The 243,793-nt window shown below is 45.9% G+C and overlaps 3 protein-coding genes across 13 annotated transcripts; all 3 read left to right on the plus strand.

The window, feature by feature from the left end:
- Positions 1-11,825: 11,825 nt before the first annotated feature.
- LOC135917728 (E3 ubiquitin-protein ligase MIB2-like) lies at positions 11,826-86,762 on the plus strand. Its single transcript, XM_065451303.1, has 15 exons — positions 11,826-12,150; positions 31,914-31,964; positions 39,553-39,659; positions 39,744-39,854; positions 42,195-42,299; positions 44,646-44,778; positions 45,886-45,998; positions 49,694-49,845; positions 57,327-57,489; positions 59,341-59,495; positions 62,905-63,031; positions 71,978-72,199; positions 74,269-74,426; positions 75,443-75,648; positions 85,075-86,762. Exons 2-15 carry the CDS (start codon positions 31,925-31,927, stop codon positions 85,302-85,304), a joined length of 2,022 nt encoding a protein of 673 aa, XP_065307375.1. The 5' UTR covers positions 11,826-12,150; positions 31,914-31,924; the 3' UTR covers positions 85,305-86,762.
- A 27,730-nt stretch (positions 86,763-114,492) lies between these two features.
- Positions 114,493-188,877, plus strand: LOC135918587 (beta-1,4-N-acetylgalactosaminyltransferase bre-4-like). 9 transcript variants are annotated; one of them, XM_065452217.1, is made up of 9 exons: positions 114,493-114,546; positions 148,199-148,261; positions 149,706-149,980; positions 156,625-156,790; positions 160,535-160,767; positions 177,832-178,016; positions 182,586-182,708; positions 183,934-184,029; positions 187,980-188,877. In XM_065452217.1, the coding sequence occupies exons 3-9, from the start codon at positions 149,807-149,809 to the stop codon at positions 188,131-188,133; spliced, it is 1,131 nt and encodes a 376-aa protein (XP_065308289.1). In that variant the 5' UTR covers positions 114,493-114,546; positions 148,199-148,261; positions 149,706-149,806; the 3' UTR covers positions 188,134-188,877. The 9 variants fall into 9 exon arrangements, with proteins under 9 accessions (XP_065308289.1, XP_070390100.1, XP_065308279.1 ...); XM_065452207.1 differs by lacking the exon at positions 114,493-114,546 and adding an exon at positions 133,885-133,962; XM_070533998.1 differs by lacking the exon at positions 114,493-114,546 and adding an exon at positions 145,632-145,650.
- Positions 188,878-207,247: 18,370 nt separating this feature from the next.
- On the plus strand, positions 207,248-238,302 carry LOC135918623 (beta-1,4-N-acetylgalactosaminyltransferase bre-4-like). Of its 3 annotated transcripts, XM_065452255.2 has the most exons (10): positions 207,253-207,371; positions 213,064-213,186; positions 213,614-213,668; positions 217,877-218,161; positions 218,252-218,435; positions 223,158-223,390; positions 229,482-229,666; positions 231,469-231,591; positions 233,414-233,509; positions 236,517-238,302. In XM_065452255.2, the coding sequence occupies exons 4-10, from the start codon at positions 217,982-217,984 to the stop codon at positions 236,641-236,643; spliced, it is 1,128 nt and encodes a 375-aa protein (XP_065308327.1). In that variant the 5' UTR covers positions 207,253-207,371; positions 213,064-213,186; positions 213,614-213,668; positions 217,877-217,981; the 3' UTR covers positions 236,644-238,302. The 3 variants fall into 3 exon arrangements, with proteins under 3 accessions (XP_065308318.1, XP_065308336.1, XP_065308327.1); XM_065452246.2 differs by lacking the exon at positions 213,064-213,186 and having other exon boundaries at positions 207,248-207,371; XM_065452264.2 differs by lacking the exons at positions 213,064-213,186; positions 217,877-218,161 and having other exon boundaries at positions 207,249-207,371.
- Positions 238,303-243,793: the final 5,491 nt, after the last annotated feature.

The raw sequence follows: 243,793 nt of genomic DNA on the forward strand, positions 1-243,793 counted from the left end.
AGGCAACACCCAACACGAACAAGTGCCCTCTGTCTCCCGTCAAACACCAGACAAGGCCATAATCCAAATCAACCTAACTAAATCGCTATCCCCTTTTGCTCCCGCTGCAACAAGAGGCAGGTGTACGATCTAGCACACAAGGCTCAAACAATCAGTTTTCAAATTAACAACACAACAAAATAGACAAGAAACAATTATTAATCAGCAATAATAATTACAAATAGAATGGTCCCCTTGAAATCGCTTTGGACCGAAAACATACTGCTGAGGAAGCAAATGAGGTCATTCATTTTTCTCGGCGATATTTTCGCGGAATCCGAAGCTGCTTATATTTGCGACCCTGCTTATCCGTGTAGCGGCGGTACAATAAGCCAGATTCCTTGCCAAATGAAACCCTTTTTTTTTTCACTCCCCGTTTGACGCCTTTCCTCAGATCGGCTAGTGAACAATCTTCCTGTTGCTCGCGAATCCGAGTCTCCCTTTCAACTGCAGCCTGCTCCTGCCAGCTGGCGGAAACCGGAGCGAGTGTGGAGCCCGCGTCGCCTAATTGCGGCGTCGCGTCTGTATCGCGGCTAGCACTGCACGCGTCACTCCCACTCACTTCCAGGACCCGCTCGTCTAGGCCAGCCTCCGAGCTCTGCCTCTCCCGTGACTGCTCGCCACTCAAGTTACCTGGATCAGTCCGTGTGCCGCACCGCCTTTCGCTCACCGACGCTAAGTCAAGTTCCCTCGACAGCGGGCGCGCTTTGGATCGCGTGGGGGCCATGTACGCCACGTCGGCAAAGAATGATTTGCCCTGATCCCTCAGCAGCTGCTCCGAGCTATTTGAGAAGAGGTAGGAAAATTGCTCCGGGAGGGCGGCTGACACAGCGGCTTCGGTGTTAAGTTTCCCAAACTCTCCTTCAATGATAACCGTTGCGATCGGTAAACAGACACTCTCCTTCTCGGCCACTTGCCGTATCCTAACGCGCTCCCCGTAAAATCACTCGAGGAGACGAAAGACGGGTGGACAACGTCCATAGTTGCTGCAGAGTCCCGCAGTGCTCGGCACTTCTTGCCGTTTACCTTAATTTTCTGCACATAGGGCTCCAATAGACGTATGTTTTTGTGAGTTTCCTGTATCGTTGCAAAAGCAATTCTCTCTGGGCAGCTTGCAGCAATGTGCCCTTGCTTTTTGCAATTGTAGCAGGTTAACGGTTTCCGTTTTTCAAAAGAACGCGTCATTTCGTTTCGCTGTTTCGGACCATCGTCATCATTCTGAGATGCATTCTGTCCTTCCCTTACAGTTTCTTTGGTAAGGGATTCGTCGTCCCGAAACTCGCGACGCGTGATTTGCTTCCGTTCGTCGGGCTTCCCGGAAAACCCATCTCTTCTATCAGCTTTTTCTACGCGCACTGCCTTGCTGTGCAAGCTGCGGCGGGTGTAATACTCTTCCGCTAACTCTGCTGCCTTGTTTAGCTTAACCTCCTTTAGCCTATCTTGCAGCCAGAGCCTGACATCCTCATCAATGCAACGGTAGAACTGCTCCAACGCGATGCATTCGACGATTTTGTCGCGGTCGTCGTATACCTCTTCGCCCTTCAGCCATTCCAACAGGTCGGCTTTTAGACGAAACGCGAAGTCAACATTCGACTCCTTGCCCTTTTTTGCATACCGGAACCTCTGCCGGAAAGCTTCGGGCGACAATTTGTACTTCCGCAGTAGCGCTTCCTTCACATCACTGTAGCTCTCAAACGCCTCTTTCGATAAGCAAGTTATTACGTCTGATGCCTCCCCAGGAAGCAACGCTAACAGATTCTGTGCCCAAAGGGATCGCTCAATGCTATTCCGTTCGCACACGTGCTCAAATTTCACGAGGTATTTGGCCATATCCTCTCCGGCGACAAAGGGTGGAAGTTGATCGCGTATTCTTGGACCGTTAGAAGTGAGACTAGGCGCTGGCGAGCTATTTCGGGTCTCCAACTCTTTCATTTTAAGCTCGTGCTCACGAATCTCTCTCCTTTCCTCCACGCAACGTTCCTTCTCCCTCTTTTCCTCCTCGCGACGTTCCTTTTCTTTCCTTTCCTCCCTTTCCCGACGTTCATTTATATCCGCCCAGGCCTCTGCGGCTTCCTCAGCCGTTACGTCCCCGGTCCTCATGACCTCAAGGATCGCATTCTTTCTTTTGGTTGAGCCCAACTCAATGCCCAACTCCTCACAAATTTCGAGAAGTTCCTTCACCTTGTACTTCTCCATCGTTCACACTGTCCTCCTGCTGTTTACCCTTTTTGAATATACCTGCCGTACGCTACTATAACACTACTAGTAAGACATATGCAAGTATATCACACACTGCCCTGTTTACCCCCTCAGCATCCCCTGGTTTTCAAAACACTCTTACTAGGCTTGAAACACACAAGGTTATCACAATGCAACACCAAATCCTTCCCTAAGCTACTATAACCTGTGTCAAAGAAAGTCTGGTGTTTGAGGTAAACTTCAGGCACTCACCGCGCCGAGGTAGCTGATGCCGGTCAATCCCGTCGCTGCCATCCAGTGTTACGGACTTTGCACCGCTGCACCACTATTACGACTTTGTGGTCCCGTAGCGCTCGTCACCCGTTTCGTGACAGAGCGTTGGTAGCGAAGACTCCGAGCCTGGCGTCGATGAGAATAACAAAAGGGACTTTATACATTATATACAGGTTATCATACAGGACATGAACGGGTCGGCACTGGGGCCGAGTGCTCACAACAAACGCGACTGTTCTCGCACGGCGACGTACGGCGAAAACGCGTGACACATCTCACCCCAGTCGGGAGCGACACTGTCTCCCGGTGGGTCGGCGGATCCTGTTTTCGAGGCGGCCTCCTCGCCGCTTTATAATCCCCGAGAACCATTGTCACTCAAACGGCCCAATACAAAGTCAGCACACGACGGTCGTCCGAGGGGTCCAACCAGCGACCGCGCTGGCCACCCGGTTCAAAGTTCGCGCGCGCGGAGACCTCCATGCAAAAGGAGGTGCGGCGCCGGGCTGTCTGGCACACGCTGACACGTCTAAACACGTCGCCTGCCGATGCTTCTCCCGCAGGACACCGCTGCTTGACGGCTCAGCACCTTGACTTGTGAAGGGAGAATTAGGGCGCTCGCAGGATAGATTCTGCATCTTGCAGATTCGGAATCCGGGCTTGTGGTAATGGCACAACAGGCCACACGAACTGCGGCGGACTGCTGCGCGAGGTAAACTGATGAGGCAAGCAAGCAAATTAAGGCAGGTGGCAGCGTCACGTGCTCTGATGACGTTCCGATCATTATAGGCTGCTATCGCTCTTTGCCACCTTATTCGTCCGCGTCGAACCATTGTGCGCCGCTCCGACCATATCCTGAACCTGATTTGCGATGCAGACAGAGTGTGCCGACTCCTGATAGCTTCGAGCGCTGTGTTCTCGCCGCTTCGCGCTGAAGAGAGACGCGCGGGCCCACCTTAAGGCGAAAGCCTTAGGTGTCTATGTTGGCGGGTGACCTTGGTGAAACTGCGCCGTGATGAAAAATGGCCGATGCCGCAAAGAGCGAAAGCACGCCAAAAATGCTCGGATTGACGTCACATTTCTCAGGAAGGTTCCTGTAAACAAAGTAAACTAATGGCTTTGATAAGAAATTTTGCCACTTTTCGATCTGTGTACATATGTACGTATATTCTGAGTATCTCCAAGCGACGACAAACAACATTGTTTCGGTCTAGCTGCGCTACAATTGCATATTTTATGCGAAGCATATTACGAGGGCTCAACCCAGCTCCTCAGGCGCGGCGGTGACCATGAAATCACGTGACACCGTGACGTCACGACAGAGGAGAAGTGGCTTTGGCTCAACTCTTGCAAGACGGGCTGGGTGGGAATCGAACCAGGGTCTCCGGAGTGTGGGACGGAGACGCTACCACTGAGCCACGAGTACAACGCTTCAAAGCGGTACAAAAGCGCCTCTAGTGAATGCGGTGTTGCCTTAGAAACGCGCTGTTTCTAAGGCGTGCGTCTCTTGCTCAGGCGCACATTTCGTTGCCGCGCCGAACGCTGCTTTGCTCGACGCTCACCGCGTCCAATGCGGGGCGCGTAGTCGCTGCCCTGTAGCCCATTGTCTTACACCCCTTGGCGGGTCGACGGGAACGCTGTCGCGTTCCACTCTTGAAGGCGAAGAAGTAATGCATGAGTTGTTTCTTCGTCTAGCCGAACCAAATATAGCGAAGCAACAGCAGTTCACCAGGCTAAACAGTGGTTCAACAACTAAAATAAAGGCTAGTATGCTTCGCATCCTGGGCTTAACCTTACCTAAGCCACAGCCATTTTTTTAAATCGTGCTGCTTGATAGTTGGGACACCCTGTATATACATTTTGAAAAACCAAAGTGTCACTGAAAGGTGTTTTATGCTGTTCCTATGTTTGTGTAGCATTGCTGACTGATTGTTTATGTTCTCTGAATGTTCCCAACTGGGCCCGTGCAACGCAGATTTTATATCAACAAACGTTCTCTCTAGTGAGGAGCAGTGGGAGGCTGCCTTGCGCAGCTCCAGGCCCGATCTTCAGGAGGCCATCCTGGAGTGGGCTGAGAGGATAAAGGAGGCCTACTCCAAGTAGTTCCTCCCCCACCCTCTATTCCATTGCCCCCTTCCCTTTAAAGAGGGATAAATAAAGTTTTTCATCATCATCATCATCGACGCAATAGAGAGGAGGCATCAATTTCCTTAAGTACATATATATTGCGCATGAAAGAAGATCCACAGCAAAGTTCGATGAAGGGAACTCTGGATTCAGTATACAAATCTCCGAGGTATTACGATACTAAATGTATAAATTGCCGTGCCTTTCTTGAGAAAATAGGCTTAGCAGCTTGTACCAAAATTTATGAGCTCTTCATAAAATGTTGGGAAGATAGATAGATAAACTTTATTAAAAGAATAATCAGATAAAACTGCTGTGGCTTTGCTAAGGTTAAGCCCAGGATGCGAAGCATACTAGCCTTTATTTTAGTTGTTGAACCACTGTTTAGCCTGGTGAACTGCTGTTGCTTGGCTATATTTGGTTCTGCTAGACGAAGAAACAACTCATGCGTTACTCTGCTTCGCCTTCAAGAGTGGAACGCGACAGCGTTCCCGTCGACCCGCCAAGGGGTGTAAGACAATGGGCTACGGCGCAGCGACTACGCGCCCCGCATTGGACGCGGTGAGCGTCGAGCAACGCAGCGTTCGGCGCGGCAACGAAATGTGCGCCTGAGCAAGCGACGCACGCCTGAGCCTTAGAAACAGCTCGTTTCTAAGGCAACACCGCATTCACTAGAGGCGCTTTTGTACCGCTTTGAAGCATCGTACTCGTGGCTCAGTGGTAGCGTCTCCGTCTCACACTCCGGAGACCCTGGTTCGATTCCCACCCAGCCCATCTTGCAAGAGTTGAGCCAAAGCCACCTAGAAACAAGCGCAGCTGCTTATATACCGCCGCGACGCCGCAAGCAACGGCGCGAGTTGGAGCACAGTTTCTCCTCTGTCGTGACGTCACGGTGTCACGTGGTCAGCCTTGAAGGCGACGGCGCGAGTTTGGAGCCCCGTTTCTCCTCTGTCGTGACGTCACGGTGTCACGGTGTCACGTGGTGGTCGGGGCCCTTAGTCCAGGGCTCCGCTGGCTCTTGCCATCTTATCAGCTCTCTTAATGAGCTTGAGCTGGTCGTCGAGGGCCGAGCTGGAGAGCAGTGCCTCCCATTGCTCCCTTGTTGTGTTCGTGTCTGGGTGTTCTATGTTGTGTTGTGTGCACTCCCACGTAATGTGGTATAGGGTTGGTGTGGCCCCACAACATGGGCATTCGTCCCTGTAGGCTGTGGGGTGTATGCGATGTAATATGTGTAGGTTCGTGTAAGTGCCTGTCTGGAGCCTACGCCAGGCAGCGGCTTCTTCTGTCGTTAGGTTTCGATGGGGTGGTGGATATCGCAAGCGACGCCCTCTGTGGTAGTTCACGATGGCTGAATACTCGAGGTCGACAGGGTCCAGGTCTTCTGCAGCTGGCGTGATGAGTGCTCGGTTATGTACGAATCCTCGAGCTGCTCTGTCGGCTTGCAGGTTGCCCGTGATGCCAGTGTGGCCCGGTATCCAGATGATGGTTTGGGTGGTGAAGTCCTCAGAGTCCTCCTTCAGTGTTCCGGCTAGGACTTGGGCAGCAGGTCTTCCAATTCTACCCTGTAGGAAGTTGCGACAGGCCTGCTGGGAATCCGTGAGGATCGTCATTGGTTGGTTTGCGTGTAGGCCCTCGCGGATGGCTAACGCGATGGCCAGCTCTTCGGCTTCCGTAATCGTGCAGGGTCGGGTCGATGCCGCGGAGGCAACGTAGCCTCGGTGGTCGCATGCGCAAGTGCGCCCTTGTTGTTCGTCCCATACATGGCGGCGTCCGTAAAACGGGCCGTTGTACTGAACCTGAACGCTTTCTCCATGTACTGGGCCCTTGCTCTCCTCCTGCCGGAGTGTAGGTTAGGGTCCATGTTGCGTGGTATCGGGGCAAGGTGAAACCTGTCCTGGACGTGACGAGGTATCAAGCAGGTTTCTTGGGTTCGTGTTGTTATTGCTGGGAACCCCAAGGTTTGTAGGACCTGCCGGCCCGTGCGAGTCCGCGCAAGTCTCTGTTGTTGCGAGACGTAATGGGCTTCTGTCAGTTCGCTGAGGGTGTTGTGCAACCCTAGCGCCAATAATTTTTCAGTCGATGTACTCATCGGCAGGCGGAGAGCGGTCTTCAAAGCCATCCTCAAAAGTGTGTCGGCCTGCTTTGTCTCGGACTGTGTAAGGTGGTAGTAAGGCAGGCTGTATGTGATTCTGCTCACCACCAGGCTACTGACCAGTCGGAGGGTGTCCCTTTCCTTCATGCCTCTGTTCTTGGATGTTACGCGGGAGATCATGCGTGATACCGCCTTGACACTGGTTTTAAGGAGTGTAAGGGTGTGTGTGGCCCGCTGGTTGGACTGCAGCCACATGCCCAGCACCCTCAGCAATGGCTTCTCTGGTATGAGGGCCCCGTGGAGGCGTACCTCGAGTCTTCTTGTTGGGTCTGTGGGGACTGTGTGGTTACCCCGGCCTCGCCAGACTCGTAGGAGCTCAGATTTCTCGGGGGAGCATTGTAGACCCCGTTGGCCGACGTAATCTTGAATGATATTTGCTGCAGTTTGCAGCCGTTCTTCTTTTTCAACGAGGCACCCTGTTGTGGTCCAGAGCGTTATATCGTCTGCGTAGATTGCGTGCCGAAGACCTGCTACGTCCTGCAGTTTGCTTACGAGACTGATCATGGCGACGTTGAACAGCGTGGGAGAGATGACAGCACCTTGCGGTGTGCCCTTGTTGGGAGGGTGGTACACTGGAGTCTAGATCTCTCCCATCTTCAGCTCCGCCGTGCGGTGGCTCAGGAAGCTCTGAACATACTTGTACGTTCGCTCGCCGCAGTTGGTGTTGGCCAGCCCTTCTAGGATTCCTTGGTGGCTGACGTTGTCGAAAGCCCCTTTGATGTCGATTGCTAGGATGACGTGTTCGCCGCTGCGTGAAACGTTACTGAGGACTTCTTCCTTGATTTGAAGTAGCACATCTTGTGTGGACAGGCCTGCGCGGAAACCGAACATGGAGCCCGCGCATCGCCGCGTTAAAGAGAAAAGGGGAGATGACTGATCCCTGCGGCGTGCCTCGGCTCCCCAGCTCTATAAATTCAGTTTCATGTTCGCCGACTTTGATCCGGCACTTCCGGTCGGTGAGAAAGTCTCGGACGTATTGGTACGCTCGGTTTCCGACACCCAGTTGGGTCAGGCCCTCGAGCACCGCTGCGTGGGCGACATTGTCGAAGGCCTTCTTCAGGTCGAGGCCCAGGAGGCACCGGAATCGGCGAGCGTCCGCCGGACTTTCGGGTTGCATCACCTGCCTTTTTACCTGAAGGAGCACATCTTGGGAGGACAGGTGTGGCCTGAAACCAAACATAGAGTGGGGTAACTCGTCCCCATCTTCTACGTGTTCATTGAGACGGTCTAGGACCACGTGCTCCATCAGTTTGCCGACGCATGATGTCAGTGAAATTTGGGGACTGATAGCCATCCTAAAGAGTTTCTTTCCCTGAAATTTTTATCGTGGAACCAGGAATGCAACGGAATGCAGCGTGTATTCCGTGGCTGCCTATGCTGGGGACGCGCTTTTTTTGCCCCTACCAATATGGCCGCTGCGGCTTCGCTTGCTCTCGTAGGCAGCGGCAGATACTGCCACTCCAGTAGGTTGATATAACCTCTTTGGTTTGGAGCCTCCCATCTATGGAGTCGCCTCAGCGGGATTGTAATCTCGAAGGACATGCAGGGAAGAGTTAAGGTAGAGGAAGTTCACCATAGATGGCACGACGTACTTGTCGGCGGGATGCTTTACCATCTCGTTTCCTAGAAAAAAAGCCATTAGACGAGAACTTATAAGTATATTAGAATACGGTAACGGGAACTCAGTCACTGAGCTCGTTTCGCTACGGTGACTAGATGCGATAGTTTCTGTACCACGCCAGTAGTGGTTAATTACATAAATAGACGTGTTTGAATTCCGCGCTTGTGGCTTGAAAGGTCCTTGCGACATTTTATATTGTACTTTATCTTACCAAATCTTTAGGCATTCATAGTTTCCTAAACATATTTTTGTAGTCCTACTTAATTGCGAAGTGTTGCATTTTTAATGCAATACTTTGTTGGAAATTACCAATTCGCAAATTAATAAGTGTGACGAAGAAGAATTTGAAGCCATAGGGACGAGCTTTAATCCAATCCACGTACAGCTTACCATTTCCATGCTGACTGAACAACCATACTTGAAGTTGCGATCGCGGCGTACCACAGCGACCACGAAGATATGGTCACTGTGGTAACGAGTGAGGTAAAATAAAGACGATAACAACCACGAAGTTACGTGTATGAGTCTGTATTCCATCGGTATAGCAATAACCATATATATCACTATAGTTGTCAATAAACCACTAATATTTTTTGCCATAGTTGTTAGTTGGGGACGTAGTTAAGAGCGCTTCATTAAACGGAAGAGAAATCACCGGACATATAACAGGCGCCTCACTTCTTGCGCTCTGTGTATTCGTTGTCCTACTTAGTCTAGACTTTGTCTCGTTTTGCTCCGAAGGCTTGACGACAGGGATGTCAAATGATTTCGCAGATTACAATTATAGTGCCCGCATGCCTGGTAATCGATGAGCATTCTGTGCGGCTAACTTACTGCAGAGGAAGAAGCCGGCTAAGGGGAGCTCATGTTTCTTGATAGGGATTCTGTCCAAATGCCGAATTCTGCACAATAATTGTATTGTAGTGTGGGCACATGTACAAGGCTTTTGCTTAGATACATCGATTCAACCATAATTTGTTATTGCTAAAAAATGAAAAAGAAAGAAGCACGTGCATTCTCTTTTGAGGGTGGTGGTGGTGATAGCTTTAATGCACACAGAGGAGTTGCAGACACGCAGGTCCTTGGGCCCCCGCACGGCCCCAGTGCACTCAAACGTTCATGTGCCGGAGGCTCATGACGTTGGCAGCCCTGTCTGTGGCGATGGCTTGCTTGGTCGGGTCCTCGGAGCGCAGTAGGGTCTCCCAAGCCTCCCAAGTAGTAAGGTGCTCCAGGCCCCGCGGGGGAGGATCCGCCGGGCAGAGGAAGAGTATGTGGTCGAGAGTGGCTTTGGGGTGGTGGCAGAGGGTACAGGAGGGTTCAGTGTGGACGTGGTGATAGCGCGAGCGTATATAAGGGGAGGGTAAGGTGCGTGTTTGGAGCCGCCTCCATAGTGTCTGGTGATAATTGTCGAGGGAGGGATGGGGTGGGTGTAGAGCCGACGCTCGGCTTTGCAGGCTTGCGTCAGTTCACTGAATGAATGCATGCGCTCCCGTGAGAACCCTGGATCGGAGGCCGCCGGTGCCCGGTTGAGAGAACCTCGGGCTAAAGCGTTGGCAGCCTCGTTTCCAAGATTCGTAGAGTGGGCAGGCACCCATATGAGCTCCATGTGGCGGGGCGGGTGTGCAGCGAGGGAGCTCAGTATGCGAAATGCCAGGACGTGAACTCTCCCACGAGCAAAATTTAGTATCGCAGTTTTAGAGTCCGGTAATATATACCGGGCCTATGTGCGCGTAATAGCTAGGGCAATGGCGGCCTCTTCAGCCTCCTCCCAAGGGACAGTTGGGGATATGTGGAAGGTGGTAATCGGTTGTAGGGAGGGGTTCGTGATGGCAACAATCGCATCCTCACTTGTCCATGCGGCATCCAACCACACAGCATCCGGTTCCGTGCCATAGTGTTTGTGGAGCGCCCGTGCGCGAGCTCTGCGGCGGGGTTCGTGGTAGGTGGGGTGCATGTTTCTAGGGAGAGGTTTAATAAGAAGTTCGCGGTGAATGTGGTGAGGAACCTGGAGCTGTGTGGGATCCGTGGCTGGTATCCTGATACCGAGGGTGTTTAGGATGTGTCTGCCGGTGGTGGTTCTCGCGAGACGTATGTATTGTGTCTGTCGGTGGGCCTCAATAAGCTCACCTATCGTGTTATGTAGGCCTAGCTGGAAGAGTTTTTCGGTGGAGGTATTTAGAGGTAGGTGTAGTGCTGTCTTAAATGCTGTTCGAATCATGGCATCCAGGGTGGAGATTTCTCTGCCCTGGAGTTTAAGCTAGGGGAGCGTGAAGAGAAAGCGGCTGAGGACGAAGGCATGAATGAGACGACATAGGTCATGCTCCTTCATACCCCGGTGGTGTGCAGAAACTCGGCGGATTAGGTGGGATATCGACACTGCCGTCCGCTTGAGTTTGTGGATGGTGAGAGTGTTTTTCCCGCTATTTTGGATGTACCTTTGAGGGCATAACCTTGTTCTTAGGTTATAGTCGTAGCGTTTCAACTATGAACATGTGGGGAAGACCTAATCAGTGATGGGTTATGTAAGCATAGTGCGGACTCCATGGCACACACACACACACACACACACACACACACACACACACACACACACACGCACGCACGCACGCACGCACGCACGCACGCACGCACGCGCGCACACACACACACACACACGCACACACACGCACGCGCACAAACACACACACACACGCACACACACACACACACACACGAGCACACGCGCACACGCACACGCGCACACGCGCACACACGCACACACGCACACACGCACGCGCACACGCGCACACGCACGCGCACACACACACACACACACGCACACACACGCACGCGCACAAACACACACACACACACACACACACACACACACACGAGCACACGCACACGCGCACACGCGCACACACGCACACACGCACACACGCACACGTGTTACTATCCTATGGAAGTGTTGGCAATAAAGTTGTTATTCAATCGCTCCAACAAACTTTTCTCACGGGACCACTTCAGTCCAACGCTACAAATAAAAAGAAAAGGGAATGACAACCGCACATGGCTACAATAAAGTTTGGACTATAAATAAGAATTTATTAAATTTCTGGTTTTAAAGCCTGATGCAAAGAAAGTTTATTGTGATGAGTCCACTGTACATTAGATCTCAGTGGTCAGCAGTGCTGAACTCTGCTTCACTTAAGTAATCTCCCATCACGTACTGGTTTCTGGTGCTTGTACTGCTCCAATGATTAAATGCAGCTATATACTGTCACTCAGTCGCGTCCCTTGAGCACGACACACGGCTGTGGTTGACACTTCGCCCTCGCTAGTCTCGATATCTCTTCCGAGGCGCTGCACAGCACTTTACGGCTTATCTCACCCGCCTAGCTGGAAGAAGGCGGAACTGATTGCAGACGGTTGGCGCAAACGCGTCCTGCGTACCCGCCATCCGCTCGCTCAGCGTATACACAGCCCGAACAAGCCCGTTTGGTGCCGTTCCTAGGCGTCGTTTTTACCCGCGAAGATCACTGTGCACCTACGCTGAAGAAAGCATGGTGCGCTGTACTTGTGCCGAGCCCCATACGGAATTATGCCTCCTACGCGATTGATCGTGTTTGTGCGTGCAGTGCTACGTTAACCCTTGAAGAAGTGGGAGGTGCCTTGTAAACAGTCTGCCGGATGACGTCTGCTTGTTCGGCAGTGGCTTTCAGCATAACCGCTTTACGGATTCGTCTTGGCGTGTTTGAAAGCGGTGAGAAATCATTTTGTTTTCTTTTCCGCTTCCTCTCTGTGTGTTTTTGTCACTACTTCTTTGGTTATATGTATGCTCTATATATAGCAGCATGCGTCAACCACTAACTGTGCCTGCTACGACGCGTACAGATGGCAGTTGCCTCGGCCGAGTTCAAAGTTATTCGAGAAATGCGCCGCACATTTGCTTCAGTCGACGTGGGTGTCAACGGCGCACAAATGCTGTCTACAGTAAGAAACCCGTCCATTTTTTCTGCTGTTAGGTGCTCAAACGACTCCTCACGGAAGTTTCTGAAGCGCTGGCAGGAGCAGCATGCAGTCTATCACCAACTCCTCCAAGAATAAATTGAAATGCGGTTGCTTGATTTCGTCGTTATGTACTATATTGCGAAAGTTAAAGCAAATGGCCTGAAAGACCATATATAACAATAAGCACGAACATTGAATGATGAAGACCGCAAACTATGGCGATTCTTCGGGTGGTTCATGGAAGGCGGGTCGTCCGCAACCGGTCACAAAATTGCATTTATGCCGGTACCGCACGGTGCAGTGCGATTCACATGCGCCCTCTGGTTGGCCAAACGAGTAGCGAGGGGCTGGCGACATGCAACAGCACGTTGGCAGCCTCGTGTGCTAGCGACCAATGCGACTTCGAAACAATGACGTAGCACAGAATGAACAAACACGAGCGCTGTGTGATACATACACAGAGCTAGTGCTTGTTCATTCGGTGTTACGTCATTGTTTCGAAGTGCGCTGCATATTACATCATGAATTACCTACTAGCCCACCAGTACGTCTTAAGCCATTGATTACAATTGATTATGACAGACATAAAAATGATATATATGCATGATAGTTACTTTAGGCAGAGGTGCTTATCAGATATGTTTTCGAGAGCAGAATGTTTGCATGAAAATAAATAGTTATTTATATTGCTGAAAAGACATAGGCATGAAATGCATGGCATGAAATCATAGGCATAGGCAAAGCATAGGCATGAAATCACCTAAAGGTTACATTTCTTGTTGGTGCTAAAATGTTCCGGCAAATAAAAGTATTGTTATCTCATTCATTTCTTAAGAGATGGCAGATGTTAATGGGGGCACACAAGGCCGTAATGCCCATGTGAAAAGGCCCGAGTTGCCAATCTGCTGCCCCTTCACTATTTATCCATACCTCTGTCAACATTTAAACAATGTATAGCCTGTGGTCCAAGTGCATACAGGCATGCTTCCTCTCTCAGCATTGGTGACAATCACGGGTGATCGCCTTGATACCGCTTGCTGCTGTCAACATCATTCATTCACGTGTTCTCTTTTTATTATTTTCCCTAGATAAAACGAAGCTTGTACAAGATGCATGAAGCCAGTAAGCTATAGCAAAGTAGTCATGATATTTTATTGAGTCGGGCATGCCCCAAATGTCATTCATGTAGTGACATGAATTAAAGCCACATTAAAAAAATTAGAAGTGCATAGGCTAACATGCCCAGGTGCTCAGCAACTGTGTTTCATCTCAAAGCAAACTAAGATTATCAAGTGACTAGAGAGATTTACATTAGGGGTACGAAAGCGTTGAGGGCCTATAGCACTTGGGGCCCCAACGATTGCGTCCACCAAACCTAAAACTCTCAATAGGCTTTGCAACGAGTGGAGTGATCTTTCATGCAAAATAGTTGATGTAGCAAGTGGTTTATAGTTGTCTTTCTTAGTCAGCAATTGGTTAAACAGGCACGTGACAAGGAAATGAAATGCTGGTTCATGTGGTGCTCAAGACACAAATAGGACAATGTTTGCCATGCCTGCTGTCCCACCAATTCCAACATGCAGTAGCTAGTAGGCAATGGATGCACGTTCATTGTGTCAGTACAACTTGCCCCAACCTATAATGAAAGAACATAATATCTGCATTATAGACATTAGTTCATTAGAACCATGTGCAGGGCAGCACAAGAAAGTAAGGGGATGTTTGTTGCCGTTTTTTTTATTTTCATAACCAACGGATGGTTTGTTAGGTGGAGCTTTGTGATGAATTCAGAAGATGTTCATTGTAAATCTGCAATGTGGACGTGTTCTGTTATCACCTAGTCTCTCCATAAGCAGTCAAACAAATGCAGCTAGCCCTATGAGCACTGTCAAACGGGACACAGAAATTTGCAGTTAAGAAGCCACAGTGACTCAGACTCTGTGCTGAACCTAAAATTGTTCCAATATAAAAAATCGTAGTGGCAAATCGGGTGCACATTCACCTGTACTATACAAATTCATTTGTTACAACTAATCTTTAACTCGTCCTCGTATTGCTTATAGTTACAAAAACCTTGTTGGAGCATTCTCTGTGGAGTAAAATGACCTTACAAGTCGCAGCTACTTGTTTACTCTATTAACATGTAATAGCACCCGTCTCTCCTGTATTCCTGTACGCATGGCATAATAGCATGGCTGGCCACAATCACCTCTTTCCATTAGACTGAAATGAGCGTGGTGTACATTTGTTACCAAAATGTGCTTCAAATCATAACTCTTTATCATTCTTTAATCTGAGAAGTAAGGATAGATGTTCAGCCTTGCTGGTGTAGCATTTTATAAGTATTAATCCACCATGATATTTCTAAACAAGCAGTGATGAAATTATATAATGAAGCCATGCCATTAGTACGGTTGAGGTTTTGCTTTCCTAAGGAGTCTCACTGCCACCTTCCCAATTTCGTAAATACCTAGACATATTAAACTCAACTTCATAGCCTATGTTTGAACACAACAAATAAACCAGATTAGCACAACAGCCCTTATATCATTATCTTAATCGCTATAAATACTAAGTACCACATGATATGTAGTCATATTCTGCTTGAATGTTTGGTGAATTGCATAAATTATTTTTCTCACCCTTACTACCTAGCTGATGATGTTTTCTTGTTATAATAATTAAGCAATAAGGTTAATGCACTGCTGTGAGAACTATAACTAGCTTCACAGTAGCACTGCACAGCTACCCTTAGACCACATCGTAGACATATAGGCTCTCCACAATCAGCATAGTTTTGTAAGGTAGCTGAGCAGGGTGCGAATTCACGTGTATCTAATAAATGTCTGTGCCATTGAGAGGCTGTGTACCTGTCTGCTATATACTTACCTATTCACAATACAATAGCAAAAAAAACACAGAATATACAAAACAACACAATCATGTTCCCCCCAAAAAGCTGCTTTTTTCCATTATTGAATGCAGCAAAATAAGACTTCAGAAAGCACAACTATGGCTTGGGTGCACCTTTGTGCATTGTAGAAGAAGTAGATGTGAGCGTTTTTTTTTTCAACCATGAAATGGATAAAAATTGTAAGTATCAAATATTGAATAGTCGTACGATGACGTACGTACTTGTAGTAGCAATATCTAATTCCACATATTTAGGTACTGCTTCTTAACTAGTGCAAAAGAAAGCTATCTATTGCGGACAAAAGAAAAGTTTTAAATGCAAGGCTGCTAATTGTTACATTAAGAAAACTACATGAATAGTATTTCAACAGGTTTAGAGCCTCGTTGCAAAGAAGCTTTCTAAGAAAGAATGGCTGCTGTATGAAGAGATTTGGAAAATGCGCAATAAATTGTTGCCAAAGAAACATCAAAGTTGTAGACAAAAAAAGAAAAGAACCTTATGAAAAACTCCACTTTCGTAGACACATGTAAAAGGACTCGTTGCAAGGAAAGCAGGACAGACTTGTAGCATAAAAGAAAAATTTGCCAGTTCAACAGATGTGTGGTTGGCTTTTTCGCAAAAAAAGCCTATGGGAAAGTTTCGTTGCCAATATGGCTGAAAGATACTTTCGTCAACGCGCTTGCCTTTGGGAGGCTACATACGCTTGTTCACATGCAAGCACCTGTCGCATAGTCGTTGTTAAAGAACGTCAATTCATTTAATGACACGAAAGCCTCCTCTGACCTCGGGAAAAGAATAGTTGTGTTGTTATATGTACGTAACATTTAGGACATCAAGGTACTTTTTTCACATTATGCAAGTACTCATGAAAGACAAGACTGCAAGAAACAGCATGACGCGTTTGCACAATCCATAACTGATCATGTCAATGAGCTACCCATTTCATGTGGCAAAGTTGTATAGGTGCAGATGGGATGTAGCATCTGTTGTTCAGAGATTCGTCTGTTCACAAGTGTTATGCAACTGATCATTGCGGGAAAAGAGAAAGAACAAGCATTGATTCCCAGTATCTCAGCATGCCACTTGTTCCTGAAAAGTGACTATCATTTCAAGTCAAGCTTGCACCTGACAAAGTTGCATTTAGTTTTATACTTATATGCCCATATGTGTGTACCCCATCTGTAATGAACTATTCCTTTATGACCAGTGTCATGTCATTCCTGTACATAAATGTGATTTTGCAGAATGCACTTATAAACTTTTCATCAGCATAGTAGTACTTTTGCTCGTACGTGCGCACCAGTTTTCTGTCGCAACACCCACTTCGCATCCGTGATAAGTACTGCAGTCAGTAAACTAGAGTTTTAGATTAAGTTTATTGAACTGCTCTCATTCCAGCAAACCCCAAGCACGATTTGGGTTTTTGCAAGTTATTTGTATCCTCTTATTTAAGGGTGTTTTCTGCATGCAATGAATTTTAGGATTTATGCTGTTTAGATTAATGTCAACCTGATAAAAGGAATGGTGATCCAGCGGGCGTAAAGGCGGAGAGAGGGTCTGGCCGTGGGAATGGGAGAGGAGAACTGTTACTCCCAACTGGTCTTCTGCGCTGCTTCTCAGTATAGGGCTGGTACCAGTTCGCGGCGGCTTTCTTCCGGGAAGTGTTCATGGGCCCTTCGCGTCGTCTCGGCGTCCCTTGAAGTGGCAACCCTTTCTTCTCTTTCTGGCGCTTCTTCTCTGACAAGGGGAGAGTGTCCAACACTTCATCGCTGAACTTAGGAGGCTGGCAACTTCTGTAGCATGACGACCCGTATGTTACGATACCGCATCGTTTGCGGTATCCGGGACGACGATGCACGGCGTTCCTTGTTGACCCGTCAGAAGCTTTGGAAGAGGCTGAAGAGTTCGCCAGGGCTTCCGAAAAGGTGCGAGAAGATGTCCGAGACATGCAGGAGAATAGCATGGGGAACGGAAACAGCATCGTTAATACCCTGTAGCCACAGCTGTGCTGGAAGCCACGACCACCAATCAGCAGCGTGGAAAGCAGTCACCCTCTGTGCGGACGTGGCCACGGGCCGCAAGATACCGATGGGTGCCGACATCGAAGCGCCAAATGCCGACAGTGTGGCCGGAAAGGACACCTGGCTACGGTGTGACACACGGTTGCGTTTCCGGGCCTCAGGTAGGTACGCCGTGGATGAAGCCATAGGAAAGAATAATTTATGCTTGCTCTAGTAGCGCACAGCATGGCTAACAGAGCCATATTGCGGCCTCTAGAAAAAGATTTGAATTGGGGAGGGCGGAAGCTGCGCATCATCATAGACACTGGCTCGCCGGTGAGTGCGGTTCGCAAGAGTGTGTATACAAGAAACACCGCAGGTGGTGGCCAGCTCTGGAAAAAAAAAAACTTCCCCGCGGCTATTGTGTTTCGTTGGTTCCTTGCCCATCATTGGCAAATTAACTATGGACGTGAAGTCCGGGGTGACAACCTTGGGCAGCACGTTAGTGATAGTGGAATGTCGAGGACCAGTTCTCTGCGGTTGGCGGGTCATAGAGGAGTTTTGCAAGGCCGGTGGATGCCAGAGGTGCTCCGAGTGTAAATGTCGTCCAAGTGGACATGCAGGCTAGAACGCTACTTGACGAATTTTCGCAGCTGTTTGGCAACAAGCTGAGCTGCTGTAAAGATCCGCCTGTGAAGTTGTACATCAGGGAAGGCGCTCGACATCATTTCTGCAAAGCCCGAATCGTGCCCTATGCAATGCGTACACAAGTTTCAGCAGAGACTGATTACCTAGTGCAAGAAGGAGTGCTTTCCCAGATCAGTGTCTCTGAATGGACAACAGCAGTAGTTCCCGTGGCAAAAAAGAACGGCGACATAGGGCTCTGGGGGGCTTCAATTTAATGGTGAACCAAGTGACTTACTTAGGACTGTATCCTTTGCCTAAAGTCGACGATATCTTCGCAGCGCTAGCAGGAGGTGAAGCGTCGAGTACGTTGGATCTACGCAACGCATACAACCAGCTTCCTCTAGACACAGAAGCTAAAAAGATAGCAGTGCTAAACACGCATCATGGACTGTACTGCTACAATCGCCTCGCCTTTGGAATTGCTTCAGCACCAGCTCTGTTCCAAAGGCGCATGGAATCTGTTCTGCAGCGCCTTCCAGGGGTGAAAGTCTACCTAGATGATATTATCATCGCGGAAAAGCATGATATGACGGTACTGCGACAAGTGTTCTAGCGACTGCGTGACAACGGCCTGAAGCTGAACAATATCAAACGCAAGTTCCGGGAAAGGCAAGTGGAATTTCTCGGGCACCGAGTGGACGAAAGAGGCCTGCATCCTTTGCAAAACCACTTCGGTGCCATACTAGGTGCACCGACGCCAACGTCGGGGAGGCGGCGGAAATATTTTCGTTGTTTGATCACGTATTACTCTAAATTCTTGCCCAACCTCTCAACTATGCTTGCACCACTGTATGCCCTGCTGACGAAGGGAGTTGTCTGGAAATGGGAATGGGCGCAAGAAAGTGCATTTCAAGAAGCGAAGAATGCTATAAAAAAAGCGAACTTTCTAATTTATTATTACCGCGTAAGCCACTTAGGCTTGAATGTGACGCGTCGATGTACGGTTTGGGTGCAGTGCTCTCTCATCGCAGCAAAGGTACAGATTACCCGATAGGTTTTCGGCCGAGAACATTAACGGCAGCAGTGAGAAACCACTCGCAGTTAGGAATGGGAGGACTTGCCTTAGTTTCACCAGGATAAGCCTATTCCACAGATGACCGCAGCCAGGATTCAATTCTTACTGATACTCTTGTCCGCGCATCAGTACGAATTGGGGTATTGGAAGGGACAGCCTAAACACTAATACCGATGCCTTGAGCCGCTTACCTTCGGCTAATCTAGAAAATACAGGAGAAAATAGGTCTGTGGAATATGTGCTGCACGCACAAGCATTGAACAAGCTTTCGCTGGGTGCCCGGAAGCTAGCAGCCAACACTGCTGAAGACTGACTTCTTCGTGAGGTGATCGCGTGTATCCTGTATGGCTGGCCAAGACAATTGAGTGCGGAGCAGTGTTTTCAACATTTTTCACTCATAGGCATGAACTGACAGTGGGTGACGGATTAGTTTATTGGGGGCACCGCGTTATTTTGCCAGAGAGGGCGCGTTCCTTCATGCTGCAAGAGTAGCACGAAACCGATCTGGGCATGACAGCAATGAAGAACACTTCTTGCTCTGAAAAAGGTTTTTAGAGGACACCAAAATTTTGGGAAAATACTAAGTTTCAGATGATCCGAATACGCTAAATGAGTAACATAAATGTTGCTCATGGTTCATAACTGGTTTATGTGGTGATCGCTAGTGTTACTGAATATGTATAATTATGTTCTGTAGTTGCAGTGTATTACACGTGTTGTGTGTTTTGGCTGTTCGAAATATCCGACTTTACACATGCGTACGTGTATTGAACTCACGGACAAAACTTTGCGATTTATGTACTGATGGACTGTATATTTTTTATTCATCCAGTGTTCTACTGAGTGTCATATTGTCATATTGTCATATTGTGTGTCGTTATTTTCCATTTTTACGCAAGTGTGTTTCCTTTGCCAAGTGACAAGGAGTAGCCGGTGCCACCATAAAGGCGCCAACCTCTCCTAATATTCATTTCAATAAAAAAAAAGAGCCTCGCACTCACGGTCTTTTGGTATCCTATCCGGGGCTGGACCTAGATATAGAGAGCCTGGTAAAAAGTTGTCCGCAATGTGTGCAGTGTTTGCCACTACCTGCGGCTCAGGTTCCTTCAAGCTGGCTGGTAACCAACAGGTGCTAGTCAAGGCTGCACGTCGACTTTGCTCGTCTGGTGGAAGGGCTTATGATCCTTGTCTTGGTGGACGCAGGGATGAAATGAATTGAGGCGGCGCCCCTGAAAACTTCCATGGCTGATACCACAGTAGAAGTGCTTCGGAGCATTTTCGCCCGTCTCGGCTTGCCTCATACAGTCGTGTGCGATAATTGAACCCAATTTACCGGCGCACTGACAAAGACATTCTTCCGAGATAACCATGTGCGTTACGTAACAACTGCTCCTTAGTATCCGCAGTCTAACGGAGTGGCAGAGTGCGCGGTGCTCACCGACAAAGAAGCACTAAAGAAAAATAAAGCAGGGTCGCTGCAATGTCGACTCGCCAAATTCTTGCTTCGCTACAGGATAATGCCGACAAATCGCCTGCAGAGACGTTTCTGAGAACCCAACCAAGGGCCAGATTAAGCGTTCATTTCCCAGATCAAGAGGTCCCAAGTGTTCCACTCAGGAGTCAGGTCTCGGCACCACCTACCCCGTTGTTTGCTCCCGGCACACGATTCTGGTCGCGACAGTATAACCGCACTGGACAGAGATGGCTGCCTGGCACAATGACTACCGCCATTGGTGGACGCTTGATCACGGTCGACACGGAAGGCGGAGAACAGCGGCGACATGTAGGTAAAGCGCGACTTCGGGAATTCCAGCAGGAAACCGTCTTTGCCTCACAAAGGGAGAGTGAAATGGCCAACAGCAGCGGAGTTTCGCAACCTGATCAACTATCGACAGATGAAGTCTGCGAGCAAACCGATATAGAGTCGAGTAAAGGTCAAGCCGCAAGTACTGAGGAAGACCCGAGCCTACGTAGACGATCAACTCGGAAAAGAAAGCCCCCGGACAGAGTTTATGAGAATGAAGTGGCGTATTGCGCCCACTGGGGAACTGTGCATACGCGCATCGGCACGGCACGGCACGCGCATCCGTGAGCTCCCTGACTGAAGGAGACGACGACCAGATGGGTCTGGAATAAGCCCTGTTTTTATTCGTAGTCCTGGCGTTAGTCGGGGTCTGGACGAGACTTCAGAAGCTACCCGGGAATGAACTAGAATTCAACTATCATAGGGTTCTTGGTTGGTGTAGGGCAAAGGTGCGCTCCTTAATTAATGCATTATTTGAATGTGAAATTTGATATAATAAAATACATGATTCGATAAATAAATAATAAACTATACAATTTGTAATATCAGAGACAGAAGAGTGCCTGGCAAAATAGGTTGGGTGTTTTTAATCTTCGAGATGTGCGTGACTTCTTTTCTGCAAGGAATAATAAAGCAGGTTGTCCAATTTGTAATGCACGGACGGACTTGTGCACTCGAAATTACATGTCTATAAGAAGGATAGATTTATTTATAACAAATGTGTGAACATGGTTCACTACACTCTAAGAAGAAATGGAGGAAATGGGATATTGAGGTTACTCCTTTAGGGGAGAAACTGATCTGCCACAACCATTCTTCCTCTTAGGGCGTAAGTGCGAAGCAATGAACTGTTACTCGCCATGCCGTTACTCATTCGAGAACTAACAGTTGCTCTTTTCCGAAGCTCCTCAAGGGAGTAACGGTCATTATACTTCCATGCTCCGCAAAGGTGGAATTATTAAAATTAGGCATTTATGCCGTGATAAAAAATTACTGAGCTAAAAAAAAAAAAAAAAGGTGCCGGAAAGTAGAATTCGAACTCACATCTTCGCGCTCACAAGTCAAGTACTCTAACCACTGCACCACGGCAGATTTTTTTCTTTCTTTCGTGGTATTTATTACAGTAACATTCAACCCGACATTCACCAGTTCTGCATAGTCAGAGAATGGAGGGCACAAAGAAAGTCACACACACAGAGAAGTCAACATTCATGCTGTGAGTAGAAACGTTGGTTTCATTTTAGAAGGGTGGTAAGGACAAGCACCTCACCAAAATAGGGTACCACTGCGGTTGTATATCAAGTCCACCATCAACATGTCTTAGGTGTAGTGTCATTTGGATAAAATGTACCCTTGTAGGTACCACCGTTTCGGCATTTCAGTCCATTATTCGCGTTTTCCGCAAGCTGTGCGTTCCCATGAGAAAAAAGCATATCGAAAGGTGCACTATTATCAGAGGTCGGCAGCAGATATCGCACAGTATGAGCGTTAATCTCAGTCTTTGTTTAAAGTCCGTTGGAGGACATATCAAAATAGGATGGCGTCAGTGCAGCTAATAAAACAATGGTCAATTGTCTTTGGCACATCACAAAGGCGACAATTAACAGAATAGACAAAGAAACCCTTTTCCTGTAGCCATGTTTTTACCGGTATGGCTTCACTATGAAGTTTATAATACAGTAAAAGCTCGTTAATTTGAACCGCAAGGGGAAGCCGCTTCAGTTCGAATTAACGAAAGTTCGAACTAACGAAAGTGAAGCATAGCAGCAGTACTCTGCGATTTGGAAGCAGTAGGGCATGTCAGAAACTTGGCGTGTCAGAAAGTGATGTCGTGTGCCGCGGGCACACGCCACCTTCGAGTCGAAACTCTGGTTCCGACTGTGCCACACCACCGATGTCCACCGAAACGAACGTTAGTCGAGGCCTAACACCATCACAATGAATCACGACGGCCGATACCTCCTAAGCTGAAAACAGAGGTGCACAACCGATGAAGACTGCCGAGGCAAAGACGCTGAACATGTGAAGGTGGCGAAGGCCCTGATTCGTTGGTTCTTGATTGCAAGCGCAGCTGCGACGTACTTGATTAGCTGTGTTTTGGCGCTTGCCGTGCCATCTCCACACAACATTAGCAGCTGTACAAGATTTGCAAAGCCTCCGAGATTCGAAACGGGCAAGAAGTCTCGGAGGTTACGTAGAACGGAGAGGCGGCAGCCGCCGCTGCCTTCTGGCTGACCCCGCGTCGGTTAGATTTTTTTCCGATTTTGCCTTCTCTCGCCATTCTCTCCGTTTCGGAGGCAATACAGCCTTGTGTGTAGGCAGTAAGCGCGTTTCTCTGGCCGTGTGCCAGGCGAGCGTAGTTCGAATTATCCGTGAGGGAACCTTCTCGCGTTCGAATTAACGGACTTTTTTATACATAGACTTCTGTGGAGCTTGGCCGGACCAAATCGTACAGTTCGAATTATCCATAAATTCGAATTATTGAAGTTCGAATTAACGAGCTTTCACTGTAGAATGTTTTGCAGCAAGGGGATAAATACATTTTGCGAACCCGCTTTAGTACATCATGGCCCGGCCATTTAATCTATAGTGATCGGTAAAATGGAGGTGGAAATAGCATGGACAGTAAATCTTCGTATAACGTTTTACTCGACACAGAGTACCCCCGCAGGGGCGTCTGCGTGAGCAGGCGTTTGGTGTGTTGCGACACCACGGACCCGAGCACACGAGGGTTGGACCCTCCCGCGTGTAGTCGTGCGCGGCTTAGCCGTGTCCGGGGAAAGGGGGATCCTGGAGGTTGAGCCGATGCTGGGTGATCGGACCTTTAAGGCCCCCCGGCGGAGGCAACACACCTCTTTGGCCTCTGCTTCACGTAGACGGCACCCCCGGACTGACCCAACCAGGGGAAATCGGTAGTCGCCTCTTCCTATCTCTCTCTTCTCAAACCTTCGTCTTTATCTCTCACTTTTTTACCTTTCCTGTCTTCTTCTCTCTTCCAGTTACTTCCTTTCTCCACGGCGGCAAGGGTTAACCTTGTGTGGATATCCTACCTTGGGTACACCATATTTGGTTATAGTGACGGCGTACGGCTGGCGTCGTGCAGGCCTGGACACAAGCCCTGCCGCGTCCCCTCGTTGGGCTCCGTGGTGGGCTGTCGGCGCTGTTGCCGAACACACACACTTTCCTATGGCAGCTCAAATCTCTGTTGTCCATGATCGGCGTCTCAAGAGATGCCGCACCGAAGTACGATTTCAATTCTCCTTTCGAAGCAACGCTCCATCTTTCCCCAAATACTATGTAGTCCACAGTGAAAGTAACACACCTATTAGAAAGCTTTCTCCATTCCTGGTCGCCAAATGCCTGAAAGATAAATCGGACAGACATACAAACCCTCCAAAATGTCTAGCGGGGACCTCCTCCTAGAATTAAATAGTAAAGACCAAGCAGATAAGCTGTCTGAACTTACCAGTATTGGCGAGGCGACAGTGACTGTTTCAGCCCACAGAACACTCAATACAAGTAGGGGAGTAATATCTGAAGAAGACTTTATTGGCTTAAGTGACGAGGAACTGCTGGAAGGTTTCCAGGAACAAAATGTGACAAAGGTGTAAAGAATAGTAATCCGTAGAAACGACCAAGAAATCCCCACCAAACATGTCATACTTACATTTGGTACAAGCGTAATGCCTACCTCTCTGGATGCAGGGTACGTGAAAGTAAACGTCAGACCATATATCCCGAACCCAAGACGGCGTTTCAAGTGTCAAAGGTTCGGACATGCTTCACATGCATGCCTAGGCCAAACAACCTGTGCTAAATGCAGCTCAACTGATCATCAATCTGAAAACTGCACTTCTTCCCCACATTGTACTAACTGCAAAGGAGACCATCAGCCTACTCGCGGTCTTGCCCATGCTGGAAAAAAGAAAAAGAAGTAATAGCACTAACTGTCAAAGAAAAAATATCGTTCTTTGAAGCCCGAAAACGACTGTCGTACCTTCCGCGACGCAGTTATGCCGATGTGACGCAGGCGGGGGCAGCGTCACAGAGGCTTCCGGAGTCCTCCGAGCCCACGCGCAGTGGTGCCGCAGTGACTCCTCCCGCCCCCGTGGTGGAAGCAGTCAGTACTGCTCCGCCCTCTTCAACGGCCCTGCAGACACCAGTCCCGCAGGGTCCTAAGATCAAGCGAACTCCAAGGCCCGAGACACGTGTCTCGGCGCCAAACTCTCGGTCCTCCAGCGCCTCAGAGAGAGCGATGGAGGTCGAAAGAAAAACCCCGGTGTCCTCGACACCGAAGGACAAGCGCTCCCTCGAGCGCGGTAAGAGGGGTAAAATCCCAATAACAACTCAAAATAAGAAGGCGATAACCTAAGGGTTATCGCTCTGTTTGTATCTACCTTCTTCAGATCCATGTCACCTAACATCTTTCTTATCTCCCATTCACTCGTTAATATCAATTTTTGCCTTTCAATTTCATAATGGCTTTCATGATCCATTGGAATTGTAGAGGTCTCATTCATAACTTAGGTGACATAAAAGACCTTTTAATAAACTTCTCTCCTGTGGCCCTGTGCTTACAGGAAACCAACCTAGGCGAAAAACACAAGAACTTTTTAAAAGGTTTCACTGTTGTACGGCGCGACCGTACTCAGACGAACCGGCTGTCAGGTGGTGTAGCCATTGTTCTGCCAGTTGGTATACCAGCCAGAGAAATTCCCATTAACACTCACATAGAAGCCGTTGCTGTCACCGTTTTAGCTCACAAAACCATCACCATTTGTTCAATGTACATTCCGCCACATTCACATTTTACCGTAAGAGACCTAGAGATAATTTTAGAGCAGCTACCTGAACCATTTTTAATATGTGGTGATTTTAATTCATATAACACGTTATGGGGTAGTAAAACTACTGACACCAGCCGCCAAACACTTGAATATTTTATTCTAACCAACGACATATGCCTATTAAACTCTGGTGCGGCAACTTACTGTTGCCCAAGCACAGGAGCTATGAGTTGCCTAGATCTGTCACTGTGCTCTCCATCACTTTTTACAGATTTTAAATGGGATGTCGTTGACAACCCCTATGGAAGTGATATCACCTTCCTGTAAAAATTAACTTATAATCCCCACCACAAATCATCCCAAGCAAACCACGTCGTTGGAAGCTACACTTAGCAAACTGGGCACTGTTTCAAGAACAGGCCAGCCTGGAAAAAGTTTTCTCGGAAGATTTAAATGTCGACGACCAAAACAAATTGTTCACAACCTGTATTATTAATGCCACGCGGCTAGCTATTTCTCAGTCCTCAGGAGTGGTTCGACATAATCATAAAATATGGTACACGCAAGAATGTAGGGAAGCAAAAAAGAAACCAAACAAAGCGTGGGGCATATTTCGTAGATACCCAACCCATGATAATCTTGTAAATTTTAAAAAGGCGAAAGCCAACGCACGCCGCATCCGTCGACACGCTGAGAAAACTTCCTGGAAGAACTACATATCATCTATTAACAGCTCAACCACATCCAAAAATATGTGGGAACAAGTCCATAAATTAAATGGCAGCTTCTCCCCTTTCACAATTCCGTTATTAACAGCTCCTGGCACACAAACAAGTATAGAGGAACAGGCAGACGTACTAGGGGAACATTTTTCTCATGTTTCAAGTTCCTCACACTACACTCCATCATTCCTGAAGCACAAACATACAACCGAAAAACAAAAACTTCCTACAAGTGGCTCTACAAATGAACCCTATAATGCATTAATCACATTTCACGAAATCCAAAAACTACTGTCGGCAGGTAAACAGACGGCACCCGGCCCTGATGAGATACATTATGAAATGCTCGCTCACCTCTCAGACGCTGCTGTAAACGCACTTCTGCAATTCTTCAATAAAATATGGGTATCGGGTAAAATTCCGGAAGCTTGGAAAAAAGCCGTGATTGTACCGTTCCTGAAACCTGCAAAACCACCAACCGCCCCTAGTAGTTATAGGCCTATAGCCCTCACATGTTGCCTGGCAAAATCATTCGAAAGTATCCTGAATGTTAGGTTGACGTTCACTCTTCAGTCACGTGAACTCCTTGACATCCACCAGTGCGGATTTAAAAAAACGTGTTCAACGACTGATCATCTCGTCCGCCTAGAAAATACAGTGAGAGAAGCATTCGTACACAAGCAACACTGTTTAGCAGTCTTTTTCCATATCGATAAGGCTTACGATACCGCCTGGAGGTTCGGTATTCTTCGCGAACTAGCAGAACTTGGTATTCGTGGTAGGATGCTGAACTGCTTGAAAGATTTCATCTCCGACCGTTCATTTCATGTACGCCTTGGTGCAACTCTGTCGAAGAAATTCGTCCAGGAGAATGGAGTGCCGCAGGGCTGTATTTTAAGTACGACACTTTTCATAGTAAAAATGAACTCCATAGCAAAAATAATTCCTAGGTCCATTATGTATTCTGTATATGTTGATGACCTTCAAATAGCATGCACATCCTCCAGCTTACCAACATGCGAGAGACAAATACAACTCACATTGAACAAACTCGCGATTTGGGCAGACAAAAACGGGTTTAAATTTTCACCCCAAAAAACAGTTGCTGTCCTCTTTTCACTCAAAAGAGGCCTACAGGTTGACCCCACCCTACACCTAAATGAAACCGTACTTCCAGTAAAGAATGAACACAAATTTTTAGGCATAATTTTTGACAAAAAGCTCACATTCCTACCACACATAACCACCCTGAAAAAGAAAGCTTCCCAGTCACTAAATATACTCAAAGTACTGTCTTACAAACATTGAGGTTCTGACAGAACATGTCTTCTACACATTTATCGTTACTTAGTGCGTTCCTCCTTAGATTATGGCTGCATAGTGTATGGCTCAGCAAGACCGACATACCTTAAAAAATTAGATCCAGTACATAACTCAGGCTTGCGTATTTCATGTGGTGCATACCGAACGTCTCCTATAACCAGCCTTTACGTAGAAACAAACGAACCCCCACTAGAAACTAGAAGAGCCGCTCTAACCTGTGCATATATTCTCAAGATACAATCTCTACCAAAACACATTTGCTACCCACTTGTAACAAAATGCCTTTCCCGAGTACTTTTCAACAACAAACCACAAACTACAAGACCACTGCTCCTGCGATTTGAAGAGTTGTGCCGGAATCTTAGCATATTGGACACTTTACCTGGCATTACCCACAGACAAAATCCACTACCCTCATGGTTCATCTTTCCGACAGCTTCCGACCTTACTTTAACACAGTTCCGTAAAGCACGAACTCCGCCACAAGAGATTATTCAGGAATTCCTAGCACTGAAGGAAAAATACAGCAGTTTCACAGATTTTTACACAGATGGTTCGAAAACAAAGGACCATGTTGGAAGTGCAGTCGTCCAAGGGAACTGGGAAGAAACTGTAAGACTTCCGCAGTGCACATCGATTTTCACTGCCGAATGTTACGCCATTTCTATAGCAATAGAGAAAATAGTAAAGGAGAACCTCGCAAATAGTATCATATACACAGACTCCCTAAGTGCACTCACAGCTCTTCATCCCAAAAATGCAGTCAGACCATTATTAGGAGACATTATACACAATTTAATAAAAGCCACCACACAAGGACTGAACATTAAATTATGCTGGGTTCCGAGCCACGTCGGAATTAGTGGCAATGAGAAAGCAGACGCATGTGCGGCACAGGCCCGGCACAAAGAAATAACAAAAGTAAAGATACCTCCTAACGACTGCATGAAGTTAATTCATCATAAACTAAGGACAAAATGGCAGTCTGCTTGGAACAATGAAGCAAACAACAAATTACACCTGCTAAAACCTGTGTTAGGCGAATGGAAATCTTGTACACACCAGGAACGTTTCAAAGAAGTGGTTCTGTGCCGTCTTCGCATAGGACACACACACCTAACCCACAACTTCATTCTAACAAAGCAAGACAAACCCCACTGTGAACTATGTGGAGATGAACTAACAGTTAACCATATCCTATTTTCATGCAGAAAACTTAAACCACTGAGGAAGAAGTCTTTTACCATATTCTACAAAGAACATATCCCTTTTCACCCAGCTTTGATTTTAGGAGAAGATGGGCTTGTTGAAGTATCATGTGTTTTTAGCTTTTTAAAAGAAGCTGGAGTTCTCTTAAAACTTTAAAACCTAACTTAACTACATATTAACTACATATTACAGAGCACCTCATCCACCTTCTCATCCCTGAGAAGAAGGCCGAGGTCCTTAGTTAACTTGTTGGGACTTTCCGGGCTCTTGCCCAGACAAGGACTCACTGAGGTGTCCCAACTTATTGAAAGAATCCATACCTAGTGTTTGGCGCATGATAGCCTAAGCTGCTTATGTGCCATTAACCCCAACTCAACTCAACTCAACTCAACTCGACACAGAGTACAAGTATTCAGTGGAAAACCGAACTATCAGGAAACGAACCGCTAAGTAAACTTCTTGTATGAACCCCCACAAGCATAGACGCGAAGAAAAATTGGAAGAAACAACTAAATCAGGTAACGCATTAAAAAGTGCGACTTCCATATTGGCAGATCTGTTGACGGGACAGAATGTTGAGACAGGTTAGGCATCGGAACGCAGCTGCAGAAATGTAAAAGCGACTCGGCATTTTGTGTATGCTGTGCGAGGAGAGTCTAGCATGGAGTGTACTTGCAACCATAAGCGAGTGCGAGAAGAAATGTGCCCTAGTATTCTTAGGGGAATTTAAGCTGAGGCACTACGCGATGTATACGTGTAGCGAGCTCAAACGGGGCACCCAAGACGACAGAGAAGGACAAAATCTCTGTCGCTTAGTGTGTCCCGTTTGAGCTACACATCACTTCAGTTAGGTCCGTAATCTCGTTAGAATGGAAGGAACTTAGGTACTATTGACCAGCAAAATCTAGCAGTCTATCAATCGCTTGCGCGTTTAATTTGTATCGCTCACTTTTGGTGTGCGCACGAAGGGGGTGTTTCTTTCTGCTTTTAAATTTCACGCAATTTTCTCATGAAGAGGCAAAGTGCTGCTTTGCATTTAGTTTAATAGACAATGCACGACATTCGAACTATTCACAATTTATAGACATACCGTTTTTGTCGCATCACTCCACGACACGGACGAAAACAGCGGAGCGCATGGGGAATAACTGTTGTCGTTCGTCCTCCCGTTGCTGTCTTTCCAACCAGGGACTAAACACTTACTCTGCGAAATTTTCACACGGCGCGCACATTCATGCATTTAGTCCCTTGAAGGGTGAAAGTGCCCTTTTTAGGACAAACTTCTCAGTTACTCCCGTTTTCCTCGGAATTTTTCTTAGTGTATGCGGCTATGGGCGTCGCCATAATGCCCTCTCAGCTGTGGTAATTGCGCTTGAACCACCGCGCAAAAGTATTGCAGAAACTCCGGGTATGCCTCGGGGTTCCCGCGGTGTAGTCCAGAGAGTATGCTCCTCGGCTTTTATGAAAACTCACGTTTGCAGCTGTCTGGCAAAGGTTTACGCTATCTTTTTGTTAGCAGAAGTCCATAAGGTGGCATTGTCGAACGCATTTGATTCAGAGAACCTTACTGCGATTTGTTTATTTTCAATAATTTTGTGCGTTATCATGGTGAGGATACCTTGTGCACAGTGTAATAAATCTCGAGAAGTTGTGTAAAACAATCATCATTTGTTTCCATTAATACATCAGGACAACGTCCGAACACCTATACTCGCCCGAAGTTGTCAGCTTCGTGGCATTTCATTTGACCTTTAGATGTAAAAGTTCCATCGTCGTCATTCCAGCGTTGTCACCCATGGCTGTCATCTCGTCGTCAGGACGCCATTGCCCTCATTAATGGCATCATAGTCATGCAGTTGTCTTCATGCCGTCGGGCTCGTTCCATCGTCTTCACTTTGTGGCAGTGATCCCAGTGTCATCGTGCAATTGTCTTCGTTCCTTCGTCGTCATGCATGGCACGTGCATGATCGAGCGCAACAAGTTCAGGTCGAGCGAGGCCATTCCCAGTGAAAATATGCCCAACTTGTTTGTGAGCTCCCTACTTGTTAACCAGAAACAGCGTTCTTCACAAACACAATGACAGCATCCCTGAAACGATTACCACAGGGCATGGGATGCGTCAATTTTTTCGACCTGTACATTTGCAGTGCTGCCAAATCAGACACTGTAGAGCAGCGATTCCTGTGAACTACTATTGCATAAAAAACTATGTGGTGTTATCGTTGCGATGTCATTGTTGGAAGTGACACCGTAGACGCTTTCAGCGTTGTTTCACACCAACCGCCATATCCCGGGTGCAGCCCCTCTCCTGACATGTGTGACTGATCATCCTCGTTATTAAGAACGCCTCATAGACACTCTTTTCATGAGCATGACAATGAAGAATTGCATGGCAGAAAGTGCCATCTTGTCAAAAAAAAAAGTTTTGTGCGATCAACATACATACAAGCAAAACACAACGTGTGAGGGGTGCGTAGTGTAACAGGTGAACTTTATGAGCGCGCCCTTCTGCACACTTCAAGAGATGCATTGCAAGTGGAGCGGCATCAACGCCCCCACTTATGGTGGGTGTTGAACAACGGCATTTATTGATAATGATAAAGTAAAATAGAGCTCTTTTCTGTTCTTATCACGCGCATTTAAAATTCAATAGGCATTCAATTTTTCTGGAATTAATTTATGTCTCGTTTTAATTAAAGGACGTCTTTTTCTTTCACAAAGTATTTTTCCGTCCTCACATATAGTCGCGCTTTAATCACTGCTGACGCTTCCTTATGTAGGCAACAATTTGTTCTGAACCGTTTTTCGCCCGAAGCTTCGCGACCTATTTGGATCGAGCTATTTGGATTGCACAAGGTTCGGTGACAATAGAGAACGGATAGAATCATCGATAACAGTCGAGAAACTTCTGATACATGCAGGCGCGTCCTGCGTTGAGCGATAACGTTTAACATTTCTTTGCCGGTGAATAGCAGTCACCCGAGAAAGATAAACAAGTACCTGTGTCAATTCCTAGATGATGATTTTACATTATTGTTTTGTTCTTTCGTGCAGGTTTCTGAAGAATGGGAAGCAGTCAGTCCACGAGCGCAGCGCCTGTGCAAGGTATATGCGCATGTAATGAGTTCATGTAATATCAGCATATTCCACGCAAACAAGCAGAAAACTACTAGAGTTTAGAGTTGCATTTTCAGGCTTCACCCAGTTGGCAATACTAGCTAAATTTATGCTCAGAAACGTATGACAGGAACTGCACGTAGCTTGTCCATAAACCGTTCATAAAGTGATGTCACATTGCACTGCACAACATGCGTTTGATTAGCTTTGTTGTTGTTCTTGTTCAAGTTTATGCTGATAATACGTTTCCATGCTGATGACACCTTAGCATGCATGTGTGCCTACACACAGTAATCTTTTGAGCGCCAAGATCACAAACAATCCCACCGCTATTGCCATTTTTTCTTGTTAATTTCCTTCTGACACACACACACACACACACACAAATATATATATATATATATATATATATATATATATATATATATATATATATATATATATATATATATAGAGAGAGAGAGAGAGAGAGAGAGAGAGAACGTTTTTTCATGGCCGCCGCCATATGCGTACGCAGTGGCGCCTTCTATAGACCTTTTCATCGAGCGAGGAGGATAGGGCGCGCGGTGAGCCTTTCCTCCTCTTTGGCTTGTGCGATCCGGCGCGGCGCTGCTTAAAAGTATTGCTGTCGCGTGCTGCGGAACGATTTCGGAATGTTTTAGATCGTACTTTGGGAAATTTACGCAATGTCCGTTCATATAAGGTCGTCAGGGTAGCCTTTCGGTGCATCGGTAACTACAGTACGCGGAAATATCTCTTGGGAGTGCAAACATGTGACGCACATTATCAGCCGTGGTGTGTGTATGTGTTGTGAACTGTTTTGGGTGTATCGGTTTTAATTCAACGAAGAGAACCAGCGTCTCTGCATTACCAGCATGAAATGGTAAATCTGCTCACTATCTGATCGCTTGGCGTAAGGACTAAAACACAAGAGCGCGCATGCTCGTGTTCGGCCAACCCAAGGCAACTGCAAAACATGTGAGCGCCAGGCGCTATCAAATACTTGTCATACACCGGCATCGTTCTCACGCATTTCATGTCTAGTAGACTTTAAATCACTATATGTCTACGCTAGCCTCCTGCATGAGGCCGATGGCGCTGCTGAACACAGCGATCACTGCGGTTGGTGAACAGCATGATACATACAGGGTGCTTCAGCGAACATTTAAAAAAATTTTTAAACATTGCCTGTGACAGATAGCTAAATTCTAGTTTATGAGCTGGTCTACTCGAAGCGGCGGACAGTACTTGCACAAAAACCTGAAATGCAAAATTGACTAATTAACAAGAACTCACTAATTAACTTTGTAGTGAATTATCTTATGACCCATACTGCAGTTTACAAATTCTAGCAGTGAACTTCTCAAGGCGGATCCACTCGGAGCGAATTCTCAGGACGACACCAGTTTCGATATGTAAATTCCCGAACTTTGCGGAGAAACGCATTGGCGTTCCAGTTAATTGTGTGCTTCAGTGCATGAAAGGACGTTTTGTTGAAAAATTGACTGGAACGCCAATACATTTCTCCGTAAAGTTCGGGAATTTATATCTGGAAACTGGCGTCATCTTAATAATTCGTTACAAGTGGATCCGTCTTGCGAACTGCCTAGCTATAATTTGTTACTTGCAATATGGGCCATACTATAATAAGCTAAATACGTAATCAGTGCATTTTTATTAATTAGTAGATTTTGCATCTCAATTTTTCGTGCAAGTATTGTTTGCCGCTTCGAGTAGACCAGCTCATGAACTAGAATTCTAATATCTGCCACAGGCAACTGTTAAAGATTTTTTAATGTGCTCGCTGAAGCACCCTACATATACGCTATGTGCTCCTGTATTGCCTTTTTGCCCTGTAAAAACATAATATATGACAGAGATCGCATAAAAAGGATGCGATGGCTATCTTTGAGGACAATATTTCCGTAATATTGTGTGAGTGCGTCCTAGAGAACGGAACGAACACAACTGAAAAAAACAATTTGGCTATCGTCCTCTTTCTCGAAAAAGGAGAAAACGGGCTAACGCCGCAATACGACCTCGCATAGTCACGCCGCACAATCTTTATAGATCTGTAAACGTTGATGCGTATACTTGGACCATGCTCTATATCCTCCTGAGTTCCGAGGTGTATTAAAGTTCACAGATATTTGTGAGCTTTTCAGAAATTGATGTTTACGTTACAGAGACGAAAAGGGAATTTTAGTATTTCACAATTGTCGACTGTTTTAGCACAGCATGATCTCCAATATATTGGACACTGGAACTCTACCGAGTCATTTTTGGGGTAGTGGGTATGCAGTAGCAAAGGGCAAATTTAATATTAAAAATGGCTTCAAAAGTGCTAAATCTGTTTATAATTCAAAATTTCATCACAGAAAAAGAACGAGCGATAAATTATGAGAAATAGAACTTACTTTTTCGGCGGTCGCCGTAGAAAGCCATGCTGCTGAATGCCGCCATTGCAAACACCCTTGGTGGCGAAACTACTAATGCATTTTCAACAAAACTTCATAGCTGGTGCTAGTAGGTGACTAAAATATTGGACAATACGGTTTTACGGGCTAAAACGTGCGGCTGTCTGGGTAGTGGCAGAGTATTTGATGTCCAATATATTGGACAAATGCCTCATAGCCGGAACTCAGGAGGATATAGAAGATATCTGTAGAAGACATATAAAATATCTGTAATCCAGCACCTACCACTATTTAGGACGCTCGCGCAGTTCGCAAACAGTCGGTTTGCTGGTCAAGCTCAATTCAGACTCTAAGGTGTGCTGTTATTACTAACCAAAACTATCTTATTCATGGGTGGAAACCTCATCCACCGAACCAAGTAGTCACGCAATGTAATCTGCAGCTAACAGTTTGAAAATTTGTCAAAGTATAACAGCACAGCTCCTATCGTAGCAGAACTCACGCTGCTACGATAGTCGCTTATGTTTCATTGCTCCTAAACCACAGCTGCAATAGGGTCATGTTTGTGAATGGAACATTCAGAAATACACGATTGATCTCCGAGGCTGATTGTAGGCTCAAATATGCGCGCACACGTCGCGCTGCGTTCTCCGTCCGCCTCAACGCCAGCAGAAAGTCCGGCCATACCGACTTAAACCACTTCAGCGCGTCTCGCAGAACCTTCTACCGCGTACAAGACGCACGCCATACTAAATAGACCGGACGACCGCCAAAACAAACGCCAGCAACTGCCGCTGAGCGTATACCTTCCATGCAAGACGGAGCGCTCGCCCAAGTCAGCATGCTACTGCCCTTAGATGGCGGCATTGCGTAGCAATATGGTGGACTGTGGTATACTCATATGGTGTACTACATCATACTATATACATATTACTATACATACTATATACATGCTATATCACATGGTATACTCATATGTGGACTGTAGCAATATGTAGACTGTGGTACTGTGGACTGTAGTGTGTAGCAATATGGTATATCTGGACAGGAAGGCAACAATTTAGGTTTGAAATTTAGTGTTAGAAAATCAGGTGTTATGGTATTCAATGAAAACCGTGAACAGACAGTGGTGATAAAGGGCCAAGAAATACCTCGGGTAACAGAATATAAATACCTTGGTATATGGATAAACGAAGGCAATAGATATATTGAAACACAGGAAAAAACCATAACAGTAAAGGGGAAGAGAAATGCAGCCACAATGAAGCACAGAGCGCTATGGGGATACAATAGGTACGAGTTCCTCCGAGGTATCTGGAAAGGTGTGATGGTTCCAGGACTTACTTTTGGAAATGCAGTTGTTTGCTTTAAATCAGGGGTACAATCAGGACTCGACGGGAACCAAAGGTCAGTGGGTCGCCTCGCATTGGGCGCTCACGGGAAGACTACAAATGAAGCTGTGCAGGGTGATATGGGCTGGACTAGTTTTGAAGTGAGGGAAGCTCGCAGTAAAATTGAGTATGAAGAACGGCTGAGGAATATGGAAGAAAGTAAATGGGCTGGGAGGGTGTTCAGGTATCTGTACAGAAAAAAAAAACATTGATTCACAGTGGAGGAAAAGAACTAGGAAGCTTACGAGCAAGTATGCGGCCTGTATGGTGGGCAACACAGCAACAAAGAAGGTCGAGCGGAAAGTCAGAGAGGCTGAAATAATCTCATGGGTGGCGGCAATGGAAAAGAAACCTGCCATGAGTAACTATTTAAGAGGGAAAAACGAAATCAGAAAAGAAACCATTTATGATAACTCAAAGGGAAGCTTATTACTTTTCGAAGCGAGATCGGGATGCCTTAGAACACACGTCTGTAAAGCGAGATATAAGAAGGAAGAAGAAGCATGTGCTTGCTGCGGTAAAGCTAGGGAAACGACGGAGCATGTTTTATTAGAATGTGAAGACGTCTACCCAGCGGTCGATTTAGGCACCACTGGCCTCCTTGAAGCCCTTGGGTTCAGCGGGAGCAGTGGTAAAGCAAACATGTCCGTCATAGGCATTAGTAAGAGGCGATTGGAGGATTGGTGGAAGAAAAGTGGGGAAACGACAAAAGACGGAGACGTACAAAAGCACAGTTGGCAATAGGGGATCAGAAAATTTGGGCGTGGTAGTTCATAGTGTGTTTTTTTCTTTTTTCATTGTTTAACCTAGCTAGGAAATTAGGCAGTATAATAGCAAGAGCTTGGTGGCGCAACCCACCGCCCCATTCCAAAGGGGACGCTCATAACATCCGTTCCATGGTGGCGCCCATGAAAAAACGGTCTATGACAGTCGGCATGCTGGCTACGGCGAGCATGACGATAGTCTTGTATGTCAGGTATACGCTCGGCGCTGGTTTGTGGTGATTATTATCGCGCTGGCACGGTCTGTTCAGCGGAAAATGGTTCTGTGAGATGTATTAAAGAAGTTTAAGTCGGCATGGCTGGTCTTCCTGCTGGCATTGAGGCGGACAGAACACGCAGCGCGTTGTGTGCTTGCGTGTTTGAGCATAGAATCAGCCTCGGGGATGAATTGTGCATTTCTGAAAATTCATTCACTAATGTGCACTTGTAGCAGTATTCTCTTTTAGTTCGAAGCTGCGGTTTAGGAGCAACGAAACATACGCGATGATCGTAACAGCGTGGACACCACTCTGCTACGGTTATAGTATGGTTATACTGTTATACTTTGAGAAGCGTTCAAACTGTTAGCTGTAGATTACATTGCGTGACTACTTCGTTCGATGGACGTGGTTTTCACCCATGAATACAATGGTTTTGGTTAGTAATAACAGCATACCTTACAGTGTGAATTACACTTGTCCTGCAAAGCGACCGTTTACGAACTGCGAGAGCATCCGAATCAGGGGTAGATCATGGATTATAGATATCTTTGCTCTATGTACCGCATGGTACAAGCATGTGACATCAACGTTTATAGATTTATAACGTTATGCGGCATGACCATGCAGGGTCTGATTGCGGCGTTAGCCCATTTGCTCTTTTTTTTAGAAAGAGGTCGATAGCCAAATTTTCTTGTCGATTTTGTTCGTCTCGTTTTCTACAACGCAATCAACCGTATTACGGAAATTTTGTCCTCAAAGATAGCCGTTGCATTCTTTTTATGGGATTCCTCTCGGATATTACAGCTTTACAGGGCAAAAAAAAAAGGCAATGCCGAAGCACATATAGCTTATATATGTATCATGCTGGTTCGCCAACCGTAGTGATCGCTGCGTCGAGCAGCGCCATCGGCCTCATACATGAGGCTAGCGTAGACATAGTGATTTCAACTCTACTAGACTTGAAATGCGGGAGAACGATCGTGTATCCCAAATATTTGATAGCACCTTGCGCTTAGATGTTTTGGGGTTGCCTTAGGTTGGCCTTACACGAGCGTGCGCTCCTATATTTTAGTCGCTACGTCAAGCGATCAGATAGTGAGCAGATTTACCATTTCATGCTAGCAATACAGAGACGCCGGTTCTCTTCGTTGAATTAAAACCGGTACACCCAAAACAATTCACTACACGTATACACACACCACGGCTGACGATGCGCGTCACATGTTCGCGCCCCCAAGAGATATTTCCGCATACTGTAATCGCCGATTCGCCGAAAGGCAACGCACTGGTTCCCCGACGACATTGTATGAACGGACATTGCGCAAATTTCACAAAGTACGAGCTAAAACATCTCGAAATCGTTACACAGCACGCGACAGCAATACTTTCAAGAAGCGCCGCACCAGTTCGAACAAGCCAGAGAGAAGGAAAGGCTCGCCGAACCCTTTCCTCCTCGCCTGATGAAAATATCTATAATTCCTACTGCAGTCACTGCTACTGTTTTGTAGGTTTCTGGATAGCTCACTTTGGCTTAGCCTCTATTCCAGCCCTCTTATACGCACATACACGCCAAGCAAACAAAGAAAAACGAAGCCACCCTGCATCGGGATTTCATACCAGGCCCATTGCATTGGGTTGACAGAGCTAATTTTTCTTGTTCCTTTTCTTCCTGTTGCGGTGCTCAGTGGATAGGTACAAGCTTTGGGACACGCTACTTTGTGGTTAAATACCCCTCTCCAACGGCTGGCTAATCTGCGCATTACATGACCTGCCCAGCGCCATCGTTTTCTTTATGTCTAGCAGAGGACGGCAGAAGACTAGGTGGTGCAACGAAATTAGAAAATTTGCAGGCGCTAGTTGGAATCGGTTGGCGCAGGACAGGGGTAATTGGAGATCGCAGGGAGAGGCCTTCGTCCTGAAGTGACATAAATAGGCTGATGATTATGATGATGATGATGATGATGATGATGTCCCCCCTCCACCCTCTTTTAAAGGTGACGGGTCAGTCAGCCAACATCTATGCTTTCGGCCAGCCAGCTTCTTTATTGACTGCAAAACAAAACGTATATGAGCCGTTTACTGACTGGTGTTATTGAAAATTTTTTATCCGAATAGTGAAACTTCTGTTATTCGCGGCTAATAAGTTTCGCGTCCTTTCGTTCTGGGGATTTCATGCTCAGCTATTGAGACGTGCAAAAATACTTTAATTTCTAAAAAAGTTTAAGGTAATGAAGGCAGTAGTGCACAAATGCGGCTAGAGCATAAATGAGAATACGCAAGATGCTCACATGGATTTGACTGCACCATCGATCGAGCTGCAGCCCACTTCGTGGCCTAAAATGTTCCATTAGGCGAATTCTTATGTCGCGTTTCCAAAGGCGTAGTGCGATGGCAGTCTGCGCTTTAATTTACAAATAGGAAAATTCGCATAAACGTATCATTGAACAATCCCAATTAATCCACGCAACTTTCAAGAGGAAGCTGCTTTTGACGACAGTATAGTTTTTCAAGTGTACTCTCCAAAGCTTTCCCCATGGCCTTTGGTCTCGCGGAATTTCCGAAGTGCAGATTTCGCGTTAATAAAACGAATGTAAAATAAAATTTCTTACACGAGCTTTCCTGAGTGGTCTGAACCATGAACCTTAACTACAACATACAGGCTTGTGTAGAACTTGCTGCTTATAATTCAAAGTGAGACATGAGCGGCTGAGGAAGTGTTCCTGCTGTTGTTATTTTATTGATATAATCAACACATTTCCTTCCACCACGTCATTGTGCGCATACAGAGATTACACGATTCAAGGTTGGTGACCGCGTGGCAGTCACCATGGACGTGGAAAACTTCAGGCTTCTTCAGAACGACTATGGTGGATGGGAAGCCCAAATGTCTCTCGTAAGGCCCTCACATGTAATTTCGCGATCATTTCAGCAGAACATTACGGCTACATTAATCACGCCCGAACCTTTGCATATCCAGATCTTCGGGAATGTCGGCATCGTCCAGAAGCTGTTGCCAACCGGCGGCCTCATGGTTCACTACAAGGATGCCAACGCCACGTGGCAGCTGAACCCTACTGCGGTGGAGAAAGTGAGCCACACCGAAGGAATGTCAAAACTGACGCCCGTGGTTTAGTCGCCATAGTGAATATCGTCAACCTTATACAAATTTCACGTTTAGCGCGAGCTTTATATACAGCACTATATATTAGAGAGCCACGCAAAGCAACAAGATTATAGGGAGAAGGAGACATTTTGCTGTATATATTACAAACGAAACGCACTGTTGAAATACAAATCGCGCGTAGCTTTTGGAGGTACCAGGTAGCAAATTGAGGTAGCACGTGACATGAGTGGAGCCTCGTCGCCTGCAGCGCTTAGCTGTCGACGTCAAGAAGGCGAAGGCCATGGATGATGTTTGTCGACGGAAGAATATTGACAGAAAGTGCATGCACAGAGAGGCACGATAAACATACTTAAAGCTTCATATATGCCCTGTCTGTCACTGTGTCACATTGCTTCTGAGGTATTTGCCGGGAATGGGCTTACACCCTGGTGCACACACCCAGTGCTGAAGTTGTCGGTTCCAGCACGTACCTAGTAGCACGCGGCCAGTTATCCAAGTTGTCTACTGTGTCAGGCAGCAGCCAGTAGCAAGCTGTCTATCGTATTATATGTCCACAAGAGAGAAAGCAAGGGTAGGGAAGGCAGGGAGGTCGACCAGAACAGCATCCGGTTTGCTACCCTACACTGGGGGTGGGGGAAAGGGGAATACAAAGAGGAAGAAAGGGAGAGAGTCAGCACTGAGCACATGTGTGAGGGACACCTTACACAATGACACTATAAGCGGTCTCTTAAGCCCGTGCACTTCAACTACCGCACTAGTGCACGAATCGCTTTTCGAGCCAGTGACGGTTGTGGCCACGGTCCGAGTATCTTTGACTCGGTGAATGGTCTCGAGTCTAGTTTATGTAAAGTTGCCCACAGAGAGAGGCGTTGGACATCGTAGCGAGGGCAGGTACACAATACGTGCTCGATGGTCTCCTCGCACCCACAGGAGTCGCACATCGGGCTCTCGGCCATTCCCATACGGTAGGAGTATGCGTTCGTAAACGCCACTCCCAGCCACAAGCGACACAACAAGGTTGCTTCGACGCGGGAAAGACTAGATGGCAGTTGTAGCCGTAGCGTGGGGTCCAGTTTACGTAATCTGCAATTGAAGCCACTTGATGTCCAGAGATCTTGGGACTTCTTGCGCGCAAGTAGGCGAAGTTCTCTGGCAGCGTCCGACCTCGCCAAAGGTGTTGGACGCGTCTTTGCATCTTCGTGAGCACACCGGGCAGCCTTGTCAGCTAGGTTGTTGCCGACGATGCCACAGTGAGCAGGAATCCACTGAAATACAATGTGGTGTCCTCTTTCCAGAGCATGGTGGTGCAGTTCCCTGATTTCAGATGTCATTTGCTCGTAAGTTCTGTGACGTAACGCGGACTTGATGCTGTGAAGGGCTGCCTTAGAGTCACAAAATACGACCCATTTCTCTGTTGGCGCTTCGGTGACAAATATTGTATTTCATTGTATATCCCCAATTATATCCTCCGAAGAAAAGGCGACGAACGCCAAATGTAGTTGAAGAGGCTTGGAAAACTTTGGAAGGACAACTTTGGTTTATAAGGTGATCAACAATGGACGAACAAGAAAATCCTCAGCCTCGAGCCGACAATTTCACAAGAGCACTTGCCACGGTCAAGGTCAGTCCTGTTGTGGAAAGGTTGACTTCAGGCTATGGCTTGCCTTGGTCACCCGTTGTTGATCAATAACCAAAGAAAGGTGATCAAAAGTCGGAGGGTAGGGAGGGCATAAGCAGGGTCAGCCTGCCTACGCCAAAATAGGTGAATGAAAGGAGATAATCGGAAAGTTAGCGGAAAGATAGAAGTCGACACCAGCAAGTGCTTAAAAAGAAAATACACCTGTCTTGTCTGCATGTATTTGCATTGAGGTAACGTAAAATGATGGATACATAATACAAGCTGCGATGCTATGTAAGCCTGCGAGCTGAAAGAGTTTTGCCCGATATCTTCTCTGGTGAATATTATTAGTAGACGGATCGCCCTAATGGAACAGAGAGAGATAAATCTCTACATTGAATTCAGTACGGTAGTTTTCTCGACAACTGCTGAGATAGCGAGAGGCACTAAATATCGGAATTTCCTAACAGCGTAAAGGTAACAAAGTCTAACTATTATTTCGCCTCTTTAGCCAAGCAGATCACATACTGCTCGCAAAAGAATTTATTTTCATTTCAATAAAAAAAAGCGCTAATAAGAAAACGCGAGAAAATTCTTAGCGCGTTCTTTCTGATCTTATATAGCACTTGCCTCAATTTCTTTCCCAGTTTTCATTTAGAACATTTTGCGTCTACTTTCTTTCTCAGCTCATCGCCTACAAAAGGGGTGATAAAGTGAGAGTCTGCGTGAACCTCGAAACGTTGAAAGAATTGCAAAAAGGGCACGGAGGATACAATGAAGGTATGCAAAGGGTGAGTACATGCCTAGTCAATACGATGACCGTGCTTTCTGCGCTTAACTACGCGACAGCAAACGTTCCCGAAAGGCCGTATCACTTTGCGCTCCATTTTCCAAATATTAGTGCGGAAGCATAGTTGTGTTCGTAGCTTACGTATAGAAAGGTATAAACTGAAAGGGCACAGAACATTCTTCAAACGTTCCTTTGTAAAGAGAAAGCAGAAATTCATAGTCCGCAGAACATCAACACAAAGAAGTGCCAAATACCCAAAGCTACCATTAGAGAACTTTCTCAGATACTGCCGAAGCGATTTGATCTGTAGTTTTATAGTTCAATTAGCGCAGCAGTCCATGACACCATTAGAAGTCAGAAAACGTTCCATAGTTTGGTTCGTGATGCAGCCTACAATCTTCACTCGGAAAGTATGAAGTGTGCACGCTTCATGCTGAACGTATTAGCAACGCTGACACAGGGGATTAGTTTCGCGTAACCACACCACTTTTTTACCGCCTAATCTGACATTTACCAAGGAAACTCAATGGCATGAATCTTTTGTGACAAAAAACGCGTACTTGAACTGTCATTGGTACCAAGTGCTGTAGTTTTTTCATTAGGTAGCTGATTTGTAGATTCGAATTTCTTGTCTTTGTTTGCAATGTCTTTAGCACTAGCTTTCTTCCTTCGGAGAGAGAGAGAGAGAGAAAGAAAAAAAACAGCGAATGCGCTTAGGTGGGGCTTGTATAGGAGGAAGGCGCTGAGGAAATCTGGGCGTTTGGATTTGCACATATTTAGTAGTCTTCCATATGATACAGCTACCTGAAGCTACAACTACGATCATTGAAGTTTTAAATTAGTAACACAGAAGATGTGCGGTCGTCCAAAATACTAGCTCCTCTTCATAGCGAGACAGCGTTAGTGTCATCCAAAATTTTTTTACGCTTAGAAGGAAACTGCAACGAATTCTTGTGTTGCTTAAAAAGCGTAGTTTGAGCTAGTGTAAACGTAGAGGAACCTCCGTGGAAAACCTTAAGTTTGAAATACGAGCGGAAGCATGACGAAAAGCTCATAAAAATAGCCACTTTTGATACCAAAACTGTAGAAAAAAAAAAAGGAAGCGCCGCCATTACCGCTCGCCGGACGTGACGCATGATCTAGAACGCGTGGCTCCTCGGCATGACCTCCAAGATGAGGCGGTGCCCGCGGTTGCCCGCGGTGCGCTTAAGGATTTCGCAGGTGGCTTGCTGGGACATATGTCATAGCAACAATCTCCAGGTGGACGCGTCGTCTGCTTATGTGCTGTTTGAAGGCTTCTATCCTAGGAACTATGCAGTTACCAGACCAGCGGCTCTGCCAAGGTTGATTTAGTGGTACATAATTTACCTATAATAAATCTATACAAAGTTAAATTTTGTTGCAGTTGTTCTTCAATAAACGTCTTACGCAAGCTATAATTACAGTGCTTATTGTGTTTATCACACGACTTAACTGACGTTGGTACATATATTGAGAAGCATGGTCGTTGTGCATATAGTAACATCATGTATTTATGCCGGAATCATCTTAATGATATTGTGCATAACGGATTGTTTACCCCCTACAGCAATTTCATGCTAATAAATGTACAACCAGCAGAGATCAAACGCTGTTCGAGCTAGAAGTAATGCGAAAAGGGAGAAAGCAAGAACAGCAAAGGTAGGCAGCCGAACTAGAGGAACGTCATTTTCGTTATCCTACACAAACCCGCCGTGGTTGCTCAGTGGCTATGGTGTTAGGCTGCTGAGCACGAGGTCGCGGGATCGAATTCCGGTCACGGCGGCCGCATTTCGATGGGGGCGAAATGCGAAAACACCCGTGTACTTAGATTTAGGTGCACGTTAGAGAACCCCAGGTGGTCGAAATTTCCGGAGTCCTCCACTGTGGCGTGCCTCATAATCAGAAAGTGGTTTTGGCACGTATAACCCCATAACTTAACTTTACTTATCCTACACAAGGGTTTAGGGAAAGCGAAATCAGAAATAACGCAGATAATTACAGTAAAGTATGGACAAAGAATTTACGTCGAAAGGAAAGGTCGTCGAAACAAGCAGGTACACTGTCATTCACATTAGGAAGTAAGTTACAGAACACAACAAAAACCATGACGACGACGAAGACGACGGTGACGACGACAGCAACAACGGCAACAACCTTGTTTTCAGAAAAAAAAAACACTGAACATGAATGAACAACGCCTCACAAGCTAAGAATAAGTTTCCCGATAGCTGAACCCGTAGTACAGATGTTAGCAAGGCAAAATTGTTGTACGGGAACTTTTCGCGAGGCACTGCAGCGTTTAAACTCCGGATTTCTCTCTTTACAGTCCATTGGAAAAGTAGGCGTGGTCGTCAGATGCGAGCCCAATTTCGACGTGTGTGCACGCATCTGTGGAGCAGTATGGAACTACAACCCTCTATGCCTGGAAGCCGCTCCCGAGTCACCTATAGACAGCTCAGGTAACGTTGTCTTGCGGGCAGACATTTTTTTTTCACGAGAAAGAAAACGCAAACCCCAGCAGTTGCTTTTGCGGAGATAACTGTTTGTCGACGAGTGTTGCAATGTAGGTTTGTTGGCAGGCAATGTAAGCGCGCCGTACCCACAAAAAGGCGCGCACAGTCTAAGCGCTGCGTCTGTCTTTTTATTTCCTCTTGTGTACGTTTCCCTACTATCGTTACTATTGCATCTTATATAACGGCCTGTCTCACGCGTAACTCCATATTCTATAGTTCTCGTACGCTACTATAGAACACATTCATTCGGACTGGGTACGAGCCGAAATAAACGCTTATAATAGTGGTGTGCATGATCCTGTAAGGATTTAAACACGGGAAAAGTGTTCATGGTGACAGAACTCCGCGAGGAAACTGATACACGAAGGGATGAAACAGTACACAAGCGCTGTTCCACCGTGCTGCCCTTTCGTGAATATTATGTTCTTTCGCGTTGTTCTGCCACCATGCATTCTTACAGACTTGCTTAACTTGATGTTTTTCTGCAAAGGTGCAAGCAATTACGCCCACGTAAAGGACTTCCCAGCCCTCCTCTGTCGGTGTGTGATTCAAGTAGCACCCACATCTGCGTTTTTTTTTCGTACAACTACCCTTGCTGAATCAAACAAGAAATTGTGTGCCGTAGAACAACGGACGAAGTTGATATCGGCACTCTACAGTTACGGCGCTGCACATTTCCTTGTCATTTATAATTAGTAAAATAGCCCGTCGAATTCGATGTTGTTGACAAGGACAAGTTATTCGCAGCTTTTCTGTTCAAGTTGACAAACTTTCCTAATATTGTCGAAAGATTATGTTCAATTTGTAATTTGAGCGGAATCAGTTCGCCACTTTAGCTGAATGCTATATGTGCTTTACGCTTTCCTTGCTAATGCCAGCGGATATTTTCATAGCCTGATCTCAGCAGGTATGCTCGTAACCCAATGATCTGTATTACGCGGCACTGCATCCTGTACGTCACGTTGCTTGCCGTGGTTTCGAATAGCATACCACTGTGTCAAAATAGTATAGCCTTACCAAAGCAGGCTCTTTTCTTTTGCCTTGGTTCTCCAGGCAGTTCCAGTTCTACGGACAGCATTGAGTCTTCAGGTGATGGCACTGATACTCTGACTGATGGGCTTGGAGGCTTGCTGAGGCTTGCTGAGCGCGTCGACGAGCTTGCGCAGGTTAGTCCCTCATATTCTCAGAAACACGGACCGACCAGTAACAGTAAAAGTTAGGAATGATAGCGCTTCAGTTATCCAAAGACCTTAATCTCCATTGACAGGGTTAATATATCAGGTGGCTCATCTGTCAAAAGGAACCAATTTGGCCAAATACCTTTCGGAAAATGAACTCCAAGAACAAAGGAAACATGCATTCGTAGGGCCTTTGAGGTGCAGGTATATTTCTTTATAAAATAAACACCGAAGAAATATTCTTGTGCATGAGTCTTCAAGGCCAACTGCAACGAAATATTAGGTGACTTAAAAGGAAAGTTTCAGATGGCCTATGTATGAAGCAGCCTTTGTGAGAAGTTGGTACGTTTAAATACGGCTGAATGTGTCACGGAAGTCTCGTAGGCATGAATCAGAACGCGTGGTTTCTCGGCATGAGCTATGAGATTAGGCGCCACCCTAAAATACACGCAGCAAGCTGCAAAATGTCGAAGGCGGCGTACTGGGTCTTATATCATATCTACTAACCGCTAGGTGGGCGCAACGTTTGCTTAGGCGCCATATAAAGGTGCTAAAATCCGAGGACACCTAAACACTTCTGATGAGCTGTCAATGCGAAAGCATTAATGTCCAATTTAGCGCCGCTGAGCGGTCCTTCCAGTTATGAACTCGTCGCGGCAAGCGAGCGTGTTGAGGCGCTTGGTGAGTTTTAACGCGAGATCGTTAAGGAGACCACATTGGCGTCCAGCGTCCGGTGTCAGTCGTCGCATGGACAAAATATTTTCGAACCACACATACTCAAAGCGTTCATGTAGCGCAAGGAATTCACTGAAATAATTAAATTTCTCAAGCTAAAATACGTGGAAGCATTGTTAACTCTGACTTACACACAGCCTACGGACATGATAGCTCTCGGATTGTAATTTCAATACGCGAGAAAACGTAATTCTGTTACGCGGACATTCAAACAACCCCCTTTCCACCGTTTCTGCAATGCACAGACCGGAGACGGCGTCCGCCATTTGCGCATGCCGGTGCGTAAATATCTCGGAGTCCACGGAGCAGCGCGCCCGCTTCCTTGAAAGACTTCCACATGGCAGTCGCGTCCGCCGCATCGCGGCGCCTGCAAGAGGCCGCCTTAGAAAGCCCTCTTTCGTGCATAGCGCTCGCCGCGAGGATTTCCCGGTAAATATTACGGTTACATGCGCTGCAGTGGCCGGGAATTGTGAGAAGCAGTCAGAGATCTTTGAATGCTATCACGTTCCGCTCTTAAAGGCGAAGCTCACGCGTCCTTCAAATTTTAAGGCCAAAGCCTTTCTAGGCTCATGGAGGAGTTTTGCGTCAGCAAACCTGACCGCCGGAGTTTCCGCCGGAGTGTCGGCCGAAGCGTCATCATGCCGTATGAAGACAGATTAAAGACAGATTAAAGAATGAAAAATGACTGATAGTGACAGTTAGTGAATGACAACGTTATAAAAGAGATTGGTAGAGGATAATAATGGCTAGTAATGACTGATAATGACTACTAATGGCTCGTAATGACTACCATAATGACTCCGAAATGACCAGTATGTCTAACGACGGCTCTTAATGACCACAATTGATTAGAAATGACTAGAAATGTCTAGTAATGAGTAGTAATGACTAAAATAAATACTAATGACTTGTAATGACTACTCAGGACTACGAAATGACGAACATGTCTAACGACGGCTTCTAATGATCACAATTGATTACAAATGGCCAAAAATGCTTACTAGTGAGCAGTAGTGATAATAATGACTGAAATGACTTGTAATGACTAGTAATGACTATGACCAATATGTCTAACCACAACTTGTAACGAACACCATTAGAAATAACTAAATATGGTTAGTAATGACCATTAATGACTAATAATGACTGAAATGACTTGTAATGACTACTAGTGGCTACGAAATGACCAATGTGTCTAACGACAACTTGCAACAACTACAATTCATTTGAAATTTCTAAAAATGCTTAGTAATGACCAGTAATGACTAATAATGACCGAAATGACTTGTAATGACTACTGATGATCGTGATATGACATGTCTGACGACGGCTCGTAATGACCACAATTTATTGCAAATGACTAAAAATGCTTAGTAGAGAGCAGTAATGACTAAAAGAAAGAAGGGAAAGAGAAGAGGCAGAAATAGAACGAGGCGAATGATAAGAGGAGGAAGAGTAGGCTTTCGCCGTTCACCTCTTAAAAGAGATCTTAAGAGACTTCGTAGCTTTTTTATTTGGCCTCACCAAGGCGCAGTTAGAACGCAGGCGGGAGCTTGCGCGGACAGGGAATGCGCGGATGACACAGGCTTCCGAGAGCGAGAGCGAAGGTGACATAGCCCACGTAGTGTCGCGGCGATGCTCTCTCCCCTCACGCAACACCTGGCAAGCTGATGCTCCGTCTCGCCAGCTATGCTCCGTCGAGCCTAGCTCGTGCCGTGGCGTCGTCGCCAATAGGAATTTAGGCTGCAACAGGCGCCGGATACCGGCTTTCTTGCGCAATGAGCAATGTGATGCTTTCACATCAATATTTAGGTTAGGTAATGCAGTTTCTCCAGCTTTCGCTGGCACACGAATTCTAGAGGAATTCGAGATCAGAGACAAATAAATATGTTCGGTGTCGATGGTACAAAGAAAGATTATGATATATGTGTCACCAACGCGTCTAGTACTACAGAAAAACAAAGAACGCCATTATTTAAAAACAAATTGATGACCCGCTTGCACGTGGGAAAATGCTGTATTTACGTTTGACGGCGGTGATCGCTAATGATAACGCCATTGTGTGCTTCTTGCATGGTTGAATAGTAAAGGTTTGTAGAAATTTGGTGATTGTCTAGTGTGTATCTTGCGTATTGGTTTCTAAGTGTTGCGTGGGTAAATAATCTCCTAGTGTACCTCCATTCAATCAACCCACATATCTTGTTTGTCTGTTCTTGGCAGCTCTCCTGATCTGTCTGTAAAAACATTTTAACCCTAATTGTCCGCATAGACACTTGACTAATATTGTGCAAATGTAATGTCGGCGCTGCTTGCCGTTCTAGCATTCTTGTCTCCGTCGCGATGGTTTCACTCATAAATGTACTAACATTACTCAGAGCTCAGAAGGGTTGCAATGTGAGCTTGTTGGTAATGCATCTTCAAGGGGTGTACGGTAGTGCGATGGGACAAAACAAGACACCCGTCTTTTAATCGCGCTGCCGTACACCCCTTGAAGATTACTGAATGTTGAGGAAAAATACGCCATAATTGTGAGTTTAACAAGCTTAAGCGTTAGCGCATTAGACGGAGCCAAGAAAGCAGGACAAACAAACGTTTGTATGTGTCTGCTTCTAAATAACTTGTTCTTGGCCTAGTTGGTCGGTACTTGCTGCAGTCATGACAGGGCAAACAAAACAGACAAAACAAACGTAAGACTGGACACCACGGGGACCTGTGGTGTCCAGTCAGTGTCCAGTGTGGGTCCAGACTGGACCTGTGGTGTCCAGTCAAAAATGGACAATGGCTTCGCCATCTGTCCATTTTTTTTGCCATATATAACACGTGTCAGCATGCGCATTTTCCTTATGAGAACAGTGTCATGTAGGTCTTTCGATTATCTCAACTTTTCACATTCGCTTGAGAAACAACTGGCAAGAAGTGTTGCCTTTTAACAAACTTGTACTTTACAGGTGGTGCAGGGACGTAGCCTCGAAGAATCGCCCTTACACGCCGCGTGTTATCATGGAGACGAAGAATTGGCAAGGACATTGATAAATGCTGGTAATAACGTTAATGTGAGAGACAGAAATGGCGACACACCTCTTCACTACTGCGCACACGGGTAAGTGGTGTGCAATAGTTGAAATTAAAATTAAATAATGCGGTTTTACGTGCGAAAACCATCATATCATTGTGAGGCGCGCCGTAGAGGGGGACTCTGGAATATTATGGACCACCTGGGGTTCTTTAACGTGAACCTAAATATAACTACCCGGGCGTTTTCGCATTCTGCCCCCATCGAAATGCTGCCGCCGTGTCTGGGATTAGGTCCAGCGACCTAGTGCTTAGCAGCCCAACACCATAGCTTCTAAGAAAACACGGCGCGTCAGCGTGCAATAGTTTTGCGGCCAGGCCGTGCGTTTAATGGAACATCACAGAATAATATTAAGTTAAGCTGTGCTATCAAGTTAGCCTAACGTAATAACAAAAGGGTCAATCTTGTAATGAGTGGTGGCTTGGTAAACAAGAACAGGTACTTAAAAAAAAACGCCATTCTGGCCCTGCGAAAATGAATGTCAGCAAAGCTGCTGAAAACCTCCGATACAACTGCTGAAGGAGTAGGCAATGCGTTATGGCTTTATAGTTAAGGTAGTAGGGCTATATTAGAATAATGTTAGGAATGAGCGTAACGGTAACTTTGACAGCACGCGCTCCCCCCTCCGCAAGGCGGTGCGGCCACAACATTGAAATCAGTTGCTAGGCTGGTTATTTTATATACGAAAGGCTACGGTCGTCGCACCCCACGTCGCAAGCTGGCGACGTCGCGGTAGCGTGCGCAAAGCAATCTTTACGGGGAGACGTATGCGGGAAGCCCTACGGGCTTCGCATTAGTATCACGAGTGCCTTGTCATCAATTATATGGTTTGGATGCTTGTTTTGAGCTTTGTCTTTATAGAAACTTACGCTGCTCTGTACGTTGTATGTGTGATTCCAAAGAATGTAGACACTGTTCGCTTTACTTTGCTGAGTGCTTGCCGCTTCTGCCTTGCATCATCATCATCATTTATTATTCCCGTTAAGGGTCCCTTCAGGGACATTACATAAGGGGGGGGGGAGAGTGATGGGAAAGTGCCATACATCAGCTAAAGAACAAACAAACTAAGGTAACAGAAATTATATAATAAGCTGTGTAGAAAACATCAGGTATAAACAGAACAATGAACATATCTCAAACTGCGTACGAAGGTATGAGCCAGTGCATATTTTTTTCTTGCTTACGGGGGCATGACCATTGGTGTTTATAGTTTTCTGTCGATGGAAGCGAAATCTCAGGGTCCAAGCCATATACAGATTCATTGTAAAAGACAGCAAACCTCAGTGAAGACCAGAGTTGTTGCCTCAAGAAATGGCTCGTACCCACTAAGGGGATTGGACGACGTGTCTCATTGGTTTGTTTGTTTGCCCTCTGTCCCTGGCTCTCGTTCTGGTAGCCGGCTTCTTCCTCAAATAATTTTGTTCATGCTCTACAGCGAACTGGGCAAGAACCTAGCAGTTATAGGGCGGTTTCTTAAAGGGACGCTGGAGAGTCTGTCGAATTCGATAAGACGCTCATATACGGATGCGGTAATATTATGAACCATGCTGGTAGAATTTTTTTTTTTTGGGGGGGGGGGAATTTTCACTCAGGAGCGACGTAATCGTCGGTTGAAATTGCGCTGCAGCTCCGCCCCCCGTCGAGCGCCGCGCGCTGCTGCTGACGCTGACGATGTGAGCGGAGACCGGAAACCGCGGCGTAGTGACGTCAGCACTGGTGTTCCGTTCCTTCGTAGTCTCCGCGACCGTGCCTGACCGTGCTTATTTCTGCGTGCGCGCCGTCCTAATCTGCTTCGCTAGACCCTACATTCCTTTGTTTGTGTATTTGTAGAGCGGTAGTTGACGTGCGCAGCATCAATTGAACTTCTAGGCCGATCATGCCGGCGTTCTGTGCAGCCTACAGTGGCACGAACACCAACGGCCGCGACGATGTTTCGTTATTTCCCGCAAGACAAGAAGCTTTCAGCTAAGTGGGAGGCTGCTTTGAAGCGAAAGAACTTGAAGAGCTCAAGAACAAAAGGGCTCTGCTCTAATCACTTCCGTGACGATGGTTACAATCAGAGTTTATCAATAATCCGTGCTTTGGGTTCTCCTTCGTGTTAGCACGCTGAACGGAAGGTGCATGTTTATCTCCCACCCTTGACGCAGGTTTCATCGCCAAGCGCCGCGAGTTTTCTATTCGCATGTGTGTTGTGAAACAGCCTGCATGTAGCTATCATAACGCAGTGCAATTGTAAAGTTTGAATGTGTTGGAAAGCCGGCTCACGCCAGGACGCTGCACTCCCCCTTCTCTCGCGCACATAGAGAAACCGCCCATCTCACGTAGCCGATGGAATTAGCCGGTTACGAGTAGCGTGCGAATGGCACGCTGATGAAGGTACTATACTATACGTGCTACAACAGCCGGTAAACTTTTCCCGCGTTTAAACCATCTGTTTAGATTTCAGGCAGCTTTGGGGCAGCGTTCAAATGTTGAAGATCGCATCACCGCTTACGTTGTGCGAGGAGGCATGCAGGAACATAACACTACAGTTGTTTGCCCGGAAACGTACTGACTGGATCGCTGAGTGCAGCTTAGCAAAAAACATACTCTCCAAAGAACATTTCCAACCCGAGGAGATGCTAACACTTCGCCTTCGTTTGCGTCGAAAGCACTGCTTGCACCAGCATATTTTGCTTCTTGGAGAGGCCGGCTCTTGGCAATCGGCTCGTACATGTAGGGAGTAAAGTATAAACCCCATACAAGTGATCTTGCACGCGACAGCGACAAGCGAGGCGATGGCTGTCGCGTTCACTCGTCGGCTACAAGCCGAACTCCACGCGAGCGACGGTTTTGAGCGATGACTTCCCGGTATGGGGGCAGCAATATACGCGCGGAAACTAGCGCGACGTGTGCTTTATCAATTTAAGTTGATGCATTTTACTGTAAAAAGGAGCATAAAATATTTCTGAAGGCCTTGCACTAGGTTCCTATTCTTGCACGTGTAAAATTCAATAGTTTGCTCGTTCTATGCGACAAACAGTAGTATTTGAGTTATGTACACCCAGTTCCGGCTTCGCACTATTGGCTAGTCGCTCATAGCACTTCCGGGCGACGAGCGACGAGTTCTAGATTTCTAGAAACAAGTGATCGAGCGACAACACCAAGCGATCTGTTCGAGCGATGGCCTGTTTTGTCGCTCGAAGCCGTCGCCGTCGCGTGCAAAATCGCCCTCGTGGGGTTTGGACTTAACGCCGAACTCCTCAGAGAAACGCAATCTCTCGAAATTTTCCATAACCGTCTCAGCAAAATAACACCAAACTACCTTGCACCATGCTTCATGTGTAGCGGCAGCAGTCGGTTGACACCATTGTTGACATCTCGAGGCGCCCGACCAATCACAGGCGGGAACGAGGCGCGCGAGCTGCCCCGAGTCTGCTACTTTTCGTCGAAATAAAATCTGTTTGCGCTTTTTTCGCTCAGTTTCGATGCGATATTCGAATTAGGAGGGTTGAAAACCATGACGTACTGCTCTTCACTCAGTTTTTCTGGAAAAGCTTTCAGCTTCCCTTTAAGAGGGAAGGTTTCAAAGAAAGCATGAAATAAAATTGTATTATTTGAAAGGTAATTACAATTGTGTAGGAGTACCGTAAGAGTAGTGGGGATTAGATAAGTTCTTACATTTTCGTCTTTTTGAAGTGCGCAACTTCTTTCTCTATGGCGTAGTAATGAATATTGAGGAATGCGGACTACTTACATGGACGAACTTGTGCATCTCGGACTCGCCCTGTGTAACGAGGCTACATTTATTTAGTTAAAACAAATAGCTTTCTAGAACCTGCTATTCACATATTTTAGTCATAGGCTGATGTTACATACTGTTTTTGTTCGCCGCAGTTCAACATTTTACCATCGGAATATATTGGATTCAAATTATCTTGCTGCATCATGGTTATTTTTTATTGTTTCGTTTAAAACACACATTTAATTGTTTCAATTTTTTAGGAAGACATTCTAAGCACCTACCTGCCCGACCTGACTGCAGTATCACATCTTGAGATAACCTTTAAATCCAGAGTGCCCCTTTAACCATTTCGAAAATTGTGTTTTTGTGTAAACAAATATTTAAGCCACAAAGGGGAGGCAGCCGGTACTGTGCCAAAGGCTTTATGCTTTTAGGGATCGATGGCTCGTTTTAAATGACCCGCATTTGAGCTTCACGTGGGCTATGAGGTCAAAACTTCTACTACAACTGATGTCCCGAGAGACATGACGAAGTGCCGCCAACGAATTTTGAGGAATTTTATTTTCTCAGTACAATGCCAGTACAGAGAAAGTGAAATCGCTCATATTTGTCGCTTTGAATACTGTGAGCTACTGTGCAAACTACGCGGCATTGTCGCTGCAACGTCACTGTTGGTTTTGACCTTGTCTATGCTTTCGACGTTGTTTTCCACGAACTACTTCATTCTCGGCGCATCGTGTATTCTGGCTATGCGCCATGTTTTAGCCTTACCATCATGATTGTTATGTATACACTTCCTTTGGGCTACAAACGCTGTTTTTGCGTACAATAGAGCAAATATTTGCACGCAAACGCACCGCCATCTCGTCAAGAAGAGTTTCTACGCGATGCCCACATGATGTCCATAGTCCGATCAATACTGTGCACTACAGTACTGATAGTTGCCGCCTCCGAAATGCGCGCACAGATTTCACTTCTTTCAGAGTCTGCGTGCAGCCCAAAACCTTGCCCTAACTGCCCATCCCTGCAGTTGCGCCGTAGCTAACTCGACAGTTTCTTCGACTCCCAAACGCGCATTGGTTCACTGGCATGAGCTCAAATTCCGGTGGACGCGGGTGTCAGGAAGTTTATTTTCCTTTATGTTCTGGGCATGGCCTAAGCTGGGGTTGCCGAAGGTAGCGAGACTAAAATAAAAATCACGATTGTGTCGTCGATTACGAAGCCGGTTGTAGTCAGCGGAACAAAACGGACGGACGGACTGGGCGGACGGACATGGCAAACCCAGGTCACAGCACTTAACAGCTGTCGAAGTAAAACAAAAGACGGGTGGCGACGCTCCCATAGTGTTCCCTTACCAGCTTGAGGCAACGTAATGAATTTTGACAGCGTCTGAGGTCAGCAACTGTTTATGCCCAAAGAAGTAGTATATTGCATACTAAAGAAAGCAAAGCCTATATCTCGTAATTTTTGAGAACACAACCTTGCACAATACGACCCAAATGCGATAAATTACTTTAAAATTTCCGACATCACACTGACGTGGTGTCAGTGCTCAATCTTGTGTGGGTGCGATATCGAAGAGAGAGTAGCCTTGCTTATTTAAGCTAATTGCAAACAAGCTTTTTCTGTAATATGAGGGAACAGAGATCTCTCAAGTAATACTTCGTAAGTTAGAATTGTTTTATTGTTGTAGGTTAGTGTACCTTTAATAATTCTTTACTGTTGTCTGTGTCGTAGCACGCGCCCTTTGCGATGAGAAGAGCTGCAGCAAAATATGCATGCAGCACTAACGCTAAGCCCTACGGTTACGTAAAAAGCTACAAAACGGCATGCTGTGTATTTTTTTCTTGCAACATCAGCCCTTAAATAAAGCATGTAGCGCTTTAGTTGCTCTGCCCATCATTTTCTCAGCATGAACCAATCTCGAGCGCACAGCAACCACGTAAGTGAATTCAGGTTTCGCCGGCAAGTGACTACTGATCATGAATAGGCTTTAAAAGTAGACTAGTTGGTGAACTTCCCTAACTTTTTGTGCAATCAAAAACTCCAGTAGTAAGCCCGAATATATATATGCGAAGTTTAGCCTTTGAATTCAATCACTGTCGTAGCCTAATTCCTTCGCGGTTGTATACATTACTTATCCTTTCTTGAGTGTTCTCTCTACTAACTCAAGGTAGATGGCTGGTTTGATTGCGCCATAGGGTAGAAGAGTGCTGCAAGAAAGTACGCGTAGTGATCGCCTGCCCGCATGAGAGCGAATGCTTAGCATCGGCTACCAGGAACACATCGCCTTCATTCGGTCGCTCTACCGTTCAGGAGCGAAGCACTCCTGCCCTTTAGAGATTTCAACGCGACGTCATGATTTATTGCATAATGCAATAAAGAAGCTAGTAGTGGACATCACTGGGAAGGAAGCGCACGACACTGCCGTTTCACCTCCAAAGTTGAAGCTGCGTACATTGTTGTATAGATTGGTGCGATAAGATCACGGCGGGTAACATTTTGCAGAGGAGAGAAAAGGTATTACAGTGAAGGTGTACCTCAATGTGACAATACGCGCGCAGTGGCCTCCTTAGAGAAAATAACTGGAACAGTAAGCTCAATATATACACTTAGATATAGCAGGTACTTCCGCGTTCAGTATAAGCTGCAACACGGTGCACGTGTTCAGAAGGGCCCTAAAATCGCGCAGCGGCGCTGACATACGAAAAATTGATGTAATCAATAGAAGCATTAACGGCGTTTATTTCTCCAGTTATTCGGATGTCAGCACCGCCGTGCAGTCTTGCAGCCCTTTTGAACATGGGGGCCGCGTTGCAGCTCATATTACAGGCGTCTGTACAACAAACATTGGCCACAAATTGCTGCTAGGCTGGTGCGCTCCCGCCAAACTATTGCTAACCAAATTTGCGGTGCGTACGTCAATACTTTTCTCTTGAATATTCTTTGAAGTTCAGGGAAGGGGTTAGATGCATCGGTATGTTTTTGAACGCGACCGAATGTTGTAGAAAAATTCTGCTTTACTGTTGTACTGAGTGCGTAACTCGTTCTTTAAATCTTAATTCAGGATAATTGACGAAAAACGAAATTGCATTAGATGGGCCTCAAGATACGTTACGGGAAATCAAATGATGTTGCACATGTAATATTTAGAGAAAATCCTCCTTTTTTCCTGCTACAAACGATTTCGGGAAATAGTCCGGGAACGAACATCAGTGATCTGGGAATAGTACCACGATTTCTTATTGATAGAATCCATGCAGGACTCAGCGGCTTGAATTTCATACTTAGTGCACGTGGGCGGGAGTTATCATTGTGAAGTTATTTTAGTCAGCTTTTGTTACTTAAAAACCTTGCTGGTAATAGCAAGGTTTTTAGCAAGGTAATAACACGTGCTGTCGCGAATAATGTGTGGCCCAAAATAGCATGCTTACTTCTCCTGCATTCTACCTTAAGGATGATAAAGATCTTCGCTCATGCACCAATATCATATATCGTCTATATGGTAAAGGGCCCATTTACAGTATTTACGTTGTAATGCGTTACTATGACCTGATATAAAGGTTCAGTTAAATATCATAGGTGCCAATAACAACATCCAGTCGCTTGTCACTCTGCCACAGGCGGCTTCACAGAAACTGAGCTCCGGTAATGTCGGAGGAGAGGACTTTCGCTATAACGTCAGTATCTGCTTTGAATCCAGGGCTGCCTAGGTTTGATGTCATCAAGGGAAATCGTCACGCGTCGCAAGTTTAGAAAAACTAATGATGCCTGCATGTTGCAGGAACGAGCCCGGTGTCATGCGCCTTCTTGTCAATGCGGGAGCGGACCTAAACGCAGTGAATGAGAAGAATCGGACGCCACTGCACGTCGCTGCTTCAAAGGAGCATGCGGACTGCGTTCGAACTCTACGATCCTACGGAAGTCGCCTTAAAGTGAATTTGCAGGTACAAATTGTAAGGCAGAGTGCTGTCAGTCTCTAAATGTGGCTGTATCTCAAGCTAAGCTCGGGTTTTCCTGATTAGTGGCACGAAAACACGTTTTCTTTTGGGAAAAGAGGGCCAGCACAGGCGTTTACTAATTATCTTGCAAAGCTCATCGTTAACCCACAAGCTAATAACACTTTGACGGGCATAAAATGCGAGCCGATAACCGTGTGTCCAAAGCTATAAGTGTGTGATCTTCCTCAGCTATCATCTGAAAGCCTAGACACAATTTGTATAGAAGAAAATAGTCTCTCTCTATGCTCCACTACCCATCTAGGCCATTTCTTATGAAACATGGCATACTTGCCCTCGTTTCCGACTTTTCCCTCCTCGTGGAGTTAAAAAACGTAGGTAAGAAATCGACACGGGCAGCTTGTGCACATCAGCAGAATCCCGACTAGCACGAATATCGCAATTTTTGCCCCTAAAATCGGCCGAAGAAAGCATTGGCACCTTCCCAAAGCGTTATTTTTTTGCAGGAAAGTTTTCTCTTCCCTAATGCAAAATCTAGCAGACTAGAGCTCATCAGCTCTGGTCGACCTCTTTCATTTGTGTAAATAAAATCTTTCTTTCTTCATGTATGCTCATTTACGCTTAAATAAAAGCTCACAACAGTTTGCTTTCTAGTTGAAGTTGGTCGCAATTATGCAGATAAATTCTTTTTATTCGGTACATTTCTTTTTGGCTTCTGCGCATTCATCTTCGTAGGCATCTTCCGCCCTTATACCCAACCTCCAGGTAGAGTTGACTGTGGATAGAGGCACGCCGTCAGTAGAATCTTCACATTTCTCTAAAGGGAATTTCTCCAAATCTGGGGAAAACAATCTTGGAGAAAGATAGAGTGAGAGAGCAGAGGCTTTATTGAAAAACAAGGTATTAAGGTGGGTGGCCTTGTGATTAGGCGGCCACGAGCCCCCTCGGCCCGGGTGGCTTCTTCAGGTCTCCTGATGACCTTGGACAGCAGGTCAGAGTTCGAACTGAGCAACACGGCTTCCCAACGGCGAGAAATATTTGTCGTTATTCGCGTGACTTTTTGCAGGGCAGAAAGGTAGAATTTTCTTTTAAGTGGAACAAGTTGAGAAAGTTCGTCGATGTTCACCTTTTCAGAACGTGTGGAATATTCAAGAACAGTTGAGCACAACTGTTCACAGTTCTTCCGGAAGAGTCAGAAGCTGGGCTAATGAGGTTTTGGTTGAGAGTAAATATTTGTTAAATAGCTGATGTTTACGACGCATTGTTTTAGTGGAAGCAGACGGGTTATTGAAAAAAGAACGGGAGGACACAGTGCTAGGCTGTGAAGTTGTTCGTTTACTCCGCATGCCGGGGGAGGGGGGGGGGCAAAAATATAGCAGGGAATAGAGAGCAAACTTCTATGCAAACCTCGCGGGGTAAAGTGAGACTTTTGTCTCCGTGTCTTACGCGTCACCCAGACTGGTGGTGGGTGAGTGGTGATGGGATGGTGAAAAATAAAACACAACGCTGAACACCAAGCGAATGTCCTGCTTTTTGGCCATCTATGTCGTTTTCTGCTAGAAAGTTATTCCGCCTGCACGTCAAGGCGCTGAGTGAAGCTTCGCCTACGTTGCGAAGAAGGTTCTGGTCACAAAGAAGCTCTTGTAGTAGAACTGTTCATAAGGCCGAATGCCAGCTAATGCTAGTGCTGAACATGTAATTACCGAAGGTGGCCACCCAATGGAAAAGAGAACTTACAACAGAAGAACTTTGAGTTCTGTTCCTGAATGAAACTTCTTTGTCGGCTCCTTGGCGAAATACAAAGCAACATTAATATCTGGTCTTGAATTACTCTCTAAGGACGTTGCAGGAGACACGGCCCTTCACGACGCCATCACCGTTGGCAGCGCAGAAATCACCAGCCTGCTGATTAACCTTCGCACGATTGACTTGTCAATCACGAATCAACGGGGCTTCAATGCCCTACACCACGCCTGCTTGAAAGGAAATAACCTGCAAGTATTTATTTTATTGTTCAATTGCTTTTATCGCCCTTTTTATATTCATTGACCTTGCTTTTCGTTTGGAAGACTTGGTAGTTCTTGAGGAAGCCCATAACCTTTCCCAGATACACAGGGCGGTTTGCACAGGGCGCACACTTCGGTAAATATAGCGATTTGGCTGAGTTGGTCTAATTTTTGTTCGTTGATTTTTGCAGCTCGGTGCACCGAAGCATGGAAACTTTCGCTATGCCTTTGTAATATTTTGTTTTTGCTTCCGCGCACTTCGTAGTGTAATTAGGTTGGTGTAAGCAAGAAGGCAGTTTGTGCGTGGTAGAGTCTCTCTCTCTCTCTCTTTGCTAATTTGCTTGTTGGTGCAATATGCGAAAGGAACTTGTTTTTAGTGTCGAGAATTTATTTGTAGGCAGGCTATTGAGAACGCATGGGTGCTCGTCAATTTTTTTGGCGGACTCTCGAGATAAGACAGGCTGCGCCTGATGCTTGGCCGTTGGGTTTGTCGAGAAGCTTTCTGATATAGCACATCAATCACACGTGCTTGAAGATCACGGCGACCTCTTATTGCAAAAGGAGTTTTACTGGAGGTACCTCGCAGTTTTCCGTTCCACAGAAACTATGCCATCGCCAGACATCGAAACACCAGGCTTGCCTGCTTCGCATTATGAGGGTAGCTATTTCTGACTGCTTTATCCTTGTAACAGGTGGAGTATGGTGTCGTAAATTTTCGCTACCGTTCATCTCACCTCGGCAGCAATATTCGTGCGTTATCGACATCAGTCATGGTTGTCCATATCGGGCTTCATGGTCTAGCTTATGGTAACACAGCAGGCAGATCACCATGTCACTGACTTGGATAAGCAGGATTTCAGCAAGCATGCTGTCTTCTTCGTTCGTAATAGTTTCAGCTCTGAAACGATTGAAGCACTCAATAACATCGAGAAACGCCCGAACTCGTCAAAAGACCCAATTTTATCAGACGCAGTGGAGTAAAATAATTTCTGGCTATGCGAATGTTATAGATCTGTTCTAATAGCCGAAGCCTGAGCACCATTGCAAAACGCTGAAAGAAGCAGTGTAGGATAGTATGGACGATTCTAACACTCTCGGTTCTTGTTTGCTAGTATGAGCTTCGAGTTCAGGGCTCTTGACAGCTAGTTCCCGTCCACCAACAAACAAACGCGTGAGAATCCTTGTATTCCACTTTCTCAACTCTTGCATGCTCATCGCGTGAGAGCAGGCCACGTGAGAGCTAGAGAAACCTAATACATTCAGTTCTTATTTCTGATTTGTAAGCCACAGAGAGTGGTGTGGTTGAGCAGCAGTGTTCCACAATACAGCGTAGACGTGTCCTGAGAAAGCGATTGCACCAACAGCACATGATTCAATGGACCGAGGTAGGTAACGCCACTTGAGGAAGCACAAGGAAAGGGGCCTTGGGAGCTAGGAAGAAATGCCGTGACAGGACCACTCGTGCAGACACTGACTACTTGCTAGCGACCTGTACTTGTTCTAGAAGCGCTCACCAGGCTAAGTTACTGCTTTCACCTAGTTTGTTCAGAAATGAAGCAGTACTCAATTTTTCTTTTTGTGGACGTCAAAGTCAAGAACCTTAGGCAAGCTAAGTGCATAAAATGGTAATTTGCCACCTTCCTTTTCAATTTTTCCACCACTTGTTTAGAAGTCATTATCCGCGAGCAATGTATCTAATCTATTTTTTGTTTGCACATTAGTTACTTTAAGTAAATGAAAAACTTGTAGGCAGACCACTAAACCTTGGCAGGACCACAACGACCGTTGCGTAATAGTGAGGAGGGTAACATTCGGTTCCCTTGTGTGTCCATGGTGAGAGTCAAACATTGAATTGCAAGGCGGGGAAGTGGTACACCCTAATAAGTTCGATTCTTTGACTATTCGTTTGTATCGAATATAGTAACAAGTGCAAATAGGCGACAGCTCTCTTAGTTCTTCCATGCTATTTCTTGATTGTTTGTCTCTTAAACATATGACTAAGCCCACTTTCTTTCTCACAATATTATTTACAGGGAAATCCGGCGTTTCTTAGGAGTTTCTTAACTGGCACGGTGCTGTCATGGGAATGACGGTATATTGGTGTGCAAGGCTTGTGTTGGCTGGTTTCGTACGAGGATTTACCTACAACGTTGATATGACTGCGTAGATGACGCACTAATAAATGAAATCTTCGTAGAATGTTTTCATTCACCCATATTACAACTTTCAGTGAAGTTCACTCACGTGCAGTGCATACTCAAGCACATAAAAGCAAGAACAGGCGTGAACAGCAAGTGAGCGCAAACCTTGCCGTCTGTCCTCCAGCCTTAGTGGCCCGCCGGTACTTCTTACTTTCCTCTAATTGCACGTCCAGTAACAAGCCCTCATGGTTGAAGAAAACATGTTTTTGTGTAAATGTAAGTGACTGGCATTCCCACATACAGTAGTGCAGCAGCGCCAGCTATTACTTTAGGGAGAAAGTCTGTGAGCGAGCCTATTAGGGAATGACGTGGAGAACGCGTCGAAATGTGAAGAGTTATTATGAAGTGGAGGCAAGTAAGAAAATGAAGTGTTTAAAACCTCGTTTAAAATTGAGCTATGTTTCATTTTTCCTCGCTTGGGTGTCGTTGTATTGGTCATTTCTATATTCTTTTCAAGGGAGCTTCCCTAAAACCTTTAACAGCTGACGTGAGGTGTCAGCAAAATTCACAACCCACAATTTGGAGAAGCGAGACTACTATGCGCTGGTGCATCATCCTCAAGCAGCATGCACCTATCTTATTCTTCTGCCGATCTCTCAATGTCCCGATAGATTTACAGAGGGCCACGAAACCAAAAAAAAAATGTCTTGGTTTGGATCTCCATTAGGTGTAATTTTTTTTGTTTCTTTTTTGTAGCCACTGCGCCTGCATGAGGCGCATTTTGTCTTAGATAGACACTACATTCCCGGAGGAATTGGCTATAGAGGTACTTCTGTTACGTAAAAAAATGTGCTGATAGAGAAAACTGATTATGCTAGGGCAATGTACGCCATTTGTAACGAATAGAAGATGGCCCTTTACCCAAACCTCGGTGTTTTCAGCAAAATGTGACAGACTTCTCGCAAGCACGCGCTTGCCCCAATAAAAAAAGGCACTCTTGGCTGAAAAGTCATGAACAGGGAAGAAATTACTACACACAACTTTACGGCTTGTTGGTATTGTTTTTGTTGAAAAGATTTTTCAGCCATCTTTTCTGACCTGCCGATGTACGCTGGGTGAGTCGTGTTGCGACACCAAGTGGTACACTCTGGCTTGCACGCAAAACTAAGTTGCGGTTTTGTTCGGAGTATTTTTAACCAAAATACTATGGATTAATTTGAAACAGACTTCTGACAAGGTTTGTCTTTACACCGCAGCATTGTGGAGAGAATCCTGTCAAAACGGCCGAACTTGCTCAACGTCGCGAAGAATGACGGCTTCACTGCTTTACACTTGGCGGCGAATAATGGACACCTCCGGGTTGCAAAAACCTTGTTGGCGAAGGTAACCTTATTCCACACTATGGTCGTTAGATTGGTATTCATTGTATCATAGTATGTGCTGGTTTAAACTGGGATGAAACACGTAACACGCTGTCAGTTACATCAAAGTGCTATTTTAAGTTTTACAAAAAAAAAAAAAACTTCCGAGCTACCTAAATTCTCGTGCTCCGCAAACGACGTTGCGAGCATGGTATAAGAAAGTTCTTCCGCATGTTACACTCCTGTAGCACGTGAAGGCGAAAGCCTCCTGCACACTTCCTAATGCATTAAGTTATACGATAGGAGGAGTCAGGCTTCTCGCAAGGCATAACGAGCCGCAGTGTGAAGCAGACGTGTGGTGCTTTAAGTTGACCTCCCCAACGACAAATGCGAGCACGTAATGCAACTACCTAAAGGAGCAGCATGCTTGTTGCCAATAAGTGTTACAAATGTGTAACACGAGCCCAATACAATTAATTTGCATCCTCTCAGCATGGGAAAACAGCATTCGTTGTCGAACGCCTTGCTTCCGCCACTTCGCACGTCGCGCTCGTTTCGATCCGCAAGGCCCCGGGCGAACGTTCTTCATCGTCATCTCTCTCGCTTCGCAGTCGACTGTCGCTTCAACCGCTGCCGCGTGACGTCAGCGACGAACGCCTGTTCTGTCTGCGCGCGCCATTCGTTCCCCTCTCACGTGGGGTCACGTGGTTTTTTTTGTGCCCCTCGATTACCATCACGCAACGAGCCACTTAAGTCCTACTGGGTTGATTTCTCCTTTCAAAAGAGAAAGGAGAGCATGACCCAGACCTGGATCATTCCTTATGGCTCGTGTCACAACAGCAGGTGAAAGGAGTCGCGGATATGCCTCCTCCAGCATGATGATCTCAGCAGGGCGAGGCAATGTGGGGGTGTCGTTGGGCAGCGGCATCCTACTAAAAGCATCGGCGTGACCGAGCTCTTTACCAGACTTGTATAGAAGTTTGTACTTGTAAGCGGAGAGCTTAGAGCCCGTGCATCTGACCACTCGAGGCAACGCTTGTTTTAGAACAGGCTTATCGGTGCTACAGGCCAAGAAGTGATTTGTGGCCTATTGTGCTTCAAACAATATGCACCACGAGGACGGATGGAAAAGATCCACCCCAAACACCAGTGTCTCCTTGTCACTGTTGCTGTACTTTGGTTCCGTTTTGGGCAAGCTGCTTGAGGCAAAAGCGATATGACGTTCTCGGCCAACAGCCTCTTTGCGCCCCATAACTGCACCTGTACCATAAAACGGTGTGTCGCAGCTGAGGCACAGAGGCCTGTCAGGCTTGGAAATGCACGAGAACAGGAGCTGAGATCACCAGATGCTTGCAGGCAGTGAACGCATCTCGCGTTTTCTGTCTCCACTTCGACTTTCCATCACAAAGAAGCAAGTGCAACAATCGGAGTATTGCAGACAAATTGGGCAAAACACGCTGATAGAAATTGACAAGTGCCAAGAAACTTTCAAGTTCCTTGACATTTTGTGGCGCAGGGCATGCCGAATAGCAGCAACCTTGTAAACTTTCGGGGAAAGGCTCTCCTTGTAGGTGATTTTTCCGAGTTATTCAAGCTGTGGCACGAAGAAGTGGCACTCCGAGTTTCAATTGAAGCCAGGCCCTTGAACTTTGCCAAGCACAGCACGGAGGTTGCGAAAGTGCTCAGCATCGTTTGCACCGGTGACGAGAATGTTCTCGATGTAGACTGCTAGATGACGCATTCTACTGAGGAAGTTCACCATGTCATGTTGAAATATCACAAGAGCAGATCAGACCGCAAAAGGTAAGCGGGTATATTGGAACAACTCCATATGCATTGAAATCGTGACGTACTTTCTAGAGGCCTCATGAAGAACAACTTGCTGGTACGCAGTCACGCAAGTCCAACTTTTTGAATTTCTCACCTCCAGCCAGAACTTTCCAAAAGTACTCAATCCTTGGAATCGATTAATTGTTGCTGTTTTTGTCACTGTGGATACTGCGTTTATGTTGACGCCAGGATCCCCACAGATTCTGATGCACCGATTCCTTTTTCACACAGGAACATTAAGTTCTACCAACTTTGCTGTCTTCACTGGAACTGTAATGAAATTTGTTTTTAATATTTTAATTTCTTGAATGACTCCACCTGTCAAGGCATGCTACAGTAGGTTTGGCTTGAAGAACCATGGGGGGGGGGGGAGGCATCTGAAGGAACATATAATGAAGCTTTAGCACCCTTGGAACTTATCCGCGTCTTCTTCTAACACATCAGCGTAGTCTTGTACTAGGCATTTCATGCCAGAAAGGGCAGGAAAATTCACTTCAACGTCGGAGACGCCGATGCTCAGCTTGCGTATTCATTTGCGCCCTAGCATAGTGGGTGATCCGCGCCTGCAGTCAGAAAAATAGGTAGGTCAGCCTGCTTGTCATGAAATTTTACACTGAGATCAACTTCGCTTTGAACTTTTTCAGTTCCCCGAATAGCTTCGCAAAAACATTTGCGGCGGCTGCACAGGTATCGAAGGCAAAAGCTGCAGCAGACGCGACTTGGCAATGACGGAGACACTTGTCCATGTGTACACTTCCATGCGCAGCGGTTGGCCGCAAACGTTAACTGTGACGGTGAAAGACGGAGGTGTTTTGGCGTAGTCAACTTCCCACATGTCGAAAACTTCGGAAGACGAAGTTTTAACGGCATCTTCATCTCGGATGGTATTCCCGCGATGACGGTTGTTCGACGACAGTGAACTTCTTGCCGAGAATGAACGTGTGTTGAGAGGTCTGTTGCTTCGGGCTTGGCCGTCTTTTCCTTTCGTATTGCATACTTTAACCAAGTGACCTCGTTTTTACAATAACTGCAGACGCTCTTCACGTGCTTGCATTAAGATACAAAGTGCCAATTCCCGCAGTGGTATCAGGTGACGTCCCCCTAGCCTGACGAGATACGGAGGGTCAAAAAGGCGCTGCTAGCGTTTGCTTGTACCATAGAGTTTCTCACTATAACATGTGTTACAGTAAGAAACTCTACGGCTTGTGGGATCTCCTCTGCGTACTTTTTTGGCTGCTTCCATAGGTAGGGTGGTCTACATGGCGTTCCTGAAGGTGAAGTCCGTTTTTTCGTGCAGTCTTGTTTAGACGTATCCATAATTTATGCCATCCACTATATCGTCGAGGAGCCTGTTTTCAAGTTCGGCACCGAAGTTGCAGTGCTCGGAAAGGCTTTCAGCGCTGCAATGAAATTACTGACAGAGTCGCCTTCCGCACGAACGCGCGAGTTGAAGCGGAAACGCTGGACAGCGAGAGATGTCTTCGGGCAGTAGCGGTTTCCAAGAACTAAGAAACGTATGTGAACGTTATTTGATATGTAATCTTGAGCCCTGTATGTTGTAGGGTAGACCCATTCGAGCGCTTAAGTTGTGCGTTGACATATCCTTGTATCATATAAATACTAAAAAAATCTTGTTCAGCGTTTTGTCAGTTGGCTTGTCGGGCCTTGATCGAATTGCGGAGCAATATATGATTTTCGGCCCACAGCAGCTGATGAATAAGGATGTCCACTTGTCTTCGGAGATACTATACGCGACAAAACGTTTTGAGCCGGTCCACGTAGCAGGGCCAGTCATCTCCTCATCCTCGAATGGCTCGATATTGATGCGATTTGGCATGTAAACTGATTGTCGAAAAGTGGGGAAGTGAAGACACGTGAAAATTTCTTTCACCCTCGTTGCCAGTTGATACAAGTAGAGAATGCCGGCGGTAGTCGGTGACTACTGGGAAAAGGAGTAGGCCGTCAGGTCCGCGAATGAACAAAGTAATATACTAAGCCATCGACACAGAATGAAGTGACTTTATTCTCTCACGCGGCCTCATGCCACTGTTGCCAGCGTAGCGCAACTAAACGCGAACTATTAGCGCCGTGTGGAGGCGCTGTAATTGGGCTGTTATAACATTATAACAGCACTTTGTGGGTATCGTTTCGTGCATTCTTGCGTCAATGTGCTGAGAGTGTATATGCGGCTGGACTTTATTTCTTGCTTATTATTTATTTCTTTACTTTGAACTCACTGACATGTGTTCGAGTTTTAATTTGATTCGTTTTAATAAACTCGTGCTTCAGTGTGGCATCACGTCACCTACCATTTGATTCTTTGGTGTGCTATGTACAATTTTTATCACCCGTAGCATCTTAGCCATTATACAGGTTGTCCCACATAACTTGAGCCAAAGCTTTACAAATGAAAGGCACTCCGAACACGAGTTGAACCGAATGCGTAATGTTGGCACTAGGCCTAGAGTTACTCAGGCTATTTTTTTTATTTTCCCCTTAACTAACAGATTAGTCGTGTTTAATTAATCAAATTTTCAATTATTGGCTGCAGACCCCAAGTGTGATACGCAAAGTTGTAGAGCACCTTGAGAAACCTCTGAATAATTTGTTTCCAACGCGATATATCTCACGTGGTCCATTCTTCCACGTTCCAAAGAAAGCGCGCGAAATGTGAAACAATGCCACATGGCGTGGCGATTGCGCACTGGTATTGTGCGGCTCTCAAGCGTGCGATGGATTAACAAGGTCGGCTGCAGCGTAACTGGCCCACGACAGTGCGTTACGTCTGGTGTAGGCATCTGGGCATGCGGCTTTTATCGCATGACGGTGCAAATGCGTGGTGCTGGCCGACCGATACCGAAGCGATAAAGCGTCTAAGGAGACGAAAGAGATAAAGAACATAGCTTTATTTTTTGATGCTTGACATAGGAAAGAGCTGGCAACCTGCAGGCGGAGTGTAATGGGGTTGGGTGGGGAGGCGGCGTTGGGGCCGGAATAATTTGTGCGTTCGAAGAGGTCACCATCTTCTGCAATGCTCATTGGGCATCTCATAGGCACATTTTCCGAGGCGTTCTTGGTCATGGTATCAGCGATGGAGTTGCAGACTTGTCTTACTTTTTCTTGTAGGTTTTCTGATGTTGTGGTTGGTGTCAGGTATACTTAATCCTTGATGTAGCCCCAGAGAAAGAAATCGAGGGGAGCTAAATCTGGTGACCATGACGGCCAAACAATGGACCCATGCTGTTGAATCCACGGCTGCTGGAATACTTCATCCATCCATGTGAAAGCTTTGCTGCTGCCATGCGCGGGATTACCATCATGCTCATACCAAATATCCTTGATCCTAGTCAATGGAACTTCGCAAAGAAAATTCTCAAGCGCCTCATCAAGGATGTAGTTGAGGTATCTTTCGCCTGTTAGCGTGTTATCAAACAATAAGAGGCCAATGATAGTGCTACCGTAAATTCCTCACCGCACATTAACCGACCACTCATATTGGTGAGTATCTTCAAAACCCAGTGAGGGTTTTCGTCGCTCCAATAGTGAGTGTTGTGGATGTTCACTTGGGCATTATGTGAGAAGGTAGCTTCATCGGGCCACAGTATTTTGTTGACAATGCCTGGGACCTCTTCCGTCTTCATTATAATCCAGTTTGCGAAGTTCTTTCAATTTTGGAAATCGCGGGGTCCCAACATCTGGTGCAGCTGCACGTGGTACGGATGAAATTGCCTGTCCTTGAGTATACTCTCCACACTGAAGACGTTGACACTCCAGCGTCAGCACCCACGCTTACATGCGCCTGCATGTGGGTCTGAAGGAAACATTGAGAGAATATCTTTCTCCACGTCACCGCCAAAGATTGAAGATTTGTGGTTTCTTCGTAAAAGTCCCAGTCTGTCTCAGCGTTTGATAGGAATGCACAATCGTCATCGAGCGCGGATGCGTACCTGGATGCCCGCGTTGAAGTAGCTCAACTGAGCACCTTCTATGCCCACTTGATGCACATAGAGCCAAAACCATATCCGCTCTTTCCTCATTGGACTAAGCCATATCTGCTCATCAACGTTGGTCACAGTCAAATAGCGTTGCTGTGGAGAACACACAGGGATACGGGCGCCTGAGAAGGGAAAGATTTATTGCAGGTCGCAGGGATTTGTTCAAACGAGGTACATGAGGTATGATATACATCCGGTTAACTGGAACAGCCTGCGGGCGCACTCTCATGGACTGACGAATCGGTAACGGTACACAAATGTGAAGCCACACGTGGACACCCGATACTGCAACCACGAAGCGATGCGCATCTGTGGGGTGCGACATCAAAAAAGAACGTCTGGTATTCAAGAAGTGTGACAAGGAGGGCAAACGGGGCCAGTGGGAAAAGAGTCATCGTCTGATGAAGACATGCGTAATCTTCCTTGAATATAGCCAAGTTCTTTTTTTACCATTAGTTTTGCCCCCTTGTGAGTTATCTTTTGTTATTCGAGAGCTAAGGCGCTTAAAGTTGTAGCATCATCGTTCAACTGTCAGTCTCCAAGTCTCTGCACCATAGCACCTGTAAAATGCACTGATTGGTATACTTTCCAATTCGAAACTACTGCAAGGTAATTTGTGTACTGTGGGGTCTTAGGGTCTCACCGGAGTACCGACCACCGCGGGTTCGAGCTTAGCGAGCCACAGGGCCGCGTCAGCCTCTAGCGCCGCTGCGCGCGAGCTCAGGCCACAAGGGGCTACCGAGCGACGCACGCAAGAACACACTATTGCCCTAAGTTGACGGAAACTGTTTGCATCTGACGGCACCCGACACTGCACAAACGCCCGGTGCCGGGGCGGCGGGGAACCAAAGGGGTCCCGCGCCTAGGGCGGAAAATACAGTCAGAGGCTCCTGTAGCACGTTGCTGCAAGAGCACAGGCTCAAGCTAGGACACACCGCTAGGAAAAGTCCCGGCGGCTATGCTACTTGCTCTCGCGATAACCGATGGGCCAACTCGCGAGAGCTCGGGCAATCTCCTTCGGTTTGGGCCTCCGATAAGTGCGGCTCACTGTGGTACGACCTCGCGCGAGCACTAGGCACCCGTTCTTCGGCTTAGCGTCGGGATAAGATCAACACGAGGTACGCGCTCCCCGCACGGGTAAAGGCACCATGCGTGAGCTCAGTCCTAGTCACAACGGTGTCAGCGGACGAGTGGAAGCATGTACGCACCGGGCGCCGTCCCAAGGAGCAAGAGAGCCGCTACCGTCACGGCAGTAGCCACTAGGGGCCGCTTCGTGACGTCACTAGCTCTGCCCTCACCGCGAACCCCCGCGAGTGGAGCGCCACCACTGACAACTGGGTCGGAGCGAGGACGATGTGGCTTAAGCATTGCAGAACAAGGTGAAGTGCGCCCGCGCAATGGCGCGTCGAATTCCCCAAATCCCCACAGTACAAAGGCAAAATTGTAGCAGCCGACACCGCCTTCCGTCGTTCCCACGCCGCTTCGCCCTTTCCTTCTTTCAAGCAGAATTAAAATGCTGCTTTCGTCTTTTCTTTTTCGTGGCCTTAGACGCTTGATCGCTTCAGCACGGGTCGGCCAGCACCACGCATTTGCACCGTCATGCGATAAAAGCCGCGTGCTCAGATACCTGCACAAGACCTAACTCCATGTCGCAGGCCAGTCTCACTGCAGCCGACCTTGTCCATCCATTGCACGCTTGAGAGCAGCACAATAACAGTGCGCAAGAGCCCCATCATGTGGTATTTTTTCATAATTCGCAGGCTTTCTTTGGAACGCGGAAAACGAAGACGTGAGATATATTGTGTTGGAAACAATTTATTGATAGGTTTCTCAAGGTGGTCTACAACATTGCTATCCCACTTGGGGTCTGCAGCCAATACTTAAAAAGTTGATTATTTAAACATAACTAATCCGTTAGTTAAGGGGAAAACAAAAAAGATAGCCTGAGTAACTCATAGGCCAGTGTCAACATTATGCATTCGTTTCAACTTGCCTCCGGAATGCCTTTCATTCTTAAAGCTTTGGCTCAAGTTATGTGGGACAACCTGTATGCATAAGGTGCCACAAGATAAACTGAACACAAAGCAAGGGAAGACCACATCAAGTGTGAAGCGGCATTAATATGCGAAACGTCGTTCGTCGGGCGTTAGTTGCTCCACGAAGGGCTGGAAGATGTCGGCAGTGTAACGCGCTGATTTTACTTTGCGGACCGGTTTTATAATATTGCCTTACATTCTATGTTACACGTGTTCTTCACTTGCTTTAGGTTCGGTTTATGATGGGCCACCCTCTACAAGTTAAAAGGAATAGCGAGAGACACGTACTCATAACCTCTTATTGTGACACCGATTCTGACTCAAGCAAATACCTGTAGTGTAGGATAGTGACTTGCAGTGAACTTAACGCCCAATCCTGCGAATCTGAATGGTACTGAACATATTAGTTTGTGAATGTTTAATTTCGGGATACCACGAAACGCATATAGGTCTGAAGGCTTGATTTCTGAACCTAACGTGATTCTCTGAACCTAACTGAGCACCAGATGACTGGTGCGCGCGAGCCAGTGAACTTGCGAAGCTAAGTGAGCGTGCCTGCACCTGATTTTGGGGAATGTGTGCTGGAGTGAGCTCGGCGAGTGTAATTTTTGCGTAGCGCAGTTACTCAGGCTACTTTTTTTATTTTTCCCTTAACTAACGGATTAGTCATCTTTAAATAATCAAATTTTTAAGTGTTGGCTGCAAACCCCAAGTGTGTTACGCAAAGTTGAAGAGCACCTTGAGAAACCTCTCAAGGTGCTATGCTGCCGTGTGATTTACATTCTTCCGCTATCTACGTATAGCTGTGTCACGTGCCGATCTGTGTGCGAGTCAGAACTATCTTGTTAAGGTGCATCGGCTTTTTGACAAGATACTTCGCATAGCAACGAGTTGATCATAATATGCAAATGTATAGGGCTAAACATAGGTAACCCTGCTCCCATTACGTGTTGCAGTTAGTTAACGCTCGCACAAGATTTAGGTAATATTTTCCGGACAATGAGTGACAGTAGTGGCAGTAAAAATTATCGCACCCAGTTGTCTGTGCGTTGCGCAATTTTAATATCATTATCAATGCTCCCACAAAATCTTGAACCTATTTTTCAGAGACGGTGTGACATTAATGCCCATGCTTCTAAAGGAGAGACACCACTAATGTTGGCAGTGCACTTTGGCCATTGGGATATTATGGAGCTTCTCGTGGAAGCCGGGGCTGACATCAATAGACAAGACCAGGACGGAGACACCGTGCTTCACTTTGCCTTTGCGAGGCACCAACTGAGGCAACTCCAGACATCGGGGACAGCGAATGCTCCTAACGTGTCAGCGGTTCGTGCTTTCATGATTTTCGACACCACGACTTTCCATCATGAATGACCATGCTAAACTTATCTCATTTAATAGCAGCCGGTTCAACGCAAAACTGGGCTAGTTGTCGCAAATTTATGGTAGCACTAACAGTGCACTGAAGACTAACAAAAGAGCTCGCGTTGTCACTGGTCTTGTACTCGTCGTTGCCCCTGTATTATAGTACTACCACGAGTTAACTTGTTTAAGTCATTTATGAGAGAGAGAGAGAGAGAAAATAATGCAGAGAAAGGCAGGGAGGTTAACCAGAGGTAGTTCCGGTTGGCTACCCTGCATATATGTGAGATACTTGAAGACATATCGATGGTTAGGATATAGAACTTGTAGTGGTGCAGAACCTTCTTGATTTAGGTTGTGACTAATGGGAATTTCCTAAATGTTCTTCCCATCCGCCTAGGACGACCTGTAGGCAGGCATTTTAAGATTTTTCGCGTCCATTCTGGTGACCCTTACGTGTGCTAATTTAAAGAAGCTTCTTGTCAAAGGTAGCCGAATTTTTTTTATCTTGACGAGGAGAATGAAAGTTTGTTACATTTGAGAGAGAGAGAGAGCTCTTTAATCGCATTTCTACACACAGCGGTACCTTAGAAACTTTGAGGTTGCGCTGCTGAGATCTAGGTCGTGCGTTCGATCCCGGCCATGGCGGCCGCATTTCGATGTGGTCGAGATGCAAAAATGCTAGTGTACATTAGGTGAACGTTAGGTGCACAAGAAGGTGAGTTAGGTGCACGTTAAATAACCTGAGGTGGTCAAATGGAGTACGCCACCGTTGCGTGCCTCAAGATCAGGAAGTTGTTCCGGAACGTGAAGCCCTAGCAGTTAATAAATCATATTAAGTTTTTTCCCGGCGTGAGTATAGTCGCGTACATGATGCTCTGCATGGGGAAGGGGATAAGTAATTGAAAGTGAGGGAAGCAAGTACTACACTATTATGAATTACAAAAACTCAAAGAGGCCCTCAAGCAGTTTTTGACATAGTAGAAAAAAAAGAAAACGTTCCCGATCTCTTAACGAGGTCCTTGTGAAAATGTCAGCCAAGTAATAATGCATCGCATGCAGCAGGGAATTTGTCAGAAGCAGCTAACAGTCGCTTGCTCTTGCATCCGCAATGTAGTCATGGAAAGCACTCGACCCATCAACACTACTGGCTGATTTCGTGATCGCGAACACATTCTCACTAATTCAAGATGGCTAATCTTAAAGTAAATACATGAAAAATATATACGCCTGCGATCTCAAAAAGACAGCAAAGGCATTTCAACTTTGCACTGCGCGTATTTGCATTTGCTGACGTGGACTCCGAGATGGCAGCCGCGTGCTGCGTAGTGTAGCGCATTCTTGCCAGCATGGCGTTACGCGACGAGCCATTTCGCCACCACGACGCTCTACTTTTGGCCGGGGCTTTGCCCTCTTGGCTTGTCCGCTGTGTAGCTTCCAGCGGGCTAGCAGAGACGAAAAGAGAGAGATAGCTGGGTATCGGTGCGATAACTTCACTCATAGTGGAAGGATTCGAAAAAAAAAATTGCAGCATGACACTCGCGGGATGACAAACTTTAAGAGTAAAAGTATTCTTTGATTAGTTTGAAAAATGCTTCAAGAACCTTTAACATTTATATTCGAAGTATATGTACACAGCCACGTATAAAGCATGGGAAAAATTCAACGGCGCGGATCCCACAAAAACATTTAGACGAAGAAAGCTTGTTCAAGTGGATCATTCAGTTGCTCCTAGAGAAATTGGACGGGCCACGTGACCGTAATATTGCTGGTTCTCTGTAGGTCAGTGCCTATCAGTAGTTCAGTGTTTTTACATCGGTCTCGTAATGTCCAGTCTCAGTGTTTGGTCTAATCGAACACTATTTTTCTAACAAATCCCGGACAAACGGGTGAAGCTATATGCGCGTTCGCATTGTCGTTTCACTGCATAAAATTGTAGCTTACTACGATAAAACATTACGCGATAAGCTTTGTGACTGATTGTATTAATTAGAATGAGGGGGGTTACTCTCATTTTAACACTTTCTGTGCAGATTGAGCGAGAATTGCCGAATGGTCACTTGGCTCCTATTTGCTACCTAGCCAACAGGGGAGCGGACGTGTACATGATGAACAACAAAGGAATTACACCATTGATGCTGGCTGCCGGCTTTGACATCTCAGAACATGTCGTTGCCTGGGCTTCTAGAAGGTTAGTACCATAGTATATGTTCTCTGGATAACGCTAAACAAGGGTAGGCACTCATAACATGTTAAGAAAGCAACGGGGCACAGACCATAGTCACCTCAAAATGACGTCCGTGATTTGTACGAATCCGTGCTTATCCTTACGTAAGGATCCGTGCCAATGTCTTTGACCTCTTGGAACATCTAGTTCCCTGGGCTCCAAAAAGGCCGGTAGGAGTGTGTATGTTTTATGCATAAGAAAAAAAGTAGACACTCATAGTGGTGTTAGTAAAGAAGCAGGGTCTTTATTCGCAAGAATTTCTTATGCTAGAAATGTTTGTAAGAGAAAAGTTCAGCCAATCCTGATGCTTGGGGGGACATACCACAGGCGAAGGCCACCAATGGCAAAAATCACTTACAAAGCAAAATCTTTTTGAATTCGGCTTCATATTAATGACCACGGATCCATGCGGATCTCAAAACAACATTTTGTTTTGACTATGGTCAGTGCCATCCTTCTTTGATTTTACCTTACCAGATGGTATTACGTTGAACTCTCGACTACATCGCTTATACGTATAGCAAGTAACTCATGCGTATAGTGTATTAGGAACGTTGAGTGCCAGAAATTAAGCGCGCAGTATTGTGCGAGCTCTAGTTTTTTTCTTCATAGAATGCTTAATTTTTGGGTAATACATTTTTGGGGAAACTGGCCAGTGCAAAAGAACGGGCGTAGCTAGAATGCGTGAGCCGGAGTTGTCACTTCGGTTCGTACGACACGCAATGAAAGAAAAACTTATGTCGCTTATCATGTTTAGTGGCACCACGACAGAACAACCACATCAAACGTTTAACACAGACAACGTTGAGCTCAAGTGTCGTGGCCTGCGCGTGGTGCCTCACAAAGCTCATGACGAATTCCGTTATAGATGTTATTTCATATAGAATGTCTAGCTCCGACTGCAACACTTCGCGACAGTATTTCAAAGCCCAACGCGCTCCAACGGGCAGGTTGGTAATCCTCATGGCATTTGATTGCAGCCGATTTCTGGCCCTGGAGTCTTCGAGGGTACTGCGGCAAAGTTCAGCCAGTCCTGCCGGTGGCGGACTGTGCAAGATCTGCAGGGAATCTGAAGCTAACGTTGTCTTCAAGCCATGCGGCCACCGGACAACATGTCGCGAGTGCTGCATGCGCTGCAAAGTCTGCCTGACATGCACTGGGCCCGTTCAGGCGAAGGTTAATCTCGGTAAGAGTACTACATGGGAGTGCTGGCACTTACACAGTAGCCAAGCACAATATAATGCTCAAGCACATAAAAAGCCTGCGTGTCTCTGATTTATTTTGACAGCCCGAGTGCCTGGTCTGTGGCCGATTTTCTTGTTCATTTTCATTTTTATTAACAGTGCCAATCTCACATGAGATCAAAGCAAGGAAGGGGTTACACCAAGCACACCCAAAACTCACCGTGTTTGCTCAGTGGCTATGGTGTTGGGCTGCTGAGCACGAGGTCGCGAGAGCGAATCCCGGCCGCGGCGGCCGCATTTCGATGGGGGCGAAATGCGAAAACACCCGTGTACTTAGATTTAGGTGCACGTTATAGAACCCCAGGTGGTCTAAATTTCCGGAGTCCTCCACTACGGCGTGCCTCATAATGAGAACGTGGTTTTAGCACATAAAACCTAAAAAAACCACACCCAAAGAATAAATCGCAAGGATATGTCAACACTGTGACATAGACTCGCGGTGCTCCCCAAGGAGCAGTCCTGTCTGCAATGTTATTTATTATATTGATGAGCTCCATCCCCACTTGCCAGGACGTGCAAGTTTATGTATAGGCAGATTACATTGCATTATTCGCGGCTGACAGTGACATTTACGTTCTGTATCAAAAATTACAAAGATACATGAGTATGCTTGAGGCATGGCTTCAGACAATCGGCATGTCGTTAAATGCAAGTAAAAGCATAATCTTAGTGTTCCCGCTCACTGATATGATTGCAATTTCTATATCTTATGAACAAGAACCCATTCCCCAGGTTGAGTCTCTAAAATATTTGGGCATCATCTATTACACAAAAATCAACTGGAGTCAATCCATAGAAAGCGTAGCGTCTAAAGCACAACGTGCTTCAGGTGTGATCTGCGGAATGAGTAACCAATAATATGAACTATGTAGGGATTCTCAGCTAAGGATTTACAATATGTACGTTCGCCCAATATTGGAATTCGGATGTGTATTGTTCTCAGGCGGTCCTGCTCATAAAACAAAGCCTCTTGGTCTTTTGGAGCACGAAACCCTGCGCCTGTGTCAGGTACTCCCCAGGTGGCTAATAATGTTATCTATCATGAAGAATACCTACCAACATTGCCCTGCAGATTTCGCATCTTAATGATTCAAACATATTGAAATTTTACACTTTGCCGCTTAGACGATCTGAATACGCTTTTATCTGAATACGTTCATTGACCTCGTTTTTACACTCCACCAATTCTATTTGCACAAAAACAATTAGGTAGTCTAAATGGGAACATTCGAGAGGTAATTCCATCAACTCCATCAACTCCATCAAATCAGAATAATAAAATATAATTTGATGACATTTTCCCCCGAACCCTAAGTTTCAGTCACTTTCTTAAATAACCTGTTGCACCCGCCGTGGTTGCTCAGTGGCTATGGTGTTAGGCTGCTGAGAACGAAGTCGCGGGATCGAATCCCGGCCACGGCAGCCGCATTTCAATGGGGGTGAAATGCGCAAACACCTGTGTACTTAGATTTAGGTGCACGTTAAAGAACACCAGGTGGTCGAAATTTCCGGAGTCCTCCACGACGGCATGCCTCATAATCAGAAAGTGGTTTTGGCACGTAAAACCCCATAATTTAAATAACCTGTTGCATGATTACCTCGCAGACGTACAAAGGAACAACATAATAGCTACAGGGGCTTCAGTGAACAAGGAAAAAGCTGGCGTAGGCATTTTCTCGCTTTCGCTATGCTGGTCATTTTCTTTGAGACTGCCAGATTTTACTCCCGTCTTTGAGGCCGAACTCTTAGTGCTTCAAGCTTAGCGCCTCAGAAAAAACGAGGAAGTAAGGCGAGGCCACGAGCGGCGCTAGAGCTGAGCTGATGCTGTGGTCCGAAGAAATAAAAGTTAGTTGAGTTTGAGCTCGGGTGCTGGAACAACGTCTCGTCGTCTCTCTCTCATGTGCTCTGCAAACCAAAAAGAAATAGACCTAATTTTACTAGATTTTTCGAAAGCTTTTGAAGTGCCTCGCAGAGAAAAATTATTACTAAAATAGAATCATATTCAGGAGTGGTCCGATAATTATTTCGAATAAATTTAGCTAACTAACCTACACCTATACCTAAAGCACGTTGCGCTTTAGACGCTAGACTTTCCATGGGTGGACTCCAGTTGATTTTTCTGTAATAGATGATGCCCAAATATTTTAGAGACTCAAACTGGGGAATCGGTTCTTGCTTATAAGACATAGAAATTGCAATCATATCAGTGAGCGGGAACACTAAGATTGCGCTTTTACTTGCGTTTAACGACATGCCGATTGTCTGAAGCCATACCTCAAGCATACTCATGTATTTTTGTATTTTTTTTAAAGAACGTAAATGTCACTGTCACTCGCGAAGAATGCAATGTAATCTGCCTACACATATACTTGCACGTCCTGACAATTGGGAATGGACCTCATTATTATAATAAATAATACTGCAGACAGGACTGCTCCTTGGGGAGCACCGTGAGTCTGTCTGAATTTAGACGAGGAACAGCCGTCCTTGAAGCAGTAAAGTTCTCTTGATCGCCAAAGTTCTGCCAACCACGCGATAATTTAGAAAATTATAACTCTGCAGGATATCCAGTGAAATGAATGTTCAACGCAGTTATATGTTTTAGCTATATGTAATGCCACTATTGTCTCCTTTGCCGAGCAAGTTTGATACGGCTCTCTAAATCAGCATGGGCACACTATATCGTGATATAGACTCTGAAGCCAATTTGATTTGGACTTAAAATCAAATTATCCGTCATCCAGATAGTTTTTCTGCAATGTAATGCCCTCTCTACTAGCTTGACCATATTAGAAGTAAGCGGAATAACCTATTCCTTCTTCTTTAAGTATCGGGATTACTTTAGCTACTTCCCAATCGTAAGGTATCAAGGCTTTGTTTATTGAAAAGTTTGTAACGATTAGCAGGTCACCAGGAGATAGAATAAAATTTTTATTATGTGAACAGTAATTCCATCTGGACCAGGAGCTGACAAGGATTAGTTACAAATCCCTTTAGATAATTCGGGTAATGTAATTTCAGTAAACACCGATGTTGGGGCTGGTATTGGAACATTATAGGATATCGATGACGTGAATCAGCTCTCCAAGCCTTTAGCAAAGAGCTCTAGAGATGTCCTCATTTCATCGGACGACAGATTTACATATTCAATATTAATTGGTGATGTCAGAATTTTGCGATATCTCATATATAAACAACGCCTTTTTGGTTTTATGGTTTAGAAAGGAAATTGTAGCATTTCGTGTCCCAATCTTCCTTCACTTGAGTGATCGTGTGTTTAAATACAGCAGAGTGAAATTCGTACACAGACTATTTTTGGGGAGACTGGTTATAAAGAAACTGGTTCCAAGCTGCCTGTCGGCGTCGGTGGTCTCGCGTGCACTGTAATTAAAAACATTATAGGAAAGTGGTCACTGTTGGTAACACAGTCCAAGGCTGCCCAGGAGGAGCTAGGGAGAGACGAACTTTCAAAACTTAAATCCAAGACTGAGCGGGAGTGATTACAAATAAATGTAGGAATTATAGAGTTCAGACAAGACAGATTATTATCTGTTGTCCAAGTCCACAAGCGTTGGCCACATTGGTTAGTTCGGAAGCCCGAGCACGTGCGACGGGAGTTGAAATCTCCAACAAGAATTTTGTGCTTACACCACGAAGTCATAGCGGAATCCAAACATCGAGTGTCCGCACACCCGCAGGAAAGTATGAGTTTACTAACCAGAAATCAGGAACCCTGGAACAGTTATATCTAAGGCAAATTTTTCTCTTTCGGGAGACCTATGTTCATATGAAATCTTTACTGGAAGACTAATTCTGTTAGTTATAAAGAAAGCTAAACCTCCATCCTTCGATGGATGGTCCAGTCGAAAAGATCGGTAGTTATTCAATTGAAAAGATTGATGTCCTAAAACCATATTTCTTGCAAAGCAATGGTATCCGGGGATAATTTAGATGAGAAATTCAATAAATATGTTACTGCAGAGTGAATTGATCGTAAATTACAGTAAAGACTTTTGAGGAATCATAAGGTTGCGAAAGAATTGACTCAGTAACTGATTGACTTAAAATGCTTTCCTTTAAGAAATATCCTTTTGTAAGGCTGTCTTTTAGGTATTTTTTTATTCCTTGAGTGGGTTAGTGTCGTAGCTTTTTTGACAAGGGATCTACATTGTTTTAACGATCCATGATCCATGCCCATTTGATCTCAGCCATGTGTGTTATAATTGATGCCTTCACATCGACTCTGGTTGACATCGACGGATGAACCTGCAATTTGGGCGTGTCGGGATGAGAAATTGGGAGTTACTCTATTTGGGGAGCAGGGGAAAGGACATGGTCTGGTCAGTTTGAAAAGTTATACCAATAGCTTTTGTTGTACCAAACATCTGTGCCACCTGGTTAGGATTTGTGTCAAGGACTCGCAAAGGTTAGGTGATCCATAGGTTTTTCCATTGCCCTTTGGACAGCATCAGCAATAGAGAGCGAAAGAGACGCGCCCCTTGCTGCTGCCCGACTAGCTATGACGCCGGCGTATCCGTGTGTCCTAGCCTGAATTTCAGCTATGGCTTCTCTGCGGCAACAATGTCTTCGTTCAACGATTTCTAGGATTTGCATTTTTCTTGCCTTAGCTGAGCAATTCGAATAATCAGCCGAGTGCTTGTAAGTGCAGAGGAAGCACCTTCCTTGCTTTTGCACTTGCTAGAATTGTGCTCCTCACAACAAATTCGGCACCTGGTAGCTGTCCTACATCCTTTCAAGGTGGGTACATAACGCCAGTACCTTACGCGCTGGAGGGCACGAGGGGACAGAGGTTTCACTCCGTAGATTAGGGGCCATGCTTTCATTCCGGATGGTAGAATTGTCCCAGCAAATGTGACTATGATTGACTCAGTAGGGATCCTGGTTTTGTAAACCACCCGCCCACGGCGATAACCTAAAGTTGCACCTGCCTGTTAAAACATCTCTTAATACTTCAGCCGGTGTCATCGACGACATGGACAAGCCCTTTCACACATGCCGAATGATGAGGAATAACTGCGCTCACTGGATTGGCAGCAAACAGCGAACACTTTAGAAAGTCTTGTACACAGGGCTGCTGTGCAGAAAAGCAGAGAATACCTCCACTGCCGAACTGGCGCACCTAAGTGATGTTGAAATGGGACGTCGCCGATCGAAATTTCGCCTGAATTGCTTTTGGATTCTTCATCCGTAGGACGCCGTCATTGGTTAGAATAAGAACCACAGGACCTGAAGTGACGCCGCTGAATAGAAACAGATTCGCAGTTAGCTACTGCGGAGGAAGAGAAACCGACGAGAAGAAAACCGACGGCCGTAGAGAAGAAAAGGGCATCTGCCTCGTCTCATTAGCACTAGCTAAATAATAATCACACTAGCAAAACAGTTGACAACAGAACAAAAAGCTACTCAATCCTTGGCTAAAACCCCGAGCGTCAAAAACAGCTCAGAAAGGGCCGACGGAGAAGAGCGCAGAAGACGCGGGGACTTGTCTGCTGGCGGGTCCCATGGCAAACTGACTTTTATTTCGTCGGTCGCCAGGGCTAGCTCAGCTCCTACGCCACTCGTAGCCTCGCCTGACCTCGTCTTCTTTCCTAAGGCGATCGCGTCGATGTCGCTGACGCTAGAAGTTATCGATACTTAACGACAAATTATGGATTAGTTCTAGTAGCCGAGTGACAGTTGACAGTTCTTTACAAAAACCATGTTGGCGAGATGATAGGATGTTTTTTTAATCGAGGTATGTGGTTATATATTTGAGGACTATGTGTTCTAGAAGTTTACAAACTGTGCTAGTTAGGGAAATTGACCTGTATTGGAGACTTCGGCTTTGTTTCCGTTTCTTGATTTGTGTACTGAAATAGTCGCGATTTTCTAGTCTTGTGGTATCGTGCATGTTGTTAATGATTTATTAAAGATTAGGCCCAGATATTTGGCTAACCATTCTGCGTACGTTTTTAGAAATCTATTGGGTATGTTGTCCGGTCCGACTGCATATTAATCTAAATATTTAGTTAAAGGTTAATTAAGCCACGCTGAGCTACTACATGATCTATGGCATCGATTTCTGCCGTTGGGCTGCTATACACGACGCCCACAATGGCCGCACATGAACCTAATAACAGTCAGCAAATTATTGCTTCTGTGCCCTAACCTCGGGTAACACATAAAAGCGTATTTTCTTGTTTTAAGGAAGGCTACACCTCCCACACGAGACTACCTATTTTTGCGAATTATTGTGTAATGAGGGGGTGATACCTCGTGACCTATGACGTCAATCGAAAGCAACATTTAGGTTACTTCCATAAAGTCAGGTCTCAACCCCAAAGGAATAGACTCAAGCGCGTCTGTCTCGTTAATAATGGTACGTTAAATGCAGCTTATTTCTGCTGACGGGGCCGCAGCTCCGATGCAGCGCTGTGCTGGTTTCCCTGAGGTCTCGGCTCTGGTTTTAATGAGACTGCTTCGTTCCTGTTGTCGTCCCAGTGATAAAATTCCCCGCTTAGTCGTCATTTATCAACTACTGAGGGTGCCTTTGCTCCAGCTTCATTATACTGTTTAGCAAAAGCCCAAATTTTTCTTCTAATTTCACTCACGCCTGCTGAAAATTCTTCACTGATTGTATAATTAGTTCCCTTTATCTTAAAACAGTTCTTTAGAACCATGGCTTTGTCACGAGAATCAAGCAGTTCCACAATGATTATGAGTGAGTGTATTGAGAGAGTCACTACTTCCGTCTGCTTTTCCTTGCACTCCGTACACTTTCAGGTTGCTCCTCCTAGAATGGCTGTCCAGATCGTCACCTTAAGTTCTAACGCCTGCACGATTGTTCGCAAATTTGACAGTTCATTCGAGCAACACACTAACGTGTTTTGAAGCTCTGTTAGTTGTGCGATTTCCTATCGATTGCGTCCAACCGATCTTCTCTTGTCTGCTTTAAATAATCAGAACGAGCGGGAGCTTTTCGGAGAAGTGAGCCATATCGAGTCCTGGGTTGGTCTCAATAGCACAGGCGAACAACAGTAATTTATTAACGTGACTTACAAGATCGAAAAACATCGAACACAGCAGCCTCGGGCACGGCAGCACAGCCAAGCACAACTCCTCAGAATGAAAACATTTGCCCAAACGTTTCCTTACCTGCGTTTCCTTACCTGCGCGAGAAAGACCAGAGGATTATGCGTCCGCATGTCTTGAGTGCTGTCATGCCCTATTGCCCACTGTGGAAATTCGGATGCTTTTATGCATTCGAGCACCGGTTTCGTCGCTTGGATGAAGCCTGGGCAATCGGTGGCGTTTGATTTTGATGCGACTTGCGTTTGATTTTCCCATTGTGGTGGCATCGCTCACACAACGGTAGTCGCATGAGCATCGCTGGTCGATGTCCAGGTGCGCTAAATAGCTTGTGCTGCGTCAAGTTTGTCTATCATGTCCGCCTGGGGTCAGCAGCAGGTCTGCGATAGATAAGCTGCACGAGAGGGACCAGAGGAATATAGGCATGCATGCGTTTAGTGCTACCATGCTCTTTGGATCTTTGTGCTTCGAACTTTGCAGCAGTAGCAAGGGCAGGTAACCGACACGGAATCTTTCATATTAGTTATCAGAATGTCTCCATCATCTGCCTAATTGTCCTGTCCTTCGAGTGACTGCATTTTGACTTGTAAATGGTTTATTTCGCGCAGCACGTTTCCAATTTGCCGTCGGGAGCTGTAAAAAACCTACGTCGCCGCTGCTCCATCGTTACAAAAATCAGAATGCAAGAAATAACCAAGCATTTTCTGAGGGCTGTTTTAGGGGTGCGTTCGCATATGCCTTCTTTTACCGCGTAGTAGTGAAGGAAGGGATTAGTACTTACTCGTTCCTTGTATATTTTGCCTTTTTTTTTCTTCGCTGCTATTCGGTGCGCAACACCTTTTTGACCTTATTATTTTTTTTGTTACAGTACCACGTCAGCAATTGACCGAATAAAGCAGAAGCATTATTGCATTGGGTCGGGCTGGACATCTCTGGAGAGTTAATGTATATGTAATACCACTTTCCGGTCGAAAACTGTGTCTTGGACAGCCCCTCGCTGGCGCATAATTGGTGGCAGTTGTGTGCATGTCTATGAAAGAGCGAGATATTATAGAATAAGCGGAAAAGCTTTATCTGCACCGTCTTTTCATATCCGCGCACTTTTCCTGTGCTTAGGTGATTTCATTGTTTAATTAAATTTATCGTTTGGCCCAGACTGACAATTCTGATAACTTCTGCTTGTATCAGGATCCTCAAGGTGTTGCATCAAGTTCAGCAAGGTGAAATGCATTAAACGCAGAAACGCCGCCCCTTACCACCTGTCGGCTCGATTAATATTTTGCAGCATGTGGTAGTGGTCTGGGTATCATTGTGAAGCTTGCATGAATTGAGTAGGTTGGCGGAGAGGCAGACTCGTGCTCTGCGCTTTATGAACGTAAGCTAAATACAGCAGCATATCGTCAGGAGTGCGACCATTAACCACGGGATATCATTGTTTACGCAAGCGACAATTTCTTCATAAGAGCGTGTAATATAGGAAACTTAGAAGCGCTTAGCCATACCTGCCAAACTATGAATATTGAAATTCGTAAACATTCCGTGAAAACGACACCAAATGTGGAGAGGTGGAGGGAAGGAATGAATAGCACGTACTTTTTAAAAGTTTGCCCACAGCGTAGGTGTTTTATGGGACATATACGTACTTTATTAATGATGATTTACCTTTACACGCAGAACACTGGCCGCACCAAAATTGAGAACAGCAGAATCTTTCGAAGCAACGCATTGTTTTTAGATCAGTGACTTTTTCAACGACATTGCCGTTGCTGATTTTGCCTGCTTCAGGGTTCTCTGTACAACCTGGATATAAGAAAGCATTTGCTCTTGCGTTCTCTCCCCATCAGAAGGCTGATAACAGAATGCTCGTGGACAAACGAGTGAGGGCTTATAAAACAGACATAAGTTTTCGCAACACTTGATGCAACATTGGTAAAATTGTAAAAAAGTAGGTCGAATTCATAACTTTACGCAAAATTTGGGAGCGTTGGCAGGTATGGGTTAACGTTATTTTCGTGCTGAAAAAACTAGTCGACTGGGCCTCTTCTTGAGTGGATTTAGTATGCATAACCCATAGTGAGACTACGCCATATCCTCGCTAATCTTCATGGACGTTTCCAATTTCACTCTAGAAACGTAAGAGCGTAGCATCATTGCGTGTGTTCAGTCCTCGAGGGAAGCCTACCCTGTGAAGTGCCGAGCAAAGATGCGCTTTGAGCGAGATAGGTACGGTTGTACAATCTCGCCGACCCTGTGAATAAGTCACATCTTTTTACCTACAGATGGGACTCCTGTCAGAGGCAGGGAAACAAACCAGAGGACGCAGGAAGAACTGGACACTAAGCTGAGAGACCTCGAGGACCGGCACACGTGCGGTATCTGCATGGAGAAGCCTCGAGACGTGGCCTTTCTTTGCGGACATGGCTCGTGCTCGTTGTGCGCTGAGAATCTGGACCTTTGCCACATGTGCCGTCAACCGATCGAGAAAAAGATTTCTTTGTATTTCGAATGAGTGTTCTCCTTGTAGACGGGCTCACTTGGGATGGACATAGTGCCAAAGATGATTCTCCATAAAACCTTATAACGATGTTCTTTGAAAAAACCAGTAAGGACATATCAGAGAAAGAGCTAGAGAAACAGAAACGCTTCATTTGCATTACCCTATTCGTCGCCTACCATTTCTTTTTTAAAGGACCATCTACGTAGCTTTGGTCAGAATTTGTGCCAGACCACTAAGTAACCACGACAACTCATCGACAGGCAACTCAAGAGCGATGAATAGTTTTTTTTTTTCTGTGGGGGCGCCACTGAGTAGTACAGTGGTCGGAGCCTAAATTCCCACGCAAACTAGGAGGTTTGAATTGTAGATAACAAAATGTGCTTAAAACATTGCCTGCTGAAAAACATTTTCCTCCAAACACAACATTCGCCTAAATCATCAATGCGTTGTGGAATGACATATTCAAATACACGGCACATCTTGCACCATTTCCCAAAACTAAACTTTCTAAAATTGCGTGTCACTTGTGATATGTGAAATGTGATACTTTTCAATATCTTCCTCAGCCAAGGCAAAATATTTGTGTACTCAAATTTAACTATTACTTTTTCTTCTAAGAAAGGTACGTTACCTTCTTCCTGCTGGCCCTATGTTACATTCCAAGCCGTCTTTGACGATCAAAGCAGGGTCCACTAGCGCACCTGTTAAGAAAGTAATTTCTGAATCTCTCCTTGTTACTTCTTGCTGGCGCATAGGATGAAAGGATAATAGTGAGCTACTGTTTCTTGACCGCAACATTTGTTCTTCTCACAACAAAGAAGAGTATAAATATAAGTATAAAATGAAAACATGGGAGTGACGTAAGAGTCTGCCTCTCTTTGCTTTCTGAAGCTGAAATATCTATTTACCTGCTGTAGGCGTTAGTACTACTCCCTCTTTCGCAAAACGATACTTGAGCTTATACATCTGCAGGCTTACATTTATTGTTGTCATTGTTATTTGGTGCTGTTCATGGAGGTGTTGCAGGGTGGGTGCTGAGAACCTAAATAAGGACATAAGAGGAAGTGCAGGCATTCTCTTGACGCTACAGCTCTGAAGTGATACGGATCTTATCCCATGTCTTTTATTATACACTTTTATACCTGAAGACAACTTCCACGAATGTTTTTCTTCGAAGCATACAATTGTTCTGTGCGCTTCCATTAGACTGAACGTCAGCGTACTCTTCAAGTTCAGGTTTATTGAACTTGTGGTGACATTTGATTTTCGCGCTCAAGTGCATAAATATGCCACCTCAGTTGCACTGGATGACAGTGTCACGTCCACTTCGAAGGGTTGTCGTTTTTCATAAAATGTAACGATTTCGTTGGTTGTGGAGTACATTTTACTTTCACCTGTAAATGCCAGGGCCTTTAGTCCTGCTTCAAAGCGACTGCATTGTCCAGAAATAAAGCAGTTTTACTTGTTGTTCTTGGTGGGTCTCTAGGTGTGGATGTCCAGGTTCAAGGGCGCAAATAACAAACAACATCGGCTTTCTGCGTCAACTACGGTTTCCTTCGTTTACCTTTATAGGGTAAATTGATCAAATCGTTCGAAAAGTCACGTCACCCCCCAAAAACAAAGTCGCACCGAATACGCGCTTCAAATGTGACTTTGAGCACGTTAAATAATAGTTATCAAAGTATAAGTATAACAAGAAGGTCGTAAATGGTATCGCGAGTTGGTAAAAGTCATTGGTTGAGGAGCATGTCTTCAAGTTCATCATGGCATCCCTGATGGCGTTCATAATCACGGCCTAGTCGGCTTCTGCCTAATCACGGCTTCTGCTGTACAACAGTGGAAATCCCAAGAAAACTTCGTTGGCAGTATATTTTTCAAGCTATATTTCATTTTGCCGAATCTTTTGCCAAGATTCTTCTACACAGATGGATGCCAAACTCCTATTTTGTTTTGTTCCTCTAATAATGCAACGTGAAATGCAATGCTGTCAGTCTATTGTCATTTCCCTTTTCCCATTGATGACGATGCGTATCCTTGCCATGTTTTGATCAGTTTTTTATAGTGCGGGCCTCGAATGTTGTAGCCTAGATGCTGTCAGGTATTATTATCAATATTGTTGCCAGGCGGAGTCAAGCACGAATGTTCTTTATGCAATGCGAATGCTGAAGGCACCAGATGACTCTAAAACATGGCGGCCGAAGCGCCCCAGCAACAACACTTCCCCGTCATCCTCTCTTGTTTGCACGTCCTGTTCTGCATCGCGACCCTACGCCGTCGGTGTTGCAGCGCCGACCCAGCGCAAGCGATCATGGCCCAGCAGAGGCACGCACGTAGGGCTTTAAACGGGAGACATGAACAACATCGGTTCTTGCCTGTACGTACGACGGGCCTGGTTCTTCGGGAGCAATCTCATACATCACATCCGAAATCTGTCGGCGCATTCAGTAGGAACCTGAATATGACCACAGAAGTTTTTTCGGATAGGCCCACACAAAGAGATGGTGGCCGTAGGCGCACGAGGGAGCCAGGTAAATACTGCACGTTCCCATGGTGCGTATCGTGATGGGACTTCTGTGCAGCCTGGGAATCAGTGAGGCGAGCGCGGGTAATCTGGCGGGCCTGTGCTGCCATAGAAATTGCATCGCATGCAAAAGCGGTGTGCGACTGTGTGACCTGTGGAAGTACAGTGTCCAGGGGTGGGATCACGACCAAACAGCAGATAAAACGATGAGTAACCTGAAGTGTCATGACGGGACGAATTGTAAGTCAAGGTGACATACGGCAGAGCGACGTCCAGTCCTGGTGGTCTGGAGAAACGCGCATAGCTAGCATGTCCGTAAGCATTCTGTTCAGTCGCTCTGTGAGACCGTTAGTCTGTTGATGGTAAGCAGCGGCTATTTGATGTTCAGTGGAGCATAGGCGAAGGATATCAGCAATGATCTTTACAAGAAGTAACGTTCGCCATCTGTGAGGAGCGGACGAGGAGCACCGTGCTGCAAGATGACGTTGTGTAGGAGGAAATCTTCGACGTCAGTGGCACTTTTAGGCAGAGCTCCCGTAATGGCAAAGCGCGTGGCCTAATCGGTTGCAACCGCAACCTATTTGTTGCTCTTAGTTGAGAAAGGGAAAGGGCCAAGTAGGTCGAATTCCACGAGAAAGAAAGGCTCAGTGGGAATATTGATAGGTTGTAGAAGTGGAGCTGGAGTCATGGGAGTGGGCTTCCGGCGCTGGCACAGGTCGCAAGCAGTCACATACGGGTGCACAGAGCGGTAGAGTTCGGATCAGAAGAAACGGCGCCGGACGTGGTCAAAGGTGCGAGTAACACCGTGATGCCCAGCGGTGGACGCGTCGTGGAGTTGTTGAAGCACAGTGCGTTGAAGGTGCCCCGGTACGGCTAGCAGTAGGTCCGCACCATCGGGGAGCAAGTTGCCTTTGTACAGGACTCCATCAGAAATGCAGAAGAGACGAAGGGAAGGATCAGGAGTTGGCGAGCTTAACCGATCTATGATGGTTCATAGAAAGGGACCACGGCGCTGTTCATCGCCAATGTTGAGGAAATCCGAGACGTACATAACGCTGTTCCTTGGTTCTAGGTCTGTGGCTTCCGGTGAGTCAACAGGATGGCGGTCGAAGCAGTCGGCGTCCTGATGTAAAACGGCCAGATTTGTACAATGCAGAGAAAGTGAACTCTTGCAAGCGCAATGCTCGACGCCCAAGACGCCCTGTAGGGTCCTTCAACGAGGAGAGCCAGGAGATCGCGTGGACGTAGTCGGCAATTACGCGGAAATGGCGACCAAATAAGTAGGACGAAACTTCGCTATCGTCCAAACCAGCGCTAGGCTCTCTCGCTCCGTGATAGAATAGTTGCGCTCGGCCGTGGACAGCTGCCGCGGCGAATCCACCACTCGGCCTTGGCTACGTACCGCCGTCTTTTGGGCACTGTTTTAGTCACCGAAGGCACTACAGGGTGGTGATGGCGTATGCAACGTAACCACTCCCCGGTTGGGTGGTGGGAGATTTGAACTTCGAAAAGGAATTAGAACACTTCAAACGCAATGTCCTCGTAAATTAAGTATTTTCTTGACACGATACAACCATCGTGAGGTTTCTGTAATGGTGTTTAAACATTCTACGTCGATTTAGTATCCGCCTTTAGTGTCCCTTTAATGCTTAAGAGGAAGCTTTAGCTCGGGTGCTCCTATCTAAGCACATGTAAAAGGAGAATTAGTTTTTCTTGGCAACCAGTGCACCAAGTTTCGCGAGGTTTGTTCCATTTAAAGAAAAACTTAAGATCTAGTGACGGCTGGTTTCTAACTTTTGATTTAGGTCGACAATCTTTTATTATAAATTGGCGAAAATTTAGCATTTTCAGAAAACGAAACTATCAAGTTTGTAACTCTATAACTCAGCAATGAAGCATTGTACCACAATTCTGGGAATTGCATTTAGTAGCACATCTAATACGGACAAAATTGATATGTTACACAGGAATCTAAATAAATTTAGTAATATGGGAATACGGCTTTTGCAGAACCCTTGTACACAAAGTAACAAGTTAACGTAAGATGTAAAATGACATGCCGAATTTGTTCGCTTTCAGTGGATGCACTTACATAACCGCGATATCTGCTCTTGATGCTGAGCTATTATCTGTAAACTTCGTGCTTCTATTTTTTCAAACTTTCGAATTTTTCAATATTCTTGTAACAAATAGCAGGCCCTAAATCCAAGTTCCGTTTCCAAGAGCCACTATAATTTAACATTCCCTCTCAAATGCAGCAAATTTCATTAAAAACAGTTCAGAGGGTATTTCAGAAAAACGTTTTTGCGTTTTGCATGTATTTGAATAGGCCGCGTCGGAGTTGCGCCCGAGCTAAAGCTTCCTTTTAAGGAATGCTCTAAACGTATGGGGGATGCGGCGTGTCGAGCAATAAATTTTCGCAAAATCGGAATTCTCATAATGTCTACAGTGCTCCAAGACGGCTCTATATATGGTCCTAAAGGTGGCCGTTATTCCGCAATCGCCATATCTTTCAAGAAAGCCTTCATAGAACCTGTTCTCATTTGACATTTCTTTTGTAAAGCCGGTACAACACATTCACATGGGTCAGATATATTGACCTTCTGCAAGCGGGTCTGTTTTGCCCAGTGGACAAGACACTCAGCTCTGAGCGTGTGGTCATTCGTAGATTAGAGACTCACAACCATCAACGTTTTCCCTTTCGAATTTATTTTGTTTTATGCATCAATCTGTTTATGGCGATTCGTCTTACCCGACAGTCGGACGGACGGACGGACGAGTTTCTTCGTTGAGGAGGCATACGAATGCCTACGCACTTAGAAGAACCAGAAAGCTCACCTTCGCGCATGCGCGGCTGCATGGCAATGAGGAAATAAAAGCTTGTTGCGAATATTATGAATTCGAACTGGTCTACGTACGCATGAGCATGCTACCTCCCTTTGTTTGTGTTTTGATGCTTTATGCACTCATACAAAACTTCGCTTTGTATAGGTTCCAACTCGTTGGATCTGCTGTTATTTTCTTTTTGTGAAAGACCTACCTACCTGTCGGAAAGGCTGAAAGGCGACTGAGGCACGCAGCTGCTCAGGAACGCTCATGTGCGTGATCGAAAGCTCGTGTCAGCCGCGGAATCCACAACGCTAACCTGGCACCAGCAGAGCAAGTAGGTGGACAGTGGGGCTGATTTGGGTACAGGCGATAAAGCGTCGCCTTGACACTGGTAGCCAAAGGAAAATCCAATTACTTTTGCATATGTGACTGTATCATTTCAACCTACATAACAATAAAGTGAAGTGATGGATTCATGTGTAGAAATAAAGTATGATTTTGGCTATTTTCTTTTTCGGCACTTTACACCTTTATTCGGTCGTTCCATTTGTTGCTCGGTCGTTGTTGCTCGGTCGATGTTTATTCGGTCGTTCCATTTGTTCTTTCAGGAGCCTACAGTGCGCCTATGGAAAGCATGAATTTTGCATCAAGTCGTCCAAGCTGTTCCCGTTCACTTCTTTCAGCTGTTCTTTGCTGAGGTCAGCTTCGAGTGCTTATTTTCTTGCCAAATGTCGTTTCCTAGAGCGATAACAGGCAGCATACCGTCTTCGCAAGGCTTCAGTGTTTTTTTTTTTTGACGGAGTCAAGGGGTGTCGCACTCGTGTCTGCTGCCTGAGCTTTCCCTTTTGAACCCGTAGTGTGTTGTGCAACGTGTGGCACGCACTGCATTGATTTCCTATTTCATCAAGTAATATAGAACATTTTCTCTGCCTCCAAGGTTCGGTCGCGTTGACGGAGCCGCATTATAATTTGATGCCGGCAAACTTGTCCTGTGTCAGACCACCGTGCCATACAGGTTTCTTGTGGAAAACTTCAAGCATTTGCGTAACGTTATTAGCATGCTGAGTACCTGTAGGAACGTTCACTACCGCGCGGCTGACTTCAAGCTTTAGGGCGCACTCCGTCACGTTTATGCCCTCTTTGCGCACTGTGAACTCGAGGCTTTTGTTTACAAAAACCGGTGCTGTCGGCGATGACTTCATCCCGACAAAGCAGATGCTGAATGCTCCTTTTGCGACGTCTTGTCGGCTCCAAGCAGCGCTGGGCATGACGACTTCTTGTTCTCCTACTAACTTATCTAGCAAGCACATCTCAATGTGAATCAAATTTCAAAGTTTCGATTCGCTTATGCACGTCAACGAGACCAGAAATACCGGCGCCGAGTCTGTTATCATGGCTTTAAACACCGAAGATGTCGGTGCTTGTTTCCTCAAAGTTCGAAGCATTGGTACTAGTACTAGCACTACTCACCGCGGACTCATGGAAAGCGTAGGATGCGACAGGACAGACCACTTCATTTTTCTCACCATCGCAGGTAGCATGTGTGTTCATATCCTTAACAACCTTAGTCTCCGTTTTGACATGCTTCGCACACTTCACGAGAGATCCAGTTGGATGTATCTTTTTTTCGAAGAGAAGACAAGTAGTTGGGACAGTGCGAAAATATTGAGGGCACGGCTTCTGGTAACAGGACAGGCCGCTTAAGTTTGTCTGAAACGACTTCGCCACCAAGTTCACCATAATACTGCCACCTCTTTATGTCGCTCTCCGAGAAGTGCTCCTCGCAAAAATAGTGACGAGACGTGAGTTCTCAATCCTTCCTTAGAATTGCACGAGCCCACAATTTCAATCGTACCGGGTCAATCGAAACTTTGAAGGTAATCAACCTTTCCCTGCAGCATGCGTAGCCACTGCTGCAATTAGGCACGACACATTTCCGCTTCCTCCTAAAAAAGCACGGATGGATAGCACTCGCCTTTCTTGCAACGTGAAAAGCGCGCGAAAAGTTTGAGAATTGCCAGCGCCGCCTGCGTATTGCGGAAGCCAGCGATAACTCTAATAGAAACGGAAAGCGTGCAGATCGCGAACAAACATGACAGCTTGGATGTCTAATTTGGGATCTTTTCCTCCCAAGGTGACCTACGCATGCGCTCATACCACATGTGGGCGAGTGAACTACGGCGACGTCTGCTCCGCGATTACTAGTAGTAGCTCGTTTGAAGAGCAGTACGGCATGCAATAGGGGCAGTATCCATTAATAGAGGCATGTAAAATGTCCGCCACTTCTATTTATTGACGTTACAGAATGAAATCTGGGTAAATTTACAATATACGAGACGATATCGCGATTTTGTGCGTCGCGTCCATAGAAGAGGATGTAAATGATGGCAACGCGCCGAAGACGTCATCTGTCGTGCTGCGGCGAAAACTGCGCTTCCTCCTCGACCGACCGTTACCTTATCGCGCCGCCTGAGCGCGCTGCGAGGGCCGGCGTGCATCGAGGCACCCTACAGGAGATTAAAGCCCCTTGATAATTTGAAAGTAGCGACACTCTCCTCCACTCCCGCGCTTTCCTCCTCGATTCTCCTCGCCCGCCGGCTGTGCGCGCTGCGCACGGCACGCTTCGCAGGCCATCGCGTGCAAGCCGGCCCGATGCATTAGCTGGCACCCGTGATCGCACCTAACTTCGGGATTTTTTTCTCGCTCTATTATTAAACGAAAGCACTAGAAAGGGATGCAGTGTGCTTGACTCTACCATTACCCACATTTATCACCTTCTCGTTTGAACAATGAGAGCGCTAAACGTGCGCGTTTGCGGCATGAATTAACAATCGCAGCGTACTGTAATAGCCCACATTGGCTTTGATATCTTTATACTGGTCACTTCAACAGGGCAGAGCTTTAATTAGCACAGTATTTAATTTAAATTTGTACATTCTTTAATATTTTTCGACGCAGTGACGCTCCGTTAAATCCAATTTCAACTAGCGCTGCATTTTCGCGGAAGTACTTTTTATGACACTATCTTTTTGCAGTCGAGCCAGGCAGAGATTGCGGTAATTTAGTTGGACGTCATTGCGTGCGTGAAGCTTCAGAAGCAGGGCAGTGGCCGCAAAAATGATGCGAAATTTGCTTTAACGTGATTATGGATTTTTTAGGGGGGGGGGGCCATGGGGGGAGGGGTTCAGTCCTAAAAGGCTTGGGGCCTCGGTGTAATGCATATGCCGCGCATTTAATACCTGGGCTATAGAAATTTCATTCCTGCTTGAAAGAGAACAATTTTTTTCTAGTTTTTCGTGCTCTCAAGAGAGATATATTTTTATTGACTACTGTAGAAGTGAGCGTAGCCAAGGGTTGGCTTGAAATTTATGAATGATTGCTGACGGCAACGGACGACTAGATTAAGAGATGGGAAGGTGATGCTGTCTTTGTGACTTATTCAGTGTAGCCCATCGAATGCATTCAATTAGTGCCTCAGACGCCCGTGGTGATGCAATATTCAGCGCTGTAAAGGACGATAAGAAAGGATTTAGCCATTCTGTGGCTGGGTCGGTTTCAAGGAAACAATTCGTACTATTTTAGAAACACAGAGCTTAAGAATCTGACGTTATTTTGATAGCATAACTAAATATAAATTGTAAAGATTGCACCTATGGCGAATGAAAGTCAGCCTTAAAAGGCATATCTGCTGACTCGCTCCTCACGTGCCGCTAGACCTCGGTATCGCGGTAGACTTTCACAGTCGCGGCGGTCACACGAAGGCCTTCAACGCTCTAAAGATCCATAGCAGGCAAGAAGATGCTCAAAGCTTAGTTGCGCGAAGTTTTGGTCCTCCTTTGCACATTATTCTTCCAATCTGTGGCATTGCTGGCTCTCCCAGATGTCATTCGTTTTGCAATTTGCCAATAAAGCTGTTTCGTAAGAGCTGGAAAAGCTGCCAGCCGCAGCCATTACCATAGATCTGAGAGAGGGGCAGGGTTTTGCCAGTTTTTTCAGCTACTTACTGAAAACATCGCGCCACCCCAACACAAATTTCAGACGCAGAGTACAGGTCTGGAGTATAGAATACACAGCCGCTGTGACACACCAGCACATATCTGGCCAGATGCAATTTTTATTGCAGGTGACTCTTGAAACGTTACACGGAAAACGCACAAAACATCCAGGATAGCACACACTTCGGAAAATATAAATATTCATATAAACCGCCGGTTACAAGTAGCATAAGCTCGAACCCAGTAACATGAAACATTGCATGGTGTTAGCCTCCAGACGATATGCGTGAAAAAGGAACAAATATTATTTAGAGTAGCGCACCAGATGCAACTAAAATTTTACAACATAACATAACTGAAGGAAACGAAGCAGCTGGTTTGTATGCTCACAAAGTTTTGGGCAGGTGGTACAACAAAAAGCCGCGCGATAACACTCATGTACAGCAAATGAAATAAACAAGATTATCACGCAAAGAATTAGAATATATATACAAATGTACAACATATATTACTAGAATACATTCAGGCAACACAGAAAAGCATTCAAGTCTGTGAAGAAATGAAAGCGTCATATGAATATAATATTAGGTCCCATAAAGTAGAAATGATCGACCCGCGACAGAGGAACACGGCCTGCCCATGGCGCTGAAGAAAAACAACAACACAAGCAAAGCGACGCTTTCGCGCGCGTTTCCAAGGCGACGGCTGGGGCCGGCCGCAACGGCCAATCATCGGTCAGAAAAGCGCCGAGTGGAGAGGCGGGCGAGGAGGATGTGCGAGGGTTGGCGGCGCGGCGGCAAAGTTCACAGAATGGCGCTACTTTCAAATTATCAAGGGGCTTTACAGGAGATTCCTCTCCTTAAATACTTCTTTTCCGTGGATTTCAGATAGATACGTTGCACATATGTTATAACAAAATTGGAAGCTGAACGATGATGAAGAGAAAATCTGAAAGAAGGAAACAATCTAAAAAAAAAACTTATGGAAGCGGTGTTGGTTACCGTTGGCGCCTGCAGAGAAAGTGGTGTACTCACCGAGCGCATAACATAAAAGCGGAATACCGTTTCCCCCTAACACATCAACAACGCCATCGAAATGGAAGCCGCCTTCGTTATTTTTTTTTGTTTTTTCCGATAGCAGTTTGGCTACCAAGCACCAGGGGAGAAATTGGCACTCGTGAGACAGTTCATGTTTACCTGGAGGGTTTACCAGCTGACCTAGCCATGTTTCATTTTTCAGTGTAGCGTGACCTTGCGCCCGCTTCGCGTCGTCCTTTTTGCAGCCACAGACACTGCACGTCTCTGGAGGCTTTCTAAAGGACGCCCCACATTCACCATTTTAAGGCGAGAGCGTTCAGGGCCAGTGCCGCAAAAATATCCGACGACGGTGTAGGACGTCGCTCGCCCTAATAATCATTCCGAACCACAACCACGCAAGCCCTGCGCAGGGCGCAGGTGCGTTACTGAACTAATTGATCTCCTTAAATTAAAATACGTCAAAAAATCCGGAAGTACGACCAAACCACAACCTACAGATATCATAGCGTCGGAGTGTAATTTGAATATACCAGGAAACATAAATCTGTTACGGCGGCACTCAAAAACAAACCCCTTTTCCGAGCGGCGCGGCGGCCCTATCGGTTTCTTCCAACACCACCAACGCGCGCGTCCGCGAAACTGCAAGAAACCTGCGGTTGCCGGGAAGCGTGACAATCAGTCAGGGATCTTTGAAATCTATCGAGTTGCACTATTAAAGGAATATTGAATAAAACATTTGTCGCCCAATTTTCTCGCTCCAATGACAGCTATCGCACCGAGAGCGACCAAAACCACACTCTTTTTGAGCAAGGATGGGCGGAAAGTAATTATCTTATTGAAAATATTTCTCAGGTTGCCACACCTAGGCGCCCTCTGAAGGCTCCGGAAAAACCGAGTATGGCGTCACACTTACCTGCCTCACTGCTCCCCGCCCATGGCGAGCGATCGCAAAGCGTCAGGGTGTCATTGAAAATGCAGCGCCTCAAGCCTGACGCTGTGCGGGCTGTTTTCTCAAGGAAGCGGAAGCAAAAAGACATCAGACGCGCGTTTGAAGAGAGAAGGCGAATATGCATGGCTCTGCTATCGGAAACACCAGAGACCAGTGCAGCTGGGGGAAGGTCAGTAAAGTGTAGTGTCAAACCGCACACAGGACACACGAGCGCCGGCAACGCGTCCTTACGGCGTCCGCCAAAGGCGCCTACTACGGCGTCCGCGATTCGCGTGGCCAACACCTTAGTAGACGCCGCGGTTGTCTCCACTCTATATGGAGCAGCGAACGAGGAGGACATCGAGGCATCATAGCAGCCGCCGGAGAAGAACGCCGTTTGGCAGTAATTTATTATTTATACGACGTTCTGAGGCAGATATTTGGCCAATTATGCCCGAATATATCGAAATTCGCATTGCCTGCAGCGACGACGAAAAAAAGAATTGTGCAGATCCCACACACTGTTGGAATCGGTGTAAGCGCAGCTTTCTGTGCTGTTTGCTCCGATTGACGATAATTAGCGGTGGTGTTCACGGCGAATGTATAATTTGTTCAATGTTTTATCCAACACAAGAGTGGTGGTGCTGAAACATTTTTTCCGAGAAGAGTCCGGAAAGACAGCTGACTGTTTGTCAAGGTGTAGGGGGTTTCCCACGTCGTGACGGGGAGCCCTAGGTTCTCCGCCGCTTCGCGGGCCTTCTGGAATGCCCAGACTTTGTCTTGTAGCTCGCTGCTCCTAAGAGCGTCGTCCCACTTGTTCGTGTCCTCCAGAATTAAAGCCTGCGTCGCGCATACCTACAACATGTGTTCGTAGTTCACATGTCCACCCCACTGTGCACAAGTGAATCATCCGTTGTAGTCGGGGTCGATTCGGCTCATAAGCCAAGGACTGCGGTACGAGTTCGTCTGTAGCAAGCGGAGAGTGACTGACTGCGCCCTGTTACGTTTCTTGTTTGGAAGCGAGAATTCTCTACGTCCTAAATAGAAGTGCTTGGTGAGCTCATCATATGTCTGAAGTAGATCGTTAAAACCCTCAGGAGGAGACGAGGGGGTCTGCAGGGAACCGCAGCTGGGATGTTCTCCCATGGCCTTATGAGCGGATTCGTTAAGGTTCCACTATCCTCCTACGAGATCGCCCATATGGGCTGGGAACCAAACTATAGAGTCGAGACTGATGGATCTACCTTCGAGTAACTTGGAAACCTTTGCATCTACCACTCCCATAGCAAAGACGCGAGTGGCTGCCCTAGAATCACTATAGATTACCGAGCCCTGTGGATCAAGCAGAGCGAGTGCAAGGGGAGGAGGAAAAATTTTATTCTGGTCCTGTACAAGGTGTTGCCACCTGCCTGGCTAGTTCCAGGTTGGGACCGGGAGGTCAAGCCTCCTAGCCCTATCACGGGCGTACTGGACAGCCAGGACTTGAGGGATATGATCAGGAGATCTGATCATTCCTAAAAACCGATTCCGGGAAATGCCAGGGCCGAGCGACCCACACTCCCAGAGCAGATGTTCAAGCGTGCATATCTCCTTTTTGCATGATTGGCATATAATATTCATGTCTGCAATGTTATACCATTTCTTTATTTGTGCAGGTGAATAATAAGACTCTGTCTGTAATTGCCTAAGTGTAACTGCTTGTGCTCTGTTTAGCCTATAGTGAGGGGGTGGAAACTCCCTCCTTCCCATGTAGTAATGTTTTGTAATTTCATTGTATGTAATGAGCGTATCTCTATGTAAGTTCTCCAATCCAGCAGAATCAAAACCATATGTAAAAGCGGCCCGGTCTGTAAGGTCGCGGGCGACGCTGTTGGCCGATTCATTTGGATTGACAGGAATGCCATCAAGTGAACCAAGGTTCGCCGGGAACCAATAAATGTAACGTGTAACATTTGTTTGCATTTGGTTAAGTATTCTCGCAGCCTGCGGGGCAATCTTTCCCCTATTGAAAGCTCTAATAGCCGTTTTCGAGTCGCTATATATTTCGATGAATCTATCGTCTGTTAGTGCCAATGCAATGGCAACTTGTTCCGCGTCTTCAGGTTTGTTAGTGTAGACCGTGGCGCAGTTTGTGCAATTGCCCTGATGATCCACTACCACCGCCGCGAACTTAGTTAGATCTTTGTAGGCAGCCGAATCGACAAAGCAGGCTCCTCTGCCCCCTTTATCCATTTTCTCGATTAACGCCCTGGCTCGTGCGACTCTCCTGTTGATATTATGTTTTGGGTGCATATTGCTGGGTAGAGGTGCGACAATTATGTTGTCTGCGAATTCTTGATTAACTTTAACGTATACTGTGCTGAATCCGTAATGGGGTTGATCATGATCTTGTCCAGGATTGATCTTCCCGTGCTGGTTGTAGACAGTCTCGCTATTTGTGATGTTTCTTGAGCCTCCGCGATCTCCATGGTCGTGTTGTGTATTCCTAATTTGAGCAGTTTAGCAGTGCTGGTTCGAATTGGGAGCCCCAATGCGCTTTTAACAACCTTCTTGATCACTGCGTCAAGCTTTTTGAGTTGAAACTGCGTCCAATTGTACATGGCAGCGGCGTATGATATATGACAGAGTACGAATGAGTTGATTAACCTGATGAGGTTATCTTCTTTCATGCCCTTGTGTCTTCCTGCCAGGCGTCTGATCATCCTGCACGCGTTATCCGTTTTAAGGGTGATTTTCTTCATCTCGGTATGGTTTCCACCGTTTGCATCAATGAAAATGCCTAGTACCCTGATCACGTTGACTCTGGGTATATTGGCACCATTTTCTGTATGTAGGTGTATATTGCTTTCCGATAGAGGTTTCCAGCCCTTAGGTCTGCCCCCCTTTTCACGTATATAAAGTAGTAGCTCCGATTTGTGGGGGGAGCACCTGAGTCCAGTGGGCCTCAGGTATTCTTCCACCGTCTTGATCGCTTCAGTCAGTGCGTCCTGTATCTGCCCTTCACTGCCACCAGCACACCATACAGTGAGATCATCAGCATATATGGTGTGGTCAATGCCGTTAATCTTGCCCAGCTTTCTGGACAGACCAATCATGCACAGGTTGAAAAGGACGGGAGAGATCACCGATCCTTGGGGGGTTCCTCGATCTCCGAGCTGAACCACTTCCGAGTTTGTGTCTCCGACCTTTATCTTCGCCGTGCGTGCTTCGAGAAAGGATTTGATGTATTTAAACATCCTCAACCCGAGTCCAATGTCTTCTATCGTTCTGAGGATGTACTCATGCTTGATTATGTCGAACGCTCTTTCCAAGTCTAATCCCAATATGGCCTTAGTATTTCTAGAATATCCGTCGAGTATGTGGTGTTTAATTTGCTTCATGGCATCCTGCGTGGAAAGTGCAGACCTAAAACCCAGCATGTTGTGAGTGTATATATTATTGTCTTCTAAGTGGTCTTTTAGCCTGTTAAGGATTGCGTGTTCAGCGACCTTCCCCACGCATGATGTAAGTGATATTGGCCTTAAGTTGTCCAAGTTTGGAGGTTTACCCGGTTTGGGTATTTGTATAACCTGTGAAGTTTTCCATTCTTCTGGGACTTCGCCTGAGATCCATGCTTCATTAATGAAGTCTGTCAGCGATTCAATGGACGGCTCATCGAGATTTCTAAGTGATCTGTTTGTTACTCCATCAGGACCGGGGGCTGAATTTCGATTTAGTTCACTTAACACCCTCCGGATTTCAGATATGGTGAAGGGTTGGTCGAGTTCCGGTTGAGCGGCTCCCCTGTATTCTGATGGAAGTGGCTGGTCCTGCTCATTTCTAACTGGTAGGTATTTGTCAATTAGTTGTTTGGTAACTGTTTCGATGGGCTGATTTCTAAGGGCTACGTGTATGGCTCGGGCAAGGCTGTGTCTTTGGTTGGCTTTAGTGCCTTTTTCATCCAGCAGATGATTGATCAATTTCCACGCCTTGCCGTTCCTGATTTGCCCATCGATTGACTCACAAAACTCGTCCCACTGTTGCTGGCAGAGGGTGTTACAGTATTGTTCGATTTGTTTGTTAAGTTCTGCGATTCTTTTTCTGAGCCTACGATTTAGCCTTTGTGCCCGCCACCTTCGGGTTATGGCTTCCTTGGCTTCTATTAAGTGGGCAAGTTTCGAGTCCATTGCCTCTACATTAGTATCTGTAACAATTCTTTTGGACGCTGTTTTGATGTCCCTTCTGATGCCCTCACACCAGTCTCTGAGATTGAGTTTGGTGGTTTCTTTTCCGCTTTGGGCTCTTAATTTACGAAAAAGGTCCCAATCTACGACCTCGAATTCTCGAGTTCGGCCGTTCTCAACTTCCAGTGTGACTTCTATTACGTAATGATCGCTGCCAAAATTCATGTTTGTATTAGTCCATGAAACATGCTCTGTGTTCTTAATGAACGTAAGGTCAGGTGTGGTGTCTCTGCAGACAGAATTACCAAGCCTGGTAGGATGTGTCTTATCCGTAACTAAGACCAGGTCTAGCTCATCCGCGTGATTCCACAGATTCCTGCCCTTGGCATTCGTCGTAACGTAGCCCCATAGCTCGTGGGCTGCATTGAAGTCTCCTAATATAATCAGAGGTCTACTTCCAGCTAAATTAGTAGCCTTTTCGAATAATCCCTTGAAGTGTTGTTTCTGGTGTTTCGGACTGCTGTAAATGTTGAGTACGAATAAGCTATTGTTCCTTTGATTTTTGTGTGAAGTTGGTACTACAACCTCAACCATGAGGTACTCTAGGTTTTTGTCTATGACGCCTAATTCATGTAGGATGTGTGTAAGCTGCTTATTTACAAGCACGTACAGGCCCCTACCGAACGTTTGACACTCTATGGCTCTGTATCCAGTGAGTGTGACATATCCATATCCTGTCTCTTGAAGTGCGATAATATCCGGTTTAGACTGAAGTGACCTAAGGTATTGCTGGATGATGGAACGTTTGTTATTGTACCCCCCGCAATTCCACTGCCATATTCGAAATTCCATATTGCATATTGCATATTGCAAAGCCATATTGCATATTCATCTCCCCCGCCTGGGGAGTTAGTGTAGCTTTGAGGAATGACGACCCGCATTGTTCCCTTACGTCCATTGACATAGTCATCATTTCCAGGGTTTTAATTCTTTCACCAAAAGCCTTCAGTCCCTCCTTAGGGTCATTCAGTGCCGTCTGTATATGGCCTACATTCATTGTCAACTGTGAGACACTGTCCATAAGCATCTGCATGTTGTCTTTAAAAGACGCCAGCGCTTGTTTGACTTCCTCCATCTGTGTTTCAGTGTTCTTGAGTTTACTTTCAACAGCCCTACGCTTGGCTGACATTGGTCCTTCACCAGCAGGCGCCGGGACTGGGGCTTCTTTGCGTGTATTAGTGCTATCTTTGTTTTCTGCTTGTTTAGCCTCGCTTAAGAGTTTCCTTATTGCCGTCATCTCTCTAAGCATGTTCTGATTCATTTCCCTTAGTTCTGCATTCTCTTTCTTAAGTCTTTCTATGTCACGATCCTTACTTTGCTCTGGGGTTGGGTCACAAAGCATGGCATTTACCGGATCGGTACGCGCGTCGTCGGCCCAGATAAGTCTTGTTTTATTGTTGTCCCGGTGAGGAGGCGTCTTGTCCGCTTTGGCCGTTCCCTTGACTTTGTCGGCCCATGTGGATCCATTGATTCCTTCCCCGGGTTTCGATGCAGCCTTTGGCTCCGATCTCTTGATCCGGATCGCGTCCTGGATTGGGATCTGGATCTGGGTCGGGATCTGGACACGCTTCTTCCCCTGGAGCGTGAGCGACTGCGGGACCTGGACCTGCCGCGGGACCTTGAGCTTGGCTGCGTGTCGTTATTGTCCTTGTTGACGTTGGTTGCTAGTGCCCTTTCGTTTCTCCGTTTTCTGACCACGTATGGAGTTGTATAGCGCTGCTTACACACTTTGTCCGCAGTTGGGTGTGGGCCACCACACAGTTCACACCTGGGTTGGCACTGATGTTTGTCAGTCGGATTCACTGCACCACAGCCTCGGCATATTCTCTCTTGCGGAGACGGGCACACATCAGCTCTGTGACCGAGCCGACCGCAAGCGTAGCATACGTCGACTTGTTTCTTGTATAGTGAACACCTTACAAGGACCGGGCCATATCTGACGAAATTCGGAACCTTGTGTCCATCAAAGGCGATGATCACCGTACCGGTATTCTTGATTCTTTTAACGGCGAGAGCCAAAGGGTTTCTTGAGTTGACTATGTTCTTCTCCAGCTCCGTCGGGCCATCTGCTAAGTCAACGTTCCTTATCACTCCCTTGCACGTTTTGTGAGGTGCAGCCTCATATGCGTTGATCTCGAAGCTGCATCCATTCAGGTTAATTGACCTGATTCTCACATATTTCTCAGCATTCTCCCGTTGCGGTGTACTCGCCACAATTGTGTTTTGGTTCACGTTCGGGCATATGATGTCTGATGCAATGTGGTCCGAGCTTAGACCAGCTGCTTCAACGATGGTTTTGCCTATCTTGGTAGAGCCAATCTTGCTAATATTGAGTCCGCCGCGTGGTCGGAGTATGATTTTAAAGTGATCTTTCGGCAAGTATGGCATTCGGGATGCCCTGGCGACCCTGTTCTTGACTCGACTGCCGTTCTCGAATGTTCTAGGCGACGTAGCCACATGAGGCCTAGCTCCGGCTGAATTGCCGCTAACAGCGGATCTGGTAGAAATTCGCCTAGAAACTGCTGCCTGCCATCCGTACTCTTCGGTGCACTCGTCGGGAGGTAGTTCCTCCCCATCCATCATGACTTGCATGCCTGACTCGCCTCCAATTGCCACACTCAGGCAGCACCTGGCCTAGCGCGGCGGCAATGGTGGCTGCTCGAAAAAGTCTCTTAAAATGCGAATAGTCGACCCACCGTAGAAATCCTGGTGTCGCCGTAATCCTCTTGATGCTAAGCGTCGATTGATGTAACCGAACCAAGGATACACTCAGATTAACGGGTCAAAACTGATGTTGAAAGCGGGAGCCGATCTTTCTCCATGTTCTTCGATGCTTCTTCTTCTTCAGGGGAACAGCGAGTGCAATGGCCATTTCTTCGGCCACCTCTGGATTCTTGGTGTAAACTGAGAGTGCATTGCAGTCTTGTTCGTGGGCGTCTTTGCAGCTACCGAAAAAGCTTCGCGACTGACCACGTGGGCAGCGCATGCGAAGACAGCACCCGTAGCAGCCTCGGCAAGGAGAGCCTTCACGCGGGCAAGCCTTCTCTCTTGGTTAAAGACGGGGTGGACGTTCCTGGGAAAAGGACGGACCCCAATCGCGTCCCTGATTTCTTTGCTAAGATGTCTGAAGTCATCCTTATCTCGTTCAATAAAAATTCCCAGAGAGACCAGGATGTCCCTGCCCACTATGGTGCCTGACAACCGGACTACCTGCCCTGTGCGTTGAGCCTCAGCCATTTCAGCAAGAGTATTGTGTACTCCTAGTTTCGAAAAGAACTCAGTGGATACATTGAACGGTAGCTCCAGGGCTACCTTGAAGACTCGACGGATGGTGGTATTGAGGCGTTTCTCTTCTCTTTTCTTCCAATCGAGCATAGCCACAACATAAGTAATATGTCAAAGGACGAAAGCGTGAATGAGCCTAATTGCGCATTCCTTGCTCATGCCGCTATTCATAACGACAATGCGTCGAAACATTCGTAGAGCATTATCCACTATACCAATTATTTTTTGCATCATCAAGGTATTGGATCAGCTATCTTGAATAGTCAGTCCTAGGACTCTGATCGACCCTACTTCAGGGGTGCGGTTACCATTAATGTCAAAGAGCACAATATGACGCCTACTATTGTGCTCCTAGTCCTTAAGTTTTCGTGCTGGACTGGAAGGACGGTAAAAGAGCAATTTCAATTTTCTCTACGAGCATTTGAGGCCCGCTGGAATGAGGCAGAGTTCCGTGACCCTAATAGCCTCCTGTATTGGAGCCTCAAACTATCCGTCGCTGCCCCCAGCGCTCCATAGAGTAACATCATCGGCATAAATGGTGTGTTCAACCCCATCAATATCTAACGATATTTTGGCCAGCTTGACCACGACCAGATTGAATAGGAACAAAGACAATAGCGAGTCCTGTGGAGTACCCCTGTCGCCTAGCTCACAAAGTTCTGATTTTAAGTCACCAATGTGCAAGAATGTGCTTCTGTCGCTCAGAAAAGATTTAATATAGCGGAAAAAAGCCTTCACCAAGTTATGATCCGAAATGGAGAAAGAATTGCCGTGTGGCGTACAGTGTCGAAAACCTCCTCTGCATCAAAACTGAGAATGACCCTTCTATAGCGAGTCACCCTTTCTACGAGCTTCTGCTTAATTCTAAGCACAGCATCCCGGCTCGAAAGTCCTGGCCTGAATCGGACCATGGTGTACGGAAAAAGTTCATTCTTCTCCGCATGGTTTGAGATTCGGTTCAGCATGACATGTTCCGCGACTTTACCGATTCATGACGTCAGAGAGATCGGTCTGAGGTTTGCAAGCCCAAGAGGTTTGCCCGTCTTGGGAATGAGTACCGTACGTGCGTGTTTCCATTATTTCGGAATACCGCCCTCTTTCCGGATTCTGCTGCTTTGCCTGGCTTGGTAACGGATACAATTATTTTCGAGGTTGCGCAGAACTCTGTTGGAGATTCCATAAAGGCCATCGGCAGATCTACTGTTAAGTTCCTTAATCACAAGGCAAATTTCACCCTCCCAGAAATTTCCGTCGAGGGCGTGATTGGGAGACCCCGAGTATTCGACCGAAAGGGGCTGAAAGATTACGTACTCTTGAGCGGGAGCTACTGACTACCTACCTCATCCAACAGCTTGCCATCCACCACTTCTGTTCTCGCCTTGTGAATAATTTTGTATAGTAGCAAACGTTGAGCAGGTTTGGACTTGGAGCCGCTCTCATCCAAAAAATGTTTCAGAAGGCCCCAGCAACGGCCTATGCGGAGTCTGCCGTCCAGGGACAGACGCGCCTCGTCCCACTGCTGTCTGCATAGAACTCTACAGTGTTCCTCTATTTCCTTACTCAATATCGCTATTTTCTTAAGTCTCTTGTTCAACCGTTGACCTTTCCACCATCCTAATATCGATTGCTCGGCCTCGAGGAGGTGAGCAAGCCTGGAGTCCATCTTATCCGTTTGGACGTTCTTGACAATAACCCTCTCCAACGCCCTTATGCCAGAGCCGAGTTGCTCCACCTAGCTTTCGAGTGGTGGATCAGCCGTAGCTGGGGCTGAGTTTTCGGGGGTTCTCAATTTACTGAATTTTTCCCAATCAATCAACCTAATTCCCTTAGCTTTATGGCGACTATCTAGAGTTTGATTGTTATTATGTAAAGGTCACTGCCCAGATCATAGTTGGTATTGTCCTAAAGGGACTCCGCGATTCCCCTGACAAAAGTGAAGTTAGGAGGAGAGTCCCTGCAGGAGGAGGTACCGTATGTATAGTTGATTGTTCGGTGTCCGTTGTAAGAGTTAGATTAAGGTCGGAAGCGTGCGTCCACAGCCTCGCCCCCTTGCCAGTGGAGAAGAGGTATCCCCTCACTTGATGAGGTGCATGGAAGTGCCCCCCTCCCCCCCTTCCTCAACAAGCACAGGAGCCTCCCTAGCAATTTTAGTGACTTTGGCTAGGATGAATTTGAAGCACTGTCTGGAATCTTTAGGACTGCTGTACAAATTGAGCAGAAACATGCTGCTGCTATTGGCTACGTGACTGTTAGGAATGATCTCAATCTCAATAAATTCAACATTACTGTGTAGCATGCGGAGCTCATGTCAGACATGAGGAATCTTCCTGTTTATCAGAATCGCGACACCCCTGCCTCTATCTCCTCGAAATGACTCCACCTTGTAGCCCGCGAAGGAAAGGTCGATCGTCAGTGTTTCTTGGAGCATAAGTGCGTGTGGTTTCTCAGACTCCGATTTAATTAACTGCAGGAGGGCAGCCTTTTTTAGGACTGATTACCCTTTAGTTACATTCCCAAACTCTCAATTTCCTATTAACCGGCGCCACCCTGATTATTTGGAGATATCCTATTCAACTGAGAGTTAGTGAGAGACTTGCCCAGCATTGGTAGCGTTTTGGGACAGATTTTCTTCATGACGGGAACTACCGTCTCATTAAGATATGTCTCAATCTTCTGCAGCCTGATTCCCGATTCCTCCTTGCTATACTCAGTACGACTAAGTCGGTCGTTGATTTGTCTCATGCTACCGGTAATGGCAGAGAGAGCCTCCTTAATCTCAGGCTTCGTCTTGGTTAACAACTGCTTCGACTGATCGAGGGCCCTCTTTTTGGGAGCCGGACACACACGGGCCCCGCATTCCAGCTTTACCACCTCCATAAAATTCGGAACCTCAATAACCGACGAACGCTCAGGCGAAGCGGACTTATTAGGAGTCATTTCTCTGCGCAGCTCAGCTAGCTCTAGTGTAAGCCAATCGACCGCCACCCTGAGGCTGCTTTTCTCCTTTTCTAGCGATACAATTCTGTCGCTCTCAGGACTGCAAATCTCGCTTTCCGAGAGTTGGGCCACGTGCTTCTCTTTGCCTATGACCTTGTCGGCCCAGGAGTCAGCGCCTCCACCAGACGAGTAGCGCACATGCGGCCACCTGGAGCGGGAGTGACACCTGCGTCTGCTTGATCCTCGTTGTCTCGATGACGCACGTTGCCGGGAGCGGGAGCGGCTGCGCGAGCGGGTGTGCTCCCTGAATGTGGTGCAACGGCTCGCCACCTGCTGCTCCTCTTCAGCCACCTGTGTCTTCGTGCGCTCTTCTCTCGCGCGCTCCTGACGTCTCACACGGACCATGTGTAGAATTAAATACTGTAAGGACTGGGGGCTCCGTTCCACCGCTCGTAACCAGTTGTCAAGATTGGAATCGGGCATAAATTAGATGGTAGGTGGCCCATGACGCCGTCCAACTTATCCATGCTGAGGACGTTGTTGAAGGGAAGGACTGCTTCTCATCGAGAACGAGGAATATGGGTTATTTACAGTATCTACATAAGGACGTTCCAGTTCATCAGTCTAGCATGACTGCGAGAGAAAGTACACTGAGCAGCTGCACAACAGCGGTTTATAAACACTTGGTCCTTCCTCGATCCCAAGATGAGGGAAACGTTCGACCAGGCGCCGTAGGCGAGACGACCAGACACCGTAGGCGGGAGGGCTTACACACACATTTTCGCACAGGTTCACGGTCCCCAACCGAGGTCAGGTGGTCTTCGCAGAACTCGGGGCTTACGTCAATAAAGGCGCATTTTATTCCCCGAGCTCACCCCCGCAGCGCGCCCGCCGGTTGCCCATTGTCTTGCGTCTTGAACGGCGCGTGGGAAGGGGCCTCGAACTACGTTACCTCGGGGACTCTACCGTTCACAGCAGACCAGGTTGGTGGTGGCGGGTTCAGGCACAAAGCCTGCTTCGTCGCATTCATCTTGGCTCCAGCGACGGAGAGTCGAGGACGCGTGTATTGTTCTCCACAGGCAGTTGATTTAGTGACGCCGTGGCTAGAGGTTTGCGGCGGCGTTCCAGGAAAAGTTGACGCCCGCTGTCGCAACTGGCTGGCAAAACTTGCACGTCAGCGGGCCTTTCTTAACAGTACAGCGTTTGGCCCACCTAGTCAGCTGTTTTATGCAAGCCACCACACAACTTGAATTTCGGCTCGCACACATGCGATTCATTTGGGTTACATTCCGTAGTTTCAGGCGCCGGGCAGACGTCCGCTCGATGACCAATCCTGCCACAGGTGCAGCATACATAAACTTGTTTTCGGTATAGAAACAGCGCACAAAGGTAAGTTTCGTATCTCACAAAGTTCGGTACACGAAGTCCGTCGAAGACGGTGATAACTGATCCAGAATCCTTGATTCCCTTGACGCCGAGCGCTAGTTGGTTGCGGCCATACAAAATGTTTCCCTCAAGGGCTGCCGGCCCATTAGCATTGTCTACATTTCTAATAACCCCTTTGTACGTATCGCTAGGAAAAGTTTCTTAGACGTTGACCTCATAGGTTTTACCAGCCATGGTAATAGATTTGATATCTTTCTGAGTTTTCTCTAAGGGGGGTGCTGGCCACCGAAATGTTTTGAATAACGTTTGGACAAATTAAATCATCGATCGTTTCCTCCAGGCTTCGGCCTGACGCCTAAGTGATTGGTTCGCCCACTGAAGTGGGACCAATTTTCTCCAAATTCAAGACGCCTATGGGGCGCAGTACAATTTCGATAGGCCTTTGGGGCATGGGAGGCATGCGCGAAGCCTTTACTACTCGATTCATATTGATAGAAAGCAGGCACCGTGCGCTTACCGCCCCGCGCTAGCGTGGCCTCCTTGCTGAAAAGCCGGGTTAGGAGGGGAGACCCGGCCAACCTTTCTCGCTCTTGTGCCGGAGATCATCGTCCAGCAAACTTCCTCGTCGAAATATTCTACTTGCATAGAAGCTGCCGCTACAGCAGCCGTCGAAGTGCGCTCCGCGCCACCGGTGAAGGAGTCGTCGCGGTGCAGCCGACAATGTGTCCCGCAGACAAAAACAGGAAAATGTCGGCGAAAAATCCACCCACCGACAAAAGTTTCGTATCCGCAGAAGCGTGAAGCATCATAACTTTGCGCGTCCATTGAGATCAAAATCACAGCGATACGAGAAGACTGTCCAGCCGAAAACATTAAAGAAGCGGAAGCGGGAGCCGAGCGTTCCACTGCCCAAAACTTCTTCCACACAAGAGTGTTGAGTTGATGTTAAACGTTGCCTTGCGTGCACCACTGCTGTTTGTCTGCATAGTGGACAAAACACAAAGGGAGAGGTGTTTTGTTCAGACGTTGATGTGCGTCATATTTCATAACCTCTAAGAGGGTTGAGCATTGTCATTGCCTCACATGGCCCATCGCATCATGGCAGAAGCATTGAACTTGAAGCGGATTATTTTGGCTGGGTGCGTGCCAAAACCACAGTGGGATTATGAGGCAGGCCGTAGTGGCACACTTCGGATTAATTTAATTTAATTAAATATTAATTAAGGTAATTAAAGCTTTAGATGCACGTTAAAGAACCCCAGGTGGTCCATATTTCCGGAGTGCCCCACTATGGCGTCCCTCATAATCAGATCGCGGTTTTGGCATGTAAAATCCCGTACTTTGTTACGTTTCAATAAAGAACAAGCTGAAAACAAGCATCCGAACCACGTGCATAATTTATCATAAGGCACTCCTGCGCCTACGTGCAATGCGAAGCACATAGCGCTCCCCGCGTATGTTTCCCCGTAAAGATTACCATTGCGCAAACTGCCGCGGCGACGGAAGTTTTACGGTTGCATACAAAACAGGGAGTGACGTAACTGCACTCTCTTACATGAGAGAAGAACCCGCCTAGCAGATGATTTGTCTTGTGACACATACGTACAATGAGGACTCCCGAAGAGCAGCCTGGATACGAGGCGCGGCGACTTTCTCTTCTCTCTGGCCCAGATTTTGTAGGAGCATGAAGTAGCGGCGCAAGCCAAGTCACGGGCCGTCAAAACATAATAATTAGGTACAGCACCTGTGAATGTCTCCACGTGAGTAATTTCAACCTACGTCGCATTGGGTAATCGTTCTAGTTTCCGTTTAGACTTTCGCTGTCCAACCACATTTACAGCTTGGATTGGAGCCCATTTCTTATGTCTAAATAAAACGCTCTCTGCAGAAATAATCCTGTGTATGGTATAGTAAGAAGAACATTATTTAGGTCCGGAGGGATCAGTCTGGGTCTGATGCGGGCCACTCCCACGTCGGGGCAGAGAGGCCGAGCCCCTCTGCCCCGACGTGGGTTGGTCCGCCAGCACTTCACTGCGCAGCAAATAAACCTGTGTGTCCAATGAATGTTTTTTTTTTCAGGGCAGATTCCGGTGAGCCAGTCATGCCACCGGCGCCTGATTGGACTCGCATGTACCAATGAAATTTTTTTTGAACTTCTGGTCTCGTCACAAAAAAGAACAAAAAACGAAGCAACTGGAGTTCATTCCCCTCTTTCTCTCTCTCCTGCATATTAGAGAACGCGGTGGAGCGTACTGAAACGCGGCTTTCACCAGGTTGAGGAGACATCAGACGCGTGCGCATACATGAATGGCCCAATTGTGAGGCGCAGCAGCACCACCTGCGCGTTTCTAGGAGAACTGCTTCACCGCGAAGCCTTGCCACGGCCCACTAGCCCTAATCCAATACTCTATAGCTAAACGCGTCCGCGCGGGCCTCATGTGAACAATGATCGGGGATGTTTGCATAGTGCGCGTAGCACCGGCAGCTTCGTATACGCTGTGCTCCCGACGTTTCGTACAGCTTGAAGCGACAGATGTACGGAAGTCAATTAGCTCGCGGCTGCTGCCCCGAATACTAACTCGAGCATTTTCACGGACAGTTTCCGCTGTCATCGAGCGATATGTGTTCACGTTGACCTGTGCACGCGTGACACCGTGCTGGTTAATTTAGTTCAAACATGTTGACGGGCTAGCTGGTTTGAATTCATGATAGAATGCGTAGGCGCGACTGAACAAGGACGCAGAAAGAAGCAGACACGCAAAGACAGTGCTGTCTCTTTGTATCTGTTTCTTTCTGCGTCCTCGTTGAGTCACGCTTACATATTCTATCATTCTTAATTTAGTTAGTAAGCGAATGTTTACAAGTTTAGTGGGCCAATAAAACTACTATCCTTACTTCGTGCAGCTATCTACTAATTTGCTATTGCAATAAGTGATTCGCCTTTCCGGTGGAACTGTTAATTCTTTATTTTTACACTAATTTTGTACATTCATGACGTGGCGCCCATCCTCCCCATTGGCTATGCCATCATGTGTGCAATGACTCCCGCGCTATACGCCTCATGCCCCGCCTGCTGCGGTGCACGGTGCACCAGCTGCGCTATACAAGCCTAAAAGACATCTAAGATGCCGTCGGGTGAAAAGAATAAAGCTGTTGAAGAAGCACTTCCTTGGTATCATTCCGATAAGACACAGCGTGATTTATGCCCTTTACAAACGAGGCAGGGTGAAAACCTCGCGGCACAAAAGAATCAGCAAGAGTTATGCATGGAGCAACTAGCAACAGTTAAGCATGTCTGAATCCACGCGTAAAATAGATGTAAAAAAATGAAGTGCACGACAGCTGGCGCGAGGATTTACCGGGCCTACAATTTCAGTTCTTGCAAACTTCAGTAGCTTCAACATACAACACAATGCGCTAGTGCAGTCGTGCTGCTTAGCCAGCGCAACGCGGTAAAGAAGCGGAAAGCAATATAAGCGGCAAACGGCATTCCGAACTTTGGCGAATTGCCTTTGAACCGCATGCTGCACTGTAGACGAACTTCGTCGCTTACGCGTCTAACTATGATCGAGTGGAAAAAAAACACCGACGAGACAAAGGAAAGGATGAGAACAAGAACTTTCCGCCGAAGTGACGATCCATTTTTGCTACCGCTGCTCCCGCTGATGAAGCTTTGCGGGGAATGATTAGAACCGTATCGCCGGCGCGTTTTCGCCGGTATTTGAGCCCCGCACCGTGCAAAACTTCTTCAGAGGCGGCAAAGGAGGGTGAGAAGATAGAGGCCGTTGTGGAAGTTAGCAGCGAGTATGTCAACGAAGACATTCGAGTTGCGAAAACCACCACTTCTTCGCTACCGAACGTGTGCCTTACCTTATGACTGACACTCTCTCCAACAACAGTTTGCAGAAGCGTTGTGCCTCGACAACCTCAGTGTAGAGTGAGGCGAAAAGCACGCAAAGTGCTTCCAGGCAATACGTTGCCGACTTTCACCCAAGCAAAAGGAGAAGCGCCGACGGTCAAGATCTGGGAGGCGGGGTGTTGGTGGGGAAGAGGAATTTACTTCGCTTTCCATACCCGGTCCTGTGGGGCAATGACAAGAAACGGTGTGCAGTCAACACAGCGCTCTCGCAGCAACTATTTTTCGCAACAATTATTCTACGAGTGCTGAACGACTTATGACATTATGACATTATGACAAACACTGTCGAAAAAGCGTACCTCCACCTACAGGCCGCGGCCGCTCAGAGAAACCTCAAATGGCAGCTGGAAAACGTCTATGCATATGAGTTTCCGTCTAACAAAACTATTTTTCGCAACTATTATTCTACGAGGGTTGGACGACTTATGACATTATGACATTATGACAAACACTGTCGAAAAAGCGCACCTCCACCTACAGGCCGCGGCCGCTCAGACAGACCTCAAATGGCAGCTGGAAAAGGTTTCTGCATATGAGTTTCCGTCTAACAAATCTATTTTTCGCAACATTTATTCTACGAGTGTTGGACGACTTAGCGTACCTCCACCTACAGGCGAGTGTTGGACGACTTATGACATTATGACATTATGACAAACACTGTCGAAAAAGCGTACCTCCACCTAGAGGCCGCGGCCGCTCAGACAGACCTCAAATGGCAGCTGGAAAAGGTCTCTGCATATGAGTTTCCGTCTAGCAAATCTATTTTTCGCAACATTTATTCTACGAGTGTTGGACGACTTAGCGTACCTCCACCTACAGGCGAGTGTTGGACGACTTATGACATTATGACATTATGACAAACACTGTCGAAAAAGCGCACCTCCACCTACAGGCCGCGGCCGCTCAGACAGACCTCAAATGGCAGCTGGAAAAGGTCTCTGCATATGAGTTTCCGTCTAACAAATCTATTTTTCGCAACAATGACATTATGACAAACACTGTCGAAAAAGCGTACCTCCACCTACAGGCCGCGGCCGCTCAGACAGACCTCAAATGGCAGCTGGAAAAGGTCTCTGCATATGAGTTTCCATCTAACATAACTATTTTTCGCAACATATATTCTACGAGTGTTGGACGACTTACAGACAAGCTGCACATATGATAGATTCGGATAATAATTCGAATATACGAGTAAACGTAGTTTTGTCAAACGGAAACTCATATACAGAGCCCTTTTCCAGCTGCCATTTGAGGTCTGTCTGAGCGGCGGCGGCCAGTAGGTGGAGGTACGCTTTTTCGACAGTGTTTGTCATAATGTCGATTACGGCCGCAGCACACGCTGTTCGACAGATGAAATGATCAGAGCACCCACGCATCAAGAACAGACACGTTGTGCGCCCACGCACGTCACGCGCTCAAGCACCTGTGCGGAAGTGCAGCATACATCCTCATTAGCCTAGGCCCCAGCCAAGCGTAGGGGCTTTATTGAACTAAATGAATTCAGCAAAGCAAATTGCATGAAAAAATTCGTAAGATGTATTTACACACAAGCGTTCACACACTGTATAGCTTTCGATCTTAATTCGAATATACGAAAATAACTGCGGTGTCACGTGACGGTATTGTTTGATGACGCGATATGATGGCGTCACCACGTTAAACGTGACATCACGCGACCACGTCTTCGTGAGGTGATGATGTCACCTGATGAAGTCATGTGATGCCTCTTAGAGAAGCAGCACACTGCGCGCTTCCCGCTTCTTTGCACGCTTCCCGCTTTTTTGCACAGTCTCCGGGATCGGCCCAGATTTTTTTGTGAGCACCGAACCCGCCGATGCGAAAAGATACGACCAACTAGCCGATAACAGTATCATTGTAAAATGCTGCGCAAGAGCAGTATTGGTACTTCAGCCCGTATTATTTCTGCGTATGAAGTGATGCTTTAAAGGTCCCACTTTATCAGACCATAAACAAAAAATTTGTCCACATCTGCGACAGAAGACAGATTGCAGCAGCGGTCGATGACAGTTGTTAATGAATTTGGTGTCACCTTCAAACACAGCTGCGTTCGCGCGTTGCTCTTCGAGCTTGCTGAAGTTTCTGCAGCGAGCTTAATGACGTGGAATGCGAATGCTTCCTTTGTTTCCCGAGTGAAACGCCACGTTCGACGACACTACGGCTCCATGAAATTCCGGTAAGTCTTCTTGGAATCCTAAAGCTGAGTGTGGAAGTCGAATTCAGCGTTACCCATTTTAGAAGACATATTCAGGGACACATGCGTGCACCGTATACCCAAACCTCGCTGCGGTGGACACCTCAGGAGCTAATCTGTACGCTGCCCCTTACTACACTCGCATTTTACAGTCAGTTATACTTCAGGTTTCTTTTCTTTGCTTCTTTGTAGTTCTTGTGTTCAATGTAGCAGTAGCGCTTCCGCTTGTGTGTGATGTATGTGTTACCATAAGTGATAATAATAATAATAATAATAATAAATAATCGTTTATTGCCATCTTTATGGGCCATAATTAACAATATGGGCCTTTCAAAGCCAACTAGCGGGACTTGCGTGACTACGCCTAGCATTAAACCATGAGAAGAAAAAAAAACACTTCAGGTTAAAAAATATTGGCAGTAATCAGCAGAAACAAGGTGTTAGAGAACTTTGAACTTTTAGGGAATGTCTGAAATCGACAACTAAGCAAAGCAATATCATCCGTATGTACGAGATCTGCCGAGTATTCTTGAAGCTGCACAATGAATGTACAATGAAAACCTTTTCTGGAAGCTCATTTTCCATAATGCGTACGTATACACATCTTCTGGCCGTAGTAAAGAGGGGTACTACGCAGTGAGGTAGCTTATCTAGTGATACAAGAGCTACATAATTATCTGTAAAATTACCATTCCAAAAATTGCGTGTTAGGACTGTTACCGAAAACAACGCTTTAACAGTGTGAAGTCATCGGAACTGAATCCAGCTGATACTGCTAGCGGAAGTAGCATTGTACTCACTGCACTTCGACATAATAATGGGATTACCTATGTTTGGGAACTTCACGAACTTTCAGGGGCTATCTGCATGTCTACATAGTAGTTTTCCCGCCACATTGGGACACCGTGTAGCCAATGGACAGCACTGAGTGCAGTATTGGGAGGCACTACAGAGGAAGTAAGGTTCAAAACCAACCGTCGGACAAACTTGGTTCACTGGGCATGTGTAACCGGGTCTGTGCCGCTCTGCAATCACAAAGACATCATTAAAAAAATCTTCTTACGAACAAGAATATGCTTTAGAAAATTTACGCACTCTGCAGGGATGGTGCAGTTGAGTGACACCTTCAAGGGTGACAGTCCTTGCAAAGCAAGAACACGGGGATACCCACAGGATTTGTCTTAAATGAATTTCTCATTTCGTGCTTGTGAAACGATAAGGAATGGTTCAGATATGAACGCCGTACAACTCAGACATTATAGTTTTGGGAAAGTGTAGCTTTCGTGTATAAAGTATGCTTAGCCTCATACGCGTAATCACCGGGAGGGGGGGGGGCGAGGAAGGAGGAGCACTTTCTCACCCAATCTCTGAATTAGGGGAAAACTATGCCATTTGACACCCCCCCCCCCCCACATACACACACACATTTGAAAGCCGGGCATATGGCGCTTGGAGTCCCGACCAAGCTCACTCAAGTCTATGGCAAGCCGCTTGAAGCCCTAATAACTGCGTTCTGGCCTCTCCACCAGCTGCAATAGGGGTCTCGGCGACATTGGTTTTTCAAGACACTCATCAACCGGTATGCGTATAACACACATGGTCTACTCGATTCGAGCTGGTAAATTTCACCACCTCCCCGAGTCTGCAGTTGTATTTCAAGACTTGATGTAGGGAAAAGACAAAGACAAAGACAGCCTTGAAGAAGACAAGCCCACTTGTCTAAACGTTGGCTCCTGCATTCACCTTGTTCACGTTTTGCTCTAAGACTTGATGTATGCACTCATTCGGGCTACTTGGTCTGTCGTATGCTAGAAACCTCTATAGTGCAATTGACGTTCGCTGTAGTCTCAAGACTGCTTTAATTTATTTGGCCGTGAATGGTTTTCTCAAGGTGAAACTAGAGGCCGCACAAAGTGTTCGCTTCTCGCTCCCACTGTTCTTCATCACGCCAGCGCTGTGACAGCGAGTGCTCGTGGCCATCAAATGATATGTGTTTATATTTGCCTGTGCGTGCGTGAAACCATGCTTGTCATAGACGTTTCTACCCATGAAGGGCGGGGGGAGTCATGCTCCTCCCCCTCCCACAATCAGAAGCGAGAAGGGAAAAGAAGGTCACTCGCACCCCCTCCCGTGCCTGCACACAGACTCCCGTGAAAGCGGGCAAGCGGGCAATGTCGGCGGCACACTGACAAATCGAACAAATCAATAGCTGACCTCAAGTTCTCGCACGGAATTGCGGCTTCATAGGTGTGATTTTCTTTATTGCGTACACCCTTCTTGAACAGGTAGTATTGTCTTCCGGTCGTCGCCGCCACGTGTTCTAGCAGATGATGCTCAGCCGACTGAATTAAGCAGTTAGGGGTTGCCGTACTTTGCGGTCCGAAACGCCTGCGGGCTGTGCCTTTCAAGCCAGCGTTTTTTTTATTTTTTTTATTCAAGTACCCTAAAGGCCCATGCGGGCATTACATAGGGGTGTTACAATGAATTAGTGATATATACAGTATACGCATTTAAACAGATAATGCATGCTACAATAAAAAGAACACAAGCGGAAAAACGGGAAAACAAACAAAAGAAACCAGTAAGAGCAGACAACTACACGTCCTAAACGCTGAAGATACATATAGATTTAAACTGGGTGTTACACAAAATCAGCGTAGCTTGGTCAATTTATACAAGGAAAAATACTTGATAAAAACGTTAACATACCATAACATATTGCATAAACAATGAAAAGTACAAGTGGATCAAATTTTATGCAGTACAAGTGACCCTGCGCTAAACCAGAACAAAACCATTCGCGCAAACATCAAAATATGGTGAGGGAGAGAAAAAAAAAAAAAAACAAGGCGCGCAACAACACAGTGATGCCTATAACAAATGAGCACGAGAATACTATGTTAGTACGTTAAAATGCTGTTTTAGCTTTGCTAGAAAATCATCGTGACTTAGAGCTGACACGATTTCATGAGGTAGCATATTCCAATGATATATCGCGAGAAAGAGGGGCGAGTGTCTCAAGAAGTTAGAGCGCGCAAGAACGGGCTGCACTTTAAAGGAATGATCAAGGCGCGGGAAGATACGATGGGCGGGCCTGATGTGGCATGCGCTGAAAGACGACCCGCTGTGATATAGCTTGTGAAAATGGGAAAGAAGTCCTATCAGCCTTCGATTTTCTAGCGCGGGGAGATTTAGAGATATCTTTATGTTAGTGATGCTAGAATTTCGTGAGTAATTTTTCGTGATGAAGCGGGCAGCTCTGTTTTGTACCGACTCGAGCTTGTTTATGAGGTACGATTGATGCTGAGAAAGCTGTGGGTAGGTTGTCCAAAACAAGTTTAATCCACCATTCCTTGCGTCGCCCCGCGTTTGTTGGGGCCGTCTCACTTAACCGTCTTTGAACACATAAAATCAGATTTGCTTTATTTATTTTGCCGGCATTAGACCAGTGGTGGCATTTTAGCGATCTTGTCGCTAGATTTAGTGAACTTTTTTTGCCTGTTTATGGCAAAGCTTTCTATGGATTGGCGATATTTTAACGACTTATACGTTAGGTTGATTGAAAAATGACTTTCTAGAACGCATTTAAACAATAAAAAGGTACGTGTAAGTGACCGGAACTCGCTGTACTATGCGTAGCCTTCGTGATTGTGATGAACAAACGGCTGACTTCACATTGGTAGCCTTCACGTTGTGATTTTGCTTCGCAGCACCGTGGTTTCATAGCCATCGCAGTGCTCACAAAGTTTAAATTTGTTTATTATTAAGAAAAACCCTATTTGAATGCGTTTAAACGCTGCGGGTTCAGTGGTGTCACTAGATCTATTAAGTTAGTAGGCGTACGAGAGCGCCACAGAGGGCTAATTTACCAAAACGAAATGGAATAAATTTTGTGTTCAGATTTAGAGCACAACAGGTGGATAAGGCCTATAGACTGCGTGAAAAAGGCGTAAATATAGAAACGGCTGAGCTCGTTCTCGTGGGTCTTAAGAAATCGCTTCCGTTTGTCATGGCTTTCGGACCAATCAGTGCTTAAGGGCGGCTTTCTGGTAGGTCACGGGCGAAAATGTGGTATTTGACCTCTACAAAGCTCGGGTAAATGTCGTCGCCGTGGTGACAACATTTTCCACGTGTGTTCCGCAGAATAGAGTTCTGCTGTATTACGAACGTCGAGAAGCAGAAGACATTTATGAGTAATATGTAGAATAAGTGCATTTTAATGCTAGGAAAACTATGTTGCTTTTATTCTTTTGAATCGTGCTGTATTTGTAACCTTCCAATATGAAGGTAATGAAGAAGTTAGGCTGTCATGATCCGTTATGTAAACATTAAAGGAAGAAGTTCGCATGTCGACATTTTCGAATACGAATCGAACACGAATAGATAAGTATTGAATATTGAATCGAATATCAAATAGACAAACGGACACGCTCAGATTCATAGCTAAATACTTATTTCGTATATTTAGGAGCACGCTTTTACTAAATGGACAGTCAGCTATTTATTTATTCATTCATTTATTTATTTCAAAGTACCTTACAGGCCCCAATCACAACAGAAAACCGATACATGAGAGCTATCATGGACAATTAGGAGGCTTTTAAACACAAGGTCACTACAACCGTCATGAAAAGAACTGCAGGAATAGCCGCTAAGAACCTTAAGATACTCTAATATATGGGTTTTGTTGACATTCCCATACCATGTGGCACAGGGTATTCGGCGTAGAGCAGAGAGAGAGAGAGAGAGAAAATAATGCAGAGAAAGGCAGGGAGGTTAACCAGAGGTAGTTTCGGTTGGCTACCCTGCGCAGGGGGAAGGGTTAAGAGGGATAAAAAGAGAAACAGAGTAGAAGGGGGAGATAGAAAGAAAGGGAGACAAGCACGAACAAAGCGCGTACACTACAGAGCGGTAGGGGGCGGCATTCTTAGAGTCTGTCGTGAAGCCCCGTGGACCGGAAGAACCTTACTAGCGCAAGTAAGGCCTTCAACGCGGATGTTCTTTCGGAGCATTGGCCTAAAGCTTTTAGTTCTGAAAGTGGACGATTGTCCAACTGGTCCAGTACTCTGCACATCACTTGTCTCTCAGCACTGTATCGCGGGCAGCAGTGCAGAAGGCGCATTTGTGAGTATAGCTAAGAAAAAAAAAAAACTATTTCCGTGAATGCTCTGTGGCGGAAAACTGTTAAAAGAGAAAAAACAGACATTTTCAGTTCTTGATCTCTAGCCTATAGATCAAGTCATAACTAAAATTTTTATTTTCATACACGCCATTTTTTCATATACCACGCACGGCGCGCTGTTTGCGGTATTGCTTTGATGCCCCGTGCCATAATCAAGATGGCTGCTCTACGAGTAAACGCATGTCGGCACTGCTCCGGCCATTTCTGTTTTGGAAAATCGTAAGAGGTGAGTGGTTTTCTTTTCAAGTACATTAGAAACAGTGCACAACGTATTCTTTTACGCAATATTTTCCGCGTGTTCTTGACATAGAACAGGACTACAATGTAGCCCGCAAAGAAAATTCAGGCGGACAGTGACAAAACTTAGCGACTACGTATTTCAGCGTACGTGGCGCTTTATGAGGTAACGTCGGATTTGGGTATTAAATTGAGCTTTAAGGCTTTTTTTTGTGATAGCACACGTAGGGGCTAGCGAGTGGGCTTTACAAATGTATTATTGTCTATTATTTCCTTTTCGGAATGTATTTGTTTTTGCTGCGGCTGCGAGAAAAAAACAAAACATGCGTGAGCTCTCAATGAAGCTCACTGAGCGACTTTAGCTCTTAGCTACGATCAAGTGTTTAGTTTATTCGAGTGAACGCAAAGTGCGACTTCTTTTTCTGTTGTGTAATACTTTATTTGTTTTGATGCTGGCATATGAACCCGCCGCCTATGAGGGCACATGGTATCCTGTATTGATTTTGTTGTTTCGTTAGCTGCGGTTCGAGTGCTTTAGTGCGTTACCGTCGGGAAATGACTTTGCCTGGCCACTGCCTAATTCGCTTCATATTGAAAATAGTTAGCGGGAACACTGGTCTGCGTGGCTTTGTGCACTCTCTGCGTATTTTAAAAGCACATCGCAGACGGGGCTAGTACCCGAGCCGCGAAGACATGCTGTCGCCACGCTCATGGCCGCGAAGAATTGCTCGCATGTTGTCTGCTAGCCTCACTTCCCCACTCTGACAATGAATAACTAAATATATGCATGGTAGACTGCAAAAATGAGAAACAAATGGTCAAAATTTGCGTAAATTGAACTGCAGCAACACATTTAGTAAATAAAAGTAATAAACAATTATCTGTCATTCTTTCACGCAAGTAATACCACCGCTTTAAATTATCAGGACTCTTTTCTACCTTGTGCCGTTCTGCTAGACATTGTTGCGAAAACAGCTGACGTCTAATTTATTTGAGACTGCGCATTTCGCGACCAGGTGCAAAGAGAACTGACGGAAGCAGCGCGAGAGGGACTTCGACTCCGCGAACAAGTGCGTATTCTGCGCGCGCGACCGCGTCTCGTACCTTGAAATTGATCTGCAGACGGCTCATGATTTTGTGCGCACTGTGTTCTCGCCGCGCTTGCGTTGAAGCGCTAGATCACACGAAGGTAACTTCGCTCGCTGCTGCTGCTGCTGCGCTTGCTCATAACAGCGTTGTGACAGCGGGTGTTCACGCTCATCGAGAGTGATGTGTTCACGTTTGCTCGTGCGCGCTGACACCATATTTGTTAATTCAGTTATTAAGCGAATGTTTCCAAGTTCCTGCTACCGATAAACTAGTATCGTTACTTCCTCTGGCTGTATGCTAATTTTCAATCGCAATCAACGCTTCGCCTTTCAGGCGAAAGTGCCACTTTCTTTTTAATTCGGGAAAATGAAGAAAGCACATGGAGCATATAGCACAACCCGGCATATTGATGTGGATTACATGAAGAGGACCTAACTTGAGCGACAGATTGTAATATCCAGGTTGCTAGGTAAAACAGTTCACTTAATAACTTCATAAGTATTACATTTGAAACATATGTACAAATTCCGAAATGGAGGCCAACACGTATTCAAGTCGTCGCATCACTTCTCCACTGATCGAATTCGATTCCGCCATTTTAACGTGTGCTTTCAAGTGAATAGTAAAAATAGTTTAGGAGAGTCATAAAAGAGGAAGTCATTAGAGAATGTGCACATTCGTTTTTGATATCATGTTCTAACTGGCTGCATGGTTTAAATAATGTTTAAACCGTAGTTGCACAAACGGTATGTTAATATTGTCAGGATTAGGCGACACGCATAAAAACATCCAGCAAAACGACCAAGATAGTGCTAGGGTGGTAATTACACTTGTGGCTGAGCCGGTGGCGACCTACCTAAAATCATTTTCTTTCTTTGTCTTCATTGTCTGCTCCTTTAAAATGAAGCACTAGTCATTCTCAATGTGTCGCCTTTTCTATGCTTAACTGTACTTAGTAAAGGAAACCGCACACGCCTCAATTAACCTGGCGCTCACACACCCGCTAGCTTAGTACATATTGGCAATAACAAAATGAAGCTTGTCAGTGCAATGTTCTGTATAGGCTTCTGCATTTCTGAAACAAACAGCGACCACCAACATGGAGTTGCGGGTGCGTTGTGTGTATGTGTGTTGTGTGCGGGAGTGGGGAGGGCGTGTACAATATGTCCAATGGTCGGTGCTGTTTGTTTCAAAGTGTATACGGTGCCACTGACTGGCCACGTACTAATATTGTGCAATTACCTGAAACGTACCGAAAGTGGCTTCCCACACGGCACTCAGATACGGACATACTGCAGGGCTTTGTTGACCACTGTTCAAAAACAAAAACAAAAAAAGAAAGAAGGTATTGTGCTTCACTGAGTTCTGTACAACCATGCTACTGCCATATGCATATTAAAGCACCACTGTTGTATTCAGGTAAGTCGCAGCATGACACCTTAGAGAGGAACCAAGCTCCAGCACCGAAGCAAGCAGCATGGCCTTGCACCAAAATGTTTCTCAATAATAAGGTGTCTTCATGATTGAGTTTAAATGCAAAAGTCTTCATCAACGTACTACCGAGGCCACTTCGAGTTTTTTTTCAACACCAATATGGTTTGATAATTAAGCTAGCTCTCTTGCATTGTAAGAAGTTCGCTGGTTCTGTTTTGTTTTCGTGTGGCTTATTTAGCTGTCAGTTTTTCTTGCTTTAAAATAAAACACATTTATATTTTTGTACAAAAGAAACTGTAGCCTCGTTCTTCTTTGTAACATCATTTACCACAGTGTTAGTGCTGCCACGTAGTCTTTGCCGTGCATGACACCATGAAATATCTGGTTCCTTGGTTTATTTAGAAAAAAAAAAAAACACTCGTCGCGGTGGCTAAGCAGCTATAGAGTTGCGCTGCTAAGCGGGTCGTGGGATCGAATCCTGGCCACAGCGGCCGCCGCTGCCGCATTTTGATATGGACGAAATGCAGAAATGCCTCTGTCCCGTGAATTAGGGGCACGTTAAAGATCCCCTGGTGATCATAATTAATCCGGATTTCCCCAATACGGTGTACCTCAGAATAAAATTGTGGATTTGGCACGTAACACCCCATAATTCATTCATAGAAAAAAAAAAACTAGCGTTAGAATGAAACAATTTTCAGGTGAGAACAATTTTTCTATTTTGCGACTCAGCTACGATGGTTTTACTTAAAAAGAGCATTCGATTGTATCTCCATTTTTAAGATGCCCACATCTCTTCAATGTGCACTTCACGATATCTTGACACCGTAGCGTAATGCACACCTACCATGATGCCTCATACACACTGCACATCCATCATGATGATATCTTGTGTCGCAAATTTGTGCTTGAATACATTCCGTCACTAATTAAAAATAAATTTACTGATGGGGTTTGGGGAATTTCGTAACCTGGCCAGCAGTGTCTATTATACGCCAAAATGTGCGCATTTATTTGCTTCGCTCACCTTGCTTTGAAACGGCATCTACTTTTTCCTGTTCTTCCTTCTCCACGTACGCGCGCGGTGCATGGCAAGCGGGAACTCATCCACAGCCTGACAAATTGAGTTTTAAGCTGTTCTAAAACCTGGAAGAAATGCGATGCTGCTTGTTTTTCTGAACAACAGTTGTATTATTATGCTTGTTTTCATATCTATCTGTACAGTGATGTATTGATGTAAAATAAAACAAAAAATTTTCATTTACAATGCCCGAAATTACAAATTATTTCTTGCAGCCACTGAGAGAAAAAGTGTTGACCATTTTTATCCGAAGCTCATGAAAACTGAATAAAGTTAAACTGGGACAAACACATGCGATACGTGTGACCTTTGACCTTTTTCACTGCAGTCGAACATCTTCAACTTTCAGCACACAGCCTAATTTTCGTTTTGACACAAGCTGCATATTAACGTGATATTTCTCATTTTAGAATGAATATGTGACGCGCGATAGTAAAACTCAAATATGAGAGAAGTTCACATGAAAATGGAGGCTAGAAATTATAAACACTTGTCGAACAAGGAATGTCGGCTGCAGTGAACCTTTCTACAAAAAAAAAAACATTCTCTTTGTGAGGGGGGCAACCGCCCTCACTAAGAGAAATGCCCTTTCAAAGCGTTGGCTTCAGTGATATTTCCTGGTTCGCCCGCTATACATCACGATAGAAAATTGCCTTTTCACGTCACATTTCTGTTCAGTGGAACAGAAAAAAAGTATCAGAAAAATATAAACAGAAGACAGAACTTTTTCTGTGCCTTAAAATGAATAATTGTGTAACACATACATTTTCTTTGAAATACAACTGACGATAATATTAAAATAACAGAAACATTTTAACACAAAACAGAACTTTCCCTGTAATAAAAACCAGATAAGTGTCTTTAAACACAAAATTTATCTTAATGTTAAACAGAAAGAACTTGTTAAATATTAGAAAAAGGAAAAATGAAGAAGAGAGCCTTACAGAATCTTTCTGGCAAGGCAGCTGCCAGAAAATATCTGTTTCTTTAAGGAAAGAATTCTTACACTACTGTGTGTGGGTGTCATCGCACACGTGACAGAGCTTCGGGTGGGGAGGAGATGACGCCATGTTATGGGTGTATGAAATGAACGCGTAAAATAAAAAGCAATAATTAATGAGGGGACAATTAGAAATCCACCCAATCGTAGCAATTACTACAGAGAAAAATCAGATGGGTTCTCAAAAGAAAAACCTCACAGTGGAAGAAATATTAGTGTTGGTTCGGGACCCGAACCCGGGACCACCTTCTCTGCGGGGCAGCCGCCTTAACATATGAGCTAACCGGGCGTCCAGCAGATGGCAGGGCGAAGTCGAACTTATCGACATCTCGAAGCAAAAGGCAAGAGTTTGACGAAATAGTTCTGCAGATATATATTTTACCTTATGTTTGATGCCCGCTCAAGCCACAGCATGCACTGCGGTGCCGATGCACGTAAGTGCTCAGGAACGCTCATGTGCGTGATCGAATGCTCGTGCCAGCAGTGAAACCGACAATGCTAGCCCCGTTGGGAACAAAATCTGGCGTCGACCGTGCGTTGACCGCGAGCGAAAATTTTCTACCAACCACAGCACGGCCCGCACGGCATTTCTACCAATCACAGAGCGGCGCGCGGTCGGCGTTCGGTCCCTTGGAGCACCACGAGATGGTGCTTGCCTCTGCGCATCCTAAAGTCCCTAGATAAAAAAAAAAGTATGCAACGTAGCGGTACTTGTTCTTTGCTCCGTGCCCCTCACTCTCGAACTTCCTCTTTTTTCTACTTCATCCGAATGTGTGGCTGGTGTATTGCTTGCACGTGATGTTCTAAGTGGCTAGTGGTGATGTTTAATATTTTTTACAATGTTCAAAACTAGTGCGAATGTGTCAATGATCTGGTCGGATTTTTGCCTGAGGAAAAGGCGTAGTCGTAGGCAAGACATACGATGAAGTTTTAGAGTGTACCACGGCAGCTGGCATAAAAAGGCACACTGCACTGAAATAATCTACATGAGAAGCTCTTTGCCGCCACGACGCTCGGCTGTGCTCCCTCAGGGGTTGCGGAATCATGCTTTATTTCTCCCTTTACATCAGTATCCATCTTGCAGCTCTGTGGTAGCTACCGGAGCCTCGGAGAATGAGGGAGGCGAATACAACCAAAGTGAAATAGTCCGCGTTTTGTTGCCTGCTACCGACGCCTGTAGCTTCCTGGGTTCGCAGCGTCCGTCGTTGCTCAACACTTCAGAAATGTGGCGTGCAAGCAGAAATGCGAATACCATAGAGAAAGAAAGTATCTTAGGGAAAGTTTTCCCCAAGAGTGTACACTCCCATAGAGCCCAGTGGCCGAATTGGCTGCTGGGCACCTAACCGCCGACATTAATACCTGAGCCACACTTCATATTTCGGTTTTGGGTGCGCGCGTTTTGACCGCTAGCTGGAACGCACTACGACGGCTGCGCTGATCGGCACGGCATTTTTTTTTATTCTACTGCTCACCCGCGCGCTGTTTCGGTTGAGAATCACCTAATTATTAAGTAAAAAGGATTGCCAACGATCTTTCCAAGCCTCCATAGAATATGTGCCACGTGCAATTTTACAAAGACGCAAGACACCTTATGAAATGAGGAAATGTTTATTTTACTCTATACAAATGCTCCTTCCGGGCTTTTTGTGCATTCATCCAACGTTGTGGCACCAGATAAGCAGCAGTAGCTCCCGGACGAAGCTCCAGCGGACGACGCCAGCTGTAAAAGTAAATTAAAAGCATGTGTAATTCTGGTATTAACACCTTATAGTAATAATGCGTGTAATGGCGAAGCGTGTGAAAGTGGTGAATCGGTGGCATTACAAACAAAAGTAGGTCGCTTTTCCATAGATGGCGTAGAAAATACCCGACTCCATATCATACTGTACATAAAATATGACGAAAACATCCGGTTTTCAAGCTTTCGCCCATTCCCGCAGGTCTTATTTACTGCACTTTTAGAGCAACTGCACGTTTCCAAAAGAACTTGGCTTCAACCAATGCGATAGTACGCTACGTATACACAGAGGTGGCCACAACGCAGGCTCTCAACCAGACCATGCTAGACGCTCGCAGAATTACTTCTTCTCTCACTCAACACAAATGCTCGGTTGCAAATTCTGTTTTCAGTAGTTCAGAAGATAGAACTTTCGAGTGAGAAGTCCCTTGGGTTTGAGCTCCTTGGCGTTACCTCTTGCGCATTCTGCCGGCGCAAGCGGCACACTCCCGTGTTATCACTCTTGGCAACCACTCGTCGCGCTTTCAACAAGCGTGCGTACCTAAAGGTATACGTTGTGTTACGACACCCAACCGGTGCCACCAGTGTTACGAACTTGCACCGCTGCACCACGAATACGGCTTTGTGGTCCCGTAGCGCTCGTCACCCGTTTCGTGACAGAGCGTTGGTAGCGAAGACTCCGAGCCTGGCGTCGATGAGAATAACAAAAGGGACTTTATACATTATATACAGGTTATCATACAGGACATGAACGGGTCGGCACTGGGGCCGAGTGCTCACAACAAACGCGACTGTTCTCGCACGACGACGTCCGGCGAAAACGCGTGACACATCTCACTCACCCCAGTCGGGAGCGACACTCTCTCCCGGTGGGACGGCGGATCCTGTTTTCGAGGCGGCGTGTCGCTGCTTTTATAATCCCCGAGGACCATTGTCACTCAAACGGCCCAATACAAAGTCAGCACACGACGGTCGTCCGAGGGGTCCAACCAGCGACCGCGCTGGCCACCCGGTTCAAAGTTCGCGCGCGCGGTGACCTCCAGGCAAAGGGAGGCGCGGCGCCGGGCTGTCTGGCACACGCTGACACGTCCAAACTTGCGGCTCGCCGAGGCTTCTCCGCTGGATCCCGCTGCCTGACCTCTCAGCATCTTGACTTGGGAAAGGGAGAATTAGGGCGCTCGCAGGATAGATTCTGCATCTTGCAGATTCGGAATCCGGGCTTGTGGTAATGGCACAACAGCATCCCCGCCCTCAGATAAGGCGCCGGGAAGACGAGCTGCCTCCACGTGGCTCGGATGCCAGGCGCGCACGTTCGTCAGGCTCGTCCAAGTTCACGTCCAGCGTCGGGACGCCAGGTAACTTCACGTGCCCAGGTCCGACTCGCCAGGACAGGAGCTCTGCTCACCACTTCGTCGCCAAGGCACCTTGACCAGCTCCGCTCGGGTCGTTCCTAAGACCTTGCTTCTCGCCACTGGTCCCGCTTGGTCGTTCTGCAGCTTGCAAAACCGACCGGCAAAAGGCAACACCCAACACGAACAAGTGCCCTCTGTCTCCCGTCAAACACCAGACAAGGCCATAATTCAAATCAACCTAACTAAATTGCTATCCCTCTTTTTGCTCCCGCTGCAACAAGAGGCAGGTGTACGATCTAGCACACAAGGCTCAAACAATCAGTTTTCAAATCAACAACTCAACAAAATAGAAACAATTATTAATCAGCAATAATAATTACAAATAGAATGGTCCCCTTGAAATCACTTGGACCGAAAACATACTTCTGAGGAAGCAAATGAAGTCATTCATTTTTCCCGGCGATATTTTCGCGGAATCCGAAGCTGCTTATATTTGCGACCCTGCTTATCCGTGTAGCGGCGGTACAATAAGCCAGATTCCTTGCCAAATGAAACCTCCTTTTTTTTCACTCCCCGTTTGACGCTCTTCCTCAGATCGGCTAGTGAACAATCTTCCTGTTGTTCGCGAATCCGAGTTTCCCTTTCAACTGCAGCCTGCTCCTGCCAGCTGGCGGAAACCGGAGCGAGTGTGGAGCCCGCGTCGCCTAATTGCGGCGTCGCGTCTCTATCGCGGCTAGCACTGCACGCGTCACTCCCACTCACCTCCAGGACCCGCTCGCCTAGGCCAGCCTCCGAGCTCTGCCTCTCCCGTGACTGCTCGCCACTCAAGTTACCGTGATCGGTCCGTGTGCCGCACTGCCTTTCGCTCACCGACGCTAAGTCAAGTTCCCTCGACAGCGGGCGCGCTTTGGATCGCGTGGGGGCCATGTACGCCACGTCGGCAAAGAATGATTTGCCCTGATCCCTCAGCAGCTGCTCCGAGCTATTTGAGAAGAGGTAGGAAAATTGCTCCGGGAGGGCGGCTGACACAGCGGCTTCGGTGTTAAGTTTCCCAAACTCTCCTTCAATGATAACCGTTGCGATCGGTAAACAGACACTCTCCTTCTCGGCCACTTGCCGTATCCTAACGCACTCTCCCGTAAAATCACTCGAGGAGACGAAAGACGGGTGAACAACGTCCATAGTTGCTGCAGAGTCCCGCAGTGCTCGGCACTTCTTGCCGTTTACCTTAATTTCCTGCACATAGGGCTCCAATAGACGTATGTTCTTGTGAGTTTCCTGTATCGTTGCAAAAGCAATTCTCTCTGGGCAGCTTGCAGCGATGTGCCCTTGCTTTTTGCAATTGTAGCAGGTTAACGGTTTCCGTTTTTCAAAAGAACGCGTCATTTCGTTTCGCTGTTTCGGACCATCGTCATCATTCTGAGATGCATTCTGTCCTTCCCTTACAGTTTCTTTGGTAAGGGATTCGTCGTCCCGAAACTCGCGACGCGTGATTTGCTTCCGTTCGTCGGGCTTCCCGGAAAACCAATCTCTCCTATCAGCTTTTTCTACGCGCACTGCCTTGCTGTGCAAGCTGCGGCGTGTGTAATACTCTTCCGCTAACTCTGCTGCCTTGTTTAGCTTAACATCTTTTAGCCTATCTTGCAGCCAGAGCCGGACATCCTCATCAATGCAACGGTAGAACTGCTCCAACGCGATGCATTCGACAATTTTGTCGCGGTCGTCGTAAACCTCTTCGCCCTTCAGCCATTCCACCAAGTCGGCTTTTAGACGAAACGCGAAGTCAACATTCGACTCCTTGCCCTTTTTTGCATACCGGAACCTCTGCCGGAAAGCTTCGGGCGACAATTTGTACTTCCGCAGTAGCGCTTCCTTCACATCACTGTAGCTCTCAAACGCCTCTTTCGATAAGCAAGTTATTACGTCTGATGCCTCCCCAGGAAGCAAGGCTAACAGATTCTGTGCCCAAAGGGATCGCTCAATGCTATTCCGTTCGCAGACGTGCTCAAATTTCACGAGGTATTTGGCCATATCCTCTCCGACGACAAAGGGTGGAAGTTGATCGCGTATTCTTGGAACATTAGAAGTGAGACTAGGCGCTGGCGAGTTATTTCGGGTCTCCAACTCTTTCATTTTAAGCTCGTGCTCACGAATCTCTCTCCTTTCCTCCACGCAACGTTCCTTCTCCCTCTTTTCCTCTTCGCGACGTTCCTGTTCTCTCCTTTCCTCCCTTTCCCGTCGTTCATTGATATCCGCCCAGGCCTCTGCGGCTTCCTCAGCCGTTACGTCCCCAGTCCTCATGACCTCAAGGATCGCATTCTTTCTTTTGGTTGAGCCCAACTCAATGCCCAACTCCTCACAAATTTCGAGAAGTTCCTTCACCTTGTACTTCTCCATCGTTCACACTGTCCTCCTGCTGTTTGCCCTTTTTGAATATACCTGCCGAACGCTACTATAATGCTACTAGTAAGACATATGCAAGTATTTCACACACTGCCCTGTTTACCCCCTCAGCATCCCCTGGTTTCCAAAACACTCTTACTAGGCTTGAAACACTCAAGGTTATCACAATGCAACACCAAATCCTTCCCTAAGCTACTATAACCTGTGTCAGAGAAAGTCTGGTGTTTGAGGTAAACTTCAGGCACTCACCGCGCCGAGGTAGCTGATGCCGGTCAATCCCGTAGCTGCCATCCAGTGTTACGACACCCAACCGGTGCCACCAGTGTTACGAACTTGCACCGCTGCACCACGAATACGGCTTTGTGGTCCCGTAGCGCTCGTCACCCGTTTCGTGACAGAGCGTTGGTAGCGAAGACTCCGAGCCTGGCGTCGATGAGAATAACAAAAGGGACTTTATACATTATATACAGGTTATCATACAGGACATGAACGGGTCGGCACTGGGGCCGAGTGCTCACAACAAACGCGACTGTTCTCGCACGACGACGTCCGGCGAAAACGCGTGACACATCTCACTCACCCCAGTCGGGAGCGACACTCTCTCCCGGTGGGACGGCGGATCCTGTTTTCGAGGCGGCGTGTCGCTGCTTTTATAATCCCCGAGGACCATTGTCACTCAAACGGCCCAATACAAAGTCAGCACACGACGGTCGTCCGAGGGGTCCAACCAGCGACCGCGCTGGCCACCCGGTTCAAAGTTCGCGCGCGCGGTGACCTCCAGGCAAAGGGAGGCGCGGCGCCGGGCTGTCTGGCACACGCTGACACGTCCAAACTTGCGGCTCGCCGAGGCTTCTCCGCTGGATCCCGCTGCCTGACCACTCAGCATCTTGACTTGGGAAAGGGAGAATTAGGGCGCTCGCAGGATAGATTCTGCATCTTGCAGATTCGGAATCCGGGCTTGTGGTAATGGCACAACAGTTGTTGCGGGGCCATAAAAAGCGTCACAAACTTGTCCCACTAAGATTCAGTACACGCAGAACTCTGTCGCTACGGCCGAGCTGTCTTTCGCTGCGTGATGACAGGCGTGGCGTACCTCAAAAGTATCCCAAAAAGTAACAAAATTAATTACAATAATGCTCGGGCTCAATGAAAGCGTCACAAGCTTGTCTCAGTAAGAACCTGCACCCGCCAAACAAATATAGTCACCACGGCAGAGCTGCTTTTTGATGCTCCATGGCAGGCGTCGCGATCGTGTCTCAAAAGTGTCCTAAAAAGTAACGAAATCGATTGCAATAGACAGTTTTAGTTACACGTACGTAGAGGCTTTGCGTACGTAGAGCGTCTACGTGTGAGCAGTGCGCATGCGTAAAACGTAGCGGGCGTGCGCGCGTCTCACGGACGTATGTGAGATTCAATTCTTTGCGTGCGTTTCTTGCGCACGTAGACTGCAGCTTCGCGCGGGAGTTCCGCAAGATCACGAACAAGCGATAGCGGCCCGCGCGCGCGCAGACGGCTCGCATCGAAACACGGCGACAGGATTGAATTGGCTACCGCCATGTTCACATTTCCCGATCGATGGGACTACGGGGTCCCTCTTGGCGTGCGTCGCGTACGTGTAGCTAAAAGCGTTTCAGATGGCGTGCACGTAAGGAACGTAGGCTTTTCACGTTTGCGTACGTGAAGCCTCTACGTACGTGTAACTAAAACTGTCTAATAACGCTTGGGGGTCAGAGAATACGCCCCGAACTTGTTCCAGTAAGGTACTGTACAATGCGTTGGCGGGCTAGTTGGTGCGAATCCATGAATACTTTGTTTAGAGCAAAACAACAGACACAAGAACGACGACAGGACAAGGCGCTGCCTGTCGTCTTTCTTGTGTCTGCTGTTTTGCGCTAAAGAAAGTATTCAAGGTATACTGTACACGCGAAACTAACTGCATCACACGGCCGAGTTGCTCTTCGCTAACTACGTCACAACACGAGGCACGGCATGCGCGCCCATAAAATAACTACCGAAATTAGAATAATATGGGGCTCGCAGAAAGCGGCGCAAACGTTTGCCAGTACGAGTCATTACCTCAAATTAACTGCGCCGGGACGGCTGAGCTGTTTTTCGCTAACTGCGTCACAAGTCTACGTTCCGTGCCGTAAGCCTAATTGCTTGAAATGCGTCGCAGAGTGTCAATCGAGATTTCTCACCTCTGCGTCGTCCAATAGTGCAGTGGTGCCGTGCCGAAGTGCAGAAAGAACGCGAGAATACGTGGGGAGCCCAACAAACCAGCCCAAATCCAAGAAAACAAAGAACGGGTAGAAAGGTCGCCGAACAGGCCAACGCCGACATGCGCAGTCGGCCTCGCTCGCTTCGGTGTCTGACGCATGGTGCATGCATTTGACGCGCCGTGTGACATTCTAGACCTTTAGCAAGATCTCCCATTAATTTGGCGAATTCGCAGGGTGTTGGAACCACAGAGTCGACGTTTATCTGTGCCGGCGGAAGGACCTCATTTCTCAGAAATTGAAATAGTGCTTCGATTTCTCAGAAATGGAAAGAGAGCTTCTATTTCTCAGAAATAGAAAATCGCAGCGCTTACAATCAAAGCTGTCTTTCCCAACTGGAACCGCTCGTTTAAATGCTGTTGCCACGAACTTATAGTATCTCCAATTGCTAGGACCCATATCGATTGACAGGGGAATATACATCGTCTTTTCTGTTTTCTATGTCTGGCTCCTGCCATTCTTTTCTAAGACCCACGCACCAAGTCGAGCTTTGAGAAGCATATGCTATGATAGGCAAAAGGCAAAGAGGGGACATTTACAGCAGCAGCACCTGCTATTTCCAGCGCTTCTCCACGTTTGGCGATGAATAGATCAAATACATCATGCAGCTGACAAAATCTACAATGCGGTCGTCTTGGCCGGATCACTCTTAGCAAAAGTGCCTAGTTAGGAGCACAGTATGTTACTTCTTTAATTATTTACAAATGAAAATGGTACTGAACTTTTAATGGTACGCTGGACGCGAATGGCTTAATATGCTCACCCAGTATGCGTCGTCTGCTGGGGGTCTAGTCGGCGTTTCCGTCGCCGCCATCGCGTAGCGTGCAAGAGCGAAGGACAAAATAATGATGGAGTGAACGTTTAGGTTTTTAAAGCGTTGCGCATCGTCAACGCATCATCAGCGCTAAGGCAGTGGTGCCAGCTGCAGGGTTAAAATCAAACCCCTCTTATACCTCGTGATCGTCTGTGCAGGCATAACAGCGTCAAAACAGAGCTGATTTTAACAGCAATGACGAATCATACCTAATGTCCTGCCCTTAGCGTGGCGTGAGTCTGACTAATGTCGTGGTAATGGATGACCGTGGTTCCCTTACAGCCACCACACGGGAGGAGGGAGGCGGGAGAAGGGGCGGGCTATCCCTTTCGAGTGCTCCGCTCCAGCATATGAACAATGAGACGCCGCAAAGCTCTTGCACGAGGCCACAGTAATGCTAACTATATCAGTTGGTGCCCACCGACGAAAGGGCATCGCCACTCTGTTGCATGACAGCATCCGCCTTTTGTATCGGCGCCTTCGCATCGGCGGTGAATATCCGACCACCACCGACGCCCAGTCATCCACCGTGAACAGGGACAAAAGAGCCAGTGAAAACTACTCGGAAAAAAAAATGAAAGAAATATGCTGCGCAAGCGCAGTGCTTGGCACTTCAGCGTGTGTTCTTTCTGCATATGAAAAGCTGCTTTAAAGGTCACACCTAGACTCTCGTTATAAATACTCTTTTAACGCACAAGTGCCACAGAACAAAGAGGACGGGGCAGGCGGTTGCTATCTTTGTGCCGCGAGTGAAACGCTACATTCGACGGCCCGACGCTTCCATAAATTCCGGTAGGCCTTCTTGAAACCATAACGCTGAGTGGTGTAGTCGAATTTAACGCTAGATATTTTAGAAGCCATATTGAGAGATGCATGCGTACGCCGTTTACTCAAAACTCGATAAGATGAAAGACATGCACGTCATGCCTTATAGTATGAGCTAATCGGTTCGTTGCTGCTTACTGTATTCGCATCCCACAGTTAGTTCAACTTGAGGTTTCTTTTATTGTTTGATTTTTTGAGGTTGCTGCGTACAATGTAGCTGTAACACTTTCTCTTGCGGGTAATGTTATGTGTTTTCATGAGGTAATATAATCATAAAGATAATGATATTTATTGCCATATTTAAGGTTAATGCTTAACCATACGGGACTGCCCACGCCAACAATGTGTCTTGCGTGACTAGGCCTAGCAGCAACCGCGACAGGAAAAATCACTTCCGGTTAAAAGAAATTTGTAGTAATAAGTAGAAACGACGTTTAAAGAACCCTGCACTGTTAGGGACTGCCTGACATAGATGGATATGAAAAACAATATTATACAGATTTACAAAATCTGCCCAGCATCTTACAGGCTGCACATTCAATTTACAAAAAAAAACCTCTTTTGGAAGCTCGTTGTACATTCTGCATACGTAACACATCTTCTAGTCGTAGTAAACCGGGGTACTACGCAGCGAGATAGCTTACACAGTGCTCGAAGAACTACTTAATTGTGCGTAAAATTACCACTTGAAAAACTACTTATTACGACTGTTCTCAAAAACAAAGCTTTAACAGTGTGAAGTCATCAGCACCGAATCCAGCTCATACAGCCAGTGGTAGTAATATTGTACTCAATGCAGTTCGATGTAATTATGTGATTGGCTATTTGTTTGAACTTCACGACCTTTCAGGAGCTATCTGCCCATCTACCTAGTCACTTTCCCGCCAAATTAGATCTATGGATCAATGGTCAGCACTGAGTACAGCATTGGGATGCTGTGCTGAGGGAACAGGGTTCAAAATTGACAGTCGGACCAAGAGAGAGAGAGAGACAAAAGGGAAGGAAAGACAGGGAGGTTAGCCAGTGTAAATACCGGCTGGCTACCTTGTGCTGGGGAAAGGGGTAAAGGGAATAAAAGGAGAAGGAAGAGAGACAAAAAACAAGAAAAATGCGCACAGCAACGCGATGTTACGCGCAACAATAGTCAAAGGCAGTCGCACAATTCACCCAACTTGTGTCATTGGGTACAGGCAACCGGGTATGTGCACCTCTGCAATGAAAAAGAAATAATAAAAAAATTATCCGGTGCTCCGCGGAACTATATGTACTCGGCGCTACATATTTACTGGACGATCTTGTCCGCACATATGTTCACACGCTCGAAGCGATGAACTCCAAGATTAGCAAGTTTATTAGCTGCACAAATGGGGCTGTAGGCAAGTTGTTCGGATCATTTTGACGGGAAAAACGGCCACAGGAGGGAGCCAGGACTTTCAAGTTCTCGCCACACTATCCGCGTCAGGTCACCGGATAGCCTGTCGTCACAAGAGGATGACGCAGCTGCGTACAGCGTACGTGCGAACGGCGTTGCAGTGCGGCGACTCTTGGGCTGCTCAAAGCATTGACATTCTTTTATAATGTCCTGTACTGTTTCACAATTTTCGCACATGACGAGGTTGAAAGCATCGCCCGCCTGCCCTTCAGTGCGCGCCCAGCCTCATCTGACTCACCCATATCGCTGCCGGCCTTACGGCACAGAGTCAGCACGTTCTGTATGTAAGAGACGTACGATTCTGCGGACGTTTGGCACGGGTAGCTATAGTTCTTTCTTAGCCGTGCTCTTCCAGCCGGTGGGACCTCCGAACAAGTCTGTCTGCGTCTGTTTGCACACCCCAGTCGTTAAGCTCTTCCTCGTGGTTGTCATACCAAACCTTCGCCGTGACTTGTAGGTAGAAGACGAAGTTAGCGAACATAATCTTCGCATCCCGTTTGTTGTGTGCAGTTACCCGCTCATACGTGGCGATCCAGTCTTCACCGTCGAGGTTGTCGGTGCCGCAGAAAGTTCCTGGGTCGCGCGGGCGAGCCAACACAACCGTCTGGATTGCAGGCGTTCATGTGGGCCGCGCCATTTTGAGTCCTGTTTTTCGTCCGTGATGTTGTCCAGTTCGAGGTGACGACCACTGCGGAGCTGTGTTGTTTCTCGTGTGTACACCGCCCCTCCACCAATTTGTTACGTTGTAGAAGCCACATATAAACATGTATTTACAATATTTACGAGAGAGGCAACGATCCTCAAATAAGATGGCTGTCGAGACCGATTCCACCTCCACACGTCAAACCGTCTTTTTCGGAGTGGCGCCGCTCTTGGTTGAGCAGTAAAAATATGTTTACATGTACGACAACTGGGGAGGCCCCCGGGACTGGTTGCTTGTTTCATCTTTGTCCTTAGTTTGTCATGTACGAAAATGTCCTTGAAGTTAGTGTTGTGTCTGTAGGTTACTGTGGGCATGTCAGGAAATATCTTAATAAGTTTTTGGTTGCTGGTGAGAATTGGATAGCATCTTCTGAGGATGTTGTTGACGTTTCGGATTACGTTTGAGAATTGAGTAGTAAGAAGAGGCTTGTTCTTGGGGTCTCAGGTCAGGGTTTGAAGACCTCGGCTTGGTCAAGTTTCGTTACATCGGTGTAGGTGCCTAGAAAGGCAGTGTTCAAGAGCTTACTGTGTAATAGGGTTTGAATTTGAATCTGAAATTTATTTGCCAAAACGGATCAAAAAATGCTGAAAATACATGAGAAACATCTGTATCCTTAGCATCAAGCTAGCTTGGATCAAGCCATTTGAATTTTCTGGCAGCTGCCTTGCCAGAAGAATTCTGTAAAGCTCGGTTCTCTAATTTCACTTTTTCTGTTATTTAACAAGTTCTTTCTGTTTTACATTAAAAGAAATTTTGTGTTTAAGGACAGTTATATGTTTTATATTACAGGAAAAGTTCCGTTTTTTGTTTATTGAAAAAGTTACTAATATTTTATTAATATTTTCAATTTTATCTCACAGAAAATGTATGTTTTAAATATTTATCCATTTTGAGGCATAGAAAAAGTTCTGTTTTCTTTTTATATTCTTCTGTTACTTCACATCTTTCTTCTGCTCCACTGTACAGAAGTGGGATGTCTAAAGACAATTTTCTATCGTGATTAATAGCGGGCGAACCAGGAATGTCGCTTGAGCCAACGCTTTGAAAGGGCGTTTCTCTTCGTGATGGCAGCTGCCGTTTTCACGAAGAGAATTCTTTTTTTTTTTTGTAGAAACGTTGACTGCAGCTGATATTCCTTGTTCCCTTGCTCGACCACTATTTATCACTTATAGCTTCTATTTTCATATGAGATTTTCTCATGTTTGAGTTTTACTATCGCGCGTCACATAATCAATATAAAATAAAAAGAAATATGTGAATATACAGCTGTTCTCCAAACGAAAGTTAGGCTGTGCTCAAAGCTGAAAATGTTCCACTGCAGCGCAAGAAGGCAAAAGCCCTACGTAGCGCTCGTGTGTCTCCGTTCTTACTTTACTCAGTTTTCTTGAGTTGTTGTTAAACGTGGTCAACACTTTTTCTCTCAGTGGCTGTAAGAAACAAGTTGTAATTTAGGATATTGTAGAAGAAAATGAATTTTCGTTTTATTTTACATCAGAACATCTTTGGACAGATAAATATGAAAACAGGTACATAAATGGAACTGTTTATGCGCACTAGGTTCAGAAAACAAGCAGCATCGCTTTTCCTCCAAATGTTATAACAGCTTGAAAGTCAATTTCCCAGGTTATAGATGACCTTCCATGGATCGCACGCGTACATAGAGAAGGAAGAGGTGGAAAAAGTTCATGAACTTTCAAAGCAGGGCAAGTGAAGTAAATAAATACGCACATCTTTCTGTATAATGGACACTACTGGCCCAGTTACGGAACTCCCCCGGCCATGTCGGTAAATTTGTTTTGAATTTGTGACGGGATGTTTTCAAGCACAAATTTGCGGAACAAGATAGCGTCAAGATGGGTGTGCAGTGTCTTTGAGGCATCATGGTAGGTTTGCGTTATGTTACGGTGACCCGATATTGTCTAGTTTACATTCAAGAGGTGTGTGTATCTTGAACATGCAGATACAATCGAACACTTTTTTTATGTAACAAGCAATTCTTGTGTAAAGTGAAATGTAGGCTTAACCATCACAGCTGAGTCGAAAAATACCAAAGTGTTCTCACCTGAAAATTGTTTCATTCTAACGCTTGTTTTTTTTCTTCTTCTATGAATGAATTCTGGGGTGTTACTTGCCAAAACCACGATTATGAGGCACGCCATAGTGGAAGACTCCGGATTAATTTTGATCAGCACGGGATCTTTAACGCACCCTAATGTATGGAACAGAGGCGTTTTTGCATTTCGCTCTCATGAAGATGCGAGCGCCACGGCCGGGATTCGATCCCGCGACGTCGTGCTTAGCAGCGCAACACTATAGCCGCTTAGCTACCACGACAGGTGTTTTTTTTCTGGATAAACCAAGTAACTAGCGATTTCATGCAGTCATGCGCGACAGAGAGCACGCAGGAGCACTAACACACACTGGGGTAAATTATGCTAGAACGAAGAACCGGGGTACAGTTTGTTTCGCACAAAAAGAGAAAAGTGTTTTACTGTACAGCAAGAAAAACTGACAGCTAAATTGGCCACATGAAAACAAGCCAGAAACAGCGAACTTATTACTATAATACAAGAGAACCAGCTTACATATAAAACCATATTGGTGCTGAAAAAAAAAATAACTCAAGCTGGCCTCGGCATTACGTTCATGAAGACTTTGCTTTAAAACTCAATCAGGAAGACACCTGATTATGAACAAAACTTTTGGTGCAAGGCCGTGTTGCTCGCTTGGGTGCTGGACTTTGGCTCCTCTCTTTGGGTGTCATGCTGCGACTGACATGAAAACAACCGTGGTGCTTTATAATATACATATGGCAGTAGCATCACTGTACAGAACTCAGTGAAGCACAACACTTTTTTTTTGGAAGAGTGGTCAATAAAGCCCTGCAGTGTGTGCGTGTGTGAGTGCCGTGTGGGAGGCCACTTCCACATTATGCTTATGCCAGCCAGACGACTATTTCGTTTTAGGTAACTGCAGAATATTAGTATGTCGCCAGTCAGTGGCACCGTATACACTTTGAAACAAGCACCACTGACCATTGCACATATTGTACATGGACTCCACTCCCCTCGCGCACAACACACCTGCGCACAGCACGTACAAAACACCAAAACACACACAACGCGTACGCAGAACACACATGCACATGCACACGCACATACAAGGCACGCACAACTCCATGTTCGTGGTCGCTGTCTGTTTCAAAAATGTGGGGGACTATACAGAACATTGCAATGACAAGCCTCATCTTATTATTGGCAATATGCACTAAGTTAGCGGATGTGTGCACCTCAGGTTTTATCGGCTGTCTGTGGTTTCCTTTCTTAAGTAAAATAAACATGCAAAAGGCGACAGATTCAGAATGACTATTGCTTATTTTTAAATCAACAACTCACAATCATGACAAAGAAAGAAAAAGTTCTCAGGTTGGTGGCCACCGCTTCAGCTACAAGTGCAATTACCACCGTATCGCTATCTTGGTCGTTTTGTCGGTTGTTTTTATGCGTGTCACTTGATCATGACAATCAAAATTTTTTTATAACATGCAGCCAGTTAGATCGCGGTATCAAAAACGATTGTGGACATTCTCTCATGACTTCCTCTTATATAACTCTTCTAAGCTAATCATACTATTGACTTGAGGGCACATGTTGAAATTACTTCTTGGCCTCAATTTCGGGATTTGTACATACGCTTCAAAGAGAATACTTATGAAGTTATTCAGTAAATCGCTTTGACTATCAACATGAACATTGCAATCTGTCGCTCAACTAAAGTACTCTCCTTCATGTAATCCGTATCAATAGGGCGGATTGTGCTATATGCTCTAGGCGCTTTTTTATTTTTTGAACTAAAGAAAAGTGGCACTTTCGGCAGAAAGACGGAGCGTCGATTGCGATAGAAACATAGTAGACAGCTTCGCGAAGTAAGGATACTAGTTTTATCGGCAGTGTAAACTTGGAAACATTCGCTTACCAACTGAATTAACAAATATGGTGTCAGCGCGCACAAGCAAACGTGAACACATCCCACTCGATGAGCGTGGACACCCGCTGTCACAACGCTGTTATGAGTAAGCGCAGCAGCAGCAGCGAGCGAAGTTACCTTCGCGTGATCTAGCGCTTCAACGCAACAACGGCGAGAACACAGCGCGCACAAAAGCACGAGCCGTCTGCAGATCAATTTCAAGGTACGACGCGTGGTGGCGCGCGTAGAATACTCACTTGTTCGCGGAGTCGAAGTGCCTCCCGTGCTGCTTCCACCAGTTCCCCTTGCGCCTGGTCGCGAAATGCGCAGTCTCAAACAAATTACACGTCAGCTATTTTCGTAAAAATGTCTAGCAGAGTGGCACAATGTAGAAAATGGTCCTGATAATTTAGAGCGGTACACACAATACGTTAACTGTATAGTATTAGCTACGAAAAACAATGACGCATGTTGCTTTATTACTTTTATTTACTAAATGTATTGCTGCAGTTCAATTTATGCAAATTTTGACCATTTGTTGCTCATTTTTGCAGTCTACTATTCATACATTTAGTTATTCTTAGTCAGAGTCGGGAGGTGAGGCTAGCAGACAACATGAGAGCAATTCTTCGTGGCCACGAGCGTGACGACAGCACATCTTCGTGGCACTAGCCCCTTTCACGCTGCGATATTAAAATGCGCAGAGAGTACATAAAGCCACGCCGTCCAGTGTTCCCGCTAACTATTTTCAAAATGTAGAGACTTTGTGATCAGGCAAAATCATTCCCTACGGCAACGCACTAAAACACTCGAAGCGCAGTTAATGAAGCAACAAAATCAATACCGGAATACATGTGCCCTCACATGCAGCGCGTTGATATGCCAGCGTCAAAACAAATAAAATATTGCACAACAGAAAAAAAGTCACACTTTGCGTTCACTTCAATAAACGAAACCCTTAATCGTAGCTAGGTACTGACGGCGCTTAGTGAAGTTCGTTGAGAGCTCACGTATGCTTTTATTTTTTTCTCGCAGCCGCACCAATAACAAGTGCATTCCGAGAAGGCAAGAGTGGACAATAGTACATTGTCGAGCCCACTGGCTAGAGCTTACGTGTGCTATAACAAAAAACTAAAGCTAAATTTATTACCCAAATCTGATGTTACCTCACAAAGCACCGCGTACGCTGAAATACGTAGTTGCTAAGTTTTGTCACTGTCCGCCTGAATTTTCTTTGCGGGCTATATTCTAGTCACTCACTCAAAAGTACTCACCTCTTACGATTTTCGAAAACAGAAATGGAGCACTGTCGACGTGGGTTGACTTGAAGAGCAGCCATTTTGATTATGACATGGGGCATCAAAGCAGTACCGCAAACAGCGCGTCGCGCGTGGTATATGCATAAGACGGCGTGTTTGAAAAGAAAAAAAAACCTCATATATTATTTTACATTTCTCATGCAGTTACAATGATTTAAAGCGGTTAAATTTTAGTTTTGACTCGATTTATAGGCTAGATATCAAGAACAAAAAATGCCTTTTTTCCTTTTAACAGGTTTCTGTCATACAGCATTCACAGACAGACAGACAGACAGACAGACAGACAGACAGACAGACAGACAGACAGACAGACAGACAGACAGACAGACAGACAGACAGACAGACAGACAGACAGACAGACAGACAGACAAACAGAGTGAGCGCTACTCTGTTTCCCGTTCCCTTTGATTACCCCTACCTTATTCCTTTTTTGCTCTTCCGAGCTGCGCTACAAGCCTAAAACAGTCAAGACAGACAGACAGACAGACAGACAGACAGACAGACAGACAGACAGACAGACAGACAGACAGACAGACAGACAGACAGACAGACAGACAGACAGACAGACAGACAGACAGAGAGACGGACAGACAGACAGACAGACAGACAGACAGAGAGAGAACTTTATTCACAAGGTCCTGGGAAGCTTTGCCCTAGGGCAGAGCTGCGGGCCGCTATCACGTGGGGACAAGTAGGCCGAGCCTAACCACTGCATCGTGGGCTCTCTGGACGGCCCAAGTTTGGCGTGAAAGTTCTGAGCTCTGGATGGTAGAGCTTCAGTCTTCTTCCGTGATGTGATTGGGTCCCTGTAATGAGGGGCATCGCCAGAGCATGTGTGCAAGATTGCTATCAGCCCCACAGTCGGGGCAAGTAGAGCTAAAATCCTCTGGAGTGATCGTATGGAAAAGGACCAGGTTTGGATAGGACTTAGTCTGAAGCATGCGCGAAGTAGACGCCAGAGGTATAGCCAGTTTGCTATGAGGGGTAGGACAAGTCCTCCTATCCAGGTCCTAGTGCGTAGTGATTTCACTGAAAGTAGTGAGAGTGTCCTAAAACTCGAGAACCCCCGGAATGTGAGCTAGACCCTGCTCCCGCGCAGTGGGTTAGTGCGCGCGCTTGGGAGTGGGCGATGTCATTGAGTTTTAGAAAGGAGTCACGTTGGGGGTTATGATGCGCCGGAAACCACGTGATGGTGTGAGGAGAGATTACCTTGTTCTTGAGAATCTTGTGAACCTCCTCAGCGATGGAACCTAAGGCGAAAGCCTTGACCGCCGATCTCGAATCAGTGTAGATTTGTGATCTGCTGTTATCTAGGAGTGCTATAGCAACTGTGACCTGCTCTGCTCTGGTTGATGTAGAGCACTTCAGGGAAGCAGCATTCCCTATCTGTCCGTTGTGATCAACGAGGGCAATGGCAAAGTTAGACAACTGTAAATATTGGGCTGCGTCGACAAAATATGCCGAGTAGGGATCGTCCTTGGTCTGCTTGAGGAGGGCAAGGGCTCTTGCCCTGCTTCTGCCTACGCTGTGGGGAGGATGAACATTTCGGGGAAACGTGCGACTCGTATATTTTTCCTTTGATCTTCTGAGATTTGATATTTTCGCTCTTCCATGAGAATATGGTTGATCCCAGGAACCGCTAGGATCTTCTTTCTGGCCGGGGTACAGGATAGACGGGCCAGTTGGGCTGACCCCTGGGCCTCGTTTATCTCGTCCAATGTGTTGTGCACTCCTAGTTTCATAAGGAGGTCCGTGCTCGTTTGTAACGGAATGCCTAGTACTTTTTGGTACTTTTTCTGATTAGCGTGTTTAATCGTTTCTTGTCGGAGGTATACCAATTGTGCATGGCTGCCACATAAACTATATGACTCATGTGGAAGGCATGGAACAACCTGAGGGGGTTGTCTTCCTGAAGGCCTCCACGCCTATTCGACACTATTCGAGTTGATGAGTCTGATCATGTTCTCAGTCTTGGCTGTGAGCTTTCTGAGCGTCATATTGTTACTGCCATTGGATTCGATGAACATGCCAAGGACCCGAATGGTGTCTACTCTGGGGATGGTACAGCTGCTTTTTGTGTAGAGTTTGATGTTTGTTTGAGACAACGGTTTCCAGCCTCTAGGTTTGGGACCTCTCCTGACTTGCCTGTAGAGGAAGAGCTTAGACTTGCTCTGAGAGCATCTAAGCCCCGTATTTCCAGGCACATCTCTGTTTGATCTACAGCCTCCTGTAAGCCTAATTCAGCAGCTCCTTCGCTTCCTCCGGTGCACCAGATTGTGAAGTCGTAAGCGCAGAGCGTATGATTGATTCCTTCTATATTGGAGAGCCCTTGCGATAGCTTCTTCATGGCAATGTTAAAAAGCAGTGGTAAGACTACCGCTCCTTGTGGCGTGCCTCTGGGGCCCAAACTGAAATTGTCGGACTTGAGGTCACCGATTTAGAGCGTGGCCTTGCGATCTATGAGGAACGAGCTTATGTATCTGTGGAAGGCGCCTCCCAAATTAAGCTCCGAGATGGAGTTCTGAATGTGAGCATGGGATACATTGTCAAAGGCGTTCTCCAGGTCAAGGCCTAAGATGCCTCTTTTATCTCTTGTGGTGTTGTGAATGATTTGACACTTGATGAGCTTCATCACGCCCTGCATTGACAGGGCCGGACGAAAGTCGATCATGTTGTAGGGAAGCAATCATTGTTTCGCGATGTACCTGGAAATGCGGTTATGTATGACATGTTTCGCCACTTTCCCCACGCAGTATGTAGGGGAAATGGGCTTGAGGTTTGAGAGGCTCGGGGGTCTTCCAGGCTTTGTAATGAGGATGACCAAGGTAGTGTTCCAGGACTCCGGGACAACCCCTTGTTCCCATATTCTATTGATCTCCTCTGTCAACCATTCTATGGAGCCGTCGTCCAGGTTTCTGAGGGCCCGGTTGGGGATATCATCAGTTTTGGCACGTGAAACTCCATAATTTTTAAAATTCATTTTCAGGAATAATAAATGGCTTGCAGCCATATTGTTTGGCACAAATAACTGAAGTGCAAAAGAGAACGTATATTCAAAATTTTATTAAGATCAGTGGACGTCGAAAAATCGCCGGAGTTACCCTTTAACATAGCGAGTCGTATTTTCATGAAATGCAGGTATAGACTCTATTTTGATATACCCTGGCTGTCTTTTCCGGTTGAAGCTAATCTTCTATTTGAAATCCGGCTACAGCAGACAGCTCGTTCTGCTTCTTCACCCCCCCCCCCCCCCCGCCCCACTCTCCCACTTTTATTCCATGCTGCCCAGTTACACTGTGAAGAAATGACTACTGATGTTTATGTTGGACGGAGATACTTGGCAGAGTGCAGATGCTCTATGTGGCGCCGGATCTTCTCACAGCAACTTTCGTGCAGCTATCATTCACTCTCCCCTAGGGTCCCACCAGGAAGTACCAGGCACAATGTGATGGACAAAGCAGGTCGCGAATGACATGAACTGTCATTCAACTGTCAATGCGCAGCAGTGCAAGCAAGTCCAGCGTACCCACAGTTTCGTTCGGGTCTAACACATACATCTGAACGGGAGCGTTCAGATTATGTGTTAATTTCCTGGCACCCATGATACGAAATAAACATGTACTATCAGCGTGAAATGAAACGTGAACAACGCGCGTGGCCCAAGCATGAGTGAAGCTATAGTGCGTGCCGTCCAGGCATCACCATCGACAGGCGAGCACACCCACTTTGGGCGCACCATGCGATCACCCTATATTGAGATAGTTACGCTTCTATTTTGGTCCTTGCATTTGAAAGGAAGAAAATAGAGATAAAAGATAACATAATAAACTAATATATTGCACTTTGCGGCGAGTACTGTCGCGCAATTCACCGGCACCATAAGTGCTATCGGCGCGAAAAGCGGGGCGCGTTGTGCAGTTTGCACCGTCATCATTGGAGATAGATTCGCTCATCTGGTTTGAAGCTTGTGCGCCACATTCATTCCTTCAATCGGTCAACTAGCGCAGCGCGGTAATGCCATAGTAACGCTGTTTGCCGCGGCAATGGCTTGCATGGGCGCGTCGAGCGCATTTGGTACTTTGACCATAGAGTAACATGGTACACGTTAAGAGTGGACACTCCCATAGACGCCTGAGGCCGGCTTTGGCTCTCAGCGCACCTAGCGGAATCGGCGTGACGCACTAGCCTTCAAGATGGTCGCGCACGCTGCCGGATCTCGGAGGCCCTAATTTAAGGTTCGTTTCTTGTATTTTTTTGTGTGACCCATACCGTCGTTTAAATCGAGTGATTTCATGCAGGCGCTTGTGCCGCTGTTTATATGTTGTGACGACGAGCTCGCAAAGTTGTTTCACTGATGTTAGTTTCATTTAATTTCATATTTGCTGTTTCAAGGTGTAACTTAGCGCAACAATCATGTCAACTGTTGAGGGTGTAGAACTTTATCGCTTATGGTATTGTACGTCTAGCACCTTATGACGAAAGGTGTATCGCAAATAAATGTGTTGTGTTCCTTAGATATAAATCAAGTTACTGCGCAGTGAAGAATACGAAAATAGCAGACAACAATTTATTGCAGCAAGATCGTAGGAGGCAGATAGATACATGAAAAGGGGAAGAAACAGCGAAATGCAAGTAATACGGGTGTCGCACAGCGCACTTTTAAACGCGATCAAGCCCAATCCGATTTGAATTTCTCGGTCGCGATTGGTTCTTTTGCGCAAGCAACGCGATGGAGCCAATCGAAGCCGAGAATTTCAATCCGGATCGCACTCGATCGCCATCGAAAGTGGTCGTGCGACACCGGTATAATGGAGAATAGTCGGAAATTAATGATGTGATGGCAATAACTTTGCACAAGCAAAGCACATAGAAAACGTGTTGCAACTATGCAGATAATGAAGAAAAAAACTGCACGTACACGACAGCAATTAATTAGCTCATATTGGGATTGTTTTTTTTAGAAGAAAAAAAATATGACGTGTTTTCTTGTACTGTTGCGAAGGAGGGTGAATTAGGGTAGCAAAATTATATGAATGGTTGCGTGTCTAAATAAAATGGCTGCAAAAATAATTGAGCACGCACCAACACCCTCATCTCGGATGTGCAAGCCAGTGTGTCCTTCATTGAACAGCTGCAATTAAGCCCTTTGTTTTGGGGGTCTTCACCTGCTGTCTTCAAAGCCTTGTAATCGTCTTCTGATACTTGGAATTTTGTCCTTGATTATGCATGATGCACTTTGGCTGTACAGTGTATTTTGAAGAAATGGTGGAGATTCCTGCAATACGTAGAATGACAGGCAGAAGGTAAGCAATACTGGAGGTATCAAAGCTATTGAATCTAGATGCTACGTTCCTTCCTATACGCAATACTGGAGCCTGCAAAGCTTTATAATGGAGATGCTGCGCTCCTTCATGTAATGCCTATTTTTTGGTTAAGGAAGCACTGTTATAAATGCTAAGAAACAAGGAACGTTCTACGGTAAGCGACTCCATACACAATTAAAACATGCGAACACATATCTTCAGCTCAGTGCAGAACAGCTAACAACGTTCGAGAGCATATAACCTGCTACAGAGTTTGAGAGACAGCGCGTTATTGCCATACTGCAAATATTGCACGTGTCCCGCTTTAGAAATAGCTACATTTCTTTTGCAAAAGTAGAACACCATATTTTTTCAGCAGTCGCTGCGCATAACATAAAGATGTCTGCCCCCAACGGCATGTGTTCATAGGCCGCATTTTTTAACGAACCATTTTATTTTATTTTCTAACTTCGTCATTGTATCGCTGTTATCGCTAGCATCACCACTCTTTGCTGCGCATAAAGAAAAAGAATACTAAATGAAAGTCAGCGTAGCAAATGGGCAGCAGCTGTTCATGGCTGCAAGGCCGCCGTCACTCGTTCATGCAACTAACAGTGACACAAACGAAATGCGAAGAGAATAAGTCGGTAACAACGCGTAAACGAACTTGCTGTGACCTTACCATGAAACGACGGCGAAGGAGACGGTGGCAGAAGAACCCAACAACCATACCCAGGTGCAATTTACAGAAAGAGCCTAACCTAAGTCTACAATGCGCGGCCAGATTAGAACCTGTTATTCAAACACCAATATTGACAGAGGCTGATTAGGTATTCGCAGCAGTAACAGGCGCTGAACTGGTACAGGACCCGTGCTCTGCAGTAGCCACTGTATAAGCTGATACAAGGCTTTATGATGTCCGTGTGCACACGCGCAGTTAAAAGGAAAAACGGACACCAAAGTGCGGGAGTGATGCAAAGACTACTTCACCTTAAAAGTCGTTCAACTTTCCCAAGTGAAAGCTAAAAAGTGACATGTGAATGAATCAACTTTATTTCAGAGACCAGGCTGTTGATGCCCGGAGGTGACAGGAAATGAGATGAGAAAGAGGTCATTTTGAGCTAGAAACCCATTATACGTTCTGGTTGCGTTCAAGCGAAAACCATCGTATTGTTGAGACAGCGGATGTGGTAACTAGAGTTTGAGCTGACTGCTGCCGGCTGCTTGCTGTGCTGTTATCTCGGTGCACCTGTCCTCAAGGCACCTGTGCGGCACAGCCTACTGTCAAGTCCCGCTGCCATAGCGGCGGTTACAACTCTGACTGTGACGTGAGCATCCGGAAGAGGGCGCCTGCTAGCTTAGCTTGACGTCACCAACGAGTACTTGAAAGGACGCTATCCTGAGACACGCATCATTTTTGAGGCAGGAATTGTACCAACTAGATAGAGCCTGTGCTGATTGCTTTATGGTTGCTTTCCAGGTTGGTGTCTTTGTGCTCTACACGCGATTTTGTCTGCCTTCTTGCTGCGACTGCTGCCTCCGAGTAGGTGTTTCTTTCTTCGTGTGTGCATTTGTTACCTTACAGAAACTGGTTCACAAATGACATCGACTACAAGTTTTAAGAGCTGTGATGAAGTTTTATCAGTACAGGTGTTGGTCTTTAAGATTTGTTTTTGCTGTGGATGCACCAACAGGGGTCACATGGAAAAAAAAGGAGTGTTAAAATGATTTAGCTTACAATGTGAAATGCTTACTGAAAGGACGAGGCCCGGAAACCGACCAAATGGGTTTAAGAAATATGTTTGCGTTTCGACTCCCCTACTCAAGAATTATTCACAATGAAACAAGGGGCAGAGCTTCATTTATGAGCGGCTAAGGACATGAGTAAGGCACATGGCAGACATGAACCGCAGATTGCCTTCGCTGCGATTAGGATTGTGCGGCGAGGTTTGGATGATTAGGGACTCAAGATAAAGACGTGTAGAATGATTTTGTTTCTTGGAAATCGCTCGACATCTTTCCCAGGTAAACATTTGTGACGTAGTTGTGCAGTGTTCGGCCAGGGCGTTCGAAGCAACATGTCGTTTCTTGATGTCTTTCCTATGCTGTTTGAGTCTTGTGTTGAAGTTGCCGGTATCCCCGACGTATACTTGGCGACAGTCGGCATACGGAATGATGTACGCCACACCTGGGAACATTTACTATTCCAAAGGGTCTTTCGCATGCACAAGCTCGTGTCTACGTTTCCGGGAGGGACCGTGCGCAGCCTGCACATCACATGACCGTGAAACGCGTGCAAGAGTCTCGCTTGTGCTGGGGACGTATGGTATCGAAGCGCGTTTTTTTGAAGAGCGCGGGGTGGGTGAGTATTGCGCGAGCGAGCTCAGTACCCACACACTACAGTCGCGCAGTACCCACCCACAGTGGACCCAACAAAAAACGGGCTTCGGAACATCACGCCGTTTGCAAGAATGCGTCTCGAAGGCTCGTGTAATTTCTATCGTAATAAAAAAAAATCAGGCTGTAGCGTAATAGTCCTGCGGAAACTTGCAAGATGGAGAGAAGTTATTACTTAGGGAAAATGAGATATGCACCAAATCGTAACAATTACTACATAGGAAACCCACACGGGTTCCTCGAAAGAAAAGCCTCGTAGTTGAAGAAAAATTTGTCCTGGTCCGGGACTCGAACCCGGGATCACCGCATTTCTGGGGCAGCCGCTCTACCATTTGAGCAAACCAGGTGGCTAGCAGATAGCAAGGCGAAGTCAAAGAAGGTTTTAGTCCCGGACAAGGACGAATTCTTCTTCGACTACCAGGCTTTTCTGTCGAGGTACCCGAATTCGTTTCCTTTGTAGCAATTGCTACGATTGGGTGGATGTCTCATTTTCCCTTGAGTAAAAATCAGGTTGGTTTGTGACAAATTATAACCTTTGTCCGATCGAACAATGTTTATTTTGCTTTTTTTTGTGGACCCCTTTTTTGCAGGGCCTTCAGATGCCTCACTGACGCCGTTACGAACGTCCTTTAGTGAGTGCAAGGCAGAAAGCGGCTTCATTTTTGGAAATTGATCTGTGTACAGCTAAGAAATGGTACCACCGGAACGTATGAAAAGGGGGGAGGCCGAGAAAGGCAGAAGCATCGCAGGTTATGTATGGCTTTTGGCTCGAAGCCACTACTGCCAGCTTGTCGTGGCTTCCTTGATGGTGTTTACCCTCATGCACTGGTGCTTCGACATGACACAACTCACGAAGACAGTGAAGGTATGTTTGAAACGCGTAAGCGCTTCTATGGCTATCCTGCGCACGTTTTGACGCACATTTTAGGCGTTCTAGATATAACGCGTATGGTTGTAACAACTTTGGTGTTGGACATCTACACCTCTACAACAAAACGTTTGGTGGTCAATATGAGCTGCAATCTAAGCCGGTTCTCCGGTGTTTGAGTTGTCTGCAAAGGGAGCAACGAGTTCACTACGACGTGTTTCCCATTTAGTTGTGCACTGTATTAGTATAGGAATCACGACTGAGGAATTCAGGTTTAAGCGCTTGCCCCATGCCTCCACTCAGCGTAGAGCTTCATGGGTCGTGTTGTCCTGTGGAAACCAGTGCTGCCTTGTAAAATTATAGTTTAGTGTTCTGAGGCTACTCTAGGTGGTGCCAGCCGCCACGTTCTTCCTGTAGTTGGGGCAGTCAGGAGTCCAAAGTTATGGAACAAGAACGAGGTTAAACAGGCGGAGCCTGGATGTCCGCATCTGAAACGCTCCGATTGTTTTCACATATTTCGTAGAGAATCACGGGTCTAGCGTGTGGCGTTTGTTGGGAAATTCTCTATTACGGCTCAGTAATAAGCTTGTGCCAATTTTTTCTTGCATCATTCTACTTCAAAAGCGTTTGAAGCCACGCAGAAACTTCTTATTTTCGATATAATGTCCACGTGATCGCCGGACGCGGTTACGATTACCTCGCATTTCAAGCGTTGCGTTTGCGCACAGGTGTCATGCACTGTAACTGACATCAGGTTGAAATTATGGTGGTCGCTGTTTAGAGGCCCTGCCTCCTCCTTTTAGCATGTTAAGTAAGTCATAAGAGACACGAGAGAATGCTACCTTGAACACATGAGCCAAATATTACCTAACTGTATGCAGAGGGGAACCCACAATGACTCTAAAAATGGGCCATACTTTTATGCAGCTCCGTCGAATGCCCGCAATCTAAACTGCATATGATGACAGCGTGGCTCCCTCGTACCGCTATTGCCTAGATGTGTGAAAAAGTCGCGAGCAATATTAACTGTATCAATGACCACAATAGTGTCTGTAATGGGTAATAATGGTAATTATACTTGATGTATTAAGATAATCGATGTACTGAGTTCATAGCGTCTACACAAAAATTCAGTTTTGTAATTCTGGCATTCGGCGGCCGTAGTCTGTTAGGGTGGTGCCGCCTCCTCCCGCAGCGCTAGATTGTGGCGTCGCTGAAGTTTCACTGACTGCCTCCACAATGCGCCCCTGCGCGTTCCCGTGGGTCTCTGCTTTATGCGTAGAATTTGAGCGCACACATACTTGAACCCAAGTAGACGCGTGACGTACTTGTTGTTTTCGCAGCTGTGGAACTTGTGCGATGTGCGCTTCACTATAGGTTTTTGCTGAAAATGATCCCGAAACAGCAACGTCGGCGTGCAGTTGTTGGCTGCAAAGGCAGCGAAAGTGGTAGAAATGCACTGCACAGCTTACCCCAATGCGAGCAGCCTCAGGAAGTCCTGTTAGGTGGCAGCGTTTTATACCGGTGTCACACGTACTCTCCTGGTCGGGATCAACAATGGTCGCTGCTACACGGTCCAATGACCAGGATTGAGTTATTATCGTGTGCTGATCGCCAGCAACTCTCAGAACTGCGTAATGTATTGGCTGCAAATTCAGATTTACAAAATATGGTTAAACTTGGACAATATTTGAATTTTACAGTTTACAATTGCTGATAAAAGGGTTCTTAAACATTTTTTTTATTAAGCTGCCTTCACTTTCTTTTTGCGCTTTCAGAATAGTGCGCTAGAGAGCGCAGACAACAGGCTGCGATCGCGATCAAAGGACCTGATCGCGATTGACGGGTCTCGATTGCCCGGATTCAGAAGATTCCGATCGCAAATGACCGTGTAGCAACACTCATTCCTGATCAAGCTCAATCCGGATCGGCCACAATCGCGATCAGAAATGTACTTGTGACACCGGTATTAGCTTACATTACCCTGTCGTAGGCCCGAAAACCAGAGGCAGTGGCGTTTGCGTAAACATCTAAAACCGAACTTAAACCGTGCGCGGTAAAGTGGGACAAGCGATGCGGCCCGCCGTAGCCTGCACAGTCCAAGCCGTTGAAAAAGGAGCAGGATCAACGCAGGGTATGAAAGGTGAAGTTCGTATGCCGCTAACTCTGCTTCTCCTGAACGCATTGAAGTACTTTTGCTGCAGTATATTTCCAATGTTGTGTCCATTCATGTGAGATGCAATGTACGGCATAGATAAAAAGTATTGCATAATCATCATCATCATCATTGTCGTTGTCGTAGTCATCATCATCAGCCTATTTATGTCCACTGCAGGACGAAGGCCTCTCCCTGTGATCACCAATTACCCATGTCATGTGCCAACCGCTTCCAACTAGCACCCGCAAAATGTATTGCACGCCCCTTCAAATGAGAACACGGACAAAGATAGATGGGAGTGGTATCTCCCCTGCCTCATCATCAGTCTATTTTATGTATAGTACTGTAGTGCGAACCCGCCTAAGGTGATCTCCAAGTATCCGTCATACGCCCGCCGATCCCATCCTATACGATATATGCTTGGCAACTTTCTAATCACCTCACACCTCCTTCGTTTCTTTTATCTTGGAGCTCAGTATTGTACTCTAATAGAACGCTGGTTACCTGCTCGAAGTGTTGCGTCAGATAAGCAAATGTTTTTTCTCTATTGAAATGAAACTAGGAGGGATTTAGTGGCCCTTCATTTGTGACTCCTTTTGAGATATAGTATTAACAATAACAATTTAATAAACAATATTACAGATATGGAACATATTCTGCGTTCAAACATTGAAAGATTTTTCAGTAAATGTGATTGTTGAGGCCAGAATACATGGAGCGAACTTTCACAACGAAGTTCGGGCGGCAGAAAATCTGCCGCGGCGCGACTCCGTATGTTCGTCGGGCTGCGCTACATGGAGCGAAGGCACGGCGGCCGCCGCCGGCGAGTCGCTGCGTTGTTGTCAGTGTGGCTAGACGAGGCAAATGCTCTGTAGTGAAACACATGACACAGAAAAAAACTTTAACGACAACTGTTATCGCTTTTGAATTGTGGAACACTCTAAAAACGCGTAAAATTTTGTTTAGAAATGATTTCTAGTGTTTTTTATGTGCCAATGTAGTTTAAGGAAAGCGGCGATGCTATGCGTTGTGGCAACACTGGGCGGGTGAACAACTTTTGGCTCATCCAACTCCGCGGCTCTGTTCTGTGGCTCAAGGCGCGCGCGGCACGCTTCCGAACAGCCGAAATTAACTTGTCGTTAAATTCCAGCCGCGCCGCTTTGGATGCCATGACTACGAAAAGCGGGAGACCGGCGAGAACGATAGCGCGGGATCGGGATACACGGACAAGCGGGGCAGCCTAGTCGGAAGTCGGGGCGGATAGTGAGACCTGATTGGCTCGCTTTGGGGCGCCGCTCGTTTGCCGCTTCCGGTATCGCCGACGCCCGACGAACTTTTCTGCGCCAGCTAGATCGGTGGCGAGCGACGTTTTCTCCGCCGCCGCGCGTCGCGCGTACGCCGTCGGGCGTCGAACGCCGACTATTCGTCGTATATTCGCTCCATGTATTCTGGCCTATACGCAGCAGCAGTCGCAGCTGGTCGTTGACCTGTCCCCGTAAAAAAAAAAATTCAATAAGAGTTGGTACTCGGCGAAAACTGGCAACAGGAGGTACGTCATGCTAGTATCGATGTCAGCCGTTTGCTCACGCGAGCATGAAAAAAAAAAAAGAGTGTGAAATGAACTTAACAGGCGTTTTATTTTTTTTGTTCTTACCCGCTAAAAGTTAAAAAAAAAGTTTTGCGTATAGGTGAACGTGTACTATGCGGCTTATTTTTGTAGCGTTACCTAGCCACAAGCCAATGACGCGCCCGACGCGCCAGATGCATGCGACATGCGCCAGACACGCCACCGAAGTGCGCGAGGCCAGATACGCATGTGAGCTTTCGCCTGTTCGACGACCCATCTGTCTGTCTTTCTTTTTTATTTGGATGTAGCTCGGTCTGCTTTGATGGTAGGCGTATTCTTGCGTTTCTTCTGCACTTCGACACAGCACCACAGCGCTTTTGGACTATGACAAGGTGAGAATTTTTTGGGGCAGTCTGCATTGCATTTCAAGCGATTTAGGCTTACGGCACCGAGCGTTGTGACGCAGTTTGCGAAAAAACAGCTTGGTCGTTTTGAGGCAGTTAGTCTCGCGCCTTTTGAATCTTCCTGGGATAAGCTTGTGACGCTTTTTCTGGCCCCCAACGTTGCTGTAACTTATTTCGGTACTTTCTGTCACCCTCTTGGGGCGGGTTACCCGCACCCGGCGTTGTGACATAGTTAGCGAAAAGCAGCTCGGCCATCGTGACGCACCCAGTTTCGTGCTGACTAAATCTTAGGAGGCCAAGTTTGTGACGCTTTTTATGACGCCCCCAGGAAAGCATACCTTCTTTCGGTACTCACGCTTGTCGAAAACACCACGAGCGATTGCCAATAGTGATAACATGGGAGCGGGTTGCCTGCGCCGGCAGTACGTGGAAAAGATAACGCCGAGCAGCTGAAAAACCAGGTTCTTGTAACTCCGAAATTCTGCCTTTTGAATGACTGAAAACAGGCTTTGCACACACGCATTTGTCTTGAGTGTTAGTAAAAGGCATTCTGCCAGCGTCCAGCGTAGTCTAGCTGATACGCAGAGAAACATCGTGTCGGCTGAGGCCCACTTGCGTTGAAAACGTGCAGTCAGCCGTGTTTGTGCTCCAAAAGTTCAGTAAATAAGGCGAGGAAATGAGGGAATGCTTTTAAATCGGATGTTTTCGTCATATTTTATGTACGGTGTTGTTTGGGATGGGTCGGGTAGTTTCTACGCCATGTACGTAAAAGTGAATTGCTATTTACAATGTCGCCCATTCAGCAGTTCCACACGTTTCGCCTCTCACGCAATTTTCTTATAAGTTCTAAATACCGAAACGACACATGCTTGCAATTTACTTTTTCAGCTGATGCCTTCCAGAGGAGATTCACACGGGAAGTGCTGCTGCTTACCTGGTGCCACAACATTGGATGAGCGCACCAAAAGCCCGGAACGAGCATTTATATAGAGCAAAATAAATATTTACTAATTTCACAATGCATCTTGCGTCTACTTTATGAATCTGCATGTGGCACAGACGGCAGATTCTGTGGGGGCTTGTAAAGATCGGTCGCAGTCATATTTAGTTCAGTGTAAAAAAAAAGATAAGAAAAAGAAACTATTCCTTACCAAGAGAGCGCGCGGTTGGGCAGTACAAGCAAAAACAAATGCCGTGCCGGTAAGTGCCGCCGGCGTAACGCGTGCCAGCTAGGGTTCAAAATGCGCGCGCCCAGAACCACAAGTGTGGTTCAGGTTTCATCGCCAGTTGATTGGTTCGGTATATAGCCTACTTGGCCATAAAAGTTTACTTGGCTGCTGGGCTCTATGGGACTGTCCCCACTTCTCGAATGTCTTTATGCTGTCTCTTGTAAAGCGTTTAAGCAGCGCGTCTAGCAATTATGTTTCCCCAAATTGCGATGTCGTAGAATTACTAGCCTTAAATTTACGCACAGCACACAAGTGTGAACGAAACTGTTGGATGTGCACCTCAACTTTCCATATTTTAACGCGATAGCGTTAAGGAGCTCGTGTCGCAGAAAAGCCGGTGTCGTCGGCGTCGGTGTCGGCGTCAGCGGCGTTGGCCGTGAGCGATAAATCCCAGCAGGCACTTCATGAATAAAAAACAACTTGCAAGATGGGCTGGGTGGGAATCGAACCAGGGTCTCCGGAGTGTGAGACGGAGGCGCTACCACTGAGCCACGAGCTCGATGCTTCAAAGCGCTACAAAAGCGCCTCAAGTGAACGCGGTGTTGCCTAAGAAACGAGCTGTTTCAGGCGTGCGTCGCTTGCACAGGCGCACATTTCGTTGCCGCGCCGAACGCTGCGTTGCTCGACGCTCACCGCGTCCGATGCGGGGCGCGTAGTCACTGCGCAGTAGCCCATTGTCTTACACCACTTGGCGGGTCGACGGGAACGCTGTCGCGTTCCACTCTTGAAGGCGAAGCTTAAGCGTCCTCCAATTTTTATTCAAGTCCCGATAGTTGCTTTGCGCATGCGTTGTTCTTGTAGCATGAATTGAACTTGGGCTCACATTTGTAAGTAAATTGTTTGGAATATACAATTCTTTTCTTTTCAAAATTGTTTCATAGTGCTATTTCACGAGGCTTGCCTCCCTTAAAAATTTCAAGAGGACTTGTTTTGGGGCAAGCTTGCGTGATCACGTTAGCTTTTGTAGCAGAAGAAAACATTGATAAGATGAACACAAATACTTGCAGAACTCACTTTTTCACCCACCACTTATGTAAAAGCCTGTGCACAGTCTACTTGAGGTATTTTACAGTGATAAAAAATAACAAAATAAGTCAATAAAGGAAAATGTTAAGTAGTCAATGGAGGAGGCCCGTTTTGGTCCAAGAATTAACTACTACATTAAGCAATTTGCCCTCGGGCTCATAAATTGTGAACCCTACCCCCGCCCCCTCTCCCTCCCCACAACTTCCATTCAGTCAGGCTGTAGAGTTCATTTACTTACCCTGCCTGTTACTTTTCAGATGGCTTCGCTTCACTTTCCTTGGCATTCGGAGGTCATCAACTCAAGTGAAAAAGAAAAGGAAATATCTGTTAACGTTATTGGTGTTCCTAAGGATGTTCTAACCGACAGCAGGCGGGCAAACGTGTCTTCAACGAATCTTTGTCCTCTAGTACCGCCTAACTTAGGTAAGCGGCTGTGCATCTGACTCCTGGTTGTTGGTGCTAAGTGCCACTATCCCCTATTGTTACTAGCTTTAGAATGGCTGGATGAGTATCGATTGGCAAGCAAGTAGCAACTGTCATGCGGTTATTGTTATACATAAAAAGAAAAGACAAGAAGAAATGAAACAAATATCATCTAGTTAGGAGCTCAGTATTTTTCTGACCTGCTTGACACGAAGAAACAAGATGGGTTGTTAATTTTGATGTGTGTATGTGTGCGTATAAAGATTCTGGTGCATGTCGAAGGTACTGGCTAACACTCCGTTTCTACAGATAGAAGATATTATCACAAGAAGAAAAGTACCACGACAAATAAAAAAGCATTAAAGGAAGAGTTACGAAGCTTTCGTTTCGTGGCGAACAATGCACGCACTAACAATGAGCTCTACTTCTCAATTAAGTGTTACGAAGGTAACCGCAGATAAGAAATGCGGGAGAAGCAGTGGGAACCCACAGTCTCGAAGAGGTTCGTAACCACGAGTAGTCTTCATTCAGGTTTCGTTCTTTCTCCGAAAACCGCCCTGCAGACGTAGTGTGTATCACCAGATCAGTATAAATGGAATAATCATTATCACGTAAGTATCGGTCCAAAGGAAGGCTAAATAATATATTTAGTGTGAAATACTCCGAACTGCCACAGTTCACTGTGGCAGGTCGAACTCACCGGACGGTTAAGAGCTGTGGAGCGCCGGGGCGTTTTCGCTACAGATCTCGAGCCCACCATATCACGTGGGAATCTGAAGGTACTACTTAGTCTTTGACATTTCAGTGTAAATGAAGTTTTCGTCATTTACACTGAAATGCACCTTTCTTTAATTCCACCATACTGTCACGTGACTAAGGGTCTACCATAGGTGCTTGGCTGCTTCGAATTTGTGTTCCTAGCTTCATTTTGCATCCGTCATTTTTACATGGGGTGGTAATTTAACATACAACAAACCGCCGAGAGTAGCAGTTGCCTGGACACCTGTTCGCTTTCTCGATGCCAATTTATACATGCCTAACAATTTTCTCAGCATATATAGTCGATAACTGGCACTTAAAAAGAAAATAAGAATGTAGAAAATAACGCTTCGTAACGTGTTTTATTGCACATTACACTTAGGTGTGGTTTCTTATAATACACATACGCCAAGCCGGTGGTACCCCGATGGATGACCGCTACAGGGTGCCTCGATGTAGCGCGCCGCCGTACAGGGTAGTGACACCTTTCGGCCTGCGCCGCGCCGCCGTTTTGCTCCGCGGTCGCCATATTGGGGCGAGTCGCTTGCTCCGCCCGTTACTTCCAGCGTTGGTAAAGCAGCATAGTTCGGGAGTTTGCGAAGCTGCGATGTTGTGCGCCAAGTGCTGGGTGATTGAACTGTGTTCAGTCGAAAAAACATGCCAGGGTGCTGTGTACCAGTGTGTGCCGGAGAGAGAGAGAGAGAGAGAAAACAAGGGTAGGAAAGGCAGGGAGCTCGACCAGAACAGCATCCGGTTTGCTACCTTACACTGGGGGTGGGGGAAAGGGGAATAGAAAGAGGAAGAAAGGGAGAGAGTAAGCACTGAGTACTTGTGGGAGGGACACCATACACAAGGACACTATAAATGGTCTCTTAAACCGGTGCACTTGAAGTACTGCACTAGTGCACGAATCGCTTTTCGAGCCAGTGACGGGTGTGGCCACGGTCCGAGTATCTTTGGCTCGGCGAACGGTCTCGAGTCCAGTCAGCGTAAAGTTGCTCGACAATGAAAGGCATGAGCTGTTTTCGCTTTCTCCGGGATAAGGAACGGAGAAAAGTATGGGAGGCGAAAGTGAGGCGTAAATAAACATTGGAATGCGAATCATAACTCCAAGATGTGCGAGGTAAACCATAACACCTATGCTGCTTCTTATAAGAGTATTGCACCTGTCCACTTTTAGGTACAGGCATTGCGTGGTTAGAATAATGCCGTGAAGCTTGCTTTTGTTGGTTTGATCATTCTTAAAGCGGTCGGCACGCCGCGTTATCAGTTTTTCTGTGACATGAGATGCGACCAGATTTATTTCGACTGATCCGAGCCGCGCGCGACTGTCGGGTTCCAGAATTTTATTGTTGTCTTTAGCATGTTATCTCGATGTTTCATTACCGGCTTTAAATTGAGGTCGGCCGAGAGCGGCGGGGATCCCGTTCATCGATGACAGCCGAGCACGTTTGCTGCTATCGCCGCCGCGACTGACGCATCATTCTTGAAGTGAAAATGGCGTATGTGAATAAACATTCACGGTTAGAACATATATTTTTGTAAGTCAGCCTTCCTGTAATTCTCCAGCTGTTCCTTTCGCGATCATATGAGCATCGCAGATGGCCATCGCGGACCTAGCTGCACAGTAGTTTCCTCTGAGATCTGTGCACGCAAGCATACACAATTTTATTTCCGTGTGCAAGAAGCGCTTAGGAGTGCGAGTAAATGTGCAAGACCTTTATACAACTGAATTGGCGGTCGCAAGCGCATGCTTAACAAGAATATCGGCCGACGTTCCATTGCCCGCCGTATCTGCGCTCGCACCAATATGGCGGTCACGAAGGCAGTGTCTCCACCCTGCACGGCGGCGCATTACATCGAGGTAACCCAATGAACCTCGCTCTCCCGCGCCCTCTATCTCAGAAAGCACGCAACATTAGCGAGCATTCTCTCTGAATTCATACTGCTCTCATATTCTTCCACCCTGTTCTGCGCCTGCGAACGACACCAACGTGGCGAAACTGCAAAACTGAGCAAAGCTGTGACACGTGTGGTTCTTTCTCACCTCTCTCTTCGTGGATGGAGCCCACAGGGCAAAAAGTGAGCTACGAGCTAAAAAAAAAGAACAGCAGGAAGCAGAAACTAACCATTTAAAGTAGAAATGTATTGCCGGTAAAGTCGATATTTTGTTACAAACGTCGACCTTAAATACTTAATCTGACCTAGTTAATGAGAAGGTAATCTTATTTTTAACTGGCCAACGTCACGCTTTCGCGGTTTCATATCAACATCATGCTTAATAAATGCTTATTATATTTGCAACGACAACTTTTTAATAAAAGCGACAATGCATTATTACTGTCTCTGTTTATAAATGGCAGAATCAGGCTGCGTCATTAATTTTGGCAGTACAATTGCCCAGAGTTTCTGTCTAAAGCAAAGAAAACTTTGCTTTAGAACTGTTTTTCCCGGCGCAAAGAAAGCTGCAGCATTCCATTGAGTGCTAATGAATGTGATGCTGGAAGAAACAGGAATCAACTCAACGCGAAACTCACCATCACTAGTTTGTGGCTTCGCTACAAAAAAGTGACTACAAATTTTGTTTAGTGCGACATGCTTGCAGCTTCCGCTTCGTTTCACATTACGGCAAGGGGAAGCAATTATGTGAAGTTGTTACTAAGGAAACATTCGCTTACGTAGATGAACAAATCCGAAATACGTACGCCCACTTAAAATGTTCACTGACAGCTTGGTGTTAGGAAACGTTGATTTTCCGCGCACTCTCTGAATGTAGCCAGTAAACCCTACAACACTATGTATGTTTTTCGATTTCTTAGTACAGGCTGTAAAGCCGTAAAACAGTCTAAGTGTGTGGATTGCGGAAATATTCAGCTTTTCAAGATCCCGTACTTTTTGAAGCCGACTGTAGAAGTCGAATAAGAGCAAGCTTTGGCTTCCTGCCATTTCCGCGTTTGTTGCATGCTTTCGTTTTGGGTATTTCAGTCGGCTACATTCCAATCAGGATGGATGTGCCATCTCTCGAGGCTGTGGAGAACGAGTTCCCGGAAGTGATGCAAGGAGGCCGCTTCCGGCCGAAGGAATGCACTTCCAGACACAGAGTTGCCATACTCGTTCCCTACAGGAATCGCGCAGAGCACCTCAAGATATTTATCTACAACATCCATAAAGTACTCTCTCGGCAGCAGATAGACTACGGTATCTTCGTCATTGAGCAGGTGAGATGGAGGATTTATTTCAGTTGCACAGCAGCATTCACATAACCCTAAGTTTTCGACCACCAATGAGCTATTCACCACCATGATTAGAATTGTAGTTGTTTAAAGTAAAAAGTCCTAATTTTATTTCTGTGGCTCTATGCTTCCACGGACAACAGAAGGCCCTTTTGATTAATGGTTTACTTAGCTCATAATAGTGCCTCGACATGCTTGCTTCAGACAAGGTCAACAATGCAAGCAGATACACCAATGTGTAAGAAAAAAGAAATGCCCAAGCATGCGTTAACCGATGTATTTAACCTCTACAAATGTTATTAGAATGTGATGGCTTGGTTTCACACCTGAAAAGTCAATGCAGTTCTTGGCGTTACCCTTTGCGTTTAAAGCTCACATCATAAACAACAACAAAAATTAAAAAGATACTGCTGATTCTACCAATATTGCTGTTCTTTGAGGTTCCTCTGCTTTGCAGCTCTTATACCCAAAGGATTGAGCAAAGCAAGGTTATAGTGAAATTGCGAGTCCATCAATCAATTGTAGCTGAGATTTTTTATGCGAATAAGTCTTGATAACACTTTAGCAGTAATAGTCACTGCTAATTGGCCTTTTGATACTCTGAATATTCGGGTATTGATGCTTAGAGTAACTCTAACCAAGAAATGTCTCTGCAGTACGCTGCAAAATATTGTGCGCTGTCACATGAAATACCTGCCGTCACACAAAATTGAAGAATGTTATTATACGAAGGGCCAATGATAGTAAATAGCAGAACAAATATTGCACCATTATTCCATGTATTACGCAACATTCTTATGACTTTTAACTGTACGCTAGGTAGCTTGTCAATTAGGCGGCGACAATCCCGTTGAAGCCAGCTCGATTGAATAAAATGTTTAGCACAACGGAGGCCCGGATGACGAGAAATGTCACATCTGAGGGAATGTTTGCTCCTGCAGCCGGAGGCACTTGGACCATTTACGTGTACGCAGTCCGGTGGAGCAGCGACCGAGCTCTGACCGTGTTTTCTTTGTTATAGCTCCGAGCCGTGGAACCGCCGCATCTCCCGATGACCATGGAAGCGTCGATGTGCTAGGCCTGCGGCAGATATCTGCGCGGGCATCTGGACCAAGCAAGCGCGGATGACAACGGGACGATAACGCCGCGAAAGGGGGCGGCGCTGACGTCACAAACCACGGGTTCTACGGGCTACAAAAGGACGCTCAGAAGAAGAACGCCCCGCAGTCCGGTGGAGCAGCAACCGAGCTCTGACCGTGTTTTCTTTGTTATAGCTCCGAGCCGTGGAACCGCCGCATCTCCCGATGACCATGGAAGCGTCGATGTGCTAGGCCTGCGGCAGATATCTGCGCGGGCATCTGGACCAAGCAAGCGCGGATGACAACGGGACGATAACGCCGCGAAAGGGGGCGGCGCTGACGTCACAAACCACGGGTTCTACGGGCTACAAAAGGACGCTCAGAAGAAGAACGCCCCGCAGTCCGGTGGAGCAGCGACCGAGCTCTGACCGTGTTTTCTTTGTTATAGGTAAGAAAATTGTGCCTCAATGAGACACACTTGCCTGTACCTCATGCTCCACTGGACTGACTGCCGTATTGAAATAATTTAGTATTGTAGTGTTCTAGCCCTTTCGAAGAAGTTATGGCGGAACGAGAGTGTTTTGCATGCCAGAAGAAGCTTGGCAAAGAGCAGTTTTTGTTATGTTTTCGCTGTAAACATTGTTACCAACTGGGCAAGTGCTCAGGCATTCAGAAAAAAAGATTTAAAGGTATGAAACAAGGTGACATTGACATCTGGAAATGTCAGTCATGCGCAGATGAGGAAACTGAATATTCGGATTCAGACAGCAGCAATGCAAGTGACCAAAACCCCGAAAGCGGCAAGGAGCCTCAGCAGCTAAGTGCTGCGGCTCAAAAAGTTGAAAGCTTGGATAAGAAATTAGCCAATGAATGAATGAATGAACTTTATTGCCCTTTTAAGAAAGGGGAGGAGCCGGGGGGAGAGAGGGAGGTCTAAGTAGTCCAGTCCCAGCAGGCGTCCATCACCACATTATGTGGCTAGAAGTCCGTCTACCAGTCGTGGTAGGCCTCCGCTACCTCCTCAGCCCACCTCAGGACTCGGTCCTGTAGGGTGGGATCGGAGCTGCGCAGGGCAGTCTCCCACAGCTCCTCGCTACTAATTAATGGTTTGAGCTCGCGAGGGGGAGGTTTGATGGGGCATTGCCACATGATATGGGAGAGATCTGCTATGGGGACAGGGCAAAAGCGACACTTGGGTGTCGGGTATGTGGCGGGAAAGAATAAGTGCAAAGTGCGCGGGGTAAGAAAAGTGCGAGTTTGTAGTTGTCGCCACAGTATCTCTCTTTGGCGCGTTCTAGACACAGAGAGAGGTGGATACAATAGGCGTTGGTTTCTGTAATGTGTGCAAATTTCATGGAATGTGACGAGTGTGTCTTTATTGGTGTGTTGTTGGGAGTCATTGGGTTTTAGAGTTAGGCCCATATTTGCGGCCACTCGGTCCGTGAATCCTCGAGCAGCGGCATGTGCCATTTCGTTGCCATGGAGTCCTTGATGTGCTGGAGCCCATACGAGAGCGATGTCCTTTTCTGGTGGGTGAGCTACAAGCAGAGAGTGCGCGAGGTTGTTAATGTAGCCGCTACTGAAGTTCCGGATAGCAGTCTTAGAGTCACTAATAATGACGTCGCAATCGGGTAGCCCCGATGCAAGTGCAATGGCGGCCTCTTCCGCGTCACCCGCCGAGGTGGTCTTGACTGATGCTGAACAAACAGTGTTGCCCTGGTTGTCTACGACCGCTACAGCATAACGATGGTTAGGGGTGTAGGCTGCAGCGTCCACATAGTACACTCCTTCAGCCTGTCCATAGCTGCGTTGTAGCGCCTTGGTTCGATGTTTGCGGCGTTTGACGTGAAATTCGGGGTGCATGTTTCTGGGTAGGGGCTGGATGTGGTATTGGCCATGTATGTTCGGAGGAAGTTGATGTCGCCTGCTCTCGTTGAATGGTGGAGCACGATGAAGTTGCCTCAGGATCTCGCGCCCAGCTTCAGTTGTGGTGAGTCTATGGTATTGTGATGATAGATGGGCTTCGGTTAATTCTTGAAGGGTATTTAGTGTGGCGGTGGCCATCACCCTTTGTGTGGATGCTCTAATTGGCACACCAAGAGCGACTTTGTGTATCTTGCGAATCAAGCAATTCACAGTATCCTCTTCCTGCCTAGAGAGTGAGAGATACGGTAGTGCGAAGGTGATTTTGCTTAAGACAAAAGCCTTGATTAGCTCAATTAGTTCCTTCTCTCGAAGCCCTCCGTGTTTGTTGGAGATCCTCCCTATCAGGCGGAGCGTATTATCTACCGTTGTTTGTAGTGTTTGCAAGGTATGCTGATTTGCTCGGTTGCATTGGAGGTGTAATCCTAGGACCCTTATCCTGTCTACTTGGGGTATAGGGTGCCCTTCAATCGTGAGTTGGATATTCGGGGGTGAACTCCTGAAGCGTCTTGTGGGGCGTAGAAGGAGAAGCTGTGATTTGGTGGGGGAGCACCTGAGATTCAACTCGTGACCCACTTGCTCGACCTGATCAATTGCGGCTTGGAGGGTGTCTTGGATGTGCCCGTCAGAACCTCCGGTCATCCACAGCGTAATATCATCCGCGTACAGTGTGAATCGGAGGTCAGGAATCTTCTTGAGAGTGAAAGCTAAAGGTCGCATAGCCAAATTGAAGAGGAGGGGAGAAAGTACTGCCCCTTGGGGCGTGCCAGTGCTTCCTAAACTTATTTGGCCAGATTTTTCGCTGCCTAATTGTAGCGTCGCAGTGCGCTTCGTGAGGAAGCTGCGTATATAGCTGTAGATTCGGTCCCCGCAGTTTATACTGCTAAGTTCGCGTAGTATGGCCAAGTGGGACACGTTGTTGAAGGCGCCTTTGAGGTCGAGGCCGAGCAACGCTTGTGTGTCACGTGCGTCGCTCGGTTCGATAATGTCTTCTTTGAGCCTTAACATGACATCCTGACAAGAAAGAGATTTGCGGAAGCCTGTCATTTCCGAAGGGAACAAGTGATTATGTTCGATGTATTTGGAGAGGCGTAGGTGGATTACGTGCTCCAAGATCTTCCCTATGCATGAAGTCAGAGAAATTGGACGGAAGTTATCAATGTGAATTGGCTTATTCGGCTTTGGAATGAAGATCACTTTGGCTGCTTTCCATTGTTGGGGTATCTCTCCCTCTTCGAGACAGTGGTTGTAATACTCGGTGAGTTTGCTTATGGATAGCTCATCGAGGTTTCGAAGCGTTTTATTAGTCACAGAGTCTGGGCCTGGTGCCGTGGTGGTTCGCACTTGGTTGAGGTCATGTCGAACCTCCGCTTCTGTGATGGGGCTGCAAAGCTCCTCATTGGGTTCACCAGCATAGTCAGGCATGGGTATTTGCGTAGAAGGGGGCATATGTTTGGAAGCCAGGTTGCTGAACATGGTCGGCAGGTCGGCTGCATGTTCATGCAGCAGTTTATTCATCTGGTGGTTGTTGTGCGTCTTAGACGTGGTGGGGTCAAGCAGGTGCCGGAGCAGTTGCCAAGTCTTTTTAGTGCTGAGAGTACCATGCGCTCCTTCGCAAACCTGAGTCCATTGCTGCGCCGCCAATTTGATAGCATATTGTTGGATCTGATAGTCTAATTTGGCGATTCGGATTCGGAGTTTACGATTGTAACGTGCTGTTAGCCATTTCCGAAGTAAAGCTTGCTTCGCTTCCCACATGTGTAGTAGCTTGGAGTCAATTGTGGCCAAGGGTGTGTCTAGCGGGAGAGTGGTGGTATGGGCCTCTACGTCTGCTTGCAAGGCGTTCGCCCATTGATCAATGTCGGTAATGGTTTCTTCATTAGTGTTGCAGCGACATTTTCTGAATTCTGTCCAATTCGTAAGCCTTAGTGGTTTCGTGGCTAACGGTCTGTGCTTAAAATCTACACGGAGTTCAAGGATGTAATGGTCGCTTCCCAAGTTGTTTTGAAGGTTTTGCCACGTCGCCTGAGTGATGCGGTGTGTTAAGGTGAGGTCGGGGGATGTATCCCTACTGACGCTATTTCCTAGCCGGGTAGGAAGAGTGAAGTCATTGTAGATGGTGAAACCTTGATTTTGTATGTGCTGCCATAGAGCTCTTCCCTTAGGAGTGGATGCGGAGTGGCCCCACATTTGATGGGGGGCATTGAAGTCGCCCGTTACGACTAGCGGCTGTTTATTGGCGTTAGCTTTGGCCTGGGCAAGCATGTTCTCAAAGCGGTGGTGTCGAGCATTGGGAGGGCTATAAACATTCAACACGCATAGGGTGGGTTGGGTGTGGCGTTGAGGTAGAATTTTGATGAAATCGTGGGGGATTTCAGTACTGCTGAATGTGTCCCATTTAACAGAAAGATGTCGCCTTGCAAGTATGGCAGTGTTGGGCTTGTCTATGTGAGGGTCTTGAAACGTATTGTATCCAGGTAGCGTGATTTTCCCGTGTGTTTCCTGCAAGGCTATAATGTCAGGGAGCTCGTTAAGACTCTGTAGAAATAGTGTTAGAGATGCGCGCTTGTTGCGGAACCCTCTGCAGTTCCACTGCCAGATGACTAGACTACGGGCTGGCTTCATCATCATTGTCATTTTGAAGGACGGGAATTTGGGACGTCGCGGAGCGTCTTCCCCAGCTGTCGATTAGCTCTTGAAACCGGCAAAACTGTGCAGATGCCTCACAAATAAATGAATCAAGCTTGCTCTGTAGTCGATTTTCAAGGGCAACAAGTTTGTTTTCCAGAATGTCCATGCGGTCAGTGAGGACAAATATGGCGTTTTCAACGGTGTTCTCAGTGTCTGTTATTTCGGCATTCTTCCTTTTTGCGGGTGGGGGCTGCGTGTGTGATGAAGGCAGCATTGGAGTTACGGCTTCCGGCGTAGCAGTGGATGCAAGTGTGTCCATGCATTCTGTCGGAGGACGTGTGAGTGTGGGCGCAAGCGTTTGTGGGAGTGGTTTGGAAGTAGCAACAGGAGTGTCAGTGATATCGATGGGGGGGTGGAGCATTGCTTTGAGCTGCTTGATTTCGTTTTTAAGCATTTCGTTCTGATTTAGCAAGTATTTGATGAGAGAGCTATCGGCATATTGTGAGGAGCTACTATTGTGGGAGACTACTCCTGCCCAGCTCACCTTTTTATGGTTGATGGGCGGTGTCTCCTCGTTGCGTGGGGCAAGCGGAGGCCAAGCTTGCTTCGATGATGGGAGCTGCGCCGATGCTGCAGTGTTCTTGCGGCGGCTGCTGTGCGGCGTCTCTGGTCCAGTGCGTTGATGGGGGGCCTGTACAGCGTTCCTGGCCGGAAGTGGCAGTTTAGATTCTGGAGGTGCCGGGGGTGGTGTCCGTGGTTTGTAGCGAAGTTTGCACTCTGAGGAACCAGTCTCGTGTGTTCCGGTGCAGATGATGCAAGTGGGAGTACAGCTGTGGTCCTGAGGAGGATCTGGCATGCCGCATTTTGGGCATAGACATATGGTCACATTGGGGCAGACGTCTTGGCGATGGCCAAGCTGCCGGCACTTAGTACACGCCTCCACTTTTTGTCGATATGGTCGGCAGCGGAGGTCTGTGCGGAGGTAGTCAATGTAGAAGGGGACCCTTGAGCCTTCGAAACTGACCAGGATGGAGTCAAAGTTTTGTGCAAGTTAGATAGCGTTGATAAGAAAGTTGACAAGCAAAACGTAACGACGAAATCAATAGAAAGCTTCATGGAACTGCTGTCAAAAAAGTATGATGAACTTCTTGCCAAAATCGTCTCCCAGGAATAATAATAATAATATTTGGGGTTTTACGTGCCAAAACCACTTTCTGATTATGAGGCACGCCGTAGTGGAGGACTCCGGAAATTTTGACCACCTGGGGTTCTTTAACGTGCACTTAAATATAAGTACACGGGTGTTTTCGCATTTCGCCCCCATCGAAATGCGGCCGCCGTGGCCGGGATTCGATCCCGCGACCTCGTGCTCAGCAGCCCAGCATGCTCCCAGGAAACTGAGATCTGTAAACTAAAAGCGAAAACCGAGGAACTTGAGAAACGGTTTACTGAAAAGGATGCTGAAGTTGCTCGCATAAGAGATAGCATCGAAATAGCAGAGCTGTACTCGCGCCGGAAAAATGGCGAGATTCATGGCATTCCCGAATCGCCAAAGGAAGACCTATTTCAGGTCTTGGTGAACCTTAGCAATAAACTTGACATTCCGGCGCTAGAACGACATTCCTTGGAAGCAGCGCACAGGTTGAAACCACGTCAAGGCAAAATCACACCAATTATTGTCAGATTCAACGACCAAGCAACCAAAGATCTCTGGATATCCAAAAAGAACACTCTCAGGGCTGAGAAAATATTCCTGAATGATAATCTGACCAAAATCCAAGGACACTTATTTTGGCAGACTCGACAGCTGGCGAAAGAGAAAGGGTACAGATTTGTCTGGACAAAGAACGGCAAGGTGTTGGTCAGGAAGGAAGCAGGTTCTAATGTAATTAGTGTCAATAGCGTGGCTGATCTTGCAAAAATAAACTAATGGGGTCATTTGAATCCTTCAGCGAATGGGATAAGCATATCCTCGAAACATTAAGGGAAGAAACACTGCATGAAGAGCTAAAATTACTACACGTGAACATTCGTAGCCTGCAGAAAAATTGGGATCACTTGTGTCCGTATTTGCAAACAATGCCTGATGTGGATGTCATTGCGCTGTCTGAAATCAACATTACAGCGGAAAGGTTAAGTTTGTATTGCCTCAGAGGCTACTCGCAATATGCCGTATGTCGGGAAAATAGGAAAGGTGGAGGTGTTTTGGTGTTTGTGAAAGATAGCTGGTTGTCATACAGTATTGAGGTAAAATTTGATAATGCCGAGCTGCTCAACTTGTCGATTAGTAAAGTTGACACTACGTACACTCTGTGTATTATCTATCGGCCGCCAAACTTGAATACACACAAATATATCGAGGAACTGCAGCTTTTACTAAATAGGTATATGAACGAGAAACACCTGATTTTAGTAGGCGATATAAATATAGATATCTTCCAAGAGTCTCAAAGAACTGTAACTGATTACCTTAATTTGCTAGCTGAACATGGGTTATACAACGCAATACATGAGTACACAAGAGAGGAATACTTGGGCTCAAAAATTTCCAAATCGTGCATTGACCACATCATCCTTCGATTAACCAACCAGCGGTATACATCCGGAGTCGTTAAGCACAAACTGGCTGACCATTATTTTGTCATGTTAGCAATTATGTCTGAACAACCAATAACGAAAGGAAAGGCTTTGGTTACAAGCACTATTATCGATAATGCACAAGTTGACACAAAAATCAAAAATACAAACTGGAGTGCACTCTTACCGCTTGATCATATAGCCACGTACAGTAGTCTTATTGAAACATTCAATAGGATTTACGAAGGTTCCACTAAAATAGTAAAGGTGAAGAAGAGAAAGCCTGACAGTAAATGGATCACGCCAGATATCATAGAATTGTGCTACCTTAAGGACAAAGCATGGCAGAAAAGCAAGAAAGAACCGCACGATGTAACGAAAAGAGCAGAATACTGTTCACTAAGAAATCTGGTGACAGCGAAATTGCGACTTGCGAAACGAAGATACCTCTCACGAGAATTCTCGTTAAATAAAAACGACGTAAAGAAAACGTGGGCATTGGCAAACGACCTGATGGGCCGATCGAAACATGCATGCGTTGAAGACGTGATAAAAAAGAACTGATAAACTGATAAAAAGAACTGATAAAAAGACGACGACGACGAACGTGCCAGTAGGCGGCGAAGACCGGCTCCCGCTTCTGAAAATGATTTCGGTGATTTAATTTGAGCCCAGTTCGACTATTTTAGTGCCAACGGACTCTCTAAGTTGTGGTGATCCCGTAGACACCCGACTCTTGAAGGTGGGTGGCCTTGTTGCGATTTTATCGGCCTTTTCAGTCCAGGCTACGCCGCTGCAACGCTAACCCTTGCCGCGCTTGTGTTAGCGCGGCGAAGTGCTGCTGCGGCGCCAGCTCTTCTCGTCAGTGTCTGCCGTGATGGAATGCGAAGTGGAAGGGGAGCTTCTGACTCCCGAGGAATTTTCCAAGGATCTCGGATGGCAAACAGTTGCTGCCAGGCGCTCCGGAGCCAAATCAGCGCCCGTCGAGCGAGTTGGTGCCATTTCTACCGGCGCTAAGCCAAATGACAACGCGACCGCAAAGGGTCACCGACACCGCAGCAGCGCTAAAGCCAAAATTATTCGGGGTGGAAGGATGCCTCCGTTGCCCAAAGAAGACGCGAAGATCATCGTCAGGCCGAAGGGAGGTCTGAACATCAGCAAGGTGGGGGCGACAGTTGTGGCCGAGGCCATATGGAACGCAGTCGGTTTCGACCAGGAGAAGCGGGACTCGGACACGATGTGCCCGAATTTCCAACAAAATATCATGGTCATCAGCACCCCCAGCAGAGAAAATGCGACCCTGTACGTCAGGGTCGAGTGCATCGCTGTTGGCGGCCAGCAGCACGAGGTGAATGCGTACGAGGCAGCGCCCAACTCTACGTGCAAAGGCGTCATCCGCGGCATCGCACCGAGTGAAGGCCCGGAGGAGCTCGATCGCAAGATTGTCAACTCGAAGAACCCACTGGCCTTGGGAGCCAAACGAATCAAGAGCACGGGCACCGTGGTTGTGGTCTTCGACGGCTACAAGGTGCCAAACTACGTGTCGTACGGTGGCACACTTGTCAGGTGTGCATTATATAGGAAGCAAGTGGAGGTGTGCTACGCCTGTGGCCGCCTCGGGCATCGAGCGGACGTCTGCCCCTCGCCGGACGAAACTATGTGCAGGGGATGCGGCATCGCCAACCCAGACGAACAACACAAGTGTGACCCCAAATGCAGGCTGTGCGGAGGCCGACACTTCACCGCTGCCAAGGAATGCAAGCAGAGGTACCAGACGCCGTACCTCGTCAGACGCAGGCGCGGGGACCGATCCCGAGCCAATAGAAGCAAGTCTCCGGCCCTCGCCATGGACGAGCGACAACTACCGGCCGCCGCCGGTCGCTCCGCGGCTCGCGGGAGCTCTAGATCCAGGAGCCCCTCTCCGCCTTCCGGACGCCGTTCCAGGTCCAGGGGCAGATCTATGTCCAGGGGCAGATCCGGAAGCCGCTCCAGGAGCCGCTCTGTCTCGAGGGCCCGGTATGGGTCCAGTGCCGGCCAGCAGAGGAAGAGAAAGTCGACGCTATCGTGGGTAGATATGGTTGCTGGCGGCGCCCACACGAGATCCTACCGGGGCCCACGCGACCCGCTTCCAGAGCAATCCAGGGACGCCGAGGTAGCGCGCCTTATGAAGGAAAACGCGGACTTAAAAGAAATGATCAGAAAGATGGCTAGTGAAATGACAGAGATTAAGAAATTGGTAATCAGTCAGAGTGCTACATCCAACGCGTCGGCGCCGACCGCCACAGAAGCACCAGTTCCGGTCTGCGACTCGGCCGGCGCCGCCAAGCGTAGGGCAGTTTCCAGTAAGGACGATGACTCGCAAACTTATGAGATCAAAGGCATGCTGGCTACGCTCACTAAGAGTGTGCAGCAGTTACAACAAGGCTTAGCACAGGTGCAAGTCGCCCTTGGAGACCCGAGGAGAGGCCTAGGCGCGCTGGCCGATCGCATGGACGCCCTCGAGCGTCTGGTGATCCCGAATAATAATACGTCCGTAACTCCGATGCAGGTTGTTGTTCCGAACGCGTCGGGGACTCAGATCAGGGCTACGAGCACATCGGCTCGTCAGAGTGGGGGGAACTTCTTGCGTGCACCTGTGCTTACAGCGGGTGCCCCGGACACTTTATCTAATCATGGATAGTTCCAAAGAGGAGTTCAAAATTTGGCAATGGAACTGCAGGGGGTACTCCAATAAGAGGGCTCCTTTGCAGCAATATTTGAGATCGCTACCTAACAAACCACAAGTAATAGCATTACAGGAAACCCTCGTCTCTGCCGCATCCCTCTCTGGTTATCGTGCCGTCTCCGTGCAGGGCGAAGGTCGGGGAGTGTGCACGTTAATTGACAGGAGGCTTACACACTTGTCTCACGACCTGAAGCTGGCGAGTTGCAAGGTCGAATACGTCATGGCGGAGGTTCTGCTCAACACGAGACAACGCAACCAGCGAAGAAACAGCGTGTTTATTCTCAACATCTACAGCAATCCTAGGCACTCGCAACAGCAGTTCAAAACGATACTCAAGAAGTCCGTCGACCTGGCCGGCACCCATCCCTTGGTCGTCGTCGGAGATTTCAACGCACCGTACGGCGTGTGGGGGTACGTCTACGACACGAGCAAGGGCCAGGGTCTGTGGCAGAACGCCAACGAAATGGACCTCACGCTCATCACGGACAAGGCGTTCCCCACCCGAATCGGCAAGTCGGTGAGCCGGGACACCACCCCCGATCTGGCGTTCGTGAAGAACGTCGAGGGAGCCGAGTGGAGCAACACCGCAATAAATTTTGGTAGTGACCATTATGTGCTCGAGACCCGCTTCGAAGTCACCCGAAGTAAATCCAGGGAATTCACTGTCACGGACTGGGACCTTTTTCGCAAGCTCCGCGGCAACGACAGCGCACCCGTCCCCAAAGACCTGGAAGATTGGTGCGAGCGAATCAAGAGTGACGCCGAGTCATCCACTAAGAAGATCGTCAGCGACCTGGAGGTAGAAAAGATGGACAGTAGGCTGACCCATCTGATCGAGGCCAAGCAGGCGCTGCTTCTAAGATGGAAGGGACAAAGGTTTAACCGAAGATTGAGGAAAAAGATCTTCGAGCTTAACAAAGCCATCGAAGATCACTGTCGGACCCTCGGCAAGCAGCAATGGGACGAGGTCTGTGACTCGATAGACGGGCAGATGCGTAACGGCAAGTCCTGGGGCATGCTTAAACATCTCCTCGACGAGGGCAGCACCAGATCCAGTCAGAGACACACGCTCGCCAGAGCCCTGCACGAAGCTACCACATCCTGTTCCGGGGACGAGCTGGTTGCCAAGCTCATGGAGAAATACCTTCCCATAAAGCGTGGAAACGAGGAAGACCGGTTTACTGACTACCTCGGCCCAAGCCGTCCGGAATTGGACGAAGACTTTACCGTGGGGGAAATTAGGCAAGCCATTTTCGCGCTCAATGGGAAGTGTGCGCCAGGTGCCGACAGAATCACCAACAAGATGCTGCGGAACCTTGACGACGGTTCGATCGCATACCTCACCGAGAAGATCAACGAAACCTGGAAAAACGGCAGCGTCCCAGAGCAATGGAAGACCGCCAACGTCGTCCTGATCCCCAAACCCGGCAAGGCTCCGAACGTGGACAACCTCCGACCGATCTCTCTCACCTCCTGCGTTGGGAAAGTGGCGGAGCATGTCGTCCTCAACAGACTAAACAGATATCTCGAAGAGAACAACATCTATACTCACAACATGATTGGCTTTCGTGCCGGCCTCTCGTCGCAGGACGCCATGAAGATGATCAAACATCAAATCATCGACGGCAGTACCAGAGACACCAGGGCCCTGCTCGGACTCGACCTCGAGAAAGCCTTTGACAACGTTCTCCACGAATACATTCTGGCCTCCGTGGCAGACCTCGAGCTGGGCCCCAGACTATATAACTACGTCCGTTCGTTCCTGACGGGGAGGAAAGCGAAGCTGCGGATCGGCGACTTTGTCTCCGACGAGGTGCTCCTGGGCTCACGGGGCACGCCGCAAGGCTCGGTCATTTCTCCTGCACTCTTCAACATCTGCATGATCGGCCTCTCGAGGAATCTGGCCCAAATTGAAGGTATCAAACACACCATCTACGCAGACGACATCACCATCTGGTGCACCGGCGGTAGCGAAGGGCAAGTGGAAAGCGCCATGCAAGAGGCGGTAGACGTCACGGAGCAGTACCTGCTACCCACCGGACTCAGATGCTCCCCGACCAAATCTGAGCTTCTCCTTTATAGAAAAGAAAAAGGGCGCAGACCCAAGGGCTGGAAACCGGTCTCGGAAAGTGACATTCACCTGTTCACTCGGAGCGGGTGACCCGATACCCAGGGTCGACACCATCAGAGTCCTGGGTATGTTTATAGAATCACGCGGCGGCAACGGTACTGCGTTACGCAAGATAACTGCGAAAACCGACAATGCTTTTCACCTTGTACGAAGGGTCACGAACAGACATCGTGGCCTCAAGGAGGACAACCTGCTTCGGCTCATCAACGCCTTTGTGCTGTGTCACTTCACCTAAACGGTGGCCATGCACAACTGGCTCAGAGCCGAGCGGGAAAAGCTTAATGCCCTCATTAGAAAATTCTTCAAGAGAGCCCTCGGGCTGCCCGTCAGAACGCATACAGAGGACCTCCTTCGGCTCGGCATACACAACACCATGGAGGAGATAGCCGAGGCTCAGGAACGGGCCCAGCTAACTCGGCTGTCCACCACGCCGGCCGGCAGGCGTATCCTCGAGGAGATCGGACTCGCACCAACCAAGAACTTGGCTGAAGACACCCAAATCCCCAGAGAAATAGGGGAGACGATCGTGGTCGCCCCTTTGCCCCGCAACGTTCATCCCGTTCACAACGCAGGTCGTCGCAAGGCAAGAGCATTGAATATGCTAAAGCAAGTAAACAGGGACAAAATCGCAGCAAGCTTCGTGGACGCAGTTGCATACCGAGACGGCAAGGCTTTTGCGGTTTCCGTCGTTGACACGCTGGGCAAAGTTATCAACTGTGCTTCCGTCCGGACGACGAACCCAGAGGTGGCCGAGCAAGTGGCCATTGCACTCGCCATGCAAGACGGTCGGAGAGACAGGGTGTATAGCGATTCGAAAGCCGCCATCAGGGCATTCCAGAAAGGCCGGGTAGCCCGGCAGGTAGTTCAAATTCTGAAAGGCGCCAAACACGGCAACACCTCCATGCACTCGATCCTTTGGTTCCCTGCACACGTCGGGGCGATTGAGGGGGTTCCTCTGAACCTCAACGAGTCTGCCCACGAGGCTGCGCGTGGCTTTACCGACCGCGCTGCCCTCGGGTCGGGCGACTCTCTCCCCGGACACCGAGACGCTCCTCTCACACACAATGAAATAACTAAATTCTTCTACTTAGAGAGAAGGGTTTTCCCCCCGCCTCACTCCAAGTTAAGCAGGCCGCAGGCGGTCACACTAAGACTTCTACAAACGAACTCGTACCCAAATCCGGCGTCCCTTAATAGCATATATCCAGAGATTTATACTAATTGTTCTTGCGTGGCCTGTGGTGAGGTAGCTACGTTGCCTCATATGCTCTGGGAGTGCGGGTCGCTGGGCCCGAAGTTCACCAAGGAAGAGTGGGACGCCCTCCTGCGAAGTCCCGTATTTGAGGATCAAATCCTGGCCGTCCAGCGCGCCCGCGATCGGGCCGGCAGACTAGATCTGTCAGTCCCGTCGTGGGATTAGCCAGGTGCGCGTTTTATCGCGCTTTGCTGGACCAAATAAAAGTTTATTCACTCACTCACTCACTCACTCCCCACAGTAGACACGGAAGTAATGTGTGATAAGTTCAATGACACGTTCTTGCATGCAGCGGAAAAACTAAGAGCAACAAGTCGCGATGGGCACACCGAATACAAACCTAAACGCACATGCGCGAACACAGCTTTTCTGCCAGAAATATCTGAAGTCGAATTATGTAATATTATCAAGGGTTTGAAGGAATGGAAGCCTCCGGGTTTTGATAAGATTCGTAATCGAGACCTCCGTAGTAACTTTAAGGAACTAAAAGACGTATTATTAAAAATTCTAAACGGAATATTTCAAACTGGAGATATACCGAAAGAAATGAAAATTTCTGTTGTTAGGCCAATATACAAAAACGGAAAAAAGAATGACTGCGGAAATTACAGACCGATTTCCATCCTTTCAGCGCTTGCCCACATAATGGAAAAGCATGTAGCATCCGTGCTGCTGTCGTTCTGTGATCGATTTTCACTGAACAATAATGCGCAATTTGGTTTCACACAGAATAAAAATACAACTTCTTTGCTAGACGAGCTATCCGATTACATCAACAGTTCGATAGAAAATAACCGAGTGGTCCTGCCTTTAATGTTAGATCTAACAAAAGCTTTCGATACCATAGACCATAACATTATGATGAAAAAGTTGCAATATCTGGGTTTCCGGGGACACTTCATTAAGTTTTTTTCAAGTTATTTTGCTGACAGATTTCAGTGTGTTAGGTTAGGAGAAACATATAGCAGTTTGGAGTTGCTAAACTATGGAGTACCTCAGGGTAGTACGTTAGGACCCCTGCTTTTTAACATTTATGTTACAGACCTCAGCCTTCTACCATTACATTCTAAAATTTTCCAGTATGCGGACGACACTGCGATAACTATATATGTTGCGAACATTGATACAGGGTTCGAACAACTACAAAGTGATATTGTTAAATTATGTGATTGGTTTCAGGAAAATTATATTTACATAAATAAAGGGAAAACAAAGCTAATTTGTTTTAAGAATCCCCACAAAGCTATCACAATTAATAGGAGGATTTTTTTGCATTCGTCAGACTGTAATTCATGCCGCTGCCTACCTTTGCCACTCGAATCAACTGTAAAGTATTTAGGTGTGCATTTCGATCAATGTCTTAATTGGAATAGTCACGTTAAATACATATGTAAAAAGCTAAGATCAATTGCTGCCATGATGTATCACCTTCGAGGCAGAGCTCCATTTAAAGTAAAGCTTACTGTATTTAAGGCGCTAGCTGAGTCTTTACTTATGTATGGCATTACATTATACGGCACTTGCTCTGAAAACAAAAAAACAAGAAATTAATCGCGTAATTCGTAAAATAATCAAGAGCATAACCTACGGTACAGCGTTAGATAGCGCAGGTACAAGGGAAAAATACCAAGCCCTGGGTATACTACCAGTGAAAGAACTATTTAATTATGTAGTTTTGAAGAATCACTACTTCAGCAAAGAATTCAGGGTTGCCGTAAAAAAGAACGTGACACTGCGACAAACTGAGAGGTACGTGAAACCACGTGTCTACACTCACTATGGAAAAAGAACCCGGAACTACTATGTCCCTTCAGTATTTAATCAATTGAGTGATGAATTATATACAATAAACACGAAACGAAAAATGAATAAAGCGATCAGAAATTGGTGTGCAAGCTCAATAAACATTTAATAGGTAAAGCCAGTTGACTCATACGGAATTGTTTACCGGCTTTTTTTTCAACTTTTGTTTGTTCTTGCTTCGATACCTGTGTATAATTTTGAATTCAGCAGTTTAAAGAATTGAGTTGTAGTCCTGTAAGTGACTGGTGTATTTATGTATCGCTTTGATGTTTTGACTTTGTTTTGACTTTGATGTTTTTCTTGACAACATTGTGTAATGAAACAGGAACTCAAAATGTTTTGTTTGTTTGTTTGTTTTTGTTTACTGCATTGGACGGTGTCCAGTGTATATATGCGAGAGAATGTATTAATTGTAGTAATGTAGTATTGTAGTGTAGTAGTAATGTAATTGTAGTTATGTAGTAATATGAATTTAATATGTTGTTTCACCAACTGCCTGGTCATTTTACAAGCACTGCGTGCTTAGATTGACCAGTAAATCCACCCTGTACAAAGAAATTTGGATAAATAAATGAAATGAATGAACATTCTATGAGAGTGATAAATTTTCGACGAAGGCATACCGTAGGGTAAGCTGCTATTGTTTTTAGTTGTTAAACATTACGACTACTTATCAAGATGATGCCTAAAGCTTCTGCGGTATCAAGTCCTGTAGCTTTGGCGTAGCGCAGACACCACAAGAGCCGCACAATGACAAGGGCTACTCCTCGATATTCCGTATTCCTGTCTCCATGGGCCAAATCTATGGAATCATATAGACTAGTATAATCAAAAGTGCGTGTGGTCAAATTTACTCACATCAGTATTTACACCTTTTGCTAAGTGAAAAATAGAAACAATCGGGAATCAAGCCTTTTATTTGCAGGGTGACGACGCGGATTTTAACCGGGCCAAGCTCCTCAACGTGGGCTACGTCGAGTCGACGGCCCTGTACGACTACCAGTGCTTCGTATTCCACGACGTCGACATGGTCCCTCTGGACGACAGAAACGTTTACACGTGCCCAGAACAGCCGAGGCATATGTCGGTCGACGTGAATAACAAATCCGGGTGAGAATGCTCAAACTTTGTTGGCAGTGTGATCAGTAGCGTGCTTTCTCGTGTTTACTTACATTAATATGTTGGGCTGCCTCGTGATGAATGGCATTTAAATAAAGCTTCATGAATGATAACACTAGCTACGTTAAAGAAAGCAAGAGTGTAATGATTCTACACAACACTAAAGAATCTACAGCTACATATATGCTCTTTTAGCGAAGAATGAACTATAAGGACAGAAGGAACACTTCTAGCTTTATGCTTAATTAATATATATTGGCTTTACGAAAAGAATATTAGTAGGTATTTATAATTTAGTTTTACTAATTGAGCATTTTGCTCATTTAAGGAAGAAATACGAAGAGGCAGAGAGAGAAAACAAAAGCTGAAAGGAAGAGAGGCTAACGTGAGTAAGTGTCCGGTTGACTACTCTGTACGGAGGATGGGGTGGGAGAAAAGATGAGGAAGAAGGAAAAGAAGAAGCACGAAGTTTACAAATTTATAGCTCTGCATCAACAACAGATATCGCCGTTCTGTAAACTGCATCCATTAGATCATTCATAGCGGACAAATTCTATATGTCAATATATATATTACGTAAATTTGTTTGTTGTGTACAAGGGTTCTCCGAAATCTGTGTTGCCATAATACACATTTTTTTCCAGATTGATGTGTAACATATCGATTTTTTTCGCTTTAGATGTACTATCCGATGCAGTTCACAGAATTGTGATAGCACTTTTCCGTGCTGAGTTAGAGATTTGTAAACTTGATAGCCTCGTTTTCTGAAAATTTTCGATTTTTGCCAATATTTATTAAGAGATGACAATCTAAATAAAAAATTGGAAACCAACGATCGCTAGACAGCAGGTATTTCTTTTAAATGGAACAAACCTCGTCAAATTCGGTGCAGTGTTTGCCGAGAGGAAGGAAGTCTCCTTTTACATGTATTTAGATAGGAGCACCCTAGCTTAAGCTGAAGAGTCTGTCGAATTCAATAAGACGCTCATATACCGATGCGGGAACCTTATAAATCATGCAGGCAAAATTTTAATGGGGGGAGGGTGGTGGATTTTTCACTTAGGAGCGACGTACTCGTCGGTTAAAATTGTGCTGTCTCATGCTGTCTCACTCGTCGGTTAAAATTGTGCTGTCAAGCTGGCTCACGCCAGGACGCTGCGCTCCCGCTTCACCCGGGAAACGAACTCACTGGATCGCTGAGTGCAGCTTAGAAAAAAAAGAAACATACTCACCAAATAACATTTCCAACACCAGGAGATGCTTACACATCGCCTTCGTTTGCATCGAAAGCACTGCTATCATAAGCATTTTTTGCTTCTTGGAGAGGCCGGCTCTTAGCATTTGGCTCGTACATGTAGGGAGTAAAGTATAAACCCCTTACGAGCGAACTTGCATGCGACAGCGACAAGCGAGGTGATAGAGATAGCTGTCGCGTTCACTCGTCGCTTGCATGCCAAACTCCACGCGAGCAATGGCTTTGAGCGACGGCTTCCCCGTATGAGGGCAGCAATATACGCGTCAAAACTAGCATGACGCGTGCTTTATTAATTTAAGTTGATGTATCTTACTGTAAAAAGGAGAATAAAATATTTCTGAAGGTCTTGCACTAGGTTCTTATTCGTGCACATGTAAAATTCAATAGTTTGCTCATTCCGTGCGACAATCAATGTATTTGAGTTATGTTCATCCAGTTCCGCCTTCGCGCTATTGGCTAGTCGCTCATAGCACTTCCGGGAGATGAGCGACGATTTCTAGATTTCTAGAAACGACCGATCGAGTGACAACACCGAGCGATCTGTTCAAGTGACGGCCTGTTTTGTCGCTCGAAGCCGTCGCCGTCGCGCGCAGGATCACTCTCGTGGGGTTTGGACTTAACGCCGAGCTCCTCAGAGAAACGCAAGCTCTCGAAATTTTCCCTGGCCGTCTCGGCAAAACAGCACCCAACTACCTTGCACCGTGCTTCATGTGTAGCGGCCGGTCCGGAAGAACACCACTGACGTCACGAGGCGCCCGACCCATCACAGGCGGAAACGAGGCGCGCGAGCTGCCCCGAGTCTGCTGCTGCACTTTTCGTCGAAATAAAATCTCTCTGCGCTTTCTTTTGTTCAATTTCGATGCTCTATTCGAATTCAGAGGGTTGAAAACAATGACGTACAGCTCTTCACTCATTTTTTCGGGAAAACTTTTCAGCTTCCCTATAAGGTCGCAACCTACCACCCTATCCTGTACACGGTTTGTTTGTGATCGTCTCTCCCTCTCCCTTCACTCCCCGCGACGTATCGCGCGCGGCGGAAGGCGGCGCGCTTCCTCCCCGCTTTTCTTTCTTGCGCACACAAGATTGAGCCACCGTCGTCGGCTGACCCATGCCACTGTCCCCATCGCACATGCAGCCTGCGTCGAGTGGTGACGAAGTTAACGCCTTTGGACTTTATACCGAAAATGAGGGCGACGGCGACGGCAGGAATGCACCGGGAGTACCCATATGATTTCTTTCGCAATAATATAAGAGTATCCGGTAACTGAAGGGTCCCATGGCCCTTTACTTCCGGCAAAAGAAGGAATGAACTAGAGCTTTCACCATGCGGTAATTCGCTGCGCCGCAACAATTTCATTTGTTTTGTGGGGCCGGAGCACCAAAATGGAAAAAGAAACACACAAAGGAAGGCATGTTGGCCACAATCGAATGCCTACTTGGGGAGCCTAATGTGGCTACCGAAGGAATATCGAAGAAAACGTTAGACTCTTGGTCCACAGAGAACCATACGCATACTGCTCCGTATCCTAAACCGGCGCGGAGAAGTTGCACTCAAGCGAACGTGTTCCAATCCGTCGAATCCCTGCAGCGATGGGGACTAGCGACCATTGTTTCTTTTTCTTGTCTGTTAGCCAGAAAGCGTCCAAAACTATGCCAGGCGAAAATCCGCTCGGCCAGACAAAAACGAATGCGCACCGAAGTGCACCGGGTGGTGGTCAGGGCCACACCAAAAAACGCACGCGTATTAGCTGGCTCTGGCAGTCCGCGGGTAGCGAGAACAACAAAATTAAAGAGGCTCAACGTGTCCTCGAGGGCAAAGTAAAAGTAGTAAAATAAATAAGAACGTATATACTATTGCTTCCTTTAGTACCTTGATATAGATGCTGTGGCACAGGGAAAAAAAATTGATATTCTTTTCCGTGACATGACGGCACAAATGCACCACCACAACGCTTCGTCTCGTCGGTGCTCACTGCGTGCTTTGTTAGCTTGTCTGATAATGTGTTAATTTGACTTGTCTCGTTGTATGGTCCAATGTATGGCTTTAGAAAAGTGAATGAACCTTTGGCGTCAAATGTTTATAATAACATTAAACCTACAAAGTTCCCGAATTGAAAATCTAAAGCACGACTGTAATAACGTTATTGTACCTTTCGCATCATAAGCTTATGAGATTATAGCCATAAAGTTTTGGAATTGAAATCCATGCACTCTGTAGATTACGCGGCCTCCGCGAGATGCCGCGACGAGCCCACTCGCCATCAAAACGCCCTTGAAACTTTGTGCTCGGATGGGGCTCTTTGCGTTATCTGACTCCCGGTGCATGGGCATTGCCGCGAAATCCAGCCCGCGTTTGCAATATGCGCGCTCAAATGACTTTTCGATCGTGAAAAAGACATACTAGAGTAAAATACGGAATGATTTCCGGCGCCAGGGGTGATTTTGGTCAGCGTTGCGTGACAGCACGAAAACATTACGGGGGGAGGGGGGCTGAAGCTCCATAAGCCCCACCCCTGGCTAGCCCTCTGACCGCGGAATATTACAGTTGCGGCATGGCTGCTGGTTTGCGTTCGTTTCCAAAACCACCATCGAGTCAGGATGCAAATTTTACACTGCGAAAGTGGAAACAGGATTTTTGCTCTTTGCACCATTGCTCCAAAAAAGAGATAGGGTGTTGTCCTTAAAAACAGGAATACCATTGTGTAGAAGATGATGTGTTGCGCATGTCGATGACGTTTTGTCAACGTTTGAATGAAAGGTAAAAATTTTTTTAATGTTCATGCAAAATATTGTTACGTTCCTTAATCATAAAGGGAACGGGAAACCATCACATGGTAACTTGGGGAGGAAGAGAATGTACATTGTTATTGTGCACCTTTAGTCCGGAGCATTTACTTTGAGATTATCATTGCCTACAAGGGACGTACACAGCAGTAGCCAGTAGGAGAACAGAGGGGCCAGTTCGAGGTGCGAGCCAGTCATGAAGTGAGGCGAGATTCAATATTATGTAAACTGAGATAAGTGTACTTGAAAGAAAATATTGGGCTGTGCACCACTCCAATTGGTTGCCCGAGAAAGACGGGAAGTCCCCTCAGTGAGAAGGTAGGGCGATCTACTGGACTGGTAAAGTCGTCGTGTAGGTCTAATTGCGTACACAGAAAACATTTCCCGGAATGCCGCTTGCAAGCGGATCACAATATTACACACTCCATATGCGGCGCAAACGTATCGCAATCACTTGGTTATTGGTACCGGTGAGCATGATGTGAATAATTGTAACGCTTTTTGTGGTTATTTTTTTTCAGAGTTTATTACCCTTATTTCTTTGGCGGAGTGAGTGCGGTCAACAAGGAGCAGATGCTGCGTGTCAATGGATACTCCAATAAATACTGGGGATGGGGAGCTGAAGACGACGACATGTCTTACAGGCGAGTGTGCTTGCAGTCAAGGCTAGGAAGAGACAAAACTTTCTTGCAGAACTTACAAAATGCTCCATCCAAATAAGTTTATCGTTGATGAATTGTTTATTCTCTCTAGTTCTAAAGTAAAGAAACTACTAGTGAAATAGTGAAAAAGGAAATTTTCCAGTAATTTTAGATGAGAGTGTTTGGTACAGTGTATAGATTAGGTATTTGAAAGTGAAGCATGCGTAATTAAGGAGAGTGAATGTACCTAGAGCGACCAACGCCTAAAGAGTACACACCCCAGGCCACGGTTCCTCAGACTGCTGATACGTTGTTTTTCTTGTGTGCGTGTGCGTCTTATTGAGAAGAACGGAAAGGAAAGGGGCTAATAAGTGGGTATGCTACCATTGACAGCTCAGGCAACTAAAGGCGCAGGTGTTCTGCCGGAGAAACTATGTAAATGCGTTTTATCTGACGCCTCTAAACAGGCCGGAAACGAGGGTTTAGCAATTTTCATGTTGTCCGTGATTAACACCACACATTTCAAAACTTGAACAAATATGGGCCATGCCCAATTTCCTCAAAATGTTAACTTCGTGAGTGGTCTAGCCCTTTTTTCTTTTTTTTAGAAAACCGCGCTTTCAATTGTTTTTAGTCGCACTAACAGCCCCGCTCTAAGTTTATGCCGTTTCGTTATGAGTGCAGCTTGGTTACGTAGACTCTCAGAGAGCAGTGAGGATGAGTGCTTGTGCGCAAATGGGGATTGAGGTCACTGGTTCGACTCCGATGCGCGTTTACAGTTCAACTTGGCTAGACTAGTGATAGAGTGCACGTGGTTCTTTTGCGTTACTCCCTGAGTCATCGGAGAAATTTTGTTATGTAAGGGAGTTGTCACACGCGCATTCCCTCAAGCGTTTGGGCGTAGGCGACTGCATGAAGTGCATGGTGTTATTATGGCTAACGGGGGCGCCACACGATAGTAGAGTGGCCAAGCCTCACTCAAGGAAGGAAAAAGTGGAGAAGGAAGGCAGGGAGGTTAACCAGTTTCGCTTAACCGGTTTGCTACCCTACACATGGGAGCGGGATGGGGGAAGCCTCACTCAAATGTCCCATGTACAAATGGACGAGCACTTTCAACTTGTGAAACTACTGTTCAAGAAATGGGTGTGATCTTCAGTCACTGACTTTCAATCCCTCAAATCTGTCTGCAGTGTTGCTGAGAACATGGTGTTATTCTTGCTCAATGCAGGCTGAAACGTTATGGTTACAAGATTTATAGGCGTCCAAAAGATGTGGCGAGGTACGCCACCCTCGCCCACGTGAAAAGCAAGCCGAGCGACGAAAGGTGAGATTACTTGTCGTCGAGATCAAGCCTACGGGTTATGAGACGTCGTCAAATTTATTTTTTTTGTTCATTTCTTTTGCAGGCGATGACCTGTTAGATGCTTATAAGGTATAGTTCACTGTTAAAGTGACCATCCTTCTTCACATGTTGGCCCTAAAGAAATCGCTATCTTGCAGTGCCCTGTCAAGTGTTAGGCGTTAAATTTAACAACAATATAGGTTACACATGCGCGCAGATCTTCAGATAACTGATAAATCTGTGAATTTCGAAGGATATTTTCAAGTGCATCAACTACACAAAGCCCAACGCATATGACGTCCGATGCACTGAGTTTGATGCATCAAAGCGCTGATTTAAGCACAAAAAACAACGCATTTAGCGTTTTTGGCATGTTAGCAAAGCCTCATCTGAAGATAGCTCAGCGATCAGCTAACAGTAATTTATTATATTAAATATTGAAAGCGCGAGTAACACCTAATCGCTATTTTATGCGACTGTACTCTTCATGGCCAGAAAATAATGTGATAAAGATGCTCAAGTTCCTCTGTATGAGGAATGGTGTTTGGGCTTTTTGGCGGTAATAGGTGCTCACACGCTGCGAGGGCAAGCTTTAAATTGCTAGTGCAAGGCCTCTCTGGAACCAGACATCAGCAGGTGCTGCTAAAAGCAGTGCCAGAAGCTCTCTTGAAGCAAAGGAATAGTAGTTCGACTAAAAAGATAACTAACATTGTTGCAACAAGAAGAAGCAAGTGGTTCCTTAAATGCATAAAGTGTGGCATAGAAAACAATGGCTGAACGGCAATAAGTAAAAGTTGTGTTTTCAGTGCCGTCGAAGTTGCCTACCTTATGTTCGGAGATGTCGGTAGATTAAGAAAGCAGCAATGAGTGTCCCACTAACCATAAGAAAAAAAAATGTCAAACGCACATCAGAAGCAATATGCAGAGACGCCCGCGACCTGCAGAAAAGTTTATATTATTCAAACACTGCAATGCATAAGCCAGCGGCTGCGATAACACGTAAAGAGGGCATCCTCAGAAGAGCATAGTCATTTAGCGCACCATTGCAGTCGCTGCGACTGCGCCCCACTATTTACCTCAATAAAAATTCTCGGCAGTGGTGAAACAGGCGAATTCCAAGAGACATTTGCGAACCTTCCAGATTGAGAAACACAATGACATCGGCGGTGTAGTGTACCGTCACCCGCCTGAATTCCGATCTTTGCACTTGCGAGCTCTCTCTGGTGCCTAAGTAGAGTTGACAGCTAGTATATGTACACGTTTCGAAGCTTACATGCCTTAACAAACGTTTTGTAATTTTAGCTAGTCCTATGCAGGTGCATACATGTGACAACACTGAAGGTTGGGCGAGTCAACACCTACTCGTTCATACTGCGTACAAGTTTGAAACCGCGCCAATGACAGAACGAGGTTGAAGCTAACGCACGACAGTGCTGACCTACAGGCGAATTTACGACTCTCGGAATATACCAGTTAGCCCTAGCAACAACATTGCTTTATACTCTGGGTAGTGCGAGATGCACAGGGACAAGAATAAAAGGCGCTGATGGCGCGAGCATCATCGACCTATACCGTGTTTCTCGTGATTTCCTTTCTGGGACGTGCGCATCTCACGCAACCGAGTGTGGATGAAGCAATATAACGTTCTTTATGCACGCGTATATGTACTAGAATCGCACACTCGAAGGGGCCCCGAACCACTTCTTTGCCGAAGTTGAGAAAGGCATTTTAAGTTAAACTAGACTATTTCAGAAATACTTTGCCGCAATAAGTGTCCATTCCGTTCTGGAGAAGCAGAGCTATTGGCAACCAAACAACCCCGTCGCGGTGCTTCCGCTCCTTCTTCAATGACTTGCACTGCGAAGGTTACGGCGGAGAGGGGTGACGGCACCGCGGTGACTCAACGTCACCGTAGTTCAAATTTCATTTCGGATGTTCGCGTCGACGCCGCTATTTCTGATTTTGGTGCCTACGCCACGCCAAACGCCGGCGTCCTCAGCAAGTCGCAATACGCTTAACCAGTGGACTCGTCGAGGCAAACCCGCGCCGGTCACGGTGTCTACGCCACGTAGGAGACCGCAGCCACATGCAACAGAAGCGCGTATGCACAGCGTTTGCTATGTGCACGACAGGCCTTGAGTGCCCGCTGGCGCTCATATGCTCCTGTCTGTCCGTGCTACGAGCTGCGGACTGGCTTTGTCCTGCCGCAGTTTGACCAGACGGACAGTAGCCACATCCTCCAACCAGCGCACTTTTGAAGCGCTATCAATACCTCAATGCGAAGCGAAGTCTGCCAAGGCATCCAACCAGGAGCGGCTAGGAGTGAGCGCTGGCAAGCGTGAGCGTCGTCTGAGTTTCGCGCGGTTTTGAGGCTAGTTGAGTGTTGAAAACTAGTATAAATTAGCGAGACCCGACGGCTAGAAATCCGATAAGCAAGGTGGCCAAAGTTTAATCCCCCCGCGGGGGGCCGCGGTCGCGCATGAGCAGACGAAAGTTGGCTTCATCCGGAAGTACGTAATTATGTCCGAAATTGGAAAGCAGAATTTCGCTTACTTCAGCTTGTTTAATAAACTGCGTCAATTAATATACATAGCAACAGTAGTAAGAAGCGCACTGATCCAAACACCCTTCTTGATTGATGTCAGCTATTAGCCAATAGCAGACGCGTAGGGGAATCTGCTATATTAGAAAATAAAGCGTCCTGAAAAGAGCGAAGAGCAGAATTGTGTTGAAGGGAGCGTCTGAGAGAATGGTGACTTCGCGCTCTGATTTCAAGCTCCAGGCGTCACGCACGGCTACGCTGAGACGTGGCTCAGCGCCACTTTAATGACTGTCGTTTAATAACATTGGCGGAACAGTCTTCGCAATACATTGAGGACATCGCGCCTAAGTGCAGCGAGGTGCATGTTGTTTCGTGCTGCCTGTCTCCTACACGTTCGTGTGTTAAATTATTTGCCCTAAAAAAGATAAAGTAATTAACTAAAAATAAAAAGCGTAATGACAAGTGACGACAGTGAATGACATACGGCATTATGAAACGTGAGAAGTTGAGTGCTCACAGTGGCGTTACATTCTCGTGTTTGTACTTTTCTTTTCGAATGGGGAAACTAAGAAACTGAAATAAAACAAAAGCTACTTAGAACACCTCCAAATTCCATCGTTTAGCTTATTTTTGCCACTGAACAGAGCATTCTCTTTGTCATACGCGGAAGAATGCTGAATAAAGATTTTGATTTTGAAGAGTTAGTTTCATAAGAAAACCAATCTTTCGTTCTTATCGAACGTCCCGTACACTTACTGGACGGCAGGGCTGTGAATTATTTCGTGAATTAAAAGCTCGTGATGTGACTCGTGAAATGTATATGCAAGAAGAATGGTGCTGAGTACTGGGAGGAACAAGGGATGTCAACAGAGTGTGCTTATGCGATTTGTTTAGTGTTCATATAGTTTTTCATTACTCCGCGAAGCTGTCTGCTTGGGAGCCCAGTACGTTTATTAAGCACCGGGGATTCACGCAGCGGAGTATTCGCCTTGTTTGCGCGATGTCAATACTATCCAAACTTGGAAGGAATATGTACTGAGTGTTAGGTTCTAGTGCTTCCTTAAACGACAGCGGGTGAAGCTGCCGAACTTACGCAAACATGCTTTAGTACATTAGGTAAAGGGGACCTTGTTGCAGCACTGCGATTGAAATTAGGAATACCTTATCGATGAAAAGCTAGCTAGCTTGCTCTATGATTGGCTGCCCCTCCTGGTGATACTCTACAGCACCCGAACGAGAAATGATCCAGCTGTACACAAATGTACACATAAGGATGCGCCTTTAGTTGCAACTGTAAGTTCTATTTCTCCCGATTGTTTGTGTACTTTGCCAACAAGCTGTACGCTCGTGCAGAAAGTATTCGTCTCAAGGCAGCGTGAAACATTTTCAGGATGGGGCTCCTCAACAACTGGTCAAGCCGCGTCACCACGGACGGTCTAAACAGTCTCAAGTACAGACGCTTGGACATGGCCTTTAAGAAGCTCTACACTTGGATATTGGTTGACCTCCGAGAGCCTGAACGACCTTCAAGAAGAGCAGATTGAAAGGGACGTTCTATGGCTCACGCTTCCACGGTAGTCCAGCATGTACAAATAACGGCACGTGTCAGTTTTCCGTGCCAAAGTCGCATATCTTATATAGCAAGTGTGATAGAGAGCTGCAAGATGAAGTGTGACAGGAAGAAGGCAAGTGCCAGTCTTCGTCTTGTCAGTCTTCGTTTTGCGGCGCTGCATTTCATTTCTGAAGCCATGCAACACCAACTATCTAAAAACCGCCCGCTGCTGCGTATTTGAAAGGCTGTCCCCGTCTAACATGTTCCACAATACTAGGGCTTATTTAGAACAGAGTGCCACTACTCCTAAATTTACATACTTATCATTTTCGTCGGGCGATATGTCTTTATTTAGGGTGCATTCGCAGCGACCTCTGCAAACTGATGTACTCGCAGTGACCGCGGCACGAAACCAGTGAGATGAAATATTTTTAAAACTGATTTGTGTGTGTGTGTGTGTGTGTGCATGCGTGCGTGTGTGTGTGTGCGTGAGAGAGAGAGACAGAGAGAGAGATATACTCTCATCGTAATAAGCTACATCTAGTGTCATCAACATGAACGGATGCCTCAGTTTCTGCGAAGATTTGTAAGCTGATATTTTGAGTGAGCTCTTCCCACTGTGATATTCGATCATTTCTTTATTTGCCTGAGATAGTAACGAAACACTTGGTGATATATTTTACGCACACGTCATAGGAATAATAAATTTAATAAATAAACATACAAAACTCAGCAATTTTTTTTCTTGCCTTCTGCGCACCTTGAGCCTCGGATTACTCAAGTACGGTAAGGATGTTCTACCGCCTGGCACTCTATATACAAATCGGGGGCGGGGAGGGGGGGGGGTGCTGACCATGACCGCGGACTCTATGGCCAAGAACAGGAGCGCCAGACCTTACAAAGTTTAATTGCAATGGGCACAAGAAGTGGATCGTAGTTTTAAGTGGCGGCAGCAGTTATGCTTTGCAGGCCAACAGCAACAAAATTTTGGTGCGTGCAAGAAGTCCCGTTAAAATTAATGTAAACATACAGGAGCCTTCACGCGAAAGTTGACGTTTTAAACACAAGCGGAAGCATTGCAAGAAGCTGACAATAGTCGTTTTTGATACTGAAACTGAGAAAAATAAAATTTTCTTTGCTGTCATCCCTGTAGCTCTGCAACGGCGATCTTTACTGCCATTACTGCCATGAGCAGTGAAGGTCGGTGTTCAGCACCGACCTTGTTTAACACCGACCTGTTTTAATGGTGTTTGGCACCAGTACCAGCATTTGTGTGGCGTCACCGTCATTGTCACCATCATCAGCATTGTCATCATCATCGTCAATCATACGAATACATTGTCACGGGTTTAAACTATTTGCACGATGTATTTACACGATGCGTATATATACAGCAGCACAGAACCCCGAGAGGCTGTTGCCACTTCGTCGTCTATATTATCGACGACTTGGTCCTTTTTTCCACCGTAACACGACCCCCGGCAGAAAAAGCACCGTCTTGGTGCTTCAGATGGGGCCGTCGGTAAGGGAATAATACGGTTAAGCCGAGAGACGTGTACGACGTCAGGTGATGTGGAACCGGGTGTCATGACGGAGGTCTCAGGGATTATCTCGTAAGGGACATTGGTTACTTGACGAAGAACACGGTAAGGGCCTTTGTAGCACGGGAGCAGTTTCTAGGAGAGCTCCACTCGGCGGCAAGGGAACCAAAGTAGCCCGCGAGAGCCTGGTGAAAAATATATGTCACGATGGCGGCAATTGTAATCCTGTCGTTGAGATTCCTGCGAAGCCAACAGACGAATACGGGCAAGCTGGCGCGCAACGTCAGCGTGGGCGATGACGTCGCGGGCATACTCGGTCCTCGGATACTGTATCAAGGGGAGGGAAGCGTACAATGGTAATAGTGGGTCACGATGGAAGAGTAAGTAAAAGGGGGAATGCCCAGCAGTATCGTGGCGTGATGAATTATAGGCGAACGTGACGTAGGGCAGCGCCACATCCCAGTCCTTGTGGTCGGGTGAAACGAATTTCGATAGCATGTCTGTAATAGTCCGATTAAGTCGCTCAGTAAGGCCGTTGGTCTGGGGATGATAGGAGGTGGTCAGTTCGTGCTTCGTAGAACATGATCGTAGGATATCGGCGATGACTTGGGAGAGGAAAGTGCGGCCGCGGTCAGTAAGGAGCTGGCGCGGGGCTCTATGTACTAAAATGATATCCCGGAGTAGGAAATCTGCGACGTCGGATGCTCAGCCCGCGGGAAGTGCCCGAGTGAATCAGTAGCCAAAGCGATCCACCTGTCGCCGGAGCTGGACTCGGGGAAATGGCCAAGGAGATCCAAACCCACGCGAAAGAACGGCTCAGGTAGAATGTCGATCACCTGTAAGTGCCCGGCAAGAAACGTTGCTGGCTTTTTGCGATGTTGACAGGGCTTGCAAGCAGTTACATAGCGCCGTACGGAGCGTGCGAGGCCGGGCCAGTAGAAGCGGCGGCGCACGCGGTCGTAAGTGCGAGCAAAGCCAAGGTGTCCGGCAGTTGGGGCGTCATGAAGCTCCTGAAGTACGGTTGAGCGGTGAAGCTGGGGCGGACTTGGCTGACGAGGTTGAGGCGAGGGCGAGCGAGCATAGCGGCGAGTCGACGTAGTAGCGTCGGAAGCGTCATAGAAGCGACGAGGTGAGGAACTTCGGGGCGAACTTGCATTCCGGAAGGTGGTTCGAGAAGGGGACGGCCAACGGCTCCGGCAGTGATGAGAAACGTGACCGATTCCGCCCCAGCTTCACCGCTCGCCGTCGCCGACCTACCAAAGACCGTCCCAGCAGGAAAACTAGGCAATGCGGCACCTCGAGGTGGTGCTGCAATGTCGCATTCGCCGCAAAATCCTCCTTTGACGATGTTTACGAGAAATAACCTTCTTGACGTCCAAGTTGATGGCACACCCGTCACAGCACTCATAGATACCGGAGCACATGACTAGACGCCTACGCCGCCATTCAAAGAAAATTGTTACGCCTGCCATTATTCGGTTCGTACGAATCGCCGACGCTAGCACGGTGACCGTGGTCGGAATGTGTACTGCACGTGTATTTCCGGCCGCCATACTGTCGTTCTTTTCACCGTGCTTGACCAATGCCCCCATGACCTCAGGCCTAGACTTTCTCTCCGCCAATTCAGCGCTCATCGATTGTTCCGCAAGTACTGTGCGTCTTGACCTGCCTCTGCTGGACGTACCTCCGAGACCACACGAAATTCGCCTAAGACCGACTGATTTTGTTCACGTTCCACCGCAGGTCTTCATATAATCGAAATGTCGCCTTCTACGCCAATACCCGATGGTGATTGCATCGTCGCTCCCATAACTGCCATCGTTCTCACCCTCAACGTTACCGTTCCGCATACAATAGTGAGGGCCACAGACAATCGCACGTATCTCCCTCTGGTGAATTTCGGGCTCGCTAAGCAAATTCTGCCCAAAGATACCACCCTGGCTACAATCACTCATTTCGAAGTTGGTTGCGGTGAGACCTTCGCCGTCTAGGCTGCCTGTGAGCCTTTCCGGTCTGCTAAATTTACTGACAACAACATTAGGAAAATGATCACCGCGGATCCTACTCCTGCAGAGACTGAACAGCTCTGTAGTCTATTGCTTTCCTACAAGGATATATTCGATCTGACCAACCGACCCTTAGGCCAGACGTCACTTGTCAAACATCGTATACATACATGCGACAATCCACCCATCCATCGGCGACCCTACCGAGTGTCAGCTTCGGAGCGTCACGTCATCAAAACGGTTGACAAGATGCTAGCGAAAGACATCATTGAGCCATCTTCAAGTCCCTGGGCATCCCTTGTCGTGCTGGTCAAAAAAAAAGCACCGTTATTGGAGATTCTGCGTCGATTAACGCATAACGAAAAAAGATGTCTACCCCGCAGCTCCACCAAAATGTCACGGGTATAAACTATTTACACGATGTATTCACACGATGCGTATATATACAGCAGCACAGAACCCTGAGAGACTGTTGCCACTTCGTCGTCTTTACCGTCGACGACCTGGTCCTCTTTTCCACCGTACCAATATGTACATTTAACGACGAGGGCATCTACTTGATAATTAACATGCTTCAGAATAAGCTAAAGAACCCTGTCCCGGGATCCCCAGCTACCGCTGTGTTGCTTCAGTTGGTGCCCGCCCTATACTGACAAATCTATTGCTATAGGAAGTACATGGTCACTCCAGGCACATTTTTGTCATCGCCGTCGCCGGGATGTCACGTATGAAGTTCAAGGGCGATAACACCGTCGCCGCGCGTCGTATGCTGTATGTGCGAGTGAATGCACACGAGACAAGCGGACGATGGCGGCTCAGCCTGGTGTGCGCGAAGAGAGAAACCGTATAGCAAACCCACTGTACTCCGTCGTGAGAAAGGCTATGGCGAGATGGGAGGAAACGAGGAGGGGGGGCGTTGTGCTCTGGCAGCAACTGCGAATTCCGCGACCAGGAGCAAGGGGCACTGATGATCGCGGCTCCTTCTCGCGGGTAATATGTGGAAGCACTTGAGCCCTTCACGTTGGAATATTATGATTCAAATAAACTTCTTGTTTTCTCTCAGGCATGACAAAGTTATTGAAGGATGGCTAACAATAACCTTGCTAAACAGTGAATTATCCTTTTTTGAAAACTCGTTTCCCATGTCCCTATAACAAAGACGCCTTTCTTGTGATTTTTTTATTGCTAAGCACGCTGCACTGTAGCTTTTGGGGATTTGTCTGGTGTGACGCGTGTTAAAAATGTTATTTTCCACTGGAAAAAACATTGCTTTGAAGTCGGAGCCTGCATGGTCGTCTTGTATTTCTTTAATCTCACCTGCGCTATTACGCAAACCAACTTCTTGTCCTTGTTTTGCCTGAGCTGTAAAGATGCATTCGTCATTATTATAATAAGTGCATGCATATGGAGAACACATTGACTTAGATGACTAGTACGTATTTCTAAAGCATCATGCATTTATGATGATACATAGGGATAATTCCAACGCTTCTTACACCATATAATTGTTGTCTAACCTGCAAGCTCTCTTCTACGAGGCTGAGGTCATTTGCCGGCAAGGTTCCAAGAAACCTATGCAGGCGGCTGTAATGAGGCCAGCACACGGGTGCTGACCCAGGGGCCGTCTTGCCCTTCTGTCTGAAAAAAAAGAGGCGGATCAAGAAAGCACAGATGTGATATACCAAACACAGCCCTTAATACAAAAGTTCTTGCAGATATTTTTTTTAATACCCGGTATAAAAATGGACGAGTTGACAGCTACAAAAAAAAACGTGGTCTTTACATATTGCTTGCGAACAATTTTTTTTACCATTTCATTACTATTATTGCTGACCTTCCCTGCACTCTACAATTAAAACTGAAGCTTTCAAACAGAGTGCATAACAATAGATCTACCCTTCACGTGTTTTACGTTACAAGGGTCAGCAACTGATAAGGTTGAGCGTCCAGAGCATTTATCCACAACCTACGTTCCTGAAAAGTTCATCGCAAAGTTTGATTCATACGATGTTTGTGTGCGAGGCGATGAAAAATTAGTAGGGTAGAAACTTTAGCCGGTTGGCGTAGCATACTTGAAATTTTGGATTACCAGCGCTTTGGCGGGATACACAGAGAAGAATGAGAAGGACGGCGCAATGTGTGTATTGTTATTCTTTGTGTATGTAGTCTAAGCGCTAGTCTTCCTGAACTTGACTGCGAAATTTAAATGCTAGGTGTGTAACCTGTGGCGGTAATGTGATACGGTTGTAGTGACAACACAACCTCATCAGCCCGGCAACCTATAAGTAGACTGCCAGAGTACTGTAGTATTTTCTGTAATGTGCATTCGAAACACGCCTTGTCGATAACCCGACAATGTGACCACTGCGGCGTGTAGTCAGCATATCGCTAACTCTACGATGCCTACCGTTGCACGAGGACTGTTGCGCCAAGGCGTACAGCTCATACCAAAGTCTAGCGCCAGAACCATCCGTTCACGTGCGAATTATTGCCGTACTTGCACTGTTGCTCTAAATTTTCTACCTTGTGCCGTATCTGCTTTCACGTCACAAAGGTCCCGCCGGCCACCTAGTTGAAACGCTCCGTCATTGAGTCATAAACGTGAGCATATGCTTATGAGCGCGTAGTTGTGGTAAATAGTCCTCCAAGATATTTATCACTAGGTCCGTCATGGAGCTTGTCCTCACGAAACACTTCGCAGCATCGGCAGCTGCGGGTGGCACGTTTTCATCCATGGAGGCTGCCATCTGTCCAACTCGCTGTCTTTGATCAGGGTCTGACTGTGAAATGTGACCCTCTACCTCCGCTGAGGCCAACGATTGTTAAGATGTCTATGACAGTTGGAGTTGCTGTGTAAACTCGGCTAAAGTACCACTGACATTAACTGCCATCCGCTCAATGGCAGTTGAGAGTGCCCGTACAAAGAGTGTATAAAGGCTTTCGCCATAAAAATAAGTTAAATAGCACATTTAGCGTAAAACCTCTGGCATTGCTCGTGGGGGGTGCGCCTGCGCACGAAGCGTAATTCAATATGTATTTTGCGTCAGAACACCCGGCACGATGCTATCTTTCTGGATTTTAATGAGGTATCAATTGCATGGACACTACCGCCAGATTTTCGGAGTCTACAGCAAGCTGTAGGGGCGGCCGTGAGGCTCCACATATATTTAGGTATATGTATATTATATGTTCCCATGCATGGCGTAGATACTATGTTACTCAAGCGCCAAAGCTGCTCAGACCACATCTTGAATGAATAAATTCTTTGGTTTTACGTATAAAACCACCATTTTATGATGAGGCGTGCCGTAGTGGGGGACTGTTGATTAATTTTGACCACCTGAGGATCTTTACAGTGCCGCCAGTGCACGGGGCACGGGCGTTTTTGCGTTTCGCCTCCATCGAAATGCAGCCGCCGCTGCAGAGATTTGATCACACGGCCTCGTGCTTCGCAGCGCAACGCCAAAGGCGCTAACGAGATCTTACGTTCTTGACTGAACTACTTCTCGGTATTTTTGAGAATGACAACCCGCAAATGTCCAAGCCAATGACATCCACAGCGCATAAGCTTTATACTAAATCTTCCCTGCCAATCAAACGGGGTGCCCCAACTATTTTCAATAGATGAAGCGCCAAAAGTGACGGCACACAAGAAGAAATACAGACAGGACAAGGCGCCAGGAAGACAGGAAGCGCCTTGTCCTATCTGTATTTCTTCTTGTGGGCCGCCACTTTTGGCGCTTCATCTATTGAAAGCTATGCACCAACTAGCCCTACAACGTGTTTTACTGCCCCAACTATCACGCGCAAGGCTTTGAAAATAGGCAAATACCACGTAGCTGGATAGAAACGAGGTAATGTTGTTTTCCGTCGCTTGTAGTTACATTATCTTTGCATTCCACGTAATTAAATAATTAGTCGTAATTATTCAATCAGGTTCCCAATTAATAGAATTGGATGGAAAGTGTCAGCGACAAAATTGTAAAGTAACATAAGAACCTCCCCATACAGCTTTCTTTTGCTCAATACGTGCCTCATAAAGGTACTTTTTCAAGCGGAAAGAAGACAGCGAATACACGCAAGACTGCCGCTCGCCTGGACGTAGGTGCACTTTGCGTATATTCTGTCATATATAAAAAAATTAAGCACCATGGCTAGCACTTGACGTGTCCAAGCCATATGCTTCTAGCCATGGTGAACACAATTGCTTAGAAAAAGTGTCAGAATTACGAAGGCATTGCCCGGGAGGATTCAGGGCAGCCTAAACCATGGAATGGGGTGGGCGGTTCACCAGTACATAGAGTGAACGTAAGGGGGGGGGGGGGTCGAAAACAGTCAATGTTGTAAGCGCGGAAGTTGCCCCCATGCTTCGGAAGAGCTCATGGGACACTCGTGTTGATAGCACATATGAACGACCTTGTAGCGTAATCAGCATCACAAATGGAGCGCGCCAAAACCTATCCTTCACAGATTTCTTACGCACATTTTCAAGCGCGCTCGTTCGCTGGTTCAAATCTGGCTCCACATTGATAGCAAGCTGCGTCTTGCAACCCGCAAAGGGGGCGTGCAATTTAATATGTACATAAAGATTAACTACAAAATAAAATGTATGCTGTTATAAAACATAGCTGTGCATTAAAATTGTTTTAAAGGGAAAACATATATGCATGTGAAAAGATTAGACAACCTTATTCAAGCCCAGCGTCGGCAGCGCAGGTGGCGCCACATGCAATGGTGCCAACAGCACCGCTTCGCGGTCTTTTTGCCGATTTCGAAACTTTCGGCAGCGGTGGCGGCGGTTTGTTCGTGCCGTTCGCTTGGTTAAAGGGACACTGAAGCGAAATAAAAAATCAGCTTAGACTAATGAAGCGTTGTTTGAGAACCCTGCAGGCAGTCATTTAAAAAAAATAGTTTGATTATTAGATGACAAAATGACGGTACAAGTATCAGTATTTTAATTTCGCGCCGAAACCCCAGCGCCGGTACGTCACCGTGGCGTCAGGGATTCCAAAGTATGTTTTCGAATTTGGGCCGCGTTGGCTGAATAAAGGTTCCCGAAACTTGCCATGTTTAATATTTGGTTCCTTTAGAACACGTTGTAGTCAATCTGTACCGCTATATGTAATTAGTAGGCCCTAGAAGATGCCCTAGAATTCCAAGACGTCACAGCCCCCAGGTGCGGGAACTTAAGTAGGCGTCGCCACCCATTTTTCGTTCTTGCGCTTTTTCTGGCTTGCCAAACGTTTTATCGTTATAAGAGTGGTGGTTTTGGTGTTATGGAACGGTAATTTACTGATGCAGAAGAAGTACTTTAGTGTCCCTTTAAAGGATAGTGTTCGAGTGGAGAATCTCGGATCGTGTTTTGCCTGAACGGCAGCGACAACACCGCTTTGCTTCAGCTAGGTAAGCAATTTCATTACATGATTGAAGGATTCCCGATTTAGTGGAAATCATGTTGCACGATTTGAACGACATGAACGTCAGGGAACCTTTCGGATTGTCGCAGTCATGCGACTATCTACGATGTTTGTTAGCAGCATTTTGCAACTTGAATGTGGTACTGCCTTTGAGGCTAGGACGGAAGCTGCGTAATCCGTTACCGACTCGATAAGCGGTTGCGATATATTTAGCGATACCTTACAGGCCCTTATACTCATTATGTGGGGAGGGAGAGTACAATAAAAGATTATAACAAACAATTAACAATATAACAAACAACAACATAACAACAATAACAAACAATAATTAGAATATGTATGTGAATACACATACCAAAAACGCAGGATAAGATGCCCTAATGTAAAGTATTATAGAGTTACAATATGTACAAGGAGCAAACCCAACGCTTTTAAACGCGACCGCTCATTCAAGAACAAATTTCACACAGTAAAAGATAATCAGTATAACTGCAGAGCGAGCGGGACATAATTATGCTATGTCAATGCAGCGTGCAACGTATGTTTGCACATCAATAATGGAAAAGGCAATGAGAAAAGTAATAGCTTTTGTAGATTTTGAAAAAAAATGCATTTTTAGAAGAAGCCGGAAGCTATTTTCGTTACTGTCATAAGCTATCTGCTATGAAGGTCGTTCCAAAGGTGAGCGCCTCTTGGAAGAGCAGAGTTGTTAAACTCGTTATTCTTTACGCAGGTGCGCATGAAGTTGAACCGATTGTACAACCGTTGTGACCTGTAATGAGGAGCTTCAAGAGACAGAACTGATGGCGCTTTATTATGGACGTATTTATGAAATAATGATAAAAGGGCTATATCACAACGATCATGCGAGGGCTGTAGCGAGAGGTCGATTTTAATTTGTGTGGTGATTTTGTTATAGTCATAACAATATGAAATTAAGCGCGCAGTCCTATTCTGATGGGGAGACCAAACGAATACAACATATTCACGTTGAGGTCGAACAAATGTTAGGCAAGCTAGTTTACGAATATTTTCAGTAGAATTATGTAACTTGCGGTGTATGTACCCTAATGATCTCGAAGAATTGGTGCCTATGAATACAATGAGCGTTGACAACGAAAGAGTCGAAGTTAGGTTAACACCAAGATATTTATATTGAGTATCATGTAAAATTGTCATGTTATGTATGTGAGAAAAGAACGTACAATTAGTATGCTTGCGACTAAAAGAGATAATTTTACACATTCAAACATTAAGCTTCATTAACCAACTGTTACGCAAAAGAGAAATAAGGTCTAGACCTTTTTGGAGGATTTTACGATCATCGGCACCTGTAATGGAACGATAAAGAATGCAGTCGTCTGCAAAAATGCACCCGTGCGAAGAAATATTACTGGGTAAGTCATTAAATGTGTATTAGAAATAGTAACGGCCCAAGAAAGCTGCCTAAAAATTAAATTATGGGGTTTCACGTGCCAAAAACCACTTTTTTTCATTATTAGGCACGCCGTAGTGAAGGACTCCAGAAATTTCGACCACCTGGGGTTCTTTTACGTGCACCTAAATCTGAGTACACGGGTGTTTTCGCATTTATACCCCCTCGAAGAACGATTCCTCGTGCTACACCTAAAGCAATTTGTGAAGGAATAGAGGAAAATGATTAACTGCTGTGAATTGCGGACGACTAGACAGGAAACTGCGAATCCATGTCAGTATAAGAGAATATAATTTAATAGGAGGTAATTTCAGGATTAAATGGCAATCTCCTACGAGGTCGAAAGCTTTTGAAAAATCCAGAAAAGCACAATCGGTTTGTGGATCCTCGTTCATAGCAGTATGTAAATCAGTTGTTCGAATAAGCATAGGTTTTTACTATTGCGTAGGTTTATACTATAAGTTTATTCCATTCTACCAAGTTTCTCTGCATCTTCTGCACCTATTACCAGTGCACTACATCTATGCCTTTGATTCACCGAGGCACAGCGGTGGCCCCTGCACAACCCCCCCCCCCCCTCCCCGTGCACGTGTCCAAAGGGTGCAAGGTAAGGTGCCGCGGCGCTGTAGCGGACCCTTCAACCTTGAGGTGAGTAGGCGCACCTCCACTGGCACCACCTGGACCATTTCTTTGTGGTGCTGTGCACTGAATCCTACAAACATTATATTCATCGCTATGCACCTTATTAAGATATGATCGCGTAAATAACACTCGCAAGCTGCGACTACAGATGAATAATAAGCGCAAGCACAAAAATATCGCATAAAAGTCGCCTCAGCACTGTTCGTTGACTTTCCTTCCAAATCGGGAAATAACGGTTAATGGGCCCCCATTTAGCTCATGGAAGTGTGTCCACTCCACTATTACGCATGAAGGCAATGAAAATAATATAAACGGCAGGCAGCAAGATGTAACGGCTGCCTGCTGCTGAGGCCTCTTTTGTACAGTGATGCGTCTAAAAAGCAGTAGCTTATGATACTGTTTCAAGAGACGCCGAACGGAGTGAAACAAAATCATCAGCAGCTCATAAGTATACATACGCAGCATATATGAAAATCGAACTTTTAAAATGGTTCAAAATTCTGACGGGCTGTGGATGCTATTTTGAGTGCAAAGAAATTATCATTTTTACACATTAGCGAAATGAAATTGTTAATTTCAAGGTTAAGAAACTTAGTAGTGTGCAACTCCATTAACTGCTTCTCTGTGAAATGTCAAAAATCCTATCTGCAAATCCTGCTGAACGTTAAGTTACTCTTGCGTGTAGTGTTCTGGTTGAATACATATAGCTTATTAAAAAAAGCATTTAAGATACCCTAACCGTCAGTTGGCCTTCATTCTATTTTTTTCTGAATGGTTCATTGCTTCACTAACCCGTGTGACGGTCAAGACAGTTATGTCACTTGCAGTATTGCCAGAGAGTAGTGCAAAGTCAATGTAGTGTGCTTTGTTCCGAGCATATGAATCTTCTTTTTTTCGGAGCACCTGTCCTCACGTGGAGATCACATTTAAAACTCTGTCTAAGCTATCACTGCTCTTATTAAATTCCATTTTCCTCATTGCAAGAGGAAAGCACTAAATGAAGCAATTCGTAGCTGTCATTTATTGTGACCTTAAACTAATATACGGCTAATTTGGCTGCAGATAGATAGCAATGACAATTTCCGATAAGGAAGAAGGCTAAAAAAGGTGAATTTTGTTCGTCGAATAGCGAGCTATCATATTTTAACTGTTTCCTTGACATAATCAAGTACAGCTTAAGGCTATTAATAGGCAGTGCGCTATTATTGTGCTATTATTTTGCTAATATTATGCTATTATTATTAGTTTTTTGTGCTCCCTGCATCAGCTGGTCAATGTTGGCTGAATTTCAAAGGCTGCGAGGAACGACCCAACGTTAGCTAACATGCTGTCACACTCTATCACTACAGTGGCAGACCGGCTAACAAAACTGCTGCTTGGGTGTCATCTGTGACTCAGAGTTAAGTGTGATGCATTTTATAACCTTAAATACATAGAATCCTTACTGCGTTTTCTGACATATATGAAAGTGAGCTATACTGGCATTTATTGGTGGCGAACCTCTTGCATATTTATTCAGTTGCCTTTAAGTATGAACTCTAGCTTGCCAAATTGCGATGTTTAAATGCTGCCTTTCTCTTTTAAAATTTACTATATACAATGTAATTCTCGCATTAGAACGCCGATGATAAATAAAGCTCTTTCTCACTGTTCGTGTTGACGAGAGAGTACTTTATTTTTTTTATATACCACAAAATTATTGTCTCGTTTTTATACTAAGAGTAGGTAGCTGTCAACTTATTAAATATGCTACGGAGACTCAAGTACCTGTTTAATATTACAGAAGTATTATTAATTAATTATCACCTTGCAGTGGAAAGCTCAAAACATCCGCGAAGTGTAATGTAGCTTTAGGCGTGAAACACAAGTCTAAAGACAAGCGCCTTGTCCTGTCGTCTTTCTTGTGTCTGTTGTTCTGCGCTAAACAAAGTATTCATGTCTTGTGTTAACTTGTGCAGAATACTAAAAACCATTGAGCCCGCCAATCCTTGTGTAAATAGCTGCACCTTTCCCTGAGGTGGTACGAAGAAGGAAGTTTCGTATCTGTGATCTCATCGACCAACTTTGTGCATGGGAGTCCCGCTTGTCAGTAGAAGACTGCAACAAGATATTTCAAGGCAAAATAAATCCTTTTCGGTAAGCAGAAATGGGGAGCCTCCAAATCAAAACATGGATCCAGGGCTCACAACGAGCAGGGAAGCCACAGTTCACTCGTAATTCGAATTGGTTACTTTCTGAAAGCACAACAAATCAATTTCGCGTGTGCTTTTGGAGAGTTGTATAGTTTTTGCAGCCATGATTAAGACCAAATACCTATTTTTGTTTAGTGAAAGGATTTCTTCAAGATAGCGTTGTGAATACATCTTTGCAGCCTATTCAATTGCAATTTTATTCCACAATTATGTCCAAGTCATAACCTGTTTTCTTTTCTGCACTGTTTGCTTTATTTGGAAATAAAGACTACTACATTTAATGATGCTCACAAAAAAAGCTAATTGGTCCCTGTACACGGTTTACAAACATTTTAATTGCCATTTTACCTGAGACAATTTTTTTGTTATTTTTTTTGTTGCTAAGGTTTCTAAGTTCGCTGTAAAGGAGTTGTATTTACTAAGCACCCACCGCATAAGTCATATCAGGGGCCGTATAACGTAAAACTATTCCAATATGTTTTTATTCCAATCTCCTGACGTCAAATTTGCGTAACCGCCGACGCAAGCATCGGGCAGTCCCCCGCAGGGTTGTCTCAACAAACCAATAAAACGCTCTCCCCGTTCATAGGAGGTCATAGGAGGCTCATAGGAGGTCATAGGAGGGCCCTTCAGCCGCTTGCATTATCGCCAGCGACGCTGAGTAATACAGCGCATTTGTAACATATCTTCCAGCGTACGGCGAAATGTGATGCCCGCACGTACGTTAGTGCTAATTTTCCACTCCTGGGTGGAAAACTATACTGGGTGGGCTCTGAGAATTTGGCACATATTTTAAGTGAATGAGAAACTTTGATGAGTTTATAGTGCAGGATATCAGTCAACGAAAAACCGCGCGATGTTAGTGATGCAGCCGAGATATGAAGACAATGTGAAAAGTATCTGAGCATAGGACAACACACAACGCGCACACCACATGCACGACATCGGTTCATCGCACACTCACAAAGTCCGCGTTGTCAGCTACAAACATTACGAGTCTCTGTGCAGTTCGCTTGATGCCTGTTTGGAATCCGCTTGTAGCTAAAGTTGGCGTTCATACCACCTATTATCACAATTGGATCGGCGTTTTGCTTTATTTATTCTACTGCCGCAAAAGTCATGCTATGACAACTGTGAAGACCGTCTTGGGATTGCCGAGAGCGACTGCGTAGATCATATCATGTGATCAACAAATGCGGAGGTATACACTATGTGTATACTAAAGTCTACAAATAGGCTCTACAGCAATCTCAGCAGTATACAATTTCAGTGGCTTATATCAAACGCCGCTCCGTATTATCCACCGGTACCTGCGCTTGGTTACAGCGTACATGGTTTGGGCTCAGATTAACGATTTTTGTCTATTGTCAATCTATAAATGGCATGTTTACCCGAAGCAATAAGAATTTTATAGTATCAGCTGTTTTCTACTTCATCTCGCGCCTTACCACAATCAGTATATGGGCTGTTCGCACAAGTTAACATGACCTTTGGTAACGTCCCTTCTATGGCCTTCGTCGGCGGTTATATAGGAAACCGTGGAGAATAATTCGAATTGCAAACATATTTAACATATGCAAATGCTACGGGGCTGGAGAGAAGCAAGGTAATGTTGTTTGCCATCGCTTGGAAAAATTCACATATTTTTTTTGCATTCCCCTGATTAGATAATAATTATTAATTAATTTCTCAATTATGTTAATCAGATGAATATTCTCAATGATAAAATTGTCGAGAAACATTAGATATTCCGATACAGCTTTCTGTTGCTCAATACGAGCTCCATAGAAGTTTGTCCGAGCATGAAGAAGCCCGCGATTACATGGAATGTGACTCGAGCGGCCGGTCGCAATATATATATATATATATATATATATATATATATATATATATATATATATATATATATATATATATATATATATATATATATATATATATATGGGGGGGTGCAGTGTACGTGGATGTGTGCAGGTGCATGTTAGTGAAGAACTAGGTAGAGTGAGAATAGACAAGAAATATACAATCTTGTCGACTCTCGTCTTCAGACAGTCTAAAGACGAAGAATGAACAACAATAAATAGACTGTATCGACTTTTTTCTATAGACCATCTGCAGACTGCGAATAGACAAAAAGAAATAGAAATCTTATCGACTGTCGTCTATAGAAAGTGTATAGACAAATAACAGAGAAAAATAAATAGAGGCTGTATCGACTTTCGTCTATAGGTATCTGTTGTGGGGAAATAGACAATAAAGAAGCAAACACTTTATCGACTTTTTTCTTTAGATCGTCTACAGACTGTGAATAAGCAAAAATAGAAATCTTATCGACTTTCGTCTATAGAAAGTCTATAGACAAATAACAAAAAATAGAGGCTGTATCGGCTTTTGTCTTTAGGTAGTCTACAGAGGGGAAGTAGACAGAAAAGAAACAAACACCATATTGACTTTTTTCTATAGACCGTCTATAGACTGCGAATAGACAAAAATAAATAGAAATCTAATCAACTTTCGTCTATAGACAATCTATAGACTTTGTATCAACAAAAGTTCAAATCTATAGAAAGGCAAAGTCGTCTGTAAAAAAGTCTATAGACTTTCTATAGACAGTCTAAAGTCATTTTTGTCAGTGAAGAGACACAAGGGGTAAATGGCTAAACCAGTTGGACCTTTGGAAGTTTCTTTGTGGGTGGCTGAGGCGCCTTACATGCTATTGGTTTATATTTTATTGAAATAAACTCCTGAGTAGCTATTTTCTGTTCTTCCGAGAGCTGCCCTTTTTTTTTCTTTTTGCGTACCCTTTTGCCACTGCATTTCTTTTTTACATACTGGTTGAATTTCTTTTGTACCTTTGTTTCATGATACGCTAAGGTTAAAGCTATCCCGACTGCCTCTTCATCGAGCACAACATTCTTGCTTCCGCAGACGCTGACACTTATCGCATCACGCTATAGTTTGGACGCGAAACCTCTCGAGCCATCCTACATGACAAAGCCTTGCACGATGCGGCGATAAACGAATGCAGCCGTACATCTGTTAAAGGTTGCGTGGAGGCGCTTGAGAAGCGGTGCGCGAGCGCGCAGTGAGTGAGTGAGTGAATAAACTTTTATTTGGTCCAGCAAAGCATCTATTTCATATTTCGCGTATTTCGCGGGATATAGTTTTTTCTTGGAACAAACCAGGCACACTTCAGCACGAAATGAATGCTTGATTAGGAAGTTACCTAAGGTGCCTTACAACTTTGTGATTGACATGTTTGTGATTGAAGCACTAATTAAAAAGTACAATAATTAAAAGCAAATAATTATTATTTCGTGATGAAGAAATAATGGCGGTAAGTACAAAGGACTGCCGCTACTGTGCAGTAGGTACAATTTCTCTAGGGCTCTGTTTGTTTTAAATCTTGGTCCAGGTTAACCGGGACACCCGAGATAGATAGATAGATAGATAGATAGATAGATAGATAGATAGATAGATAGATAGATAGATAGATAGATAGATAGATAGATAGATAGATAGATAGATAGATAGATAGATAGATAGATAGATAGATAGATAGTAACATTGACTTTAAATATAATGTTATCATACATGCCCCTAAATGTACGTTAACACCGCATTTCTCCCGTATCAAAATAAATCCTATTTCCATAGCAATTATGTGGACACTACAGGAGCGTTTCTGCCGTTGTCATCGCCGTTGCTGCAATGTTTCTTATAAAATTGAAGGGCGTTAACATCGTACGCAGGTGTCATGTCCTGTATGTGCGGGTGAAAACGTGCAAAGATGAGCCGACGATACTCAATCTGGCGCGCGCAAGGGAGGTAAGTAGGGACGAAGCGCACGCCTTGCATCGCATGCAAGGCAACGGGAGAGGGGAGAGAGGGTGGGTGTTCTCTCCCGGCAGCTGCAGCGTATGGCGCGGCCGCGCGGGCACCTATCTTGAAAGCAATCTGCGACGGAGACATTCTATATATAGTCGTCTAGGCGCACCGAGGGCCGATAGCTTCGTGTGCACTCTGTTCTTGCCGCTTCGTTCGCATTGAAGCTAGAGGCAGCGCGAAGGTCGATTCGCTTGCTTCTGCTGCCGCGCTTTCTCATTCCAGCATTTTGACTGCGAGTTTCGGCGACCATCGAGTGAAATGTCTTCGGGTTTCCTTGTGGACACCATGCTAGGTAATTGTGTTAGTAAATAAATGTCTACAACGTTACACGGCCGATAAAGCTAATATCCTTACTTCGTATAGCTGTGTACTAATTTGCTATGGCAATCGGCTCTTGCCTTTTTAGGTGAAAGCGCAGTAAAGTTTGTTCGGTCTGCTTGAAGCTTGTTAAGTCTCTTAAGGTGACAATCAGCGTTAATAAAGAAGGATGCACGTTGGAGGTAACAAAATATTGGAGATATATTGCAATGAAAATATTTACACAGTCCAATGCAGAGTTTGCAGAAGAACACTGATGAAAAACACCTAGGTAAACAGCGCCGTACTCTTGCATTTTTCCTGAGTTGGAGTCTAGGACAACTGTTATTACATACGACCAACCGAGTGTCAGTCACTGTTTAACCACAAAGTGGTTACAGCCCAGGCTAGCGTTCCATCGTACGGAGTCTTATTGATCTATAAGTTTAGTGATTACACTCAAAACTCAAAGGAATGCGTTCCTGGCAGTCTTTAAATCCACTTCAGTAAACAATATAAAGGGGAAGTGGCAATTGCTCGCCCGCTTCAACATTCCCCTACAGAATGTGGTTACTACTGCGTTTAAACCACCTACTGGGTTGTGCCTAATCTCCTTAACAGAGTGGTTACACTTTAGAAAAGCGTTCGAGACGCTTTCCGATGATCGCTCTGTCTCTCTCCTATTCCCACGCTCTTAGCGATTCCACGCTGCATGGGTGCCGCTGATTTCTGTCGTCACGTTCCTCCGTAATGTGTCCGCACACCCGCTCTCATCGAACACCATCAATTAACACGCGCACAGGGAATTAACAAGCATTCGCTCAAAGAAGCGCTAGCCTATGTCAAATCCTACGCTGCTACTATGCTGGCCTGTATGAGCATCTGACATTGTTTTCGGGGAATTATCGGCACCATCTCCGTGGAGGTCATAGATCGCGTAAAAGGTGCTTGCCATTGTGTGTCCTTTGTCGTAAGCGTTCAGACCTGACAAAACGTGGTGCGACGTCAGCTCTCCCTGACGTTTGGTGACAATGTGAATGCTCCCGCATTCATGGGTAGGGATCCAAAGGGACCCGACATTCGAACGATTTGCGCGCAGTCAATTGCCGTGCAGAGGCAGAGCTGAGAAATTGCTTGTATACTTAAGCGTCACACCCCCTATTCGGCATGCTTGAGAAATGAGCAGCTTAACACGTTCCTCCTAAAGAGTACACCTAGCTGACTTTCGCTCATTGATACAATAAAGCACTGCCACGATTTCATCATAGAAATTTTAATTACACAATGGCCTAAGTACGTCAACAACAGGCATGAAACGAGCCCGTGCAGAGGGAGAGCAGGGAAATTGCTTGAAAAGTTAGTGCGTCACGCCGCATATTCTGCATAAGAACGGCAGATTGGGCCATGTCGGTGGCTCAAAAACAGCGCTAACGACAAAGGACACCGAAAACCGGATGGGACACAGCTGTGTGTGTCCCATCCTCTTTTCTGTCTTGGGTCGTTATTGCTGTTTTTAAACCCTACTGGTATTCAGCATGTTTTATCGATAAGCGGCTTGAGTGCCAACATATTTTTGCTGCAGAGTAATGCGACGGTGTACTAGAATTCCCTTGCATTGCAGGTGTCCTCGCACCGCACCGGCGCAGAAAGGGCGCGTAAAGGGATCCGCCATCTGTTTAACTCTCGCTGCGTCTGCTGTGAAAAGGTCGTTGTGCTACGCCATAGCCTGCCGTATACGTCAGTCGCCTTCCTTTGCTAAGACAAGCACAGAGGCTCTCTGCCGTCCTCCGGCTGTTTTCTCTGCTGACGTTCGTAAGTATCTTTCTCCGCATACATTATGTCTTCGGATTTTGCAGTTTACCGAGTGAAATCTTGTGTCTGCATGATCGCCTTGCTTCTTTGGAAATGTTCCTGAAGTCGCGCAGTTGAAATTAAAGCCGATATGCAAGTTCAATGATGAAAATACACGAACAATTTGGTTTATGTGTATATGTCGTAAGGCGTTTTCTAAAGCATGGCGGCCACTACGCGCTTCGGGCTCCGCAATTATTTCCGACGCATGCAGTCCGCTAAGGAACAGCTTTCAATATTGTTAATCACTGGCAACGATCACTGGAAGGTGGATTTGGAGATCACCTAGGGTCTCTATAACTATTTGCCACATTGTCATTGGAAGAACCACGTGGCATCGTATGAACAAAATAAAACAACAAAGAGAATAGAGTTCAACGGTGTCCAAGTGGATAATCTTAAAACAGTACAGAAAAAAGATATTGTTGTGACAGGCCGTTTACCACGTGACATCAGTCGATCACGGAGAACGTGATAATGGTGAACGTGCTGACGACCTCGTCAAAACTGTCCTCTGTGATGATTAGTGACCACCAGGGGGGTTCCGCGATAGAACAAACTGCCAAGACGAGTTCAACTAGGAGCGGCATTGCCAGGAGGGAACGTTCCTTCACTTCACGTGTCGTTCGCCCAAACTGCCACGTCCGTGCTGGAGAAAGGGTCAGTGTGTGTTCCCCCTCCCGACGTCCGCTTTTGTTCAAAGTGATGTGCGTAGCTCTCTTCAGAGCGAAAGGTCTACCAACCTCTGGATTGGTGGGACATGACGTCACCCGTGTCTCCTAACACCGAATTTGGGGAAGGCGACTGAAAAGTGACAACGCAGTCGTGAAGAAGTGAGACCGACGCTTGGAGAGATCGGAAGCTGGAACTTGATTACGAACTTCTTGATTTTCTGTACTTGCAAAACTTGAACATGATATAATATGAACGTGTGTGTTCAAATGACTTCAATATCGGGTCCAGCCGCATGTTCCCTTACTCTCCATGTTGAATGGATACCACAAAACTTCGCACTCCCGGTCGCAACATTGGACGGCAGCGGTGAGATAACCTGCGCGGCGCTTCGACTTCGGCGTGGTGAGTGCACGACCTTTTTCCTTGAGAGTCGACAGGCTTAACGTGGTTCGTCCTGATCACAAGGGTGTGAGACGCCTTGTTGAAAGATACTTTTTTTATACACTAAAAGTCTTGAGAAACTTGTCAGAAAAAGAAAGCTAGCCATGGACTGCAAAACGTTGCGCGGACCAGACCTAAACACGAGATTCGGGGAATATTAGAGTGTGGGAAGCAGTTAATGAAGGCGGAAGTCATCGATGTAATAGAGGCAAGTGGCAGAGATGACCGGGAGAGCGTGGAAGCTTGAGAAGATATCCAGGGCCAGACGGAACGCGAGCAAGAGGTAATAAGCTGGGACAAAGAGTACCACAGAAGGGAAGGGCAGGATGAACGCATAAGGCGAGACAAAGAGTACAAAACGGAAATGAAAGAAATTCTAAGGGAAATCTAGCAGCTCAGGATTCAACGGGCGCGGTTTAGCCTGCACAATTTCAGGGACGACGAAAGCATTGAATGTTTTCTGTCCTTCTTCGAGCAGGTATGCGCAGAGATAAAGCTCGATAGTGAAGTTTGACCTCTTTTACCCCTGTCACACGGGAAGATCTAATGTCATTCGAATCGAATGGTATTCGCATATAATCCCTCTTCGGGCCTTACACTGGAAAATTTAATGTCATTCGCATGGAATGACATTTGCCGTCAAATGAGTTAAGAAAACTCATTCATATTCAATTTGAAACCGAATGTATACTCTTGGCCCCAGATAGACAACAGCGACACGCAACGTGAAAAATTAATGCGTGCATCAGCAAAGTCAGAAGATATTTTTAGACTTATAAAAAGGAATAATTATGTTTACCGAGATGATATTTTCATCAAGGCCTGTGCTCAAGCGCTATTACTCTTTGCATCAGGAGTCTGTTGCGGCGGTCGGCCATATTGGATGTGTTGATCGAAGTGCTTTTAGTTGTGAATAATTGGCGTCAAAATTTTTCGTCCGTTTTAAAAGTACTCGCAAAACTTCTTAAACGCGTTTAATAATCACACAATTTCTTTCAATTTCACAAATTTCGTTCCAGATCGTCATTGCTTTCATTTGCGAATGCCATTATTTTTTACTGTGTAGCACCGCAAGAGACCGAATGGCATTCGATGCATTGAATGCCATTCTCTTCGAATGACATTAAATCTTCCCGTGTGACATGGGTATTAGTTTGTTGGGGGTATTTCCCTCTAACGAGTCATGTTGCTTGGCTCGCCTCGCCGATGAAGCGTTCAAGAATTACGATAAAGCTAAGAGTGCATTACTCCGGCATTTCGATATTCCTGTTGTGTGCGAGAGAGAGCCCGAACGACGAGTTCAAACTCTGTTCTTTGGAAGGGACTGCGGTTGCGCCAGTGAAGGAGGAGCACAAAATGTGCGAGGCCGCGAAACCTTCAGAGACAGAGCACGTCGAGAGCGAGGCCGTTGCCGGTCTACAGAGAGGGGTCATTCCCGTGGTCGTCCCTTGGGAGAGTGAGGCTTGTTCACGTAGCCATGAAGCGCTGGAGACCTTCCTCGTATCTGAACGCATGGGCGACTCTCCGGAATCGTCTAGGATATGGTGGATATGGTGGATCAGGATATGGTGGCGGCTGAGCGAAGAAAGTGCTTGACGGAGTCAAACGGAGTGAAGATCGCTCAGGGCTCTAGCTTCGGTGAGTGCACAGTGCAGGCGTTCACCGAAACGGAATCAGCCACATAGCCGAACAACCCGCCTTGCGGAGACGAGGCTTGCTCCGGCAACCCCATTAGGGTCAGTGTAGGGCTGGATACCTTTCTCGTGCCTCTGCACTTGTAGGGCTGGATACCTTTCTCGTGCCTCTGCACTTGAGCGACTCCTAGACATTGCAGAGAATAGAGAGAGAAGTGCAGGATGTGGCGATTCACTAAAGCGTTCCTTGCGGAGACGAAGCTTGTTTCAGTAGCGCTAAGGTAAAGGAGATGCTGGGAACCTTCCTCGTACCTGGGCACTATCGCGATCTTGATCTTCCGGAATCGACAAAAGTAGAGCAGAAAGCCGTGGTTGCGCAACAGTGTAGGAACCCGACGCTGGGGTTTTTAGCTGCACATTCGATGACCACCTGGAAACGCAAAATATTTTTTTAGACGGCGCACAATCAGAAGAGCTAAGTGTTCGGCGCAGAGAAAGCTCGCGAAAAACGCCACATCCCAGATCGTAAGACAGAGGAACAGACCATCCCGCAAAACCGGAAAGGGTTCAGTATGGCGGTTCAGTAAACCAAGGGGTCGTCAAAGGCTAACTGGGAGAGAACAGGGCGCGCCTCTGCAAGAAAGGGTGCAGTTGAAATGCTCAGCCTGGCTGAAGATGGGGAAGGCCAGAGATGGAAATTCAAGACGATGGGCAAAACAAGAACAAGGTAAAAGTGGGAGCCCACGTTTTGAAGAGTGCGCTTGTCTTTTTCTTGAAAAAGACAAGTACACTTGTCGAAAGGTTGGCTCACTCTTTTACATTGTTCTCGTTCTGCCTTGCTGAGACATGCGCGTCGGAACCGGGCTAGTCTAACATTCTTTGAAGTGGAAGGCGCCGGGTCAGCGTGGACAAAGGGGGAGTGGCTATTGTTCCCGCTTTGACAGCCTCTCCCATCAGGGACGAGATAGCAAGCCTCGGGAACGCAATGTGGCAGATGACTGCAGTAGGCCGTGTATGTCTGGCACCATTTGTTGTCCTGTGCGTGGCCCTAAGGCCTTCAGGCTGCGACCGCATCGAATGTCCATTAATCATGAGTAATTGTCGAATTGAGTGCATCCATAAGCTTTCTTTTGTAGTTAGTGCGCGATACAATTTTTCTTGTATTAGTCATTAAGGACGTATTACTTCTGATTTCAAACATTTTGCGTCGGGCTCAGAGATTCGTTTTGTTGATTTTGTACGAGCCAGTTACGCGCATCATAGAGCGAAGCAGGTTTTGCTACAGTGGAGACTTGTGGTTGCGCCGTTTTTTTTGTAGATAAGCATTGATAGTGGAGGTTTTTAAAGACAAACCATTATTGAGTAATTTCATGTTTATGGAGTAGGTGCGGTATCGGTTACAATTGCAGAATTTTGATCTGGTGAAGCGCGTTTGGAGAAGGTTTTCTTTTTCAAGGTGTTTGCGGGCAAATAGAGTCTAGCTTTTTTTAGGTTTTAAATGCCACTCTGTGTATTTAGTTTAAGGTTAAAGCGGTAAGCAGAGCCCAGCACATTTCGCATTAGAAGCGCTGGTACTGGCAGGTGCCACTGACGGAACGAGCAACTCATCACACGGCACTGATCCCTTTGACCATTTCTATCATTGTCAGGAGTCCCATGGTTCAATAGGGCGCCTCTGTTTTCTCCGGCGACTCGTGAATCACGCGCCACGTAGGAGAATGTTAGTTCGGAAAGGAAAAGTTTGAATACGCAGGACGTGTTACCGGGAGAGGATTCCGATTCCTTCTGCGAATTTTAGCCTATCCGTACCATGTGACACGACAGACAGTGGTCTTGGAGCCGTTTCGAGGGAGAAGGGCTGACTCTGGTTCAGACGCCTCGTTTATTTTTTTCTTTATGGCATTTTTATGAGCTGTGTAGCTTGATAAATGTCTTACTTCTTGATAAGGAACATTAGGTGTCTTTTTATTGTTTTTATGTTCTAAAATATCTCCATTTGTCGCTTGCCTCAGAGCTGCTTGAGTGGCGCCTTCTTTGATACACGAGTGATACGAAATTTATCAAAGCGTTAGGCACGCTAGAGCACTGCACGGGCCGTTTTTTCAGGTCCGGGCCTGGCCCAAGCTCGAAAGTGCTATGCTCCGGCACGCCCGAGCCCGACTCGATAAGTTCAAACATGACCCGTACCCGGCACGGGCATGAAATATTTTGGTTTTTACGTGCCAGAACCACGATCTGATTATCGATCTGATTAGAAGGGTGTTTTCGCATTTCGTCGTCATCGAATTGCGGCCCCAGTGGCCGGGATTTCTAGAGATAGTTTTGACTGTGTCAGGACATCGTCTGGCGCTGTTGCTGATAAATGAACAGGTAAAGTGGAAGGAAAATTATATATTCAACGCATTATACTCGTGGGTTAACCGCGCGATACGAAAGCCTGTGCTACATTTGCCAAATAGCTGTGCGGCAAAATTTTTACCAAGGATATAAAAGAAAGCTGTTAGCCGCATCTTAATGAAACCAACGGCATATGGATTGCCGTCATGCGGCGCTCATTAGAGTGTTTTTTTATATTCCGCTTAATCAGTTATTTACTAAGATGAAATATGCAAAATTGTTAATATCCACTTTATGGCCTAGTGCGTTTTGTCGTGTTGTAGAAGGGGTTCAGAAACGACCGATACAATTTTTTGTGGCAACGTACATGCTGCGTCGTAATTGTTTTTCGGCGTTTCAAGAAACCTCGCAAATTCTGAAAGCGCCGTGAATCTCGTGTGCCTCATGTAGCGGGAAATGAATTGACACTTACCGCCAAACATACTACCGCCATTATTGTATCCGATACGATGCTTTGCATTTGTATCTTAAGATACTTCGATATATTCGCAAACTTCTTATTACAGATGTATATAATGCAGCAGCAAGCGCGTATGCAGAAAAACGTTTGCTTGAATATTTCTTGACTCATCCTCCTCGCGGCCCGCCCTCTCTCTCTACCTTGTGACCTCATCAGTGACGTCATGGAGGTATTGTTTTGTTTGTGAATTATTCCCAGTTGCACATCCGGCAACCGCTATTGGCGGAAGTGAAGTTGGACCGAGTGTGGTATAGGGAGTTTCCGCACCCGGCTATTGGTACTTGTGACGACCTCAGAAAGCTGCCCAAAGGAAAAATCCACCTAATGGAAGTGCGCTAAGGGACCTGATTTAGATATTGAGGCTGGCATTCAGTCAATCAAGGCCAAATTCATCAAAGTTTTATGACCCACCTAGCTGGATATGCGGAAAATAAATCACACTTTCTAAAAAAAAAAACGTTTTAAGTTGTTTAAGTAGCACTGGAATTTTCTGCATGCTATGGTCAAGAACTACACCTATCACTGCATGCTGTATCCTAAACAACACGTCGGCGACTTCTGCTATTAGACTTACAGTGGTGTTTTTTTTTTTTCAGAAAACTTCAGATGCCACCCCGGCGTGCCAATGACTTATGACGTCATGAAAATCAGGTCGGGGAACTGTTTAAACTTCTCTTTCTGTGTGTGGCTGCTTCTAGCAGACTGAACTTTACAAAAAACATACGCAGGAGAAACGCGCATAAAATGTGCGCTTTCTTTCTTAACATTAAAATAGCAGCTATTGGAAGTTCGTATATTCAAAGTAGTTCACTACTCAGGAAAGCACGTGGGAAGTATTCAAACTAGGATAACGGCAACGCCTTTTTTGCTTGACACAAAATATGGGCGGGTGTGGCGTTGCAGGTAGGGCCACGTATTTAGAAAGATTAGGCCGTATACGTTCCAATCAAAATTAAGTTTCTACAAGCGTCAGATTAAGAGTGATGACACACGACTTTGAACATGCTTATTCGTAAGGTTATTCGAGCGTACCGGAATCTTGGAAGAACGTTAACATAATCCTAATGCATAAGAAAGGGGACGCCAAAGACTTGCAAAATTATAGACCGATCAGCTTACTGTCAGTTGCTACAGACTATTTACTAAGGCAATCGTAAATAGAATCAGGAAGACCTTAGACTTCTGTCAAGCAAAGGACCAGGCAGGATTCCGTAAAGGCTACTCAACAATAGACGATATTCACACTATCAATCAGCTTATAGAGAAATGTGCGGAATATAACCAACCCTTATATATCGCTTTCGTTGATTACGAGAAAGCGTTTGATTCAGTCGAAACCTCAGCAGTCATGGATGCATTACGGCATCAGGGTGTAGACGACCCGTATGTAAAAATGCTGAAAGATATCTATAGCGGATGCCATAGATATGAGTCGGCCATTTCATTTGAATGTAAGCCCCAATGGCCAGGTACCCATAATAGTTTTAGAGAATTCAACAAAGGAGGAACTAATGTTAGAAATGTCTTTAGAGTTGCCGAATTGGATGAAGTTGTAAGCGAAGTACAGACCGAAAGGGAATCTGTTATAATGACCATACTTATTGAGTTTGAAGGGAGCTTCCGAAGCGCTAAAATCACTGCTAAAATTTCGGCTTGCGCTGCCAAATCATCTTTTTCGCCCTCGTGACCACTTAATCGGTGAGAGTCATGTCCCACAACGCGGGGAAATGCTCCACGAGATGCAAGGAGTAGAAGGTCACCTCGTCGCTCAAATTCATTGCAGTCGCTCTTGTGCGAGTCGCACGCGCAAACAGGCACAAATGATGTCAACAGCGATGAAGCTGTTTGAGAAAGATCCCAAAGCCGCACTTGTTGCCAGACTGTAGAGCATGCTGCGCTAAATCCGCAGCATTCAACCGCCAAAATCCGTATGCAAAAAATAGCTCGGTATTTTCCGTCCGTGGGGGTCGCGGACGACGCGCGGACGCCATGAATCCGTGACGCGTAGTCACGTGATGCCCCGTCCGTCGCGGGAGACAGATTTAGTCCGTCGTGTGGATCCACCATAAGAGCAAGCTTTAGCTTGGGCCCAACTCCGACGCGGCCTATTCAAATACATGTAAAACGCAAAAACGTTTTTCTGAGATAACACCTGAACCGATTTTAATGAAATATGTTGCATTTGACAGAGGAAGTTAAATTCTATTGACTGTCGGTCGCGACATCTTTATTTAGGGCTTGAATTTTGTTAAAAATATTTTCAAGTATTCCTCCGTTCGAAAAACGAAATGGAAGCACGAAGTTTACGAATTCATAGCTTTGCATCAAAAACAGATATAGCGGTTCTGTAAACGGCATCCATTAGATCATTCAAAGCGCACAAATTCGGTATGTCATTTTACATCTTATGTGAATTTGTTACGTTGCTTACAAGGGTTTTAAAAAAGCTGTATTGCCATATTACTAAGTTTACTTTATATTCATGTGTAACATATCAATTTTGTCCGCTTTAGATGTACTATTATATGCCATTCACAGAATTGCATTATCATTTTTTGTCGTTGAGTTACAGATTTGTATACTTGATAGTTTCGTTTTCTGAAGACATTCTATTTTTGCCAATTTTTAATAAAAATTCGCGATCTAACTCAAAAATTCAAAACAACAGTAACTAGATTTTAAGTTTTTCTTTCTAATGCAACAAACTTCGTTAAATTTGGTGTAATGATTGCCGAGAAAAACGAATTCTCCTTTTACATGTATTTATATAGGAGCATCCGAGCTAAAGCTTCCTTTTAAAAGAGAATATTTTTGAGGACTCGGATCACACGACGTGATTATGACCGCGAACCCTAGGACAGACGAGAGCAACAAGCTGCGAATGAACCCTGGGCGAATTACGACGTCAAGATTTCTGTGCCGGCGCTTGCGGAGCTTGTCATCGCGTACGTGTTGCATCATGCTCGGTCACTGGATTTCGAAGTGCAAGGTTCGCCGGCTGCTGCATTTCTCTTTGAGCGAAATGACTATTTAGCATCCCACTCAGTAAACCTTCCTTGCGTTGGCGTACCCGTACGTTAAATTAAATGCCCTTGATGGGACGCACACCAAAACGTCCCGCAATTGTGTTTGCATTCAATAGACTGTTTTAGTTGGGCGTCCGCAGCCACCCACGTACGCAGCGCGTGAGGTTGTGCGTGCGTAGCGAAGCGCGCGCGCACGAAACGGCAGTAGTTGGCCCGACGCGAAAATTGGGAAGAGGACTGCTGGCTTGCACGTGTAAAAGCCGGTAGTGTGCTGCTCAGCGCCGCCATATGCCAGCTTCTGAAACTGTATAGCCACTATCAGCCGCCACGAAGTCAAACCACAAGTTGGAGTCCTAGAACGACAGAAAGCTGAGCTAGTTGGTAAGTATTCATTATGCAAAATAGAAGTGAGGCGTGCAGACAGGACACAAAAGTAGAGAAGTGGACAACACGTGTTGTCCACCTCTCTACTCTTGTGTCCTGTCTGCACGCCTCACTTCTATTTTGCATATTGGAGTCCTATCGTAGGCCGGCGCAGTATAGAAAAAATGCGCTCTCGTGGACACGCGAGGACGTCCCGCAAAGGCCGCACAGCCTGAAGCGGACGCTATATGCGCATCTTTTGAAAAGCTGCGGGCGCACGCAAGGGACCGTGCGTGCTCCTGGGAACCGCGCATGCGCACTGTCATCTCCGCGGGTTTCCTGCGTACGCAGAGCTGTTGCGGACGCCAAACTAAATCTGTCTAATGTATGTAAGGCGACGAATGCTATTGTATATATGTCTGTCTTCTCCAAACAAATATCAGTGCTCTGGCTGCCTCACAAAAAATACGAAACGATGTCTACCAAGGCGAAAATATGAGCCAAGTGGACATCGTGCGTTGGCGCTCGTCTTAAAGGTTCAAACAGCCATTACTCGCGAGACGCGGCAAACGCAAGGCACCTGGGCGTGAGCCGGCTAGCATGCGTGCTGTTTGACCTTAAGAGCTGCATTCTAAAAGCAACATCAGAACTTCGCCTCTCTTGTGTCACCATGTCCGATTATTTGTTTTTGAGCTTTCGCTTGCTATTGCATCAACTCGCTTGATATTTGCTGGACATCTCTCCCTGGTCCTCACAGTGGCGTAAAACGACATTTTAATCGTCGGTTAAAAAAAAAAAAAACTGCTTCCTCATAACAGCTGCTTCTCGACCTACCGCGTCAGCGTGCTATGCAACGTGCTATGCAGCGTCAGCGTCATGCAGCGCCGCGCCAGCAGCGCTATGCAGCAGCAGCTATGCAGCGCCGCGTCAGCGTGCTATGTAACGTGCTATGCAGCGTGCTATGCATATAGCGTGTAACATTTGTAATGCGTGAAGAAATGTTCTTTGGGTGCTTGTTAATGTCGCTTCTGAACTCTAGTAACCAATACACCCCCAGCAGCACGCGCAAGACGTTTCCCGTACCCCACTGCGGCTGGGTCCTCACTAAAGCCTACTTGATTTTTTCCAATCAGAGAGTCAGTGCACGTACTGTTACTACTTTTATTTTGTTTTTATTGTTTCAGTAGTGCTGCCCCTATTAATGAACAAGCGATGAGGTCTGTTTCTCCGCTTGTTTATTCGTTTTTTTCTTGTTGTTGCTTCAAATGTCTGCCCAAATACCAGTCATGGTCTTCTTCCCCTTTACCTTCACGGTCACTCCGTTTGCTCTGAGTGCAAGAGTGTTCTCACAAATATTGGAAAATAAACCAATACATGTGCAGCTAAATAACTGAAGAATTTACAAAAGAAATGTTCTACACGTTGACACATAAACAAGCACAAACTACTTTTTCGTCCTTTCTTTTTCAGACTTGATGAACAAATTGATGGTAGAAGCACATCTAAGAATTCAGTGATTCAGGTTGGAAGTCAGTGACGGCTGTTCCTCGAGAGGTGATCATAGTTCAAATACCAATGAAGAAGGTTAATGTTGCTGCTGCCTTAAACGGCGCCTATTGGAGTGCTGGGACGTTACACGTATTGAGGGCTGTGGTATGCAGCCTTTGTTTCAAGACAGTCGCTGGCTGTCTTCTGGTATACGTGCTCGTCAAAGTTTGCTTCGACACGAGTGAATTCAAAGAAGCACGGTTCAAAGTACGTTGATATTTTTTTACCTCACTGCAGCCGTTTCATATGAAGCTTTCGCCCTAATAATACTTATACATGTGAACCTCTTTCCCGCAGACGTTGTTTGAAAGATTCTCTGTGGCGGACAAAATATCTGTGGCGGATGCGAAACAGCGAATGAGTACTCTGGCACCGAATAAAATCAGTGTAAATGCAGGAGTTCCGGCTGACGTCCTGAGTGATAGCAATAGAACAAGTGTCTCTGCACAGCAGCTGTGCCCACCTGTACCGCCAAATCTCGGTGAGCGTGAATATATTCTAGAACTATTTCTAAGTAGCACATCGGTGAAACTCAATCCTCGCAGGTTATCCCTTAACATGTTTTCTGCCATACATTCCTGTTAGTATTTTACTCAGTTAGGTGAAGGTGTGACCAATAGCATTTTTATTATAGCTACACCAGGTGAAGAGCCCTTATTAAACAAAGTAGGTGTAAATATCCGACTTTCCTACAACAGCGAGGATAACGGCGTTCCGAGCCTTTGTCGTAATGTTTTGCCATCACTGAACACCAACTCGACACAGGATGTGAGAGTTCTTGTGCGTGATGCTCGACACTTGCATTACTACGATATTTTCTCTGCCTTTCTACGGTTCTTTTATATTATTCGAAGACATGTGAAGGAATCTAATTCCAGTGCAAGCCGCGACAAGCGACAGTGGGCATATTTTTGAAATATTAATAACACTGCAGTTTTTGAGACGGGTTATAGGAGCACTGCCAAAGCTCAGGAAGGGACAAGGCTGGTTCAAAGCTTGGTTAAACCGAACAATGCATTTGCTGAGCACAGAAATTCCAAAGTTATATTAAAATGGTATGCCAAGCAAATGTAACATAAATGAACTGGCTGTACAAAAATTATAATGTCTCGCTGTCGGTGGGAAGATGGTTTCTGCAAAACCGAAGACAACAAAAACGACGTAAAACGACGCAAAATACTGTCGTGATGAGGTCGGGAAATGCAGCAATTGCTGAAGTTCGCGCGCACAAGACGTATTTATCACGTGACATTCAATGACTGATAAGAAGATTAAAATGCATTTAGACATGAAAAAAAAATGGGCCAATATCAATATCAAGTCGATATCAAGTCCCCCAGCTCTACAGTGGCTTGATCAAGAAACGTCTTGAATAAGGTCCTGCGTATTGGCAAGTTTTAGCGAATTTTAGTATGCAAGGAAATCTAATGCGCACTACCAACGCTGCTTTTGAGAGAATGGCGCACCATACGGGCCAGCTGTCGATGTAGTAACAGAGATACAATGCTCTTAAGAACATGACCAGCACGAGTGGCGGCACCGCACTGCATACAGTCAGTGCACCTAAATCACATGACGTAGACTCCATGGCCGATAAAAACAAAACAAACAAAAGCGAGGAAGGGATGTGCTAGATGCAATCACCATTATCCAAGTAGTAAATCTGCATTTTAGCAGAGGACAAACCAAAGCCAATTTTCGGGATCATGCTCGTGTTCTGTAACATTCTTGCAAGACATAACACGCACCATTCCTTCTGCGTTTTCATGGAGCACACCGTACCAGAGCTGTTATAGAGTCGGATCACAGAACTCTAACTGGCTAACTTGGGATGTCTGACAAATCAGTTTCGCGGTAATACGCAAAGGGCACAAAATTTTAAGAGTCACAACTGCTGTCCTACACCAAAGGTTACACGTAACAATGCAAAGTGAAGTTAACAGAATTTCGCTGAAAGAAAAATTCTACCCTGTCACGGGGATAAAAAAAAGAACGGCACTAAGGCCTTTTCGAAGCGCATCGGGTGCGTGCTGTGCAGCGCTGAAATTCAAGGCGCGAACTGATTCACCGAATAATGCCAACATTGACGTTGGTAGCGAAAAGGTCGTCATGCAGACGCACACTGACAAGCACGTGGCGAGAAACGAAATGCAAAAATGGCATCCAACTTTGCTGCAGCACGAATCTATACCTAAACGGCGTAAAAGAACTGAGAATGCATTTTCTATCCAAAGAATGAATGACTATGTGTGTTTGCCTATTGGTTTGCAAGTGCTGTTTAACATGAACATGCATGTATTCTATGTTTCTTTATATTGTGATGTCTTAACTTCCTTTGTTTGTATTGTCATGTGTTCACAACTATAGATAAAGTTACTGCAAACACATTTTGAAATCATATGTTGTTGATTTATTAATTAATTGCCCTTATGCTACTGTATAACTCATTGTTCTTCGCATTTCCTGATATTATGTAAACTACCTGTTGCTGCAAACCAATACTGCCTTCTAGAGGGGGTCATGGGCCTAGTCCAGCTGTCGAGGTAGCTTTTAGCTCTTGACCCTTTCCAGGACCCATTACTTCTGGAAAAATAAAGATTGAATTGAATTGAATTGAAAACCATACGAACTTGTAAGAAAAAAACCTTCGAAGTTGAATAAAGTTTCGCCCGTGTTGGCCTGATCGAACACGGATCGAACGCGTTTCCGGTGTGGCACTCTACACCTGATTTAAGCACTAGGGTAGCAGATCAGTGCGCGAGAAGTAATTATTGTAACTCTGAAAGAACAGGAGGAAGCCAATATGGCGCATAAGTTCTGCAGAAATGCGCAAGGTTGATTAAGATCTTTGAAATTAAGCTATTGTTTGGCACCCTAGAATAGGGCGAATAAAAATAAATACTTTGAAGTTTGTTTGTGCTTCGTGCTAATTGCTCAATGGTAGGTTTCAGTACGCAAATTTCTTAAGCCATATTATTCGTTGCAATAAAGGAGGAATATACGCGTTTTATAAGTTATAAGAGAGGTCGCAGCCAAATTCGTAAATTCGCGAGGTTCTGAACGCTTCTACGCTTAATAACAGCTATACCGAAAACTGTCTCAGACATATCGTCCTTACTACCGAGTCTAAAATGTAGGAAATTGAATGAGTAACTGCCTTTTCAAGTTTATTTAATATATCTGCGGAGCTCACCGAAAGAAATTTGGTGAAATGAAAATAACTTCGAAGGACGTGTCTACAAATCTGAACGCAAGTTGCGAAAACATGTGAGCTGCTCACCTTTTCTTTTCCTTTTTTTTGCAACGGATGCTTGAGTGGACACATGGAACTATTCTCGGGAAACAGGGTAAAGCATGATGCATGCTGTTTAATGCGACCGATCTGAATGCCTTGGTACTTTTCGTTGAAGGGCATTTCGGATTAAGAATAATTGTCCACAAATGTGAACACTGATAGCGAACAGGAAGATTTACGCGAACGCTCACAGCTACGTTTATTTTTTATCGGCCCCTCCGCGAAGTTATGGCGTGCTCCTTTGGAAACTGACAAAAGCATGGTCAAGGCAGGCGATTTTGGGGCCGCGAACATTGTTGCTAAGGGTGCATGGATTTAGAAACATTGGCCTCAAATTTGGACACCTGTGGCGAGAGAGCGCAGGAAAATGGGCATTCAAAGCCACCAAGGCACAATTACATACAAATGCAGAAGTGTTTCTATTTTTATTTTACCAAAGCACACTTATTGTTACTTTTTAGCAGTTCTACCAAATCGCTTCAAAATATTTAGGTACTCACAAGCGCACAAGAAAGTAAGATTCGCAGGAGCTTCTGTAGCTTTTGTAAAGCTTTTTGGTCCACCACCGTTCTATCTTGGTTTATGATAAGAGTAGCTTTCATACATTCATTACAACTTGAAGACTGCATTGTCATAGGAATAAAAATAATTTCTGAGGTCTGAGGCTTCCCTCGTCAGACGAGGGAAGCCTCAGGCCGGAGCTAATGTTTCTCCAAAGGCCACAGCTTTCGTCGAAGCACGAACGAGGAGCAGTCTCTTGTCAGCGCCTGTCTTCGTTTTTACTCTGTTCTTCTCTTGTGCGCTATATGCAGTAATGGATCACCAACATGTCCAAACTAACGTTATTTCTTGTCTAAACTTTGGCTCCTAGTGGAGCCCTTAATGTTTGGGTCCCAGTTTATGTCTTATATAGTATTTGAGGGGGGGGGGGTGCATGTATAGCGAATTGTCTTATTTAAATCTGTACGAGCATTTCCAAAGCATGCTTTTAAATTCCATTCAGTCCCGGCACACCTTATTTTGCTATTATAAGAATATTGCATACCATTAAAACAAGAGGAAACAAAAGTAACACCATTGGGCTGGTAGCTGAAAATAATGAGACTTTTTTTCCTAAAGTGTGAAAAGTTCAAGAAAACGAGATTGGTGTCCTATGAAGCCTAAGAGCTTCTCCAGTTGTACTAAGAGTGAGTCCGCAAACTTAGATCTTGGAGATTAGCTGAAAGTGTATTTTTATGAACAATAAGAAGAGCCACTATGAAATAAATTAGTAAAGCAAGAGCACAGCCGTGAAGCAAACTTGGGTACACGAAGAAGATTTCTGTGCATAATCGCTCACATTGGCAGCTGTTGAAAGTCCAAAGAAAGTACGAAGGCACGCATCTGTATTTTAAGCCTTTCTCGTGGTCGTAGAAAGAGAAATACTCAAAAGGACTCTCGCCGCTAGGTGTACAGGTGTTGCCACAGTCACAATTATTTCTGTGGGGCAAATGATTTGCTTCAATTTAGAAATAAACACTAACATTTACTGTAACTTTACTGCGACTGCTCCATCGTCTTCAAAACTATATGATTGGCTCGAAAGCTCCGTTCCATGTTAATTACACCGACCCACAGAGAACCATAGTTCTATGTCATATGAAAAGTTCTAAACACGTATGTCACAAAACTTTTCATTCAATAAGCGCACGTGACTTCATTCCACCTGATTCGTTTTAACCTTATATGATTATGTGGGACGCGGATTGGCGTAATGACAACATAGACATCAAAGCATCGCTGTCCATCAGCCATACTGCTTTCTAAAAGCTGCCTCTCTGCTCGGGTGGGAGATCAAAATATTAGGAACGGTCCGTTTTCTTTATTCTTACGATCCTATTCGTAACATGCTTGTTTGAAATATTTCAGTCGGTTACATACCCACCAAGATGGATGTACCATCCTTAGAGGCAGTAGAAGGAGAATTTCCCGACGTAATGACTGGCGGTCGCTTCCGACCCAAAGAATGCACATCTCGACACAGGTTGGCTATCCTCATACCATATCGAAACCGCGAAGAACACCTCAAAATCTTCATATACAACATCCATCGGGTGCTGGCGAGACAGCAGATTGACTACGGTGTCTTTGTTATTGAGCAGGTAAGTTGAGCTTCTTAGTCTCGCCCAGCGATGTGAGTGAGAAAATATTTGCAAGAAACTCAAGTTTGGCAGCACGGCTTCCTATGCACCTCTCTGGTGCTTTCATGAATTGTTGCGAAGTTTTGCTTTTCTTTCCCACCATTTATGTACGGCCGTTTTAGCATAATATTGTCAAGACCGCGACTTGTGTACGGTCAGCACCACGATGCAGCGTCACAATGCTTCATGTTTTGCCTCAGGGACTCACAGCTGGCGGAGCGTTTCTGCATAATAAAAGGAAGCTTTAGCTCGGGTGCGCCTATATAAATACATGTCAAAGGAGAATTCGTTTTTCTCGGCAATCACTGCACCAAACTTGGCGAGGTTTGTTACATTTAAAAGAAAAACGTAAAATCTACTGACTGCTGGTTTTGAATTTTTATATAGGCCGCCCATTTTTTACTAAAAATTGGCGACAATCGCAAATTTTCAGAAAACGAGTTTACAACTCCGTTACTCAGCAATGAAAAATGATATCAAAATTTTGTGAATCGCATATCATAGTACATCGACAGCGAACAAAATTGATATTTTCGACATGAATCGAACAAAATTTTATAATGTGTAAATGCAGCTTTTGCAGAATCCTTGCGCACGACGTAGCAAATTCACGTAATATATAAATTGGCATATCGAATTTCTCCGGTTTGAGCGATGTAATGCATGCCGTTTAAAGAACCGCGATATCTGCTTTTGATGGAGAGCTATTAATTTGTAAACTTCGTGCTTCTATTTTCTTTGAACTTTCACATTTTTTAGAAGTCTTTCAACAAAATTCAGACCCTAAATTGAAATTCCGCTTCCAACAGTCACTAGAATTTAACTTTCTGAAATGCAACGAATTTCGTTAATATTGGTCCAATGGTTATTTCAGAAAAGCGTTATTGCGTTTTCCATGTATTTGAATAGGTCCCGTCGGAGTTGCGCCCGAGCTAAAGCTTCCTCGTATGAACACGCAGCGTAGAAACAAAGTATCATCGATATATAGCCTGCTCGGCATCATCCGTGGCCTTTCACCATTCAATAAACGCAAGGTAGTGTATAGGCTTGGCTATTTATATATAATATATAAAATAATATATACTTTATAAAACCGCCTTTTTATCCTCATCTCCTCCTTCTTTACTTATTGGCATTACCCTTTATCATGATCGCTCCGTCCGGGGGTAACTATCTGCAAACAAAAATTCTTCCAGAAACCATCGAAGATGTTAGTGAAAGAAAGGACTTGGCATATGCGCGTTAGAGAAATCACATGAACACACTAGCAATACTTTCAAATATACTGCTTACCTCACTGAAGGTGTTCAAAGATGGAGCTGCAAACAATTGTAAAAATGTTTTGGCAGAGAACACGACAGCGCGATGATGACGGCATTATGATTGGATAACGACAATATACAGAGATAACCGCGGCATGATGACAGCGACGGCATGGCCAACAAACGACACGGAATCAACGGAATCACGACTGGTTGACGATGACGGTGCCACTACGGTGACATTAGGGCAAAGAAATGACGGTAGCGTGATGACGATGGCATTAGAATGGCTGCGAACGTGCAGGTAGGCTGCGACTGCGAACGAAGGGCAGGTATTGTTCCGACTATTTGCGTAAGATGATGCAGATTCTACTCACTGCGAGAGTTGGTCTAAGCAAATCAGCGGTGAGTTGACGAGTCCCGACGACACATCTGTTCAACAGACGCACAGCACAGACTTCGGCGATGAACGCACGCTGCAACTGTTCGCCCAGGTAGCGGAGACACTTGACTCAGCGCTATCCCCGGCCGCTGCATGTAAACCTTCAGATGCCACAAGCATCTCTCTTAGCAGCACGCACGTCTTAAACAGCGAGTTGGCGTTCAGCGACGAAGGCTTCGCGCTATTCGGCTATACGTGACGACAACTTCCGGTGGCAACAAAGCCAAAGCTACGCGCACGCGTTGACCCGTGTGGAACTGCCGTTTGTGTTACTTCTCAAATAGTGCCGGCTTTTTGGTTGCGGTTTACAGGACCAAGAAAGCCCCACCGGAAAGCCAAACTAGCAACACTAAGGTAGTGAAATCCTTTTCCTAAACAAGCTTTTGAATACGAAAATTCAGTAATGATTACTAATGTTGTTTTACGTACGCTATATGTAGCTTGCAGTTGCACTGGCAGACTGCATGCACATGTGCCGCAAATAGATCTCTGCTTCGGCTCCTTAGCTTTGGCTGCGCTGCCGCAGAAAGTGGTCGCCGGGTGTAGCTACTCGGTTGCGTGAGAGCATGAGCTTGTAGCGGAGAAGGTCCCGCCACCGGCCACCGCAAGAATGGGTGAGAGAGTCTAAGAAAGCTAATCTCCTTAGAAAAAGCTTGCTAGATTCGAGCAAACCGTACATTAGAGAAAGAGAAGTTTTATACTGGAATTGTCGCACCGTTCGTGAGTTATTGCGGTGTGTTTAATCATACGGGGTTCTGCCTTCATATCTGGTGCAATTCCTTCACTTTGACTTGGTCTTTTCAAATACATCACTACCGCTAAGGTTAGTTTTACGCTCTCCACACCCTGTGCCTGGTGCAGCATAATCAATAAGTCCATTTTCCGCCATTAAATCCGCTTAACCTAACACATTTCTTTGTTATCTGCTAAATCCAGCGTACATAAGGGTATGCTGTGCTGCCTCACCGATGCCGGTGACTGCATACGCGTTACGATGGCTTGCTGGGCTGTGGTACTTGGCAGCCCATCACTAACGTCAGAATCCAGGTGAGCGATGGCAGCGATGCCATGGTCATACGGGCACTCTAGATAAACATAACGTAGGTGGATCACAGGGACAGTAGAATCCACGGTCTTGATGGGTCAGGTGGATCACGTGACGCTAGTACCTGCGTCTTGCCATCTTTGCGTGCATGCACGCCATAACTATACAAAAAACAAGGTGCAAATGAGGTACAGTTTCGTAGCATTCATTTAGCCTGCTAACAAAAGCTATGCTTTACATAGATTCTCTCATGTGCGTTGAATCAGAATATTTTTTTTTTGCGAGATGGCAAATACAATCCCGTTAGTCTTAAAAAAATGGGCGTGCTTTAATTTTTTTCATATGTGAGCATTTATTGTACATTTCTTCATCGTCTGTATATTTGTGTGTGCCCTTCTTCTTCATTGTGCGAGTAGTCACATCATCATACACTCTAAGAAGAATTCCGGGGAAAACGGGAGTAACTGCGCAGTTCGTCCCAAAAAGGGCGCTTTCGTCCCTCGAGGGAGTAACTGCATGGATGTGCGTGCCGTGTGCAAATTTTGGAGAGTAAGTGTTTAGTCCCTGGTCGGAAAGAGAGGAACTGGAGGACGAACGGCAACAGTTACTCCCCATGCGCTCCGCTGTTTTCGTCCGTGTCGTGCAGTGATGCGGCAAAAACTGTGTTGTTATATAAATCGTGAATAGTTCGAAGTTCGTGCACTGTCCATTAAACTACATGCAAAGCAGCACTTTGCCTCTTCGTGAGAAAATTGCGTGAAATTTAAAGTTGGAATGTGAAGAGCCATGCCCTTCGTGCGCACCCCATAAGTGAGCGATAGTAATTAAACGCGCAAGTCATTAATAGACTGCCAGATTTTGCTGGTCAATAGTACCTAAGTTCCTTCCGTTCCAAGGAAATTAAGAACTTAACTGAAGCGATGTGTAGCTCAAACGGGACACACTAAGCGACAGAGCAATTGTCCGTCTCTGTCGTCTTAGGTGCCCCGTTTGAGCTCGCTACACGTTTACATCGTGTAGTGCCTCAGTTTAAAGCACCCTAAGAATACTCGGGCATATTTCTTTTCGCACTCACTGATGGTTGCAAGTACACTCAACGTTACACTCTCCCCGCACAACATACACAAAATGCCGAGTCGCTTTTACATTGCCGCACCTGCATTCCATTGCTTAACCTGTCTCAATTTCCTAGTCTCGTCAAGCAATCTGCCGTGGTGCAGTGGTTAGAGTAGCTAACACGGGAGCGCGAGGACGTGAGTTCGAATCCTGCTTTCGGGCCCCTTTATTTCTTTTTTTTTCAGCTCAGTAATCTTTTTTATTAGCGTATAAATGCCTAATTTCATTAATTCCACCTTTGCGGAGCATCGGAAATAATGACCGTTACTCCTTTGAGGAGCATCGGAAAAGAGCAACTGTTAGTCCTCGGAGGAGTAACGGCATGGGGAGTAACAGTTCATCCCCTCGCACTTACCCCCTAAAGGGAGGAATGGTTGTGGCAGATCAGTTGCTCCCCTAAAGGAGTAACCTCAATACCCCATTTCCTCCTTTACTTCTTAGAGTGTGCACTGTGCCGAGGGTCCTTAGCCGTGTCTCTTAATCTCAATAAAAGTCGGCCCTTACTGTGACGTCACCCATGCTTGGCACGTATGCACATATTTTTAAAGTATTTTGCGGTCTCATTTGCAGATAAAAACAATGTGATACACTGGCAGTATTAGAAAATGAACGTAACGTCGTAGAGCAGATTCACAATGGTTGTCAAGTGATTCCACGTCGACCGTACGGCGCCGTTACATTTTGACAAACGCCGATCTGCTCGAGGATTAAACGTCCGAGCAACGGCATGGCCTAGGGACGACCTTCCACCGAATTCTCGGGACAACCTCCTACAGCAAAGGCAGGAGCGGAGACGTTTTGGGCATTCTCACTCCGATTTAAACAGCGAACAGGAGAGGGACTGGCGTCGTATTCAGACGAATACATATCCCAACTTGCACCACCAATACAGAATATACCCCACGAGGTTCACTGATGAGTGCCCGTGGTTCACAGACACACCCACACTTAAAGACATCACATGGGGGTGCCCCTGGAGGCCTCCGCACGTAGACAGCCCCATATTACACCAACATCCACTAATGAGGAATAGGCAGTCGGAGGCATAACTTGCGGACTAGGGTCGGGAGAGCCAGTTGGCCTCTTCTGAACAAAGCCCAGCGAGCCCCTCGTACCAGTGGGGCCCTGGAATAGGGGCTCCAACCATCGTGCCTTATTTTATATATATTTAATAAAGTTTTTACTCACTCACTCATTTACTCATTCTTTTATCCCTGCCACTATGCAAATACGCGTGAAATTGTTTATGTTTGTCAGTGTGCTTGTGTGATCTTGCAAAATGCGACCGAGTGGCTCATTCGCATACCGTATAGCAATGTGGCAGTGACGGTGAAAAACGACGAAGTGTCAAAACTGTGAGTTACACATTTTACTTATTATTGTACAAACTCGTGCCCAGTGAAACAGGTAACGCTCAAACAAAACGACACCGATGTAGATGGTAGTCGCAAATCTGATCAGCGGATAAGAGCATCGGCTTTTATACATGAGTCGTCTAAGGTTGCAGCGTAATCGCAGGTGCCCGCGTGTCTTCCAGAAATTACTCCGCAATTTTAGTCGTGCATACAGTTAGATTGCACAAGGTTCTGGGACAGCACACACCGCATAGAATCATAGATGACATTCGATAAGTTTCGGATACATGCAGGCACGTCCTGCGATCAGCGATAACGTTTAACATTTGTTAGCCAGCTAGTCAAAAGCGGTAACCCGAGAGAGGTAACTGAGTACACGTGAGAGTATTTACAGCGGGTAGTTGGCCTAAGTGTCACCTTTGCCAGTAAAACTTAGATCACTTGCTGACACGCAATTAGAACTTCAGTCCTAGTTATCCTCACTCAGTGAGCACTTCTTGTATCTCTGAATCTGCAGGCATACGATCAGCAATTCAGTGATATGACAACATGTTGGATGTGTTCGTCAGCGTTGTGGATTTTCTTTTGCAGGGGCTCATGCACAATTTATCGCATTTAATTACTAAAGTATTCTTTGAAGACTGCTGCAGTATTAGTATACTATACGACATGTCATTGTTCTTTGAAAGTAAAACATTAATAAATAAACTAATAAACTTTGTGCTCTCATCACGTAAGGCTAACAGGACGAGGGTCCAAATGACTTTCACTACTTGCGCCATGAAATCGACGAAGTGCTGCCTTGACATTGTTTGCTTACATTCATTTCTAGGGAGACGATAAGGAGTTTAACCGAGCTAAGCTCTTAAACATTGGATTCGTGGAATCTACAGCATTGTATGATTACCAGTGCTTCGTGTTCCACGATATAGATCTCGTGCCAGTCGACGATCGCAATGTCTACACTTGTCCTCAGCAGCCACGGCATATGTCTGTGAGAATAAACGAAGGATCGGGGTGAGTAGGTTTCTGCGTAATGCTCTTCACATTGTATAACCTGCTAAAAATTCCATGTCTATTTTATACCGTATAACTTCCCTCTATTCTATGCAATTATTCTAAACAAACATACGAGTCTACATCGAAATGGCAAAATGTACATGGCTACACGTATTCATGTGTCTGTTGTTATGGCTGCAGTAGACAACATGCTGTTTGTCACGCGCAGGAGTAGCATTCGAGGACCACGCTGGAATAATAGTCGGAGAATAGTACCCACGCGATTTCAAAAATTTTTAAGGTTCCCTGTGGTAGATAGCACAATTCTAGTCTATTAGCTGCTCTACTCGACGAAGGGGACGTTACTTGCATGAAAGTTCAAATGCATACTCGACTTGTAAACAAAAGTTTTCAACTAATGATCTTATGGCTCATATTAAAATTTAAGTATTCTAGAGGCTGAGACTACAAGGCATATCCACTTGAAGATAATTTTGTAGATGAAACCATTTACGAGACATGCGCCTTCAAACTTGCGGTAAAAATGCACCATCGTTCCAGTTGTTACAAAACTTCGTTTTATGCATTGAAGCCCGAAAGTAACTCGAAAGCCAATGCATTTCTACGAACTGTTCGGGCATTAATGTCTCCAAACTGGTGTCATCCAGAGAAATCGTTTCAAGTGGATCTGCGTTGTGTAACCCCCGGCGAGAAATTATAAATTGGAATATGTGTCATAAGGTAATAAGTTAAAAGCTTAATATGTGTTTTTTAATTAGCCTGTTTGCATTGCAATTGTTTTCAGCGGGTAGTGATCGCCTCGTCGCGCAGGCCAGCTCGTGGACTGGAATCTGCCACAGGCGATTTCTTTTTTATTTTAACGTGTTCGCTGACACACCTGGTATATATAACGTAAACAAAACCTTGAGATAGCAATGGTTGAGTTCCTTGAGGTATTCTGTAAGAAACAATCCGCATGTCCATTACTAAAGCATTCGAACAGGATAGAAATTGCTGCAACTTAGCAGAGCATTGGTTCGGAATAGCTGGTAATCCATACGGTTAGGTTTTCGTTCAACGGTTTCAGGACGGCAATGAAATACACAAAACGACAGGCGCAACCCCTAAATTCGAATGAAAGTTTCATGTCAAACACTTTGAAGTAATATGCAGAAGAACACGGGACAATAAGAAGGGCACAAGCGAATCAACAGTAGAAGTAGCTCGTGTGGCTGTCCACAAGTTTAGAGTGGTCACAAGCTGCCATCAAGAAATGGTATTTATTTTATTGCTATAGTAATTTAGGGACACTCCAAGCGAATTTGCGCCGTCGCCGTCGCTGTCACAGTGGAGCTCCGCATATACTCAGGCATATGTCTGCTATATCCATGGCGTGCATGCGGTTTAGTATGCTACGCTGTTCAATCACAATACTTGATCGTACCAGGTATGACGTCTTGACTATGTCATTCCTCAGAACTTTAAGAATGGCAGTCCAAAACAAAATATCACCAAACATAAAATTCACAGTACATGCCTTGTATCGTAAATCTTCACAGCCTACAATGTATTCAAGAAGTGCAAAACAATATCAGTGTCCAAACATGAAAGTGATTTAATTTTACTGGCGTGCCTCTTTACGGGTAGCGTGGTGCCACCTGTACGATATCATTATAAGTATTACACGGCACGTTAAAGCTTCAAGGGTGCCAGGACTTTTGGCGCACCCTCGCATGTCACATCCGTTTTAGTCGGGCACTGTACTGTAAAAATATATACTGTAATAGAGCAAATTAATGCTCTGTTTTGCATTTTTACAGCGTTCCCTACGTTTTGATGTTCGGTGGCGTTAGTGCCTTGAGCAAGGAGCTAATGCTACGGGTTAACGGCTTCTCAAACGTGTACTGGGGTTGGGGAGCAGAGGACGACGACATGACTTTCAGGTTTGTCTGTTTGCCTTCTTCAGAGCTCAGAAAAATGCGCAACGACCTATGACGTTTGAAACTAGAGCAATCGTCACTCGGTGACTGACTATGGCAGGGGGGTTCTTGTTCCTGCCGCTTGGGGGACGGAGAATGTTCACAAAGGCAAACATTGTCAGCTGTAATTAGGTGCTTTTGTCGTCTTGAGCTTTCCCTTGTATAGCGTGTTCATCGCTACCATTTTCGCCTTGCGCCCACACTAAATCGCCCATCAATAAACTATTCATGTGATTTCATAGCAAATACATGATACAAAATTTGGAAATTTTACACTAAAAATATTGTTCACACAAACCACGAAAAATAGGCTGCAAAATGTCCAATCTAATACGCGGGAAGAAAAATTAGTTAATAGGCATTCTTATGTGCGCAAACATGACTTAAATACTAACTCTGCCGTTTTGAATATCGTGACTAAAATAATATTTTAGTTGTACCGGCAATAAAACTAACTTAGTATAGTTCATCCTCTAATTCGTATCTTGCGCAATGATTTTCTTGCATTAATGAATAAAGCTTTTAATCTTTGGCTATTAGTTTCATAATTAGAGTCCGTGTGAAGATGATGAAGGGCGTCCATTTTGTTTTTATTTCGAGCTTTGTATCAGTTCAATAATGTTAGTGTTGCTTAAAGTGTCACCGGACATTTTAATGTATTCCAATGTCGGTCGAAAAAGGCTTCTTATGCCAAAAGTATGCAAAAGTCTAACAGGAGTAAAAAATACAACGGTACGTTTAATGAGAAAGCACAGCTTATCGTTTAAATTATTTACTACTTAAGTCAAGCATACTAGTTATGATCGCAAGTGGCGTGAAGTTCAATCTGCTTTAGTTACTCAGTTTGAACAATTTATTGCGTTTATTTCGGCATATATGAACATGATAACTACCAATTAAAAAGAGGCTTGCACTCTCCAGTGCTACATTACTGCATGCTTAGAACTCAATTTCTTATACTGAAAAGGAGCAGGTGTGTGTATCAAACGGCGACATTTCTGCAAACTGATATTCGCGGATAGCACTGACCGGTTTAGCAACCTGAAGGTTACTTCCAACAAATGAACTAGGACCTTTGGCGACAAAAAGTAACAGTTCGCCAGAAGAGTAGCAGGTGTAAAATTATAGTAATGTTCAATAGGAGGATCTAAGACAAAGATAATTCCTGAGGGGCAATCAATATGTAGTATATCTGCAACAGTAGACTTATGTAGACTAATTAGAAACAGGGGACTCGGATCATGAAAAATAAATTTATAGAATAATATAAAAATGTGTGTGTGTGATAACTTTATTTGGAATCCGGCGATTGGGAGGCCCGGGCCATAAAAATGGGTCGCAGAATTATCAGGTAATGACAGGCAACCTACCGCTATCCTTAAAAACAAACCTGCACAACCATGCCATCCTTTCTGTACTAGGACATAATGCATAAACGTGGACGTTAACAAAGAAGTTTGAGAAGAAATTTAGGCCTATGAAACAAGCGATGGAACAGAGAATTACGCATATTGGGGCGACTAAACAGAATTAAGAAGGCCTGTACTTTGTACATCACAATTAGTATATCTTGACCAAGGATTTCAGCGTTTGAAAAGATTGAGATGGGATAACGTCATCTGTTCTTACGGCGTCAGCTACTTAGATGAGCGCTTGAAGTTAAGCGCGACTTATTAACCCGGAATTCTGAGAACTGTGCCGTTCATTCTTTGCACTTCATGTTGCTTTATTATTGCTGTTGCGCAATAATCAGTTCCCCTTCTTTTGCTTATTGTTTCAAACACAGGTTGAAACATATCAACCAGACCATTCTGAGACGTCCTGCGGACATCGCGCGATACAAGTCTCTGAGACACACACAAAGCAAGAAGAATGAGGCCAGGTGAGGAACTTCAGAATGAGCGATTCTTCTAAGTAGCTCTGCTGAGCACATTTGCTTCCTTGGGGGCGTCGGTGATTGTATTTTGTCCCATAAAACAAAAGATACATAACGCTCATAGGACATCCACCCATCATTCCCTTTCCGTCCGTCCGCAAAACATACATACGTACATACATACATACATACATACATACATACATACATACATACATACATACATACATACATACATACATACATACATACATACATACATACATACATACATACATACATACATACATACATACATACATACATACATACATACATACATACATACATACATACATGGTAGGCCTGTGCAAACGCCTTTATTCAAAAGCGTTACGTTTTGGGCGAGTTGGTTGCACATGGTTCTTATTGAACTATTGTGCGCACAAAGACAGGACGTCGAACGAAGAAGGTTTTGGTTTGCATGCATTTTGGTTTCTCATTCTTGATTGGGCAGCTTTTCCTGCAATGTCTTTCAAGTTTTGGGGAGCCGAGAACACGACTTTGACATCAGAGCAAGATCCTATCTTCTTCAGGTGATGTGAAATTTTATGCAAGTATGGAATGACAACCATTCTTTTGTTTTCTTGTGGCTTCTGCCGTCTTTGCGGTTGCTGCGGCGCGTCGTTCTGTTTTCAGTCTTGCCTGATTTTTCTTTTCGCGGTACATGCCTTCAGCGACTGCTACAACACACTATATTGGGAAACCTCCCTCTTTCAAACGCAATACTTGCAAGTAAGCGAGCGATCGAGGGAAGCAACGGGAAAACTTTGCTTCATTAGGTGAAGATATGACTTTTCAAGCGCTTTCGATAAACATAATTGCGCAATATTTCTTTTAACCAATTTCGTGTGTGCAGATGAAAATGGGAGCAGGGGCTTTTTTGTTCTGCGTTCATACATCCAACACGGGTGATTAGGTTCAAAGACAATTCTAATGTCGAGGAACTTGATGCTATTTCTCTCAGGCATTTCATGAGTTATACTCAAAGGCTCTAGACCCCTTTCGAAACATGTTAAATTATTTCTAATTTTTGCGTCAGTGTTCCTAAAAGTTCTGTCTACAATAACTAAAAAGTCATCCGCGAAACGAAACACCTTTACAACAGCGTAGTCAAAAATGCGCGTGGATATGACCCTGTCACAAGAGGCTAAACATAAACGAGAAGAACGGGGTCAACCGAGGGGCCCAATTTTTATTAGTCATATCATAAGAAGCCAACAAGCACTGACACTAAGGACAACATAGGGGAAATTACTTGTGCTTAATAAACGAAATAAAGAAGCTATAAATTAATGGAAATTAAAGTGGATGAAAAAACAACTCGCCGCAGGTGGGTTACAAACCCACATGCGAAATGCGAAGGTTGTGGGTTCGGATCCCAACTGCGGCGATTTGTTTTTTCCACCACTTTAATTTCCATTAATTTATCGTTTCTTTATTTCATTTCTTAAGCGCAAGCAATTTCCCCTATGTTGTCCTTAGTGTCAGTGTTTGTTGACTTATGTTAAGGCTAAATATAAGTCACTTAGGAAAGGAGCTATACAGGAGCCGATACAAATGTCTTGTTTTTACAGGTAAATACCATTGTCAAAGGTTACAAATGTGCACGTTAAATACGCAGTGAATAATTATAAAAAAGCGCCAGAGCTCATACCCGAAGCATTTTGGTAGGCTACCGCACCTAAATGGTCTATACACTCCTCAACACAGGAAAGTAGTTTATCATGTGGCAACGAATAATACAGATCTTTGATGTCAACTGAAAATGCACACAGCTGCATTCCATCTTTTGCTCCGAGAGCATCAACAACCGAATCACATTGCTTAATCCTAAATGGGTCGTCTATTTCCAATCCTCTTAAATTTTCTTGCAAATATAGTGCATTGGACCTTTGCCACGTACCTTCTTCAGACACTATCACGCGTAAATGGCATGTCACTTTATGCGTGTTAACTGTGAAAAACATATATAAGCTGCTTTTCTTGCTTTTCTTTATGGTCTGTACCAGTCTGCTGATTTCTAGCTTTTTGCATAGCTTCATTGCTCTGGATTTTGCTTTCGGGATGGACGCACGGTTGACTCTGTTGAACAAAGTTTCCACTGCCAGTGTGACTTTGGGCAAGAACTGGTTGTGGCTAAAAACAACAAAACCACCTTCTTTGTCGGAATTTAGTAAGCACAATCTCCGTGCTTTCAGGGCATTTGCTATTTGAGGAATTGATGCACACGTTTTTGACTGATTACACCGCGTCAGCACATCTACACCTTGTGACACGCAAGTTTCACTTCAGTTCACGGAAACACGCTGCGACACTTGCCTTACTACTGTCAGCATTTCAGGTGCATTCTTCCTTGGCTCCACGGCGTACTGTTGTGTGTCGCTTCTTCGTTCAACGTCCTGTCTTTGTTCGCGCAAAAGTTTAATAAGAGCCTTTCTTCACTTAGGCTTTCACCAGTTCAGGGAATTTATGTGTGATTCCGGCTTGTGTGTCTTGCGTTAGGCCTACATTTTCTCATTACAGAAAAGGTGGCTACGCAAAGTCGTATTCTCGGGTTTGTGCTTGAGAAAGGTGTTCTACGTGACATTCTTTAGTTCGCCTTTCATTATGACACTGACCGGCAATGGTTGGTTAGGGGCTGCGGCGTTGCGTAGCTAAGCGCAAGGCCGCAGAATCAAATCCTGTGGAAGAAATCCCGGCCGCGGCGACAGCATTTCAATGGGCGCGAAATGCAAGAACTCCCGTGCACCGTGAATTGGGTGCAAGTTAAAGAACCCCAGGTGGTACAAATCAATTAGGAGTCCCCCATTACGGTATGCCTCATAATCAGATCGCGGTTTTGGCACGTAGAACGCTACAATTTAAAAAAAAGTTTTGACACTTTAGCACGTACGTACACATATGCACATTCCTACATGCGTAAATTATTGTGACACTCTAACCTTTCAGCTTGTTTTGTCTTCACTTACAGGCATAGCATCCTTAAGGACTGGGAAAAGCGCTATAAGACGGATGGATTGAACAGCTTGAAGTACAAAGTCATGGATATGGAGTTTAAGAAGCTCTACACGTGGATACTGGCTGACCTAAGAGAGTGACAGATAGCTTATTTATGCTCCTCGCGTTTTCCCGTTTTTTTATTTTTCCGTATTGCTTAACCCGTTCGTGCAATTTGGTGCTTTAGTCATTCTTTCAGTTTCGTGTTGTGCTCTTTCCGGTGGCAGTTGCCAGCCCGCTGCTCGTTTTCCCTTTTACTGTCAAGTATACAGGGTGTCCCACGTAACTTGAGCCAAGGTGTTAAAAATGAAAGGCGCGTCGGAAGCAAATTAAACCTAAGCATAATATTTGCACTGGCCTATAGTAAATAAAGTAATTTTTCCCCGTAACTCAATAATTAATTAGGTTATTAATTAGTTATTTGCTAACGACCCCAACTAAGATGCACAGATTTGTAGAGCACCGTCAGAATCCAACGATCGAGTTATTTACTGTGCGATACGCCTCACGTATTCCTTTTTATCCGGGTCGCAAAGAAATCCCGCGAAATATCAAAAATAAGCCGCGTGACATAAGGGTTGCGCAGTGGTATCATGCTGCTCCCAAGCATGCCTTCGGTTATAAGGTCGGCTCTCGTCAGATGACGGCGCCAATGCATGCCGCTGGCCGGGAGTTGCCGAGGAGATAACGCCCTGCCGCTTCCCTGTCGCTAGTCACGATGCAGCCGACCTTGTTCCCCGAACGCTCGCTTGAGAGCAGCAGGGTACCACGACGCAACCGCTCCGTCACGTGGCTTTCTTTCACATTTCGCGGGCTTTCTTTGCAACCCGGAAAAAAAGGACTGCGTGAGACGTATCATAGAGAAAATAACTCGATCGGTGGTTCCTGATGGTGCTCTACAAATCTGTGCATCATACTTGGGGTACTCAGCCAACTATTAAAAATCTCGATAATCAAACTTAATAATTAGTGAGTTACGGGGAAAACAAAAAAAAATGTCTGAGTTACTATATACCAATGCGAATAGTATGCGTTCTCTTCAATTCACTTCCGGCGTGCCTTTCATTTTTTAAAAATCTTGGCTAAAGTTACGAGGGACAGCCTGTATATATTTGTTTACAAAACAAACAATAGGAACAGTAATACTATTGCTAATAAATCGTGAGGCTACTACTTCGTGGAGCTTTGACACCTTCTTCACAAAACGTATTAAGGTACACATTGGCGTTCTGGTTGATATTTTCTCCAAAAAGCCATCCTCCATCAATGCAATACAAAATTAGCGGTGCATTCGATTGATCTCATCACGCTCTAGCTGAATGCGGAGTTCTCTGGAGACTGCAGCCAAGAAAATCCCGCATGATCCGAACGTTCAGTTGCTCCTAGAAACTCTGGAGCCATGTTTCTAGTGTTCTGCCGAATTTCTGCTGCGCTTCCCGCCACAACATACAAGGGCCTCCGAGCTTGACCGCACCGCTCTGTATGACCCAGGCGAATGTGTTCTGAGCGCTTAATTTCGACCAGCCGTATGTAAAGGGCGCCGGCAAAGCACTTTAGAGTGCTCGAATGCGAGCAGCTGAAAGTATCACTAGTACCAACTGTGTCATCAGCGTGATGGTAGTGCGTGGCACGTTATGGGAGCCATTACATTAAAGGGATCCTGAACCACCTTCTCTGGAAGCCTCAGGACACCCACGCAAGGAGTGTGGTCGTATATGTCGTCATCCTTGATTGAATAAATGTATAGTTTCAAAATCTAATGAACTTAACGTGTCAGATTATTGGTTGAAGAGCTTGAACTAGAGAACCGCGCGAAAGAGGGATAGGCAGAAACTGAAGACAACGATTCTCCTTAATTCTTCAAAGATTATTTGTATCCATTACCACCTTACACTTTTACCAATTTTTGTATTAACGGCACCTTCCTAATACCACCCAAGTCGTGGCCAATGCCCCGCAGTCGGTACACGCCATCGTAGAAGCATATCCTATCCTATCCTATTCTACCCTATCTTATCCATGCGTAGTGTGGTTCCTGCTCAGTCGTTGGCCCTACCAAGTTCTTCGACGGATCCTCGCCGTTTGACACTGCGAACCATTTCACTGGAGAGGCCCCTTCCCGGTGACTTGGTGTATCCTCTCAGGAGACGGCTGGATATTGAGAGGCGATTGACCTAGGCACACCAGACTGATGTGTACTTCTCCCGGCCAGGCAAACACTGCCTCGTCGACTTCTCTTGCACCTCATGATTATCCAGTTGGACTTCTCTTGCGCAGCAGACTGACCAACGATCCCGTGGCTCTGATACCGTCTAATGGAGTGTGAATACGAATAAAAAACTCCAAATTCATTCAGGAAGAACTTCAGAAGGCGACACATAGCTACCAACTAATCAGCGATGTACGGCAGTCTGGTCGCGGTGCATTCTCTGCTTTTCGCAAGACCAGGCCTGTATCACTGACCTTCTGAATGTACAGCGTTTGCCTCACATCCGGTGAACTCCAGAGATTTTAGAAATGTTTACTGTGGCCGGAGCCATGTCTATATTTCGTTGCTCTCGCTTGTCTGAGAACAAGAAAATTCCTACAGAATCTGTCATTGTCACTTTCGCTGGAAAAACTCATCCGACAGAGTTCAAAGCATGGCCACTCATTTACTGGGTTGAATCGCTATCTCCTCACGCTCTTCTATGTATTAAGTGTTGGCGCTATGGTCATAGCATTAAGGGATGGCGATCGGTTCTTCGCTGTCGCAATTATAGAGAAAACCATGAACTAAAGGTTAAGCACGTTATGTAGATAAAAATTAGAGAGCAAAAGAGATGCACAGGGCGGGAAGCCCGTTTTATTGTTTGCATAGCGACCTCGCGGGCATACAGGCGCAGCAAATCGCCTATCTCATGCAGAAGACTCATCTCTTTCTGATGTCATAAGTTTGGCAGTAGAGAGGTTCATGAAGAAGGCAATGGCAATCGAAAATGTCTTCGTGAGCCTATCGGAGTCATTGGCACAAATTGTTTCCACAAGAGACTCAACTCCTTCTGGTGGTTGCCCGCCCAACCGTCGCCTCTAAGCTTGCAGTGCTTTCAGATGCGAATTATGCTGAAATAAATGCTCCAGACCCTTCTAAAATTCGGCCTCAAGAGTCCTCTACTGTGTATCATGCTGAACAGGAATCAGATTGAAGCTCAGATTGTGGCTCGCAAGAAACGCACATGGAGCGTGACTCCCGTGCTCTTAAAAGCCGCGCATCTCCTGTAGCGTAGCGATCTACAATGATACATAAGATAAAGACAAAAAGTATGCCGGTAGGAGAATATTTCTAAAAAAAGATTTTTTTTGTTGGATATAGCATCCTAGACAATGCAGATACTGCTGCCGGGCTGAGCTCAACATAGGTACGGTAAAAATATTACAGTGGAATTTCCGTTGCATGTATTCTGCTGCTATAAGTAATTTTTCAGGTCATAAATTAATTTTTTGTTTTAAAATAGTAAGAAAATCTCAGTTCACTGTGCACTCAACTAAATGTGGGTCTTCTAACCCTTGGTGGAACGCACAGTGCTCACACGATTAAAGGATAAGGAAAGCAGCGTTGAAAAAACTACTTCATAACCAGTGTCCTAGCAATTTGAGAGACTATAAGTTCGCTACAGCAACATTTAAAAGGAAAGTTGCAAAGGCGAAAGACAGTTTTGATGGTAGGCACTTCGACTTCCTTTCAAAGGCGACCAACATAAAAGCACTGTTTCGATTTCTGAGAAATAAAAAGGCCTTTCCGCCACAAATAAACGTGGACTCTGTGGTTCAAGCACTCTGCGAAGTGGCCAAATTACTGGAAGATATTGCTAAAGGTCTAGAATGTCGCTTTAAGTCGACTTTACCTTATCACGCTATGCCGCCTGCTTATGGTGAAGACCTCGAAGTAGTTACAGTTTCGGAGCTAGAAAAATGTACTGTCAGCTTCCTAATCCAGTGCCAGGCCCCGATGGCGTTACTACGACAATAACAAAAACTATAAAATAGCGTTGCACGCATTACTTACCATAGTAAACCGTTTTAACAAAAATTCGTGGATTCCTCAATATTAAAAAAGAAAGGTGCCGGTTACCAATTAGATAACATGAGGCCAATAGCTCTTACGTCTAATTTAGTAAAACTCATCAAAAGAACATGATTTTCAGCCCATGCAAAATTGGCTTCAGACGTGGGTGCTCAACTGGGTGGGCCCATGTCGAACTAAAAAGTCGTATTCAACTAGCTAGATGACAGAAAAATATGTGCAGCCTTACTCACTTTGGATATCATTAAGGCGTACGTATGACAGTGTAGAATATGCAGGCATAATAAGCGCGCTTCAGAATGCAGGCCTACCAAATTATTTTGTCGCATGGGTTTATTAATATTAAAGGGCAAGGAATTTTACTGCTCTCTACGCGGATTGACTTCATCAACGTATCAATGGTGAAGATGTTTACCACAAATATAACTCCTATCGACATTGCTGTTTAAGGTTTTACTGAGTACTGTACCTTCAGGACACGATGTGCATGCGTATGTATACGCCGAAGACATAACATTTCTTGCTGCATCGGTAGAGTTACACGTTTACATTTACCATGCTCTACAGTCCTATATGAGCCGCCTAGTATTGTGTCTTTATGGAATTTAGCTCTCTCTTAATATAAGAAAAAGGCGCCATTCTAATTTTCCCTGAAAACGTTCCTGTGCGAATTTCGTTTCTTTATCAACAAGAAGGTATCCCACAGGTGAGTTCACTTCAATATTTAGGTGTAAAATACACCGGAAAGCTTAACTGGAGTACGCATATAGCGCATATTACTTCAAAAGGAGCAGGCGAAGTAGGAGTGCTGCGTGGACTCAGCAGCAATTGATCAGGGATGCGTCGGCATTCCCTCATTTAGATATATTGCATGTGTGTTCGCCCGCTAGTAGAGTTCGGCTGCGTTTTGTTTTCTGGGGGAACTGTATGCAAAATTCGGCATCTGGTTCCATAGAACGAGAGGCGTTACGTTTGTTTCTTGGAATTCCTAAATTTGGCTCGAGTGATATGTCAAGACACACGCCAGCCCTCTCACGCGATTTCATATTCTAACAGTACAAACTTTTATAAAGATATATGCATCACTACAGAACAGATCACAATATGTTATCATCACGAATCGACCTCATTTGTAACTGTCAATGATATCACTCACGTTGCCCTCAAGCCTAACGTTTTCCCTAACGTTTTTTTTTATTTGCGTGATTTTTTGTGGGTATTCGTTAATGCTATTTCTCGCTTTTTTGCGTTTACGATGTGCAGTTCTCTTTGTACTTTTTCCTCACTGTGTGTGGGCTTGAGGCATACTGTCACTATATCTATCCATTTCTTTTTATCTTTATCTGAAAGATTTGCATCACGTTATGCATTGGTATTGGTTAGACGAAGTGGAGTAACCGGCGCTACATACAAGCGCCAAAATCTCCTTGAACACAGACAACAGAAAGTCACACTCTAAAACACTGCGTATAGGGTTCGGAACTGCAATCTTTCATCTTTAGAACAAAAAGAAAACATACTGCCAGGTCAATAATAGAGTGGTATGATCGACATTCCGGAAGACAGACCCTGCGCTAGTGCTTATATACAGTAGAGTAGAGTAGAGAGTAGAGAAGTTATCTCTACTCTTCGGGATGCGTCGTCAATGCGAAAGCAGACATTTCAGGTGCTGGTGGTGTAGCAGCAGGCGGGGTTAGCCTGGCATGCATAGTCAGCAATTGTTCCGCCTCAGCAGCGATTTCAAAGCGTTCGCGATTCCCTATCGGTGGAGCAGTCGCGTTTCCACAAGCAAGTAATGACGAAAGAAATCCCGTACAGTCGTAAAACACGTGCAGTGGGCGGCGCCAAGAGCAGCTGCGAGCTGATCCATCTCGACAGACGAACCGCTGAGGCGAGTACATGACTCCTTGTATCACATATTTTCGTTTTCTTAGTGCGTGAGGTCTGCCGGTGACGTCAATGCATTCTTCGACAAGCTGACATTTCTGTAGGCAAGAGTTCTTGTATAGAATTCCTGTACGAATTTTAAACCTCTGGTACGGTGCCTAGAACGCGCTGAAGTTCCCAGAACCGAATGAACTAAAATTGATCTGATTTTACGTGCCAAAAGAAAGAGAGGATTTTGAAGCACGGTCGTAGTGTGAGACGTCGGATTAATTTCGACCACCTGGGATAATTTAACGCACTTTCAGCGCACGATACGTGCTTTTTTTGCATTTAACACCCATTTTATCTCCAGTGCAACGCTATAGCCATTACAACACCATGGTGAGTCCCAAAATTGAAAAAAAAAACGCCCGTTTAAGACAATGAGAAATTCAGACCCCGCGATGGAAAAATATGAAAAACTACATGTGTACGAATAATTGTAAGGCTAAGTTCGCCATCTTCCTCAACACAAGCAAATAAAATTGTTCACACATGTAGCAAAATACGAGTCATTTTCTATCAAAGATACTGAAGTTGCTTAAGGCCGTTCTAAAATCCTTCGAAATTTAGCCCTGTGGTTTGCTTAGAGCGGCTTCCCTAGTGTAATCTGCCGTTAGTCCCAAAGCCTATTTAGCGCTTCATCATATCCGCTAGCATTTCTCCGGTTTAGTCCAGTCATTTGAAACGCTTCACCACAGCGATGCTTCGATAGACCCACGTTTCTGTATTATGTACCTGCCATACCAATGCCGACTGCGCGTTGCACCCATCTGCTCATACGACAACACCGGCACTTCTGTGCAGGCTACGCCAAGGGCTCTGCACAGTGTTGATTTGGCACCAACGCCGGCGTACGGTTTTTCGTGGGTCCACCGACTACACCACCACGTGCCACCGGCTTTCGTCGCCGCACAAAAGCTGTTGTGCGGCGACAAAAGCTTTTGTGAGAACTGTCCACATCATAGTAATGACAACTATTAAATAAAGCCATTTCATGGCAGATTGGGCCATTTAAGAGTGTCGATTTGATACTTAGTGACGCATTTTGTCCAAATCAGTGCATTCAGATGTTCGCAGCACCTCTGATGATTCTGTTTTCCTGACAAGAACTTCGCCATTGTTTGTCCATACGTACTTCCATCCAATATCGCGCTTCTTAGCTATAGAAGCACCCAGAACTTGTTTTCCAAGCAAAGTTAGGTTTTCAATGACGATATAACGACCAGTGGACCGGAATCTCATTTGGTTAGCAGAAAGAC

The sequence above is a fragment of the Dermacentor albipictus genome, chromosome 2, assembly GCF_038994185.2.
Source record: "Dermacentor albipictus isolate Rhodes 1998 colony chromosome 2, USDA_Dalb.pri_finalv2, whole genome shotgun sequence".
In the NCBI taxonomy this organism is placed as follows: Eukaryota; Metazoa; Arthropoda; class Arachnida; order Ixodida; family Ixodidae; genus Dermacentor; species Dermacentor albipictus.

Excerpts from the sequence above, each read along its gene's own strand:
- LOC135918623 (XM_065452246.2), top strand. The coding sequence starts at position 217,982 with ATGAAGAAGGTTAATGTTGCTGCTGCCTTAAACGGCGCCTATTGGAGT. Across the intron at positions 223,391-229,481 it reads GTGTCTTTGTTATTGAGCAG|GGAGACGATAAGGAGTTTAA; the intron begins GTAAGTTGAGCT and ends ATTCATTTCTAG. Across the intron at positions 231,592-233,413 it reads GACGACGACATGACTTTCAG|GTTGAAACATATCAACCAGA; the intron begins GTTTGTCTGTTT and ends TTTCAAACACAG.
- LOC135918587 (XM_065452217.1), top strand. The coding sequence starts at position 149,807 with ATGGTACCACCGGAACGTATGAAAAGGGGGGAGGCCGAGAAAGGCAGA. Across the intron at positions 182,709-183,933 it reads GACGACGACATGTCTTACAG|GCTGAAACGTTATGGTTACA; the intron begins GCGAGTGTGCTT and ends TGCTCAATGCAG. Across the intron at positions 184,030-187,979 it reads AGCAAGCCGAGCGACGAAAG|GATGGGGCTCCTCAACAACT; the intron begins GTGAGATTACTT and ends AAACATTTTCAG.
- LOC135917728 (XM_065451303.1), top strand. The coding sequence starts at position 31,925 with ATGGGAAGCAGTCAGTCCACGAGCGCAGCGCCTGTGCAAG. Across the intron at positions 39,855-42,194 it reads ACCCTACTGCGGTGGAGAAA|CTCATCGCCTACAAAAGGGG; the intron begins GTGAGCCACACC and ends TTTCTTTCTCAG. Across the intron at positions 74,427-75,442 it reads GTTGCCTGGGCTTCTAGAAG|CCGATTTCTGGCCCTGGAGT; the intron begins GTTAGTACCATA and ends ATTTGATTGCAG.